The sequence below is a fragment of the Sciurus vulgaris genome, assembly GCF_902686455.1.
Source record: "Sciurus vulgaris genome assembly, chromosome: 1".
NCBI classification, from domain to species: Eukaryota; Metazoa; Chordata; class Mammalia; order Rodentia; family Sciuridae; genus Sciurus; species Sciurus vulgaris.
The window spans coordinates 18,055,774-18,337,928 of NC_136461.1; the positions used below are offsets into that span (position 1 = coordinate 18,055,774).

The window sequence follows — 282,155 nt, forward strand, 5'->3', positions numbered from 1 at the left end:
CCTGCCCTGTTCCTGCTCAGCTGCCCTGCTCCTGTTCTTTGTTCTTTGGACTTGGACTGAAGGATACCACCCGCTCTCCTGGGTCTCGAGCCTGCAGGTGGCAGATGGTGGGACTTCTCAGCCTCCGTCATTGCGTGGGCCGATTCTCAAACACATTTTCTCTTAAATACATCTCCTGTCCCCGCTGTGCACTGTCTCCCTTGAGAATGCTCATGAACGTACCCGTGGCTCTGGGAGAACCTCGCAGGGTCCTGTGTGCAGGAAGAGACGCCCCACAGGCTGCAGTCAGCCGCCCTGCAGACGGGCATGGCCAAGGCACGACTCTGTGAAGCAACCTGGGCAGGGGACTCACACCCACAGGAGCTTCCAGGCCCGTCTCTCAAGTCACATGCTTCCTGAGTGCAGGGACGGAACCTGTTGTGCTTCTGCATCCGCAATTGTGTGCTGCGGGCCAGCCACGGCATGGATCAGGAGACGCAGGTGAAGAGCAGTGAAGAAAACTGAAGCATTTTGCAGGGCAGGAGACGGGGGAATGCTTCTAGAAGTTACTCCTTAGGAAAGGCAAAGAGCCCACCAGAGTCTATTAATAGACCCAGTTAATAAACAGCAGCCAAGGTAAATGTTAGCAGGAAGAACCTCTGCAGATGCTGGCAGGCAGGCTGGGCTCGGCCGGCTGGCATGCAGGCGGGGCGTCCGCCCACCTTCCCAGCCTGGGGGCCCTCCCGAGCCCCGCAGCCTGCTGCCTGGGAGCCCCCCTTCTCCGGCACCCCCGCCCTGGGTGCTCCTCAAAGTTGCCAAGTTCACCTGCTCCTCAGGTCCTGTCCCTCCTCCCTCTCTGCCTACACAGTTCTGAACAAATGCCACTGCTCAGAGAGGGTACTCTGACCCGGGCCCACAACAGCAGCACTGCCCCTGTCACCGCCTCTTTTCTCTAAGACCCCAACCCCGTTATATATAACTGATTGAAATGGCTGATTGCCAGCTAAAATTGTATATGGACTATGTGTGCGGTTTTTTTTTTTTTTTTTTCTTTCACTTTATCCAGCTCCTTCTTCAGTCTAGAGGGGAAGTCAGACAAAATAAATATTATTTTTTGCGTTAAAATTTTTTAATAAGTGAATTAATAAACACAAAGTATTTACGGCTCTCTGTCCACACCCACGGCAGTGCCTGGCCCTTCAGGCAACTCAGGTGAGCAAGTGAGGGGCCAGTGGACCACCGAGTCCCCAGCTCAACAGCCTCTCCCAGGTCCACAGGCAGCGGCGGGGGCAGCGCCTCCACTGGGTCAAGTGACGGTGCTGACAGCCGCAGAGGGCTCTGGGAGCAAAGGCTTCGCACCGGCTGGCCTCCTGGTGAGGGAGGTGTCTCCACATCCCAGATCTGAGGACTCAGGAGAACTTCTCCAGCGTGCAGGTGGCGCACCCTGCAATCCCAGTGGCTCGGAAGGCTCAAGTTCGAAGCCACACACAGAGAAACTCACGGAAACCTTCTCAGTGTTGTGTGGGTCGTCCATTGCTGGGACCAAGCACCTCACAGGAGCAACCTGGAGGAGGAAAAGTTTGTTTTGACTCACGGTTGACCGACCGCCGCTCTGGGCAGGAGGAGAGGCGGAACATCAGGGAGAGGGTGTGTTGGAGGAAAGCTGCTCAGTCCATGGCCGCCAGGAAGCAGAGAGAGAGAGAAAGAGAGAGAGAGAGAGAGAGGGTGGTAAACCGGGAAATGTGAGCCCCAAAGCCGCCCCCCATCTACTTCCTCCAGCCACACCCACCTGCCTCAAGTGCCCACCCAGGTAGTGTATTTAAAAACCGCTGGTCCAGCAGGTGGCTTCATGCGCTGAGGAGGTCAGCGCGTTCCGATCCAACATTTACCCCAGGACATTCCCACCATCACCCAGGAGCTCCTGGGGAGCCGCCCCGCGTCCAAACTGTAACAGGCGGATTCGCAGGGCGGTGGGGTGCGACGGGAACTGGGTGGATGGCCAAGAAAACCAACCTGCCGATGCATCAGGCCCCGCGCCGCAAAGCCACCCGCCCCCGTGTCTCCCTGCCCGGCCACGTGCAGGCCTTGGCTTCTCGGCTGCTCATCCAAGTCCATTCACTGACCCACTGCTCCCCATCAGATGCTGGTCTGCCTAACGCGTGTACCCACTCCCCACCCTGCTCCCTCCTGAACGCCCCAGCCTTCCCCATCCCCCTACCTGGCCACCATCCACCTCTCCAGCCACAGGCCACCCGTGCTCCCATCCAGCTGTCCCAACCATTCATTCCACATATTAGAATTCCACACTTGGTATTTTGATGGTTGATTCTTCTCCCCCCCCCCCCCCCCAAAACAAAAACCATAGCAACGCCCTCTTTCATTGGTTTCTGACTGGGGGCTCATTACCTTTCATGAGATCCAGTCCCCTGAGTTTCCCCTTGGGTTGTCCCTAAACGGAACCTCTGAGAATCACCTTGCTGTCCCTAACCGCCCAAGTCACTCCCTACTGTGGGTCTTATTTTCCCATAATCTCATCAGGGCAGCGTTAGGGTAGCTGACGCAAATATTCACGGGAGACAGAGTCTGCCAGGCTGCCCCGCTGCAAGGCGCAGCAGCCTGCAGAAGCTTCTTACCTGTGTAGTCGTGTACAGTGGAGTAGTTAAAAAATAACCCGTCTGGCCCTGTGATTGTTTCTGGTTTTGGTAGTTAGGGACTCTTTGGGGGAGGGCCTAACGGTAAGGTCTTGCCTGGGTGGGCAGGTGCCGATTTTCCAAATGGAGTTACTTTACTTTGGCCTAAGGACCTAACTTCTTTCTTTCCTTCTTTCTTTCTCTCTCTCTCTCTCTTTCTTTCTTTTTCTTTCATTATTTCTCTCTCTCTCTCTCTCTCTCTCTCTCTCTCTCTCTCTCTCTTTTTCTTTCCCCAGGGATTGAACTCAGGGGCTCTTAATCACTGAGTCACATCACCAGCCCTTTTTTGTATTTTATTTAGAGACAGGGTCTCACTGAGTTGCTTAGGGCCTTGCTAAGTTGCTGAGGCTGACCTTGAACTCGTGGTCCTCCTGCCTCAGCCTCCTCAAAATCCTAGATTCTCAAAGCTGAAAGGGATGTCAGAGAACACCAAGACCAAAGCTTTCTGTTTCTAGATGGGAAAACCAAGGTCCAGAGCAGGCAAGGCACTCAGCCAAGGACACAGGCCAAGGGTGTGGGTGCAGCATCTGCAAACTTTTCTTTCCCAAGCTGAATCCTCCAGTTCCCTCAGGTACTCATGGATTTCTCAAATGGCAGGGCCTGAAGTATCCTTAGATGTCACCTGATTCAGCTGTGGTCCACTCAAGATGGGCCTGGCAGGGGTGGGATCGGTCATGCCTGCATCCCTGTCCAACCAGAGGACAGGACTATGTACGGTTCTTTTCAACAACGGGTCCTGTTGCAGAGAGAAAAATAAATAAATCGAAACCTTGTTCTCACACAACATTCTGGTTGTATGGACAACACAGCAGGTTCCAGGAGGAGAGTTTCCTGCCCAAGGTCACACAGCAAATAAGTGACAGGATGGGTCACTGGTCCAGGTCTCCTGGTCTCGTTGTTCTCTTTGCTGAGCATCTACTGGATTTCAAGGCACTTAAGTCTTGGTAGCCAGCTGGAGGGGACTGCTAATCCTCTGTCCTGGGAATTCCCAGACCTAGCTCAGAGAGGGCCAGGAGCCCACTTGCTCTTATGAACTGAGGCGATATCATGCTTTTTAATCACATTTTTAATTCTATGTGATCCTCTGGGTTCCTGAGCTCCCTTCCCTGGGCCTTGGCTGCAGGGGGCAGATTACACTGAGTCCCTGCCTTATGATGGCTGCCCGTCCTCAGCAGCTGTCTGTCTGTCCTACAAAAGTCTGCCTGCTTAAGTCACGAGAGCGGAGTGAGCTTCGTTTGCTGGCATGGCGGACTTGCTGCTGAGAGGAGTGATCCCACGTGGGAGACAGAGAGGCTTCCTCTCCGGGGCACTCTGCTCCTCGCTCCCCACTTCCTGCTGCAGAGCGCCCTTCCGGGGCCTCCAGGGACTCCTCTAGCTCAGCCATTGGAAACTCAGACCACAGAGGCTTTTCAGAGCCGTGGCCACGCTCCTGACCCAGCATCCACCTCACCCTGAGAATTTTCACAGGCACTTCCCATCATGCTGAGTTTGGGGGCCTTGCCAACTTTTTTTGATGTGTCATTTGTTTATTTTCAGGGCAGCTTTATGCCCTGCCCCTGGCCTCTCAACACAGGTGAACCTGCCTGAATAAAAGACCATGGCACGAGGAGCCAACTCTGGAGTCAGCTACAAGAATTCAAATCCCAACTGTACTGCTTACCGTGTGCTCTTAACCTCGCTGGCCCTCGGTTTCCTCATCTGTAGAATGGAGATGTAAAATAATATCAGGAGCCCAGGTGTGGTAGCATATGCTTGTAATCCCAGTAATTTGGGAGACTGAGGCAGGGGGATTGCCAAGTTTGAGGCCAGCCTGGGTAACTTGGTGGGACTCTTGTCTCAAAGTTTAAAAAAAATAAAAGGGACTGCGGATGTAGCCCAGTGGTAGAGTGCCCCTGGGTTCAATCCTCAAGAGCAAAAGGAAAAAAGAAAAAGGGAAAGGTTAGAAAAGATACTGTGCTGGGATCCGAAAGAAGAGGGGAACAGGGAGGAAAGAGAATTGTAGGAGGGGAACAGCATGTGCAAAGGCCTTGTAGCAGCAAGAGGAAGCAGAACAATGACTAGGGACTGAAAGAAGGCCAGGGACTATGGTGATACTGCTGTTGGACTTGCTCGGTGTCTTTCATAAGTGCCTTCCTGACAACAAATACCCAGATGTGACTTAGGTCTTGGATTTTTTGTGTGTGTGTGTGTGTGCTGGAGATTGAACCCAGGGCCTTATGCTTGCAAGGCAAGCACTCTACCAACTGAGCTATATTCCCAGCCCTAGTTTGGGCATTGAGTGTCCCCCAGTGGTCTGTGTTAAAGACGTGACCTCCAGATGGTGCTGTAGGGAAGTGGAGTCTTTAGGAGGCAGGGCCTGGTGGGAGGGCTTTAGGTCACGAGGGCTTGTGGGACCCAGTCTCTTCCTCTTCCACTTTCTTGCTTCCTGGCCACAAGATGAGTGGTGGCTTTGCTTGGCCATGGGCTCCCACCACAATACACTGTCTCCCTGCAGGTGAAATGCTGGAAGCTTCTACTTTATACCTACTAGATGCTCACTCTCCAAACATTCTCTCTCAGAATGCAGTTGCCACGAGAGAACACGGCACGTGGAGAAGCCACCTGTGGGTGCTGCAGCAGGCACCCGTTGGACTCCCAGGCAATGGCCAGCCTCAGCCACGGGGGCCAGGAGAGGGCGCCCCATAGGAAGGTGCCACCCAGCGCAGACGCCTGCAGCCCCAGAAGACCCACACAGCTGAGCCCAGCCATCCTGGGAGTCAACCACCAGAGGGAGTAAAACAGCTGTTCCCAGGCATGATTCTTTATGCAGAAGAGATCACCAAAAGCACGGCTGATACGGGAGAGCAAAGGGGAAGTGAGGTCAGCAGGGGTGGATGGGCGGAGGGCCGTGTTAGGAGTCCGGTTATCCTCAGGGCACTAAGCCCAGAGGTGACAGTTCACCTGGGTCATTCTGTCTGCTGAGCAGGTCACGGACTGTGGAGGAGCCCGAGAGGTGGACCAGGTGGACCAGGTGGACCAGGGGGAGGTCACTGCTCACAATAATCTGAGGAGTCTGGGGAGGGGGGACCTAGCGGTCAGAGATATCAGGAGAGGAGACGCCCGCAAGGGTGACGGCTGGGCTGCAGGCTTTCTGTGTGAGCTCCATCTGGCTGTTCCTCCTGCTCTCTGTGCCTGGCACCTCCACAGAGTCACACGGCAGCGTAAGAGCAAGGGCGCAGGAGCTGGACGTGTGGAGCGTTCACTGCAGATGCACCATCCCCGCTGAGTCACCTTGGCAGTTCACCTAACTTCCCTGGGTCTCCATTGTTCTCTTCCATTCAATAAGGGCAGTAAGAAGAATGAGAGCGATCACCTCCTGGGCTCACTGAGCGTGCCGGCGCATAGTAGGCATGCAGTAACGACTTGTTGAATGAATGAAGCGAACAGGCTGAAGTGGAAGGGAAACACCCCGTCTTCTTCCCCAGCCTGCAGACTGGCTCCACAGAGGGGTGGGTTTCCCTGCTTGGATGCCAGTGCATAGATTCAGGCAGGTCTGAACTTCTGTTCTCCCTTGGTTGAAGAAAGCAGTCTCATTTTGGTAATTAAAACTCCCCTGCAGTATCTAGAAAGTTCACTCTGGCCTAGTGAGACAGAGCATTTTGATTTCACACCCAGCTCAAAACTGAGACAAATCCCTCTTTCAGTCAGTACTTAAAACAGGCCAGAACCCGTGTGGTACAGCTGTCAATATAAGGAACCCTGTTCAATTTGAATTTCAGGTAAGTAATGAGAAACCTGTGAGTATATGTAGGTCTCCAAATATTGCATGGAGCTTACTTTAGAGCAAAAATTATTCGATGCTTATCTGAAATTCAAATTTAACTTGTCCAGTATTTTAATTTGTTAAATCTGGCCACCCTTGGGGCAGATGACATGACCTTGAAATAACATGGCCCTTCTCCTGTGGGGACACTTGCCTCTGCTGAAGGCATCTGACTCCAGGGGCCAACAGTGCAGGGACACCCTCTTCCTGTTCCTCCCTTTGGTCAGTGGACATCACCCATAGGGGGAGCTGGCCACCTGCAGGTGAGACGCCAGGTCCAGTGGCCTAGGCTTCCAGCCCTTTAACCCTTGGAAGCTTGTTTCTTCTCAGACGGTTGGGAGGTTGGGAGGTTGGGAGGTTGGGAGGTTGGGAAAAGCTGCTTGCCTCTGGGAGGGTGGAGGCCACAGCCCTTGACGTGACAGCAGCGGGGGGTGGGGGGCAGGGGTTCCTGAGGGCAGATGCACTGGCACATTGGAAGGGCCTGTGCTCCCAGAGACAGCCAGGCAGGGATCCTGGCTGACCAGGACTCTGCACTTCCCTGAGACGGCGAGGGTGAAGAGGACACAGCCTGGAGCAGCAGCGCCCACCTGGGGGCGGGGGGAAGGGGAGGCCCAAGGGAGCCAGGCTGGGGAGCTGGCAGGGCGGCTGGAGTGAGGCTGTGGGGAAGGCCTCTGTCAGCTCAGAGTCGCCGTCGTAATGTGGGGGTCCAAGCTTGTGTTCTGGAGCAGCCTCCAGACCCCCACCCAGTGCCTGGTGCATGTCTCAACTCACCACGCCAGGCCACGTCCTGGGACAGACCTGCTTCAGCTGTCCCCCCTCACCCCCCACACCTGGGGCCAATCCAAGTGCCAGGCACAGAGCAGGCCATGCAGGCCCACAGGAAGGACAGTGCTCTCACACCTGTCCCCAGACCCTGACCTGCATCTTCCACCTGGAAGCAGTAAGGGGACACAGAGCCAGGAAGGGGAGGGAAGTGAGTTTCTGCTTTTAGCTTCTCCTCACCTTGGTCTCTTTCCCTCTCTCCTTTTCCAGAACTGGGGACTGAGTTCAGGGACACTCTACCACTAAGCTACATCCCCAGCCCTTTTTATTATGTATTTTCAGACTGGGTCTTGCTAAGTGGCCCAGGCTGGCCTCGAACTTGCGAATCCCCCTGCCTCAGCCTCCCTGGTCACTTATAGATGTGCACCACCACATCCTCACCTTGGTCTCTGAAGATAATCACTGAGCCTTTTGGGGGTCCACAACAGACATCAGGTTACTTCCAGCTTTCTTCATTGGTATTTTAGGGGCCCAGGATTCTTAGTTCCACTAAGTTACAGCCCATCGGTCTGCTTTTCTGTCTTCCAAATTTATGTTATCTCTTCTTCTGTGCTAATTAGTCTTGTGGTTTTATGCATTCAGAAAGAATTCCTTTTGCCTTCGTGTTAATGGAGCATCAGGAGGGAGCGGGGCTGTATGTGTTCAGTCTGTCTTATTTAACCAGAATTCATAGTCTGATTTAATCTCCACAGCAATGTCAAGAGGCTAAGAACATGATAAACGGTGTTGGATACCTACCTGCAAAAGAATGAAATTGGACTCTTATCTCACACCAAAATCAATAGAAAACGACCTGAAACTACAAAACTACTAGAAGAAAACATAGAGGGAAAGCTCCGTGACATTGGTATGAGCAATAATAATTTTTTGGCTATGCCCTCTATGTGGCTATGCTATGTCTGAAAAGACACATGAAAGAAACAAATAAGTGGAATTGCATTAAGTTAAAAAGCTCTGCATAGCATAGAAAATGATCAACAGAGGGAAGAGACAACCAGTGAATGAGAGAAAACATTGGCAAACCAACGTTGACATCTGATAAGTGGTTAATATCCAAACTTTATAAGGAACTTGACTTCATAGCAAGAAAACAAACAACGCAATTAAAAACAGGCAAAAGACCCGAATAAGCTTTTCTCATGAGAAGACATATAAACAGACAAATATAAAAAGATGCTCAGCATCACTGGTCGTCAGAGGTACACATGAAAACCTCCACGAGATGCCCCCTCGTGTGCTTGGAAAGACTGTCATTCAACAGATGCAGACAGTAGGGGTCAGTGAGGATGGGGAGAAGGGACTCGACTATGCTGTTGGTGGCCGTCTAAATCAGCGCCACGGCCATTATATAAAACAGCAGGGAGCTTCGCCCCAAGATGAGAAATCGAAGCACCCTATGATCAGCAGTCTCGCTCCTGGTACAAACCCGAAGGAAACAAAACCAAGTGGAAGAGATCTCTGCCCCCGAGTCCCTCGCAAAACTGTGCACATGGCCAAGCTGTGGAACCAGTGCAGCGACCATCAGCAGATGGAAGAGGACGCCACGGTGAGAGAAGTAAGCCAGGCTCGGAGAGTCAGTCCGCTTTGTCACCGCTATGACTGAAGGACCCCCTCAGCACAGCTGTAGAGGAGGAAGAGTTTATTGAGGTCTCAGTCCACAGAAGGCCGTCTCCACTCCGCGGGGCTCAAGGTGAGGCAGAACATCGTGGCCGAGTGTGTGGCAGAGGGAAGCAGCTGGCGTGAGATCAGGAAGCAGAGACTCCACTCGCCAGATACAAGTACATACCCAAAGCCGCCCCAGTTGCCGCCTCCTCCAGCCACACCCCGCCACTTCAGTTACCCTCAGCTAATCCCAGCAGGGGGTTCATTCTTCATGGAGTTAAGACTCTCACAACCCAGATGTTTCTCCTCTGAACCTTCTTGCACCGTCTGACATGTGAGCTTCTGGGGACACCTCACATCCAAACCACAAAACCCAGAAACACAATGCTGGAGGACCGCACTCATAAATAAACCTAAAAGTTGAGCTCACAGAAGCAGAGAGGAGAGGGCGGCCACCTGGGGCGGAGGGGAGCGGATGAGGAGATGTGGTCAAAGGATATGAAACTTCAATTAGAAGGAAGTTCAAGAGCTCTGTTGTACAGCGTGGAGACTCTCGTTAGCAAGTGTATTGTGTACTTTTGAAAACTAGGACAGAGCGCGCAGTAACACATATGAATTAACCTGATTAACCATGCCATATCATATGCATATACCAAAACGTTGTAGGTCGTGTGTGTGTGTGTGTGTGTGTGTGTGTGTGTGTGTGCGTGCATGCATGCACATATGCATGCACGCGTGCGCGCTTCTGGTCAAATCTAAAACATAAAAAATATCAAGGGGCCAAAATTCTCATTTCCCAAAAAGGAAACTGAGGCTCAGAAAGGGTTCTGGGAGCTACCAGATGCCAGGACCTGGAGCCACCCAGCCCTCCCTCTCCAGCACAGTTGTACCCAGCTCTCCTGGTAGTGCCCAGGGACGGCTCTGCTCTGCTCACCTCTCTGAGGACGGCGTCTGTGTGGACGTGCCCTGGATGTCACACCTCCCCCATCGGACCATGTCCCCTGCTCTCTGTCGGAGTGGAGGCATTCCGAGAGGGCTGAACTGTTTGTCCAACGTAATTAACAGTTAGCAAGTACGGCCACGTCCAACGGAGGTGGGTTGGGTAAACAAATTACTGGCTATCCATTATAAAAATACTACTTGGCGGCTCAGAGTGATGAGGTAGAAGAATATTTAATTTCATGGAAAAATGCTCCTGACATATTGGAAAATCAAAGAAGCCCCTTTCCTAAGCAGGGAGTGCGGTATAATCCCATTCGAACAACACTAACACACACACGTGATGCCAAATTGATTAAAAAGGAATCAATGTTTGTGTGCTGCTATGGTTTTGAGCATCTGTCACCCAAACTCTCATTGAAATTTAATCTCCATTGCAAAGCATTAAGATGGTGGAAACTCAGTCCTACTATGATGTTTGGAGGTGGGACTTTTGGGAGGTAATGAGGTTAAATGAGGCCATGGAGTGTTGCTCTACTCCAGTGGGACTGGCTTTATAAGAAAAGGAGGAGAGACCTAATCTAGGATGTTCTGCCTCACATGTGATGCCCTCCTGCACCACCTTGGGACTCTACTGAGTTCCCATCAGAGATAAAACCTTTATTATATGTAACCCTTTTTTCTCCCAGCTTCTACAACCATGTGTTAGAAAAACCTTTATTCTTTATAAATAGTACCCAGTCTATGGTATTCAGTTACAGCAACAGAAAGCAGACTAATACATATTTCCATGTTCATAGCAGCATTATTCACAATCGTTAAAGTGTGGAAGCAGCCCAAGTGCCCATGGATGGGTAAATGGACAAACAAAATGCATATGCAGTACACCCTTGGTATCCTCAGGGGATTGGTTCCAGGACCTTCCTCAGAGACCAAAATCTGTGAATGCTCAAGTCCTTATGTATAGTATTTGCACATAATATGCACACACCCTCCTGTATAATTTAAATCATTTCTAGATTTCTTATAATACCCAATACAATGTAAATACTATGTAAATACCTGCTATGCATATTTGTTTAGGGAATAATGACAGGAGAAAATTCTGTCTGTGTTCAGCACAGATGCATTTTTTTCCCCCAAATGTTTTCAGTCTTTGATTGGTTAGATCTGCAGATACAGAACCCACCAGTAAGGAGGGCCAAGGGGCACATAGTGGAATGTTACCAGCTTTTAAAAGGAAAAAAATTCCATCACCCACTACAACACGGATGAACACTGAGGACATGAAGCTGGGTGAAATAAACCACTCATGAAAAGACAAATACTGTATGATTCCATGTTCGTGAGGTACTTAAAGTCCAACTTAAAGTACAATAATAATTCCTAGGCACTGGGGGAGAGGGAAGGAGTTGGAGTCGCTGGGCGTGGTGGTTTATGCCTGCAATTCCAGCTGCTGGTGAGGCTGAGACAGGAGGATTGTGAGTTCAAGGCCAGCCTCAGCAACTTAGCAATGCCCTAGGAAATATAGCAAGACCCAGTCTCAAAATAAAAAAGGGCTGGGGATGTGGCTCAGTGGTAAAGTGCCCCTGGGTTCAATCCACAGTACAAAAAAAAAAAAAAAGTTATGGAGATGAAGGGTTTTGCAACATTATTCATGTATCTAGTAACACTGAACCATATGCTTAAAGAAGGAAAAATGGTCAAGATGATACATTTTATGTTATGTATATCTTACCACAATTCATTTGAAAAGTGAAAAAGCAAAAAGCACACTCAACAAATGACAAAAGAAAATCGATAAAAGAAACGAAAAAAAGTAACATTACCTGCAACCCTTGATCCTCGACACAAGAGGCCCAAACCAACTCCCACAGTCAAAATGCATTCTCTCTGCCCTCGGTGGCGGATGCTTCCTGTAGCGCCCTGCCCTCGCCGCGCCTCCCTCTGATCCCAGAGGCCACACGCACACCTGTGGGGAAGAAAGCCCTGGGCCCTCCGCCTCCCCGGGTCAGAGCGCCTCCACCCCTGGAACGTGCCTACGACCGCAGCATTTTAAACACTGTAGCCTCGGTTTTCTCTTTACTTTCAACTCGGGCCTCTTAACAGGCCTACTTTATTCTTTTTCTCTTTGGTCTTTAGGGAGAGTCAAGGGCGGATTAGCCAAAGGGCGGGAAATGGCAGCTGGATGTACCACAGGAAGGAGAAAATCCCATTGCAGACTAAGTGGGGGGAGAGGGAGCTGAAATCTTGGCACAGCCGGTCTGGGGGACACTGGATTTCCTTTTTGGATTATGAAAGTATCTAGTGATCCATATGCTTAAAAATGGGAAAGATGATTAATGCTATGTCGTATGTATTTTACCACAATTTCTATTAAAACTAACCAAGAGCACACTCAGGAAAGGACAAAAGAGAAAACGGATCATGAAGAGGAATCTGTCTGGGATGCCTCAGAACAGGTTTCAGACCAGGGTCATCAGCCATCACGGTCCGCCCGGCAGTCACCAGCCACAGGGGAATGTGGAGCCCTTGGAAAAGGTCGTTCCAATCGAGGTGAGCTGTAAGTGTGAAATGCACACGAGACTGTGAAGACTCAGTGTGTAAAACAAGAACGTTACCTATCTCCCTTATGCTTTTTAAAACAATGACTGAAATAACGTTTTGGATATATTGAGTTAAGTAAGATATTATTGAAATTAATTTTACCTTTTGAAAAACATCTTAAGAGTTAAAAACTCAGGGGCTGGGGTTAGCCCAGTGGGAGAGCCCTTGCATAACGTGCTGGCGATCCTGGGTTGGGTCCTCAGCCCTGCAACAAAAGAGAAAGAACAATAGAAAAAGTAGAAAGGAGTAAAATAGGAATTATGGTGTGTTTTAAATTGTTTGACTTAAAAATTTAAGTGTTAGGATGCATTTAAAATTTTTAAAAATTATGTCTGAGGCACAAAAAATATTCATGGAATGTTGAAAATGCAAAGAACGTCTTTCTTTTTTAGGGGGGCAGGTACCAGGGTTTGAACTCGCCCGAACACTGAGCCGCATCCCCTGGGTCTCACTGAATTGCCTAGTGCCTCACCTTCGCTGAGGCTGCCTTTGAACTCTGGATCCTCCTGCCTCAGCCTCCTGAGCCACAGGCGTGCACCACTGCTCCTGGCTGAAAACGCTTTCTGAAAACCTCTGCTTCCCGTTATCATCAACAAAGTGCCTGCCCATTGGTTATCTATCTCATTTAGGGTATGGAGGGTTGACGGGCAGCTAACCAAGTGGCAGAGCTAGTTGGAAGCCAGTGAGATAGTGATGGAACTCCTTTCAAACCCCAGTATTTCTTCTCTTTTATTTAGCATCGCATATCCTAAACTTGCTTTCTGTATTTCTTTGCCTAATACTAATATTTATCTCGCTTTACTACCATTAGCACCGGAATTTCACGGAGGACCAAACAAAGTGACTGGCTCGGTCTACACAGCCACTAGGGGCAGGCCCTGGATTTGACTGCAGGTCTATGAGAAGCAAGGGTCGCTGCCTATTCCTCTGCCCCTCGGGCTCATTCTTCAGTTCTACAAAAACCCTCGAATGGCACAGGGGTAGGTCTGGGAGAAACTTCCCACGATCTTTTGGTCCAGGTGGTCTTCCCCTAGTGGTGCCTGCCCGAAGCCCCCGGTCCTTCCTACCCTGCTGACCCAGAAGAGGTGGACACTTTGAGACCCCCCATTCATGGTCTCCTTGACCTTATCAAGGGGAACCAGGTGACCAAGTTATTTCAGGGCTGCCTTTTAAAGGTACTATTTTATTCCTAGCTTTATAGGGTTTGATGTAAGCTTTTGGAATGTATTTTTATGAGATTCAGAGATATTTATTTTACATGCCCTTTAAAAGTGCCAGTCCTATGAATAATAATAGCTAACATGTAGTTCCTGCTGTATGTCAGGCACACCTCGGAGACATTAGGGTGGATTATTTCACTTCATTCTCACAATGACAGCGGCTAAACATAACCCAGGATCGTGGGAATGATAAGAAACTGGGTGCCATCGACCTGTGTAGAAGTGGCCTCAGCTGGGATCCCCCGGTACTGAAAGCCAGCTGTGTCTCGCTGCCAGTGACCTACACAGTCTCTGTTCCTTAGTGCATGTCTGAGACGTCCCACCTTTGGGATGGATTATCCTGAAACTCCAGAAGAGGAGGGGCTTCCCCGTGCAGTGCTTAGCACAACAGGCCTTTCTAGAAGCAGCACTATTACTTTTGTCTTGTGTGACATTGGTTCCCATTTATTGAGTGCTCACTAGGTGCCGGACCCTGTGCTAAAACATTTATTATTATTATTTAAAAATTAACTCCTTTGGTCCTCTTCATCATTCCCTTGCAGAGGGCACCATAATCGTCCCATTGCACAGGTGAGGAAACTGAGGCTCGGGGAAGTGTCCCAAGGCATCATTGCTGGTGGTGACTGGGTGGGTCTCAAAACCATGACTTCAAAGCGTGGCCTGAGGTTCTTCACCCTTTGCACCGTTGAGGTTTGAGGCTGGATCACTGGTGGTTGTGGAGAACTGTGCTGGGCGTGTTAGGAGGTTTAACAGGACCCTGACCTCAACTCTGAAATGCCACAGCCTCTTTCCTCAGTTCTGATACCCAGAATCATCTCTGGGCATTGCACGTGTTCCCTGGGGCTGGCACTGGGGCTCAGTGGTACAGCATTTGCCTGGCGTGTGGGAGTCCCTGGGTTCCATCACTGGCACTGAAGCCCCCCACCAACAGTTTCCTTAGAATTGCACCCACTGAGAAGTCCTGTTCCAACCACTAGGCTTCCCGGGCCAGGACCCAGGGCAAAGTCCCAGCTGACCAGGTCACTTCTGCTGCAGGGTTGGGGACACAGGCAAGAAGAGTTTCAAGGCAACTTCCACAGTCTTCTTTCAAGAGTCTGGGGGTTGGTGTTCTGAGCTCTGTGGCCCTGAGATTAGCCGCCCCGAACAGTGAGGCGTTGTCTGGTGTCTGCAGCCTGCTGGAATGAGCGGGAGGCTGCAGGGCCTCTTATCTGAGGTCCTTACCCCGCCACGTCCCCTGTCACCAGTGTCCCCCCTGCGGGGGCTGAAGCTGCCTGGTGGCCATTAAGGAAGCTGCCTGATGATTATCTCTTGGACAGAGCTTGGCTTTATCTCTCATCTTCTCTTCTAAGTGGGACTAATGACTATTTGGGGTTCTGGGCTCTGCACAGCTTCCTAGTGCCTCCTCGGTGCGGGAGAGCCCGTAGTCTCTTAGAGCCCGGCTCACAGCGTCCAGGTCACCTGCTTCCCCAGACAAGTTAGGGACACGAGAGCCCTTGCAGGTGCCGTCTCTCCACTCCTGCCTTTCATTACGTTTCAAGTTTCCCCCACTGTGGCTGGAGTAGCCTTTAAAATATGCTCATCTGAACACCCCCCAGCACTCCACCCCCAGACCAAGCAATGCTTGTCTTTCCCCTTCAGTCCCACTCCCCACTCCAGACACCCTGGCCCCGTCCCCTTCCCCTGCCTTCCCCTCCCCCTCTGCAGATGGGATCCCACAGCACTCTACCCTTAAGCTGCATTCCTAGCTCTTTTTATTTTTTATTTTGAGACAGGGTCTTGCTAAATTGCTGAGGCTGGCCCGGACTGTGACCCTCCTGCCTCAGCCTCTTGAGTTGCTGGGATCACACGCACTCCCAGACGGCTTCTTAAAAGCGTCTTGTTCACCGGCTCCCGGACCTTTGAATATGCTGTCCCCCCACAACCTGGACTTCCCAGAATACCTCCCACCCGACCTGAGCCTGGGTCAATTCCTTGTTACATGTTCTTTATAGCAGTATTTCTCTCTCCTTCCTCTCTCTTATCTTACATAAAATACTTATCTGGGGGTGGTTAAAATTCATTTTCACGATGAGACGCAAGTTCACGACTGGGGTGACGTGTCCTTTTTGCTCATCACCATATCCCTCAAGTCTAGCATACTGCCTGAAACACAGCAGTGCTGTTAACATGCATGCTGGTGACTAAACGGGCTGGTGGAATCCTCCCAACTAGCCTGTGAGGATCTCCCCGGAGAGTAGTGCTCTTTTCCAGCATCGCCTCTCACCACTTCCTAAGATGCAGAACAGTCGACGCTGAGAGACACCAAGGGCTCTGGACCCTGAATGTCTGCCACTTCCCAGCTGTGTGACACTGGGCAAGTTCATTAACATCTCTGTGCTTTTATTTCCTCTTCTGGAAAATGTCAGAAATTCTAATACATCTCATGGGGTGGTTTTAAGGATTAGATAAATTAGTTTCTACAACACGATTTAAAAAAAGAGCCTGCCACAGAGCAAGTGCCCCATTACTCTTAGTCATGATTAAGATTATTAATAGAAAAAGGATAGATTCTAGGATCAGGTGGGCCTAGGGTTTTTTGTTTTGTTTTTTGTTCTTCTCCTATTTGCAAGTTATTTTCCCTGAGTGACTTTGGGCAAATTGTGTCACACCCGAGAGCCTCAGGTTAAATTGCATCTGTTAAATTGAAATCTGAAGGCCAACCTCAAAGAGGGCAGTTGAGAGGGTGGGACAGGATTCAAGTGCAGTACCTTGTGGTCCCCCTTCTGGTGGCCTGAATTGGTCTCATGAAGGTAGGCTTCATGCGTGTCGTATTCCAGACCCTATTTCTAGCCCTTCTGGACCTGCCACATGGGTGGGTGTTCCATTAATAGCTCTTTACCAGACGAAGGAGCCAATAAACAGGACCACGCTGGGCTCATCTTTGTGTTCAACTCAAAACTGGTGCAATGTCTACCATCTAATTTGAATAAATGTTTGTAGACAGACTAGATTTTTAGAAATGGCTGTTCATTTTGTTTCCAGTCCCACTTGGATTTCTGAATTAAACTGAGAAAGATACTGTGATGGTTAATTTTATGTGTCAGCTTGACTAGGCTAAGGATGCTCAGAGAGCTGGTAACACATCCTTTTCGGGAGTGTCTGGGAATGTTCCAGAAGAGATTAGTGTTGAATTGGTAGACCGAGTAAAGATCTGCCTTCACCAGCATAGGTGGGCATCATCGATCCAATGATGGCCTGAATAGAACCTCTGGTTCTTTGCAGATCAAGGACAGATGTGCGCCTCGTGCCTGAGCTGGGGTATCCTCCGCCTCGTGGTTCTCTGGTCTTAAACCCAGACCAGTGCCCATGCCATTGGCCCACCTGGTTCTCGGGCCTCTGGCTTGCACTAGAACTCTACCACTAGCATTCTTGGGTCTCCAGCTGGCAGATGGTGGGACTCTAGGCCTCATAATCACATGAGTCAGCCCCTCCTGAGACATCTCCCTTTCCATAGCCTAATGGTTCTGTTTTCTGTAGAATCTTGACTAATACTGAGGCTTATTAACCAATCCCAAATCTCAAGTCTTAAGTATTCTTATTGTAAAATGGAGCTATTAATAACCTCTACCACATAAGATTATCCTGAAAAGTAGGGGAAGCAGCATGTACTGAGCACGGAGAGGATGTTCACCAAGGTTCCCTTCCCCGAGCCTCGGTCCCCACATCTGCAGATGGGCATCCACTCATTTGCCCAACACAGTGCCCACGTGCAGGGCATTGTGGTTAAGACTCGGGGCAGTTACAGAGCTGAGCAAGCCCCTGTTCCTGCTGCGAGGGTCTCAGTGTCTGCTGTGAGATGACAGGTCATTAGAAAAAACCCAGTGGGAGAAGAGCCATGATACGTCCATGGGGCATGTCTATGGGGTGCGTCTAGAGGTGTGGGGTCAGGGCTTCAGGGAGCTTGCTAGAGAGGTTGTGAAGGTCATGGAATCACAGATTGGTGTCATCACCAACATTCCATCGGTCTGAAATGGAGTGCTGGTTTTTGTAACCCACGTCTGAAAGGCACATCAGTCCTGCTGTGGCCCTTCTTTCTACCCTGGCTCATAGAGCATGCCAGAGACTGTCAGGCCGTCATTACCACAGTGAGCACCCAGGTCAGACACTTCCTTCTGAGACAGCCCTGCCTTTCACCTCTTCCTCTGGGTCCTAGCTTCACAGGGACTGAGCCGATTCCCTTGTGCTTCACGTGGAACAATGCAGAGGATGCCTTCAGTGAATGCTTGGATCCCTACCTGTTTCCCCAAAGACAAGCCTGTCATTTCCTGGGGTGGGACCCAACAAGGAGAAGGGTGGGCTTTGGAGATGTGGAAGAGACCAGGTTAGGTCCCTGGGTTCCTGTATTGAAGTGTGTCACAAGCTTATCAATGATGTTCACAGCTGGTTCCGGGAACAGACTCCTTACCAGCCAAACTCGCAAGACACTGAAACATTTGAATACAAATTTTATACTTAAACTGGGTGTATTTGTGTGGTTGGGAGTGATAACTCATCTCCAGTGTCCAAAATATTTGCACCTGTTACTCACAGCAGTCTTTTATTTTTAGTTGAAAGAATTTACATGCCAGGAGTATTTAAACATCGGGAGCAGACCTGCTGTCAGTGACCTGGCCAGAGGGAGAAGGATGTCTGAGTTCCAGTGGCCCATCCGCAGTAGGCCTCAGGGAAGAAGCAAGATTTATGAGGTGAGAGCCTGCCTGGGCCACTTTTTCTGTCGGCAAAGGCCTCTCTGCAGTATTTTCTGTCTCATCAACACTGCATTTCATTTTAAATTGCATCTGAAAGCAGATATTTTCCCTGTTGCCTATTACACCTCTTAATTTGTCTTTCCCTCTGCTGTTATTTGTCTCTATAAAGTGTTTTGCATGAAAGACCCACATAGCACAATGTTCCTTAACCCTGCGTTAGGTTTAACAGGAAGAGAAGACACAGGTTAAGTCCAAAGAGGAATGTGAGGGCCTCTGGGTGGAGATACATGAGTCTGAAAATACATGCCTGACGGTGTGCACATGTGCGTGTTTTTGGAGGCATGTTACCTGAGTGTCTGTGGGGATGTGTGCACATGTCCGCATGTGTACTACTGTGTATTTATGTCTATGCATACTTTGGCCTAATCACTCAGGTGTCTAAATTGTGCGCTCACATGCCAGTCTCTCTGTGCATGTTTTTATGCACAGAAGCACACGTGTGCACATAAACACACGTAGACATCTAGGTACATGTATGTCGCATGTGAAGCGTGGTCATCGGTGCACATTCCCCGGGCTCTCTCTTTCCTTGTTTCCCAAAGCTGCGGTTAGCATCGTCCCCTGCCCCACCCAAAGGCCCTGGCCCCAGGCTGTGGGAAAAGGCAGGCAGGGTAGTGGTCTTCGAGGGCCAGGGGAAACTCTGCCTCAGGGGGAATCCACTGCGGCCACAGCCCTCTGCTTGGCTCCAGCCACCCTCCGCGGCCCAGCCTGCCACACCAGCACCTCCGCAGCTCGGCGGAAGCTCTGAGAACCTCTGGCCAGTGCCTAGGGTGCGGGCTAGCTCCCTGACAATTCCGGACTGACGCCGAGGGGGTGAGAGAGGTCACCTAGCGACGGGCATAGCCCTCCAGACTAGCCTTGTCTCCTGCCCCTTCCGGTGGACCACACAACCCAGAGCAGCGCGGGCGCGGCGGGGGAGGGGGTGTCTCGGTCGCTCCCAGTCCAGCAAACGCAGGGCAGTATCCAATGGGCGACTGTGGCCCAACAGGGATCCTCCGAGGCAGCCAATGACCTCGCTGCGCTCTCCGCCCCCGCCCTCTCCAACCCCGCGCAGCTGGACCATTGGTGCTGATGGGCTGGGGGGAGTGTGCGCGGCGCTGGCCCTTTGAGGGAGGGGGCGTGGCTTGGAGTCGGGTCTCCTCTCCCCACGCTCGCGCAGCCCCTGCACGCCCTACCCCGAGAAGCGAGGCCATTGGCCTGGCTGCGGTGCCGCGGGCGGTGGTGCTGGTGGTGGTGATGGAGGAGGGGGCTGGACAGCGGGACGCGCGCGGGAAGGCGTGGCCTGAGGGCGTGGCCCGGCGGGAGGCGGGGCCGCGGGCGCTGTCGCAGTGAAAGCCCGAGCGAGCCGCGGCGGCGGCGGCGGAGGCGTCCGGGCGGGTGTGCGCGCGTGTGGGGCGCAGGCTCGGCAGCGGCAGCGGCGGCGATTCAGCCTGCGGCGGCGGCGGCGGCGGCGGCCCGTCTGGAGCGGCCGCTGCGAGGACGCCAGCTGCAGCGGGGGAGGCACAGCCGGGGCTGCGCGCTTCGCGAAGCCGGCCGGGGCCGGGAACAGGTGATCCCAGCGGGAACCCCGAGCCCTACCGAGTTGGCGGGGCGAGTGCCCGCGCTCCTGGGCGCAGCTGCAGCCGCCTAGCCTCGGCTTTTCGCGGACGGCGCTCGGCGCTGGACCGGACTCGGGCATCTCTCTGCTCCCGGGGGCTTGCGAAGCCTCCTGCCGCCTCAGGCTCCGAAGTGCCCGCTCCCACTCCTCTGCCTCTGCCCGCACCCCGGCGCCCTCCTCGCGGCGGAGCAAAGTTGTGGACGTGTCCCGGTAGCCGAGCCAGGGTGCTGTCGCGATCCAGCCGGGTGTGCGCGCGCTCGGAAAGGCGCTCTCACGCCAGCCCGGCCACCGCCTCGCCTCCCGAGCCGGCCCCCTCTGGAAACTGCTTCTGAGGCTGAAACTTTGGGCGCAGGCGAGCGCGGGAGGGAGGCCGAGGGACTGAGGGCGGCTTGGCGCGGGCCACTGGGACGCCGCCCAGCCCGGCCTGCGGTCGCCCCTCCGCACCAACAACCTGGGCGCCGCGGACGGCATGTGACGTCCCGGCGGCCGCCGCAGCGCGGGAAGACACGGCTCCGAAGACCCGGCCGCTGCGGGGAGGGGCGCGCGGCCACCAGAGGAAAGTCTGCGGCGCGCCGCCGGCCGCTGCGGGCCCGGGCCCCGAGCCGTGCCGCCCCGCTCGCCCGGGCCCCGCCGAGGCCGCGGCATCCCCGCCCCGGAGCGGGAGGACTGGTTCCAAACTCCCTGAACTTCGGGGACAGTCCGGTAGCGGCGAAACTCAGGGTTGGCATCCCTGCCCCGGAGCCCTCACCCCGGGCGCTTCCCCCGCAAGCCTCCCGGCCCCGAACCCCTTCCCAACACGTGCCTGCCCTCTGAGGGCCTCGGGGGCCCCAGGCGGAGCTGACGGTCCCAGACCCGTGCCGGGTCACGATGCTCATGAGAAAAGTGCCGGGCTTCGTCCCGGCCTCCCCATGGGGGCTGCGGCTACCGCAGAAATTCCTCTTCCTCCTCTTCCTCTCTGGCCTGGTCACCCTGTGCTTCGGGGCCCTCTTCTTGCTGCCCCACTCCTCTCGCCTCAAGCGCCTCTTTCTGGCCCCCAGGGCCCAGAAACCCGGCTTGGAGTTGGTGGCTGAAGTAGCCGGACACCCTCCGCCGGGTAAACAGGAGCCGCCTCGTAACCCGGCCCTGGGCGCCCGCAGCAGCCGGCTCAATCCCCGCCGCAAAAAGGAGCGGTTGCGGCGCCCTGGCCCCACTGAGCCGGAGACGGTCTCGGACTCTTTGCCCCGATTTGACTTCGAAGCGTTCCAGAGCCGCCTCCGCCACCCGGTCCTTGGGACGAGGACTGAGAGTACAGAGCCCCAGAGCCCAGTGCGAGCCCAGCGGGAGAAAATCAAGGAGGTAAGCACCTTGCCCCCGACCTGTTCCCCAAGGAAAAGACCTGGTGCTCCCGAGAATTTCCCCCGACCCCAGTCCCTCCTGGCCCCTGGACCACCCTAAGTCCTTCAGATACCTTGGGCGCCCGTCTCTTCTTCCCAAACTTCCCACCTTGTCCCCTCCCTGCACACTTTCTTATCAGGGATTCAGTTACTGCTCTCTGCCCCTGAAGGAAAGCAGCTGAACCCCTGGAGCACCCGCTCCCAACCCCCAGACTGGTGCTTCCTCTTTAGTCCCCAGCTCGGGCGGGCTCCGCTCCTCTTCCTGGAGTTGCTGATGAGAGTGGAGCTCAGGTTCCTTCTCTGCATTTCTAGACGTGAAAGCCACATTGTTTCTCATTGTCTTAAAAAGTCTTGACTCACTAAACTCCTGTAGGACCTGCTACCTGGAAACGCAGGATTTGAGGGACATTTGGTGTTCTGTTAATATTTTGTAATCTAGTCAGCACCTTACAAACCAGAGGTGTTCTGCATTCCTGCTATTTCTGTCGAGCTTTGGAACAATCATGCATAATTGCATGTGACAAGAGAAGGAATGGTCAGTAAGGCAGTGGTAATGTTACAAAAGCTCCGAGGTTATTGGCTTAATGAAGCAGGTCTTGGACTGATTCCTTGAAGGGATTGTACCAGGGAGGGATTTAGAAGGATCACTTTGAGTCTGAGTCTTAGTTTAAGAAATCAAAAACAAACACAGCCTTGAAGGTGGTTGCTAAGTTGCCCCTGGTGCCTAAATATTCAATTCCGCCGCTGTTAGAGGCATGTGCCCAGCAATGCAAAGGGGGCTGCAGTGACACCGTGGGACCACGAGGGGGCTGTGGGCAAGCAGTGGGCCAGGGTCTCCTTCCTAGAAATGAGAGGATGCTCTCTCTCATGGACCCAGAAGGAAAGAGCTGCTTCAGCCTGGACTTCTTGGTTTGCTGCAGGAGAGTCAGCATTTCTGCCCTGATTTCGAGGGAGAGCAGGCAGCAAGGGTCAGGCCCTGCCCTGCCAAGACCTACTCAGAGCTGGCAGAGCGCTTGCCTGTCCCTCCCCCTTATCAGGTCTGTCCTCCCTCCCAGTGCCCACCTCTCCCCATTTACCTCTGCTCTTGATCTGCAGTGCTGTGTTGAACCCAGTTTGAGACTGTCTTAACTAGCAATCACAGGACATTCTGTGAAGTCGAAATAGGAAGCCACAACACATTGAGCCATTGGGGTGTGTGTGTGTGTGCATGTGCACGGCTCCTGGTTTCCAAATTCTTGCCAAAACCTCAAAGGTTAATGGCAGGCTGGAACTTGCAGTAACACTGTTAACTGTTAAGGAGCAGTGCTGTTCACAGTTCACCAGGACCCACAGCTCCCTGACTCAAATCTGCGTCTAAGCATAAGCTCTGTCCTCCCGGTTCTCCTCGGAGGGCAGTGACCGCCAGTGAAATTACATATCAATTGCTCGTGTGCAGTTTCTCATGGAATGTCCAGGGCTGCTATCCACTTTCAAAAGGATCCCCCATGGGATCAAGCATTAAGTACTATCCTGGTCGAAAGAGATGCATGTGACCCATTTCTGAAAGCCTGGGTGGGAGCCGTGGTAGGAGGTGCAGGTGGGCTAGTGGGGAACTTGTTTCTGTCCCTCCTTATAAAGGCAGCCTCCCTTGCCAGCTGAGGCTGGGGCTGATGACCGGGGACAGTGACTGGGAGAGGCAGGAGGTGTGAGGATTCTGTTTTGCAGGTGGGTGTAAAATAGTATGATGGGAGGTAGTCTGTGTTGGTTGCCAGTTTTCTGTGGCCTCTCCTTGCACCCCTGGAAGTTGCTGGCAGAATGTTTGCATTTACCTGCAGCAGGTGATCAACAATGCTCTCTTACTATCTCGAAGACCGGGAGCTTCCTCAGGGTGGAAGAGGCTGGCATAAATACCTATTATGTTTGAGAGCCTGATGTCTCTTCAGGCTTCTTGAGTTTAACACCCGCCTAACCTGAAAAATTGGGGGCAGCATGTTTTGGCTTAGAGGTTAACCCCGAGTTTCCACCCTGCTGTCCCACCCAGTGAGCAATGCAGAGGACTGCTGCTATCTTTATCTCCCTCTCGTTTAAATTTCTCTCTGTGTCATGCCTAGGGGTAGATCATTTCAGAACAGTGCCTGTTTTCACAAAAGGGATGGTGGCATTTGTCTTCGGTTTGTTTATTTCCAGACGTGGATGGATTAGACCCATGGAGCGGAGGGGGTGCGAGCATCAGATAAAAAGGGCCTGTTCTTAGAAGATGAGGTTTTTAAAGTGAAAGTAAATGTCAAGACAGATTCAGAGAGGGTGATAAATGAGAGTAATGGAAACCGGACACCCCGGCTCTAGATCAACAAAGTATATTCATGAACATTCTCGTTTGAGAGATGGACGTGGGGACAAGGTCTGGTGCTGATAAGGTGGGCTGAGCTGCAGGTTCTGGGTGTACATGCATCAGGAAACACTTTGTTACTGGAATCAACTTTTTTCTCACCTCCCCCACCCCCAGTTTTTTTTTTTTTTTTCCCCAGTCCTTGGAGAAAACAAAGTGGTAGAGAAGGGAGACCCAGAGAACATGGGCTGTTGTCTCAGCTGAACTGTCAACTGTCTGACTTGGGCAAGCCGTCTCTTTTCCTTCCTGGACCTTCCTGTAAAAGCAGATAGGTTGGTCATGGACACTGGCTTCCAGCTTGACCCCTAGGTAAACTGCCAGTCTGGTCAGGCTCTCCTTAGCCATTGAACCCTGTCTGGTCTCAACTTATCTTAGTTCCGTGAAGCCGAGGACAGCAAGATGCTGGTGTGTTGGTGGCAGTGATGTTCACTGCTGTGTCCCAGCACCTACCCAGATTCTCAAGTGGGTATTAAGTTAATAACTCCTAGCACCCAAGTTGAGCTTTGGAAATGGGATTGAAAGGAATCTCAGTTTGGGATCGGGAAGAGTAAAGGTGCTCGCTAGCATGTAAAAGGCTGGAATGCTTCTTAACCACCTTCCCTTTCAGATCCGAGGATCATTCAGGGAATGGGGTCTTCATTCACAGGTGGATTGCTTATGAATTCAAGTTCAGGCTTTTCTCACACATGACCAGAGCTGGGAATGCAGTTTGTTTGGGTTACATCCAGTGAAAGAATTCACGGTGTCTTGGGTCCAACCGGTGGTGGTTGGTTCCTGATCAGGGAAACCTCAGCTGTCTCTTCCAGTGAAGGGGGCTTTCTGTTAAAGGGCCTGGGTGGTCTCTGCCGTAAGCACAGGGAACTGGAGTTGGGTTTACCTCTACCCTCTATGGTGCTTTTCTTCCTCTCGTTAGTTGCAGCCTCACTCTGAAGTGCTGGGCTGGGCCAGAAGAATGTGGGTTAAATTTGATCACTTCCCTGTTCACTTGAGTGACCCCAGATGCACTACTGTGTACCGGGGTCCTGCTAAGAGTCCAACCAGAGTTCAAGTCTCTCAACTCTGACCTTGAGGAGAGGGATTCCCATTTGTCGCTGTGTCTCTGTCTTCAAGGTAAAACCAGGGTCCCATGTGGAGGACTCTCCTAACTTCCGCAGTCCTACCTGGTCACTGTTTTGTTTATGGTTCTGCCCTGGCACCCAGAGTGAAATTGGACTTTCAGTTGGAGCCCAAACTCTTGCATGAATGGCTAAAGATCTATAAACCCACAGATAAGGCTGCTGATGTGGAGGCTGGGTCTTGTCCCGGAGGGTACCTGGAATGCAAGGAGGCTCAGAGTAGGAGGAGCAGCAGCTTGGGGACTGAGCAGCTCAGTGCCCCAAGAGGTCCTTTAGAAGTTGCTGTAGTTTGTAGAATGCAAGGCCAAGCTGACGGGAGCCAGGAGGTGGTACCATGAGCAGAGTCCTCCCTGCCTGGATAGCAGGCATCTATCTGGAGGATGCCTGGAGTTGCCCCAGACACCTGTGTCTTGGCAGGGAGTGCCCCAGCCCTTGCCTGCTGCCCTGAGTCTCCAGGCTCTTGCTGGTTCTGATGTGTGATGGTGTCAGAGTAAGTCATCTTGGCAAATGATCTTTGCTCCCATCAGTGGGCTGGTTCGTTAGTCATGAGTGGTTTCTCTGAATATCTGATTTATCGTCACTGGTGCCAGGGACAGGTAGGGAAATTAAAAGGTGTTGTGTTCTTTGTAGCATGTGAATCTGAGCCTGTGAGATGTTCGGGGTAATTAATATTAGGAACAGCTCAGATTTAAAGAGCTTCCCCTCCAAGAGCGCTGGGATGCAGATCCACTGGAGATCCATTTCCCTCCCCATCCTTCAAGTTCCCTCCTGTTCTGTGATACCTTGACTATAGTTGGAGACTGGCTCTAATGGCTGGATAGGCCCCTGGGGACCCCTCCTCAGCCCAGCCACACCCCACCTTCTTCTTCCTGGAGTACTGCAGCAGAGGAGAGCTCAGGACACGTCCCTGCCAGCTGTATAACCTAACACTGGCAGGCTGGTTGGCTCTCTGCTTTCATTTTCTAATTCCATCCTCATTTGGGGGAATTGGGCATTCCAGGGGCAATTGCCTCTCAGGCCTCATCTCCTCAACTCTGTCTTCAGTGTTAGGGCAGGGAACGAATGCAGTGATGACTTTTAAAAGTCAGCTGCTTATTTCACAGTGCAGTTAGCAGGGGGCTAAGAACTCTGTGGTTTTCAGATTGATTGATTTACATCTGAATTCAAGAAATTCCTTTTTTCTAGCTTTCCCGGAAGACTGATTCATTATTCCACCCCAAAATAAATATTGTGATATATATTAGGCATACTTGGCTCCAAGGGACTTAACATCTTTTCTCTTATTGAAAAAAATAAATCAGGCTTGCAGATTGTGAAGACAGGTACACAGAAGCTGTTTGGTAACCTGGTTGGGCAGCCAGCCTGTGGGCATTGGCTCTGGCTTGGGGAGACAGAGTTGAGTGTGTGGGGGCTGCAGGAGACTCTCCCTGCCTTGCTCCCACTGGCCAGATTGGCAAAGCCTGGAGAGGAAGCGATGGACACAGAATCCAGGAGAGCAGTTTTGCTGGGAGAGAATTCACGGCATTTATTGCATTCCTTGAAAATAAGGGCCACACATGGAGAGGGGCTGGGCGTCATGCACTGAGGATTATTACTGTTCCAGTTCTGTGTACCTGCAGTCCAGGAAACCAGGCTTTGAAGCAACCAGCCGTATCTCCTGATTCTCACTACCCTTGGGCCAAGGCCTTCATGCACAAGTGTCTGCATCATTTGGAGGAAAGAAATGATACCTTTTCTGATCCCTGTATTTCCACAGCAGATGATGGTAAGGAACCAAACTGGAGACTCCTCAGAGAATCCTGAGGACTCAAGGACCTTAACCCACCTCCCGCTTCCTCCACTCCCCCTCACTCTGGGGCTGGTCAGAATCCAGACAGCAGAACTTCAGTTCTCTTAAATTCAGGGTTGATGCTGCCGAGATGGTGGTAAGTCAGACCTGCTTTGGTGTCTCCACCAGCCAAGAGAACAAAAGCCACCGGGCCACAGCCATGGGCCTCCGTAGGGGGGCAGTTGCAGGCATTTTCTCCCCCAAAGGGCTGTTTCCTAAGGTTTGGGTTGAGAGCCCCCAGACTTGGTGGGCGGCGGTCAGGACAGCTCTCACTCCCACGGAGGTATGAGCAGGCTCTTCCTTAATTAAGGGCCAAGGCATTGCTGTTGCGGGTCTGCTGCGGTTCAGTACTGCTCCTGGTAACTTTTACAGAAGCAGCTTTGGCATTTTGACGAGTGCCCTGTTGACAGATGAACAACAATTGTGCTTTTATGTGGCCTCTTCTGAGAGGCAGCTGCTCTCCCGGTGAACCTTCTAGAGTTTTCAGTAAGTAGCGACCATTTTCAGTGGCCACCTCTGTCCTCTTCTAAGCATCGAGCTGCACACCAGCTCTGCACTCGCCGCCCGCTCCGCGGTGCCATCCGGTCCTGTCCTGCAGGGCCCGAGGAAGCGGGTCACAGCCGTGCACCTGCCAATGCCTGTCCTTTTTGTGTCTTCGTGTCCTCAGCCTCGGAACACCGGTACTGTCTGGTGGTAGAGGGAAGTGCACAGGTCTTAGAGGTACAGTTTGCTGAATTTCAACAAATGCGGAAGGCCACGTCACCACCACGTTGCCATCAAGCTCTGGCACTCCGCCCCCCCTCGAGGTTCCTGTGGTCCTTTCCCCGCCCCACCCCCATACTTGATCTCTCTCCGAAGGGATTAGTCTGGCCTGTGGTCGAATTTCACGCCCCAGCATCTGCCCTGTGGCTCAAGGCTTCCTTCACCGAGGATGCTGTCTTAAAATTCCCTGTGCGGTGGGGGCTAGCGCCTCATTCCTGCAGCTATTGAGAGGTGACCCTGGTAGATCCTCCTGCAGTTTGTCTGCTCACCTGTGGTTGGATTTGGGGGCTGTTTCTAATATTTGGCTGTTATCAGTAAAGCTGCTCTGAACATTTTATGCACAAATGCTTGTGTGGGCGCATGGTAACTGTCTGGGCGTAGAGCTGCGGGTTGGTAAATTAGATACATGCTTCGCTTCAAGGAAACTAAACACTCTGCACTCCTAGCTAGATTCTTTTATTCCCCCACCAGCCGTGCAGTGAGTTCTGCATTTGTCAACACTTCCTCTTATCAACATTTTTAGGCTTAGCCATGCTACATAGTATGTAGTAACATTTGATTCTAGTTTTGTTTCTCTGTTAAATATTGATATTTAATGTCTTTTCATGTGTTTGCTGCTTCCATTTCTGTTCAAACTTTTTGCCTCCTTTTTTACTAAAAAATTATACTGTTTATCATCCTATTATAGGAGTTTATGTTGGATGTAAATCCTTGGTCAGCTATATATTATATACTCACTCCCAGATTATGGTTTGTTTTACATTTTCTTAAGGGTGTCATTCAGAAAACCAGAAGTTTTAAATTTTTAAGAAATCCAATGTATTATTCAAAGAAAAGGAAAAAAACCCCAGCCAGGCATGGTAGTGGCACATGCCTGTAATCCCATGACTTGGGAGGCTAAGACAGGAGGATGACAAGTTCGAGGCCAACTTCAGCAACTTGGTGAGAACTTGTCTCAAAATAAAAAATAAAAAAGACTGGAAATATATCTCAGTGGTAAAGCACCTCTAGGTTCAATCCACAGCGCGCGAGTGCGCGTGTGTGTGTATATACACATAAAACCCAAAGAAATCCAATGTATCAATGTTTCAGTGTTTTCTTTTATGGCTAGTACTTTTTTTTTACATACTAAAAACAAAACAAAACAAAACAAAAAAAAACTATGTCTACTCCAAGATAAAGATGATCTTTATTTATTTTTAAATTATTACTATTGTTTTATTTTTATTTTTTGTGGTACTTGGGATTGAACCCAGGGGTGCTTTACCACTGCTACATCCGGTCCTTTTAAAAACATCTTTAATTTGGATACAAGTTGTTTGGGAGCTTGCTAAGTTGCTGGGCCTTGCTTTGAACTTGCAATCCTACTGCCTCAGCCTCCCAAGTCGCTGGGATGAGCCACCACTCTGGCAATAATCTCCTTTTAATTCCAGAAGCTCAGTCATTTTAGTTTTTACATTAAGTTCTCTCATCCACTTCAAATTAACTTTTGTATGGTGTGAGGTAAGGGTTGGGGTTGACGGTTTTCCATTTAGAAGTTGTTTAGCAGATTTGTTGGTTAAACTTTCTGTTCTCCATTGAATTGCTTTGATCCCTTTGTTGCAATAATTGATCATTCACACATGTCTCTGTTCCTGGACTCTTCCAGCTTTTTTTTGTTTGTTTTTTGTTCTAACTAGTTGTACATGACAGTAGAATGCATTTATACATTTTGATAGATAATACATAAATGGAGTGTAATCTCTAATTTTTCTGATTAGGATCACATCGTTCATGCAATCATACATGTACATGAGGTCATAATGTCTATTTCACTCTACTGTCATTCCTTCCCCCACACCCCTGCCCCTCCCTTCATTCCCCTCTACCTAATATAAAGTAACGCTATTCTTCCAGCCTTTTGATTCATCTTTATGCCATTACATCCTACCTTGGTGTTGTAACTTTACAGTAAGCCATGAACTCAGTGTGATTTCACCATCTTTGAACTTCTTTTTCAAAGTTGCTTTGGCTATTGCAGGTTCTTTGCATTTCTATATGCATTTGAGAACAAGTTTGTCAGGTTCTATGGAAAATCCTGCTGGCATTTTGATTGGATCAAACAGGAGATCAAATGGGAGAGAACTGTTGCCTTACCAATATGGGGGCTGAGGGTGTGCTCCATAGTAGAGCACCTTCCTTGCACACGCCAGGCCTAGGTTCATCCCCTGCACCACCGAAACAATAAGAAAACAGTGTTGGGTCTTTCAGATCCTGAGTGTGGGCTCTCTATTTGTTTAGATTTTCTTTATTTTCTCTCAACAGTGTTTTCAATATAGAGGACTTGAACATTTTTCATTACCTAAATCTGTTTTGCATGTTTTATGCTGTTATAAATGGTAGTTTTTAAATCTTAATTTTCTAATTGTTGATAGTTCATTGAAATATAATAGAAAAAAAATTTTTAAAAATATATATATATTTTGGGTTCTGGGGCTTGAACTCAGGGGCACTTAACCACTGAGCCACATCCCCAGCCCTATTTTGTATTTTATTTAGAGACAAGGTCTCACTGAGTTACTTAGCACCTCACTGTGGCTGAGGCTGACTTTGAACTTGTGATCCTCCTGCCTCAGCCTCTCAAGCTGCTGGGATTACAGGTGTGTGCCATGGCACGCAGCTAAATCATATATTGACTTTGTATCATGTGACCTTGTTGAATTCATTTGATTTTTTTTGTTGGATTTTTCAGGATATGTTACATATATAGTTGTGTTGTTTATCCGTCAAATGGTTTTCCTTCTTCCATTCCAGTTTATAGGTCTTTTTTTTTCTTTTTTTGTGGTACTGGGGATTGAACTGGGGGCCTTGTGCTTGCAAGGCAAGCACTCTACCAACTGAGCCATATCCCCAGCACAGGCCTTTTATTTCTTGTTCCTGCTTCATCACACTGGGTCGGACTTCCAGTTCAATGTTGCTGAGAACTGGCATCGTTGCCTTATTCTTGCTCTCAAAGGAAAAGCCTTTTTTTTTTTTTTTTTTTTTTTGGTGCTGGGTATTAAACTCTGAATCATTTTGCCACTGAGCCACATTCCAAGTCCTTTTAATTTTTTAAAATTCTGGGACAAGGTCTCACTAAGTTACTGAGGCTGGCCTCAAATTTGTGATCCTCCTGCGTCAGCCGCCCAAGTTGCTAGGATTACAGGCATGCGCCACCATGCCCAGTTAGCATTTAATCTTTCATCACTTGCTATGATGTCAGATGTACGTTTTTTTGGTAAATGCCTTTTATCTGGTTGAATAAATTCCCTTCTATTCCTAGTTTGCTGAGAGTTTTTAATGGAAATGGGATAGAATGTTATCAAATGAATTTTCTGACAGATGAAGAAGATACTTGCTTTTCTCTTTAATTTTGTTAATAAGGTGAATCAAAAAGGGGAACATGAGCTGAAATGGTTTTTCATGCGCATATGAGTTTGTTGGTATGAACCCAATGACTGCGTATAATCATGAAGCTCTAATTAAAAAAAAAGATCGTAAAAAAAAATGGTGAATCACACTGACTTAAAAAGGATGCTAAAAGCAAACTTGCATTTGATTTTCTAATATTTTAAGGTTTCACAGATCTGTGTTTGTGAGGGATATCAGTCTCCAGTTTTCTGGTTGAAGGCTTTGTGTGGTTTTTGATGTCAGTGTTTTGTTGACCTCACAGAATAAGCTGAAAAAGTGTTCTCTGTTTTCTCAAAAAGTGTGTGGGACACTAATATTATATCTTTCTTAAATGTTCCACAGCTCCACCAGTGAGACCTGATAAGGCCTAGAGTGGGGGAGGTGAATTATTAATCGAATCACACAACAGTTATGGGGCTATTCAGAATTTTTTTTCTTGTCAGTTTTGTCAGTTTGTCTTTCAAGGCACTTGTTTGTTTCATCCATGTGGTAGAGTTTATTGGAATAAAATTGTTTCTGAGAGTCCCATTTTCCTTCAGAGTTTTCATGGGGCCTGATAGTGGTGTTCCTTCCTTCATTCCTGATATTGGTGTTTGCTTTTTCTATGTCCTTCTTAAAAACCAGTTTAGTTACTAGTTAATTAATTTTATTTATCTTTCCTAAGAATCAACTTTTAGCATTTTAAAAATACCCATTTTAAATTTTTCTTTCTTATTTGTAACCGGAGTTCTAAATGAAACTAAAGGAAAAGACATATGTCTTTGTTTCATGTATTTTATGTTTCATTTATTTGATATATACACATTGTCTTGTTTCTTCTTAGTGAATCAATTCTTTTAACATTATAGGTGTATTTCTTCATTTCTGATAATATTCTTTGAAGTGTATTTTCCTGTTAATATAGCCTCTTTAGCTTTCATATGATTAGTGCTTGTATGGAATAAAATTTTCTATTCTTTTGTCTTTTTAATTCATCTGTTTCTTTATATTTACCATGTATCTCTTATAAAGAGTATGTAATTAGGCATTGCATTTTAAATCCAGTCTGACAATCTCTGCCTTTTTTTTTTTTTTTTAAGAATTTAACCTGTATTTTTTTATTTATTTGTTTTCTATGTGATGCTGAGGATGAATCCCAGTCCCTCTCCTGTGCTAGGCAAGTGCTGTGTCACTGAGCTACAACCCCTCCCCAGCTCCAATCTCTGCCTTTTAATTAGTTTTTATTCCCTTTATGTTTAATGTGATATGTCTAGCATGTGATTCAAATCTACCACATGGAAGGTTTTTTGTAATTAGCCCCTATATTCTTTGTTCCTTCCCTTTTGAGCTTTCTTTTGGATTAATCAAGTATTTTAAACTCTATTATTTTATCTATAAACATATATACACATGTATTTTAAGTGATCACTTTATTTGAATTGTGTCTGTATCACAGTCTACTTGAAGTTATGTATCATTTTGTGTATAATGCAAAGCTGTTACAATATACTTTAATTTACCTGATCTTCTTTCTGTTATTGTCATATATTTAGTTTCTACATATATCCTAATCCTCATAATACATTAGTATTATTTTTTAATTATTAGTTTCTACATATATCATGATCCTCATTATATATTAGTATTATTTTTTAATTATTTTAAACCATCAGTTTGGAAAAAGTTTGGCCCAGATTTCTTCAAACTTTTTTTTCCATTCAATTTATCTCCTTTTCATTTAGAACTCTAGTTACATGTAAGTTAGAATGTTTGATCTTGTCCTAGTGGTCACTGACTCACTGATCTTTTCTTTTTTTTTTTTTTTTTTTTTTAATTAAGCCTTTTTCTCTGTGCTTCACTGTGGGTCATTTACATAAACTTATCTTCCAGCTCACTGAACTTTTCTTCTGTAGTGTAAAATCTGTTGTTGAGCCCACCCAGTGAATTTTTTGTTTTGGGTAACTTTTACTTCTAGAATTTCCCTTTTGACCTTTTTAAAGGTCTTTGTTTCTCTTGAGATGAACCGTGTGTTCATTCATTTTTTTTCTATGTTTTTCTTGGAATCCTATGACATATTTATAATTGCTTTTTAAGAAGTTATTTCCAGGGCTGGGGCTGGGGCTCAGTGGTAGAACAATTGCCTAGCATGTGTGAGGCACTGGGTTCGATTCTCTGCACCACATATAAATAAATAAAATAAAGGTCCATCAACATCTAAAAAAATAAATATTTTAAGAAAAAGTTATTTCCAACATCTTTGTCGCCCCTTGGTCTGTTTCTGTTGCCTGATTGGCCTCCTGGTCGGATCACATGGCTCTGCATCTTAATGTGTCCAGCCATTTTCTCATTCTCTTTCAAATATCGTGGATGCTCCTCTTGAGATTTTTGATTCATCTGCTTTGAAAGAACTTTTTTTCCTTTTTCATGGTAAGCTGTCAGCTGTCCTGTCCTGTGGCTGTCAGGTTGTCTGCCTCTGCCTGCTTTATTTCCCACTCTTCCTATTTTGTTTCTTTCTAACCTGCAGTTGGCCGGGAGGCCATTGACTCCAGCTTGTTACCATTTATGGAAAGTGCAAGTAAGCAACGCGGGTCGGCTCTCTAAAGACTCCTGAATCAAGCGCGTCACGTTCAGATCCGAGCGCAGCATAGATATTTAAAGACTCTTCCTCTTTTGTAATTGGCATTGGATGAGTGAAATATAATTTTGTGTCAACACTATGACCTGAATAGAGACAGGGCTCCTCATTTCTGGTTGGTCACCTCAAATTGTTTGCCCATATTTTTCTCGTCTGCTTTTAGATGTGAGAGAAAAATGGTAGGATCCCCTGATGTCCTTGTCCTTTGCCCCATTGTGCCTTTCCTCTCAGGATTTTATAAACTGTCCAGAATTTCTCTGGGCTCTTTAACTTCAGTCTAATGACTACCTTTTAAATCTTGGCTTATAAATCCCTACATTTAAAAAAAAAATAAGACAGAATTGGTCACCTAAGCCAAATTGCTGAATTACATATATCAGAGGGCGACAAAGTACGTAGGGCTGCGGGAATTTCCAAGTTGCTCTGCAAGATCTGACCCCATCCCCACTCATGGGATGCTCTCCACAGGAAGTGACCGTTGCATCTCACTGCAGAAGTTCCCATTTGTCCCACTTGGGGTGGGTGCGGGCACTGAGTGAACGTTATAAGTCTCTTATTTAGGACCCCTTCTTCACCCCTGTTCCTGAATCCAGCTTCCCCAAGGTCTAACCTAAACTTTGCCAAGTGAATGCTCCTTTCTGGGAAGATATTTCCGCACCTGTTTGTCGTTCCGCCCTTGTGGTCTTGACCTAAGTCAGCAACTCTTCCTCCCTTCCCACCCCCGAAGCCATTCCCCTACCGTCCAGAGCTCTGCAGCTGTCTAGGTTCTTAATTATAAGAATCAATGGAGGAAAGAAGGCTTACACGTCTTCCTTTCAGAACTAGATCTTTCAGAGAACAGCCTGTAAAGTAGAGTCAATTTTGCTACCTCATAATAGAAGGAAAACCTTCACAGAGAAAGGGTCACATTTTGGTTGAAAAATAGCAATTCAGTCCAGAGACTCCTAGCAGTTTCAGACCTGGGCTTTCTAGGGGGTGTGCTTAGGAGAAGGGACCCATCTCACAGGGATGTGCTCTCAGAGGTGGGTGGCATCGGGCGGCAGCCTCCTATAATCCCACCAGGAGGTCTGTGTCTGATTGTTGATCCCTGGCTAGGCGTCAGTCCAGCCGGAGAAGAGGGAGGCAGACATCAGACATTTCCCGTGATTAAGTCCCGGGTCGGATTACAGCATAACACGACTCCCTGTGCTCTAGGTGAAGGGCTCTTGGCCTTGGCCCCATGGGAGCAGATTCCAGTTTATCAGCCCTGGAATTTGAAGTCCACTTGTATGTTAATGGGGGTGTTGACTGAACCCCCCCTCCTCCCCCCGCCCCCAGTGCTGTGTTTTGCATGGAAGAATTCCCAGGGAGTCTGCTTTGAAGGAAAGTGAGGCCAGGCTGGGCGGAGGCCCACTCTGTCCAGGACTGATCAGGTGGAAAATTCTGTGTGTGTGATACTCATCAGAGCCCTAGCATCCCATTAGGAGTCCAACTGCTCTGCCCAGCAGCCCTGTGGCATATAGGTCATGGACCATAATCCCCGTTTTAGCTGACAGTGGTGACCTGGAGGGGGCGTGGCCCGCTGCAGGCCTGAGGAGTTCCTGTGGAGCAGGGATGTGAACCTCGCTCCTGCTGTGACGTTGGCGCTCTGCCTGTGACATCATCCAGAGGCCGATGGGTGATCATTTCCAGGAGGAATTTTCACTTTTAAGTGGAGTAACAAATAGTCATAGTCTTGGTCAGTATTCAATGAACTGGTCTCGTGAATCTTGAGAACAGGAATTCTAACCTTTCTTGCAGTCTGGAATCACCCGGAGGACTTTACTAAGTACTGATGTCCAAGTTCCTCCTATTAAATCAGACACGGAGTTAATTGTTCTGGGGTGCAGCCTGAGCAATAGGATTTTACAAGCTTCCACACAGTTCTTAAAGTGCAGGGAGACGTGGCTCGACCTGAGGTTGCTTTGCCTTGGCCTAGGCTGTCCCTCCTTTCTGGCTATCATTCCCTTTTACCCACTTGTGGGAGGGGTTGGAAATTTTCTACAGTTAAGATGTGCACCAGGGTCAGGTCAGAGGTCAGCTGGGGAGAGACTGGGTTAAAAATGAGTTTTTCAGAGTTAAGAGCATATACTTACTGTTCCTGTAATCAAGAGGAGCTGTGGATTTATTGACACTTTAAGAAAAATATTGAGAACATCAACTTTCTATGGAGTCTCAGGTATACAGTGAGCTAAAGGAAAGACAGAAGAAACTCTGGCTTGAAGGCAGTTTATAGAGAAACACTGTCATGTGCCTGGATCACTTCCTACCGCACACAGATGCCTGGAGGCAGGGAAACATTGCTTAGCTGTATAAATATTTGCCTGTCCCACCTAAATCTTTTTTGGGGGAAGCAGGCAGGACATAAACAGCTAAAATGGAAATATTTGCTTGTCCAGAAGTATATTTCCCAACAGGCCTTGGCCTTGCCTCCTCTGGCGGCCTCTGCTGCTTTCCAGTTAACAGAGCAGCCGTTGCCCATTGCTCTCTGGGCTTACAGAGACCCTGAGGGCAGCAGGGCAGGCTTTTATCTATAAAATCGAATAGCTGATGGATGCTCAGGAGAAAGGGGATATAGAAGAAGGAAAAGAGCAGAACCTGCTCCCGGGTTTTGTGATGTTTTATATAATTTCCGCCAATCCAGGTGCTGACAACCAGAGAATAGCTGACCTAGGTTGTTCAGATCAAATTCATCCAGACCACCTCTGGCGGAAGCTGCAGGAAATAAGAATGTGCTATAGATTCATGGGACTGTCTTTCCCAAGGCTTCAGGATGGTTCCCTACCGAGCTCGGTGCCTATGCAAGAAACCTGTGAATTCTCAGCCTTAGCCAGCTTGCAGTCTTTCTTCAGTCTGTCCCAACTATTTATTTCCAGCAAATTTTTTGGCTGATGCAGCATATGAAACATGTCCTAATTGTCCCACATTGATTGCATTCCAAGCTTCAAGGGGTGGACCTTCAACCTTGGAGCATTAACGCAGAGTTTGACTTCCGAGATTTCCCTCTGCTGTTAAATCTCACATTGAACGTGCTTACTCAGGCTGCTGGCTGCAGAAAGCAGTGACGAACATGGAGCTTGGCAGATGGCTGTAGCTGTGGTTTCCTGGAGGCCTGTGTGGGAGACAATTGTTTGTATATTGGTTTTCATTTATGTGTTGGTCTTATTTTCATCTTCCTGAGGTACCCAGATGCTGTAGTGATAGATTGATTGGAAGCGACTCATTTGTCAGGGTTCCGTGGGGGCTGTAGGTTCCCTTCTCGTGTGCAGTGGAGTCTAAAATGTTTAATTAGATGCTGAGGCATTTCCGCGTGGGTCTGTCTCCTTCGGTTCTCCCAGGTGGATGCTGTTCCTTAAGTGAGAGAGGGACAGGGGGCTTTCTGGGCTCACCCTCCTGTCCTACCACCCTCACTTTGTCTCCGTGTAGTCCTCAGCTGCACCTCCTTCTAGCTGCCGTTGGTGTGTCTGGCCATACCCCCCCCACCCCCAAAAAAACCCACCTTCCTGTAGCTGCTGGAATTTGCAGAGCTGATTTGTGTCGGAAACCAGTTGCCAAACAGGTCCGAAGCAGACCTGATGGAGTAATGCGGTGGAACCCATGTGCTCTGGGAGGGCCCTCACCGTCCTGCTGCGTCTGTTTTGTTCTGGTTCGACTTTTCCAGGGAACTGACTTTGTTCTTACTGTGTGCCAGGCAGTGCCCCAGACAGGAGGACGTGAAGGGGAGGTTTCTGCCCTCCAGGGGTCCAACATCTCCCTAGGGTGCCAACGTCGACTTCAGGGAGGTGCCAGGTAAAGTGTGAAGGAGGACTGGGTGAGCCAGGGGTTTGGGGACGGAGGCATATTTCAGGCAAAAGTGTCCACGAGGAGTAGTGAAATTCCTTCCCCCAGCCGAGTGTGTAGGTGCGGGAGGCGACATGGAACCACCCTCGCTCTACCTGGGGCAGGTGGTGACACCAAAAGTGGGGGCGGGGAGGAGTCCTGGGGGGGAGACGAGTCTAATTCTAAACTTAATTAAATGAGATACTTATGAAATCCAAGGGGATACATCTGGGGTGGTGGGCTCATGGTGCAGGACTTGTGTTGAGGAGCCATTGGTGGCATGTCGGGGGCAGTGTGGATCCCCCGAAGGAGCACCTGGACCGGAGGCAGAGGGCCAGAGCCCTTGGGAGGAACACCGGAGTTTGGAGAGGGGCCAGAGGCTGGGGAGCAGGTGCGTGGGCCCCGCTCTCCTCTGACGGCCTCTGCTGCCTGCCACGCCCTCCAGCACCTTTTGGCTTCCCGAGGGTCCTCACCCCTTTCCCAGCTGACAGAGGACCATCTTCACTGGCCACAGACTCCTGAGCTTTCCTTCCTGGCTGCCACGAACGAGTAGAAAGTCACTTGCTGATGATGTATCAGGAGTCACATTGGACTCACCTAAGAAAAGCCAAGTGCTCTGAGCCCTTGGCCCTCTGACTTCTGACCCTGAAACCGCCACGTGACTCTCCTGCTGGCCGGTTACCTGGCTTCCTCCATCCCAGCTGAGTGTGCAGAGCTGATTTGTATCAGAAACAGGGGCAGCTGCCTCCCCAACTGTGGGGAAGGCAGTTCCAGCTCCGTTGCTGTTGAGGAAAGGGAGGCGGCAGAGTTGGAGATGAGTTCTGTCTTTTCCTAGCGACCACAAGCAGACAGCAGCCAAATGGACACCAGCACGGTCTCATCTTGTGGCCGGGCCCTCCGCTTGAATGGTGATCCTCTGGAAACCAAGCCCCTCGCTGTTGAAAGAGTCATCCGGCAAAGTCCCTGCCGAAGCTGCCCTCTGGGGACGTGGCAGTGGTACTCCCTCCCTGGCCACCTGTCCAGAGTTTCTGGCCCTCAGCTGGGCAGGTGTCTGAGGAAACCTAAGAACGCTGTCCCAGAGAAGCCTGCCCTGCAGCACCGGGTAGCCTTGACTTCTCCCATGTTGCCCGAATCATTCCGACTTTGTCTTTAGTGACGTGGACGTCCTGAAGTCCAGGTGTTAAGGTCTGCTGGTCCCCCGCAGTACCAGGCAAGGCGAGGGTGGTGCTGGGCAGTTCCAGTTTATCTCTGCAGAACAGAAAAGCGAGTCTGTGGACACCATGTTCTGCAGCTGCTGCTGGGTTGCTCAGCCTCCTCCTTGCTCTGCGCCTGTCCCTACAGGGTCTGTGCTGGACGAGGACCCGGTAGCACCTCGTCTGACTTGCTGACTCCCTAAGTACTGGGCCTGGCCCTGGCTGCTCAGAGCCAGCACCCTCTCCACAGACCTGGGTTTTGCAGCCTCCAGTGAGGCTTTGGCGGCAGCTGCACCAGAGGCTGGGGTGGCATCAAGGAACTGCAGAGAGGTGCCCTGACTGTCCTTTCAAATACACATGAAATTCATCATTTTGATGCGTCCGACCCAGTGACACTAAGTATGTCCACAGTGTCATGTGACTGTCAGTATCGTCTAGTCCCAGAACTTTCTCATCGCCCCAAGTGGAAAAAACCTGTACCACTAGCGGTCCCTCCCTACCCCCCACCACAGCCCTGTCCACTCACCTGCTTTCTGTCTGTATGGATTTTTCTCTTCTGGTTGTTACATAATAAATGGGGCCATGTTATATGTGGCCTCATGCCATGTTCGGGGTTCATCCGTGTTGTAGCATGTCGGGGGCTCATTCTGTCGTGTCTGAATAGCATTCCGCTGTGTGCGTGAGCCGTGTGTTGAGCCCCCCTGAACACGTGGGCTCTTTTCACCTGAGGGCTGTGGGTGGCTGAGGGTGTCAGGGTGCACATGTGTTCTTTGGGGTACATGCAGTCTCAGTGCTGTTCAGCCTCTGGAGGAACTGCCAGCTGCTCTTCACGGAGGCCACACCGTGTACATCCTCGTCGCGGCCTGCAAGGGGAGGTGGTGGCGTTTACAGCTGTGCACCCCCCCTCGGGCCAGCACTGAAACAGTTACCTGGTGTGGGCCTCCGTGCGGGGCGGCCAGGACCTGTGGCATGGGGAGTCTGCAGGGAGGACTCGGCTGCAGTTCCCAGGGTTGCTGAGCAGTCCAGGGCCCAGTCCCGCTCCCGTCTGGCGGGAGTGTGATGGGCAGGCAGGTGACCTGCGTGGGGGAAGGCTGCGTGGTGGGCTTGGACGGCTGGTCCAGGTGGCACCGTGGGTGTGAGGTGTTTGATCCTGAGTCCGAGTGGTAGCAGAGTGTCCTCCCCAGGGATGACAGGTCACAAGCCAGGCGGAGGAGGACAGCCACAGCCAGCCAACAGCTCAGGCCGACGTGGGGAAAGGAAGGGAACGCTCTGGGGGTGAGGGAGGTTCAGACTGTGCCTTAACCCCAAGCAAGGCCCTGCCCCGAGGCTGAGGTAACTCACTGTCCCCACCTGGGGCTCCTGAGGCAACTCACTGTTCCCACCTGGGGCTCTGTTCTGAATCAAGCATGTGAGACGTCCAAACTACACTTGAAACTCTCACTTGGAAGTGCAAGAGCCTAGATTTAGCTTCTTCTCTTTGCTTTTTAATGGAGACTTTCTTTTCTTTGGGACATAGAAGCCAAGGTCTAGTTTGAGTGGAAAGGAGCAATAGAGATAAGGGATTTGGCGTGGGGGCTGGCAGGCACACGTGTGAGCCGAATCTGTGTGCGCTGTGACTCCCGTGCCCTGGCTGGAGACTCTTGGTTTAGGACTAGGATTGGTGTGTTGGGGAGGGCCTGACAGGCTGACACCAGAGCCTCTGGGTCTGAGGCAGGGGCGCAGGGCTGTCCTCTTACGTATTGCTCTACGAGCTCCTGGGGAGGCCTGGAGCCAGGCCACCATGAAGCCACAGCAGCCTCAGCTCTGCACAGCAGCATCGGGGTGGGCATCTGTCACTACACAAGCTCCGGGAGCCCAGCCTGCACCTGGGAAAGGCCTCCTTGGAGGCACATGACCAAGTCACTGCCACCCTATAAACGGCATTAGAGTTCAGCAACGATACAGTTTAATGCTGATGCTTCTATATTCATTGCCTCCTTGGAGCATCTGGTAATCAGGAAGCATATTCCCAGTTCACAGATTGAGGCTTAGAAAAAGAGTGGCTTTCAAAGTTCCCTGATGAGGCAGAGACAGATCTAGGACACACATCTGGGACTTCTGGCTCCAGATTCCACATTCTTTCTGTTGTGCTCCACTTGAGGAAGCTCTCTGAGGTTGCTGCTAATCTTCTCCCGCACTCTGTTAGCGCAGGGCTCTCGAGGTGCTGGGAGCCCGGACAGACCCGGTCACATCTGATGCGCATGCAGCTGGCTTTCTCTCTTGCCAGACTCTGGTCGGTCCTGAGATGGATCTGTTTTCCTCAGTCTGCTGAGGCCATCTCGACCCCTGGCTGTGCCCCCATCTGCCCATGCCCCTTTCTGGATAGCAGCCTCCCAAAGAGACGGGCCGTCATCTGAAGTCTGCTTGGACCTTCGAGTCCAGCCTGGATTCTGATGAGGCACAGTTAGCTGCCCGGCTGCAACCCCAGCTCAGCAAATGGTAAACGCTACTTGAGGGCAACATTCAATTATGAAAATCTATTTCTCTTGCCACATTCAAAAAGTCTCCTAATGTGCCTTTGTGCACACACAAATTTAGTGACACATCACTAAATGTGTATGTGGTTGCCATGGAAATGTCTCTCTTCTAACGTGGCATTTCTGAGAGCAAAGAGAAGGGAAGTTGTCTTTGTAAAGAGAAGCAGAGCAGAACTTGGCTAATTGTCATCACACTGATCCCCAAACTGTCATTCTTTCCTGACTACCTGTCTCCTACTTCCCGTCAGAGACTGAACGGTAGAATCCGAATCAGCATGCAGGTCTGGGGTGCCCGCGTTTCCTTGGCGATTTCACAAGCATCGTTCTTAACCCTTATGCCAGGCACGTAGCAGGAAGGAGCCCAGGCCATCTTGATGTGAGTGTTTCCTCTGGAAGCTGAGAAAGTGTGCACCGTCTGGCACTTGCCACTCACGAGCACTCAAGTCTCAGAAGAACTCTTGGCACTATTTCTTTGCGGAGAGTGCAGGCTGAATGGGTCTCCTGAAGGTGCTTTGTGATTTCCACCGGAGACTGTGAGCTTCATGGTTTGTAATTGTGACAAGTTCACAATGTGACAGTGTGCAGAACGGGCCCATTCTAAGGCACTTTTTGAATTTCAGAAGTGCCAAATATTTTCCTAGCAGTGGTAGAGAGAATGGAGAAGGACCCCAGAGACCCGAGTCGGGCTGGATGCCTCTGGTCTTCCTGGCTTGCCACGGTGGGACTCCACGCTCATGTGTATTCACTGCATCTCTTGACCTTCTTGACCGACGAGGAAATCCTTGTTGTTCTGGACTTGACCAGCAGCTTCTGAGGGGAAGCCATGGTTTACACCAGTGCTTGGGCGGTACTGGCCTCCCCCGGGTTTAGGTCTGGGTGGATGGTTCTGAAGTTCAAGTTGTGAGTTTCCAACCAGATTCTCAGTCAGCATGTGGAGGCCAGTTCACTCATGGGAATGTTTTCTGTTCCTGGCGTCCAACACATGTGGCCTCTGGGCTGGAGGGTCCCTGAAGGCTGGGCTCCGTGCCTCTGGAGGGTGCCTCTTGTTCCCTGGTGTCCTGAAAGCCTGCTTGCTGCCCTCCCGCAGCTGCCCTGCGTCTGGCGGAAGTATCTTGTTACCTGATATCGGTGAACTACAGAGCCTTGTTGCTTTTCCTATTGAGGATTCTAGGATGTTCTGTCTTGTCCGTGGCTATTGTGTCTCCCAAGAAGACCGTGAGCCACCAGCCTGGCTGAGTTGCCAAAGCAGGGCAGTGGGATCAGAACCAGCTTCTGACCCTCAAAGCTGGGGCTGAAGATGCTGAACACCCCTTAGCGCTGCATCCTGATGGGGCCTCCACCTAGCAGGGGCGTGAGGCGGATCTTGTCTGCCACAAGGAGTGACCCTCTTGCTTGGACCAGTCAGGTCCTCAACGTTATTTCTTACCCAACACTTTTTCTCCTGCTCTCAGGGGATTGATGCAGCCTCTGGCTCAGTATGGCCTGGGAACTTGTAAGACTTTACAAGAACCCATGAGATCTCACCAACTCTGTCCAATCAGTGCTCCATGTTCCCCATGCTGAGGCCTCCGGGACGCACCAGCTCTGAAGGCCGCTGCTGCTCCTGACCACTGCTAAGGGATTGTTTCCTCCAAGGTTGTTCTGAGCTTATTTTAGGGTCTACGCTGGGAACTCATGACCTCTCCCCAGAGAGACCAGGTCAGACATTGCCTGCTTAACTCTGAGGTCTCTCCAGGCCTAACTGAGTCTCCATTCTTGCAAGAGACAGGATTCCTAATTCTACCTGGGACAATATAGAATTTATCTCCAATATATCATGCTCTGAATTCTCTCTTCCTGCTGCTTTAGGCTCTGACAAATCTACCGAACGTGGGTATATAAATGGCTGATAGAGAGTTAGATACCCCTTTTTGCTCTTGGCTTATGCAAGTAAATATCAATTTAGTCCTTATAGAAGGAAAATAAGGGAGACTTGGTTGTCTCCTTAATCCACAAACCCTATAATTCTCACCTGGAAAATCTGGCTCTCCTATTTCAAATCAGTTTTAATGGCAAAGGCTGAAGAAAGGCTTTATTGCTCTTATCTGAACTTATTTTTAAACTCTTCTTTTTACTTGTTCATTCAATAAATAAGATCCCCTTCAAGAAGAACCAGAGGGGGTCGGCTTTGGAGAAAGGTGTTAGACAATGGACGGGAAGCTTGGAGCCGGAGAGATTCCCACCCGGCAGAGACCCAGAGTGGGTCTGGGGTGGCCACTGCTGAACTCTAAGAGTTTCCGCCTGTCCTTCCTTTGTCTCAGAGGGGAAGCGGATGGACTGGCCCTTGCTAGAGACTTGACAGGGAGCAGCCCCTATGCCCCACAAGTAGTAGGAGCTGGGCAGGGTCCTGTCCACTCCATCCTCCTGATTTGTGAGCAGCTCTCCCAGCAAGCAGGAAAGGGTAGCCCTTCACCCTGGACCAGCTTCCCTCAAAGAGGTAACTGGCCCTTCCTGCATCCCGGTGCTGTGCCCCCAGGTGACACCCTCTTCTTAAAGGGAGATGCTCCCCACAGCAGAGGCTCATGGTGCCCTGACCAGGCAGGTGCTCTGGGTCAGCTGCTCATTCTTTAGCCACAGATGGACCTTTTGGCTTTTAGAGGGTGTTGTAATCACCACGCTGGCAGTGACCAGAGGTCACGTGTCAAAAAGAAATTATGATAATCCTCTCATGGGAAACAGATCTGGTTTTCCTCAGACAGATGGGCCGTGGGGTTCAGAAGAGTCCTGCTCCATGAGGCATGTTAGCAACAGGGTCCCCCGCTGGCGTGACAGTTGCCCACCAACGGGGAAGGGAGACTCTGCTGCCTGCCCGGGCCGAGGCCCTCCTGAGCAGGGTCTAGTGAGGTGTCTGGGACCTGGCAGGCCTCTCTTGCTGCCCCGCTGTGCCCACTCGACACCAAATGTGTTTGCTTTGTGACTGGCCTGTTGCGGTCCCTCCTAAAGGTCTGACTGGCTGACCTGGACCCCCAGGCACTGCCCAAGGGCGCTCCTGGACAGTCTTCTCCCAGGGCCTAAGCGGAGCCGCCTCGGCCCTGTGTGGCCCCAGCAGAAGCCTCCCTGACTGGAGGTCCAAGCAGCACCAGGGCCCCTGCTCGGGACAGCTGCCACCTTCCTGGTTGCTGTTGGGAAACAAATGGCTCCTCTAAGTGACTCTGGGACTCCTGCAAGTGCTGCTCGCTGCTAAAGGCGTCTGCTCTCTGCCGAGGAGTCGCTCCCTCCTGGGAAGTGAGACTCTGCTAATGTGTTCTCAAGTTCTGTTCCAGCTGGCGCTGGCCGTTCCCACCCCCAGGCTGGACGGCCCCCAGCACCCTCTCGGGCACGGGGCTGAGTTGCTGGCAGCTCGTGGCCCACGGCTGCTCTGCCAAGACAGAGCCGCTGCCTGCCTCGAGCTGTGCCGTCCTTCCCCTGCCCTGGTGGACATTGTCATGAGGCTGCTTCCTCCGAACCCAGAGCCCCGGGGCTGCCCCCTGACCTGCAGGAGGAACCCTGGGCCTCCAGCAGAAGTCACTTAGCCACAACCTCAGTCTGTCCCCTGCACAGTGGTGATAACAGTACTATCCTTGGGGTTGGCGTTTACCTAAAGTGCTCAGAAGAGTGCAGAGCACATCATGGGTGTTGAGTAAAGTTCCGTTTCTGTTGTCCCTCTGCGTTGGACTCCTGATGGTGTCGGGTGCTGCTGGTCTTAACCCAGATCTCCAAGGGGCCCTGGCAGGAAAACACCATTTTGCACTGTGATGTGACTACTTGCGGACCCTAACAAATTCCTCCTAAGTGGCTGCCCTGTCGCCCCACCCTGGATGGGAGCTCCATGTACTCCTGATTTTTCTGAACCCTCTTGGACACTGCAGCGTGAGGGTCCTGGGCAAAGGGCCACGTTGCGTGGGGGGGTTTGATCTTAATATCTCCTTTTCCAAGAATTAGGCTGTTTTGGCTCAGCTGCAGCTTCTCCCATGTCTGGCCCCTGTAGGAAAGTTGCCGAGCGGTCCAGATCTCTCCCAGGGGCAATAGGTCAGGCACATTTGGGACAGGATAGGGAGCAGCATTCTCTGAATCTTGTCCTTCAGCTAGTGCTTTGCCTCTCCAGGGGGCATTTATCCATGTTGGGAGACAGTTTGAGTTGTCACAGTAGGGATGCCATTGGCATCTAGTGGGTGGGGCTGGGGATGCTGCTGAACATCAGACTGTGCACAGCCCAGAGTGTCTGCACTGCCGCAGCTGAGAGCCCCCAGCCCATTCCTGGCTGGGCGGTGGGAGGAGTCTGGACTCCCAGGGTTATAGGAGCAGCATCACCTAGACAGGTAACCCTTTGTATCCTCCAGCCCAAGAACCCAGAGTCCTTGTCTCCATGAACCCTGGGCCTTAGTTTCCAGTCCCTGTACACAGCAACACTGGGGTCCACCTTTACAAACGAGGACCTTGCAAAGGTTTGATGTCTCGTGTAAAGACTGCTGTCTTGGGGAACCCCAGGCACCTGGCTCCTTGCATAGGTAAGCCTGTGAACCTCAGGCACCTGGCTCCTTGCAGAGGGTAAGCCTGTGAACCCCAGGCACCTGGCTCCTTGCAGAGGGTAAGCCTGTGAACCCCAGGCACCTGGCTCCTTGCATAGGTAAGCCTGTGAAACCCAGGCACCTGGCTCCTTGCATAGGTAAGCCTGTGAACCCCAGGCACCTGGCTCCTTGCAGAGGGTAAGCCTGTGAAACCCAGGCACCTGGCTCCTTGCATAGGTAAGGCTGTGAACCCCAGGCACCTGGCTCCTTGCAGAGGGTAAGCCTGTGAAACCCAGGCACCTGGCTCCTTGCATAGGTAAGCCTGTGAACCCCAGGCACCTAGCTCCTTGCAGAGGGTAAGCCTGTGTAAAGGAAAGCAGTTCTGACTTGATTTGGGGGCAAGTATGGAGCCGCTGTCTGGACCCAGACTCGGAGTTGGGGAAACTCTGTCCCACAGTGTATACCCACTCTTTGTCCTCTCATTATGCCTAGTGAGCTTTTACTCGAATCTGTTTGTGCCTGCTCTGGGGTGGCTGCCTTTATGTCAGATGCTGTGGAAGGTAATCCGCTCACGTTGAGGCTGTAAATTTTCCGTGGTTCCAAAGCGCTGTGGCGTTCACTGGAACACATGCTGTCCTCTGATAATTGAAGTGGCTTGAAACAAAGCAGGGCCTTATTGGGCTGAAACAAGCCGTCTTGTGTGCTGGGCTATTTTAAAGCTGATACAAAACTTAGAACGCAGCTCTATTGAGCACTGCAGCCTGCTTGTCCCCAGAGGTTCTGGATTAAGGAATTAATTTCCTGTGTGTCTCGGGCACGTCCTCTTCACTTCCCCGGGTCTAGGTCCCTTGCTGCGACGCTTCGGCAGTCCCCTTCTGGGTCCCTCCATCTTTGGAAGGAGGCTGCCATCGAAGAGGCTGCTCTTCCAGGGTTAAAATCAGCCTTTCCAGAAGTTGTGGGCGAGCTGAAGAAGTGACCCTCTCTCCTCGCCTCTGCAATTATGAATCTCGGATGTTCTTGAAATGCCAAATGACTAGTTTAGTTACCGGGAACCGGCCGACACTTGCAGTTTAAATCTCTTTTCTTGGCTCCAAGGGAGTGAGCTGAGTTTGACAAATACAAATGGAAAACTGTTCTCTGGATCTTTCCTCCGGCCCTTGGGGACGGCAGATGATCGATGTGTGGGGCAGAGAGGGCTGGTTAGAGGAGCCTTTTCTGCCTGCATCCGGCTCCGGCTCCCGGTTTCTCTCCTGTGTCTCCTCAGCTTCTGATCAGGGGACTGACATCCAGGTCTATTGGACGAACTCCCTTCCTGTTCAAAACCCTCTAGAAAATGCCAATTTCTTCCCCTCGGGGACTTGTTCCCAGGTCAACAGGAGGGCATAAAGAAAGGAACTTTGGGCCCCAGACCTCAATTTCTCTGGTCATAGTTTGATTTGAAGAGGACAGTCTTATCCTTGGGCCAGATGGCGTGGAATAGTTCCCGGGATGCGCAGGTGGGAGGGCAGCTGGGACCTGGGTCTGGGTCCTCAGGAGTCGCTTCCTCTTTTCGGTGGGGGTTGTTTCCCAGTGGACCAGGCAAGCCAAAGCTGATAGGGGTCTTGGGTTGAGATTATCACATCTTTTTTGTTTTACTTTAAAAAACATTTTTATTGATATCATTTGTACATATGTTGGGGGTACAGTACAATAATTTGATATAACATATAATGACCAAATCATGTCTTTTAAAAGACTTAATGCCATCATATGGTGACAGGTTCATTTGACATCTTCCCGGGTCTACTGATTTGTCAGAAGTGGCTTCACCAAAGTGTTAGCTGAAATTCTTAGTTTTATAGGTTCAGCCTATAAAACAGTTGGGGTAAATAAGCCTGGGCGGGGAATCCCTCCTGGGGTCCACTTCTGCAGCTCTGTGTCTCCTGTACACCGGGCTGCGCTGACGCCTGCCTGATTGTAGCAGGTCACTTGAGAGTGCCGGAAGAAGTAGGACCTTAAAGAGGACGCCTGTGTGGTCATGCCCACGCCGGCAACTTGGCATGGGTTCAAGTTGGCAGGTCAGGGAGGAGCTGAGGAGGTGAAATGGACCATCCTGGGCCTTTGCCAGGCAGAGGGGAGGTCTCAGGCCTGTGGTCCACCTGGAAAGCAGATCAGGGGCCCTCAAGCTTCTGCGCCCGAGCCTGTCTCAGTCCCACCTACTGTCACCGGGCTGCCAGGGTCGTGTCCTGAGAGCCCTTTGTGAGGACTAAGAGAACTTCCAGACGCAACATGTGCCTTTCCGGGTGCCTCGGGCCAGAGGCTGGGGAGAAGTGGGGCAAGGCCAGCCTGGAGGGGCGTGAGTGCTTAGGCGGGAATGGGGCCCCCGGGCTGGAAGTGGTGGCACCTTCCTTTGCCAGTCTGAGGTGCTTGCTCTGGTGACTCATGGAACACACAGGCGATTTATGCTCTTATTCCTCTTCAGCAAGAAATAATTTCTTGCTCGTCTGCCCCTTTAAGACCAAGGGCCTGACACTCGCTGTGCTGAGAATATAGTAACTTGTTGTGCTTCAGTTCTATTTATGTCCCATTTGGGGGCTTGGGGGCTGCCCTTTGACAGACACACAAAAAAGAGATTGATACAGACAGAGCGTAGGAAAAGCAGCAGGAAGGCAGGACGCGCTGCTCAGGAGCCGCGTGCCAGGCCCCGCTCCCCCCAGGCTTTGTACAGAGCACCTAGGTAAGTTGTCACGGGCTGCTGCACCTTTTATCTGTCACCCGTGCTGGAATGAAAGCACCCACGTAACCCGTGTGGTTAGTCCCTGCCCTGGCCCAGGGAAATAAGCGCTGGCTGCCACCAGCCGCGGGGCGAAAAGTGGTTGAAGGAATACAGCCTGCCCGCCACAGCACGCCTGGGGCCACCAGCCCACGCGAGGGCATTTACGGCCCACCCCTGCTGGTCTCCTGACTTCGGCAGGACCGTCTGAAGATGAGACCGTGTCCCCTGCACCCAGGAGCACCTGGTCCCGCTCTGGGTGGCCTCGCAGATGTTAGTAATCCAAAGCCAACATGCAGGGATGGGGTGGCCTTTCCATCTGCCGCTCCTCTCCTCAGGGGAGACAGGTGGTCGTCCTGGTCATACAGTTGAGACCAAGGCTCAGGGACATTACTCAACAGTAGAAGGTGGACCTAGAGAGGGACGCTGGGTTGGCCCTGTCTGCCCTGGACTAAAGATGGCTGGCATGGGTGAGGAGGCTTGGGGCTTCCTGGAGGGAAGGAAGTGGCCCAGAGCTGAGTGAGCCTGGTGAGGGAGGGGCTGCTCCTTCAACCCACCGCCTCAAATTCTGTGCCTTCCCTGAGGCTCCTCCCCAGGGCCTCACCCATCACCTCTCAGGGAGCCTTTTCCCTTTCTCTCCTTGGATCTTTAAAACAGGAAGTTGACTTCTTTCCAGATGAGGAAACTGAGGCTCAGGGGCAGTGCCTTGTCCAAGAATGTATGGCAGACAGCGAAGTTGCTCCCCGTCCTGAGTCTTGCTGTTTTCTGAATGGCCTCCACCCCATCCCCCAAGCTGCTGATCTCTTCATCCCCTGAATCCCAGGCTTCTGTTGAATGGGATGGGCCCTGGGCTGTGGCCTGGAGCAGCCAAGTCTCCTTCCTCCTTCCTCATTCCCTGCTTCACACAGGCCCTCTGGCCCTGCCACACCCCTCATTTCCCCAGGCACCTCCATTCTCTGCACTTTCCATCATCAAGCTTTGAATCTACAGAGGGCTTGTCCTTGTCCTACTCGCTTGTGTTATCTGCAGTCTGCATCTTTCAGCCATGGCCAGCAGTGTAAACAAGGGTTGGCTCTGCCAGGCTTCTCCCGGGCAGGCCCCTTTTTGTGCCTGAGCCTACTGCCCAGGGCAAAAACCTTAGGAGCACAGGAGGCCACTGCGGGCAGCGGGCTGAGGCCGCTCACTCCAGCACCTGGTGGAGGGGCTGGTGAGGTCACCCACTTACCTGGACTCCTCCCCATTTAACCACAAGTGCACGCAGCCAGCCGGGACTTGGGTAAGAGGAGGAGGGGATTGGTTCATCTTGTCGCTGAGCCAGAGCCAAGGGCTGTCTGCTAAGTCAGGGCTGGGGTGTTCCAGAAGGCTTGCCTCCGGGGCTCCTCCCTCGCCCCTGGAGTCAGCATGGCTTTTGGTTCTACTGCTGCAGCCCCTGGCTCTGACCCCACCCTCACCTCAGACCTTGAACTGTGTGTGTCTCCCTGCTGGCCTGCTGGGAGCTTCTGGTGTGAGCCCTGGTCTGCAGTAAGTTTCACTCCATTGAAAGCACGGAGCTGGATGGTCTCCCGCAGGCCTCCAGAGGCAGAGAATCCCTGGCACACCCTTCCCGCCAGGAACCAAGGGGGCCTGGGGTGCATCTGCAGCGTGACTCTTAGAGGTCCTAAATCTGAGGAAGAATGTAAAGACCAAAATATAATTCAGAAGAAATCTTTACATTTTAAATGACAAAAGTCACGTGCTGTACAACATCGATAAGGCTTCCTTCTAACTTCTGATTTCACAGTTCTGGGTGAGTCCACGTGACGCTGTATCTCTTGGGATCCTGCTTACTGGTCTGCCTTTTGGATACATTCAGTGATATGCTAGAGCTGACTCAGGAGAACCAGAAATTTTGTGGGCTGATGTTAAAAACAATCGTTATTTAAAAACCAATTACATCAATTTACCATTAGATAAATTATATTAGAAACAAGGGTAGTCAATACTCAAAACTCACCCCTTCCTAATTGTTTTGCTACATTTTAGAATTTATCCGTACACATAGATTGCATGTGTATACACTATGGTGCGCCACTGCATACATTGGCTGTGTTCAGTGACATCGCGTGAAATGGGCTGTGCTGGGAATATTTACACCACAGAAGTTGGCAAAAACAGCACATCCAGACTTGATGTTTGGTTTTGATAATGGTCCAGACTTAAAAAGCAATGGATAAAATGATAAAATTGTATCACTGTACATGGCACAAAAAGTTGTAAGAAGATTCTTCTGGTTTAAGAAGTCGCTTCCATCATTGTCGAGCATGTGAAGTTCTGGTGTGGTTTTTTATTTCATTTGTCTTTCTCAAAGTGAGTGAAAGTATCGACCAGTGTTCATGTGGGGGCTATACGTGGAGAGTTGGTCCTGAATCAGCTCTGCTGCATGTCCCCTGTATTCCGTCACGTCTGCCTTAGCTTCTGGCTGTTACCTTAGACCGTCATGCCCCAGTCCCCTTACATTCACTGACACTTATAACTATCCAGTGTGTGCTGTGTGCCAGGCTCCGGGGACAGAGCAGCCAGCAAAGCAGATACAAATGCAAGTCCTGTTCTCGTGGAGAGAGTGGGACAAAAAAACACAGTAAATCTGTGACCCCTTGTACATATTTGCAACCTCTTGCCTCTCTTCTTGGAAAAGAAGATACAGATGACTCCTCTGTGTCCTGATCCTCCTGTCTCCACCGCGGTCTCATCCTTTGCACTGATCGGGAGTCTCAGCTTGAGGGCAGGGTCTGAGAAGAGTCTGTGAATGGCCAGGAACTGGAAATGAAGTTGGGGTGAATATCCAAGGAGCTCTGGGGGAGCATGCCAGACAGGGAGGCAGAACCGCAGTTCCCCTGTGTCTGGGAAATGGGGTGCCCTCTGCCCACGGAAGGCTACCTTGGGGGTTCTCCATCTGCATGTGGGTTGGAGGTCTGAGAGGAGCCCTCTGCTCCTGAAAGGAATTTAAAAAGCCTAATATAAGAAATTCCTCAGGCCGGCTCCCTGCCGAGCGCGTGAGGGTCTGCTGGCTCACTCAGCCATTTGTTCGAAGTCGGAGGGGCTGCCCGCCCAGGCCAGGGGCTGTAGGCTCTGGCAGCTGTGAAGCCGAATGACCTGCCACCTCTCCCCTTGAGGAATTTTCACGCTGGTGGGGTGGTTTGTGATCCCGGTTGCTGGCCAGGGAGCACAGGTTTGAATGTTCCGGAAGCTCTCCTGTCTCTCTGGAATCTTCAGCGCCCCCCCACCCCCCCACTCCCCAGGCAGCTCCTCTCCCCTTTCTCTCTCCTCCTGTTTTGCAATTTCTAATCACTCATCTCTGTGTGTTTGACTGATGTCTGTCTCTCACAAGAATGTCAGCCCAGGAGGGCGGGGACCCCCATCTGTCTCATGCTCAGGGCCTGGCACGAGGAGGTGTCCAGGAACCACTTGTGGAGTAAGTGGACTGGAGGAGGGAGGTGGGGGACGGCAGGTCAGGGCATCCTGGAGGAAGAGGCCATGGATGGAAAGATGAAGCCTTCTTCCCTGGCTTCCGGCAGGTGCAGCCAGACCCCTTTGCAGGGGTCCAGGCCCAGCCCAAGCATGGCCACCACCTCTGCGGAGAGGCCACAGTGACAGCGCACAGCATTCACACGAGGCTCAGCATTTTCTTGGGTCACAGACTCCTGCACCAATCTGATGGAAACCGCAAGCCCTCTCCCCAGACCAACGCTCAGCACACACGCACTCACACGTGCACACAAGTGAACACACACCCTATTTAGGTTTCAAGCCGTTTATGGCTCCCTGAAGCCCACCTGTAAACACCAGGTGGAGAACCCTGCTTTAAAAAAAACGACCCCACCGCAGGTAGGCATCTGTTCCTCTGTAGCCCCAGGATTAGGCCCCGTTCTTGATTTGTCGCAGCACTTCTGTGAGGTGTGGGGGGACGGATAGGCGGGCAACTGGGGAGGTAGGGCTGGCGTAGCTCAGTGGTAGGGAGCTTGCCTAGCATGGTGAGGCTCTGGGTTTGACCCCCGGCACTGAAAAAAACAACAAAAAAAAAAGAATGGGTAAATGGGCGGATAACGAAGTGCCCCAATTTGCCATGACCTATATAGAGCTGAGCTACTAATTCCATCGAAATTGTGGGGGGAGAGGGTCAGCCGAAGCAGAGACGAGGAGCACCTTTTGCACCAGTCTGTCCTGGCCGCAGGAGTGTGGTTCTCCCCACACCCGGAAAGCCCACCAAGTCTGCAAGATCATTCCCTAGTAAACACTTAGAACATGATGTCTGACACACTGTTGATCAGCAGACTATTTTAAATTGAATCTGTCCTTAGAACATCGGAGATTGTGATTTTAAAGGAACTGGCTGATTGGGTTAGTTCTTGGAACTTCTTCAAACCCCCAGAAATGGGTGACTGGATCCTCTACTCCCCAAAGAGACTAGGTTATGCCTCCAGTTCTGGAGTGTGCAAGGGGCCCAGCATGACAGCCCATTGCCCTCCGCCATCTCCACGGTCAGCCAGGAGCACCTCTTGACGGGGCCCGTCTTTTGCTCAAACTGCCCACTCCTCCGTCCTCTCTAAAGGTGGCAGATCCCTAGCTTTTAAAGTTCCCAACTCTGAAAGCTCGGTTTTCTTTTTTGTGTCTATTTTAATCCCTGTTTTTCATGTGAGGGCATTTAACAATGTTGATTTTTTGATGCCAGGATTGTTCAAAACCGTGGGGGGAATCAACCTACAGTACTGGAGTTTGCTTGGAAAACAGTTGTCAAGGAAATAGGTTTTGCAAAACATTTCCTCCCGGGAGAGCTCTCTTTTTCCACATATCCCCGCATCGAACATTGTTCCCCTGTGCAGTAATGGCAGGCAGAGGTACCATTGGCAGGTAATCTGTCTAGCCAACATCTAATTATGAATTAAGGCCCTTGCTGGCATTTTTACAGCTTGGCAGCCAATGGTGGTCCAAGTTCAAGTTCAGTGCATGGGACCTCTGAACTGTTCCTGGGCACATAGGGATGACAGAAGATTTCTTGGCCATGGCTATAGACAAGGGAATAGGATTCTGGAAACTCAGTGAGCCTGGAAGTGCCCAATACATGGAGCCGAAATCACAAAAACATTTTTAAGTCCAAAGAAAAGGTGAAGATTCACGGGCAGGGGCAGCGTGACTCAAGGCCCTCCTGTGAGGAGACACTGGTCTCCTTGTGATAAGACCAGTTGGTCACCCAGACTCTGGCGGCCAGTGTCGCTCAGAGAAGCTGTGTTAGACACGCCATTGAATGGACTGCTCAGTCGTGAGAGGCCCTCACAAGCAAGGCCGGTGGCTTTAAGTATCACCTGTGAGAACTTAGTCAAGAAAGTGCTGGCCCTGTTAGAGTTTTGGCCATCGACCCTGGAAGGTAATTACCAACCTCTTGACTCCCATGAAGGTTCATGGCCCCACGCGTGGACAGTAGGAGAGTGGCGGATGAAGGCAGAGCGATGGCCCTGTCCCCCTTTGTGTTGGCATCTATTGTGTTTGCAGTCATCCTTAATTATAAAAGCTATTACTATGGAATGGATTATCAATGGGATTCATTAATGTTGCCTAGTAACATCCTTTTATGTCCAAGACACACGTGTTTCTGTAGCACAGGCTGGAGAAGCAAAGGCTCCCTCTCTCCTGGCCACGTTGCTGGGGCAGGGCTGGGGTGGCGGCTCTGTGTTGGAGCACTTGCCCAGCACGTAGGAGGCACTGGGTTCGATTCTCAGCACTGCGTATAAACCAATCAATAAAATAAAGCTCCATCAACAACTAAAGAATTTAAAACAATAACAAACAAATAAAAAAAACTATTGCAAAAATCAGGAAAGCCCAATGGGGGTGGGGAGGTGGTGCAGAATGGGCCCAGTTGATAATAGCCTAAGTCTTCAAAAAGACTTTGTCTTAACCAACATACTTCTTCACTCGGCACCAAACCCCAGTAGCAATGCAGAAAAACCCTGGTAAATGGTTAACTGCACTCTGCTCTCCCTTGGGATAACGTTCTGTGCCATTACAGACCAATCTCCACCTCGGGGCCCATTCTGCACACCCCTGTAGCCTGCGGGAAAGTGAGAGATTGTGAATCTGTAGGTTTTTTGACAATTTCCAACCCAAGAAATGATCGCTGATGGAGAAAATAGGACATTAGTTAGATATTGCAGGTACAGTCTGTCTGTACCTCTTTGAAGTCAGGTTATCTCCTTCATCCTGCTGATCTTGAAAATACCCCATTAATGGAAGAAATGGCAGCAGAGTTATCACCAGAAGTACTCGAAATCATTCTCTTTAAAGGTCACACTGGTGGAATTTTCAGATAATACTTGGCATTGCTGTTTTAGTTTTTTTTTTTTTTTTAAAGTGGGAAAACAGCTTCTCCAACCACAGGGAGAGGTCATCTGCTGGGCTTCAGATCTCCAGGTTGGCTGTGACCCCACAAAAGTGGTTATCACTTAAAGATAATTACATTCCGCATTGTTCCCACTAAACTCTTGAGATGGACTGATTGGCATATTTAAATCTCATCTCCCAGGCATTTGCTAATTATCATAGCCTACTTGGGGGAAAAAAAAAAAAACACCCTAATCAAATCGCTGTTTAGAGATGCTTCGAATTTTAAATTTTTGCTGGGTTCATGGGAAGAGAGGAAATGGGCCTCTGATTTTCCTCTGGTTCGTTCCCTGACCTCAAGAGGGTTGAGACTTTTAATGTCTTAAATAGCCATAGCTAATCTCTCAGGAAACATTTTCCCATCTAAATTCTTCATGGTCTTGCATCGTCTCTGTCCTGACCCCCTTTCTCACCGAGTGGCTGCCCATGCAGCAGGGAAGCTGCTGAATTCCAGCTAATGAGGCTCATCTTTTTTTTATTCATTTTAAGTGGGCCCAGGCAGGCCCCGAGTCAAATCTGAGCACCAGCAGCAAGCGACTCATGTCCTCCTCGGGTTCATAAGTGGAACACCAAGTCCATGTGCCAGCGAGAGGCATCGCTTCCTCCCGCCCAGAAAAGGACACACGGAGCGGCCTCCCAGGTCTGCAGTGGAGCAGCGGCCACCCTCGGGAAGGGCACCGCAGGGGGGCAGCCCGCTCACCACTCCCACCACCAGCCAGACTCCCACCAGCCAGCCCAGCCCAGCCCGACTGCCGGTTTTATGCAACAGTGCTTTTCAGTCACTGCGACCAGAACGGAAGGCACATGATGTTTTCCTCCTTTATACAGAATATACAGCTGTCAGTGAGAGAAATCTCACCGAGGCCTTTCTTTTATAGGAAGTGTCGGGAAGAGCCCGACTCTGGGATTTATGGAAGAGCCCAGGGAGCCACGGTCGCCAGAGCAAGTGCAGGCATGAGAAATTTTGGGGCGGTTTTGTGGAATCACCTGTGGCAGGCAGTCCGTCCGTCCATCCGCCTCCCTTCTGTGGAAGGGTCTGCTTTGCCGACGCGGCAGGAGCTGCCATTTCCTGCAGCAGGTTTACAGGCCCCAGCAGGAAGCCCCAGACCTGGAGGCAGCTTAGGAAAGAGCAGCTGTCTGCAGTTCCTGGGGTGTGTGAATTCGAGGAGGGGAGGCCAAACATCCAGCCGGCAAGGCCTGCCTGAGCTGACTCTGATCGTTGCAGCCGATTCAAAACAGTCCTGAAACCCGAGGGTCCGAGTTCCCGCGTGCTTTCCAGCCTGTCCTGATGGGAGCTTTTGGTTTTCATTGTTAATGGCTCTTTGGTCTTCTGTTTCAAGGTTTCAAGATCACATTGCTTGATGTTGTGCTGTCTCCCGCATGGCTGGGGGATCTTTTATGATACGGCCGCAGTCAGCCTTCAAAAACAGCCTCTGCGCTCAGCCCCTCAAAGAAAGCATCCTGAGCGTCCCAGGAAATTCAGTCTTGCAGGAGCCAGGAGACACCAGCCCTTATTAGGAGTCCCAGACGTGCTACTGCACGTCACCCCTCACAGCAGACGGAGAAAAATGGGAAGAAAACCTACGTCGAGCTGTCCGATTAATGCAAACTCAAGGCGTCTGAGGGGGTGGCAGCACCTTGGCTCCACAGGATAAATAACTCCAGAGGCCTGAGTTGTTTTGTATGGCATTTGTAAGGACCGCTTTGGAATTCTTTGGAATTCTCTCTCCTAGTGTGAACCGATAACCTTCTCCGTGGGTTCTGTAAGTCTTTCTAGCCAAAAAAAAAGGAAAGAAAGAAAATATGTACTTTGGGATCTGCCAGTGGGACTTCAGAGGAACAAGAAGAGTCAAATGCATTTCTTAGTCCATAAATGGAAAGCGGGAGATGTTTTTTCAGATATTAATAATTAAGGTGTTGACTCAGCTATCTTCTTGGAGCCCTCCTCGGCCACCCCTCAACTCCATCCCTCTCCCCTTTACCTTGTCTTTGTTTCATATTGCTGACCCCCTTTTAGAGTCCTGCTCCTTACTATCCGCCTGCCCACCCTGGGGCGTAGAAGCCATCACGGCAGGGACGTGGCTGAGCCGTCTCCTGCATACAGCAGGCACAGGGAACATAGCAGGTGCTCCTGAGTGGATGCAGGTGTCGGGAAGTTGGGAGAGGGACAGGAAGAGGCAGAAGTTGCCATCAGACCCACCTGGGTTTGTGCAAACCCTCCTCTTCCTGGCTGTGCGCCTTGAGTTGCTGAACCTCTCTGAGCCTCAGTCTCGTCTATAAAATGGGCTTAAAACTTGCTTCAACGTAGCCGCAAAGGCTTAAACGTGATAACGTCTGTGATTACAGTTGGTATGGGGACTGACTTATTTGGGGATTGGCTTATTCTCGATCTTTGGTTGAAATAATTTTATTGAACAAAACAGAGCCCTTCACTTGCTCTGGATGCCAGGGGTTCTCAGGCCTCTTCCTTGAGTCCAGGAATGGTGGACAGTTCCAGGTGCTTCTGCCAGGTTCCTCTGTCCCCCAGGCTGACTTCTCAACAGGTGGCTGCACTGGCAACCAGCAGGCAGGGTCCTGCCCTCCTGGACCTCCTTTCCCATCCTCAGCCCAGGCCTCCCGCCAAACTCCAGAGGCCCTGAAATGGGTCACCTGTGCCCCTGGCTGCCACAGCTGCCACCAAGCTGTCAGGCTGACCCCAGGTGTGGGATTCCTACTCTCCATGTTCCAGTCCGGATCGCGCCACCGTTTGTTTTGGTATTTTCCTTGTTTTCACTTAAACTTTCTCTTTTTTGGAAAAAATCTTATATTTGGGCAAAAGCTGGGTTCTGCCTCTTTCATGTTTCCGGCAGCCTCGGGCTCGCCGGGGCTGCTCTCGGGCAGCGTGTCCCTTCCCGCCAGCCCTGCAGCCCCCGGGGAGCCGGACAGCGGCTGTTTCTTGCTTTCAAAGACGAACAGCGCCAGGACTGGCCGCTTGGCACCAGGCGGCAGCCAGTCCTCGTCCTGCTTCTCCATGTGCCCACGCTGCCTCGAGGTGCCTGGTCCATGTTTTGACAGGGAAGCAGCCTCTCGAATCAGCTGGACACCAGCCTCACCCAGCCCGGCCCGCTGCCAGCCTCCGAGGAGGAGGAGGCGCTGGTCTGTTCTCTGAGGGGTCCTCTCGCACCACCGCCCGCTCTGCACCCTCTGGTTCTGCGTCCTTGGGCGAGTTATCAACCCTCTGGGACTCAACGTGCGCCTGCGGGGGGCACAGGGTCGTGTGCCTATGGAGGGCCTATGCTGTCAGTGCCCAGGGAACATCCCTGGTGGGTGACAGAGGCAGTGCATTCACTACTGTGAGGACAGTGCCTTCCTTTTGGCCAGGCGATGCTGTGCTAGGGGCCAGCAATGCAGAGGTCAGTAGGTCACCGCATTCAAGGCCAGGGAGACAGACGTGAAAGAAACGGTTCTCCATTAGAGGTGTTGAGTATGGTCACCGATGGCTGGCGGGGCTGTGGCCATGCTCCAGAATACCAGATTCTCTCGGCAGAACACAGCATGGGAAGGGCAGTGGAGATTGGTGGGTTGGTTTGTCCACTTACTGTTATTCAGTGGCAGATGCAAAGGTCCTGGGGTGAGGTATTAGCTTCCTGTTGCTGCAGTAACAAATCACACCAACCCAGTGACTTCAAACACGAATTTGTTTTCTAATTCTGGAGCTGAGAAGCCTGAACTATGTGTCAGTGGGCTTGAAATCAAGGTGTTGGCCAGGCTGCCTCCTTTCAGGGTGGTCTAGGGCAGTGTGATAGGGTCCTCCAGAGAATAGAACCAGTAGGAAAAGACAGATCCGTGAGCTGCAGCCAGGAGGCTGAGCAGGAGGCTCATTGAGCCCAGGAGTTCAAGGCCAGCCTGGGCAATGCAGGGAGACTCCATCTCAGAACAGTGAATCAACGGGTGGCTGGATGGGTGAGCAGGATTGGCCAGGGGATGGGATCCCACAGTCGGAGGCCTCAGGCAAGCTGGAGACCCGGGCAGCTGGCAGTGTGGCTCAGCTCAAGGTCAAAGCCTCGGAAGCCACGTGACCCCCGGTTTACAAGGCTTGGCAGCCTGGGGCCAGTGGTGCGGGTGCCAAAGCCCAAGGCCAGAGGACCTGGCGTTCCGCTTGGAGGGCAGGAGAAGGGCGTCCAGGCTGCAGAAGAAAGAGCGGAACCACCTCCTCTGCCCTGTGTTCTCAGGCCTGGGCACTCGGAGGTCCCTGCCCACGTTGGCCAAGGTCTTGCCTCTCTGTCCACTGAGTCAGACGCCAGTCACAACCAGAAACGCCCTCGCAGAAGTGACGCTTGGCCCACCGTCCGAGCTGCCCTTGGCCCATCAAGCCGGCCGCACAGAGAGGACCCTTCTAGAAGCTCTGCGCTCCTTGGCTCACGGCCCCTCTTCTGTGGCCAGGCCAGCGATGGCCAGGGAGTCCTCCTCACATCGGGGCACTGACTCCCTGCCCTGGCTCCCCTGCCAGGACCCTTCTGGTTACCCTAGTCCTTCCTGGATAATCGGGCTGACCTCTCACGCTCCGGGTCAGCTGCTTAGCAACCACGACCCCATCCGAAGCCACGATTCCATTTTACCGACAACCTAGAACTGCCGGTTCTGAGGGTCGGGATGTAGGCACCTTCAGGGGCCATTGCCGCCCCGCCACAGGGGGGAGGGGCCCTTGCTGTCTGAGGTCAGCGCAGGGGGGGGGAGGGGGACAGTGGGAGGGATGGGCCACGCGGAGAGGCCACGGGAGGCGGGTGTGCGGGTCACCTGAGTGCGCCAGTGGATGTGGACGGCGTCAGAGGCGGCATCCACAGGCCTGCTGGCAAGTGGGTGTGGGGTGTGCCCAACTCCGTTCTGAGAGAGGCAGCGGAGCCTCCTGGCCACCGACGCTTGCTGTGACACTTGGACAGGGGCCTCGGTTTCCTCATTTAGAGTGAGAGTAATGACTCTGATTTTATAAGATGAACGTCAAGGTTAAATGAGATGACGGATGAAACCTCCGGCCCTGTGTGATATTACAGCATCATTCTTTTGAAACAGATGAGAAGATGGAGGCACAGAGAGGTTAGGTATCTTATCCAAGGACACACAGCAGAGTAGAACTGGGGTCTAAAGCTGGGCTCGCCACGGCTGTGCCCGACCTCCTCGCAGACAGCGCCTCCCAGAGGTGTGGCGAGAACTGTGCATGCCCGTACACACGGGTGCGCCGTGGGCGTTTGGCCCTCCGTGAATGTCCGCCTGCAAAAGCGCAGTCTCTTCTGTAAGATGGGGTGGTGTCCCCAGCCTGGCTAACACCCAGGTGACCGGAGGGCTCAGGTGAGGAAGGCAGAGCACGGCGGGAACGGTCCTTCCTCCTGCACGTGCGGCCCCCAGGCCTGTTGGAGCCTCCGGCCCCTCTGCCCCTCCTGGGCTCCCTGCCCCGCTGACGCCCAGCCCTCCTGGCCGGTGGCCTCTCCTGTCTGCCACCAGCGGGCCGCGGCACATTCCTGCCGAGTGAATCAAGGCTGCGGCCCGGCCCGTGACACGAGCAGCCGGGGCCCCTGTGCTGTCACCCACCTGCGACATTTAATCCGTGTGTATTTATGGAGGCCTCCCCGAGCCGGGGACAGTGGTCAGCCGCCCCAGCTGGAGCCGTTCTGGTGGGGAAATGGAAGCTGATTAAGGAGTCGCGCAGTTCCCGTGAGCGCTCAGCTCGATCAGTCTCCGTGATGGGGGGTCCGACCTGAGCCCGCAGGCGGGGAAGCCCTCTGCAGAAGCGAGAGGCCCCTGAAGCGGGCCAAAGGTGAGAGGGACTCCCCAGGCAGAGGGGCGTGGGCACAGCGCGGGGCTGGTCTGGCTGGGACTCATTCAGGAGCTGGATTTGTACCTGGTGGGAGAGTCTGTGGGTCAGGTGATGTGGAGATAGGAATATGTTTGCATATCAAATTATCACACCTGGCTACGGCGTGGAGACTCCCGCAGGAGGCCAGAGAGAAGATCTGGCCTCCACTCAGGAGGCTGCTGCAGGAGTGCCTGGAGAGATGTGTTTAGGATTGGGGTGCCAAACCCCAAAGTTGGGGTTGCAAAGAGAAGTGGATAGGGAGGTGCTCAGTGGGTAAATTAACAGAACGGCAGTCATCTTACACTGCTTTTTATTGAACACATATCAGGTATCAGCCACTGTGCTCAACATTTTTCATATTTTATCTTAAAGTTATTAAAAGGATTAAGTATTCCTTTTCTTTTTCAAATAGGGAAACTCAGACTCAGAGAGGTTAAGTCACCCACCCAAGGCCACACAGCCAGTAGTGGCAGACTCTGAGAGCAGGCTCTAGAACTAGAGTGTGCATTTGGATCACTTGGAGCTCTTGTTTACTGACTCCGGAGCGGGGCCTGGGCTGCTGCATTTCTAAAGCCCTCCCTGGGTGTGCCCACTTGGAGCCCGTCACCATCTCTCCGCCGCTAGGCCATGCTCTCAGCCGCGGTGCCTTTGCACAGTGACAGATGGTGTGGATTTCTGAGTGTGGCAATCCGAGTCCCCAGGGTGGGGTGTGGGAGAGCCGTCTGGACCTCGGATAGGTCTGGAGGCCTGTTCCAGGAGCTCAGGCAAGCCTGAGGGCCAGACGGGAGGCTGCGGGTCTCCTTCTAGCTCCCCCCCGCCCCCCCCCCGCCCCCCCCCCCCCCGCTGTCCCCCAGGGCAGCCAGACTCCGCCTGTCCGGCTGCGATGGTAGACCCGGGGCCGTGCTGGCCAGGCCTCCTCTGCGCCCCAGTCAGAGCCCTTGGGTCGCACTGGGCAGGGCTGGTCTTCGGCCTCCCCGTGGCCGAGGGCAGGAGGGCCCTGTCTGATCTCTCTGGCCGCGTGGTCCTTAGATCCCAGACCCTGAGAGGCAAGGCTCCCGCCTGGCCCCTGCAGATAGGGCCGCCGCTGGAGATGCCAGTAAGACCGCGCTCCACGGCGCCCGGCCCTGATGACGGGAAGGTCCATTTCCTTCTCGGCAGCTTGGAGACGGAGCTGGTGGTTCTGGGTGGCCGCCAGGCCCGGCCCTGCGCGTGCGTTTTCACGAAGGGGAGATGTCCCAGCGCTTCGGCGCTGACCACCTTCCGCCCGGCTGCCCCGCTTCCTCCCTCCCCTAAGGCGTCTTCCTTTCTTGGTTCCGTGGTTCTGGGGTCCTCTCCTGGGAGGCCACCTGGGCCTGGTGACAGCGGATTCTAGGTGCTTTTCTGTAGCAGAGTCCTTGAGCCCTGAGGCAGGTGGAAGGAGGAAATGGCCATGGCTGCCCTGCCCGGGCCACGTCCTCATTCTGAGGTCTCATGTCACCGTGCTGCGTTCAGGTGGGCAAGCACGTCTTCTGTTTGAGAGAGAACTGCAGACGCATCTGAGGAAGCGGCTCCGAGTGTGCTGCCCGTGTCTTCTCTGTCCCCAGAGCTGCCTTGGCTCAGGGCGGGTGGCAGGAAGGCCTGGTGGTCTCTTTCCGTCGTCTTTGCATCTGTAAATCACAGGCTGCTGGAAGGGAGGGCCTTCCAGAGACACTCCAGAGCTGCCTTCTGCCTCCAGCACGGGCACACACAGTTGCCTGTTGTGTCTTTCTAGAACCCACCGTGTGCAGATGTCCAGATTCTCCTGGCATTTCGGTCTCGTGGCTGATGATTCTCATGGTCACCTTCTCAAGCCTGACCTGAACCTCTTGCTGCAGCTCAGGCTGCCACTGCCCCATCAGATGCACCATCCTCCCCCAGCTCTCGAAGACAGATTGTCCCAGACCCCTGCGTCTTGGCTGTGGCAAGTCGCTTTCCCTCTCCTGTTCTCACATAGCTTATCAAGTGTGGTTTGGGGAATCACTTGTGTCCTGGGCCCTCAAGTTGTTTCTCTGGAATTGTGGGCCTGAGCTGCTCTGCATGCTGTTGCTCTGCGGGGTGACCTTCTCCCATGGAAACCCAGCTCGTCACCCTAGTACTTCCTTTTCCCTGAGGGCAGCACTATACCATTTCCCCTCTTTAGTTTTCATTTTAAAACCTTTATTTATTTATTTTTTTATATCTCAAACATTTCTGAATGTTTATTGTAGAAAATAAGAAAATTCAGAAAATGTAAGTCAACCGGAAGGGAAAAATTAAAATCCCTGAACTTCTCCCGTCAGACGTATCCACTGTCAGCGTCTCAGTGTTTCCTTCCCATTTTTTCTTTTTAGACACTTCTACGTAGGCCAGTGAATTTCCTACCGTGTAATTTTAGCATCCTACTTTTCCACTTAATATTACATAATGAGCATTTTTGCTTATCACTGAACATTTGAAAACACAGTTCTTAATATCTGTTTACTATTTTATATCTCATATACATTTTTTAGACCTTGCATAATTATCTCTAAATGGAAAAATACCTATCCTGTCAAGCCCGCAGAACCACCCGACTTGAGTGAGCTCAACCAGGCAAAGGGCTGCGTGAATGTGCGCAGCCACTATCCATGATGTGAGTTTTATCTCCCGAGTGGACTGCTTTTCGGTATTGTCACAAAATCGTTGTGCACTTTTCCCATTTGCCAAGTTTTGCACAGTGGCAGGCAAAATAAGCTGTCTGGCTGTAATCTTCAAGAACCCCTGTATGTATTCATAAATTCTAACTTCTTCCCTAGTGATTTTGTAGAGGCTGTAGCCTAAGGAAATGACTGGAAATATTTTGTGCACAAAGATATTCACTATGGCATTATTTTGCAGTAGCCCCAAACTAGGAGTCACCAAAATGTCTGGTTGTATAGGAGGAAGATAAAGTCCACAATGACGCATCTCCCTGCCCGCTGTTGAAAATGATGTTCACAAAGCCTTTGTGATAAAATTGAATTCTTGCATCCTAATCACAGGAAGAAACAAAGATTTGTGGGAGAAAAAGGGTGGAAACACCCAAAATGGAAATGATGGTTAGGGCCGAAGGATGGGGGATATTTTCTTGCCTTCCTTCTGCTTTCCTGTGATGAACCTGTGAAAGTTGGATCCATTAAAATACAAGTAGACAGATAGTCAGGTATCAGTTTTATTTTTAAAATCATCTGCAAGGATGTCTTAGTCTATTTGGTGTTGCTATAACAAAATACCTTGAGTGAATACTTTATAAAGAAAAGATTTATTTATTTGGCTCACAGTTCTAGAGGTTCAGGAGCACAGTGCTGGCGTCAGATTCTGGCCAGGGCCTGTGGTGGGAGACGTGCTGGTCTCTCTGGTGGAGAGACAGAAAGAGGAAGTGCGTGTGTGCAGGAGTGAGCGGTCGCCCGGAGAGCAGAAGCAAGAGAGCCAGCCAGCGAGAAAACTGGACTTGCTTTATAACAGCCCTCTCTCAGCCACCAGGCCGGTGGGGGAGCAAACTCACCCCAAGACGGGCCCTGGTCCTTCCATCACCTCCCACCACCTCCCACCACCTCCCACCACCTCCCGCCAGACCCTCCTCGTAAGCTCCACCCACTCTCGACGCCTTTGCCCGGGGACCAGGCCTCCAGCACATGAACCTTTGGGGACAAACTGTGTCCAAACCACAGCAAAGAATATACACAGAAGAGAGAAGCTGGGGCTGCAGAGCTGAGCTCAGAGGCCCAACCTGGAAGTGGAAGGAGAGGCCGGGGTTGCCAAAGCCGCTCAGGAACCCCCCAGTGGCCGTCGGGGTGTGTGTGTGGTTTATTTGTCTGTTTAGCAGGAGGAATAGAGGAAGGATGGGCCCTCGTTTGAACGGGACAATGTGATTATAAAACGAGGAACCGAGTTCAGTTGCTGAGTTGTTGCTGGGCTCCAGCTTCTCGGCACGGGCGGAGCGAAGCCGCAGGTGGAGCCCGCCAGGCTTTGCGGACCCGGGGTGAGAGGAACCAGGGAGGCCGGCAGTGGGCACTCTCCGTCACAGTTGTTTTCAAAAATGGGAAAATAGAATTCTGCAATAGTGAATCTGAGTGAAAACGTTGCTGACCGCCAGCAGAATTCCCTGATGGGTTTTTTTTTTTTTAGTTCAGACTCTTGAAAAGTTTCAGAACTCTACCAAGGGTCTCCCGTCGACCGCCCCCCGCGTTCTGCAACGGGAACACCTCACCCTCTCTCACTCAGCGCCTGCAGAGACACATGCGCACCCTGCACACACGCCACCATGATTTTCTGAACCATTTGAGGGTGTGGTGCAGACATAATGCTCCCTAACCCTAAAAACTTCATTGTGTGCTTCCAAGAAGGTGGGGGCACTTCTACTGAACCCTAGTAAAACCACCACAACCGGAAAATTAACATCGATGCAGTGTCACTGTTAGGTACCTGTCCCCCATTCAGATGTTGACAATTTCTCAGTAATACATCACCAACACCATCACCGTCATCACCACCACCACCAACACCATCACCACCACCACCATCACCACCAACACCGTCACCACCAACAGCATCACCACCAACAGCATCACCACCAACACCATCACCATCATCACCACCACCACCAACACCACCACCATCACCACCAACACCACCAACACTGTCACCACCAACAGCATCACCACCAACACCATCACCATCACCACCAACACCATCACCATCATCACCACCACCTACACCATCACCACCAACACCGACACCATCACCACCACCAACACCACCAACACCATCACCACCAACAACACCATCACCATCATCACCACCACCAACACCATCACTATCACCATCACCACCGCTACCGACACCAACACCACCACCATCACCACCAACACCATCACAATCACCAACAGCAACACCATCACCACCAACACCATCACCACCAACAACACCATCACTGCCATCACCACCAACACCATCACTACCACCAACACCATCACCACCACCAACACCAACACCATCACCACCAACACCATCACTACCAACACCAACACCATCACCACCATCACCACCACCACCACCACCACCACCACCACCACCACCATCACCACCATCAATGTTATTTCTGCCCCAGGAGCCAGTTCAATATCCTGTATTGCATTTAGTTCGTGTCTCTTCCATCTCCTTCCGTCTGGGACTTCTTAGTCTTTCTATCATGACTTTTTTACTGACTTTCTTGCAGTGCTGGGGATGGAACCCCGGCTCTGGTGCATGCCAGGCACGCACTCTACCACTGAGCCACACCCCAGCCCTTTGTGAGACAGGGTCTCACTAAGTTGCCAAGGCTGGGCTTGAACTTGGGATCCTCCTGCCTCGGCCTCTCAGGTAGCTTGGATTGCAGGCCTGCGTCACTACACCCAGCTATTCTTGTGGTGTTTGAAGACCTGGTATTTACGGCCCTTGCCATTGCTCAGTGAGGGTTTGTCTGATGTTTCCTCGTGGTGATTTCACATTAGGCACCTTTGGCAGAAACACCCTGAGGTAGTGTGTCCTCGTATGTGTCGGGTCAGATGGCGTACCATGCTTGCTCCCACTAATGTGTTTAACAGCTTCACTGAGGTGGAATTCACATACCCTTAAACTCCACCTTGGAAAGTTCAGTGTTTTTTTTGTATATTAAGTTGTACAGTCATCACCACAATCAAGGCCAGAACGTTTCATCACCCAGAAGACCTCAGACCCCTTAGCAGGCGCTCTCCATTTCCCTGTCCCCCCCTTCCTGGCCACCACCACTCCTCTTCCTGTCAGTGTATGTTTGCTTATTCTGGACATTTCAATAAATGAAATCATACACTTGGTAGCATTTTTGTGTCTGGCTTCCTCGCTTTGCGTAGTATTTCAGGTTTCACCCTTGTTGTGGCATGTGTCATGACGTATGTTCCTTTTTATGGCTGAATAATATTTCATTGTATGGATATACCACATTTTGTTGATCCATTCATCAGTTGATGGACATTGGGGTTATTTCCCCTTTTCGGCTATTATAAATGATACTGCTATGAACATTTATTTTTGTGCAGACATATGTTTTTATTTTGTCAGGGATCCCCAAGGTCACTCCTAGGTTCAGTAATTCACTAAGAGGAATTGCAGGACTCAGCAGAGTCCCACTCAACAGCTGGGATTTGTTACACTGAAAGAACAAACAGCAAAATGAGCCTGAGAAAATGTGCATGAGCAGATGTCTAGAAGAAACCAGGTGCAGGTTTCAACAGTCCCTTCTAGTGACAGCCCACAGGGTGGACTTAATCCCCGTGGCATGAAATCGTGCCGACGTGTACAGTGTTGCATACCAGGCGAGCTCTTTAGAGGCTCTTTGCCCAAGGTCTTGACTAGGGGCTGGTCACGTGGGCATCCTCTGCCTAACGTGTACCAAAATCCTAGGCTCGCAGAAGGAAAGCGGATGTTCAGCACTGGCCACGTGGACTGCACAGCCTGGGTACCACACGTCACCCTTAGCAATCAGACCCTGGTGGGGACACTCAGGAAGCCCACTTCCCCAGACACCCCAGGCCCAGCCTCGCGAGCAGGCCTCTCTGAGCTGCGCTCAGACTCGCCGTGTTGACCCTCTTCTGTGCAGGCTGTGCCTAGGGCTGCAATTGCAGGTCCTGTGGTAACTTCACGTTTAACATTTTTTTTTTACAAATGTTTTCCAAAGTGGCTGCAGTGCGTCCATCCTCACTGGCTGTGTGAAGGTTCCCATTGGTCCACCTCCTGGCCAGCACGTTAATTGTCCATTTTTCTGAGTGTAACCGTTCTAGCAGGACTAATAGGTTTTTAAGTTAGCGATTTGTAAGTGTTTAGAACAAAAAATGATTCATAGAAGCCAAAATGATTTCTCTAAGAACAATCACGCTCGTCTAACCCCTTATTTTCTTTTTTTTTTTAAAGGCAATTTGTTTTTTCTGTACTAGCTGTACTAGGGCAGAGTGTTTTTCTCTTCCAGCCTTGTCTTTCACAATATCTTCATGTACAGAAATGGAGAGACGGGGGTTGTTGCGCTGATCACTTGGCGGATTCCTCATCTGCAGATGGATGACAGGCAGCAGGCGCTACTAGACCCAGGAGAAAGCCTTTCTGCGGCTTCCCAGCTCCGCCCTCAGCCAGCTACCGATGCCTCTGTCCAAGACCTGGGGGAGGCACACATGGCAGCGTCAGAGTTGCCAGTTACTCAAAGTAGGAAGACGCACATGTGTTGAGCCATAAGATCTGGTTCCAGAAAGATCCTGGCAGCCTGGGTCGATAGGCAGAATCCAACCAGATGGATGTACTAGGGACAAACAGCCAGTCCACACCTGCAGGATCTGATCCAGCTGTGACCAGAGGAAGCTCGTGCTTGGATTTCTGACCCTTACCAAAAGAGTAGGTCCAAGGAACGGTGACGAAGTCTTGGGGCTCCCTGGAAGAGCATTTCGTGTGGGTCTGCAGTTTCAGAGGGCACTGTGGAGAAGCGCGGAGATACAGAGCTTCACCCGGAGGGAAGCTGTTGAGGAGCAGGGCTGTTCGCTGGCCAGCAGGCGTCGTCCTGCGCAGACTTGCGAATGGACACCCCGTGGCTGCGGGTCTGAAGCTCTGAGGTTGCTTGGGCTGCCTGCTAAGGTGGTGAGCATCCCATCACTGGGGGTGTTCAAGGAGAAGTGATGGACTTCTCTAATATGAAACTCCACAGGGCAAGAGGTACCTGGGAGACCTCTGAGGTCTGAGAACTTCCTGGACACGAAGTCAGGAGCTGTCCATCGTTCCGTCACCAGTTCCCCAGCAGCAAGGTTAGCCTTCCTGTGGGTCGTCATCTTCTTGTGCCCCTCGCAATCCCACCTGTCCATCAGGTGCTGGGCACCTGTGAGGGGTCCCTGAGACCTACACCTGCCCCCTGCCAGCGCCTCGGTGGCTGGCCAGCCTCTGCTCTCTGACTTCTCACCTGGGGTCTCTTACCCATGTTGTTCCTGGTCTGCACTGAGTTTCCTGGCCTCTTGGAGTGAAGCTCCAGAGCCGGCTGTCCCTTTCCTTCTTACATTCGTTGGTGGATATTTTAATGAGCACCTTCTGTGGGCAGGTGAGCCCGAGGTGTGAGCAGCGAATACTGACCAGCCATAAGGGACTGCGTCAGGAATGTGGGCGGGAGTCTGACTTGGGTGTGTCTGGAAAAGCGGCCCCCCTGCCAACGTGCCCTGCAGTGGGACCTGGAGGAGGAGGAGCAGCTGGCAGGGAGGAAGAGAGCGGAGGCGGGGAGCGACGCCCCTCGGCTTCAGCCCTGAGCCCGGCAAACCCCTGGCAGTTCTCGCTTCAGTTGTGTTTGGAGGAGAGAGGAAGCGGCCAGGCTGGAGGGGAAGGAGCTTTCTGTCCCCTGCTCATCCAGCACCTGGGTGGAGCCACCTGTGGCCCAGCTGGGGAGACGCTGTGTCTGAGGGCCTGTGTGTGGAGGCAGCGCCTTCTGAATTCGCCCCAGAGGCTGCTGGGATCGGCCTGCCTTCCCTCCGCGGAGGTGGGCGACGGGGAGAATGGGACGCTTTCCAAACACCTCCACGCTCCCTGCGGCGGCAGTGCCTTTGCCAGCGTAGACATCTATGGTCCCAAAATTGCTCCTGAACATCCCCCTCCCTCTGGGTGGGGGTTCTGGGTTAGGGTGCGGGAACCGTCCCGGCCTCTGTGGCTGCTCCTCTGCTGTCGTTTCTGTTTGAAGAGCTGCCGCTGCCCCCCCCACAGCCACTTGCCCTCCCCCCACACTGACTTCCCAGGGGGACCCCAGATAAGAGAGGCTGAGGGAGGAGGCCAGCCCCCCTCAAGCGCACACACCCGGCAATTATCTCCCACTATTGCCAATTCGAGATAAGTAGAAAATGACAGAGGAGCAGAACCAGGGCTCAGGGCAGCGCCCGGCGCCTGGCACGCGCTACCACGGCATCTGCATGTGTGTCACACGGAAGCCTCGCGCCAGCCGAGCGTGCGCTGGGACCTGCTGCCCAGGGAGAGGAAGGAGCTGGATTCCAGCCACTGGCTGTGCTGTCCCCACCGCATCCCATCCCGGAGCCTCAGTTTCATCAGCTATGAAGTAGGAGGTGGGCAAGAGGATTCTGCCGTCTCCGGGAAGTCCAGGTCGCCTTCCTGCGGGTCTGCCCTCCTGCCTGGTCAGCTGTGGCCGTGTCCACATGTGCCTGGAAGAGGAGCTGCCCCTCTTGGAGGACGCAGATGACATAGCAGAAAGAGGGTCGCTGGGGCGACCACACAGGCCAGGAGACAGGAGGAAAAGACAGGACGGTGCCTAGAGGGGGTCCTGGCACAAATACAGGCTGAGCATCCCTGACCAGAAACCCGAGGTGCTCCAAAATCAAACTCTGGGCAAGAGTCGATGCCACCACCCCGGCCTCCGTGACGGTCACAGTGAAGACGCAGGGTTACTAACATACTGTGGAAAGTGACTTCAGGCCGTGTGTAAGCAGTACAGAAGAGTCCGGTTTAGACTTGAGTCCCTCCCCGGTCACCTCATGCTGCATATGCAAACATTCTAAAATGCAAGCAAGTCTGAAGTCTAAACTCCTCTGGCTCCACACATTCGGGGTAAGGCACACTCACCGTGTATAATGCATCAGGGGTTCTCAGATGTGACCGGCGGACCAGCAGCATCCAGAGGGGACCTGTTAGAAAGGCACACTCCTGGCTCTTCCTCAGACCCCCCGAGTCAGGAGCTCCGGGCGGGGCTGCCAGTCTGTGTTCCTGCCCGCAGCGACTGATGCAGCCAGTGTGTGTGCCTAGAAGTGACGGAAGGTGGGGGTTGAGGCTCAGAGACCCAGATGGGCACTTCGAAGCCAAGGTGGGAAGAGACCGAGTCTCTGTCGGCCCTGCTGCTGGCAGTGCGCGTTTCCGCCTGTTCTGTGGTGGAGACCTAGCAGGAGTGTGGCAAGGCAGACCTCGCGCCTCGTCCGTGCAGACCTCAGAGGAGGCTGCCGGGACTCGGAGGCATTCAGTCTCATGCCAAAGTCACAGGGAGGGTGGCAGAGGCAGGATTAGAAACCAGGCCTCTCTGATCTCGAAGCCCGAGTTCTTTCGCCGCACCGGCTGCTTCTCTAGCCAGCGGCCCTCGGCTGCGCCTTCCTGCACAGCCCTGCCTGCCTCCTCTGCCCTGCTGCCTCCAGAGCTCTGCGGTGCCTCCTGCAGCCTGTGTGAAAGGCAGAAGGGGACACGGGGCACGGGCAGCTCGTCACCATGCATGTCCCTCAGCCTCCAGGACCCAGTGCACCTGGAGAGCCAGGAGCTGGTGAGGAGGAGCTCACCTGTGTGCCGGGCGGTTCAGTTCTCAGCTCCCACTTGCTGCCTGTGCGCCAAACCCTGTGCTGGGTGCAGGGAGCTGAGGAAGGCCAGCACCATTCCCGGCCCCGTGGAGCTTGGTCCGGAGCCAGGGAAACAGCAAACCATGAGATGTGGCTTAGAGCCCTGCTGCGGAGGGTGGGGCGGGCTGACCATGCCACTGGCTTCGCCTCACCGCCGTGCCCTGTCCTCTGCTCTCTCCGGCAGATGATGCGGTTTGCCTGGGACAACTACCGGCGCTACGCCATGGGGAAGAACGAGCTCCGACCCATCACCAAGGACGGCTACCAGGGCAACATATTTGGTGAGTCGCTTTGGGCACGTGCACCTGGGGAGGCCCGCCGCCCCTTGGTGGGCGAGTGGAATTTCACTTGGGGCTTTGTTTCCACCCGCTGAGTCGAGTCCCTCTTTCTCCAGACCCCAGGCCTCCAAGTCCCGTTCCCCCAGAGCCGCCCCTGCGCCTGGGCTTGGGGAGCCCCTGTGCCCCTCCCCAGCCTTATAGATGCTTGGTGAGTGGTGATGACTTACGTTTTAGAGCACAGAAACTTGGAAACGTGATCAGGGATGGCGAGGGATGGAGATCTGGTTCCCTGGAGTAGGCTCAGCCACCCAAAGGCCACTGAGACCTGAGCGACTGCCTCCCCAGAAGGTGCATGTGACATGATGCGGGTACCTTCCCAGCCGAACACTCTCCGATGGGGTTGGGGACCAGGCTGCCTTGAGGGTCCAGGCGCGTGTGTGTCTCTGGGACACCGGAGCTGAGGCGGCTTGCGTTTCCCCCATAGTGTCACCATCTGCTGACTTTGCCCCGCCAGCCGCAGAGCCCCGTAGTCCCTCTCTGATCCCACAGAGGCCTATCCTGTGTCTAGCCTCACATTTCGACCGTGGCACCGTCCACGGTGCCAGCCCCCACCACGGCCATTCCTGTGGAGCGATGCTGCAGACCGCCTGGGACCCTGGGACATGGGCGCTGGGGGCCCTGGAGAGAGGAAATTCACTCTCCGTATTCCTCACTCTAAAAGATACAGGTTCCTGGAGTCTGGAACCAAACAACCCAGACCAAGATGGAAATTCCCAGGAAAACCTTAAGGGCAAATTTACAAGGGACAGCGCCACATATGACCCCGTCACAGGTGTTAGTGCCATGGGAAAGGAGACAGGGGCCCGCCTTCTCGTTCAGACCAGTCAGCCTCTCCACCTCGCCGGCTGTCCTGACGGGTTTCTCCTTTGCCTGCCTGTGGGGCGTGGGCTTGAGCAGCAGTGTGTTTATTTTTCTGATTATCCTAGGAATATGGGGGAGGAATACGGTTCCTCCGTGTAGACGCAGCTCTTGGCATCTTGGCTCGTGTCCTCCCGTCTTTCCTTCTGTGTGCTCTCCCCTCCCCCCATACAATTTCATGACCTTTTTTTTTTTTTTTTGGCTTAATGTTATATCGTGAGTATTTCCCTAGGTCACGTAACTTTTTTCCTAAAGAACCTTTTTAATGGCATCAAATGATTGTGTGGGCGATCATTCATTTAACTGTGCTCCTGATGTTGTACGAAAGTTGGTTCAATTTTTTGTTATTAAAAATAAGGCAGGCAGTAACATTTTGTGCATAAGATTTTGTCTAAGGAAGAGATTCCCAGAGAAGAATTTCCAGGTCAGATGGAGGAAGACAGATGCTCCTTTAGCCTAAGCTGGTAGAAGGTGTGCGGATCCCAGCTAGGGGCCGTCTGTCCCATCAGCCAGGAGCATCCCACATCAGTCCTGGGGAAGGCTGACTGGTGTGGATCTCATCGAAGTCGTTGGAGATTTTGCTACTGGTATAAATAGAAATGTGATGGAGAAAGAATCCCCTCTCCTCTCTAAACAGTTTGCAGACATTCAGGCGAGGTGTGGTCAATGGGGGCGGGGGAGACTGCAGAATTCTGAAATAACTTAGTTTGGCAACAGCATTCTCTCAGACCATCATGGGAAACACTTCTGGGAGGGATTGGGTTAAACCCAGTCCCACTGTGTAATGTTTCTCAAGGCCTGGGATTTAAATCTCAACCCTCCAGACCCTTGCCAATCACCAAACGTGGTAGAGCTGCCTATGATGGTGGAAAGAACCCAGATTGTTTACAAATCCTTACTCTGTCCTGGACTTTGTGACCAAGTCCAAGTCACCTAACCTCTCTGGGCCCTGGTGGTTCATCCTTCATACTGGGCTGTTCTGAAGATGTTAATGAGAGCACACCTGAACGTTATGATTTCTATCATAACAAACGAGGCTCAGTGACCCATTGTGGGTTCTGAGGTCCCTGGGGTGGCCTCCCAGGAGTGACTTTGGCAAGGCCATCATCCAGTGAGCAGGGGGTCTTCACTCTGTAGCCAACAACCGAGCCACTGTGGATGGTTGGCCCCTGGGAAAGGAGGATGCACAGGGACGCAGGCGCAGGCAGGGAGAGCTGGTCTGGCTGTCCTTACTCTCTCACTCACCAAAGGCTCTTTGGGTGCCATGCCCACTGCTGACTCCTGGGGACACAGCAAGATCTCCATCAACTCTGCCAAGACACACGGGCACTACTTTTCCTTCTAAGCATCTCAGAGGGACAGGGAACCTGGGTTCAAATTCAGACTTTCCTGCTTCTGGTTGTATGGCCTTGGGCAAGTTGTTTCTCTCTGAGACTTCCTTTTGTTGTAAAGGGAAGGAGCTCATGGTAAAATCAGCCTCCACCCAGCTCAGGGCCTGCCTGACAAGAAGACCCTCTTAACTGGTAGTAGCTATGACTGTCACCTTGAATAGGTCCTAGGTACAGAGGCCTGTGAGCACACACCAAAGGTTGAAGGCTTGAATCCAGGAGCCTGGGAGAGGTTCTAGCTGGGTGGATCCATGAGGGGCTTTGAAGCTCGGGAGGCTGAGGTAGGACAGCAGCTTGGGAGGCTGAGGCAGGAGGATAGTGAGTTCAAAACCAACCTCAGCCACTTAGCAAGCCCCTAAGCAACTTAGCAAGACCCTGTCTCTAAATCTAAAAAAGGGGTGGGGATGTGGCTCAGTGGTTAACTGCCCCTGGGCTCAATCCTTGGCACCTCAAAAGAAGAAAAAGGACTTAGCTGTGTGTCATGGCCTCTTCCTTTCTGGACTCCGGGGGGCTGCCAGGTTGCATCATCCCTGGACTCTGGCCTCACTGGAGACTGAGCCCTGCAGACACAGGATGCCTGGAGTGGTCAGATGGCAGGCAGTGCCCATCCTGTCCTGCCAGCCAAGACCCTGAGCAAAGTCCGTGCTGGTGCTCAGTTTGAACACGGGCAGCTGCAGCTTCGCCCTGGGAACCTGGCGGGAGGGGAAACCTGCTGGGGGCTAGGTGTTGGGTTCTCGCTGGTACCTTGAGATCTCCAGGCTGCAGTGGGTAGGAGCCTCATCTCCCTGTGGGGCCTTTCACCAAATCAAAACCCCTCCCGCTGCCTCCTGCCCTTCCTCAAATCTGTTCTTGGAGAACAAGCTCTTGGTGAGGCACCTCCTGAGCTCTGGAGCCAGTTTTCGGGCTGTCAGTATGTCAGTGACTGAGTGGCTTCCTTTTTACCCACATCCAGCTCAGCAGGCCTTGTCCGAAAACGCCCCTGAGGCCCCAGTGGCCCCCAACAAAGAAGACGCAGCCTGCTCTTTGCCCGGTGGCTCCGACCAGGGTGGAAAGCTGCTCTTTCCCCACTCTGAGAGTGAGCCGGGTGACTCAGTTGGTGTCCAGCTGGGAAACAAAGAGCATGGACTTCAGGTCCAGCTGAGTGGCCCCAGAGTGTGGAGTGAGCCTCTTGGGAAAGGAGAGTGCAAAGGGCCAGGGGCCAGGCCTAGAGCAGACTTTCAGCGGGGGTGGGAGTGGGCGCCTTTGTCACAAAGGTGCAGGGGAACCAGCCATAAAGTGGCAACTACACGCAGCGCTGTAGAGAGAGTGGCCCAGCCTCCCCACCTGAGGAACAGGCAGGTGGGCGGTCCTGCTGCTGGGGCTGGAGAATACAGGTAACCTAGCCGGCGGAGCTGGGGCAAGCTTCTCAACCTCTCTGGGCCGTTTCCCCAACTAAAGCGGAATGACCGTCATCCCGCCACAGGATGGAGAGTGAAGCGGTCCGCTCACCTATCTCATCTTCGTGCCTGGCGCACCGAGTCATGCCACAGGCTTCAGCTGCCTGGGAGGACGGAAGGCCCGTTGACGGGCCCTGCTCCCCTCCGACGGGGGCGGGCCCAGGCTCCCCGAACCCAGGAGCCCCCTCGAGGGCTGCTCCCTCCAGCCCTGTTCCCACAGCTCTCAAATGCGCAGGCGGGCAACCCGCGGGCAGGTGGTTTGAATCCCACCTCGGCCACGTGCCTGGCATGTGACTTGGGCCTGCAGCTCGGTGCCTCCACCCGTGCAGTGGGAGTGACCCGCTTCGCCCCAGTGCTGCGGGGATCAGACACGGTTGATGTGTGTTGAGGCTTCGCGCACTTCCTGCCCCTGCACAGTCGTTACTCACAAGCCGCTGCCATTATTCTGTGAAGAGGACTGATGAGCAGTAATAGCCAAGGGAAGGACCGGCGCCGGCCGGCGCAGCCCAGTAAGTCCTGCGGGTGGATGAATCGCCTGCCGCAGCCTCCACCTGCCCCGTGTCCCTGCGCCCTTCCTCCAGCCTGGCTCCTGCTGCACGTGCTCTGTCCCTCTCATCCCCTTCCGTAGCCTTGACCTCCTGCCACAGAGTGCACTTGGAGTCAGCAAACCAACCCGGGGGCCTCCCATCCTGCTTGGTCAGCAGATCTGACTCCCAGCCTCTTCTCTGCGGAGGATGCTTGCATGGCCAAAAACAAGGTCCCCCGCTCCGAGCCCGCCCCAGGATGTCAGCGAGAGCCCCAAATTGGATTCCGCCTCTGCTCGTGGATCCACTGATAGAACTGCCAAGCAAATCCCCGTTCTGAGGGATGATTTATGGCCCGGGGCAAGTTAAGAGGCAAAATGAACACAGCATGATTTCCAGATCACGGGCTGGAATGTTCGGCCTTGGCAGCGAGAAAAATCATCTTTGCCTTGGGAACAGAACAAGCGTGATGTGAAGAGGGAATAAATCTGGGCCCCAGGAGCATTTCCACAATGGCTTTTGGATGTGTGACTCGGTAGTGTCTTCTGCGGAGTGTCCACGCTCTCCTGCACACTCAGGCACGCACCCGCTTCCCCGGGGCTTCTCGAGGGGGTGAGTCACTCCACGGTGTGGCCCCCTTGGGAGCGCAGACTTTGCCAACAAGATTTGTGAAAACCACCCTTTTCGCCAGCTTCCCTTGAATCTGCACGAAGCCTACTCTGAGTTTGTTCCTGGGAAGTAGACGTTTTGACTTTAGAGATTTTGTCTGGGCTCAGATCTCACCCCTAGCATTTGCCAGCTGAGTGAGCAAGTCACAGACTTCTCTGAACCTCAGTTTCCTCCTCTTTATACTGGGAAGTGTTGGCCCACAATGAGTCCTCACCAAATGTTAGAGGCTTCCCTTTGCTGCTCGGATAGATGCCCTTCCCAGTGCCTTCCTCCTCCTTGGTTGGGGACTGGAGCATTCTTACTTATCTGGAGAAAATTCTGTATCTACCTTCATGAGCTTGTTTGTTTGTTGGTTTTTCTTCTGGTGAGAAGCTCCTTGTTCCTGGAACTTCGCTCCGGCCATGTTGCTCGCTGATGCTGGCAGGCCGTGCGCACACTGCTGACCCAGGCCGTGGAAGTGGCGACGCGGCAGCTCCTTGGAAGGAATAGGTCAGGCTTCGGGGCAGCCAGCAAACTTCCTGGTAGTCACATGTTCGGGGACCCCTGAATGCTCCTTCCGGAAGCCAGGGGCAGTAGAGACGCAGAGGAAACGGGTCAGAAGCACGGTCACTGGCCTTTGGCACAGCACGTAACTGGATGGAAGTAGTCGCCCTGCACACACACCTCTGAAGGTCAGACGAGGCAGAGACTGAGGCCCCCTGCGGTCTCCTGGGCCCCTGAGTGACACGGCCCCAAGTCCTCAGCCACCTTCTAATGACCCGATCACTAATGACCAGAAGGCCCCTCAGGTCACTCTGGGTGGTCATCAAAGCAAAGCAGGCCTCTCAGAGGTGGCGACTGGGTTTTCCACTCCCAGCCACTGACCAGCTGGCGGCTCAGCGCCCTGGACCCTCCTCCTTATGCCTGGGATCTCTTTCCAAGCAGTTCTAACTAAGATCCATCTTGGCCATTTCTTTTTCTTTAAAAGGCTTCCCACCAGCACAGAGCCAGAGCAGAATTTATTTCTCTAGAAAATATAGTAGCAGGTTGTTGTTAAAAGAAAACTCAGGCCAGGAGCCTTGGGTTCCTGTCCCAGGGCTGGCAACAGCAGCCCCGGGAACCACCACCCTCTGGGCACATCAGCACAGAGGGACCCACGCTCAGGGCCTCTGCCCTCTCTCTGCCCTGGGCTGGTGACTCGCAGGGTGTCTTGCCTTCTCTCTCTCTCTCTCTTCTCCATTTCTGAGAGGGTATTTTGGCTTTTGCTGGTTCTCTTGGAATCTGAAATTTTAGCAACAAGTCTCATTCCTGTCGGGAGCCGAGTGAGTCAGGGTATCTATTCCCAGAGTCAGTGGCTGGTGATGTATAAGATGATTCACGTTGAAATCGACATTCCCTCCCGGTGGCAGCGTGTTCCGCCCACTTTCCAAAGACCTTTCTTTCCTTGGAAACAAAGCTGAGCCGACAGCAACCAGCCCCCATCTCTTCTCACCGCACTGACGGCAAGCACTTGCCAAATCTCCCAGCACACCCTCTGACTAATAGGTCTGTGGATTCGCAGAATCTCAGATAGGCATTGCCAGCTGGATTCTTTGCAGCCATCTGGTTCGGTGCCTGAGGATGGGGAAACAGGTGCCAGAGGAAACTCACCAAAGGTCTGGCAGCCCGGATTTGAACCCTGGTCCTCAAGCTCGAACTTCTACATTGTTTTCTTTCTTAATGACTTTTTTTTGTTATCGTTGTTACCAGGGATTGGACTCAGGGGCGTTTAGCCACTGAGCCACATCCCCAACTCTTTTTTGTATTTTATTTAGAGACAGGGTCTCGCTAAGTTGCTTAGAGCCTTGCTAAGTTACTGAGGCTGGCTTTGAACGTGAGATCCTCCTGCCTCAGCCTCCCTAGTTGCTGGTACTATAGGCGTGTGCCATTGTGCCTGGTTCTTAATTTTTTTTTAAATTGAGGTGTAACTTACAACACACACACAGTAAAATGCACAAATATTAAGTCCACAGGCCAGTGAACTTTACATATGGATAAACCTTGTGGACCCTCCGGGCAGGTCAAGACAGAGAGCATTTCTGTTTCCCTCAAAGGAATTGGGAGGGAAGTAGGCCCCCAGGGGCTGCCACTATTCAGACTCCTACCACCACAGACTGCGTCTGTTTTAATTTTTCAGGCCGTGCTTTTCTGACTTGCTTTCTGCATTCATGGCTATACCGTGAACAGTAATTGGTTCTTTTCCACGTTTATCTATCTCCTCGACTGTTGCTAAACACTTTTGTTTCCAGTATTTGGTAATTATGAAATAAAGCTGCTATACACGTTTTGTTTGTTTATAATTTAGTGATTGGGGGGTGTCTTCACAGAGGCTTGTGACCATCGCCAAAATCAACCCCCGATTCTCCCCTCTTCTCCCCCACTCCTGGGCTTCCCTAACCTCGTTCTGTCTCTGGGTAGATCTGCTCATTCTGAACGCTTTATGTAAGTGACAGCGTCCACTACCAGATCTTTTGAGGCTGGCTCCTCTTGCTGGCTGCGGCGTTCCTGGTGTACCCACGCTGCTGCGCTGTAGGACGTCCTGGCTCCTCACTGTCAGACGACGTCCCTGTATGGACATACCACATCTTGTCAGCCTATCCAGCCTTCGACAGACGTTCAGGTTGTTTCCGTTTTTGTGTGACAGTGAACAGTGCTGCTATGGAATCCGTGCTGTGTCTTTGTGAGGACCTAGGCTTCTGTCCCCTCGCTGTGTGCCCGCGAATGGGGCGGCTGGCTGCGTGGTGGCCACACCTCAACTTTGGGGAGCTGCTGACGGTTTCCCTGGGGCCGCACCAGCCTGTGTTCCCACCAGGAGGGTCTGAGGGTGATGAACGCTTCTGTACACGTTTTTGGGTGGAAATAGCAGACCTCTATGCGGCGACTCACCCCAGACTTGAGTTGCAGGCTCGTCCCGGTAAGTCGTACCTGGAGGCTGCCAGTCTTCCAGAGCGGTTGAAGCAGCGGGCAGCCCCTCGCTGCCGGGAGCTGCGGTTTCTCCGTTACCCCCGCCCACACTCGCCACTGCTGCTGTGCTTAACCTCAGCCTGGCGCTCCACCGCCCCCTCGGTTTCTGCTTCACCCCATAGACTAGTGTGGCACAAAGCAGAACTTTCTCTGGTTTGGGGACGGTGCTAGGAAAGGGGGGTTAATGGGAAAAGTGTTGACTTGGGAGACGGGAGACAAATCCTGGCTTCACCATGGACTCACTGAGCAAGAATCACATTTTTTGTTTTTTGTTTTTTTTCCTGTAGAATGGGGATGGTGGTGATAGCCTGTTAGTCAGCAACTCATCGCTGTGACAAAATACCTGTGAAAATCAACTTAGAAGAGAAAAAATTTACTTTGGCTCATGGTTTCAGAGTTTGAGTTCATGGTCACTTGACCCTATTGTTTCGGGCCTTTGGTGAGGCAGAACATCGTGATGGGAGTGTTGGGGGGCAGAAGTACCTGCATCATGGCAACTGAAAAGCGTGCCTAGTACTGCGACTAGGCCCCATCCCCCAGCCCTCGGTCGCCACTTCCCAATAGTGCATTCAGTTGTGAACCCATCCGCGGATTAGCCCACGATGAGATTGGAGCCTGATGATCCAGCCACTGCCCAAAATCTCCGCCTCTGAACGTCGCTGACCTGGGACCAAGCCTTCAACACGCGCCTGCGGGCGACATTCTAGACCCAAACCGTAATACACCTTCCCCCAGGCTGTGCTGGAACCACCGCTCTTTCATCTGGCCACAGCTGTTCCAGGCCTGCTGTGTGCCGGACACTGTTCTGGACACAAGATAGCCCCCCTGGACCTCCCAGCTGGGGAGGGGGTAGATACCGAACCTGTGGTGCTGATTAAGGCAGTGTGAGTGTTTGACCTGGAAGGTCCCTGACTTGCTCTGTGTGTGTGGTGCTGGGGATTGAACCCAGGGCCTTGCCCATGGTGGGCGAGCGCTCTCCACTGAGCTGCATCCTCAGCCTTTTTTATTTCTTATTTTGAGGCACAGTCTCACTAAATTGCTGAGGCTGGCCTCAAACTTAGGATCCTCCTGCCTCAGCCTCCCAAGTATCTGGGATTACAGGTCTGTGTAGCCTGTCTGAAAGCACGAATGAAGAAGCAGAAGAATCGTGGTACAGAAAGACGTGTGCAAAGACCCAGAGGGGAGACTGAGCAGGACACCGAGGCCCCTTTGGATCTAAAAAAGTGTGCAGTATGGCTGGAGTGGGTGCAGCCGTGGGAAGAGACCATCTGTGAGCATATAAATGGGGTCCTACAGATGCAGCTTTCGGTATTTCCTCCCACCCGGGCCCCCCAGAGCCAGAGATCTGACTTCTAATTGCTTTGCAGCCAATGATCTGCTCTGCAACCCAGACGAGCTGCCCTCTGTGTGGTCTGCCTTCCCCACCGTGCCCAAGGGCGTCTGGCACGCGCTCTCTTTGGTTACCTCTAGGTCCTAAGACAGACCAGTGTCCCTGAGTGTCTAGTAGGGTCGGCAACGGAGATAGGGTCTGCACGGGTCACGATGGCCCCACAGAGCTGTGACCACGCTGGACGCGGGGGGCCCGGGCTTCTCTCCCCTCTTTGGCTCGGTTTCCACACAGCCTGCTCGCCCGAGCATCGCCGTCCGCGTGAGAGCCAAGCCGGGATCAATAGGAATGGTTGGAAATTTCTGAAAAAAGAGCCCCGAGGAGGACAAAGAGACCCGGAAGTGTGTTGTCAGTGAATATCGGTGCTAATACTCAAGTTTGTTTTCCTTTTCATCAAGTCTGAAAGGCAGTTTGAAATCCTCTGCCCTCGCCGTTTCGTGTTTTTTGGTCTTAATGACTGGATAACGCACAATTGCATTTTCTCCCCCAATAACTTTGAATTCTGGGAAGAGACCACGTGGGGATAATTGCTCTCGTCTCATCCTCCCCGATGGCCACCAGGACGATTAGCCCAGAGGAAGGGAGCCGCGTGATGCAGGCCTGTGCCTGGCTCCCACGGAGTGGCTCCGGAAACAGCAGTTGCCCAGGGACGCGTCTGGGCACCGTGTCACGATGGTGACCCACGGAGCCGGGAGGGGAGAGCGTGGGCTAGTTCTGAAGTTTTCATGTGGTTCAGCAGCTTTGTACCCAGCCCCTACTGTGTGCTGGGCTGGAGGTGGGTGTGGAGGGGGTCAGGGGGTAGGAACAGGAGCAGGGCGCGGTGGGCTCACGGAGAAGGGACGTCCACCTGTGTCCCCAGACAGACGTGTGTCTGGGCACCACAACTAAGAGAGAGATTGCATCTAAAGAGGGGTTTGCATCGAGCTCCCGAGACTGTTTTAATGCTTCCATGAAGCCCCCCACTCTTCACAGTGGGAGCCACCACGATGGCAGCACTGGCATGGAGTCCTGTAGGAACAGATGCAGGCTTGGAAGCCAGAGTCGCTCCGGTGGTGGATTTGGACAGACAACAGGTAGGGGGCTAACACATGCCGAGCTTAGGAGGCTGTGCCAGGTCAGGTTGGTGCCGCAGATGGGGCTGGGGTGCAGGTTTGGCGGGAAGAAGCCTTTGGACACCATGCATCTGCCACGCTCTGTGCCCCACGGCCCTGCACAGGGCTGGCTTCTCCATTAGGCACAGTGCCGAGGACCTGCAAGAATGTTTCAATTTTAATTCATTTTAAAATCAGAAGAAAAAAGCAATATAATAACGCATTCAGCCAGGGGTAGATCCACCTTTATACTAACACAATTGTGAAAGGTCATTTTGAGATGTTTTATGGAGGAAGGAGCCCAGGGGCGTGATAACACAGCCCTGCTCCTGGCCCTTGTCCTCCTCCTTTCCAGGGGCAGGGCTGCACCAACTCAGACTCAGTGGGAAGGACCCTGTCCTTCTCCTTGTTGCCTGAGACCTGGCAAATAAACCCACGGCAACCGGGCTCCTTGTCTCCACTGCGTTGGGCGGGAAGGTGTAGCCACAGGTGGGCGCCTGTCAGGGGCACCCCCTCTTTGATGCCATTTATTCCTGACAGTTATGCTTTGAGGTCGTGTCACTGTGTTGAAGCAAGTGAGACTCAGAGCAGAAGTGACCTGCCCACACTGTGTACCTGGAGAGACGCTGAGGCTGGTCACATCCTACTCATGGCCTCCAAAGCCAGACTCCCCTTTCCTCTGCCTCAGGCACTGGGACCTGCGAGAGCCAGGGCCTCCCATCTCCTCTGGCCTGTGCAGCTCCCTGTGCTTCAGGTCCTAAGGGTGGGGGTTTTGGTTTTGGAGGAGGTAATGGCTGGATCGGGTCTTTTGGTGTACTGTTGATTCAAAGGCCTGAATTAGGCTTTAAAAGTAAAGCCAGGATAGTTATCTCCCCAAACCAGGGATGGTGAGACCCCACACAGCCCAGACAGGTCCCCAGCAGGCTAAGAGAATGTCACTGCCGGGCTGCTTGAAGAAGGGCTTAGCAGAGAAATGGACTAGGAGAAACGGACTCTCCCTTCCCAAAGCAGACGTCCAAGGCCCTAGAGAGTGGATTGGAGCTGGCCCAGGGATCTGGCTCACCCCCGGTAGGGTGGCTTCATTTGAAGGGCCTTGAGTTCCCAGAACATGAAACTCCCCAAATCCAAGTGTAAGAATGAAAGTAAGTCCTGCCGTCAGAGGGGGGTGTTTTCTCTGGGCTCCCCAGGCTGTGGGGGCCAAGCACAGACCTCTCCTCCTCCAGAAAGCCAAGCTGGGCAGCTCCTCAGGGACCATCCCCGCAAAACACCGGGAGACTACAGCTCAATCCACCGACTGTGGAGCGAGCGGAGCCCTGGGAGGAGGGATCCAGCTGGCTGGGAGCCCAGGCTTTGCTACCAAGGTGTCTGGGCCTCCATTTCCTGGCTGGCTGTGAATCAACCTTTCTGTGCCTGTTTTCTTTCCTGGATGAGTGGGAAACGGTGCCTCAGTCTGAGAAGGGTCAGGTTGTGGAACAGTTACCGCAGGGCGTCGGGGAGCCACAGTGAGCACTACCTCCACACCACCGCGTCGTGACCGTCGGCGTTTTCCATGCATATCCCTTTTTATATCACGAATACCCTTAAAGCTGACCAAGGAGCGGGCGACGTGGGTCCCTCCCTGCTGTTACTACCTGTGTGGCGGCTCGCGTTCCCCACCCCTCCCCAGGACGCGGTCTCACCTACGAATGAGCAGTTCGGATGCACTCAGGTCTCAGAAGCAGGAACATCAGAGTTTCCTGCAGGCCTTCCCAGATGTGGACGTCCAGGTCTCGTCCCCAGTAATCCTGGGGAGTGGGTCTGGAGCCGGCCCAGGGACCTGCGTTAAAAGCAGAGTCTCCATTGATGGTACTGGTGCACCAGCTGGTGAGGGACCACAGTTCCCAGAAGCAGGTTAGGATCCCCAAGTGCTCAGCCCCTCCCACACCTCGCGAGCCCAGGTGGTGTTTAATGAGGTCCTGGCCCTCTGAGGTGCCCCGTGGGTGGGGACCTGCCCCACTGGGGCTTGGGGTTGGCAGGCCGCAGTTCAGCAGGAAGGCAGCGGCGGCCTGGAGAACAGCCACATGGGGTGAGGCTCAGGCGCTCCCAGGGCTTTCGCTCAGCAGATGTTTGGGGAGCAGCTATGAGGAGGTCCTCCACCACCAGCACTCGGCTGGTCTCACCTCTGTGGAGCAGGAGGCTCTCTGTAGTGCGCACTGCTTCTGAAGTGGGATGGAGAAGGGGCTGGAGAGCTGTGTGTGTCTCAGGCCTTCACCTTCCCGCAGAGCTGCTCCCGGGCTCTGTTCCGGAGCGGTGGCTCACACCCGCAGCCCCGGCTGCTCTGGAGGCTGAGGTAGGAGGATTGCGTGAGCCAGGAGTTCAGGGCCCGCCTGGGCAACATGGAGAGTTAGCAAGACCCCTTATTAATTAACTAATGCATGCCTCAAAGAAGCTCTGTGTCCACATCACACTGGGCAGAGGTAGGGCCCTGCTTGTCACCCAGACCGTGATGCCGCGGGCCACACTGGCATGGCTCCTCCCCTTTCATCCTGTCTGCTCCTCTCCCTTGAAGGATGGCCAGGGAAGCAGGTCCTCAGCCTTGGTGCCCAGGTGTGGCACTTTATCTTGTCCCAGGCTGAGCAGCAGAACAGCTCCCTCTGCATCGTCTGGAATCTTCCTTCCACTTCTTCCTGGCTCCAGCCTGCCGCCTCTCTGAAGAACAGCTCTGCAGCAGAAATGGCATCCTGAAGGCAGCTGGACCTCCCACCGGCCCCTGTGCCCAGGACCCCCTGCCTGCCGTGCCATGCCTGTCATGCGCAGCCGAATGAGCAAGCCGCCTCCACCTGAGACCTGATTCCAAGGCCGCCGGGCTGCGTGGCCCCTGGAGCAGGGAGAAAAGGGAGGCAGGGGCGACACCCGCAGGCAATGTGTGGCCCGCCCGCCGGGCGCGCCTGCGTCAGAACCCCGCATGGTTCTTAGGCTGACGCATCCAACCACGTCCACTCGGCACGCGAGGAGGTGCTGGGTCAGCGTCTGGTCGACCTCAGCACGGCTGGCAGTCGTGACACAGCGTGCAGCCTTCCTCCCGCTGATCCTGCCAAAACGTCTCTCCTCCCCAGGATGGTGTGAGCCCCGGGGTTCTGGTCTCGGGGGGAAGGGCCTCTGCCAGGTAAGACACCCCACGTCGATTCCGTGGGGTCTGGAGCCGGGCGCCTCTTCCTGGCATGCGGCGGGCGCAGCCTCTCCTGGTGCAGGGCCTGAACCCCCAACCGCAGCCCGGACTTTCCCTCCTCCCGCGAGCGGCGGGTCTCCAGCATCTTCTCAGCTGGGTGAGGAAAGTCTGAACAAACCCCTTTATCCCTCTCGAGATTACCTGAGTGAGAAGATCCTTTCTACCCTTACGATTACTCCACCCGTTTTCTTTTTAAAAGAACGATAAGCAGAATACCTGACCAGGGTTGAGAGATTGGAAATTACAAACCAGAAAGAAAAGCTCCTGAAATCCCACCACCGTGTCTCTCCCCAGATATGTCCCCACGCAAAGGAAGAGATGTAAATGCGCATTTTTACATAAACAGGATTATAGGATAAAGACTCTCTCTGTGACCTGTGGGCGGTTTCAGGGTTTGATCATTTTGTCAAGCCCAGCTAAACACCTGCATTGTTTCTTGGCTGCATTTTCTATAGCAGACTGTTGGTATATAGTGAATCATATTGTATTTACTGGACAGCTAGGCTATTTCTGATTTTTTTTTTTTTTTTTTTTTTTTGCCATGCTAAGCAACGGTGAGATGAATTTTCTAATTCAATTCATTAAAATTTATACATTTGTCTTTTTGGTACAGGGGATTGAACCCAGGGGTTTAACTACTGAGCCACATCCCAGGCCCTTATTATTTATTTACTTATTTTATTTATTTATTTTTTTATATTTGTTTTGGTTGTAGGTGGACACAATACCTTTTATTTTTTATGTGGTGCTAAGAATCAAACCCAGGGCCTCACACATGCTAGGTTGAGCACTCTACCACTGAGCCACAACCCCAGCTCTATTTTTTATTTTGAGATAGGGTCTCACTAAGTTGCTGAGGGTCTTGCTAAGGTGCCAAGGCTGGCCTCAAACTTGCGATCCTCCTGCCTCAGCCTCCTGAGTCATTGGGATTACAGGTGTGCACCGTGTGCTTGGTGCACACACTTACCTGTGTGTTGTCTATAAGTCTGTATACACTTGTCTTTAATGTTTTCTTGGATAAGTTTTTAGAATAGGATTGTCATTTTCAAGCATTTACCAAATACACTCTGCTAAGTGCTTTAAATATATTATCTAGTGATTCCTGCAATAGAGTCTGTACAGAAGCAGATGAGGAAACTGAGACACAGAAAGGTTAGGTGCCTTGGCCAAGGACTCAGCTGGCAGGTTGCACAGCCGTGATTGTAACACAGGCTCTTTGACCCTCGAAGCTTCTAATGCAAAAAGCTAGGTCAGGTTAGCCTCCTGTGAAGGCATGTTATACGGGTACCTGTCCCTCACGAATTCTCCTCTAGCTCTTGATCTGTGACTGACTCACCTGAGGCCTGGTCTCCGCACACCCACATCAAATGAAAGGACGAGAAGGAAACAAGCAGCCTGCCGAGCCGCGGATGCCAGAGCACTTTCCCACGTGACCCAGCTTCTCGGTGGCTGGGATCCGTTTGTCTCTCCTAGAGAGCTGTCTGGGGCTGGGACTGTGCGGCCACTGCAGCCTCCCCTCAGGGGAGCTGTGGGCCTGTCTGCCCGGGTTGCGGCCAGGGTGAGGGAGCCCTGGGGCGGGAACAGGCTGTACTCTTCCTACGCCGGGTTCCTTGCAGAGGCTGGGTTCCGGCTAGGGAGGATCCTTGCAGGCTGCTCTGGGGAGGGTTGGGCTCGGCAGGCCTGGGGGCCCTTGCAAGGGTGTGTGCTGGGAGGAGAAGATGCTGAGCCCGGCAGATTTCCAACAGGAGCCGTGGGCCATTTGCTCCGCCAGCATGCCACTAGACCAGGCAAATCCAAGCAGCCCCGAGGCAGGGGCTCACCAGTGGGCCCTAAGACAGGCCAAGAGGTGGGACTTGAGCCCTCTTCATGACTCTCTCTGGGTCTGGCTCTTTGTCAGTGGCTCTGCCCTTTGGGGGTAACCTGAAGGTCAGCCGCCTAAGCCATGGAGTTGGGGGACAGGGTAGGGACTGGTCCTGGTACAGAGGCAGGATAAGGCAAAGCCTTTAGCATCAGAGGCCCCCGGTTCCAACCTTGGCCCCCTTGCAGGTGGGGTGTCTTGGCCCGGAAGAGGTGGAGTAGGGGGGTTTGCCCTCCCCTCGGCCCACTTATCTCTTCCCAATCTACCCGTGGATGGAGCTTGATGATCCAGACTCATATTCATTCACCTCATCACACGGGCACTTTCTGCAATTTAGGTCTTCGAATAAGTGCACTTGGCTGCTGAATATGTGATCAGCCACAGATTTCTCATTCTTTAAAACCCAGGGAGCGGAAATGCCAGCATAAAGCCATCAGCACCAGGCAGAGATTTCCAAAGCACTAAAATCAGGCCACTCAGAGTGCGGCCCCTGGACCTCCTGCAGGCTGCCTCTCGGCCCATCAGCGCCCCCGGGGGCCCAGGTGAGGGCTGCTCTGTGAAACCCAGGAGGATGGCAATCAATAGATCATCTGCTCACATTCTTTTTTACTTAACCAGGGAATTGGTTTTCCTCAGAAGTAGCTGGATCTGGAGAGAAAACTCATTTGAGGGCTTCGCAAGGGTGTCCACCAGCTGCTGCTGCTGCGAGCCTTGAGCCGCAGGGTCAGTCCCGTCCCTGCTGCCCCAGACTTGGCCGTGACCTTGAACGCCTGCCACCCCCCTTCCTCCTGTTCATTGTCAGCCTGGACATCACCGCCAGCCGGGTCTCTGGACAGGACTTATTCATTCAAGGAGCAGGTGAACTCCCACAGAGTCACTGGGCAGGCACTGGAGGCTGCAGAGGCGAACCAGCCCAGAGCCCTGTCCTCACCCAGCTTGAAATCTCACCAGGAACACGGTTAAAATGCAGGTGTGGAAAACAAGTACAGAGTTGGCAGGCGGAGGCCTCGCCCAGGTCAGACACCATGTGGGGAAGACCCGGCAGGGTGCCTGCCTTCTGCTTCCTTTCTGGGCGACTGGGACAGACCCCGTTAGGAGTCTTGAAGTGGCAATGAGGAGCTGCTGTTCATTCCTCTGTGAAGCACTCAGATGTGGGAAGTCGGCGGCCTGAGTGTGGCTGGCAGGAGAGGGTCCTGGTGGTACCTACACTGCATAGGCAGTCGGTAGTGCCAACTCACAGACCTAAACTTTGAGGAGGTGAGGGTGAAGACCTCCGGTAAAAGAAGTATTTTTGGACAGGATCCAGTGGTATGGCTGAGAGAATAAAATGAACTGGATCCACGGTTCAGGGAGAGTCTTTCATCCTTCCTGACTGGTAGTCTCATTCTATTCAACCTCAAAATTTATGTTTGTAAAAATATTAAACCTATTGGAATCATAAATGACTCATATTTCTTTCAAGGTGGCCCTCACTGTGAGGGTAGCTCACATCCCCAGGCACTGCCAGTCTTAAAATAGTCCCAGCCTCCCAAGAGCTGCTTTCAGGAGCTCTTACCTTAACCAGCATCATTTCCTCCTGCTCATTTACTGTTGTCTTAGTCCATTATGTGTTTCTATAACAAAATACCTGAGACTTGGTAAGTTATAAAGAGAAAAGGTTTAGCTCACAGTGTTGGAGACTGAAAGTCTAAGATCAGGCTGGAGTAGTTTGACACTTGAGAGCTTGCTTAACATGTACCAGATCCTGGGTGCCATCCCCAGCACTAAAAAATAAATAAGTAAAATAGCAAACAGTACCTAACAATGCACAGAGCACTGTAGAACTAATCCCTGTTTCTCTGCTCCCCATTCCTATCTCCTTTATGAGAAGACAAGGGATGTAATAGAAATAGCACTGGACTGAGAGTCTGGCAGGAGGCCCATGTGATCCCAGGCAAGGACTTGACCTCATCTGCAAGCTGGGGAGGCAAGATCCTGGCTCAGGCCAGCCCAGGGGTTGGAGCTAGAAAGACCAAACGAGAAGATTCGTGTGGAAGTGTAGAACGCAGGACAACTACACACGATATAGTACCTGGCAGCTGGGAACTCATCCCAAGTCAGGGCTGCTGTCTTGGAAAGAATCTGAGAAGCTCCCTGGTAAGCTCGTCTGCATCCAGTTGCAGCTGGGGACTTGGCATGTGCACTCCTGAACCAGCCCCAGTGGACACCCACCACTGTGCAGGAGACCGAGCCCTCCTGGACTGACCCCCAGGGCACCGGCAAGGGAGGCCTGGAGGGGCTGAGACTCCAGGAAGCCTTTGGCTTCTCCTTCCCAGGAGGGAATATGTGTCCTCCTTGGGAAATGAAAGGCTGGTGGCAGTGCTTGCCACCATGGTTGCAGGTGACATTTCCTGCTCAAGGGGGAGGCCCACTTGGAGCTTGGGCACCTATGGAGGAGGTGACAGGAGACCAAGCACTTGGTGGCCATCAATAGCAGCAGCTCTGGGCCCTCAGTGCTGGCATACAGTAAGCACTCAATAGAAACACGTGCAGAAACAATGACTGAGCCCCATGGAGAGTCACAGTGCTGGATCCAGTCAGGGTCCCAGAGGTGGCCCCTCCACATTTCCCTGCACCCTTCTGTCGCGTTCATCAGACAAGCTAGGTGGCCTCCCACCCTCGTGGTAGAAGTTTCTCAGGACAGGGCCTGGGGTAGGCGTGGGGTGAGGGAGGGGGCAGACAAGAGTTCCAGTTGCTCCACCTCTTCCTCAGCACTTGATGCTGTCGCTTTTGAAAACGTCGCCCTTTCCAGTAGAACATTGGACTCTTAGTCAAACACCTCGAGTGTGTGAAGTTACTCATCCTGAACTTCAGTCCAGTCCCTCTCTCCATAAGCAGAGAGAGAATAGCTCCAAATAATCATGAGCTGTTCCCCACGGCCCTGGGTCAGACTGTCCGGCTGGGAAGCCTGCTCAGAGGCCTCCCTGCTTTTCTAACTGTGGACAAATCAATCTCACTGAGCTTGTTTCCTCATCTATAAGGAGGGGTTGGCACCTCACAGAGGCGCTGCAGAGATTAGCTGCAGGGAGCATGTGCGGGGCCCGGGGTCCGCTCTGGCCAGGTGTATGCACTCCCTGTTGCCTGCTGGCTGAGAGACAGTAGCAGGCAGCAGAGGTTTAGGAAACACTTGTGAGAGGACTTCATAGTCCAGACTTATTGAACATTTACTAGGTGCCAAATGCTGATCTAAGTGCCCTTCGTAGATTACTGTTAGTACTAAAAGTCCTACTGATGTCCATTATTTTTCACGAACTGGGAAGAGGCCACTCTGGTCTGACTTCCAGGTCAGAACAGACTCACAAGGGCGAGAACCTGATGGCTTTCTAGCAGCCCTGACCCAGAGTCTCAGAGGTGGCCAGTGGGGAAATCATGACTGATGTCCAGGGACTGCCACGTACCTGTGCTGCCCTTTGCTTCGAAGCCAGGGTCTGATGTTGACCTCCCGAAGGGGAGAAAAGTGGATTCCTAAACAGAGATTGATGTTGGCGTCATTGGAAGGGGCCGGGGGAGCAGCCTTGGATGCTTGCCTGGCAGGGGTGGTTGTGGGGTAGGCCTTGCCCCTGTGGGGCGTCCCTGGTCCCCGCTTTTTTGGAACCCTGAGCTTGGTGCTCTCGGTTAGCTGCCGTTGTGTAAACAAACCACCCTGAACTTAGCGGCTTAAAACAGCATTTGTTATTTCTCCTAGGTCCGTGGGTCTTGGCTAGGCGCAGGTCACCAGGGGCTGGTTGGTTGGTTGGTTGGTTGGTTGACTCGGCTCCGTTCCATGTGGGCTCCGCCGTGGCACTTCTCCCAGCAGAGGGAGGCTCCAGAAGAACAGGGAGCGGAACACTAGCCTGCAAGCTTTGGGCTCAGGACGGGCACACCATCACCTCTCTGCATTCTGTTGGTGGCAGGATGAGGTGATGGCTGCTAAGTCATGGTCGCGGGGTGGGAGCTGGGAAGTCAGCCATGTTTCTGCAATCCGCATCCTCAGATGCTCCTGCCCTAACACCTCCGCCATCAGCTAGTTCACGACCGTGGGAGAGAGGTCGAGTTCCCACGGCCTGGATTTGGGATGCACTGACCGGTGCGCAGTCACCGTTCATACTGAGCTCAGCTCCGTTTGATCAGCTGAACAGAGCAGAAGGACAGACTTCTACTTAATCGTTCTGCATTTATGGAGCACCACTGTGTACCGGGTCCTGAGCTGAGCCAGATACAGAAATGTACTGCGGCAGACAGGGAAGGTCATGGGGTCCAGAGAAGGCGATCCGGGGGCTCGCTGGGACACACCCCCAGAGGCCCCTCCAGCGTGGACAGCAGAGGCAGATCCGCGGGCCTCTTTCCAGAAGGCAGTGGGGAGAAGCTGGAGAGCCTGCCCGCGCCATTTAAACTCCGGGCCACGGACCCGCCAAACCCCTCAGCGCTGGGCTGGGAGCAGCGTGTGCGCACGGCCTGTCTCTGCACCTCCGCCACCGGGCCTCGGCTTCTGGTTCCGCGCAGGCTTGCGAGCGACTGGCTTCAGGCAGGGGCGTTCAAGCAGCCTTCGTGCTTCCTGGGGCCCCTCCTCCAACAGACGCCCAGCTGGCATTTTTCCTTAAATACCACTCATTTTTAAAAGGGAGAAAATTGAAATAGATCACAGTTTAAAATGCAGAGTAGTAGAGTCAGTTCACATTATTCCCCTAATAGAGTTCTTCAGAGGGAGGGAGTGGCGAGAGACATAATCACCGCTTTTGTCATTTGGGCAAAAATCTAAGGACAACCACGTATCTGCTGCAAATGTGTCTCTCCGGTCCAGACGGCAGCAGCCGAGCTGTTCCCAGGGTAAGTGGCCTTTAATTAAAGTCAGCTGTCTTAGTGTTGAGGGGAGTTAAGGGTTCAGAGCCCAGATTAACATAAAATTTTCCCTTTAAAAATGAAAAAGAGTGTATTTTTAAAATTACATTTCCTCCTTGATTCGATAATTAGGGAAAAGCTTTGCTTCTAAGTAAAATTATTTTGGCTCTTATTCATGAATAAGGCCTCGGAGGAGCCGGCGAAGGATTCCTGGGCAGTTCTGGGGAGAGCGTGGCCACAGCATTGATTTTTGTAGCTGAAGTGCATTATGTGTTTTGCATGAGCTTTTGAAAGCTTAGATAAATGAGGTGGCTCGGAAAGCAGATGAAAAAAATGGGAGGAAATTATACCGATCCAAAAGAAGATAAATGTCCACTAATTCTCAGATTAACATTTTAGGCTCCTGTGTTTTGATAGAGGAATTTCGCAATGCTGATAATGTGAGATTGGTTCACAGCGTCACGTGCCAGGTAGAATCAACGAAGCCCCGTGTGAGTTCCCAGAGTCAGCCACACAGAGAGAAAGCAGGGTCAATGCCAGGACCCGCTGGTGCCCCAGCCCCCGCTGGTAGCGGGAGCACCACGCAGAGGATAATGTCGGATCAAATCGACCCTCGAGGTCTCCTGTTAGCTGGCACCCTGGGGTGTGAGAGATTGAAGATCCGAGCCCTTTTGACTTAAGCCCAAAAGGGATTTACGAGATTACTTGATTGGAAGTCACTAGGAGTAGCTTCAGGCATGGTTGGATCCAGAACTGCAGTGAAGACAGGGGCTTTCCTGTGCCTGCTGTCTGCTTCCTTGGGTGGTCGCCATTCTCCATCGCCCTTCTTCCCGTTAGCAGGTTGGTACAGCAGCCTGTGCCTCCCTCTGCCCAGTCTTTGTGGGGGGTGGCGGGGCCAGTGCTGTTCTTGAGTGTTCCAGTGTGAGCGCCCTCTCAGCTCTGATCCAGGTTCTCCCTGTCTCTAACCAGTCCTCGTGTCCGGAGGAATGGCGCATGCAGACTGGCCAAGGCCTCACCTGCACTGCTGGGGTGTGGACGTCCTGCCCCAAGCAGAACGTGGAGGGAGGCTGGGAGGAGGGGAAGGCGTCCTAGAAAGCAGCGTAAGGACCAGTCTGCACTCACCCTGAGAAGGATGGGCAGGTGCTGGGGTGTGAATCCGCAGCCTTTCACCCTTCTGCAGCACGCGGCTGAGCAGGCACGAGCAGCCTTCTGGATCTAGGCGCAGGGCTGCTGGGTGGACAGCAGCGAGTGTCTCCTGTGCCAAGCCAGAAAGCATCCCGTGGACTTGCAGCCAATTGGATGTTTTTACTGAGCACCTGCTGTAGGCCAAGTCCTGGGAACAGACAGATGGGGACAACTAGAGCGTTGCCTTTGAGTAGTATTTAGTCGAATAATGACAGTGGCGTCCAGGAGAGCCTGAGCCACTATTGTACTAGAATTGTGTTTTTCTGGAACTAACAGAAAACCCCAAACGGCAATGACTTAAACAAAACAGAAATTTATTTCTCTCTTACAAGGCAAGGTAGTTAGTCTAGGACTACGGTGGTGACCCCTCCACCACCACTGGGGACTCAGGTGCCATCATTCATCCTGAGTGGTGACTTCTACCTGGTGGTTCAGAGTGGCTGCTGTGGCTCCAGTCCTACTGCATTCCAGACAGTAGGAACAGAAAAAGAAAAGAGAACATTCCTTCCCTTTAAGTGTATTTTCCAGTAGTCACTTACACTACTTCAGCTGATATCCCATTATCCAGAAATCGGTCACATGCCTACACCTAGCTGCAAGGGAAGCTGGGAGATGTATTCTCATGGCCATGTGCTCAGCTGAAATTGTAGCTTCTGTTTCTATAGAAATCAAGGGAGGACAGACATCAGGGGATAACTATCAGATTTGGCCACACTCATGATATTGGCTCTCTCTGACCAGGTCCCAGCCCTTTATCATGCCTGCCACTCAGATTCATTTTTAAAGACCAAGCTTCCACTCTGCTCCTCTGTGAAGGTCTCTTGGTTTTAATCATCAGCTCTATTCCTTAACTTTCACATCAACTATATGGAGGTATAATTTTTACTTTTGAAAGTCCCCTTTGTCCCTTTATGATCACCCTAGGCGACCTGGATCTGCTTTCTGTCCCTCAATTAGTTGGCCGCCCGGCTTGGGAGGCACACAGGGCCTGCTCCTGGGCCGCTGCTCCTTTCCTGTGGCGCAGGCTTCCTGGGGTGCGTCCTCGCGTGCGCATCCGCAATTGCCTCTGTTCCTTGCCCAGCTGGTTCCATCCATCCTAGGCTTCTCACCCGTTGATGGGTTTGAGGTCTGCTTCCCATTTGGGGCTTTTAGAGATAATGCTGCTTCGGACGTCCTCTTGGAGTCTGGGCCTGGGTGTGTGTTCTCCTTCCCACGTGGGAGAGTCGGGCCGGTTAAGTGCGCGCTCAGCTTGGTAAGAAGCAGCCGCTCTGCGTTTCTATGGAGGCGGGGCCGTTCCCAGCCCCGCCTGCCGTGCTGGGGCATCTGCTCCCTCCGCGTCCGTCTGTTGCTTGCTGTACCCAGTCTCTGGATTTTTAAGCTGATGGCTTTTTACACTGATGTCTCCCTGCGGCTTTATTTATACGCCGCGTGCACGAGCACCGGCTTCCCACCGCCTGCGGAGATGGAGGCTCAGGGCGACGGCGTCTTGATGGCCATGTGCCCACTCCCGAGGGTCCCTCGGCCTCCCCGTCTGCAGGGTGGCTGCAGTTAGGATGTCAGATCTGCTGAGCGGGTCCTCTCGGGTCTTACCACGTCTTCTCCCGAGTCTGCCTCGACTTTCGGTTCTCTTCCAGGAAAGTCCTCAAGCTCGTCTGCACTGAGTTACCCTTTCTGCTGGGACCCGGTGTGAAGAGCTCTGTTCTGCTTTCTGACGATTCTTCTCTGGACATCCAGGTCTAATCTCGCAGATGCACCACCTTCTTTGGTCTCTGATCATTTTTAAATTTTGTCTGTTAGTGTCCTTCTTCCTACCAAGTCTTAACTGTCCTCCAGGTGACGGTCCCCCGCTAGCTTTGTGCAGGTTTGTCTGTCTCTCACCTTGGTTTCTCCTCGAATGTCTGTGGGTCCTGGCTGTGTCTTCATATCAAACAGGGGCACAGAAGGAGCTGGTGGGGGCTCTGGCATGGGCGTGGGCTCTGTGGACAGCAGGGTGGTCCAACAGCTCTCCAGATCTGCTCTGATTTTGCAAAAGTAAGCTCCCACCTCCTCCTGGAGTGACTTCTGCATGCAGCTGAGAGCCAGGTGGGCAAGAACCTCAGGGACACAGTGGGGCCATGAGACCTCTGCTCTCGGGATGGCACCCTCCACTTTGCGGGCAGCCCACCGTCCGAGGTGCTCTGTCTTACTCCCTCTCAAGTCTACCCCACTCTTTCTGCAGAAGTGAGAGGGGTCATCTTGGAAGAGGCAGGAGAGGATCAAGGGGTGTTAGTGCCTTGTAAGCTAATTTTCAACAAATCCTCTTATCCCTTCTCCGGAGATACCTGGTGTTGCCCGGAGCCTTTGGGGTTTTCTGTGCAAACCCGAGTGCTGGATGCATCTGTCGCCTCCTGGGGCTTAGGATTCTGCTTGCGTGGCTTTGCCAAGTCAGCACTCAGTGCCGCTCACCTTTCCAGCTGCCAAAACTTGGTTACTCGTTTCTTCTTCCCTGGTTTCTTCACCCTGTGGATTGGTGCATTTAAAAAAAAGAAAAAGAAAAAGAAAGCGCCTCACACTGTCGTTTTTGTGGAGTTTGGGTGGAAGGGAGATGGTGGCGAGTGTGCCCACCCACAGCGTCTTCAGCCACACTCTCTGGTCTTCTAATTTATGGGTTCCCTGAACTTCAGCATCGCCATTTGTAGAATGAGACCAGCCCACCCTGACTTCTGCCCCGGAGCCTTTGTGAGGACCAGATGGGTGTGTTGTGGAGACCGGCTGCTCAGATGCCGGGGTGCACACCTGTTCCATGTGAGGCTGGGCTGAGAGCTGGGGTGTCTTCTAGAGACTGGGGCTGGAGGAAAGCCCGCCCAGGTGGAGAGATCCTGCCCCAGTCATCCATCGCCATGACAGTGCTGCGTGACAGGTGACCCCAAACCTTGCTGGCATGCAGCAACACGTGGTCAGGGAGCTTGGGAGCCTTCAGGGTTACTTGGTCCAGGCCAGGTCCGCTAGGTGGCCACAAGATCTTGACTGGACTCACCCTTCATTCTGGCCACAGCTGACCATCAGCTGTCCTAGGAGGGCCGTGGCTGGGACGGTGGGGTCAACTCCCTGTGCTCCCTGTGGAGATGACAGAGGGGTAGAAAGCAGGTGGGAACACAGGGCGGTTTGTGAAGCCTCTGCTTTCGGCACATTCACTGTCACAGGCTACGGTTAGACATGTGTCTGAGTCCAGAGCAAGAGGATGGGAGGGACACTCCTCGGTGGCACAGGGCACCCTGCAGGGTGGGGTAAGGGATTGGGACCATTGGTGTCCAGGCCTGGTTCTGGAACAGAGTCCCTGTCCTGCACCCTTGACTTTCTCCTGGTAAACCCAGAATATTTTGGCTAGACAAGGAGCCTGGGCCCTGCCTGCCTGGTTCACGTTCAGTTGAAGTAGTTCCTCCTGTACTCACAACTGGGAAGAGCAGCCGCCCATCTCCGCAGCCATCAAAACCATCTCCCCGATAGAGCAGTACGTCCCCAGGCCCTGGCTGGGGCTGTTGATCACAGGCACCCGATTTAATCTGCTTAATTATTTGATTCAATCAGAAGTTGGCTTAATTATTTTCTTGCTTCTCACCTCTTCTGAATCCATTCTGGAAACTGATTATGTCTTTAACGCCAGCACAGAGATAAGCGTTTCAATTGGGAAATGTAATTAGCCAGGCAAAATGAATGGGGAGGCGCCTTTTGTGAGAGCACCATCAAAACCCAGCTCTGGTCAATGCCAAGGTGGGGGGAAGACAGAGGGCTCCGTTTCTTCCTCTGCCGACCAGAGAGGAAGGGCCCGGGAGGAGGTGGGGAAATAGGCACCTGGGGATCCAGCCAAAGAGCGCCTTCCTTCAGGAGGCTAGAGGTGTAAGGTGCATGGCCTTGGCCTTCCCCAGAGAGTCCTCCTGGAGGGAAGAGTCCACAGGCAGCTGTGAGGTCTAAGTGCGGTGGGAATACGCAGGCAGGCGCCGCGGACACCACCCCTGGGAGCGGGGCCCTAGGAATGGGCAGCCCCGAGTAGGGGAGGGGAGGGCGCAGCTCAGCGGGGCGGAGTGAGGGCGCGCAGGGCGGGCTGCTTCCGGTCCCCTCTCCCCGTCCTGACCCTCCCTCTCCCTGCGCCTTTGCTGTCTGGATGAGGTTATTAAGGATGTTCCCAACGTGTTTGCTTTAATGGAGGCTTAAGGAGTATGACTCTGGGGGAGACTGAGCCACCTGAAGGCTGGGGGTGGGCCCAGGCGGTCAGTGACAACAGATGTGCTGGCAGAGCTGAAGGGTAGGAGGAGGACGGGCCGGAGACGTTCTGGGCGGAAGGCGCCCAGGCCAAGGCGTGGCCTGAAGTGAAAGGTGGGAAGTGAGCCGCCTGGCGGGGCAGGGCTGGCTCACAGGCCCTTCAGAGGGCAGTTGCTGACCAGCCTCTAGACCTTGGCCTCAGGACGGGGTCTGCAGCCTCGGCCCTCTTGGTGCTGCTGAGGCAACCCAACCCTCAGGCCTCTGCTGCCTCAGAAACTCAGCAGGATCTGGGTCTGAGAGAAGCCTCCAGAATGTGGTGGAGCCCAGGGCGCCAGGCCAGGTGGCTCCTGCGCCTGGGGCAGGGAGGGAGGCAGGGAGGACCCCTGCCTCCAGGCCACAGGAAGGTTGGGCCTCTGCACCTGTGCACACCTGGGTCCTGTTCACCTTAGGCCATCCTTACAAGGCAAATTCAGCCACCGGCCACCGGAGCTACCGAAGATGCCAGAGCCCACCTCAGCGGAGCTCCGCCCACCTCAGCCGAGACCCGCCCACACCTGCCAGGTTCCGCCCACCACCTGCCAGGTTCCGCCCATCCTCTCTACGTTTGTTTTTCACGGAGTCGGGAGTGGTGATCCACTCGTATCCTCCTTCTTCCCTTGGTAGAATCTTGACGCCTCTTCCTGTCCCTTTCCCAAATGGATCCCTTCTCCCTCGGCAGGCAACAGATACCAGGAGAAAGTACGAACACCATAGGCGTTCAAGCCATGGTTCCTGTTTAATTACGTTGCAGCCTTGATCAAGTTGCTTAGCCTCTCTGGGTCTGATTCTATCATCTGGAAATGAAGATAATACAACACGCTGCAGAGTTGTTAGAAAATTAAGAATAAAATTCCCAGTTGGAGAGGGAGCCTGCAGAATGGGAGAAAATCTTTACCACATGCCCCTCAGGTAAAGCATGAATCTCTAAGATATATGAAGAACTCAAAAAACTTCACACCAAAAAGACAAATAACCCAGCCAATCAATGGGCTAAGGAACTGAGCAGACACTTCACAGAAGAAATACAATCCATCAGCAAATATATGAAAAAATGTTCATCATCTCTAGCAATTAGAGAAATGCAAATCAAAGCCAGTCTAAGATTTTATCTCACTCTAGACAGAATGGCAATTAGAAAGAATTGTGGCTCAGTGGTAGAGCCACACGTGTGAGGCACTGGGTTTGGGTCTCAGCACCACATATAAATAAATGAATGAAATAAAGGTCCATCAACGTCTAAAAAATATTTTAAAAATAAGAATACAAGCAACAATAAATTTTGGTGTGGATGTGAGGAAAAGGCACACTCATACATTGTTGTTGGGACTGCAAATTGGTCCAACCACTATGGAAAGCTTTATGGAGATTCCTCAGAAAACTTGGAATGGAACCACCATTTGACCCAGCTATCCCACTCCTCAGTTTATACCCAAAGGACTTAAAATCAGCATGCTACAGTGATGCAGCCGCATCAATGTTCATAGCTGCTCAGTCCACAATTGCTAGATTGCGGAACCAACCTAGATGCCCTTCAATTAATGAATGGATAAAGAAACTGTGGTATATATACACAATGGAATATCATGCAGTCATAAAGAAGAATGAAATTATGGCATTTGTGGGTAAACAGATGGAGTTGGAGAACATCATGCTAAATGAAATAAGCCAATTGAAAAGAACCAAAGAGCTAATGCTTTCTCTGATACGTGGCTGCTAATTCACAATAAGGGGCAGGGTCACTAGGGAAGAATAGAGTTACTTTAGATTACGTAGAGGGGAGCAAAGGGAGGGGGTATGGGATAGGAAGGAGAGTAGAATGAAACAGACATTATTACCTTATATGACTGTATGACCAGTGTGATTCTACTTGTACAATCAAAAGTGAAAAGTTATACCCCATTCAGGTATGATGTATCAAAGTGCATAAGTGCATTCTACTGGCATGTGCAACTAATTAGAACAAATTTTAAAAATTAAAAAAATAATTCCCAGTTGGGTACGTTAAACAAATGACAGTGATCCTGTGGGAGCTGCTGGGCCCTGCTCAGATGACCTCCTGGTGGACTAGCACCGGTCACGACTCTCCGTGGGCCTCAGTTTCCTCCTCTGTAGAACAGGGATGACGGCACCCTGAGGCGGCTGTGAGGACCAGTTTTGTTCTTGTGCGGGAGACTTGAAGTGGGTGCTGTGCAGGGCGCTGCTGGCTTTCCCTGGGCAGGGGACTGGGAACTCCTCTCCTGCCACCTGCTAGAGCTGGTGAGTGGGTCAGTGGGAAGGGACAAGAGAGGTAGAGGTTGGTGTCTCTATCCCCTCTGCTGAAGAATGGGACCACCAGCCATAGGCACAGGACAAAGTGGCCTTGCCCCTGAGCCCATGGTCCACCCCTGAGCCAGCTGTGGCAGTGAAAGGACAGGGAATGGCCAGCGTCTGTAGAAGACGGTCACAGCCAGAGGCAGCCACCGCCTGTCACCCTGGCTGTCCCCCGCCCCTCTCCAGGGTCTCCGCACCACAGCCCGCTGGGAGTGGGACCAGGCTGAGCCTGGACCTCCCCACCCCCACCTGCCCACCTGCGCCCTCCCAGGCAGGCTCCCATCCTGAGCCCGCTGCCAGGCAGACGGGTAGCAGCACAGCAGAACACCCCGTCACTGGAGGCTCTTGAACTCCAAAGGCAGCCTTGCTCTGGACACAGCCCAGGAGAGGACACTGGAGCAGGAGGACTAGGGCCGTGCAGACGTGACAGGGCTCCGACCACAGTCTACCTGAGGTGTCTGGAAAAGCAGGCGAGCATCCTCCTGGCGGGAGTTCCCTGTTAACGAGCTGAGAGGTTGGAGCTGAGAGGTTGGAACGTGTAACCAGAGGGAGGCTGGGCCCCCTGCCTCCCAGGGGCGGCGCCTGTGGGTGGAAGCCCTCCCAGCCTCCGCCCCTGGTCCGGCTCTCTGGGGAGACTCTGGGCAGAACTGAATACTGGAGTGAGTCTCCATCTGGGTCAGGACCTGCTGGCGCACCTGGACACCTGGCCTGGCGCTCCCCTGCCCTGCCCCGCAGGGAGCATGCGAGGGCCCCTCCCCTTCAGCATCCTTCCGCTCAGCCCAGAGCCCGAAACCCCAGTGGTGGATGGCTCCCTGCTTGCGAAGCCTTCTTACCTCCAGCGTCTGGAAACGGGTGCAGCCAGGCGTCCGCCCGGGTCATTCTGTTCAGTGGGTGTGTGTTTGAGGTAACACTAGCTGCTGTGACAGATAAACCCAGGGATAGTAGCTTCAGGTGAGCGGTTCTTATTTTTTGCTCCTGTAAATTCAAATTGATGGTGGTGGGGAGCTCTGCTGCCCGTGGTTCCTCAGGGACCCAGGTGATAGAGGTAACATCATCTTCAAATTTTGGCTCCCAGGTCACCTCAGCTTTGGGGGACCCTAAGGGTATTTTTAATGGGCTAGGCCTCAGTGGCACATATAACTTATGCCCATATTCCATTGGCCATGGCTTGTCACAGTCCCTCTAAGATGTAGAGGGGCTGGGACGTGTAGCTCCTGCCTGGCAGCAGGCTCCCCACCTCAGCCTCGCCCCGGGAAGGGCAGCATGATCCTCCCTGGGCATGGGAGAGGGCTTTTCCCTCCAACCGTCTGAGACCCTGGGTGAACTTTATTTTTCTTTTGTACCAGAGATTGAACCCAGGGGTGCTTAACCACTGAACCACATTCTCAGCCCTTTTTAAAATTTTGAGGTCTCAGTAAGTTGTTTAGGGCATCGCTAAATTGCTGAGGCTGGCTTTGAACTTGCGATCCTCCTGCCTTAGCTCCTGAGTTGCTGGGTTACAGGCGTGCACCACCACGCCCTGCTGGGCGAGCGTTCTTGGTCTCAGGGAGTGCCAGGGTGGTCTCAGACCTGGCAGAAGACACACATTGCTGTATGGACCCCTAGGGAGCCTCCTGGGTCCCACGCTGTCACTGCAGCTTCTCCGCAGCCTCCTCCCTGGCCCTCAGGCTGTACCTGGTCCATAGGGTAGCTCACAGCCCGTCCTGCTGACATACCTCCATGCCCCCTCATCCCCACCACAGGGTCCAAGCCTGCTCTGGTGACCTTCCCAGGAGCCCAGCTCAGCTGGGGGTGGTGCCTCCCCCGCACCCCGTGCCCTTCCCTGACCAGCTCGTCACCTCCAGCTGGCCTGCAGAAAGGTCATCTTCCAGGGCTGCTCCTGCGGGGAGAGCCGCTCAGCAGCATTTGCAGCTCTGGAAAGGCTCCGTGGGAATCGGCCCAGACGCCTCCCAGCCCAGTTTGTAGAGGACACAGGAGCCCGAGTGGAGTCCACGCCCAACCCCGGCCACCGTGGAAACTCCACCTGCTCCCAGCACCTCCCAGGCCCAGCCCGTCCACTTTCCTGACCGTTGACTGGGACAGCAGCGGCGCACAGAGCTTGGCCTGAGCCGCCCGGGGGTCTCCCTCGCCACTGCCCCAGCGCCACCACGGCCGCAGTCTGGGTGGTGATTTCTTTTCCTCATATAACCCTCACCCTCCAGCAACGGACCAGCAATTCCTGATCATCGTCTGGCATAATCCCCTGCCTGCCTGCCTGCCTGCCTGCCAGTTTTTGAAAGTTACCCTGAAACCGTTTGGAAATGATCTGGGAGGCAGAGGCCGGCCTTCTCCGTGCGATTAAGTTCAATGGCTTTTTAATGACCGGAGCTGGGCCTCCCGAGCGCGGGCAGAAATGGATTACCTCGTATTTCTAAAAATGGTGCCGCCCAGATCGGGTCCCAGCTTCCTCTGTGGTCCTGGCACACCTTCCCTGAGAACGACAAATCCCCCCGCTTTCCTGCCGGGCCACACGGGGTGGTGCCGCGAGTTGGAGAACTGGCCCCGCCAGAAAGGCCTGGAAGCTCTGCAGGCTCCGTCGCCGGGAAATTGAGCAGTGTGACTCTCTGAAGCAGAGCGCGCTGCCTTCTGGGCCGCAGCATGGTTGCCGTGTGTGTGTGTGTGCGCGTGTGCGTGTGTGTGCGCACGTGCGTGTGCGCGCGCGCGTGTGTGTGCGTGCATGTGTGTGTGCGCGCAGGCGTGTGTGCGCGCAGGCGTGTGTGCGTGTGTGCATGCTTGCGTGTGTGCACATGCGCGCGTGCGTGTGCGTGCGTGTGCGTGCGTATCGCTGTGAGCCCAGATCTCACGCTGGGCCTTCCGTGCTCAGGAAGGCTACTCAGGCCCCGCCAGGGGTCAAGACTTGGCTTGCTGTGAGTGGGCCGTGGGCCGGCTGGGCCAGTGAGGAGGGTCTCATCCTGCCGGGTCCTTCCCCCTCCTGCTCCCTTTTCTGCCAGACTCTGTGCAGGAAGTCCTGCACCTTTCACCTCCAAGGCCGGTATTATTGGTTCTGTTTGACAGATGCAGACTCCCTACTGGCCCAGAGAGGTTGAGTCTGTCTGTGGTGGCCACCCAGCTAGGAAACCCTGCAGCCAAGGTTCAATACTGTTTGACGAGTAGCCTGGGTTTTTCTTAATAATCACAGCTGCCTCTAAAAAAAATCAAAAGTGACTCACAGGCGCCCCGTCTAACCCACGTACGTTTAAAGAAAAGAGCAGAATCGCCTTCCCATGAGTCTAGCTACCTCAGTAATGGGTATCATCCCCATTTCACAGAGGAGGATGGCGAGGCCACAGGGTGAATAGCTGATGAGACACAGCTGCTATTAGGCCAAGGGAGACCCGGCTGTAGCTCCCCACCCCAGACGCCAGCGTAACTACCTCATCCTCTCCTTTGTAGGGAATCCTCTATGCCAGGCCGCACCCGCCCCTTGAAATTAGGTGCAGGTAAGCCAGGTGTGGACGCCTGTGTGTGTGCAAGGATCTTTCCAGCTGAGGGAAGTAGAGGAGCTTCTGTTAGATTCTGGAAGGGGACTCTGGAGCCAGGAAAGAGAACGCCCAGGTCTGTATGGAGGCTGGACCCCCGGCCTCCTCTTCCTGATGCTGGGAGAGATTCAGGTGGGGCGGCCACGGGCCGATGGAGAGGCACCTGGTCCACTTGGCCCTGCTTCTGGCTGTGCTTGCTCCGTGCGCCTTCTCTTCTCTCTCCAGGTTGATTCTGTACACATGACTCCCATCCTCCCGGGCACCCAGCATCCTCCTAAGTCCTGTGATGGTTCCACAGTGACCAGGGCTAGATCTCTGCCTCCCCAGGCCCTGCCTGCCAGACAAAAAGGCCCCGCTGCCTGTCAGCCCGTGTAGGGCCTGGGCCGAGGGACTGAGAAGGATTCAGGCAGGATGCGTCCCCCGGGGCGGCGGGGGGCAGCAGTGGGGGGTCCGTGCAGGCCACGTGCGGGAAGCGGTGCTGCAAGTCCGGGTGTCACATGAGGGTCCTGCAGAGGGTCCCCAGGCCCTGAGGGGACGCACACCAGCTCCTTGCACACAGGCAGTGCCTGCCATAGAGGGGGTGTGGCAACCCCAGGTAGGAGGTACGGCCAGCCCCAGTGGGGGCTCTGGGTCCCCAGAGGCAGTGCAGAAGCAGGATGGCAGAGCAGCGACAGGAAGATGCTCCGAGGCAGCGGCCCGAGTCAAGCCCTGGCTGCCCAGCATCACCCTGGAAATGTCCCCGGTTCTCTAAGCCACGCTTTCCTCCGCTATGACAGGGGATGGGAATCATTCCCCCCTCACTGGGCTGTCCTGAGGCTTAAAAGAGGTGCCCCTGCCGGGTGCTCTGTGCTGAGCTGTCTGTTCCACACCGGCTCCCTGGCTGCTGGCTCCTGCTGCCATCAGGCCCAGGCCGGCATTTCATGGGCTCTCTGGCCTCAGGCAGTTTGCAAGGTGGAGATGTCATTGTCCCCATTATGTGGATGGGGAAGCAGAGGCAGCCAGCAAGGGGCGTTTCCGGACCTGGGCCTTTTTGTCCCCAGGTTCAGAGACTAGAAGGACCCTCTCCAGGGACTCAGCCCCGTGCCAGGCTCCCCCAGTACTGGCCTGTGGTCCTGTGTCCTGGGGTGAGCGGGGCCTCTGGGACTGCCTCTCCTGGCTGGCACAGTCATGCTGCGTCTGTGCCCCTGGCTCTGGCTCCTCGGCCGCGTTTGCACGGTCAGCGTGTAGCTCTGTGTAGCCATGCCTAGACCCCAGAGGGCACTGAACTCTGTGCCCTGGGCCTGGCCAGAGGCAGCTGGAGCCCCCCCGACCCCATGGGGCTGAGGCGCTGGACTCCCTGGATCCCTGCTCCGATGGTTGGGGCCTCCCAGCTGCATGACCTCCGCTGCCCTGGGGGGTAGGCTTGGGTCCTCTCTGCATCCCCCCATCCGTAAGGTTTAGTTTACAAACTAAGACGCACAGCTTTGCACGGGGTCCCTCCTGGCCACTCTGCCCACAGTAGGCCCTCAGATCCAGTTCCCGAGGGGCAGTCTGGGCTCCCCCCCCCACCTGCTGCTTTGCTCTCTCCTCGTGGCCCGAGCTCCCTTCTGCTCAGGAGCAGTCGAGCTTCCCCACCTGTCACCTGCCTGCCATGCCCCACCCGCTTCCTCTGTGCATCCATCCGCCAGGCCTCTGAATGCAGCCCCTCTCCCCATGACCAGCTCCCCATGGACACCAGCCCCTATCTCAGCCGCTCCCTCTCTGTAGCCCTCGTGCACGCTTGGCAAGGAGACCTCGCCTGCGCTGGCGTCCTGTGGTGTTTCTCCCCAGCCATCCACCTGGCAAGGGGGACCTACCCCCCTCTTCACGGCTGAGCCGCAGGACCAGGCGCAAACCCGTGCCCGAAGAGCACACCTGGGGCGAATGAATGAGCTGAGAGGCGACTTCATTCCACTCAGCCTCACCTTCATCTGCCAGAGAAGAACAGTGACAGAGCTGGCCCGAGGGTTAGAGGGACAAGTGAGGCGGCAGGATTCTGGCCTGAAACCAGAGCTCAGTCAGTACCCACCACAGTTGCGGGCGGGTTGGTAGTTGAGCTTGGGGAGAATTCCCCGTGCAAGCCTCTCCCGGGGCGTCTGCCCAGGGCCAGGGTCTCGGAGCACCGGGGAGCTGGCCTCCAGCTCCCAGAACCTCACACCAGTCAGGAAGACCGAGGGCCCCATCTTCATTCCAGAGACCCGGCAGCAGCTGTACTCGGCAGGTTCACCAGTTCTGAAGACACTCCCTGCTGGGAGAGCTTGAGAAATGGCCACAGATGACCCTACGGATCACTGTGGTCACCAGGTTCTCAGGAGGAAAGCCGCAGGTCGAGGGGGCAAGGGGAGCTGTCATGGTGAAGTGGCATTTCACCTGGACCAGAGTGATGCTGGGTTGGGTCACGTGTGGGACGTTTTGCTTAGAGGAGGTCATGCCAAGCAGGGGGGACAGCTTGAGTTAAAGGCTGGAGGCTGGAGAGAGTGGACCACATGGACTCAGTGGTCCAGAGAGGGTGAGGACACACGAGGACTTACTAAGACATGGGGCTGTGGAGTTGTCAGTCAGCCGTTTCCATAACAACGCTGCATGACAGAGGATCCCCAGGAGTGGCAGAGGATAGCCGGGTCCAGGTCTGCCCCACACATGCCTGCTGACCGGGGGCTGCATGAGGCTTCTTCTCAAGGCGATGGATGATGGACAGGACAGGGCCAGCCTGGCTGGGCCGCGTGTTGCACCCCTCTGCCCGAGGCCTGTCCACCAAGCCTGAGAGTGAGTCTCATGGCCAAGCAGAAGGCCCTGTAGAGCTTGGCCACCCCTACCATGCAGCCAAAGCAAGTCCCAGAGAAAAGCCCAAGGGTGACAGGCAGGGTTATCTGCCCCTCCCGAAGAGATGGGAGGAGGGAAGCGTCACCTGACTGTCACCAGATTTACCCAGACAGGTGGAGAGGCCAGAGCAGGCAGGGACTCTGGGTCTCTCCTCAGGAGCTTCCCAGAGCCGTGGCGGGGCCTGACATCTGTTGGGACCAGCAGCCAAGAGCCCAATGCCTGCTTTCCCCCAGAGGTGGGCAGGGACCTGTAGCCACACTGGGTCCTTAAACCCTGCGGTTGCTGCCCCTCCATCCCGCTGCCTCAGGGCCTGCACTTCCTGTTGCCCAGTGTGAAGGGTACGGCCTGCGCTGCTGGGCCGGCGTCTGCAGTGCTTCTAGCTCGACCAAGGCCAGGGGTTTTCCCCTTGAAACAGCCTTAAGATAGCAGCCAGGTAGCGTGCGTCCTCTGTGCTGGCGCCGAGGGCCTGCTGAGTGCTGGGAAGCACAGGAGGGGTTCTTGGTGTGCATTTGTCTCATCACCAGGCCATTCAAAGAGGGAGTCTTGATTGTCCCATTTTACTGAGGCCCAGAGAGGTCAAGTCAGTTGCCCAAAATCACACAGCCAGGAAGGGACAGGGTGGGGTTGGAATCAGGGTCTGTTTGGCTCCAGAATCCATGTCCTTTCCCCTACCCAGGATGACTCACAGGAAGCCTGCGAGATCACAGGTCTGGAGGCTGGTTTCAGGTCACAGCTGTGTGCTGCTCCGCTGTGTGACTTTGGAGGTGTCACTGCAGCAGGCAGGCTCCACGGAGTTGTTTGTGGATGAAGGCAGTTCAGGGCCGTTTCCCAGCACGGTCAGGCCTTCTTTAATGCAGGTTTGCAGGTCAGACAACACCCTCGGCTCTTGATTAAAAATCAACAAACACCAGCGTCTATAAACGCACCGTTCTCCAATGAGAAGCTCGTCCGCAGACGGCTCTGTGCACTGTGCCCACCCTCGCCCAGCAATCAGCCGCCGCAGACGGCCTTTTTTGCAAAGGGTGGGGAAGCCATTAGTTCCCCCAGGGCCCTGAGGTCCGAGGCTGCCCATTCCGTCCCTCTGACGGAGGTTCCCTAGAGAGCCGTCCTCTGCCTGTGGGTGTGTCTTCTCCACACTTGGCCTTGTCTGGTGTTTGCAGACTCAGGAAAGCGCCCCCGGCAACATCTCTGGAGAATGCTCAAGCGCATGCGGAGGCCAGGAAGATGCGTCTCCGTGTGTCCCGCCGTAACAGACGGCCAAGACGGTGGTTGATAATGAAGAGGGATCGATGTGGCTCCCGGTTCTGGAGGCCTGGACGACTGAGGGGTGGCCTTCCGGCTGTGTCCTCCCATGGCAGAACGGAGAGAGAAGAAAGAGAGGAGAGAGCACAGAGAGATGGGGAAGGAGCCCCGAGTCACCCTCCTCTCGCGACCCACCAGCCCACCCCCTCGTAACAGCGTCGATCTACCAGGAGCCCAGCGCCCCCAGGACCCAGCAGCCTCCCGCGCAGGTCCCTCCTCTCAGCACTGCCCTTTCGGGGTCGAGTTTCCAGCGAAGAAGCTTGGAGGACACATTCAGACCGCAGCAGAAGGCGCCCGAGGCACAGGACCCGTGTCAGCAGACGCTCCGGGAACCTGGGGAGCGCCAGGTGGCTTGCTGGGGACAGAGCATCGGTGGCAAAGAGCACAGCGGGGAGATGTAGCTGGAGGGTCTGCAAGGCCTGGACCACCGTCCTGCAAGCTGCAGCCAGAAGTTTAACCTGGAGAATGTGGGAAGCCAGGGCTTCTAAACAGGACGTGATGTGGTGGTAGCTCCTAAAAATGTCTTTCAGGCCTCAAAAAAAAAAAAAAAAAAAATTTACGTAGAAACACTCAGGCTCTGCGTGCGACTTCATATACCCCAGAAATAGCCCTCACGGGGAAATTCCAGGAAAACGTCCTACTGAGGGAGAAAACGGAAACAAAACCTAGACCAGACAGAAGAGGAAAGGGCCTGTTCCTGAAATGGTTTTCCACAGCCGGAGACCGCATCATACAAGATGATGCCGTTTAAACAGTACGCTTTCGGGCAGCAGGGATGTCACTTTAATTAATCTTCCTCAAAGCCCGTGTGCCGAACAGTCCAGCTGCTGTTGCTGCATAACAAAAATTACTCCAAAACTTAAAACAGTTTGTTTGGTTATGTTCAGAGATTCAGTGGGTCAAGAATTCAGAAAGGGCACCCCAATGGCAGCTGGCCTCTATGCCATGCTACGGGCTCAGCTGGTCAGGCTCGGAGGCTGAGGCTGACTCCAGAACTAGGAATCATCCAGAAGCCTTCTCCTCCACATGTCTGGAATTGATGCTGGCTATTAGCCAGACCTCAGATGGGACCAGCAGGCAAGACATCCACGCATGGCATCCCCGCATCTTCTTCCGGTGGGCTGTCCTGGGCTCCTTCATAGTATGGTGCCCAGTCCCAAGGGCCAGCATTCCCAGAGGCAGGAAGGGAAGCTGCTCTGTTCGAAGGTCTGGGGGCGGAAACCAGCACATCTTTTCTCTGCCTTGTTTAGAGTAGTCACAGTGGTCTGCTCAGGTGCAAGGGGAGAAGGGTCTCAGAGCCTCCTCCTGAGGTGGGGGATGCCATGACCGCCATCTTTGAAAATACGATCTGCCACATGGCCACACTGGTCTCTTTGGAAACTGAGAAAAACGTGTGTGTTGTTTCTTTACAGATTAAGAAAAGCCTCCGTGGATCATATCATTAAATTAAATGCAGCCATTAATGGGTAGCTCTGGGGATACTGTGGTAATAGGCTGTGCCTTGGGTAATTTTTTTCCCTTCTAAATGTTCTTCCAAGAGCTGGAGTGGCCCAGCCTGACCTGTTTCACTTTGCTGATAGAACGTGACCTAAAAACTTCCTTAAGTAACAGAGTCAGTAGGGTGGATAGTCCAGGAGGCAATTGGTTCCTGGCGAGGCCGGCATGGGGAAGGAGGTTTCTGGAGCGGGGTTTCTGCCTTCTAGAGACTGACATACTCTTGATGGGAAGCTTCGTGCAAGGCGATGGTTTGGGCACACTTGGTGCCCCTGGCCAGGCTGGCCACAGATGGGGAGAAGTCGGTGCTAGCCCCTGGAGTAGGGGGTAACTCTGCCCTGGACGTGGTCATCACTGATGCCCACAAGCTGGGCTTAGTTTGTTCAGCGTGACAGATCTCCCCGTGGTACCCCAGAGCCTGAGACTGTAGCCAGGCCCTGGGAAATGTGAATGAGCCCTCCCCACCCTGGCCAGGGGCCCCTTTATGCCCCAGTACTTATGAACCAGGCCATGGAGGACATGAAGACAGACAGCAAACAAGGAGCAGGCTACCAGGAAGCTGAGGAGTACAGGATAGCGGCTGGAGTGTCGCTTCCCAAGACCACACGCAGGTGTGGGCACGAGGAGGGAGCTGGCCTGCAGGCCTGCAGGAGCACAGTGCTCCAGGAGTGGAGGAGAGGGGCAGCACAGGGGCAGAGGAAGCGGGGCCAAGAGGGGCCCTGGCAGTGGCGGGAAGGACTCCTGGTCAGCTGGGAGTCACCGGAGGTTTGAGCAGAGGAGTGGCTGATGTGACCTGTTTTTCCAGATTCCCTCCGGCTGCTGTGCAGGGGACAGATGAAGGTGGGGAGGGAAGGGCAAGGGGGGAAACCCAGAGGTCAATTAGGAGGTTCTGGGAATAATTCTAAGAGAGAGAAGTGGTGGGCCTAAGTGGCGATCAGGGGGCGTGAAGGGTGGATCTGCAGGCTGCTGAGGCAGAGGCAGCTGGGACCTCGGCTCTTGCACCCAGCAGGGTGGGGAGACCGAGGTAACAGGCTTGCAGAGAGGACTCGGATCTGGCTGCAGACCAGATGCGCTTAAGAGGCCTGTGCACCTCCAGGCAGACATGTGAGTGGGGAGGCCGGTGTGACGGCACCAGGCACAGGGCACTGCTGGGAGTTGTCATCGGCATGGGGGGACCACTCACGGAACAGGGGAGGCAGAGCAGAGGCCAGAAACAGAGCCTGGGGCAGCCCAGAGCTCCAGGGCTGGCAGAACTGAGGAACCAGAAGAAGCAATCGCAGAGCTGGGCGGTGGAGCGGCGAGGAGGAGCCGAGGCCAGGTCCAAGGCACAGGTCCAAGGCACAGCCCAGCCACCTGGCTGCCTGCCCTCTGCCCTTCCCCGCAGGCTCCTGGGCAGGCGTGACTGATGCCGCCTGAGGCCTCCTAGTGAGGTGGCAGCAGGGGCTCTTGGGTTGAGGGTGGGGGTGCACAGGGGGCAGGGCAGCTCCCGGGAGGAGCCGCTGGAGGCAGAGAAGCTGAGATTCCAGCACCAGGGGGCTCTGGGAAGGGCCCCCTGAGGTGGGCTCTGGATCTCCACAGAAGGTGGAAGGAAGAGGCGGTTCCTACCAGAGTGGGTACAAGAGGCTGCAGGGGGTGGCCTGTGGCCTGCTTGGGTTGGGGACTCTGGCCTTCGGAGGAAGACCTTTTAAAGAGGCTGGTGCACACCAGCTCAGGGGTAGTGGTGCCTCGGCAGCAGGCACAGTGGGGCCCCTGAGGACTGTGGCGGGGCTGCCTGGACAAGGAGCCACGCTTCCGTCCTGTCCGTCATACATTCACATATTCCCAGCAGTGCACCAAATCCCTTCCATCCACTGCCCTGTGACCCTCCCAGCAGCCTTGAGAAGTAGGTCCTGCTGTCACCCCACCTTGCAGATGAGGGAAACCAGGCTCAGAGAGAGAAAGTGTCTTGAGCCAGTCGGCAGGTGACAGCCAGCCTTTGAGTTCACGTCCCCCTGACTCTGAAGCCAGCCTCTTCCCCGCGGTGTGAGGCAGCCTGGAGAAGCCTGCGGTCAGCCCAGAGGTTGGGCGGGAGCACCCTTTTTCCTTGGGCCAGGAGGGCCTCCCACACGTCCTCCCCTCCCCACTCCCTGGCCAGGCTGTGGTTTCCAGGTGAGCCAAGGGACCCCAGAAATAAGAACAGCGAACAGATTTATCAAGCGCTTAGTCTGTGCGGAACGGGTACCAAGGTGTCTATCTGCTGTGTATTTGGCAGGTGCGTGTGTGACGTGTGCATGTCCTGGTCCATGGACCTCCCCGGTGCCCTAGCCCAGTGGTCCTAACCTCGTTTTACAGGTGGGCATTTCCGGGCTTAAAGCAGACGTGCTGCTGGGCTGCTGGGCTTGGAACCCAGCGCTGTTTGAGTCTTGGGCCTGCGTTCTTCCTAATACACATCACTGCCTCCTGCTCTGGCAGGAAGAAAGCAGAGTTGTCCTTTGTGACCAGTGAGGTTCCAGACTGGAATTGGGAGAGTGGGCCCCTCCAGCCCCAGGGAAGGCTCCAGGCTGCTTTTTGAGCCTTACTGGTGCTTTGCTTGTAGACCAGGGGCTCGCTGACCAAAGAGCCTGTGTCTTTCCCCCGGGAGCTGCCCCAGGCTGCAGGTAGGGTTGAATCCAGGACAGGGCCTTCTCTCCTGCCTTGCCTGGCCGCTGGGCAGCCTCTGGCCTGAAATGAAAGGCTCTCCAATAAGTGGCTTTCTGGGCTGCCGCCCAGCTATGTGCCAGAGGAGGTGGGTGGGAGGCCAACCAAGAGAAAGATCCAGGAACCCAGATCAGGGGCAGGACCTTGCCAAACCTGAGCATGCTGCTTCTCAGCCAACCACACCAAGTGTCCCCAGAGATGTCGTGGGGCAGAGCTGGTCACGAGGAGCCCCGGCTGCCCTTCAGGCTTGGCCCAGGGAACAGAAGGCCCATGGAATAAAAATACAGTCAGCCAGGGCAGGATTCAGAAATCAGATCCTTGGGCCGTCCCTCCCAGGCTTAGGAACGCACAGCTGAGACGTCTGGCCAGACTGTAACTGATTGGCCTGGGTGGGTGAGCAATCAGATCCGAAATTGTTTGTGCAGAGATTCAAGAGGCCACGTGTGCCGCGGGGAGCACGTGGAGCTGGCTGGGACCGGGCCAGGCCTCCCTCAGCCTAATTTTGGATGCATCCGCTCCCCTCCCTGGGGGCCTCATCTGTAAGATGAAGGGGTGACGCAGCAGGAGCTCAGAGTCCCTCTAGCCCTTAAAACCTCAGGTCTGCAGCCCTGCAGCATAATAGGTGGGACCCTTGCCGCAGAGCCGGGCTGTGGCTCCAGGCTGGGGCCAGGGGCTGGCCTCAGCCTTGCTTTGTCCCTCAGGTTCCCTGTCCTGAGCACCACCAGAGGGTAGTCCTTCCCGGGAACTTATCCATCCCTGACATTGACAGAGAGGCAGCTGGGACAAACCAGTAAAGGAGCCCCTGCCTGGCTTTGGGTCGGTTTCCTGCCAATCCTTAGGTGGGGCGGCTGATGATCTGGCAGTTCACGTCCACCTAATACCTAGGCCAGCCAAGAGGAGACCCATGACTGCTCCCCCGTCACCCTCCCTCCGTGTCCCCTCCCGCCAGGGCCAGCCCCGCTTCGGGTGGCACATTCTCTAACTTTGACCTCCTCTTCCTCCCAGCCTCCTCTCTCGGGGCATCTTCCAGGCAGTGCCCTTGGTCAGACCTGGGCTGGCCATGGTGGGGTTTCAGGGTTCCCTGTCCACACAGGTGAGCAGTTAGGGCTGCGCCAGCCAGGTGACCGGGACGCTAGCTGTGGGCCAGGAGAGGCCCAAGCCTGTGCCTGACTCCAGTGCAGCTCAGCACCGTCCGCTCGGGGGTTTTCTTTCAGGAGGGCAGAGCCTGTGACTCAACGCTTGCAGCCTCTGCAAGGAGGTCACTGTGGGGACAGTTAGTCCTCTTAGGGTACAGGGGGGTTCCTGCACCCTGTGTCAGTGGATTCAACCCACTGCAGATGGAAAATATTTGAAAAACAAACTCTGTATCTGTCCTTCAGGTGTACTGACTTTTCTCTCCTAAATAATATAACTAATATTTACATGATACCTGGAGACGATTTAAAGTGTGCAGGAAGGTGCACATGGGTCACATGCAAATACTACACTATTTTATATATTATGGCATTTTATAGAAGAGACCTGAGCATTTGCAGATTTCAATATCCAAGGGGCATTCTGGAACTAGTCACCCCAAGAAAACCAAGGGACAACCGTACTCTGGTCCCCAAAGGAAATTTCCGTTGCCTGTAATGACTCTGGTTGTCAGGGGTGAATGCAAGGCAGCCACCTCTGCCAGGAGGCCCTCCAGGTGGCACCGGACTGTCTCCCTCCCTCCTCTCCTCCCCTCCTGCACTCCGGGCCTCTGGTTGTGGCAGGTCAGGTGCTCCTCCTTTCTCTCCTGCTTCATTCACAGTATGGAAAACTATCCATTTGCACAATTATCACCACCTTTACTGCCAGGACCAGGGTCTCACCCAGTGGCAAGGACAGCTGCATAGCCTCCTTGTATAGTCACTGTCCTACAATGACAGTGGCCGTGAAATTTTTGCTTTATGCCTTTGTTTGAATTCTTTTCCCACACTCTCTTTTTTAAAAAATGGAAATGAGTTGATACCTTTAAAAATAACCCACAAGGCTGGGTGATGTGGCACATGCCTGTAATCCCGGAGGCTGGGGAGGCTGAAGCAGGAGGATCACAGGTTTGAAGCCAGCCTCAGCAATTTAGCAAGACTGTAAGTAACCTAGTGAGACTCTGTCTCAAAATTTAAAAAGTTAAAAAGGGCAGGGGATGTAGCTCAGTGGTTGAGCACCCTTGGGTCCAATCCCTGGTTACCAAAAACAGTACTAATCATGGATCAATAAGCCACGAACTAAAGAAATAAACACCTGCCAGCCCAGCACTCCGATATTCTCTGGACCACCTTCCTGGCTTAGTACCACACATATTCACACTTTGACACTTTGGTTTACAACAAGAAATCATCCTTTGCCCCTCCCTCCCTCCCTCCCTCCCCTCCCTCCCTCTCCTTCCTCCCTCCCTCCCTTCCTTCCTCCCTCCTCCCTTCCTTCCTGCCCTCCTTCCTCCCTTCCTCCCCTCCCTTCCTTCCTCCCTTCTCCCTCCCTCCCCCCCCTCCCTTCTTCCCTCCCCCCCTCCCTTTCCTCCCTCCCTCCCTTCCTCCCCCCCTCCCTTCCTTCCCTCCCTCCCTCCCTTTCCTTCCTCCCTCCCTCCCCTCCCTCCCCTCCCTCCCTCTCCTTCCTCCCTCCCTCCCTTCCTTCCTCCCTCCTCCCTTCCTTCCTGCCCTCCTTCCTCCCTTCCTCCCCTCCCTTCCTTCCTCCCTCCCTCCCTCCCTTTCCTTCCTCCCTCCCTTTCTTCCTCCCTCCCTTCCTTCCTTCCTCCTCCCTCCCTCCCTCCCTTCCTCCCCTCCCTTCCTTCCTCCCTTCTCCCTCCCTCCCCTCCCTCCCTTCTTCCCTCCCTCCCTCCCTTTCCTTCCTCCCTCCCTCCCCTCCCTCCCCTCCCTCCCTCCCTCCCTTCCTTCCTCCCTCCTCCCTTCCTTCCTGCCCTCCTTCCTCCCTTCCTCCCCTTCCTTCCTCCCTCCCTCCTCCCTCCCTCCCTCCCCTCCCTTCCTTCCTCCCTCCTCCCTCCCTCCCTCCCTCCCCTCCCTCCCTCCCTCCCTCCCTCCCTCCCCTCCCTTCCTTCCTTCCCAGGGCTATCTCTCCAAGTAAATACAGTCTACTTCACCTGAGCGGATGGCTTCATGGTGTCCTGTTGTAGGTTCAAGTTCCCATTCACATAACTCCTCCTCTGTTGTAGGGTTTGGGGTCTTCCCGTCCCCCCCCCCGTTACCCACAGCCTTGCCACACTCACCTCCCTGGATGGATGTCTACAGACATCTTTCCTTATTCCCTCAGGATTAAGCAGGGAATGGAATGAGGGGTCGCAGGGCAGGCACTCTTGCTAAGATCTGTGTGCGCCACACAGAGGAGAGCAGTGCTGTGCCCAGCTGGCACTGGGGTGACTTGCTGACCCCAGAGGAGTGGACCGAGGTCTGGGAAGAGGCTGGGCCTGGCACCTGGTCTCCCATCCCCGGAGCCCACAGGGAGGACCCTGGGTCCCAGCCTCGCCTTTGCCGGGGACACTGGAGATACCCCTCATCGTACCTTGGAGACTGGCCAGGCATCAAGGGGCCCTGGCGACCCGTGGCCTGTCCAGTCAGGGCTGGAAGGAGAGACGAGCCCGCTCACACCTTCGATTCTGCCTGCAGGTGGACTCAGCGGAGCGACGGTCATCGATTCCCTCGACACCCTCTACCTCATGGGGTTGAAGGAGGAGTTCCAGGAGGCCACAGCCTGGGTGGAGAACGACTTTCACCTGAACGTGGTGAGCACGGACTCACTGCACCAGTGACAAACTAGACGCAGACCGCGCCTCCCGGGGCCGGCGCGGGGGAGGGGACTGTGGGCACCATGACGGGGCCGTGCCCCACTCTGGGCAGCACCTTGCCTGCAGCACCCGTGTCTTCTGGCCACCCTCTGTGGATGGAGAGACTCGGGCAGGACACGGTGACATCACTTGCCCCCAGTCCTGCGGCCATGTCAAGTGTCCCTGTGGGATTTTAGCCCAGCTCTGGTCCTTGGCGTGGCACCTGGGCACCCCTGATTTGCAGTCCCAACTCAAAACAGCCATGACGGAGGTGGGCGTGGGTGTGTCCCGTGCTCCCGGGAGCAGAGGTGTGAGAGGGTGCAGGCTGTGCCTCTGCCGGGCACTCCCACCGGGCCCTGGCCCTGGCCCTGGCCCTGCCCTGACCACCTGTCACCCGTGGAAGACCCTCCCCCTTCTGCTACCCTAGGGTCGGCCTCGGGAGAAGGAAGGAGAGGCCCCACCAGAGGAGGACTGCCTCCCTTAGGCTGCACTCCCTCACTCCCAGCCGGCTCCTCGGCTCCTTGGAGCGCAGCCAAGCCTAACTGTGCTCTGGTGGCCTCCGGCAAGGGCTGGGGACACAGGCCAAACCCAGTGTTTGTTTGGAAGGCTGTGGATGCTAGCAAACCCAGGCAGGTGCCGAAGGCTGCTTGCTGTGAAAGTGACGTGGCCTGCCCTCCGGGTGCCCCAGGTGGTGGCAGGGGTGTCAGGAGGCCTCTGGGATCCCTGCTCAGAGTCCTGCTTTGTCCTCAGACCGGGGAAGCGTCCTTGTTCGAGGTGAACATCCGCTACGTCGGAGGACTCCTCTCAGCCTTCTACCTGACAGGGCAAGAGGTGAGTGGACTCCGAGCCCCCCGACAGTCCCGGCTGGACAGGGCTGCGGAAGACACCTGCCCTAGCCCTTCCTTTCCCGGCGCCAGGGACCTGCCAGGGGCCGCCCAGAGCCTGCGAGCTCCTGGATTCTGGCTTCTTCCCTCCTCCTCCCTCCTCAGGAGCTCCTCTGCAGCCCTGGGATCAGGCGGTGGGGCGGGCAGAGACCCAAGCTCAGGTCACCAGCCAGTCTGTCCCCTGGGGCCCGGAGGGCTGCCCTGCCCAGCACATGGCTCTGGGGGCTGGATGCCCAGCTCTCCCCTCCTGCCCCTGCCCCTGTGCCAGGAGCCCTGGAGGTGAGCCGGGCAGCCGCAGCAGGATCCCACCACCCGCCACGCGGCTGTCTGGAGCCGCGTCCGCCTCCCCTCGACTGTTGGGGAGGCCGGGCTGCAGCGAGGGTTTCGAGGCAACAGGCAGAGCGTTATCTCCCCGGCGCGTCAGGCCTCTGCAGGGAGCGTAATCCCCTCAGCAGAGATTACTGCTTGTCCCGATTTGTCAAAAAAAAAAAATCATAGCTGGAGCCTCGGCTTCGAGCCACCCGAAGACTGGTTTCATTCGAAAACCTCAGGACGGGAAAATGACAGAAGGAGCAGGAAAGAGGCGCTTGGCGGGTCTCGGGGCCTCCCTGGCTGGCTGTGGTGGGTAGGGGTGCAGGGGAGGGTGGAAAGGCAGCTGCTTGGGGGTCAGTGGGTCAGGAAGGGGCTGGTGGCCCGTGGCACAGGTGGCCGACAAGGGTTAGTGACGACTTGCTGGCGGAGAAACTGAGACTCACATCCCTGAGCCCTGACGGGTGTGGCGTGTGCTGAGCCTGACTCCTGACCCGTGGTCCTCCTGTCACTGCTTGTCACTGGGGCTCCACCACACCTGACCAGGCCGCCCCACCTCCCGCCTCTGCCCGCACGTGGTAGACGCCTGTCGAGGGGTCTCTCCAGTCTTTAAATTTCCCACGAGGACTTATGGAATCAGTGGAAGGAGACCCCACGCCTCCTCCCAGGCCGGCCTTCTGTGCTTGGGAGGAAGCCCGGGAGAACCCCCTGCTGCGCTGGCCCGCCCTGCTGAGACCCGGGGCGCTCACCCCAGCCAGCCAGCCTCGGCTGATCAGAAAGCAGCCAGGACCCACGCCTCGGCTGTGGGGGTGGACGGGGAAACCGAGGCGCAGAGACAGGACAGGGCCACACAGCTGCCGAGCGGGGCCACCTGCACTGGGCCCTCACAGCTCCCCCACCCGGCGCCCTTCCCGCTCTACGGGAGGTCACTCAAGCTGGCTTCTCCCGCCCTGTTCTGGAACCACAGCAGCTGGGACTGAACCCCGCGTCAGGGCGTCCGCTTCCTGTCCGGGAAAGAGCCGCCTGGCTCTGCACCTTGGGCAAGTCGGTTCTGAGACTCGGCAGTCTCATCCTCAAAGTGGGCAGCGCCTTCCCCAGCCACCTGAGGACTCCACCTGCCGTCACACCGCTCCCTTCCAAGATGGCGGTGGGGACCGCCTCTGTTCCCGGGCTCCACTCCTGTCCACCTCACGCAGCCCCGCCCTGCCAGCTGCAGCCTTCTGGGGCATTTCAGAGGAGGGGACAGAGAGGACTGTTGCAGAAGAGCGAGCTCGGCGTCCTGGGGACCGAGATGCCCGCAGCTGCCTGTGCCTCACACCTTGATGCTCTGGGGGCCCCTTTGCTCGCTGCCGCGACCCCAGGGTCAAACCAAGGGAGGAGGAGCCTCCCGGAGACCGCGGCCTTTGGGGCATTCACTGTGGCTTTCCCCTGGCCGAGCCCCCGAGGCCCCTAGGCAGGCCTGTCTGTGGAGCCATGAGCCTCTGCACTTTGGTGTGGCTGGCCCAGGGCCCACCTGTGGGGCCCAACGCCCAGTGCTGGACCGTATCCTCTTCTCTGGCCCGTGGCTGCCAGCCCCACCCTCAGACAGCTCAGGCCCGTACCCCAGAGTGTTAGCAAGTCCCTCCCCACTGCCAGGGCACCCAGAGGTGCTCAACCACTGAGCCACACCCCCAGCCCTTTTTATTTTTTAAGACAGGGTCTCACTAAGGGCTGAGGGCCTCTCTAGATTGCAGAGGTTTGGCCTTGAACTTGCAATCCGAGCTCAGCCTCCTGAGCCACTGGGATTGCAGGCGTGTGCCACCGCACCCCGTGAGGTTTTGGTCACAGGACTTGACAAGGGTTTGTTTTGCAGCTGCAGGAGGTCAGCACACGGGGTCACCCCAGCTCCAGAGGTGAGAAGACACCAGAAGCTGTTGCTTAGGGTCTCTAGTCTCATCTCTTCAAGATAAATGACAGTAAAAACTGTCTTCCTCAGTGTCCGAGGGCAACCCCTGCAGGTGCCTAATGCCACAGACACTCAAGCCCTGGCAGAAAATGGCATGGTGTGTGAATTAACCCACCACCACCCTCCCAGGCACCTTGAATCGTCCCTCATGATACTTAACACAGCGTGGGTGCTGTGTCTGCTGCAGGATCCAGGGAATAATGACAAGAAGAAAAAAGTCTCACATGTTCAGTACAAAGGCATATACGTTTTCAATATTTTCGATCTGCAGTTTGTTGATTCCATGAACACACAACTGCAGATACGGAGGACTGACTATAGAGGTGTTTTGTTTGTTTTGTTTTGTTTTTAATAAAAATTGCACAGGCCAGGCATAGTGGTGCACACCTGTAGTCCCAGTTGCTCAGGAGGCTGAGGCAGGAGGATAGCTTGAGCCCATAAGTTAGAGGCCAGTCCAGGTAACAGTGAGACTCCCGTCTCAAAGAAAAGTAATTTTTTTAATAGTACAGAAAATAGACAAACCAAAAAAAGAAACCAACCTTTGTCCGTGAGCTTGCCCCTCTGAGAAGAATGCTATTTATACTTTCCTCCTTTTTTCATACATCCACATATAAATATTTTTTTACAGTTGAAATACACTGTTTTTCTCTAACCCTTTCCTTGCTGGAGGGTGTTCTTCCAGAGCCCGTCTTCGTGGCTGCGTGGTACTCCGCAACACGAAAGCCATAAAGCAGCCGTCTGCCCAGACCTTGAAATTTTCATCCCCGTGCCCCTCTGAATAGTGCCAGAGTCAATAGTCATAAAGTTAAATCTTTACAACGACCTTGATTGTTTATTTCTTTAGAATAAATTGCTGGGGGGGAAACTGCTGAGGCAGAAGATCCCGGTCCTTTTGAATCATCTGGCTTTTCAGAGGATGGTTTGAGGGGTTTGGAGTCTTCAGCAGGGCCGAGGCCTGGGACCCTTGCTGACGCGTGGGTGGTAGGGACAGTGTGTCCCATGGGGACAGTGGGCAGCACCAGATCCCCGCTGCAGTGCTCAGCCTGGGACGTCAGATCCGCAGTGAGCAGCACTGACCGCTGGTGACCGCCCCATCTGCCAGGTCTTCATCTGGACCTGGAGGGGACCCCAGAGCAGCCGAGTGCTTTCCTTCCATTTCCCAATTGTCACTTAATTGGAAGGACAGTCCCTCGTCACAGCCCTGACCCTGTGGCGAATGCTGTGCGACGATTAATTTTCCTCACTCCCAACACCCCTCTGTGGGGCCAGGCATTTGGGGGTCCAGGCTGCCCCCCAGGCACCTTCCCCTCTGGGCCCGCAGCCTGGGCAGGTTCACCCTGCAGCCATGGCTTCCTGGAGTGGCCCCACCACACCTGACTCAGTGCCGGGCGCTCCTTTGACACAGGTGTTCCGAGTCAAGGCCATCAAGCTTGGAGAGAAGCTCCTGCCAGCCTTCAACACCCCCACGGGAATCCCCAAGAGTGTCGTGAACTTCAAAAGGTAGGACGCGCTGTCCTTGCCCTGCTGGGTGCAGGGCCCCCATCTGAGTCTCGTCTGGATGGCAGCCTGGTGAGGAGGCCTAGGGGCAGCTGACAGACAGACAGACAGACAGAGGGGGCCCTGGCCGTCCTGTTCAGACCTGTTCTTTACAGATGTGGGCACCGAGGCCCAGGGAGAGGGCAGTTCCAGTCTTGGAAGTCGAAGCCAGTCAGTGGCGTGGTGACATCTCGCCTTAGGCAAGGACTTTTCCGGGCTGTTTTGGTGTTGGTCACCAAACCTGGTTCCCGGGTTTAGGCCCCCCAGTGCCAACCTCCCGCAGACTGTCCTGACCCAGCGCGTTTCCAGGTCGGCCCAGACGTCCTGGATGCACATCCTCCCTCTGGCCAAGCCGGTGCCCGAAGCTGCCACCTGGTCTCAGGACCCAGGCTCTCCCCAGGCCAGGACCCTGCTCTCAGGGCCCCAGGCCCTGTCCCTTGCTCTGAGGACCCGTCCTGGAGGCCTGAGCCGGAGGAAGGCTGTGCTCTCCGGCACTCAGGCCCCACTCCTTCTCCCGAGCTGGCTCTGGTCTCGGGGTGCTCGCCCCGCAGGAGCTCACTGCAGCCCACGGCTCCCTCTCCATCCTGCAGCCTTAATGGCTGCCCCATCCCTTCTCCAGTCACGCCCAGAGGAGAGGACTTGGCGTTCTCCATGTCCTCATCAGCTGTCCTCTGGTGAGGAAGCACCCCTGGGGGTAATCTCGCTGAGGTCATGCAGGCCAGAGAGGACGGTCAGCCCCCTGGATCCTCTCCACGCCAGGACCGGCTCCCCAGAGCTGGATGCTGGACCTCAGCTCCGCTTCCTCATCCACAAACACTGCTCCTGGAGGGGCAGGGCCACTGTCCTCCCGGCCCCCTCTGCCTGGGTCTGGACTGGACCTGTCCTCTGCCAAGGGCCCGCCCTGACCTTCACTCTGACCCCAGTCCCTCAGCACGGCCTGGTCCACACAGACCTGGGTTTCTGGTTCAGAAGGCGCTGGTGTTTCCTGCCGCTGCTGGGCATGGGGTGCAGGTGTTGCCAGTGCAGAGTTCTTTCCTGGCACGCTCCCTCTCTGGGTAAGAGTCTGCCACTAAAGGCCGGAGAGTGACAGGGACGCACTTGGCCACGTGCAAGGAGTGTGCTCCTTGGAGAGGGCCTGCTGGTGGGGGCCAGACCCCCTGCTGCCCCTGCTCCTGCCGTGGGCCTGCTCGAGGGAGGGCCTTGTCCCAGCCCTCCAAGCAGAGAGACAGAGGCCATCGCCGGGCAGGCCTGGGAGGCAGGGCCAGGGCCAGCCGTGACCAGTGACCCGCACGGACCACTGGACTCTCTGGGACAGTGACAGTGGCCAGTCCAAGACCTCTGCAGCTGGATCCATCTCACTCTCTCACGCAGAACTCACGCATGAGCTCCCCTGCCCCCTCCCCCTGCAAATCATAAAGGCTCAGAATCACAAGCAGGCAGCAGCACCCACGTCCGCATGTGGGCACACCCACTCTCACACAAGTGCGAATACGTGGGTCTGCTCCTGCCACACCCGCATACACACCTCTTCATCACTGCAGCCAGCTCCGAGCCTTCGCTGTGTCAGGCTGATGTGAGCACCAGGTGGATTCTTTCCTTTTAATCTCACAGCAACCACGTGGGTCCCATTTTCCCAGTAAAGAAACTGAGGCTCAGAGGAGGATGACAATTTACCTGAGGTCACATAGCAGTCAGATGAAATTAGTATTAGAGTCCAGTTCTGTCTGGCTCCAGAGTTAAGGATTACACTGCAAAGGCAGGAAGTTTAGCCAGGGTAGGGAGGGGCATTGTGGAGTCGCCCCTCCTGCCAGGGGAAGGGACACAGTACCTGAACTTACAAGGCTGAGAGAGGACAGCAGAGCTTCCCACTGGGCACATGGCTCGCAGGGCGGCTCGAGGACTCCCTGATCTCAGGATGCTGCCCAGAGCACCTTCATTTGGGACCCAAAGCACTTAGATTTGGATTTGGATTCAGCTCTACCAGCTCTGCTACTTGCTGTGTGACCTTAGAAAAGTATCTCCCCCTCTCTGAGCCTAAGGGTCCACTCCTGTCAAATAAAGATCACAGTATCTATTTCTGAAGTTGGATGTGAAGATAGAATAAGATGATCACAGCCACCTGGCCTGTATTAGGGATTTATTAACAATGCATGTGTGTGATTATACAGTGATAAAATAGCAGTAAAAATATGCATGATTCATACGTCACAATAACTCTGGGGCCTGGTTACCATCACTTGAGGGATGAGGAAACTGAGGTCCAGGCAAGTGAACCCACCTGCTCGAGGGCACCTACCTGGGACCTGAGGGAACCGGTGCTTGAAGCCAGGCAGGAGAGAGGAAAGTCACCCAGCCACCTACCCACCCCCATCCAGGCCTGGCTCTACCCGCATGCCAGGGAGCCCCCACCCCAGGAACGATGTGGCCCTGTAAGCGTGTTGGGGGCAGGAGGGAGAGGCCCAGGCAGATCCTGGGAGCACCAGTCACTCAGGAAACCCTCCACCGAACTCCAGGCCGTAGAGAAGTGCAGCCTGGCCTGGGGGCAGGAGGAACAGAGGGCAGGAGACAGGGCAGCTTCCTCTTTCCCTCTAGGGCACCTGGAATTCATCTCAGGGTGCGTGACCCCTTAGGGGATTGTGAGGCCCAGAGGACCACAGCCTGAACCCCACCTCCGCCTCCTCCGGCTCTGAGCCGGAGCCCCCTCCCACTGGACTGCTTCCTTCTGCGCACACGGGGTTAATGATGCTCTGCCCGTGGGCTTGGAAGGGTCATGAGGCAGCTCAGGGCAGCGCCCAGCACCTGCAGGGGCGCAGTAAACCGCAGCCGCTTGGTTCATTATTACCCAGGAGCAAAGCGTCCCCTCTGCTCTGTCCTCCCTCCCCCACCAACCCGGCCCCATCAGGGAAATGCCCTGGGAAGCAGAGCCAGAACTGAGGGGGTAGTTGCCTCTACCTTTGTTGAGGCTCCCTGACCCCAGAGATCAAAACCCAAGCCTTCCCTCTGCTCTCAGGAGCTGGGAGGTGGGTGAGCTTCCTTCCCCGCCATCCCCAAAACCAGCGAGGCCCAGGTCAGGGTTTAGAGGGAGAAGGACAGCCTTGGGGGAGCCCCAGCCCCACCCAAGTTGGCAGACAGTGACCTGCCCACCCCTAGCCCTGCCTTCCCAAGTCCTGTCCCTGAAAAAAGAGACAGGAGCCAATTCCTGGCCCCCATCCTCCACCGGCTCCCTGCGGAGTCCCTGCCTCCTGTTATCCTAAACGTGCCACGGGAAGATAACCCTGTGCACAGGGGAGCTGAGGCACTGGACGGGAGCAGCTTGCCGGGTGCTATGGTCCCGTGTGTGGGGCAAGGCAAGAGGGCGCAGTGTGAGACGACGGGCCCTGAGAGCCTCCCCCTGATCTGTGCGCAGATCCGGGTGGATGGATCTGCAGGGTGGCATCTGTAGGCAGGTAGGCGTGGCTGGAGGAGGCAGGTAGGCGTGGCTGGAGGAGGCAGGTGGGCGTGGCTGGAGGAGGCAGGTGGGCGTGGCTGGAGGAGGCAGGTCACTGGGTGTGCCTTTGTATGTATTTTGTCCCTGGTGAGTGGAGCTCTCTCTGCCTCCTGACGCCCTGTCCTGAGATGTTTTCCTCTGCCACACCCTTCTGCCATGATGTTTTGCCTCATCTTGGGACCAGAGAAAGGAAGCCAGCCATCTCTGGACTGAAACCTCTGAAACCGTGAGCCCCAAATCGACTTTTACCTCTAGGTTGCTCTTGTCAGATCTTTGGGGCCCAGCAGCGAAAAAGCTAAGACTCCAGGCCACCCCATTCTGCAGCCTCCTCCTCTCCTAGTCCCCACAGGGACTCAGGCCCAGGGACCGAGCAGGAGGCATCCTCCTACCCTGGTGAGGAGTGTGGGGACCGAGGGGCACCAGGCTGAGGTGGTTTGCCCAAGGACCCAGCCAGCCGACACCAGGACCGGCACCTCTGGCCCCAGTCCCGGGGAGACGGTTCATGGTCAGCACGAGCTCTGTCTCGGGCTGGTCTCAGGCTGCTGTGGGTCCCAGCTGCCACACTAGCTGTGTGAGCTCAGGCAGGCGGCGTCACTGCCCTGTCTCTGGTTTCCTCAGCCATGGGAGCAGCTGTGAGGTCTAACCGAGCGCTTCCTCCTCGACGGCCTGGGAACCTGCTGTGGGTGGGCGCCTGTTGGCCAGCTGCAGGGCCCGGCTGGAGGAACACAGCACGGCCCCCCGACGGCATCCACAGAGAAACTCGCGGTCATGGCAGAGGAAACTCCAGGCCACCTCTTTCACTCCCACCCCAGGCTTCCCGCAGGCCCACAGCTCCAGGGTCGTGGTCATACGCAGGCTGCCCCGCACATGCAGGTCCAGGACATTCTACCGCAGGGCCAGTGCGAGTCCTGGAGCAGCACCCAGGGCGGGGAGCGAGGAGGGACCCAGGTGGGGTCCCCGCTTTGCATCTGCCCACTCCAGACCCAAGCCCAGCACCACACACTCCCCCCAGAGGCTGGCGGAGTGTTCCGTGGGATCTCAGAGGGTCCTGATAGCTTTATCAATGTCATCTGCAAAGTTACCATCAATGTGTGCCAGGTCTTGAGTCCCCAGCTCTTACAGAGGCTGCCTGATGATAGAATCAAACATTTTGAGTCAGACAGGCCTGGGTTCAAGTGACCTTCAGCAAGTCGCCTCTCCTTACCAACCCCAGTGTCCTCGTCCACAAAATGGGGCCAGAGAGGATTTACTGAGACCATGCAGTGAAAACTTCTAGCACAGGGCCTGCCACGCTATAGGTGACCCCACCCCAGGGTGCCAGCTGGCCAGCAGGGGTAACCTTGGCCGCTTGTGTTTCCAGGGAGAAGTGGGGCTGGGCTACCGCGGGCGGCAGCAGCGTCCTGGCAGAGTTTGGGTCCTTGCACCTGGAGTTCCTGCACCTCACCGAGCTCTCTGGCAACCAGGTCTTCGCAGAAAAGGCAAGTCCCTTGGAGGCAGCGCCCGCCCTTCGACCCACAGAGAGCAGAGGGGAGCGCCGGGGCGGAATTGTGCCCTGGCCCATGCCGGCTTGGTGACAAATCTGACCCGTGAGATCTGGAGAAGTACAGCTGAAACCCAGGCACCGCCTAACGTCGGCAGGCAGCACCTGGCCATCACCTGGCCATGGGCGTGCACCCCCTTCTGGGGACGTTTAGCTTTTCCATGTGAGATCTGCCTGCTTTTCCTCCCAGATGCCCGACTGGCTCACGCTGACAGCAGGCTGGCAAGAGCCCTCCCCACAGCAGATGCCCACGACTATTCCTTCCCACACCTCTCAACGGTCCAAGGCCACACGGGTGTTGAGAGGTGGCCTCTGGGCCAGCATCCGGTCCTGACCGTGACCCGCACCTGGCCCATCTGGAGAGCCCCCAGGAGGGGTCCTTCCTCAGTGCTGCGGCCCTGAGCAGTCCCTACTGGAAGTGCCTCTGTAGGTCTGACCCGAAACCCAAAGAAGGAAAGTGGGCACACACACACTCAGGGGCACTCAGACTGTGACAGCCGTGATCCCTCCTGAGTCCCTCAGGGAGATGGGAGCCCGGCCTGCCAGAGTCCTCCAAAGCCCTCCAAGGATGACTTTTTGGGGTCCCCCATTCCCAAAGCTTCTTCCCTCTGGAATGCCAGCCTCCTAGACTGGTGAAGGGACTGGGAGGTGACAGAGTCGCACTTCTCCCTTGTGGCTTCCAGGATGGAGTCCCCAGCTCCTGGCGCAGGAGTCTGCATTGTAACCCACACCCACGTGGTCCTTGATGCCAGGCTTGGGACCACTGCTTACTCAGTGTGTCCTGGAGAAGCTCAAGGAGAGATTCTCAGCCTCTTGATTGCTGCCTGTGACGGGGCGCTCAGCCCCGCCCTTAAATCTTCCCCACTGCGGACAGCCCTTCTGTCAGAGAGATTTTTCTCTGCATGACTGCCCCTGAGAGCTCATGGGTGAGTTAATCCCGTTCCCGATGCTCTTATCTTCTGGTCCTTTCCCACCTCCAAGGCCCTTGCGCCACTCTCCCTGAGCCAGACTCCTCCAGGAAGCTCTGACAGCTCAGAGGAGCAGGGACAAGGATCGTCTGGGATAAGAGCTGCCACCGCCTGAGGACCTGCCGTGCGAAGGGCAGTTATGACTCCCGCCAGGAGCCCTGGAAGGTAGATCTTTCCACTCTCCCCATTTTACAGAGGAGGAAACTGAGACTCAGAGAGGCTGAGCATTGCACCCAGGGCCCCCCAGCTGGTCAGCAGTACAGCTGAGATACCAGCCGGGACTTTGCATCTCCCTCTGCACCCGATGAGTACAGCGGGCTGCAGGCTGTTCCTCTGGAGTCCATCTGTCTGTCTGCGCTCTGCATTTGCATACTCAGCTATTTTCATCCCCAGCCATACCCTCCCACAGAGGCAGTTATTTGGCAGTCAACAAATTGGCCCAAATTCTAGAAGTGCCCAAACCTTCCAGGGGAGCTAATTTAGTTGCTTCCCTGCCCATCCCCGGGACAGGCGAGAATAACCCAGGCGCAGCACTTTCCTGGCCCCCATTATGGACCCTATTAACATAAATAGACATGAAATCTGATGCGGCAAAGCCACGTGCTGTCCCCTGGGAAGAACGGTCTGCAGCTCCAAGGCTGCTCCCCTGGCTGCACACTGTGAGGATTTATCTACTAGCAGGCCACAGGGTGGTCCCTGAGGGTCTTCCTCTCCCAGAGGGTCCTTTGCAGGTAGGACTTCACGCCCTGCCAGAGAGCAGCCACCTAGGATTCAAAGTCCTGAATTCTGCCTCCGGTCCTTGCCCTGTGCAGCCCCGAAGGCTGCAGACCCAGCCTCCACCTGTTCCAGCTGCTCTGTCTTGGACTCAGCTGCTGTTCCATGCAGCACATGGAATAGTCCAGTCAGCGGGGCCAGACAAACCAACTACATCCTGGCTCAGCAACCTGAGAACCAGCTGGCCTTTGGCAATTCACCGAACCTCTGAGACAGGTTTCTTGTCATTACGCTGAGATAATGATATCTTGTGGGGAGCTCTGAGGGCTGGAGATAATGTCCGTGGTGGGTCTGTCTTAAAGGAGTGGAAAAGCAGATGCTGGTATTATTTGTGACGTTGTTAAAACCCTGAACTGCCAGTTAGGGAGTAGGGGTATTTAGGAGTCCAGGCCTTTCCCCTGAAATGAGCCCTAAGATATTAGATATACTAACATGTTAGTTAAGCCCTTTTTTTTTTCCTTTTGCAATACTGGTTATGAAACCCAGGGATTCTCAACCATTAAGCCACATCCCCAGTCCTTTTTAGTTTTTGTTTTGAGTCAGGGTCTCTCAAAGTTTCCCAGGCTAGCCTCAAACTCGATCCTCCTGCCTCAGCCTCCTGTGATGTAACGAGGCATTACAGGTGTGTGCCCCTGGGCCCAGCCGTGACCCTTTTAGTATGTGTGTGTGGTGCTGGGGATTTAACCCAGGCTCAATCCCTGAGCTGCTTCCCCAGTCCTTTTTAATTGTTTTAATTTTGAGACAGGGTCTTGCCATGGTGCCAAGGCTGGCTTCAAACTTGGAATCCTCCTGCCTCAGCCTCCCAAATTACTAGGATTATAGGTGTGTACCACCACACCTGGCCCTTAACACTTAAAATTTACTCTATTAGCAATTTACACAGAAATGATACCTTGTTACTAGAGTCCCCATGTTGGACAATAGGTCACTTGAACTCCTATAAAATTTGTGTCCTCTGACCAGCATCTCCATGCCCCACCCCCCTCCCCAGCAGTCCCGCTAACTACTGTTCTAACTCTACTTCCACAGGGTCAGTTTTACTAGGTAAGATTGGGGGCTCTTCAACCCACGATCCCATTTCCTGTGCACATATGCCCAGGAGTGGGGTTGCTAGATGGCACTGCTGACGGCGTGTAGAAAAGGCGCTTTTACATGCTGCTTATAAATGAGCTCTTGTCATTTATCTGAACCCCCCAAAAATTACCTCACCCCAAAGCAGCGTGCAGTGTGGGGAGGGCAGGCGGTGGGCCTGAGCAGTCAGGGGAGGGGTGGCGGTTCAGGCCGCCGTGGCCGCGTCCTACCATGGTCTGCCTGTGGGCACAGGTCAAGGCCATGGCCACCTTGGGGCCACTCTCCTCCCCGCCTCTCTGGAGTGGTCTTCCCTGTGTCTGAAGCTGCTTCTCCTCCGTGCTGGGCTGGGGCTCCGGTGGCTTCTTCGGGAGAGTGAAGCGGAGTAGTGTCCATCTCTTGGCAGGTCAGGAAGATCCGCAGGGTCCTCAGGCAGATAAAGAAGCCCTTCGGCCTCTACCCCAACTTCCTCAGCCCAGTGACTGGGAACTGGGAGCAACGTGAGTACAGAGATGCCGGCGCCCCTCGTCCTCCTGATTCCGCCTCAGGCTTCCGGGTGGACCCGGCCCGTGGCCTCGTGCCGGGCGGGCGTTGGCTCAGGGCTACGCACTGACCCTGGGGGCTGGGGAGGCTGCTGGGGCCTGGGCGTGGGGGCCAGCCCCTGGGTCTGTGAGAAGCCTGGCTCTGGAGGAGCAGCCCTCCTGACCGAGGCCCTGTCACATGGTCACCACCTGCAGGAATGGGTGGTGGCAGGTTCTGTGGCCACTGTCTCTGGGGCCTTCCCTACCTTCAGTGTCTCTGCCCAAAAGAGACCCCCTCCCTGTCCCCTGCCTCCAACCCACTTCAAGTGGCAAGGGCTCAGGGCCACGTAGACATGAGCCTAACTGCTGCGTGGCTGGGGACAACTCGCCCATCTCCTGGGCTCCATCCCGAGACATGGAGGAGAGCATGTGAGGCTGCCCGAGGCAGTTTAGTTCAGTCCTGCAGAGGTGATGCAGGTCGTCCCAAAGCCAGAGGCAGGACGGGCCTGGAGGGGCGGGGTGGGGACTCCGTGGAGAAAACACAGAGGCCCTTCCTTCCCACTGAGCCTCTACCAGCTGCAGGTCCAGGAGGCCCAGGAAATTCAACCCAAGAATTTCCCCCAGCGATGACTTTCCCCCAAGTGGACTCCCACAAAAAATGCAGAAATGCAAAGTATTCTCACCCAAAATGCTCTGCCAAATCCAAAAGCTTGAGGAGGAAAAAGAAGGCTTGAATTACAGACGGTGGGAGGAGCTGCCCACCTCGCCGGGCCTGGCGAGGCTGAGGCAGGAGGATCGCCAAGTGTGAGGCCAGCCTGAGCATTGCAGCCAGATCCCATCCCAAAAGACAAAAAGGGCTGGGGACGCAGCTCAGTGGGAGAGTGCTTGTCCACCCTGCGTGAGGCTCTGCTGAGTTCAGTCCCCGGTGCCCCAGAAGAGAAATCAAGAAAAACTGTGAACCTCTTTCCGTTGGAAGGGTGGAGCCCAGCTGCCCGGGAGCAGTTTAGCAAAACCCACGGAGAGAGGCGCAGGGCGAGGCTTCCCAGCTCACCGCATTACCTCCACAAGTTACAGGGGACCCCACGCACCCCAGAAAGGCATGATTTTCTTTTCTGGCTGTGCCAGGAGCCACAGGTCTGCGCAAAGCCGCTCACATATGGGAAATTGTTTCATTAATAAACTACGAGCCCGCGGCCTGCAGAGGAGCAGAGGTCAGAAGCCTGCGCCCTGGGCGTCCGTCCCCTCCTCCCCCCGCTTTGGCGCCTGGGAGCATCTCCGGGCTTTGGGGGGTTTGCTGGATTCTTCTGGGGCGTGGTGCGTTCCCAGCCAGATCGCAGCCCCAGCTGGCGTGAGCCGAGTGCCGGTGCTCTCTTTTCTCCCCTGGAAGCCTCAGGACTGGGCTGCGCAGCAAGAGCTGTGTCTCCATCTGCAACCCCAGAAATCACAGCTGGAGGCAGGGCGGGAGGCAGGGCTGCCGCCAGCCGGATCCCAGCCCGGTCCCCAGGCTGCTCACTGTCCCCACGCTGGGCTTCTGTGTCACAGGAGGGGCCCAAGAGCCTCCTGCTAAGACTGGATCCACTGGATCCCAGCAGCCCCGAACACAAAGGCAGCCAGGACCACGTGGAGACCCCTCAGAGCCAAGAGAACTGTAGGGAGAGGCCCCCAGCCCCTCAGCTCGGCCCCAGGCCGCCCTCTTGGCTTCTTCAGGGAGGGCAGCGGCAAGCCTGGGTCTCCCAGCAGGCCTGGCAGCGAGAACTGCCCGTCCGCTCCAGCCTGGCCGCTTCCCAGCTTCATGCCGCGGAGTCCTGGGCCTGTGGCTCTGCCTCCTTCACCCCCGCCCCGTGTGATGGAGTGTTGACAGGGTCAGGAACCAGTGATGGACCTCCCGATGAGAGCTGTCCACCTGGGCCACGTCCACCTGCAAGGTGTCCCTCATACTCCCAGAAAGAGTCCTGCTCCGACAGCCAGAGATCCCAATGACTGGGCTCCCCCTCTTGCATACCCCCAATGGGAACCTGGACCTAGTGACACCCCAACTGCACCGAGCAGGTAGGCAGGTCAGCCAGGCACAGTGGAGGAGGACACTGGGGCCCAGGGGGAACACAAGCCAAGGCCCAGAGGTGGGAAGTCACACAGCGGAGGCTGTGAGGCAGAGGAGGGTGCGCCGAGGTGGGAGGCCTACCTGGTGTGACGTGCAGCCTTCCCCATGTCCCCCCTGCACAGACCTGCCCCCACCCCCGGGCACCCTCCATGGGGGTCTGTCTTCCCGCCTCCCTGTAGCGAAGTCCCGCACAGCGACCTCCTCACACTTTCCCGGAGCTTGTGATTTGCCTTGACCCAGTTCTTGCCAGGGCTGCTTCTGACCCAGGCCTCCTGCGGGGCCAGGATTTACTTACGGATGGGGACTGGCGTAAGGGGTTGCTTCCTGTGTGGCAAGCCTGCCCTCAGCCCCCTTTCTGGGGCCCAGCTGTCTGAACTCTCTGCCTCTGGGTCCCTCTCCATGTCTGTCTCATCTTCATGCATCTTTGTCTCGGCCCTCTGGCCGCTGTACGGCACAGGAAGTGAGGTCTGGTGGGTGCGGTGGCCTTGGACATGCTCACAGGCTCAGTGCAGTGTCCCACAGTGTCCCACAGTGCTGGGGCTCAGGGCTTCGGGAGGGTCAAGCCATCAACAGCGCAGTGGAGCCAGAGCGGACCTGGCGGTGGTAGCCAGGGACACAAGGTGCCCGCCCCCTCTCTCCTCACCCTCCTCCAGAGGCGTTGAGGACATGCGCCTGTCCCCACCCGCTGAGACCACGGCACGTCCTGTCCCCTTGCTAAGTTAGAGTGTGCTGTCTGCGGAGTCCATTCGGGGCCTTTCTGTCTCCGCTGTTAGGCTGCGGAGCACAGGGACGAAGCCCCCTCTTGCTCCTGTGGGCAGGGGTTCTCAGCGGCTCGTTTCCTCCTGGGTGGACAGATCCTGTTCAGCCGGGAGGCCCTGCTCTAGCGTCCCCCAGGCACAGCCCTCGGGACAGGAGAGGGTCTTCGAACCCGATTCTGCCCACCCCCCAGCTCAGAGCTCTGTTCACCTCCATCCACTAAATTCCAGCCCCTTCGGTCCAGGGTGGCTCGGTGCCGGAGGGGCTGAGGAGCACGTTAAGGGTCTGAGGCTCCGTTCCAGGCCTCCGATGAACCTGCCCAGCGTGAATACCATGTCTGTCACTGGGCAGTAAAAACCTGCCGCCGGGTTGTCTGTTAAAGAAATGCAGCTCATTGACCGTTAATAGCCAGGGACTTGCCGTCCTCAGCCGGCTCAGGCGAGGGACGTGGGACCCTGGGCGAGGCAGCGCCCTCTGCCCAGGGCTTCTCTGGAGACCCCTGCCTGCCTCCACATCACAGGCTGGGGGTCGCTGGCAGCTGGGTGCATGTCAGCTCCCACCTGCACACAGTCCCCACCTCCCAGGCCACCTGAGAGCTGTGCCCGCTCCTTCGCACCGCCCCCGTGGCCAGTGGCAGAGGGAGATGACATTCTTGTCCTCTTTCCCCCTCACAGACCACGTCTCCATTGGAGGACTCGGGGACAGTTTTTATGAATATTTGATCAAATCCTGGCTGATGTCTGCCAAGACAGATATGGAGGCTAAAGACATGTACTACAAAGCCTTGGAGGTAAGGCAGGTGCTTACTCTTTACGGGTGGTTGGTCATTAGCCGCTGGCCGACGCACAGGCCCCGGGTGCTTGGGCAGCAGGGGGCTGGCTTACAGAGGCTGGCTCAGCCCTCCCAGGGGCTGGGAGAGGAAGGACAAGCAGTGCCCCCAGGGCGCTGGAAAGTCTCCTGTCTCCTCCCAAATGCCCTGAAACAGGCTGCACTAGTGTCCCCCGGAAACCCAAGCTCAGGAGGTTAAGTCTTTGTCCAAGGTCTCATAGAAAGTGATGGTCAGTCTGATTCAGAAACCACGGTTCAAACCCTGTCCCCGATGATGTCAGAGAACGTGCCAATGCCCAGGGGCAGACAGACTGTGGGCTGGGAGCCCCCATGGAGGCTTCCAAAACGAGACCCTCAACCATCCTCCCACAAAATCAGAGCTGACAGAGTTAGCGTGTCCAAGCCAGGAGCAGCCCATTGGATGTGCGGTGACTTCGGTTCTGTGGCTGTTTATGTAGATGGAAACCAGGGCCCAGAGAGGGAAAGGCACTTGCTCAAGGCCACACAGTGCAGGGCAGGCAGAGCTGGCACCACTGCTGGTCTGTCCATGGGGTGGTAGGCTGAGATGAGTCCCTCCAAAGACAGGCAGATTTCAGGACAGAGAGGGCGTCTGTAGGCCCAAGCTGTTGAGAAAAGGGCAAGGGCATCCTGACCCATCAATAGATACCTTTGAGCCCAGTTAATGAAAAGACCCTGAACGGGCTCTGGCCTCGCTCTCCACCAAGTTAGTCAAGCACTTTGGATCTGGTCTGCCCTCACCTTGGTCTCAACCACCACCTCCATCCCTCCACACGGGCTCCTTCGTCCCTGCATCCTGCTGCGTCTTCCCTGGCACAGCCGTGGAAGAGCTGGAGATGCAGGGTGCAGTCCTCACTGCTTCCCTTCGCCCCCGGGACCCGCCTGATCAGGCCCTGCTGTCACCGTGACGTCACCTCTCTCCCCTGGACTTGCCCCAGACCTACTCCTGCGGGCATAGCCGTGCTGTCTCCTCGCCCTGGAACGGCATTCAGCAGAGGGTCCCGCGGGACCCCCGACACTGCTGCTGAAACGGCCCTCCCAGCCTTGTGCCGTGAGCCAGGCTCGCTCCCCTTGCCCCGGCGAGGACCATCAAGGGCACGAGTTCCTTCACTTGGTCCGTGTCTGTCTCCACGTTACCTGGGACCCAGGTCTTGGCTCCTTGTTTACCTTGCCTCGCTCCTGAAGCAGGGCCTGGGGCACAGTGGGCACATGAGAAACAGGGAGGATGGAAGGATGGGCAGATGAGTGGTCAGATGGATGGCCAGTGGGGATGAGTGAATGGATGTGTGTATGAGATGGACAAATGGGTGGGGAATGGATATGAACAACTGGATGGACAGACGGAGGGATGGATGGACGGACGGACGGACAGACGGATGGATGGATGGATGGATGGATGGATGGATGGATAGACAGACAGATGGATGGATGGATGGAGAGATGGATGGGTGGATGGATGGACGGATGGATGGATGGATGGATAGATGGACAGATGGATGGGCAGATGGACAGACGGATGGATGGATGGTTGAATGAGTAGGTGAATGGATGAACAGATGGATGGATGGACAGATGGATGGATGGTGGATGGACAGATGGATGGATGGGTGGATAGACGGATGGATGGATAGACAGATGAATGAATGAATAGATGGACAGAGGAATGGATGGATTAGATGGGTAGGTAGATGGATGGACGGATGGATGGATGGATGGATGGATGGATGGATGGATGGATGGATGGATGGATGGATGGATGGACAAGTATATGAGTCGGTTGATTTGTGGGTGGGTTGATGTGAGCAGTTCAGGAGACTGGGATGGGTGGTCTCTGGATTCCCTTTACTTGCATGAGTCTGACCAGGAACAGCAGAGCTTGAACGGCCTTCCAGAGCTGTGGGTCTTTGAACCTGTGAGCACAGTATGGTTTTCCCACCCAACTCCCCTGCACCAAGACCTGGGTCAGTCTTGAGCCAGAGCAGTGACTGGGACCCAGTCCCACCTTAGTGTGAAGTTCAGCCCTCTTCGCCCTGGGCCTCAGTCCAGCTCAGAGCCAGGCAGGCCAGTGGCTCCTGGGAGGATTGACCTCAGCTCTTCCTTGCAGAGTAAACTGCGAAGTTGAGGAGCAGCTGATTCCCTGCCCTCCGGCACACTGTAGTTGAGGCTTCAAGGGAGAAGTGGCCATGAATTATTTAAGCAGACTGGGAGCTTCACGGAGAGTGCCTGATGGAACAGGAGAGATCTGCTGGGCTCCCGCGTCCCCTCTAGAGCCGCTCCGGCAGGGCCTGGGCCTCTGGCAAGAAATTTGGGCCTTTGAAGAAATTTTCAGCCTTGCTGGCATATTAACTCACCTGGGGACCTGTTGGATCCCTTGTCAGGCTGAACCCCTGAGCAGTGGTATCAGAACTTCTAGGGAGCAGGGCCCAGTGACTGCACTGTAAAGCTCCCAGGAGCCTTACAGAGTGCAGCCAGAGTGAACGCCAGCAGGTGAGACCAGTGTCCAGCTGTGCTGGGCCTGGGAGGTGCAGACAGGTCGCTGGGCCCACCCTGCGGTTCTGCAGGGGGTTCCTCAGGGGCTGGGAGGGCTTCTCCACCATCTCCCGCGGACACGCGCTGTGTCCTGTGTCTCACCCAGCCCCGCCTTGCAGCTAAGGAACTGAGGCTGGGAAAGGCCTAGGGTCACACAGCAGCCAGAGCCAGTGCACAAACACAGGTCTGAGGACTCCACATCCAGTGCTCCTGCCCGCATGCGCCAAAATGGAGAGGAGCTGGGCCAGGCAGGGCCTCCTGGAGAGGGAGCACAGCAAGAGCGTGGAAACCAGCACCACGCTGAGCCTCTGGGCACCCTCTCCTTTGGTCCTTGTGACCGTCCCAGGGACTGGTGTTCCCATTTTACAGATGAGCACAGTGAGTCTTCAGAAAAGTGAAATAATTCATCCAAAGTGACCCTGTTCTTTTTTCCTTTTTTTTTGTACCAGGGCTTGAACCCAGGGTGCTTAACCCCTGAGCCACATCCCCAGCCTGTTTTATTTGTTTGTTTGTTTCAATTTTTCATTTTGAAACAGGGTCTAAGTTGCTTAAGGCTTCTCTAAATTGCTGAGACTGGCTTCAAACTTGTAGTCCTCCTGCCTCAGCCTCCCATGCTGCTGGGATTACAGCACCCCTCTGTCCACCCAGCTCTTAAATTGCAGGGCAGAGGATCAAGCCCGGCCTGATGCCCCACTCGGCCCTGCTGCTCCGGCTCTGATCAAAACTTTTACCCATTGTTCAGCAGCCTGTGCCAGAAGGTATTTTCCCAGGGCTTTAGAAAGCCTTGTCTTTTTTGTCTTCACATCTACTGTCTCAACTGTATCTTCAAAGAGACGCTGATCCCTCATTTCCTCTTTACTACAATTGCTTAGCTTGGGGCCAACCCCAAATGGAAACGACCTCTGGGAGCCGGTTCTGAAGGTTCAGATTTTCTTCCTGGCCTCTCCCCCAGATGTTTGTGTTCCTACATCCACAATGTTGACAGCTGGTAACTCTGAGCCAGGTTTGGGGGCCCTGGACCAGCCCTCATGCCCTTTCCCTGCACAAGACTTAGCCTGGCAGAGGAGCCCGGGGACCCGCTCAGCCCAGGGGCTAGGCCCAGCCCAGAGCAGGCCGACTGGCAGCCATGTGGTCTCCTTGGCCACCCCCAGGAAGAGCAGGTGCCCGGCAGGTCACATCACCAGCCCCGCCCCATCCGCCACTCAGCCGCAGGCCCTGGCAGCAGAGGGGAAGCAGATCCCATCGAGGAGCAAATGCTGCTTGAGACCCGAGTCTGCCAGGCCCTGGCAGACTCCCCTGGACCCTCATTCCAAAGGTTGATGTAACTCCAGCTCCGAAGGCCAGTGTAACTGCACATTTGGCTTCCCTGGGAGGCCTCTGCCCGGAGCGCGAGTCCCGGCCAGGGGCCCAGCCCAGCGCCAGCCCCAGGAGTACGCGGAGGCACACCAGATATTCGAAAGGGGAAGGGACATAAAAGGAAGAGGCCCGCGTGGCCAGGGTGGGCTGCGGGCAGGAGGGCAAGAAGCAGCGTGCAGAGACACACGGTGGCCTGCGTGTGTCCGGCTCTGACAGCCACCCTGCTCTGCGGACTCATTCAGTCCTCACAACTCTGCCAGGCTACCCCCCCCCCATTTCACACGTGAGGAAACTGAGGCACAGAGAGAACATGCCACCTGCCCGGTGCCACACAGCTTGGAATTGCTGGAGGAGAAATTTGAACCCACAGAGTCCACATCCTGGCACGGTGCCCACAGCAGGTTGAACCTGAGTCCCAATCACGGAGACGCTGCTGGGTCCTCACCCGAGGGCCCTGGGAGCCTCTGAAGGTTCTGAGCTGGCCAGTGACACAGGGTGACACAGCTCATTAGTGACAGAGTGCAGACCCTGCCCAGAGTAGATTGCAGGGCAAGAGTGGAGGCAGAGGCGAGGGCCCCAGGGCCCGGTGGTGACCAGGACCCGCTGGCCCATCAGGGCTGGCCGGGAGGCTGTGAGAGCCGCCGCCTGCACCACCTGGGTCCTGGGCTCCTGGGACGGCCTGCAGCCTGCGCCCCAGCCCCAAGCCCCTGCCGACAGCACCCTCCCACCAAAGGCACGGAGCCCTGGGGTCCCGGTCCTGGCTGGGTGACCTGGGACCAACCACAACGCCCCTTGGCAGCGGGCGCCCCGGCCTCGCGCCTGGCAGGGAAGCAGGAGGGGCCCTGGAGAGAGCAGCCCTCGGTCCCTTTGGGTCCTTCCCGGAGAACTGCTAAAGCGCAGGGAGCCCCTTCCTGGAAAAGGGAGGTGGCGGAAGTGCTGAGCTGCCAGAAGCCCAGCCGCAGCCGCAGGGCGGGGCCAAGACCTGCCCCAGAGGAACGGAGGGCACGGGCATCTTCAAGAGTGGCCAGGTCTTTGTAAATGTGGACGATGTGCAGGCCGCACGAGAGACTCCCCTGGGCGAGCGAGGCCTGCCTCCTGCAGGCCCGGGCCCTGCCGGGGACCATAGCCAGCCCGGCCAAGGGCCCTCTGCTGGGGTGCGGAGGCTGCAGGGCTGCCGGCTGCTGCCTCCTGAGTGCTCACCGCGTCCTCTCCCCTCTCTGTGCCCACGCCCCTCTCCGCCCAACCTCCCTTGCTCCCAGGCCATAGAGACCTACTTGCTGAATGTCTCTCCCGGGGGGCTGACCTACATTGCCGAGTGGCGAGGGGGGATTCTGGACCACAAGATGGGGCACCTGGCCTGTTTCTCGGGGGGCATGATCGCCCTCGGCGCTGAGGATGCCAAGGAAGAAAAGAGGGCCCACTACCGAGAGCTCGCAGCCCAGATCACCAGGACGTGCCACGAGTCATACGCACGCTCAGGTAACCCTGCAAGGGGAAGGGGCAGCAGCAGAGACTGAGGCTAGACACCAGGAAGAACTGGCGAGAGCAGCAGCGAGTGGCAGGGAGCACACGGTCTTACCCCAGCCTCCCCTTGGAAGTGACGTGGCATTTGAGTGAGGGCTGAGCTGTCCGGACACTGAAGGTGGACCTAGATTGAAAGGGAGTGGAGGCGAGGGACACAGCACTTTGTGTGCGTCAGGTGCCATTTGGCACTTGACTCACATGTTCGCTGAACCTCACAAGGTGGGGAGGCCGGGGCTGAGCTGACTTGGCCGACGTCCCGTGAGGCAGAGAGCAGAGTCCTCCAGCCCCGAGACAGAAACACTGGTGTCCCTAGCCCAGGGATTTCCCACCCTGAGTCCCCTCCTGTGAGCACGTCCCCACCTCCCCAGCACCTTCCCACAGGGTCTCACCCCGGCACCTTCGCCACCTCCCCGAGGGCTCCCGGTCACCCCCACCTGGAACTCAGCACAGAATTGTCAGACACAGGGTCAGAGGTCACTTAGAAAGCAGGAGCCCAACCCCTGGCTTTATACACGGAGAAACTGAGGCAGCACAGAGAGGGGAAGTGACTTAGCCAAAGTCGCACTGCACACGCGTCGCTGAGCCGGGTGAGGCCCAGGTCTTCTGAGGTCAGCCTGCCTCCCACGCTGCCTCTCTGCACGCCCCCACCGCGGCCCCAGGAGACGCCAGCTGCTCTCCTGATGGAGCCGAGGACCCCAGGTCTGCAGTACAACCCCCTGGCTCGGGGGCTGCTCTCCACCTCCAGCCGGTGGCCCCCACGGCAGGCGGCCCGCCGTGCGCAGCATCTGAGTGGGTGGCAGAGACTGGCTTTCGGAGCCGTGCCCAGAAAGTCGGAGGCTGGCAATGAGTCCCTCGAACCGTCTCCATTCTCTTCCGAGAGCTCGCTCTGCCCGGCCACCAACAAACAGGGCGTCTCGGGAATAATAAAGAGCTCCCGCTTTGTCCGGACCATCAGCCCCATCATAAAAGACGGCCGCTGGGCAGAGCCCATACTCCAGCCGCCTGGCTGCCTGCTGCCTGCTGCCGGCTTGCTCTGCCCTCACCCTATTAGCAACTTGGCACAACGGCCCTGGTGTCCTGGCGGCTCCGGCCACTTCTCCATTTGACAGGATGGGAGGGGCCAGGGTGTAGTCACCTGCTCTTCCAGGAAGCCCTCCGGGGAAGGACTGTCACACCAGAACCCCAGCCTAGCCCTTGAGAAAGAGCGACCCATGTGGGTTCCAAACCCAATGGAAGCGGGGAGCCTGGCAGACCTGGACAGGATGTGCGGGCAGCAGGGGGAGGAAGACCTGACCCACGTGCCCTAAATTTTGGACCTAGAGAGTTAGATCTAGGAGGGAGAGAGAGAGAGCACAGCCTGGGGGGAACAGGGCATCAGACAGATCCAGGGTCACATCCCAGCTCAGCCACAACTTGCTGTGTTGCCTTGGACAAATTACTTAGCCTCTCTGATCCTCAGTTTTCACATGCATGAGGGGAATATTATAGCATCTATCTTAGCGAAAAATAGCTTTCTACTGATTGAAGTAATGTTCGTAAAGCACCCAGCACTGCCCTTGAAATCAGAAATGGCAGCGGTGCTGGCCATTATAATCATGGTGATGCAGAAAACGAACATGGTGATGAACTGTCCAAAAACAAACAAGCGAAACAAGGACAATGAAACCCAGACCTCAGCAGGCCTGCCTCCGTCGTCGGCCCCCGGCTGACGCGGGGCTCTCCGGGGGTCTTCCTGTGTCCCCACCAGACTGCTTTGGAAGGCTGGGTCCGGGAGGTGCTAAGAGCAGTTTCCTAAGAAAGGGGGTCCGACGTTGGCGCGGGCAGGACCTGGGACGTCGGGCCAGAGCCCCGTCCCCGTCCCCGTGGCTTGACCGTCTTCCGCGAACGCGCTCCAGCTGAAGCCCCTTCCTGCCTGAGTTCCGATGTGTCGGCTCCGCCCTGGGGACACTGCCCGCCTCTCATTCCCGGAGGAGCCTGGAGGGTCTGGCCCGGCCCTCCCGGCGCGGCCTGAGCGGCTCCTCTGCTGGCCGCCCGCAGACACCAAGCTGGGCCCCGAGGCCTTCTGGTTCACCTCGGACAGAGAGGCCGTGGCCAGCCAGCCGAGCGAGAGCTACTACATCCTGCGGCCCGAGGTGGTGGAGAGCTACATGTACCTGTGGCGCCAGACGCACGACCCGGTCTACAGGGAGTGGGGCTGGGAGGTGGTGACGGTGAGCGACGGCGGGCCCGGTGCGGTGGGGCCGGGCGGCGGGAGGGAGGCCGGGCGGGCGCTGGCCAGCTCGGGGCGAGGCCGTGGGCCTGGGCCCCGCTCTCAGGAGACCCGAGGCCAGGACTGCGGAGCCCAGGCCGCGGGGGCGCCTTCCCTGAACAGGGCCGGCGGCAGCCAGCCGCTCGCCCCCTTGCCACGGCCTGCCCGGCCGGGCGGCCCCACCCTGCCACAGCCCATCTTGGTCCCCCCTCAGCCCGAGCGCCCAGCATGAAATCTCGGGCCCTCCCCGAGGTCGGTGTCCGAGGCCGGTTGGGCCTCCAGGAGGCTGAGACTCGCTGTCGTCCCGACCCGGCCGATGCGCCTGCAGAGGTCCTGGGAGGTGCCCCCTGAGGAGCGGGCGCTGCTCAGATCAAGAGCAAGGCTCCTGCCCAGTGCCCACCTGCCCCCTGGGGCCTGGTCCTTGACTTCAAAGGCCAAGTATTCTGCGCCTGTGCCCAGCCCACAGCCCCTCCGTGGGTGAGGCTGTTTCCATGCTGACGCTGACAGGCAGTGGCCCTCCTACCTCCGGCCCAGGGACTGTGACTCCAGAGTCCATTCCCCAGACCCCGCCCCTGCTGGTCACTGTCTGCGGCTCCCACGGAGGCCCCGTCCTGCGCAGGTCCACGCCCCAGAGGACCCTCCTCCCCGCTAAGGCCGCCTGCCTCCCCCGCAGGCCCTGGAGAAGTACTGCCGGACGTCGGCCGGCTTCTCCGGGATCCACAACGTCTACAGCAAGGTCCCGAGTCACGACAACAGGCAGCAGAGCTTCTTCCTGGCGGAGACGCTGAAGTGAGTCGGGTGGCCTCACCAGAGGGCCGTGCTGGCCGCGCTGGGGAGGGGGCGGGCCAGCAACCCGGCCAGCGGCCAAGCTCTGTGGTCACCGAGGAGTCCACGGGGCGGCAGGATGGGCTCCCGAGGGCCATGCCCGAGGGCACCTAGGCCAGGCTGTCCCACCCTCAGGGTGAGATTGGGCGCAAGTCCAGCCCAGCATCCGCCCAGCGACCCTGGAGGCTACTTCCTTCTTCCACCTGCTCCCGAGGGTCCCGAGTTCTCTGAACCCTGTCCCCTTGCCACACAGGACCAGGCTGGCGGGCTCCATGTCACCAGATGGGACGGTGCTCACGCAGCCTTGCTGCCAGAGCTTCCTCCCCTCCTGGCCTCCCCGGCTGGGGGCTGGCCACCTATCTCCTTGCCATTCCCACAGCGGGACCCTGCGCCTTAGCCCTGGCCTGGCCAGTTCCTGCCGGCCACACCCCTAACCCTGGGAGCTCCCTGATGCCCTGGTGTGCTGAGTGTGCAGGGGTCCAGGCAAGAGTTTGGACAGGTGCAGGCGGTCCAAGCGGCACTGTCTGTCATCCCAGTAGCTCAGGAGGCTGCGGCAGGAGGATCACAAATTTGAGGCCAGCCTCAGCAACTTGGCAAGACCCTAAGTTAAATAAAAAGGGCTGGGGATGTGGCTCAGTGGTCAAGCACCCCTGGGTTAATCCCCAGTACCAAAATAAAGGGGGGCTAGGCAGCAACAGCCCCCACCCCGTCAAGAAGGAGCACGCAGGCCACAAGGCTCCCAGCAGGCTGGCACACAGGGCCAGGAGGGCAAAGCTAACCGGGGGCCAAGCCAGGGCGAAACCAGGTCCCCCGGACCCCAAACTCAGGGCATCCCAGGGTCCTCAACCTTCCCGCCTTGCCCAGGCCCAGCAGCCCCAGGCTGGTCTCGCGGCCTACCTTCCCCAGAGGCTGACCGGCTGTCTCCCTCCCTACCCCGCTGGGCGCAGATACCTCTACCTTCTGTTCTCTGAAGACGACACGCTCTCCCTGGAAGACTGGGTGTTCAACACCGAGGCCCACCCGCTGCCCGTGAAGCACCTGGACGGCTCCGGGGCCGGGCGCCCACACTGACCGTCCCCCACCCCTCTGGGGCGCTCAGGGATGCCTTGCCGTCCGGGGACCCGGGACTGCTCCTGAAGGGCTTGGTTGGGAGCGCAGGTCCAGCCCCGGCAGACCCTGGACAGATGTGTCGGACCAGCAGCTTCTCCTCCGTGAGGAGACAGGACCTGGAGCCCAGCGATGTCACGAGGGCCACGGTCACACCAAGGCCTGACATCCCTTTCTACAAAGAATTTCTATGGAACCCGTCACCCGCCATCCCGGGCCGGTCGGGAGGTCGCCCAGTGACCCCGCGTGTGTCTGTCCCTTCCTTTTGGCTTTGGGGTTTTTTCGTTGCTGTTTTTACTTAATTTGATTTTTCTTTACACTTGAGTATATTGCAAATGAAGAGAGTTTTAAAAAATCATGTGCTTGCTGAGCCAGAGCCACCGCGCCAGGACGTGGGGACGCGTGTTCTTCCACACTTCTGCCCTGCGCGTCTCTGTTCAGCCACGAGTGATTGACCCTATGATTTGAGGAGGGGCTCCCTTTGATCTGGGCCTAAGTGTTACAAATCACTAGTGCTATTTTCATTATTGTAATGGAGAAATATGTGAACTAGAATAAAGGAGTTTATTGAAGAAGAAATAAGACTGGGCTCATTGCACACCAGTAACTCCTGGGGAAACTACCACCATGTTATCATCAGAAAGAAAAACCAACCAGCGATTGATTTCAGGTGTAATTTAGTGAACAATTTCAACTCGTATTACTCTCCCTTAAATCGCTCTTAATGCATTCAGGAAGTGCGAGGCCAATCCTTTAGATAAAGTTGGGGATTTATACTCAGGTTGAGGCTTGGAGGAAGCCCAGAGAGGAGCAGCAACTTGCCTGAGGTCACACAGCCAGTGGAAGGCAGAGGCGGTTTCCTGGCCACCCTGGGCCTCTGGTCATCGACTGTCATTCGGCAGATGCCTGCAGTACTGGGCTAGAGGACGGGGACACAGTCAAGAGCAGGACAGTTGTAAGCCTGCAGTCAAGGAGCCAGATCATAAAAGCAGCCTTCAGCGAGGTGAGGTGGCTGCAGGTGCTGGCCGAGCCAGCAGTGGCCAGGACCACCCTAGGGGTCCCCTGATGGCAGCTGACCTTCAAACCAAGACCTCAAGACAAGTAGGAGCAGCCAGAAGAGTGTCCAGCAGAGGGACAAGCACCCGCCAAGCCAGGACCCCTTTCCCGCCCTCCCAGTGCCCGCTCTGTCCCCCAGGAGGGGCCAGAGACCATCTGCAGAACCAGGAGCTCGGTCCCCACGCTGAGGTCAGACCCGCCGGGGCCTTGTCCCACCGCTGGAGCCGCAGGATGATGCTGAGCCCGTCCCTGTGGCTCTGCTCCTAAACCCAGAGGCGTCCGGGTGCGGGAACCTGGCTCTGTCAGGGGCTGTGTGAGGCCAGGCTGGTCCCCTCCCCCGCTTTGCGCTCTTCTTCTCCATGGAGGAGAGAGAATGTTCACTTTCCAAGGATGTGAGAGCAAACAGGCCACTCCTCATACCCTGGGGTGCCAGAAATGCTCTTCCTTTGTTCTGGAGACTCAGACCCCCCAGGGTCCTCTTGAGCCCAGCTGTGGGTGCACAGCCCCCTGCCCCCCACAGGAACCCCCATAGGAACAAGTGGCTGCAACCTTCCTAGGCCTCGTAGAAAGGGGGCTCCTGCAAAGCAAAACAAGAAAACTCACTGCACAACACTGTAGAGAAGTTAGGAAATGAAGATAAGCAGGAAGGAAAAATCATTTGCCATCCTATGAATACTATTATATTTTCCTCTGGACCTTTTTCTATGAATATATAGAATATATATTTTGCAAACATGGTGTCATCCTATGCATACTGTTTTCTTATAATCTGCTTTTGCACTTAACTAAATAATGTGTACCTCTTTCCTTGTCAACAAATATACATTTATGTCATCACTGTGCCTGGTTGCGTAGTATTCCATTGTGTGCTGTATCATGCTTTGTTGATCTAAGCCCTGTTGCTGAGCTTTTGGGTTTGTGTTAGTGTGGGGCCTTCGTGACAAATAATAAAAACCATTTCTAACTTAAGCAAAAGCAAAAAAAAAGGAACATATTGAAATGCCATGAGGTGACTCTTGGAATCTCAGGAAAGAGAACAGTCAGACCTCGAGAAACACCAGAAAGATTCTAGTTGCCAGGGATCCTGCAAGAATGAGGGAGCAGCCTCCTCAGACCCCATCAGGACAGATGAATCCAAAGTTTGCAGGTCCTCCTGTGTCTCCTGTCCACATGGCCCTGCCTGGGTCATGAGCCTGCCCCTAGCCAAGGGCAGGGCCCACATTCTGACTGACAGATCCACCAAGACCCCGTGCAGTGGGGAACGGACAGTTCCCTGGAGGGAAATCAGATTTGTTACCAAAGTAAGAGCCCTGCACGCCCGAGAGGCAGGCACCGCGGGCTGTTGCAGTCTGCCTGGATTTTTCCAGGGCAGAGGGGGCTCTTGTCACCCTGTGCGAATGTTCCCACATCCTCCATGCCTGCAACGTCTCTCCTCTCAAAGCCGCTTTGCAGTCCCCCAGCCCCAGGCTTCTGTGCTGGGAGCAGCTTGTAAGAATGAATATTTTAAAATCCGTCTGCCAGGGGGGCCCTCGCAGGTGGAAAAATATCCTTTTGGCAACTTGGACCATTCTGGAAAATAAGCCAGGCCCAGGGCGGGCGGGGAGGGGCGTGGGGGGCGAGCCAGCCTCCCCTTCGCCCTTGCTGGGGAGGGAACTTCCTTCAGCACCTGTTTTCTCCATCGATGGCCTTGAGGCTGGTTCCGCCCTAGAAAGCTTCTTTACCTCCTGGCTCCGGGCCCTGAGCCTTCTGATGGTCACACCTTGGGGCAGAGCGAGGGCTGGGGATGGGCTCAGCACCCCTGGTTCAAGCCCCCAAATGAGGAAACAGAGGCGTGGTTCTCAGCTCTGGCCTCTGCTCGGGAGAGGTGACCCCTCTGACTTGAGAGGGGCGGGAGGTGGAGAGGGGCGGCCCCAGCTTCCGCGCCTGTTGGTTGCTGGGAGGCAGAGCTGTCCCCAGAGCAGCGTGACTGATGCAGCCTCACCTGCTGCTGGGTCGGCAGGGGTGAAGGCTCCTCCCGGCTTCAGAAAGTCTCTGTATGCTTTCCTACATTTGGAGCAGAATTCTGATCCCGCTCAGCCTGTCTCTTAAGCCGGAGCTTCTCAAACTTGAACATGCGCGTGAGTCACCTGGGACCTTGTTAAAATGCAGCTGCGCCTTTGGCGGGCCTGGCCTGGGGCCCGGGATCTGCTTTTCTAACGAGCTCCCGGGAGATGCCCCAGGGAGCGGCGAGGCCTCTGTTAGTGGCCGCTCATTTGCTTCCTGCCTTTTATTTGTGACCCACAGGTACCTTGGCTGCAGAGGCTCTGACCTCAAAACAGCTGTGCCTGCACCTGTGTCCACGGCCCCCCTCCTCCAGGACAGTCAGGACGAGTCAGCAGCAGGCAGGTGTCCGGTGGAGCTTGCTGCACACCCTGCTACCTGCGTGCGTGTGTACAGAGCACTTCCAATGTGGCAAGTGCAACTAAGGAACTAAATTTTTAACTTTTACTTCATTTTAATTAAATTTAACTATCCATATTTGGTGCTGGCTTGGAATTGGAATTTAGGAAGGTAGTTCCCTGCTCCCCCAGACCCTCTGCAACCTGCATTGGTACAAAATAATCTTATCATAAAACATTGTTCGGAGACTGGAGGATTCCCTGAAACGTACCTGGTTGTTTTTATACTCGTTCCAAGTCTCTGTTTCCTGCACAAGCCCTGGTTGTTGTTTTGTCTGGGCTCTCTCGCCGGTGGTTTATCTTCAGATGGCGAGAGTCAGGTCAGGTGGATGATGGAGAAGAGAGAGTCAGTCCCCACTGGCTGGAACCAGGTGGAGCTGCATTCGACCCCGCCCTGACTTTTCCCTGGGCTGTGTGGCCTTGGGCAAGGCCCTTAATCTCTCTGAGCTCTGCCTCTGATCTACAGAAATGGAGAGCAGTTCCCAAAGTTAATCGAGCCCTCGCCCTCAATACAGGGAAGCCATTACTATGTGAACTTCTTTGTAAACTCTAAAACCTTTCCTAAACATGAGGCCACACACTGATGTCTGAAAATCTTTTTCAACAAAACGCTCGGAAACTCGGAGAAAACTACATCAAGTGGGCCCAGGAGAGGACCCGGCTCTCAGAGCAATAAATCTGAGCATGCTCTGTGTCTCTCACTGAGCAGGCCTGTTGCCGTGAGCCCTGAATTTCCAGAAACTGGGAAATGGGGATGAAGACTTGCTGGCTTGGGTGGGGGGCCGGGGGGAAGGCACAGCAGGGCCAGGGCGGAGGAAGGTGCTGGGGCCTGGCCAGGAAGGGTTTGTGGGTGACGTCCCAACCCAGTTCGTTTTCCTCTTCCCTGGCAAACCCCCCCTACGGCTCTGGGAGGGAGGTGACACAGGAAAAGGGGGCACCCTCACTTACAGAGGACGGTCCCCAGAGGCTTGCTCAGGTCGACAGCCGTTGGGCCTCTGGTGACCTCCAGGGAGGTCCCTGCCTCCTCCTGCCCTGGCCACAACCCTTGTCTCCCCACCCTGGCATAAACGAGCCTGAGTCCAGGGCAGCCCTCACCTCACTCGACATCGGCTCGTGACAGTTGGTTTTAAACTGTTGTCCCAACATAAGAATTAATAGTATCCTGTTTGCTTTCAAAAGTGCTCCACGCCTATAACCCCAGCAGCTCGGGAGGCTGAGGCAGGAGGATCATGAGTTCAAAGCCAGCCTCAGCAAAGTCAAGGTGCTAAACAGCTCAGTGAGACCCTGTCTCTAAATAAAATACAAAATAGGGCTAGGAGTGTGGCTCAGTGGTCAAGTGCCCTGAGTTGAATCCCCAGTACCCGCCCCCCAAAAAAAGTGCCCAGTTTCGACAATATATTATTTAGTCTCCTGGTCTAAGTGGAAACAGTGTAGCTGGTGTTCCTTGCAGAAGCCTTGGGCGCCCTGGCAAGGGGAAACCAGCCTGGAAAAGCAGGACAGGCCAGAGCCTTTCCTTTAGATGCCCAGCTGGGGAGTCCACTCGGTGCCCTACCCTCCTGCCTGGACTCCGCCCTCGATGTCACCGCCTCCAGGAGCTTCCGGCGACGCCCCCACCCCACCCTTGGCTTTAACACATCCCTTTGCCTGGGCTCCAGTCATACATGGGCTTCACCTGAGCAGAGGCTCACGCGAGTGGCCCTCCGGAGCCTGGGAGCTCCTAGGTGGCAGGAGCCTCCTCCTTGGCGCCCCCACGTGCTGGGGACTCGAGGATTCATCCTCCACCTGGCCGCCTTCCAAGCTGAACCGGTTGAGAATGGACACAAGGACATGGGCAGAGAAGATGATGACCCTTTTTCTTGCAGGGTCTCTGCAGGCGGTCCGGCCACCGACCAAGGCTAGATTCCAGACAGCGCAGGTGTGGGGAGTGGTCTCAGGAACGACAGGAAGGTCCTGGCAAGATTGCTGGTCACGGGCCCTCTTGCTAAGGCAGTGGGAATGTCGGGGCTCACACCTTCACCGGTCACCTGAGTGCCCACCTCGTCCTGTGGAGAGAGACAGCCATGCGGGGCTGCGGCCGTGGGCACACGCAGACCATCCAGCCCTGACAGCGGCCCTGGCCGGCCAGCAGCCACTCCCTGGGGAGTTTCCCTGGCCCGGGGTGGGGAGGCGGCTTTGGTCCACAGAATGGAGTGCTCATTCGATGGGTGGCTCTCAGGGTGCAGCCCGCAGGCCCGGCAGCACCTGGGAGCTCGCAGAAATGCAATTTCCAGGGTCCCGCGTGAGCCCTGCAGCGTGGGCGATGGGGGCGGTGGGGGAGGAGCCAGCGCTTGCGGACCACCAGCCACGCCCCCCGCGCCGCTCAAGTGTGAGAACCCTCCGACCACCCCTCAGACCCAGGCTTGTCCCCTGCCCATCGAACCCCAGGGAGCGCCTCAGACAGCCTGCGATGAACCAGATGAGAAGAAACTGCACCCTGGGGCGGGGAGCGCCCTCCAGTCACACCATCTTCCACCCAAAAACCATTTTTTAAAAAATTCACAATGAAACCTTCACTATAAAAATTGAAGTCCAAAAAACTAACACCCAACTCTTCCTTCACCCCTTTCCACTCATTCTTGGCCAGGGGATCGCTTGGGTGTCAGGCCCCTCGACTGTCGGGGCTCCTGCAGCCCTAGCTGCCTCCTGGGCCATCTGCTCCCTCGCGAGTGTGTCCTTGTCACCTGCGATGTGGAGTTAGCCCGGCCCCAGACTTCCCGAGCAGCTTCCATGTGTGTTAAAGAACCCAGAGCCAGAGCTGGGGTTAGAAAACACGAGCAAATCCCCTCCCTCTGGGGCCCGTCCCAGCAAAAGGACGCTCCAGAGCCCCTAAGCCAGACCCACCATGCCCTCAGCATCCGGGGCCAGAGCTCGGTGAAGAGGGTGGATGAAGGAGAAGAGGTGAACATCAGCCCGCAGGCCCTGCCTCTTCCCAAGGAGGGAGGTCGAGGGACACTTCCATCTTCTCGCACAGTTTTGAAGATCTCCTCCGTGCCTGCCCCAGGTCTTCAAGGCACAGACCTCCTTCTCCTCCAGGCACCACGTCCACACGTTGGTAATGTCTGGGTCCCCTCGGCACCGGGTTCTGGCCACCCACGCTGATGGGCACCCCTGCTGATGGGCTGTCTCGGCCACAGCCCCGCGCCCTCTGTGGCAGGGCTCCACCTTTCTGTCAGTCTGCCCCTCACCACGCCCTCCTGACTCTTGAGGTCGGGTTATAGGCTCATTGCTAACTCCCAGTAACTGTTCTGGAATCCTCCAGCTATTTGGCTATGGACAAAGAGCCATCAAGGATTTTCCCTGTAATCCCAGTGACTCAGGAGGCTAAGGCAGGAGAATTGTAAGGCCAGTCTCAGCCATTGAGCAAGACCCTCAGCAACTTAGTGAGACCCTGTCTCAAAATAAAAAAATGAAACGGACTAGGGATGTGGCTCAGTGGTAGAGCAGCCCTGGATTCAATCCCCAGTACAAAAAAAGGAAAAAAATTATTTCTTCTCACCCAGGCAATGGGCCACGGCTGACCCTGCAGCTGTGAAGGGGACACAGGTCAACACATCTGGGAGTGCGGAAGTAAGGGGAGCCACCGACGGGTGGCACTGGGGTGCCTGAGGAAGGACACTGGAAATGGGGTAGTCGGGGGTGGCCTCTGGGTAGCTGACAGGCATCCCAGTTTGTGGGGAGAGCACTCCAGGCAGAGGGAAGAGCAGAGGCAAGTCAGAAGTTGGAAGGTTGGCTCAGTCTGGGGGACAGGAAGGCGCGGGAGGGCTGCCCTGTGGGCTGGCGGAGGTCAGCAGCAGGAGCTCCCTCAGCAGGGCCTGGTGGGCTGGGCTGCGTCTAATTTTAATCCAAAAGCAGCACGAAGGCAGGAAGGGTTTGAAGCAGGGGTTTCCGCTGGCTGAGTAAGAGGCCTGGGAATTCTCGCTGCCAAAGTGTGTCTCCGGGGGGTCCCCAGCTGCAGCTGGGAGACTTCGAGGGTCTCCAAACCATCTCTCTGACCCCAACTCTCTGTCCCCACTCCTTTCAAGCTGGCCCCACTACACATTCTTAAAAATCCAAGCTGCTTCCTATGATGGCCCCGTAATCCCAGCAACTCAGGAGGCTGAGGCAGGAGGATGGCAAGTTCAAGGCCAGCCTGAACAACTTAATGAGACTCTGTCTCAAAATTTAAAGAATGGGGGTGCTGGGGGCATAGTGCAGTGGTAGAGCACCCGGGTTCAATCTCCAGCACAGTATCTGCATAACGCTCAGATAATACTGTCTCCCTCCACCCCCATGATCACCCCAACCAGGCCTTCCCTGCTGCAGCCCTTGAAGGCCTGGACGCTGCATGTCCCCTGGCTGTGCCCATCTTGCCAGGTCGCTCTCCGCATACCTCCCCTAGGGTCCCGACCCACAGTTTCCAGGGCCTTCCCCTCTGTCACATGGTTCCCCACCTGTGATCACCATGTGGCCTTGACACTGTCCCTGTCCAGATTTCACCTGATCCCCAAGAGGCTGGGTAGCCCCACTGTCGCCACCCACCATGGCTCTTGGTGTCACCGACCCGGCTGCTGCAGGAAGCCACCCCACCTGCTCTCTGCAACCTTGTCCTCCTGGTTAGGATCCCTCCCTGAGGGCCACCTGAGCATCTGCCAGCCTCTGGCGCCCCTACACACAGTGGCACCTCTTCCCTGCGGTTGCTCAGCGCTCCCCCTCCAGTGCCCTCAGCCTCCACCGCCGTTTCGCTCCTGTTTCTCCACATTTCCAGGATCCAAGCCAGTCCTGCTTCTCCTGGAGCGTTTTGCAGTACTGTGGGTGGAAACAGGCCCTGGGGGACGCCAGGCAAGCCTCTACCCCGAGCCACACGCCCTCTGCTGAGCTTTTAAGTAAACTTTAATATATATATGTATGTATGTATTTATTTATTGAGATAAACAGACACAGTAAGGTAGGACATAGACCCTCCTCAAATGTCCAGCCCAAGGATGCTGACGGGTGTACAAGCCCATAGACCCACCTCCCTGATCAAAATCTAGAATGTTCCCAACACTCAAAAAGCTCCCTGCCAAGACCTGCCACCCCAGAACAAGCCCCAGGGGACTTCTTTACCACTGATTCATTTCAGGCGCAAAATTTCAAAATTCCCTTCTTGGTCTTTGAATCATCAAATTCCACCGCAGTGTGTAAGTGTGTGTGTGTGTGTGTGTGTGTGTGTGTGTGTGTGTATGTAATATCATTCAGCCATTAAAAAAAAGGAACTTCTGTCATTTACAGAAACAGAGATGGAACAGGAGGACGGTATGTTCAATGAAACAAGCCAGCACGAAAAGACAAATGCCACACGTTCTCCTCTGTGCAAGCCTTCAGAAAATTAGAAGCGGCTTTTGCTCAAACCAGGGGCTCTTGGCCCGCAGCTGCCCCCTGGGGACAGAAAGCAGGATGAAGCCTGGCACCTCTGCCTGCGTTTTGCATCTGTCTCCTTTGTTACCTTCAAGTTGGGTCAGGGGCCTCTCACACTGCGCCCAGGCAGGTTAGTGACTTACAGAGCGGAATACAAGGTTTCTCCGTCCCACTTCAAGGCAGAGCACGCTGAGGTAACAGTAGGATATTTTCAAGATTTGCAGGGACAGTCCACTGCCAGACCCTCGGGGTAACAGGTTGAAGGCCCCAGTTCTTCCCTAACCCTGCAGTCGCCTTAAATTCCAGGCACGGCAGAGCCTCACAGACAGATAGCCCTGTGATGAGATCACCCCTCCATGGGAGCAGTTACCCCACGACAGGAACAGAGGCTGCCCCCACTAAGCAGGAGCGATCATCTCACAGGGACCAGAGGACACCTCCGGAGTCAGCTTGCAGGGCCAGTCCTGAGAGGACAATTGAGCAGATCGTGGCCTGACCGGGATGACTCACCTTAGAGGCCCACAGCGTGTTTGTCAACTTCATCCCTGCGACCAAAATACCTGACAAGAACAACTTAGGGAAGAGAAGCTTGATTTGGTCTCATGGTTGGAGTCCGTGGCCAGCGACTCCATTGTTCTGGGCCCGAGGTGAGACAGAACGTCAGGGCGGAAGAGTACGGCAGAGGAGGCTGCTCCCCGGAGACAGCCAGAGAGTTGAGAGAAAGGGCAGGGCAGGGGCCAGGCCATGTCCCCATCACCTGTTCTTCCAGTGGGGTCCCACCACCTCCAAAGAGGCCATTCAGATCATTAGTCCATCAAATGGATTAATCCACTGTCGAGCTCAGAGTCCTCGTGATCCATCACTTCCCAAAGGCCGGCCTCTGACCACTGCTGTGCTGGGGACCCAGCCTTCCACACTTGAGCTTCCGGGGGACATTCCAGATCCAAAATATAACACTGCCTTTGTTCCCCTTTTATACAAAACCTCAACGTTAAGCCGGGTGTGGTGGCACAGGCCTGTAATCCCAGCAGCTTGGAGGCTGAGGCAGGAGGATCGCAAGTTCAAAACCAGCCTCAGCCACTTAGTGAGGCCCTAAGTAACTCAGCCAGACCCTGTCTCAAAATAAAACATAAAAAGGGCTGGGGATGTGGCTGAGGAGTTAAGCATCCCTGGGTTCAATCCCTGTACCAAAAAGAGAAAAGAAAACAACAAGAAAAACCTCAACGTTTCTATCAGTCCCTCGAGCATAGAACTTTGGTTACTGCTCCCCTATATCTGTTCTTCCCAGTGAGTGCACTGATTTAAGCTCCTCCCACCCTTCAACGCTGCCTGTCTCTTTGATTGGCATGTTGGGATGGGTGGCTGAACCTGGTCTGTTGGGACCACCCAGCCTGTGGCCTTCAGCCAAGGACTCCAGTAATAGAAGCTAAAAAGTGGACCTCGTAGGACAGGACAGTGGTCGCAGGGCCTGGGAGTGTGGGACGGGGAAGGATGGCTGCTGAGATGGGGGCAGTGGATGTGAGGAATGAATCCCAACGCTTTGCAGCACAGTAGGAGAACGACGTCTGACAGCAACGAATCGGACATTTCAAAATAACCGATGCAGAGGATTCTGAATGTTCCCGGCACAAAGAAAAGATCAGCGTTTTGTCGAGAGATGACCCTGAGCGGCTGGGGCAGCTCCTTCACGGGAGCCTGGGAGCAGGAGATTCGGGGTGGACGCTCTCCTCCATCCCTCCTCCTGCGAGATACTTTTTTTGATCTTCAGCTTCATCTTTTTCGGTGTTGTGAGGAGCCTGGTCAGCAAACGCATTGGCAGCAATGCCCCCAGCAAGAGGAGCCCGCTCCGTGAGCCCCGGGTATCCACGGGGCATCCGACACCCTGCAGGGCATTCATCCCCTGCAGGACTGCAGGTCGCGCTGCTTCTGGGGGCTTTGCCTTCCTCCAGCCTGTGAGCGAGGCACGCGGCCGGCGCTGAGGATGGCGGAATGACTGCCGGCGGGTCGCAGCTTTAATCTGGCTGCAGAGAACAAAAGCAGGTGCCAGATGACCCGCAGCAGGGACACGCAGTCAGCACAGGGCGCCTCTCCGTCCCCTCCTCTCCTCTTTTGGCCTGGACTGCGACTTCCAGTGGGACCGCGGGGACAGGATTCAGTGACCACGCACCCCTCCTCCTCTTGCCCGGAAGGCAGTGCCCTCTCAATGCCCCCGTGTATCAGAAACACCTCCCGGAGGGGCAAAAGTGGCCTCGGTTCTAAGAGTGGACAGCAGGGATCCGCTTCCAACTCTGGAAAGTCGTGAGGAGATGACCGTCAGGCCACTAAGGAGGGGCTGACCCGGATGAAACGCAAAGTGGATTCTCTAATGGAGAGCCCAGAAAAATTCTGAAAAGGAACAGAGGAAGTAAGCGGTGGCGACAAAGAGCCCCTGAACAGAGACCAGCAGCGGGAAGAGGAGCCCCAGGGCACAGATGGCTCTGCCCAGGAGGGACCAGCGATGGGGAGGACAGGGAGATGGGGCACGACCAGCCGGAGCTGATGGAGGACCATGAAACACAGAGGGTGACAGAGACCGTGCGATGGCGAGGACCACCGTTAGGCGCATAGCGGGGTTTAGAATCTTGTCCCTTGTTTCTTTGTACCGAGGATTGAACCCAGGGGCACCTAACCACTGAGCCACATCTCCAGCCCTTTGTATTTTTTATTTAGAGACAATCTTGCTAAGTTGCGGAGGCTGGTTTTGAACTCGTGATCCTCCTGCCTCAACCTCCCCAGCCACTAGGATTACAGGCGTGGCCACCGTGCCCGACTGGTCCTATTGTTTCTTGACCTCGGTGCTGGTCTAAGATCACAGGTCCACCAGATGCTCTCCCCTGCTCCGCAGCACGGGCTCACTGGGCTCCTCTCCTGCCCTTCCGTGTTCATCAATTCACGTCCGTTCTCACTTCCTTTGACGCTCCTACTAGTCTTGAGTCTTACCCTGTAATTTTTGCTTTTAATTTTGATAGCTCTTTATGACTTCACAATAAAAAGGATGCATGGTGAAAAAACCAAACAACCACCACAAGTAAGGATCAATGTCTGAAATGTTCGAGGTGACCCATATGCCAGTCACCTGTGCAACTGATACAATGTGATCGGCACCCGTGATCGGTACACGTTGTATGGGTGCGTTAAAATGCCACATTGTGCTCCCATAAATATATACAATTACTAGAGACTGGTTAAAATTTTTTTTAAATGTTTTTAAAAAATTCCACTGAACTTCCTGTCCCCAGGTGTAAGAGATTGTTTATAACAATGTGTCTCCTGTGGAATAAGGGGCCTCGAGCTTTCTCTCCCAGTTTGTGGCTAAAACTCCAAAGCACACAGCTAAGGTTAGAATTCATGAAATAAGCATTTCAGGTGCAGCCAGAGGTGCAGCCCTGCCTCATCAGGGTGACCAGCTCAGCCCAATTTGGACCTCCCTGCTTTTAGGACCGAGTGTCCTGTATCCCAGGCCCCGACCCCTGTCAGTCCAGAGCAAAGCAGGACGGCCCCTCACCCCATCCCCGTTCTTGCCTTGGCCCTGGACACAGCTCAAAACAGAGAGGTCACGAGGAGCAGAATCTGGGACAGAGAACCCAGCACCATCTGCTAGGCCCGACCTTGACCATGAGAAGGTTCTCAAATGTCAAACTCATTTTCGGTAGCTTGTGGGGAGCTCTGCCGGGTCTACACTGAGACGTCTCCCTGTTCCCACTCCAGTCCTGGGTGAGCGACAGGACGGAGAAGAGGGAAACTACAAAAACTACAGAAAGGGAAGCTCCTTTTGGATTTCGACATTTGATGCCCAGGACTCCAAATATCTCACGCAGGAACAGCGGGTTCTCACTCTGGAGCCTGTGGAAATGTCCGTCATGTCCCCAACTGACTGGGGATGTGGCCAAAGCATTATTCTCATTCAAAGCCCTCAGGCAGCCAGTGGGCAACGGGCAGGATCAGCCAGGGTCTCCAGTCCCACGATGCTGAGATCCAAGTGTGGATCCCTCCCACGGAGGAATTCAACGACCCTGGGAGCCACGGAGGGCTCCCCACAGTCTTCCCCACCCCAGGAAACAGACCTCTTTCCTTGCTTGGACGGTACAGAGCCAGGCCTGTCTGGACTCCTAAAATGCACCTGCCCTCCGGCTAATCAGAGCCTCGCTCTGCGCCGGTGAAGTCGGGCACGGCCGTTCAACTCGCCAAGCACACGGTCCACAGGCTACTCCTCTTCCCCTCCTTGGACCATCTGGTGGCTCCCTGTGGCTATATGTGTCATATGACCTGTCAACTCCCAAATTCAGAACCCATGCCCCAGCTTCCCCACAGTTTATAGCTCAAGACAGACACACAGGGCCTCCGACCCCCCAGGTGTGGCCGATGCTGGCCAAGGGCCCCTCCAGGCTTCCTGCCCTCAGGGTGGCACCTCCAGCCACCTGAGTTCACAGCCAACGCGGGCGCTGGCTGTCCCCTCCCCGTCCACCTCTAACCCATCTCTAGTCACTGCCTACCCCTTCCAAAGGCCTGCCGGGTGAGCCCAGGTCCTCTCCTACCTGGGGACCGCACAAGCTTCCCGGCTCCCGCTCTCCTCTCCTGCTCACCTACACCAGACACCAGAAAGGTCCTTCGAAAAGCTTTATCAGGATCTCATTTAGATGCTGACAAAAAAAAAAAAATCCACCCATTGGTGGCATTGGACTGATGTGGCTTTTTAAATACACTCATACACTAGGGGTTGTATAGCCATGGCCAGAAGGGAATTTCAGACTTTACCACCCCAGAAAGAAACACATCGGCAGTCGCTCCTCCGCCTCCCTCTACCCCACCCCACATCCGCTTTCTGCCTGGACAGACGGGCCTGCACCAGTCATCTCACAATGCAGAGTATTATGGTCTGTGGTCTCCGTGTCTGGCTTCTTTCACTCAGCGTAACACTTTTGAGGTTTAACTGGGCCAACCACAGTTATGCATCCTTCCTCTTAAACGCCAAATAATATCCATTGTAGAGGGAGATATACCACATTTTGTTCACTTAGCAATGGAAATTTGGGGGGTTAAGCTTTTGGGTTATTAGAAAGTTCTTTTTAAAAAATGTGATACATTTAAAAAATGTGATACACCTGCTGCTTAAAACCCTACAATGGTCTAGCATCATATGTAAAATGAAATCTGTCATTGTGCTTGCAAGAGTCCTGATGCCCCAGCCTCTGTCTCCAAATGTTCCCACTATTATTCTCCCATAGCTCATGCTGCCTTCTTTCAGTTTCTTGAATGCCTGTGTCTGCCTCAGGGCCTTTGCACTTGCTGTCCCCTCTTCTTTCCACCTAGAATGCGCCTTCCTCCATTCTTCACATAGCTGGCTGATCCTTTGCATTCAGTTTGCAATGTAAATGTCATCTTCTAGCCAAAGTGGTCCACCCGCTGCCTGTGTCACTCTGAACCGCAGCGCCCTTACCCCTTCACACTAACCAATAACTGAGGTTATCTTGTTGGTATGTTTGTCACCTCCCTCCCTCTGGTAGAATATTCAGCTCCTTGTCCATTTGTCTTCCTTACTTCATCCCTACTGCGTTCCTGGGGCCTAGGAGAGTTCCCAGCACATAGTAGGTTCTCAGCTTATTGTGAGGCTCACCTGGTCCAGGCATGCTTACGCTATTTCTGCCATGTCATTGGCAGCCTCACTTTCCCAGAGTGACACTTCACTCCCAAACACTGGTCTCTTCCGAGGGGGAAGGCAGGGCATTAGGGATGGAACCCAGGGGCACTTTACCACTGAGCCACATCCTCAGTCATTTTTCTTTTTTATTTTGAGACAGGGTCTCATTAAGTTGTTTAGGGCCTGGCTAGGTTGCTGAGTCTGGCCTTGAACTTGGATCCAGCCTCCTGAGCTGCTGCTTATAGACATGCACCACCACACCTGGCTTCACATTCACGTGCTGGTCTAGTCACTGGCCGCCAAGATGTTAGGGGTTGGGTTAGGAGAAACTGCCTATCTCTCCAGGGTCCCAAACAATAGAAGAGAAACAAAAAAAGAAAGCCAAGTGGCCCTCTGCTTGGTTCACTGACCCTGGGGGGATGGAGTGGAAAACTGGAGAGCAGCAGCGCCCCCTGCAGGAGAAACGCTTGTTCCTGTCTAATGAGTCCACCACCGCAGACAACCAGGAAGTAGAAAAACGGTAGGCAGGGTGTGTGTGTGTGTGTGTGTGTGTGTGTGTGTGTGTGTGTGTGTGAGAGAGAGAGAGAGAGAGAGAGAGAGATCAGGTCCTGGAGAGACAAAGCCCCTTGCCTCCTTACTATGGGTGCTATGAGGTCAGGGCCTCCCTCTTCCTGGGTGGGTGGAGTGGCCTGGAGCGTTTGCTGACTCTGCACAAGGACTGTGGGGATCAAAACTTCCCTACCTCCAGGCAGAAGCAGGACAGTGGGAGGAGAGGCCCACACCCAGAAGTCTGCAGCCATGTCTGCATGTCCCTCTCTTCTGGGGACTCCACATTGTCTCAAGGAGAAGGTCCAGACTTTTTTTCAAGCTGGCCAGAGCCCCAGCCTGTCTCTCCTCTCCTCTCCCTTCACACTGCCCCGGGTCCCTCTGCTTGAATCCATGGCCTGTCCTTGCAGTGCCATGGACGCTCCATACCTGTGGACCTCTGCCTCTGCTCTTCCCACCTCCAGAAACGTTCTTCCCCACGGGCTGTGACTGGCCACCTCTGGACCTCCAGTCCGCTGGACCTCTGCTCTGTACAGCCTCTTCTGAGCCCTGCTGACAGTCAAGAGGCCCTGCCTCTGCATGCCTCCCTCTCAGGGCACACAATGGGACAGGGGTCACAGGGCCCACTGACTTGTCTGTAAGAGCAGAGGCCATTTTGTTCTCTGATGGATCCCTGATCTCCAGAAGAGACCGGAGTAGACCTTCAATAAATTTGTTGTTGATGGAAAAATGAATGAGTTCCAAGGAAGCTACTCTACAGGTCCAATCAGAGCCTGGAATCGGAGGCAAGCTCTGCTTGGAAGGGTATGTACCAGGGGGAGACAGGCCTTGCTCCGCGGTCAGTGCCCAGAGCGGCTGTCTCCCAGATCCACTGTCTCCCAGATCCACCCTCTCCTCAAAGGCTCGCTGATCTGAGCCAAGTCTTGTAAACCCGTCCTGCTCTGTGCCCCCTGAACTTTGAGATGTCCTTTCCACACCCCTGCAAGTCCCAGGACATCCCTTTAGCACTGGACAGCAGAGATCAATAGGGTGTTTGCGTCTTTAACAAAAGGCAAATATAAAAGAAAATGTCCCTGGTTTATTTTCCAGGGGCCTTGACTCATGCATCTTCCCCCCTGACCGGTTTTGTGCTGTTAGTTTTCCTTCCTGGTGAAATGGAATAGCATCTGTGGTACTCAGGGTGTCCCCAGACATTAGAATCCTTGGAATCCTTGGGAAGCCAACACCAGATGCCAAGCCCTCAGTGGCCCCTGGGAGGACATGGGGCCAGGACACAGGGCAGGGTCAGTGTGGAGCACCTGCCATGGGCCACGCCCTGCATAGGTGCTGAGAAGGCCGGGCCCTGCCTGCATGGCAGTCGAGGCCCGTTGCCAAGGACAGAAGCAGCAGTAGAGGCTTGCCCACCGCTCCCAGCTCAGTCAGGAGGGCCATTCCCTGTGATGCCTGAGAGCCGGATGGCAACAGATTTGGACTCAGAGAGACCCAGAGGCCAGCGCTCAGCCTCCTTCATTTAAAAAGGAAATAAGTAATCCTTACCCCATCAGGTGGCCCGACCAAAATGAGATAATGCCATAAATCACCCAATTTGTCTGACACATAGAAGCGACTTGTAGACCTGACAGGTGGAAATTTTCACCTGGAAATTGGCAGTGATCTCCAAGGAGTGCTGTTTCCGCCCCTGGGTCAAGTGACAGAGTCACCCACGGCCTCCAGGGACCTGAATATAATGGAACGGAGCCTGGCAGGAACCGGGACTTTCTGGGCATTGACAGCCAGGGAAATATTTTTTCAAACTCCACTGGCCTCCATTCCCAAGAACCTCCTGCAAGCATGCCAAGCATTCTCCAGATAAACCAGTCCTGTGCCATGCCCGGTCCCAGAGGCGAGGGTGCCTAGTAACTCACAGAGTCCTACCACCGCCCGGGTCTGCAGTCTGCACATCCCACCAGCTGCTAGACCACAGACCTGTCCTCCGATGGCCTCCCTCCTCCCTGTCAACGGAGGCGGACCCGAGGCCCTGGTGGCCCAAAGGTGCTGCGGGACACCTGGGGTTCTCCCACAGGCGGCCCCAGCCCCTTCTCTGTCCCTGCCCCAGCCTCTGGGCTGCGCAGGCAAAATGGACCCCAAGGCCTGGTCTGGGTTCGGGTAGGGACATCCAGGAAGGAGGCGGGACGCAGGTAGGGGCCTGGGGAACAGGGTGGTCCCTTCGCCCGCCCCGCCCCCCGCGCCACGACCACGCCCTCCGGCCCCGCCCCGGCCCCGCCCCGGCCTCCGTGCCCCGCCCCTGCCTGCTCGCCCCGGCCCGGCCCCGCCCAGCGCGGCCCGTTATCAGGCGCCCGGGTCGCCGCCATCCGCAGCCATGGGCCGGGCCCGGCCAGGGGAACGCGGGGCCGCCGGAGCATCCCCGGCCCTGTCCGTTCCGCCCTAGCATTCCGGTGCGGTCCGCCGCGCCCGGCGCCCGGGCGCTTCCTCGGAGCCCTGTCTGGCCTCCGTCCGCCGCCGCCGCCGCTGCCGGGCCCTGCCTGCTCCTCCTCGCCGAGGCCCAGGCGGCCGCGCGCCAGGTCGGCCGGGAACGCGGGGCGCTGCGCCGGGCGGGAGGGAGGGGACCCGGCGCGGGGATGGAGGCAGGAGCGGAGGGAGGACGCGGGCAGGACGGCGGGGCGGGCGGGAGGGAGGACGGGGCTCCGGGCTCAGCAGACTTGGAAGGGCTGTGGGGCGGAGGTGGAAGACTGGCCGGGGAGAGCCAGGGGCTGGGGCTGGAGCGGGCAGTGGAGAGGGGCGCCCTGGACAGTGACAGCAGACAAAGGCAGAGTGGAGCTGGGACGGAAGGAATCTGGAAGGGGGCCGGGGGAGCAGAGATGTGGGAAGGGAAGCAGGAGAGGACAGTGGCAAGAAGTGGGTGAAGCAGGACAGGGCCAGATGGAGGGGGTCAGGAAGGTGGGGATAGAGGCAGATGGAGAGGGACTCAGTGGACAGCAGATGAAGGCAGAGTGAAGCAGGGACAGGGCAACTGGAAAGGGGACAGGGGACTCAGGGCAGTTCAGGGATGACATTTGGACAAATGGACTGGGAAGTATGGAGAGACCCCTGGAAGAGGTGGCCGGAGCTGCTGCATCAGCAAGCAGTTCCTGTTTGGGAATAGGGAGATTGGGGCATCTAACCGGGGCTCAGCCCAGCGCCTTCCTCCCCAGCAGGAGTCAGCACGCAAGGCCCTGGGGACAGAAGGCCTCTTTCTCTTTTCCTCGCTGGACACTGACGGAGACATGTACATCAGCCCTGAGGAGTTCAAACCCATTGCTGAAAAACTGACAGGTACCAGAGAGGCTGGGGGCTGGGAGGCGGGCCACTCATTGGAGCAGCACCTCTAGTGGAAGAACACAGTGGTCTCTGGGGCCATGGGCCTCTGGCTCTGGCTCTGGCACTGTTGTCTGTCCCCACATTTGTTAATAATAGTACTAGTTAGCATTCCTTGACTACCTCCTGGTGCCACTGGTCCCTTTAGCACTTCCCCTGGTTTTTTCTTTAAACCTCACAGTAGCCGGGAGAGATGGACACTCAGGATCCTGATGTCTGTAATTTGGGAGACCACTGGTGGGTTTACCTACTTGCCCAAGCTAGAAGAGTGGAGAGCTGGATTAGAACCTGGCCGTCTGGCTCCAGGGTCCTGCACGAGCTCGTAGGTTTGATGGTCCCAGATGTATGCAAAGTGACCTATATTTAGCAGTCCATAGACAGGAGCTGTGACTGTCACTGACCTGAATCTCAGCCTTGGTGCTTTTAGAGCACCTTGCTGTCCATCTTTGTCTAGCTACAACTAGTGGTTAGATGAGGAGCTGAAACTCTTCTTTTCCCCCACTGGTGCTGGAGATGTGGAGCCCGGGCCTCACACACACACTCGGCAAGCACTTCACTGCTGAGCTACACTCCACGCCAGAGGGGCTAACACATTCCTGTTTGTCGCACAGCTCCACCACTGTCCCAACTCTACGTCCATTTCCCTCCAACCTCTTATGACATTTCTCCAACTTATGGTCTTGGGCACCCAGTTGTTACCCACTTGTTCTCACCCATTGAGAGCCAGGAGACAGATGCCAGCTGCCTCGCGGGTAGAAGTACCAGAGCACTATCATGGCTTCTGGGTTTCAGGGATGAGTGGTGAGTGACCTGTGGTCACTGGTAGAGGAGGAAGGTCAGGTGAAAATGCAAATCTGCTGCAATGGCCTTGTATCCATGTCCCTCAGGGGCAGGCAGTTCTGCTATGAACGCGGGTGAGCAGGTCAAAGGCCATCCGTTCTGACTTGGCCTTGACCTCTTACTCTGCATGTGCTCCCTGAGCCTCTGCACAGCCACCTCCTTGTCCTTTTTTATGGCCAGAGAGCCACAGTTCCCTCATAATGACATGTTAGCAAAGCTTGCTGGGCTCAGGAGCACTTTATATTTATTTTTTCCACATAAATTTCCATCAATGGAAAAGCATACCTTCATTGCCTCTAGACTGTGAGTGCAAAAACGGATGATGTTTTGTGAAATCAAAGAGTAAATGTGCAATAGACAAATGAACTCTAAGCAAGAAATAGAGGCAAACAGTTCTCTGTAGTTGGTAGAGTTAAAAGTGTATGTAATTTTCTGCTTTATGCCTTACAGTTCTTATAAATTGCCCATAATGAACAAGTGTTACAATTCAGGAATTAACCTTTTATTAAAAAATAAATAAAGGGCTATAAAATGCTGAGGGTGTGGTGTTTTGTTGCGGTGCTGGGATTGAACCCAGAACCTTGTGCAAGATAGGCATGCACTGCGCCACTAAGCTACACCCAGACCATTTAGTTTTAAGAAATGGGATCTCACTGTGTTGCCTAGGCTGGCCTCAAATCCTGGCCTCAAATGATCCCCCTGCCTCAGCTTCCTGGATACCTGGGACTGCACCAGCAAGCCCTGCTAACTTGAGTATTATTCTTAACCATTTTCTGTGGTACCACTACAATGATTGAGTAAGGAAGGCGGACTAGTAACCCTGCATTTTCTTACCGCTCTCTTCCTCTCAAGTTTCCAGACTGCTATTTAGAAAGTTTTACCACGTTGACTTACAAATAGAGAAATAATCAGTGATCCTCCCCTAACCCTCTGCCTCCAAGTGCTGTAGCACGGAACTACATCCACAGCCCAATAATGGTGATTTTCTAGAACACAGATTCACATCTGGAGCAGCTGGGAGTGCTAATTAAAAGGGCAGTTTCCTGCTTCTATCCCTGTAAGGTTCTGACTCAGTGGGTTCCAGGTGAGTTCCAGGCACCTGCTCTGAAGAGGCTTCTGGGTGATTCTGAGCGCCTCTGGTTGAGAGCTGCTTGTGATGCACCCATTCAGCCTGCCAGCAGGTCACGAAGTCACCAGATGCCAGGCTTCTTCTGTGCCTGGAACCTGCCCTGGAGAGCAGACAGGACAGCTCCGCCTATTCCCGGCTGCAGGGCCTAGTGTCCATTCCTCCCGAAACCGGCTTCCTTTCTCCTAAGCCCTGGTCATCACCCCCTCTGCGCCGAAGGATGACAGACTTGGCAAGTGTCTAAGCAGAAGACCCGAGAATCGAGTTCAGCCGCTGCCAGACCAGCCCTCCTTGTATAGAGGGCAACCAGGTCACCCAGACAGCAGGGTGAGAGGGTCTCCTTCCTCCATCCATTGCTCTTGCCATGACACCAACCATAGCCGGATTCGATTTCTTGCCTTTGTACTTTACTCTGATTTCCTTGACTGAGCCCCTTGCAGTCCCCCAAGATGCAGAAGAGGGTCATGAGCAATCATGATTGAGGGTAAAACAGGCCTGGGTTTGAATCCTGACTCCCTGACTACCTGGCTTTGTGATCCTGGGGAAGTGACTTCACCTCCCTGATCCTCCACTTTCTCCTTTGTAAAATGGAGCTGGTGATAATGTGGTTCTCTGCCTCTGGCGGTTGTTAAGTACTATCCCTGCTCCGAACCTTGCTCTCCTTGTCATCTGCTGGGGTGTCCTGAGAGAAGTGAGGCCCTGTAGCCTAAGGGCAGGACCTCTGCAGCCATCTGTGTCTCACAGGGTCAACACCTGCCACCAGCTACGAGGAGGAGGAGCTGACCCCTGACCCCACCGAGGAGACGCTCACCATAGAAGCCCGATTCCAACCTCTGCTCCCAGAGACTATGACCAAGAGCAAAGATGGGTTCCTGGGGGTGAGTCGGGGCAGGGGCGGCCCCACGCACAGGACCACAGAGAGCAGGACCACCTGTAAGGGCTCCCTGCTGAGGACCACTCTGTCCTTCCCTCCTTCCTTCCTGTCAGCTCCCACTGCGCCAAGCCCCCTGCCGGGCCCCAGGGTCCCAAACCTTGATGCTGTTTCTGCTGTCCACGTTCGCAGTCTGGTGGGGAGCAGGACGGAAGCATGAGCCCTCACCCCAGGTGGGGGAGTCTGGGGCGGCTCATTGGAGGGAGTGACACCGGGCAGAGGCCCGCCATTTGGGCAGAGGGTTCAGCCTTACGGTCAGCCGGTGCAGCTGAGCCCGGGATGCAGCTGCCCCACTGTCCCTGGTGACCTGCTCAGCGGCTTTCCCCCAGGCCTCTCAATGGGTGCCGGGAATCCGACTGGTGCTCTGCTGAAGGCCAGTGAACTAGACCTGGGTTCAGACCCTAGCAGGGGCTGTGGGGAGGGTGGGGAGGAGGAGAAGGTAGGAGGAGGAGATGCTGGCCAGCCCCCCGCCTGACTGTGTGAGCCCATCATGTGGGCCAAAGCCACTGCCACCCTGCCCGCCCTCCACCCCCTCCTGCCAGCTCCTCTCACTGTCCTTCCTTCCTTCCTTCCTTCCTTCCTTCCTTCCTTCCTGCCTTCCCTCCTGCCTTCCTTCCTGCCTGCCTGCCTTCCTGCCTTCCTTCCTTCCTCCCTTCTTACCTGCCTTCCTGCTTGCCTTCCTGCCTTCCTGCCTGCCTGTCTTCCAAATCACTGGCCTACCTTTCAGCAGTGAGCCTTCTCCTGTGCTGTTCCCTGTGCCACGAACAACCTTTTCTTTGCCCAGGTTATGCCTGCTTAGCTGAAATGTCATCATAGCATGAACCAGAGCTGAAGGCAGAAAGTACCAGGCCAGTCGGCTGAGGCCGAGGGATGGAGTGGCTGGATCTGGGGCACATGCAAGGGCATCCTAGTCGGTGGGCTGGGAGAGAAGCTGCAGACGGCGAAGGGTCTTGCTGCCTGGCTTTGGCCTTTGTTCTGCAGGAGCAAAATACCACTGCCGATTTTGGAATGAGAGAGTCCCCTCAGCAGCTGCCTGCTCTCCCAGCCGGGCATGTGGCTAGCACAGGCAGGGGTGGGGACAAGCGGACCCATTCCTGGAGTGGGAGGAGGTGGAGTGGGTGAGCAAGGGCAGCCCGGAGGATGCTGGGAAATGCAGGAAGGGCAGGTGTGGCTGCTGATGGAGCAGGAGGGGGAGGACTCACTGCTGGCTGGTGACCAGCGTGTGGTGGGCCACCTGCCCAAGCAGGAACTATAGGAGTGGAGAAAAATGACACCAGTTTGGAAAAGTCGAAGTTGAGGTGCCCAGGGGATGTCCTGAAAGTCCAGTGAGTGGCTGGAAGCTCAGGTCTGACGTCACAGGAAGTCCTGGGGTGGAGGGAGGGCTGACAGCGATGGCAGCCCTGCAGGCAGGTCCCCCAGAGTGGAGAGGATGGGGGGGCAGGCACCTGGAGCACACCTGCTCTCACAGGGAAAACAGCAGAGGTGGCACTTCTTCCTAGCAGAGTTCACAGACCCAGGGCCCCTCTCTGGCTTCCGCCTGCAGGACTGGCAGGTGGGCAGGCCACTGGCCTCACACAGCCGGCCCTGCTTTGGGAACGTGCTTGTTCAGTCCAGCCCCAGGAGCACACACGGCCGCTGCCCTCCCATGGAGCCTGGCTTCTGGAGGCGGGGAGGAGAGGAGATGGGCAGCTCCCTGGTGGCTGAGCTCCCCCGGGGGTGCCAGGCACTCACTGTCCTGGTGGCTGAAGCCTCAAGGGGACATGATTCCTGCCTGCACCCCATAAACACAAGAGGAGCAAAGGCTGATGGCATCCCTGCTGCCCCAGGGTCCTGCCTCTGAGCTGCAGGTGATAAGCAGACAGCCCTGTGGTTTCTGACCCAGCCTCCCTCCTGCCACCAGCTCATCAGATGGTGGGGCTGGGCTTAGGGAAGGCCTTTCCCCAGGTCCCCAGCCAGGGTGGAGCAGACCACCCTTGAGGCAGGGCCCTCTCTAGAGATGGCCTTCCTTCCTCTTCCCTGTGGCCTCACCCTGCTCTTGATTAGAGAGTTTATCCAAAAGATGGTTACCAGCCTCCCTCATCAGACTCCAAAATCGAACTCTGATCTCAGTAGTGGGACATCAGCCCCAGGGTGGAGGCGAGGCTCACGGGATCAGATAGTAGAAAGGAAGGTTGGGGAGAGTAGGCAGCCTGGAGTTCGTCTGCTGGCCCATGAGGCCCATGAGGCCCAGCTCCACCACGGGTTCCAGTCCTGGGCAGTCCCCCAGCTGCTCTGGCCTGGGCTGTTCCCCGGGTGGCTGGTGGGCACTGCTCTAGCTGGGGACCTGTCAGGGGTTAGCCTCTCTCTGGCAGAACAGGGCCAAGCTTATGGCCTGTCCCCTTGGCCTGTGGTCCGGCTCAGGGGTCCAGGGAACCCCAGAGCTGTGGTTTTCGGCACCCAGAACTTTGGCCTCACCCACCCCAGGTCTCCCGCCTCGCCCTGTCCGGCCTCCGCAGCTGGACGGCGGCCGCATCGCCCAGTGCAGTGTTTGCAGCCCGCCACTTCCAGCCCTTCCTTCCCCCTCGCGGTCAGGAGCTGGGCGAGCCCTGGTGGATCGTCCCCAGCGAGCTGAGCGTCTTCACCGGCTATCTGTCCAACAACCGCTTTTACCCACCGCCGCCCAAGGGCAAGGAGGTGAGGGCAGCCGTGGTGAGACGGGGCCCTGCCCATCTGCACTCGACCCCCTCACCCCAGGGCCCCGGGCCTTCAGATCCGGGGCGGACCTTACCCAGCCTTTCCGGGCCAGCAGGGCTAGGCAGTCAGCCTGGGGTCTCCACTGCTATCCCCCAGGTCATCATCCACCGGCTCCTGAGCATGTTCCACCCTCGGCCCTTCGTGAAGACCCGCTTTGCCCCTCAGGGGGCTGTGGCCTGCCTGACCGCCATCAGTGATTCCTACTACACCGTGATGTTCCGGTGAGCACCCCTGCGGTGGCGAGCAACTTCAGGGCATTGCAGAAGGTATAGTGCTGGCCAGGGAGGGCCTGGCCTGAGGGCCGCAGCTCCACCGCTTCCTGCCTGTGGCCTCGGGCTCTCTGGATCAGCACAGCAGTGTCCACAGGGCCGTGTCCTCCTCCGCCCACCACCGTCCAGCCTTCTCCCACAAGACTCCCAGGACTGGGGGAAGCTAGGGGAGCTCTGGCTTAGCAGACTCTGTTCCCCCAGGATCCACGCCGAGTTCCAGCTCAGTGAGCCTCCGGACTTCCCCTTCTGGTTCTCCCCGGGCCAGTTCACGGGCCACATCATCCTCTCCAAAGATGCCGCCCATGTCCGTGACTTCCGGCTCTTCGTGCCCAATCACAGGTGGGAGCGGGGTCTGGCCCAGCCTCGGCACCCAGCTGCGGTCCATCCCTTCCCAACTCTGGCACTCAAAGCAGAGCTGTCCAGAGGCACCCTGCACTCTGCCCCTTCCCTTGCGCCTCAGGGCCACCTCTTGCGAGGGGCCTGGAGCTGTTGTGGAAGGAGGCTGTGGGCAGCAGCTGACAGGGCACTCACTGGGCCTGGCCTCCACCCACTGCGGCAGCTGCAGCCTCTCCCTAAAGCTGCTGCCTCCCCGCCTGTCCTCCGAGGCTGACAGACCCGTAACCACTGCCTGCTCACGCCACCCAGGGGAAGGCCAGCAGCTGGCAGGACCCCTGCTGGGGAGTCCAGGAAGGCTTCCCAGAGGAAGCGACATCTAAGTAGAGACCTGGGGCAGAAGAGAGTTCCAGACAGAGGAAGAGCACATGTGAAGGTCCGCACACCGGCCCTCCATTGGCACAGGGCCTTCCGGGACAACGCTGTGCTACCAGCTGCCTGTCCACCTCATCTGCTCAGGGTCAGCCACCCATCAGCAGCACAGGGGACCTGGGAAGGCCTGACTTCAAGAAATTCCTCTGTGATAGCAAGTGGCCACTTAGTGGGCTTCTCTCCCTCTCCAGAGAGGTAGGGCAGGGACACCCAGGCCAGGGGGAGAGTGAGCAGGAAGCACAGCTGCCACCCGCCCCCAGCAAGGAGCGCCGGCCCTTCCGGTTGAGCCCAGGCTGGGGAGGCCGCCAGGCAGTCGGGGCGAGAGTCCTGGACTGGAGGAAAGGACAGACATCCAGCACCCAGCTCACCTGCGCCTGCTCACCTGCGCCTCCTCACCTGCAGCAGAGGTGCTCGGTCATCAGCCCTGGGGCGCCCCCAGGCGGCAGATCTGCAGATTGCACTTATCAGGCTGCCTGCCGCCCACTGGAGCTGGCAAACCGCCCAGTGCCTGTTTTTCGCTCCTGCCCTGCTCTGTCCTGCAGCAGGCATTGGCCATCCCTCTGCCCTGAAGGTCATGGGCAGCACATGAGGTGTGCTGTGGAAGCCCCTCGTGAGCTGTCCAGGGCGGTGCCCGTGGCTGTGGTTGCAGTGACTCAGGAGGGGCAGCCTGGGGAAAGGAGAGGTCCCAGGCTCTGGGCTCAGAATCCCAGTGGCTCCGAGGCCACAGATTCACCGTGCAAAGCCTCAGTGTCCTCATCTGTAAAATGGGCAGCTCGTGCTAAGCAGGGTGTATAGGTGATGGGCTTGGATGATAGTGCTCTGCCCTGGCCATCCCAGGTCTTTGAACGTGGACATGGAGTGGCTGTACGGGGCCAGTGAGAGCAGCAGCATGGAGGTGGACATCGGCTACATACCCCAGGTGAGCACACAGGTGATCCCCACCAGGTAGCTGCACTGCGGGCCCTGCCCTCCCCAGGGCCTCAGCTCCCACCTCTGTGCTGAGTGCGGTGTCCCTGAAGGTCTGAGGGCCCAGGTCTGGGCATCCCTCATGGCTGACCTCTGGTCCAGATGGAGCTTGAAGCCATGGGCCCCTCGGTGCCCTCAGTGATCCTGGACGAGGATGGCAACGTGATCGACAGCCGCCAGCCCTCGGGGGAGCCCCTCCAGTTTGTGTTTGAGGAGATCAGGTGGCAGCAGGAACTGAGCTGGGAGGAGGCCGCCCGGCGTCTGGAGGTGGCCATGTACCCCTTCAAGAAGGTGAGGCTGGGCAGGCGGAGGCCAAGCCAGACTGCGTGGCTGAGGTGGAGCTGTGGAGGAGGAATGTGGGCAGGCAGGTTGCTGGGGCTGCAGCCAGGGCAGGTGGCCTCCCTGGCCAGGAGCAGTGTCCCCAGCCCAGCAGCACCCTCCACACCCCTGCAGACATGGGCCTAAACATGTGCATGCACGCAAACACACTCACGCCATGCACATCCACGCAACCAACACGCTGTGCTCACAGCCCGGAACGGCTCTGTTGCGGTTTGACCCTAGGTCACCTACCTGCCATTCACGGAGGCCTTTGACCGAGCCAAGGCCGAGAACAAGCTGGTGCACTCGATCCTCCTGTGGGGGGCCCTGGACGACCAGTCCTGCTGAGGTGAGGAGGCTGGGCAGCTCTAAGGGAAGCAGCGGGGGCCTCACTTAGAGTGGGGGGCGGGAAGCCGGGGCACAGGCTGCCCTGCTGGAGCCAGTGGGACTCCACCTGGGGCAGAGGGAGGGCCCTGCACACTGGGCTCAAACTCAGCCATTTTCGGTGTCGTGACCTTGGCGGAGTAAAGACCTGAGCCTCGGTTTTCTCCTCAGTGCAGGTGGGATAACACGCTCACCTCCCAGAGCTGTAAGACCATGTGGACGCGCCATGCTGTAAAGTGATGTCCGCACTGAGGGAGGTGGTGCCGAGGCTGGGCTGGGCTTCTTATTCAGGAAGTCCACCTGAGACCTGCAGGAGCCCAGCAGTGGGTTCGGACAGGAGTAAACATGCCCTGCCTCCATCTGCTCCCTCAGCAAACATTCTGGGCACCTGGTGTGCCAAGGGGTAGGCCAGGCACTGGCAGCCCACAGTGTAGTGCAAAGGCAGATGTGGAACAAGTAAGCACAAGTATGGTGAGTGTTGTGCCAGGCAAGGGCCAGACTGGTACAAGAGCATGGCAGGGGGTCAAAGAAGGTGGAGAAAGTGACATTTAAGCTGAAACATTGAAGGATGATTAGGAGTTTTGTCAGGTTGCAGGAGAAAGAGGGTTCTGTGTAGAACAGCTTGTACAAAGGCCCTGGGGCACACAGAGTTCAGTGAATCTATGAAGGTGTTACTGTCTTCAATCCCTGGGCCGGGTAGAACCCACCCCAAATCTGAACCCAGATGTCAGTGTGTGGTTGATGTTAATCCCAACTACCATTTATTCAGCACTTACCCATTGAATCTGTAACTTCACCTGGATGCAGAGACCATTCTTCAGTCTATGAGGCTTACTCAAAGCAAGATCGTTGCTGATAGAAAACCCCAGTAAGACATGGTCTACCTGCACAGGTTCAGGGCGGACTCTCCGGGAGACTGTCCTGGAAAGTTCGCCCATCCTTGCCCTCCTCAACGAGAGCTTCATCAGCACCTGGTCCCTGGTGAAGGAGCTCGAGGACCTGCAGGTGAGTGGAGGAAGCGGCCTGTGGGAGCCCCCGGGACAGTGCTGCGGGCCCAGATATCAGGAGCGTGCACTGTCCCCACAGAGCAACCAGGAGAACCCGTCCCACAGGCAGCTGGCTGGCCTGCACCTGGAGAAGTACAGCTTCCCGGTGGAGATGATGATCTGCCTGCCCAACGGCACTGTGGTAGGCCCGGGGCCCGGGGCAGTGGGCAGGGGCACAGCTGTGCAGGCTCCTCGGGCACCACCTCGGGCCGTGAAGCCTTGAGCTGGTCTCTTAGCCAGTCTGAACCTCGCCATTCACAGCTCGGAGCTGCCATGCGGGCTAGGACACTCTGGCGAGAGTGGGCCCTCGACAGCCTTTGGGGCTGCAGGGCAGTGAGCAGCCCAGTAGTGCGTCAGCACATCCCCGATGAAGGAGACCGGTTGAGTGGACAGAAGCCCAGCCTGGAGGGAAGCTCCTCCAACCATTACCGCTGGCCCTGGCCCTGGGGGTGGGGCAGCAGGAGCAGGGCCCTGTGGCCAAGAGGACCAGGGGAGGGCCTGGCCTGAGCCAAGCGTCCAGACCCTACTTCTGAGGGCCCTCCCGTGGCCTCGTCCACGTCCTCACCACAGCTCTGGAGGTGGATGATCGTCAGCATCCTGGCTGTGTGTCTTCCGTGCTGGGGATTAAAACGGGGTGTCGTACGTGCCAGGCAAATGCCCTTCCGCTAAGCTACATCCCCAGCTCTTGTTTACAATTTAATTTGAGACAAGGTCTCACTAGGTTTTCCAGGCTGCTCTCAGACTTGTGATCCTCCCGCTCCAGCCTCCTGAGTCCCTGGGATCCCAGGCGTGCACCGTGGAATGCCCACTTCAGTGCCCATTTTACAAACCAAGAGAGCGGGGCACAGACATTTCAGAGGCTCAAAACTTTCTGAAAGCTGCAGACAAATAGGAAGAGCAGGTGTTTTGGAAGTAGGTTTACCTGCGAGCCTCAGAAGCTCCAGCTCCCCTGCTGGAAGCCACCCTCGTCCTCGGGTCCCACGGCTAGCTGGTGCCACTCTGCTTATTGTAGGAGGGTGGTCCGCTGCCTCCAGTTCCCAGGCTGGGGGTGGTCCGAGGGCAGGAACTGGGGCTGGTGTGGAGGAGGTGTCCATGAGAGGCTGGTGAGGACAGGGCAGCGGGCAGGAGGCTGAAACTGTCAGGGACCAGGGAGGAAAGGCCTGGGGGTCAGCCAGGCAGCCCACACCATCACTGGCTCCCACCACGTGAAGCCTACTGCAGGCCAGCGTCCTGGGGTCACCAAGATGAGCAGACAGGGCTCTGTCCGGCGGGCACTGTCTCACTGGTCAGTGGGTTGGGCAGGTGGTCAGTCTGTCAGTTGTTCCGTTTGTTCGTTCACTTACCAGGCACCCACTTGTGCCAGGCTCTTTGCAGAAAGGTCAAGAAACTGCCCTGCCGCATGGTGCTCACTGGGTAGAGCAAGAGGCAGATGGGAAGCAGGCCATGGGGTGCTGGGCATTTTGATGGAAGTGACCGTGGGGTCCTGGGGTCCCAGGAGCAGGGAGAGCCCATGGCGGAGGCTTGCGAGTGGCTGCTTCTCCTGAGCCAGCACGGGCAGCAGAGCCCAGGGCCTCCCAGCTCTCCTCACACAGCCTTCTCCCAGGTCCACCACATCAATGCCAACTACTTCCTGGACATCACCTCCATGAAACCTGAGGATGTCGAGAACAACGTCTTCAGCTTCTCTTCCACCTTTGAAGACCCGTCCACAGCCACCTACATGCAGTTCTTGAAGGAGGGACTCAGGCGCGGCCTGCCCCACCTCCATCCCTAGTGTCTGCTAGGCTGGTGGGAAGCCAGGCTGGGTGGGACCTGGTGGACAGGCCCCACGTGCCTCAGAGCCAGAGTGGACCTTGGCCCGTTTCAGACTTGAGACCCTCCTCATGCCCACTCCACTCCTCGGCTGCTTTGTGGGCTTGAAGTCAGCTGAGGGCAGCCACCCTATCTTTGCCTCAATGACATGGGTAGATAAGAGGCGGTCTGAGCTGATGGGGCCAATGAACTGTGATCTCTGGTGCCACCATCCGCCCTTCCCTACCCATTCTCCAGGTGCCGCTTGGGCTCTCCCAACGAGGGCCCCTGACCTCCCTGGACCTCCCCGACCCTGGCCCCGTGGGGAGGAGTGGCTGAGGAAGACGGGGGCCCTCCTCTCCTGAAGGAAGCACCAAGGACCTGGCCAGGGACCAGGCTGTCTGCAGAGCTTCCTTCCTGCCATACCCTGGGCTGCTCTCCTGTGCTTGATGTCCCCAGCTGGGGTCAGGCTCAGCTGGAGACAGCCTTCTGGAGCCTGCGTGCAGGGCCCTCCTGCAGGTGGAAACCCCCTGTGGCTCTGCCGCTCTCCAGACGGCGGGACAGACCTGACAGCAGGGCTCCCGAACCTAATTAGGGGCCAGGGAGTTTATGGTGAAGCAGGATCCTGCCTGAGGCCCAGGGCTAGGGCTCTCCCACCACCTGCCCAGCACAGGGTCACAGCAGGACTGCTAGAGCCAGTGTCCCCATCACATCTCTTACCCCACAGACCCTGACTCCATAGAAATGTAGCCCAGCCAAAGAACGGCCTCCCCCAGAGCCAGCGCTGTCCCGGCCACCAGGGGTTCCTCAGACCAGCTCGTCTATCCCTGGGTGGCCACTGACTCTCCTTGGCCACTCTCGAGGCCTTGGTCCACTTCCTGAGCCACTGACCACAGCCAGTCTTTTTTTATACATGGGACAAAAGTGTTTTTATATGAACTTTCTCACATTTTATAGGTATTTTTTATAACCCCAGTGCTGAGGAGAAAGGGGCACGGGCTTCCCCAGCAGCCGCCCATGACGGCTGGATCCGAAATCCTGGATGGGTCCAGCTTGATGTCCCTGCAGTTGCGCGTGTGGGAAGAACGTCCCTCCCTTTGTCCTCCAGCTGTTGAAAACATCCTCAGAGGATCAGAATACCCCAGCTCTCTCCCGCCCGCCCTCCACCAGGCCCGGGAGCACCTGGGACTTACTTCCATTAAAGCCTTGAAGTCAGCCATCCCCTGTGCCCTCCAGTTCTCTCCCTTCAGGGGCTCAACCTCAGACCTGGCAGAGGAAGCAGGAGGGCCATTCCTGGGACACTCCCGGCCTCCAGCTGAGGCGCCCTGTCTGCCCAGGGAGCACTCCCATGAGGCTCCTTTTTGTACCAGGTATAACAATAGCAGCCAGTTATCTAGACCCTTCTCTTTCTCAGGCAGTATTTCCCATTTAATCCTCACAACAAAACTGTGAGGTGGATAACAGATGAAGAAGCTTGAGTCTCAGGGAAGTGGAGTGACTTGCTCATGGTCACTCAGTATGGAACTGAGACACAAACCCACATGACTCCAAAGCCTGTGTCTCGATTTGGGGGTGCCTTGACATTGTACCCCACTTCTCTCCCTGCCTGTGTTCCCTGAGGTGGAAAAGAACGCCTTTCAAATTATCATGACTCATTCCCTCTGATCTTTAGACCAAACTTGGAACAAAGCGGCGTGAGCCACTGAGTGCAGCCAGGTTCTCTGTCCTATGCCCCTCACAGCGGGAGGGGGTGCCAGTACCTCCACCATCTTGCCAGGCACATCCCCAAACCTCCTGGCCTCAGCAGAGGCCTGGCCTCCCTGCCCAGCAAGCTCGTCTCTTCCTGCTGCTCCCAGGGGGCCTGCTCCACATCACAATCCTGGTCCCATCTAAGGGCTAATTGCTTGGGTTTCCTGAATCTTTATCAGCTGCCTCTGCCTGTCCCCAGCTGGGGAGGGCCTCCCGCCACCCTCCTGTTACCCCTTTGCCTCTTCCCTCCCCAACATGTCCTATAATAAAATAGGAGAGACTAGGATGGCTCCCAGCGCTTTTCCTTTGGGCAGGATGTTCAGTTCTGTCCTCGCTTGGTCTGACTGCTTCCCCTGCTGGGATTGGCTTGGCAGATGGGCAAGGGAGTGAGGCAGGAATGCCTTTGGGGACTATCTTGTCCGTCACCAGAGGGCTTGAGTGACTTGCCTAAAATAAGTTTGTGATAGACCACTGGTAAAACTTACTATTTTGAGAATCTGGTGCTCTGTGTTGAGAAAGATCCTGACACTAAATCCACTGTCTTAGAAGCAGAGCCTGAGACAAGAATTGGGTGATTTGGGGGGATGTGCACTTTAGGAATGACCTGTAAAAGAAGGATTGAAGCCACACAGGGAAAGGACAGATTCTGAGCAGGGATCTGCTCAGATCAGCCTTCATCTGACCCACAGGGAAGGACTCCAGGACACAAACCACACTGCAGAGTCACACCAGCCTTTTGCACCTTGTGTCCATCAGTCGTTGATTTGGGGAGGTGGATAAGGAGGCTCCATTCTCCTTGCCACTAGGGAAGCATCTATACCCAGGACTGAGAGAGTGGTTTACATGATGTGTGATTGCCTGCTGGGGGAAGTCATGATCAAAGCACAACTTGCCATCCTTGAAAGAGGACTGGGCCTGGAAATCCACCTTCATCATTTGAATATGGTGGGGATTAGGATAGGTGACCTAATCTTTAGGTCTCTGACCAAGATCATTTGAATAGCTTGTGAAGACCCAGAGCAAAATGAAAGTGCAAAGACATGCCCCAAGTTTAGAAAGCTGGAGTCATGTGGTGCATCATCATGTTTTGATTGGTGATGGGCCACGTATATGATGGTAGTTCCCTAAGATTATAATAGAGCTAAAAAATTCCTATCCTCTGGTATTCTTATATACCTTTTCTATGTTTAGATATTTAGATGCATCAATTCTTACATTGTGTTACAGTTGCCTACAGAATTCAGTACAGTAACATGCCGTACAAGTTTGTAACCTGAAGCAATATGTTATGCCGTATTGCCTAGGTGTGTAGTAGGTTACACTAACTAGGTTTGTGTGAGCATACTCTATGATAGTCACACAATGACAATGGCACCCAATGATGTGTTTCTCAGAATGTATCTCTGTTACTAAGTGATGCTTGACTACTTTCAAGAGGGCAACAGCAGAATAGTAACCCAAGTATGGCGTTCTTCTGGACGTGGGCCCGTTGTGACTATGCAGGCTGTTTGCCCAGGGAGTCACCCCATCCCTGGCAGATTGAGGTTGCAGGCTTTAGTACCAAGGAACTGCAGACTGGGAACCAGGCAAAGTCATGTGCTGATGGCTGATGAAAAAATGTGTCCTAGGAACTGGGTGCCTTGGAGACCAGAACACTGAGGGTTTGTGTATAAGGAGGGAGTGGGCTTGTGAGCTTGAAAAGACTGTGAGTCTCTTCCAGTGCCTTCAATCTACCCATTTAATCAAACTGAATATAGTGTGTGTGCGGTGGGGTGGGGAGGGATAAAACAGGAGCACTACAGAGCCCTGGAGGGCAGGAGTCAAAGGCGGAAAAACCGTTCTGCGCATTCTTGCTGGAGAAAGACTAGAGGGCCTTGCCTGGGACGCACGTAAAGTGAACAGGGTGAAAGGGCCGAGGTAAGCACGTGATCCTGAGGCTGGAGTCCCAGGCTTGCGATTGTGAAATTTGCAGTAGGGATCGGGGCAGCAGACCTGGCATATTTTAGGGACTAGACCTCAGCTTCCCGAAGTCGGATGGAACTAAACCTGGAGAGCGACAAGGAAAAGGACACCAGCGGCGGGACGTGACGAATCAAGCCTCAGGGGTCTCCAAGCGCAGACAGCCCGCTTCTCCCAGGGGCCGCGACCAAGGCCGAGCCGGTTCTCGAGAGGGCGTGTCTTCGCCTGCCGCCCCGCCCCGAGGCTTGCTCGCCCCGCCCCCGAGCCGGACCCGCCTCCCGAGGGCGCGCGGGGGCGCGCATCGGTGCGCAGCTGCAAAGGACGGCTTCCGGGGGGCGGGCCGGCGGAAGTGAGGGCGGTCGAGGCTGGGCCGCCGGCTGTGGTAGGAGGGGCCGTGAGGTGAGAGTCCGAGAGCCGGAGTCTGAGGTGAGAAATACCCCAGGGCCGCCCGGGAGGCGGGGGCGCAGTCCTTCCGCCCTGTCAGGCAGGGCCCGGGCGCCGGGCGCTGTGCGGAGCCCGCGGCTGCTGTTCCCGCGCGAGTTCTCGCGGGAGCCGCTGTTGTCCGCCTCCTTTGGCGGGGGGAAACTGATCCCCAGGGGGTAGTTGCTTTACGAGTCACCCCGGACGGGACCGAGCCAGAGCAGAGGCTTCTCGTGCGGCCGGGCTGCCCTGCCGCCACCTGGCTCCTCCCGGCGAGGAGCTCCCGCGCACTCCGGCCCCGGGCCTGCGGGTCCAACGGCCGCCGGGCGGGCGGCGAGGACTTGGCCGACCTTGGCCCGGGTCGGGGGACGCGTCCTGGCGCGGTCCTGCGCGGCCGTCCCCCGCGCGGCTGCACCGCCCTCGCGGGGGTCGTAGGGGCCGTCCGCGCAGGTCTCCGCCCGGGGGTGCGCCGGCAAAGTTTGCTGAGCGCCCGGAGCTGCCGAGGCCAGGCCCCGCTCGGAGCAGCTCCCAGCTCCAGCTCCCGAGGGAGGCCGCGCAGCGCGTCAGTCTGGACGACCGCCGCGGAAGGGGCCGTGGCCGCGCCGAGCGCTCGGACCCAACCGCCGCCGGCGCACGGGGCGAGAGCCTTCTCCAAGTGACACGTGGGCGGGGCTTCGCTCCCGGGATTCCTGGAATGTTTGAGCGCTGGCCGGCGCTGCTGCGAGCGAGCAGGTCCCCGCCTCCCTGCCAAGCGGAGGTTACACGGGTTCTGTGTTGAGCGGCCGCCGAAGGAGGCTGGGTGCTGGGGGTGAACGGGAAAGGACCGACCCCGTCTGGTGGGGTGATGCTTGAGCAGAGCTCCCAGGAGCGACTAAGAATGAGCTTGGCCAAAGTGTTTCCAGCAGAGGCAGTAGTATGACCAGGGGCTCAGAGTGGCTGCTGGGGGCTGGCAGCAGTACAGCGTGACCAGAGGACAGAGGCAAGGGAGAAACCGGAGGTGTTAATGCCCAGCCAAACGGTGCAGGCTCGTCGCCGGCGGGGAACTCGGTCTAGAGAGGGAGGGGGAAGATGGGGTTGGCGCTTATGGAGGACCCTGCAGGCGGTGCAGAGGGTCTAGCCCCTGGGCTCCGGGGGCCGGTTTTAAACACTGATTTGGAAAGATCCCTCTGGCTGGCAATGAGGGTTAGGCCCAGCTGAGTCTTGGAGGTGAGGGGAGAGGGAGTGTCTGTAAGGGGAAAACTAGAGGCACTGAACTTGGGGCTTGCACTGACATTGAGTACAGCGCCTGGCACAGAGGCAGCACAACTTGGGAAGACTTTGGGCGTTTTCTACTTCATGCCCTCTGAGTGACCCTAGACAAGTCCCTTCCTCTCTCCAGCTTCCTTTCCCCATGTGTATCAGAAAGCAACACTCTTCCAAGATATGAGAGAAACCCTCTCATATCTCTGGAGAGGAGCTGCTCTTACTCCATTCTGTCCCATTCAGAATTGGCCTAGGGCTCCCAAGTGACTTCTCACCCAGGCATGCTTAGCCCTCATAATTGGCCCCCAGACTGCCTTTGCAGCCTTATGATACTCTGCCCCTCTGTACATAGCCCTCCCCTTCCTGGGCTGGACTTGTTCACTGTGCTGTTTTCTTCCTACCCTCTCTGAATTCACCATGGGGTCTGGGGGCCAGGGCACAGAAATTGCCAGGCCACCTGCCTAGGGTGCCTCCCAAGTAATGATCCTCAGGCTTCTTTAGGGTACTGTGTTCAGGTCCTGTCTCTGCTGGACTGTGAGTGCCTATAATGCCAGCTGAGGGCCTGGCACTAATGGGCATTAATGCATGAGCTCACTGACTTCATCTGCTCACCATGCAAAGGTAGCTGTGGAGTGTGTAATCAGGAGTGACCCCACCTGTTTTATTTTAAAGTTCATTAAGCACCTTAAAAATCCTTGCCACCCCCTTACAGTAGCCTGGAGTGACAGCTTTTCCTATTCCCTTTTTACAGATGGAGAAGCCAACATTCTGAAAGGTTAAATAACTTGCCTATAAGCTGCAAAGCTTGGTAGGGAAATTTTGGGTCTTTGGACTAGGGGTACAGCTCAGTGGTACACTAGTATTGTGCACATGACGCTGGGTTTGATTCCCCCAGCAACACCCCTCACCCCATAAAAGTCTCTTCCCTGTTGCTCAGTAGACTGAAGACTGCCCTGAGCTGGCGTTGAACCTCCTTTCTTGCCCCCTTGTGGGGGCCTAGCAGTGGCAAACTGGGGGGCACATGCTATACTTTTACATCTCATCTTCAAGAATCAGTGCTGAGCTTGGGTAGTATTTTCAGTTTGGCTCTTCCATGAGCTTCATAGCTACCAAAGAATTCAGCTACCATCTTTAGAAGTTTTGCCTCAGTACACGTTAGAGCCCAGGAAGACTCCAAGTTAGCCAAGTTCACCCAGCAAATCTGAAAAAATCATTATGAGCCTCGTTTTGAAGAAGTCAGTTTTAGCCGAGGGCAGCCTCTTGGGCTGGTTTTCTCCCCGTGAAGCGTCAGAGGTCTTGGTTTAGTCATGGTTCCACAGGGCCCGGTTTTGTCGGGCTTTTGTGGTAGCCATCGAGTCCCTTCTGTGGGGGTTGTTTCACAGGAAGGGAAATCGGTGGTTCCTTGAGATGGCCTGATATGAAGGAGCCACACATCCTGCCTCCTCAAGCTGCCCTGTGGCTACCTTGTCCTTCAAGTGCAGTAGCTGGTTGAGATGTCAGGAATGGAAGCCAATGTGGTAAGCAGTATTTCTTGAGCACGGGTGAGGTGCGAAAGGTTGAGCCCTGGGCCTGCTGACGTGCTGAGGCCCTGAGGCTGATTCATTCCTTTCCCCTGGATGCTTGGAATCAGAGCAAGACTGCCCTCTTACCTCCTCCCCAAGGAAAGAACCTAGTAATCTTGAGGACACTTAGGGAGTCAATGTGTTTCTGCCTTTCTGTGCAGAGGGAAGGGAGGGAAACCTGGATGGTCCCTATTCCTAGCCCCTCCACTGGGCCCTCCCAACATCGTCTTTCTTAGCAGGTGTCCCCTTGAGTGCTCCTTGAAGTGAAGGCTGGCAATTGGAGAACCTATACTCACTCATAATTGAAGCTTGACTTTCTGCCAGAGTGCCCTGTCCCTTAGAGTTAGGAATTCAGTCTCCCTGCTAGAGAGGAGAGGGCAGGGACAATAGGTGGATTCATTGTTTCTGAGGTCATAGCTGCTTGTCTCTCTGCTCTAGACTATTCCAATCTGGCAAAACAAGCCACATGGGGCTGCTCGAAGTGTAGTGAGAAGAATTGGGACCAACCTACCCCTGAAACCATGTCCCCGGGCATCCTTTGAGGTGAGTATGCTAGCAGGGCGAAAAAAGTAGAGGCTCAGAGACTGGGAGGTTGGTGCGACCTGCTTTCCTGGTAACTTTTTTAGCTAGTCAGGAAATATTTACTAAGTTTTATAGTATTGGTCACTATGCCTTCCTGATTGTACACAAATCTGTTACAATAATCAAGACTTCCAGTTTGCTCATAAATTAATAATCTTTGGTTGCATCTTTGTTGTCTCTGCTGACTCAGATTTCATCAGGCTCCAACAGTTCAGTTTTATCAGAGCAGGCCAAAGGCATTTGCTGAACCAAATCTCCAGACAGATGATGTCTGTGCTCTGAGGTGTTCGCCAGCAACCTGGCAAGTCCCCACATGGGACACAGTGCTGGAACTCTGCTTTCCTCACCAACCCCAACTTGGCCACTTAGGCACTATTTTTATTAGTTCTCTGAGGCTATGGTCCCTATCCTCTTTCTGGCCAAATGTGGCCACTGTTTTACTGGGATACTTCAGTCTCACCTGTGTCTAGGGAGCGGTTAACACTCACTCTGTAGCAGGGATACCTGCCTGGCCTAGGTCTGAGACCCCCTTCTGCAGTAGAAAGCTAAGCAGCATCGGCTTGAGCAGCCCTTCTCCAGGAACCCATGATTAGGGACTAGCTCAGGGCTAGATGGTTAAGGTGTGAGAATTTGGAAAGCTCGGACATAAAAGAAGTACTGCTTTCTGCCCACACAGAAGAGACAGAAATATATACATGAAAGAATGTGGGGCCAGGTAGAACAAAAATTATATGCTAACTGTGAAGTCTGTAGGAACTAGTTCTAGTGTTAGAAGTGATGTCTGTTAGATTCAGGAATGGGGTTGGAAATAGGTGTGGGTGAGGGGCTGTCCCATGACCCATATTGCCAACTACTCAGAATTACCTAAAGGGCATGGGCAGGATGTAGTCCTGGCTATCTCAGAAGCATCAGAAACAGGGAATACAACAAGGGAGTGTAACTAACTCCGTGATTTTCCCCCACACTTGACTATACATTCCAGTCTACTGGCCAAATGCTACTGAGCAGAGACAATTAAGGACATAGGGTTTCTCAGTGCAGGAGTCTATGTGAACAGTAATAGTAATACTAGCTGACATTTACTGAGCACATCTGTGTGTCAGGCACCATGCGAAGTACTTAACTTTATTATTTGTCAAGAACAATGGAACATTCAGTGCTCATCCAGGACAGCAAATGGGCCTCCTGCAATGGCCCATCTTAGCAGAAGCTCCTGGGTCCTTGCGAGTCCTGCTTTGACCCTGTAGTGTTATCTAACTCCTGTGAGTGCTGGCTTCTTTAAATAAAAGCAGAAACTATCAGCCCCTGATCCACTTACCAAACACTTTATAGCAGAAATATTTGTACTCAGTTCACATATAGGTATGTACTATTATTTTATTATCCTAGATTTTGTTACAAATTAAATTCTCTTAAATATTTAAGATCATTATTGATTGCCTTTTAAGTTTAACCATGCGAAAGTAATAAATCAGAGTGAAAAAGGAATGACCTATAATCAATCATGACACTATTGATGTGTTACTGTATTTCCTGTTTTTCTAGATATATGCTTTTTACTTTGTTTTATCTTAGTTGTAGTTTAGGGGTTCTGAGAAGAGATTGACCCTAGAGGCTCTCTACCACTGAGTCATTCCCCTACTCCTTTTTTTTAAAAGGCAGTTAAGTTACTGAGGCTAGCTTAAAATTTGTGCTCCTCCTACCTTCAGTGTCCCAAATTGCTAGGATTATAGGTATGTACCACCACACCCAGCTTTTGTTTTAATCATAGTGAGCATGAGATTGAATCCTCCTATTTTTTCATTTAATATGGTATCATTTACTCAGCCTCTCTGTTCCTCGGTAATTGTTCATTTGGGTTGAGAGGTTAAGAAATCCCCTTATGGGGGCTGGGGTTGCAGCTCAGTGGTGGAGCGCTTGCCTAGCATGTGTGAGGCACTGGGTTCAATCCTCAGCACTACATAAAAATAGTAAATAAAATATACTATGTCCATCTGCAACTAAATAAAGATATTGTGTCCATCTACAATATTTTTAAAAAGATTTAAAAAATACCCTTGTGATTGCTTTTGTACAGTTATTTATTTTTTTATTTAAATCTAAATATTCAGGTTATTAGGTTTGCTTGACAACAATGGTAGGGCTAGGGATGTGGCTCAGTGGTAGAGCACTTGCCTAGCATACATGAGGCCCCAGGTTACATCCCCAGCACCACAAAAAAACTGAAAACAAACCAGTGCCATAACAGTGTAGATCCCAACTGCCTATATGACTCAATCCCTAGCACCAAAAAAATCACCACACCAACCACACATTAAAAAAAAAGGAACCATGGGCTGGGGTTGTAGCTCAGTGGTAGAGTGCTTGCCTGGCATGTGTGAGGCACTGGGCTCGATCCTCAGCACCACATAAAAATAAATAAATAAGTAAAGATAATGTGTCCATCTACAGCTACAAAACATTTAAATAAATAAATAAATAAACCCAATTAGCTACAAAGGTGTACAGAGCTAACCAGGGGAAATCTACCATCAGTATAACAAGTTGTTGATGAACTTACATCAGTATTCTTAAAACTAGAAGGCAAGATAATTTTAGACAGTAGCTACCTCTACTAGAAGCTAACTCAGACCTAATCCTGGTAGCTCAGGAGACTGAGGCAGAAGGATCACAGGTTCCAGGGCAGCCTGGGTAACTTGCAAGACCCTATCTTAAAATTGAAAAATAAAAGTATAAAAGAACTGGGGATGTGGCATAGTGATAAAGTACCCCAGGTTTCAATTCCAGTACCCAAAACAGAAAAAGTAACCAAGACTAATCCCAATGACCCTGAAGAAACTTGCTTCTGAACTCTATTCCAGCTGTTTCCAACTAGGAACCTCTTTCTACCACTGTAGGAAGCCTGGATTAGACGCCTCCCATCCCACCCTGTGTATTTTGTCATCTCGCATTGGTTTATCACGGTTCAGTAAATGTTGGTGAATTTTGCTTCCCCACAGACCCTGCCCAACATCTCTGACCTGTGTATGAGAGATGTGCCCCCAGTCCCTACTCTGGCTGACATTGCCTGGATTGCTGCAGATGAAGAGGAGACATATGCCCGGGTCAGGTAGCTGAGGCAGTAGTCAGTCTGCTAGGGAATGGGGAGCTTCTTCCCCAAAAGTGGCAAAAAAGCAAGGAGGGGCTTGTGAGAGGCTGGGGGGTAGGGGGCAATAGGAATGAGAGCTGCAGGCTCAGAGGGGAGCAGAATCTAAGGGATGAAGGAATTTTAGAAGGGATGCAGGGGCCATCTGTCTGTGATAGACATATTTTTTTTCTCTGATCCAGGAGTGATACACGGCCCTTGAGGCATACCTGGAAGCCCAGTCCTCTGATTGTCATGCAGCGCAATGCCTCTGTGCCCAACCTGCGTGGGTCTGAGGAGAGGCTCCTGGCCCTGAAGAAGCCAGCCCTGCCAGCCCTAAGCCGCACCACTGAGCTGCAGGATGAGCTGAGCCACCTACGCAGCCAGATTGCCAAGATAGTAGCAGCTGATGCAGGTAGGAGCCCCTGATCCAGAGCTATATAATACAGCAGGCTGTCCTTTTCCCCCTGGCTTTTGGGCAGGAAAATGGTGGTCCAATTCAGGAGGGCTTAAGCCAAAGGCCCTGTGATTGTCCTGAGGCGCAGCTAGCCTGTTGACCCTTGGTTAATTTCTACCAGTCACTTTGGGATAAATGGTTTGATTAGGACCAAAACTTTTGTTCATTCTGTGATCCCAGGCAGATTTCCTCCCTTAGGGGCAAAAATCAATGCCCTCTTCCAGGTGTCCTTAAGATCACATCTTCATTGTGATCTTTCCTTTTCAATATAAGCATTCACCAACACAAGACATAGCCCCTTTAAGCACCTATCTTCCCTTCCCTTGTCCTTTCTATCAGAGATCATCACCTCTCTATCCTTCCAGCTTTTATTTGTAGTTAAGGCAGAACCAATGGAAATGGGTGGGAACCAGCCTTGACCAGAGGCATGGACAAGCAACAGGTGGAGCTCTCCCAAGATGCTTAGTGGCTCAAAGTCGTAGGTGCTAATAAATCTTATCAGTTAGTAGAGTACATAAAGATCAGTGTTCTCTGGAAATCTTCATGTATTTAATTCTCCCACATGGAAGTTTTATGGAGGGATTGCACTTAAATTTCCCATTTCTATTTCATGGCTCTTTTTTTTTGGTCATCCAAGATAAGCAGAACTAGCTTATGAAAAAGATCAGAGAATATTTCTTAGAAACTCAGAAACTCTATTAAGAGTTGGAAAACTAGAAGGCCCACCACTGTTACAGTTTTTTCCCCAGAATAGTTTTAGTTCACAGATAACAAGATTCAAAGGAGCAGAATCAAAAGCAGTGTCCCAGTTAGAGAAATAACACATATGGGCCTTGCCTCTGTCAGTGTTGCATAAATTTAAGACAGGGCTGTCATTCTACAGCCCACTGTGGAATGGGAACTTTGAGGCTTTTAAGGGATGGATTTTTCTGCCCTTCTGGAACACTGAAGAGCCCTGTGCTTTCCCATTTTTCTGAGTCCCTGAGTAGGAAGGATATTGGAGGGAGCCATCACTAGCTACAGATACCATCCTGCACTCTCCCAAAACGCCATGGTGTCAGCCCAAGAAATAAGTAGGTTCTGTAGGCAGTGCTTGTGGGGAGAAGATATCGCTGCTGTATTGTAGCCCAATGTCCATCCATGCCTATTGTTTTCTCTTTCAGCTTCGGCTTCATTAACGCCAGATTTCTTATCTCCAGGAAGTTCAAATGTCTCTTCTCCCTTACCTTGTTTTGGATCCTCATTCCACTCTACAACTTCCTTTGTCATTAGTGACATCACCGAGGAGACTGAGGTAGAGGTCCCTGAGCTTCCATCAGTCCCCCTGCTTTGTTCTGCCAGCCCTGAATGTTGTAAACCAGAACACAAAACTACCTGCAGCTCTTCTGAAGAGGATGACTGCATCTCTCTGTCCAAGGCCAGCAGTTTTGCAGACATGATGGGTATCCTAAAGGACTTTCACCGGATAAAACAGAGCCAAGATCTGTAAGTGCTTGACAGGGAGATCTAGTGGCCTATTTAAGTTGCCCATGAATGCAGCGTACTTACATAAGTCCTCAGTGGTAGCCATATGTCAAGTTCATAAAGCTGCTAACTCTATTGTTGCTAGTACTGGGACTCTAGTTTGAGGAAAGAGCAGCCCTACGCATTTTTGGGTTAAGTCACCCCCAACAAATTTAAACTAGTGAGAATTTTACAGAGAGGCTCATCTAATCTGACTTCTGTCTCTAGGTGGCCTCGTCATTTAGTTTTCATACTGCTAAGTGACAGTGTTCCCACGTCCCACCAAAGTTGTGGGTTGTATGACAGTAAAACTATACTTACTGATGAAAGGAGAATTTCATAAAATCGAGGATTTCTGCTTTCAAACAGTGGTCCATAATGCAAAAGCCCTTGCAAATTCAAGGATTTGAGAGCAAGGCTTTTGAGATTCACAGGTAGTTTCTAAACCTGGCTGCCCATAATTGCTCAGATTTATTAAAAATACACCGTTTAAGTTTACCAAAGCACAATCTCCAAGGAGTGGAGCTCTGTTTCTCTTGGAGTGTGCTGGAGTTTAGGGAGGCTGCGTCCAGCCCCCTGGAGAAAAAGCCCTTTCCATGTTTGTCCAAGTGTGTCTGAGCTGCTTGGAGCTCACCAGATCCTTATTGCCCTCCTCCCCCCTTGTGTCCTGGGATCTTTTCTCCTTGTAATAGAAGGAGCTGGGTTGATGACTAAGATTGAGAAAGTAGCCCTGTCCACAAAGGTTCAGAAATATGATAAACCACAGATAATTCATTAACTTTTAAGGTTTAATAATCAAGTTTTCCCCTTATATATTGCCAAAAGACCAGTAAAGCACCTTCATGAAGGGGTATGTGTTTAAGCTCACTACATGGTATATCAGGTGATTTGAGTCTATCCTAGTCTGTTCCCAAGAGTTCCTTATGAAATGTGAATGTTTTTGCTATGATTCTAGATCTCATAAAATTTTTTCTCCGCTCCATTGGGGGGAAGACAAGGTAGTAGGCAATCTTCAACACAACTTTTCCTCGGCATTAATGAGTCAGGATGGCCAAGAATCATCAATCAGTTCCTTCCCCTGTAGACTTGGGAAGTGCTACTAAGGAAGGATGGTCAGAAAGTGGGAGCAGAAGTGTAGCTGCCAGAGGCCAACTCCAGTAAATTGATAGTCCTTTATTTTGCCCAGACTTTATATCCCTTTCCAGAAGGAGTACAGTGAGATGGAGAATTAGCTAGGTTGGTTTTTAAAATCTGGATTCATCACTTGTTAAATGACTAGTAATGACGGTAGACAAATAGCATGCCCTTCTGTGCTTCATCTTCCTGTCAGTAAGAGGGCCTTATAATAGCAACTGCCTGGCTATTGAGGATTCAGTGAGATATCGTGTGCATAGACACAGAGCACTGCTGGGACAGAACAAGTACTCCCTCAATACACGCTACTGTTGTCTCTCCAGGACCCGGAGTTTAATGAAGGAGGAAGACCCTGCTGTGCTTATCTCTGAGGTCCTAAGGAGGAAGTTTGCTTTGAAGGAAGAAGATATCAGTAGAAAAGGAAACTGACGGCACTCTACTCTGCAAACTCAGTCTCATGCTCCTGGAATTCCTTCAATAGCTGCCTTCCTCACCGCAGATGTTTCTGCCTCTCAATTAGAGAACAGTCTTGCTGACAAGCTAGAGCTTGGACTGAAAGAAAAGAGCTGGAATACATGTTTCCCATTTGAGCTGAGACATTTGTTACAGGTAGCTGTATATGGTGGAGTCTCAGCTTAAGGGGAAAGATAGAAGTTTCTTGTTTCTCCTTACCCCGTGTGAAAATAGGTCCTAAATGAATGACTGACTTCACTGCATTAGACCCAATAACTGGTCTCACCAGACACTCTGTGCCAGCTGTCACTCACTCTCAGCAGCTTTTTTGCAGTAGAGCAGGGCTGAGGGAAGGAGCTGTGTTTATGTACATGTTCACAGGGCAGGGAATATCTTATGCTGCTCCATCATAAACCTGCGCCAGTGCCCAGCAATCACCCCTTCCCTGTCTAGATGTAGAGCTAAGGCCACTGGACCAGCCAGTACTCGGGCTGCTATTGGGAGGCCTAGGCTGTCTTTTCTTAAACATGTTTTATAATATTGTACAACCAAATCTACCCTCCAAGGCCCTGAGGCCTCATCACTTCCACCGACTGAAAACTTTTTCTTCCACGGACTCTAGTAAGTCCAGTAGGAAAGAGAAATGGGGAGGGGAAAGAGCATACCATCCTTCTTCCAGGCCCTTGACTGACTGTTCCATTGAACTGGGCCACGGTATGTACTTACTGCATCATGCATGCATGACTCAGACGCCCTCAGGGCCCTTTCTCTAGGTATGTATACTGTGTGTGTTTGGGTTGAAACACTAGCTGATATTAAATGAAGGATTTGGAGAAATAGTACATTTTCTTTGTCCATCTCTGAGTTGTGATTATCCAGCATCCTTTAAGAGTACAGAATTTCTATTAATTTTAAGGTACATGAGTTTTCTTAAACAGGCTTCCTCCTGACTCTGCCTTTTTTCTTATATAAGGTCCTGCACTTTAGTAAAAGAAAACTTCCTAGGAAGTTTCTTTCCCCTTTCTGGAGAGATTTTTTGCCCTAAACTCCTAAAAGCAGTTCCATCTTATACTTAAAAGTTTGCCCCCTAGAGGTTGTTTAATCCTCAGGTACTCTACCTGCAACATGAGAAACTGCCACCTTTTGGACTATGCTTTGGGTAAGAAAGGGCCAAATAAGACCTGTGTTCAGGGCAATGACAGAATACATTAAAAAGTTGCTTTTTCAAAAGTAAAATGGGTAATGTTTTAATTACCACTTGTTTTACACCTTGTGAAAGAAAAGTAACAGCTACATCTAGAAGGTTATATACATCACTTTTTATAGTGGGACTATTTAAACAAGGTACATAACTTGAAAATGCTGTATAACTACCACAAAAATAAATAACAACAACAAAGACTACCCCGACCCTTCTCTCTCAAAATAGTATTAGGAATGTAGCTCAGTGGCAGAGCACTTGCTTAATGTGTGAAGCCCTGGGCTTGATCCCAGCACACAACACACGCACAAAGTAAATAATAAAAAGGCATCAGGAATAATGGTCCCAAGCCTAGGGAGAAATGGGTAAGATTATAGCCAGAAATGAAAAGAACATCCTTAAGAAGCAAGGACCCAGTCTCTACTGAACAACAGGCTCTTAGTGGAGGGGTAAGTTCTGCCTCCTCAGTGCTCATCACACTTAGGGAGTCCTCTAGTCACCTTCCTGAGGGAAGGGAAAAAGGCCAGCCACACTGTCTCAACCAGTAGTACTACCTGCTTTATTTACAAAGAAAGGATTCAATAATAACAGTTTAATCCCATGCACTTTCTCACCTAAACCCACACTCCCCTCACTTCCCCCTTCAAGATATTTTCCTACAACACCATCGCTTCAAGGTACTTTTAGAATCAAACCCTCATAAACATTTAGGATTGGTGCCTGATAACTTGGTTACCTTCAGAATCCTGGGTAAAGAGCAAGTCAGACTCCAGGCTTAACTGAGTGGTCCCATCCTGGCACTGAGCCTGAGAGCTCCTAGGAAACTGTCCTCGGCCCCGATTCCAGACTTTGGTTACATCTTGGAAAGGCGCTCTGCTGTTATGGGCAATGACTCGCTGGCCCTGAGAATCTTCAGTGAAAAGCTGACTCAAGGAGTCCTTATCATTCTTTTCATTCTCCCAGGAAAACACAGAAACGGGACAAGGGCTTCGCTTCCCTGATTCTGTGTTTTCCCCCCTCCAGGACTCCCCAGAAGTTTGAAGGCACACCGAGGCCTGCCTGTTTTCTTTGGCAGACATCTTCCTTTCCAATTTAGCTTTATCCAAGGACTGATGGCATTTGTCCCCAGGTACTTTGATGTGTCTCTCCATGTTCTGATAGTTCTTAGATCCATGAAGCCACTTCCTTTTCCTGGAAGAATCCCTCTTTCCCTCCTTTGGGTCCAGCAAAAAAGAACTTTCCAAGTCCTGGGTGAAGGAAAAAGCCAGTGAAGCATCATTCTCACCAGCAGAGATGAGGGTGTCAGGTTGGGACAAAGGCAGCAGAGTTAAGAATGGGGTTCCCAAACTGTGGCGGCCAGAAGTCTGCAAGGACAAAGGAGAAAGTGCAGTTTCCTGGATGTCTGCAGGGGTTGAGGTGGCCAAAGGAGGTGTAGTACAATCATCTCCCAAGCCCTGGATCAAATGGTCTGGCTGGGCTGTATCTGTCTTGGACTCTATGTTGATCAGACTTTGTATATGAGAAGAAGCACTTCTCTGGTTACCACCATCTGTCATTCCTAGTAAAACAGGAGTGGACAGATGTTATAATGCAGGAAAACTGCTCTGAGCAGGATTTAATTGGCTCTTCTGCAGTCAATACCAGCTACTATTACCTAGTGCAGGGGTCTTACTTAGATTCTTCAGGTAACTTTGTGGCTGCTTTTAATCTCACTGTTCTTTCATGAACAATCTAAAACACAATTTTATATTCCCCTGCTCAAATATATGGATGTTGCCCATGACCTATACGTGCATATGCATATAGTCAGACCACAGCCTACTTTTCCAGCTCAGTTTTTGTTCATATGGTGTGCTTATTATAGGGCATATCAGAATCCCAGCAGTTCAGGAGGCTGAGGCAGGAGGATCACAAGCTCAAAGCCAGCAGAGTTAGTGAGGCCATAAGCAACTTAGTGAGATCCTGTCTCAAAAAATATAAAGGGCTAGAGATGTGGCTTGGAGCATAAGCACTTCTGGGTTCAATCCCTGGTACCAAGAATAAAAAAAGGCACATCAGTTTTGCTTTTGTTTTTTATTTACTATGGTTTCTACTAGTGATCCTGGTCAAATAACACACATTTATATTTCTGAATATTATCCTTAAATATTTCATGGGAAAAGATGACATAATATGATGCTAAGTCAACCAGGAGGAAGAATAATAATAAATAAAACTACTAATGTCCAGCTTTTCCATTTTTATCAGGCATGGAATGGATTCTGTTCTGCCTTAAGGATGAGTGACATGGGATTCATGTTCCACTCAAATTCTATCAAAAACGCAGAATGACGTACCAGGAGCAATGGTACTTGCCTATAATCTCAGTGACTCGAAGACTGAGGCAGATGATCACAAGTTTGAGCCCATGTTCAGCAACCTGGCAAGACCCTGTCTCTGAATAAAATATAAAAAATAGGCTGGGAATGAAGATAGTGGTAAGGTATCCCTGATCCAATCCCTAGCACCGGGGGCAAAAAAAGATAGAAGGACCGATGTCCTCTTTCCTTCTCCAATAAGAATTTATACTGCAGAAACTACATTTTGTAAGAATTCCTATACTACAAAATAGACGAGAAAAAGTGTTTTTGAAAATAATCTTCCCATTATGTAAAGCAAGAGTGTTTAAATTTTGTTTGAAGGAGGGAGCACATGCCCTATGACCTACGTTTATACAAAGCAATCCTGAATCAGTGAGAACATTCTTACCAGCACCCTCCAGCTGGCAGGATCGCTGCTCTCTAAGCTCCAGCCTGTGCCAAGATGGCTCTCAAATGTATCTTTCCCACTGTTGTGTCAGTGAATACAAATATTTGTATTAAACTGAACAAAACAGAACCAGAAAAATATATTTGTAAAAGCACATATATACTGCTTTTCAAAAGGCAATTGTTTATTGTGTTTTACAACACAATTAAGTCAACTAAATTTAACCTAATACTTTGGTTTCATCACATCCCATAAATGCTCCAACTTGGAGCAACTTACTCCTTTTTGCTCCCTGGATAATGAAGTATTCCCCAGATGGGTCACCATACCTGGCTGCAAGGTGAAGAAGGAAGCAATGCTGGTTTGCCGAACACCTACAGGTGGATTTCTTCTTTGAGTAAAGGAAATGCTAGGCTTTCTCTCTCCAGGAAACAGTGTTAGCATCTTGGTGCCTGTTTTGATTAAATGTGTCTGAGAAGAGAAATAAAAAAACCACAACCTATTAATATTAAGAAATCTGTCAGACAGGAGAGAACCAAGAAACACCAGTGACAATACTGGACATTTCCAAATTTGATGAAAACTATAAACAACTGTAACAGATTATCTTCTTCAAAGATGGCCTATACAAGATCTCCCGTTTCTCATCAAGGTCTTTAGTCCAGATTCCCTCACCTTGAACTTGGGAAGAACTTTGTGTCTACCTTAACCAATAAATAAAGAAGTAACACTATATGATTTTCATAACGGTCTTAAAAATGCCATGCACTTCTCCCTTGCTCTCTTGAAAAGCTCACACTTGGAACCAACCAACATGTTGGGAAGACCAAGCTGGTGCGTTTTATGACAATTTTATGGGAATTACACTCTAGATATGTAAAATAATGTGAAAAATATGCAAGCACTTACATGCTCAACATTGGGAAGATAGTAAGCAAAACAGATTGTTTCTTCCCTGGTAAAGTTTACAGCTTGAGAGAGAGAATAGACTTAACAAATATTTAAATTACTATACATATGCTAAGTCTTATTAGGAAACTTCAGAAAACTACAGGTAATCAGAAAACAGTAAGACCTCAATTACCAAAACATCTAAGAATAACACTTTTTAACCAAGTTGACATACTTAGCAGGAGCTAAGGCAAGTTCCTGCCTTTGGTCTGAGTAATATCAGAAGTGATATTGTTCTAATTATAGCTCCCAGAATACCCACGGCTTCGGGGATCCACATTTATTTCAGGGGATGTTAAGACTGAGTAGAACAGGCCTTGTGGAACTGACAGGAACACAGGTACAAAGTGCTGCAGCGATTATCCCTATTTCAAAATAAAAGTAACCTCTACAGGTAACTCTACAGTATAAGAAAGCCTGCATAATAGGCATAGTATTCTTATAAGACCAAGCCCCTCGGTAAGCACTAACCTAGGCAATAACAATTCCTAATCCCATAAGTACGCCTCAAGAGAACCTAAACTTTAAGAAACACATTCCTTCTAAAACAAAAGACTCTAGTTTTTTGGTATGCCACACCCTATCAAGTTTTCTTCCTTCAGAAAAGTGGAAGAACTGAGTTATTCTTATCACAAGCACATTACATTATCATTACCTGTAATGTGCTCTTTATTTTTCTAAAATATTTTTAGCTGTAGGTGGACACAATACCTTTATATGTTTTTATGTGGTGCTGAGGATTGAATCCAGTGCCTCATCCGTGCGAGGCAAGCACCCCACCACTGAGCTATGGCCCCAGCCACTGTGATGTGCTCTTATGTTTTGTTTTCTGTCTGCAACTCATCCCCAAAGTGTGACTTTTTCTTATGCTTCACAATTCTTACTATCAAGATATCTGGAATCATGTAAGTAACCCCCTCACTACTAGAAGATATTCTCATACTTCTTCAGCACCTAGATTCAATTTTGTTCTCATTTCATCTTTATCTCTTCTGATAATTATCTGTAAGATTTTGTTAAAGTTTTGCTTCAAACCAATTTATGAGTCATTATAGCCTTCAAGATCATACATAATTTGCCCTTATTCTTAATCAAAAAAGTCAAGTAATGAGACTTGTACATAATTTGATCCAATTCCTTTTTTGATCATAAAGGTCACTTTGGTCTTGAATTTGTATACGAAATTTCATTTTTCACACACAATACTATGCTTGAAAACATGAGGGATGGGGTATAGCTCAGTGGTAGTGCTTGTCTAGAATGTATGAGGCCCTGGATTTAATTCCCAGCACCACAAAAAAGAAAAAACACAAAAGTGCTGCTTAATTGTTTTTGCCATGCCACCTCTTCCTGCTTCCCAGGGCTCATACTCAATCTCTTCCCCCTACTAGAATCACTGATAGTAATATCACCAAGTCACCTTTTCCTTTTTAGTTTCACAGAATTAATCTGATGTTATTTAGAATGAAAACCATCTTTTTTTTTTTTTTTTTTGGTACCAGGGATTGAACCCAGGGGCAGTGAACCACTGAGTCACATCCCCAGCCCTTTTTCATTTGAGACAGGCTATCACTAAGTTGTTTAGGGTCTCCCTAAATTACTGAGACTGGCCTCAAACTTGCAATCCTCCTGCCTCAGCCTCCAGAGTCATAGGGATTACAAGCATGTACCACCTGAGCCAGTAGGATGAAAAACCTTTCTAATCATCACTATCATGCCTCAAACAAGTTAGACTCAAATTATGATGCTTCAGAAGCATGCCCAAAGAGGACTGCTGAAGGAGTCTGAGAAAAGCTGTCAGGAAGTCATCAATGAGTAGCTCCAAAAGCACCTTTGCTGAATTAGTAACAAAGAACAGACAGGACCCTCAAAAGAACATTGTAGCCATCATAAGGACACAGGACATTGCAGTCTGTGGTGATGCAGTGTAAACAAACAAGTACTATAAAAGTATAGCACATGCAATTATGTATAGTACCTAACACTAGATAATAAATGACTGTTACTGGTTTATGGATTCACTATGTTCACTGTAAAACAGGAGCTGGTTATACCAGGGAAGTTCCATACATCTTGTGTTTGCCTCATCACATGACTGCATCAAGAGGATCCTCAGAATGATCTACCTGGACCATCCAGGCTTGTGTGCGCACACTCGGTGACATTCACATGGTAACCAGATCACCTCACCGGAGACCCTCGCAATGCGATCCCTGGAACACGTCCCGTCGTTAAAAACATACGGCGGGATCAATGCAGAGCTTGCTTCACAGCCCTCCACCCTGCAGCACTGACCATGGGCCACCTCAACTCAAGGCCTCATGGAGTCCTGCCTACCTCCAGACTATGACAATGGTCTCTTACTGATCTGCTCCCATTCACTGCCTATTTCAATCCATCCCTCACCAACCTCTAGATTAACCTTAAAATACACATGTGGTAATATCTTCTCACTCAAAAACCATCAAAATATTGTTTCTCTAAGACATAACGAAGTGTGAATTCCAGCTGCACATGTAGACAATCCTAATTTACCTTTTTTTTCATCACCAAAAACCCTTCATGCATCCTGAAAGAGCTACATGCCAGTCCCACCTTCCTTGTTTGTGCCTCGCAGAGAAGGGCCTGCTTCACACCCAACCCTGAAATACTTCAGCTAACACCCAAGTACTCCTGATTCCCACAGGCATATGCAATCTCTTCCTCTTCAGAACACGGCATTTATCACCTTAACAAAATCTCAGAACCAACATTTGATTCACACACTTTTTTATCCTCTTCTCCACATGACTTAATATTGCTTAATATACATAATGAGATTCAGTAGATGTTTTAGGAAGAAGGTAGATATACAAGAAAGATAGATTCCAGTTTCCATTTAATATACACCTATTCACTACACTTTTCAATGCATCAACAAAGCTGTCAGAAAACACCAAGGCTTTTCTCATACTGTGACAAAGTTAAGATGAGCTCCTGTCACTATAATTGATATAACACATAAGGTCCAGAGCATAGATGGGATGGAAGGTACACGCACTGAAAATTGTGAATGTTTTCATTACAAGTAATCTAACAATGGGAAATTATTACAAGACTCTTCTCTAGAACCACCTGGCACTTTTTTTTTTTTTTTTTTTTTTTTTTTTTCATCTAAACCTAATGAAAATTCAAAAGGAAAAAAAGCAAATTTCTTCTGTCACAACTCCTAAATTGGAGCCATGACAGGTCTATGCCCACTCGCATTACTTTAAGTCTCATAAAAGGGCGCTCCCTGCTAATGAGATTTTTCTCACTTAAAGGATGTCATGGGTCACTCTAGTACTATGGTTGTACAACTGAGCACAAGCGAGTACAAAGATGTCAGAGGTCACTGCTGTAGATATTTTACTATAGTCACCATCAGTGTGGCCCTAATAAGCACTACTTATTGAAGATCTGTTCAAACATCCTCTTATTGTAACTACTTCCAATACAGCAATGGCCAAACGTGGTCTTCTCAGTAACAAAGACAGTCTTATAAAAGAAAAATTAATAAGCAAACAGATAAATAAATAAGAACTATGGTCATTTAGAAGGGAAAGAAGATACCTCAACTGAAATGTACAGGAGGGATCCCCACTCTGGAAGAATTTCCTGAATCCTCCCTGGAAGGTATCACGTGAGGATGCCTCGTTGTTACCAGAAGGGCTACCATGACTGTATCTACATACAGTCAGTCACATGATACAGATCCTCCCAGTCCCCAAGTATCATTTCAACTCACTTTTGTTCTTGGTTTGTTTAGTTTTTGGTTCTGGGGATTAAACCAGAGGTGCTCTACCACTAAGCTACATTCCCACTTTTTCATTTTTCTTTTCTTTTCTTTTTTTTTTTTCTTTTTGGAGGCAGGATCTCACTAATTTGCCCGGGCTGGCGCTGACCTTGTGATTTGCCTGCTTCAGTCTCCCAAATCACTGAGATTACAGGTGTATGGCACTGTGCCCACCTTGTCACATTTATAACTTATTTTTCTTTGTGACCAATCTACTTAAGCACCAATTTCTGGCTCAAAATGAAATCAGATCTTTAAAAGGGTGCTATGGCGCATACCCGTAATTCCAGCAACTCAGGAGGCTGAGGCAGGATGATTCCAAGTTCAAGGCCAGCCCTTGAAATAAGCAAAAAACAAACAAATAAATAAAGGGCTGAAGATGTAGCTCAGTGGTAAAGTGTCCCTGGGTCCAACCCCCAGTATTTAAAAAAAAAAAGGGGAGGGGTGTCAAGTGGGGAGAGACAGAGATAACACTTAAAATACTTAAAAGTTGGGTGCAATGGCACACACCTGTAATCCCAGCTGCTTGGGAGGCTGAGGCAGGAGGATAGTGAGTTCAAATCGGCCTCAGCAACTTAGTGAGGCCCTAAGCAACTTAGTGAGACCCTATCTCAAAATAAAATATAAACCCATTTGGGTTCTTCTTGAGGCTACATACATTTTTAGATTTATAATTATACAGACTGATAATCCACTAAAGATTAGTAATTTTTAAATTTTACTAGTCTGAATTAAGCCCTTGTTACTTCTTGCCTCAACTTCAGCAACACCCCCCAAATTCTTCTAACCAACATTTCAGGGTACCACATAGCTTATATAACTACCATTGGATTAATTTCCTTAGAAATGGTTCTCATGTCAAATGGCTTCCATGAATTCCCAACAATATGGCACAATTTTAGCCTCCTGATCTAACCTTCAACTCCCCTACAAATAAATATCCCAACTTTAGACAAACTGAATCATACCTAGAGAGAGATCTGGCTCCTGAGAGGTAACCTCCAAATCCTTGGAATGTATGAAATATTGAGTGTATGTTTTGTTTTTTTTTTGTTTGTTTGTTTTTTTTTAATCCTGGGAAACAGACCTGCAGAATCATTTTTTTCTCCACAGGGGCTATAAACTAAGGTCAGCCATGCAAGTAGGTCAACCACACTTATATGACCAAGCCACAGTAAAGACCTGGGACACTAAGGTTCCGATGAGCTTCCAGGAACAGCAGCACTCTGTGGACTGTCACAAATCATCGCTGAGCAGTTTCAGTTGAGGAGAACACTGGAAGCTTCAGGCTTGGAATTCTCCTGGACTCTGTCCTATGTGCCCCTGACATTCATTGGCTGATTTTCATCTGTATCACTTTAATGATAAACTATAACCATAAACATAATAGCTTTGGGGGTATTCCGGGAGTCTTTCTAGGAAATCATTAAACCTGAGAGTGGTTTGAGGATCGCAAACCTTTTTGGTGTCAGAAATGAGGGTGATCATTGGGATTCTCTTTGATTTCCTCTTTCACACACATCCCTTATATCTCCTGCCTCTCTGGCATAATTCATACTGTCCCAGGAATGTCTACCCAACCCCACTGTTTTCCAACAAAATCTGAATCTTGCTTTAAGGTTTCTTTTAACTTAAATAGCTTTATTGAGATAGAGTTAACATGCCATAAAATTCACTCATTTAAATATCTAGTTAAATAAGCCAGGTACAGTGGCACACACCTATAATCCCAGCAACTTAGGGGACTGAGGCAGGAGAATCACAAGTTAGAGGCCAGCCTCTGCAACTTAGCAAAGATCTATGTAACTTGGCAATACACTGTCTCAAAACAAAATAAAAAGGGCTAGGGAGGGGCTGGGATTTTGGCTTAGTGGTAGCGTGCTCACCTAGCAGTGCGAGGCCCTGGGTTCGATCCTCAGCACCACATAAAAAGTAAAATAAAGTTACTGTGTCCACCTACAACTTGTAAAAAAAATGTTTTTAAAAAGATTTTAAAAAGTGGGGGAGGTGGCTAGGGATGTAGCTCAGTGGTAATGCACCCCTGGGATCAATCCCCAGGACCAAATAAATACATATGTGTGTGTGTGTAATTTATATATAGTTATATATTAAGTTTTTTAGTATATTCACCAAGTTCTATAAACATCACCTAATTTAATTTTAGGACATTTTTCATTACTCCATAAAGAAATCCCATAGCCTTTAGCAGTTATTCCTCATTCACATCCTGCCCCAAGCCCAGGAAACCACTGACTTACATTTTTGTTTCTACAAATTTGTCTCTGTGGACCTTTACTTTATCCTACAATATCTGGTCTTTTGTAACTGTCTCTGTCACTGAACCTAATAGAGGTCCATCCATGCTGTAGTATGTATCAATAATCCTTTTTTTTTTTTTTTTTTTTTTTTTGGTGGTGTCAGGGATTTGAACCCAGGGCCTTGTGCTTACAAGACAAGCACTCTACCAACTGAGCTATATCCCCAGCCCTCAATAATCCTTTTTTATTGCCAAATAAAAGAGCTTAAAAAACATGATGGACATGTTTCAGCTGATGGACATTGGGATCATTTCCACTTTGGAGCTATTATGAGACATGCTGCTAAGAACATTCATGTACAAGTTTTTGTGCAAACATGTTTTCCTATCTCTAGGACATAAAGCTAAGAGAACTGTTGGGTCATATGGCTAAGAATGTGAACTTTTTCACATTTGTGGGTGGGTACTGAGTATTAAACCCAATGGCATTTTACCATTGAGCTGTGTCCCGAGTCCCTTTTACTTTCTATTTTGAGTCAGGGTCTGGCTAAAGTGCAGAGGCTGGCCTAGAACATGCAATCCTTCTGCCTCAGTCTCCTGAATCACTGGGATCACAGACAATGCCATCATGCATCAGCAACAATACTTAACATTTGAATCCCAGCCAGCTTGAAGAACAGGAAAGAGCCCAGTATGACTAGAACAGAGTAAAGCAGAGATAAGTGAACTGGATGGGTCTAAGAGTACATGCATGGCCAGATGGTGCTCGTGGGCCTGGTTTTCAATGGGATGATGGAATTAAATTTAACAAAACAATTTAGCAAACGGTCATTCTAGCTCAGGTAGTAGTGATGGAAGTGGCAAGAAATGATAATATTCTAAACACATTTGAAGGCAGGGGCCAAAGAATCTTTGATGGATTGAATGTTAGTAATATCAGAGGGGCATTCAATATTCCACCAAAGCTGCCCCAGGTACCACTGAAGACTCAGCCAAGATTTCAAGTCTCTTCCCATTTCCATTTTTCTTTTCATTTCTTTTTCTTTTATTTTTTCTTTTTTTTGTTTGGTCCTGGAGATTTAACCCAGGGGGATTTTGCCACTGAGTTCCAGCCCCAGCCCTTTTTGGCTTTTACTTTTAAGACAGGGTCTCAGTAAGTTGCTCAGGGCCTTGAATTTGAAATCTTCCTGTCTCAACCTCCAAAGCCACTGGGATTACAGGTTGCACCACTGTGCCTAGTTCTTTTTCTTAGTTATGTCCATGTTTCCTTCTCTGCTACTTAAAGAATAAGAAACTAAACTGTATTATTAAATTATTATCAATTTATTATTAAATTATTATTAAATTATGACATTGAAACATACTAAACAGCAAATCCACAAATGATATTCTAAATCATTTTATCTTTACCATGTAGAAAAATCTGTTAGAACTATTTTGAAAATACAGAAAGCATAGTTAAAATACAAAATATTTAAGTTGTGTAAATTGAAATAGCCTTTAAAAATCTCATATTATAACCTGTTGTTCTTAGAGTGGCTGAGGATACAGCCCAGTGGAAGATTCTTGCCTAGCATGTGAAAGGCCCTGGGTTCAATCCCCAGTACCACATAAATAAATAAACAAATAAATAAATAAATTGTATTTCTCATTGGTAAGTTTTCCACCATATATTTAGTAAAAGAGTAGCAGCAAAACAAAATGTTTGACATAATGTGTAAGGGAAACATATGTATATATAGTAGTCCTCTTTTATCAAGTTTTTGTTTTCTGCTGTTTGTTACCCATAGTCAACCAAGGTCCAAAAATATTAATGAAAATTCCAAAAATAAATAATTATTAAGTTTTAAATTGTCATTCTGAGTAGGATGATAAAATTCTACACCATCCAGCTCTAGCAGAATGTGAGTCTGCTAGACTCTTTGTCTAGCACATTCATGCTGCATGTACGGTGGCAACTGAAAAACAGAGACCCCATCACATACTTCGTTACAACTATGTTTTTAATGTGTTCTATTTTATTATTAATTATTGTTGTTAACCTTTTACTGTGCTTAATTTATAAATTAAAACTTTATTTTATATATATACATATAAAATATGAAAAAAACAAAGCACATATAATATTCAATACTGAGGTTTCAGGCATCCACTGGGGTCTTGGAATGTATTCACCAGTTAAGGGGGAACTATTGTACTTATATGCACATATAAAAGGCCTTAAAGAATACCGAATTGTAAACATTAGTAACCACCAGTGAGACCTTTATTTCTTATTTAACACAATTCTACACTATTTGATTTTTTCTTTTTTTTAACAAACTTGTATTACTTTCTTAATTTAAAAAAAAGAAAGGAAAAGGGCTGGGGTTGTGACTCAGTGGTAGAGTGCTTGCCTAGCATGGATGAGGCACTGGATTTGATCCTCAGCACCACATAAAAATAAATAAATAAAACAAAGATGTTGTGTCCATCGAAAACAAAAAAAAAAAGAAAGAAAGAAGAAAAAAAAAAAAAAGAAAACAGAAGAAGAAGAAAGGAAAAAGTCCAGTATCCTCCATACCAAGGCCTACGTGATGACATGAAGGCTGTCATGAGAGCAGTAAGACCAGAGGAGAGGCAAACTCACTCCAAATGTAGGCCTCTACAGTCTTCTGATCAAACTACGAACACCCCTATTTTCCACAAAATAGTAAAGTTCTGTTCAGGGACCAAGTGGGAAGAGGCAGGTTTTCCAAAACACTGTCCACTAGCTACTGCCCTTCAAGCCTTAGCCACTCTAAGAAGAGGTTTCTACATCCTGTGAAAGGGAAATTTTAGTGCTCTTCTCCGTGTCTGACATCCGTTGTAAGAGTACAGAGCGGAAGAATCCCACACCTGACACAGGTGCTTGGTTTTTTCTTGGTTACCCACCTAGCAAGCAATGCTGCTGCAGCAGGCACCCGCTGGGTACCTTCTGATTCAATTCGGTTTGTCTTTATAATGACTAAAGACATCTCGCTTAGGTGACAGACCCGGGTGCTTCCTAGCCCCTCCGGTCTCATTCCCGGTAAGAGTAATGATACGTACAAGCACATCAGCACCGAACGCAGTACCTGGCACACGGCGGACCAGGTCCCCGCCCCCGAGCTACTGGTTCTGGGCAGGTGGCTGCCCTGCAACCTGGCAAGCTGGGCAGAAACAGACCCTCCGGCCGAAATCTTCCAAATCTGCTCAGGCACCTATCGCTCGGCACTTCAGCCTCCACTGAGCGCCATCCCGCAGGAGAACCGCCTTTGCGGGGTCTGCTCCACTCATCGCCTGACTGCACGCTTCGCCAGGCCCCTCCCCACACCTCCAAATTTCGCTGCCCCAGTCCCTTCAAATCCCTCCACGGCCAGCTCCTTCCTTCCGCCCGCTTCTCTCCTCCCTCTCTAAACCCATGTTCAGCCTTCTTCGAACTCCAATCCCCCTGGCCTGGGAATCCCCGAGACTGCTCCTTCCTGAGCCTCGGACTTGACCTCCAGCGCTTCCAGGCCCTGCCCGCTCCCCCACGCCCTCTCGCCGCCGCCGTCGTCCACCTGCACTTTTTGCCTCTTCAGCGCCGCCGCGTCCAGCCACACGCCGCACGCCTCCTCCTCCTCCGGGCCTTTCCGCTTCATGACAGCTGAGGAGAGGAAGCCAGCAGGACTCGGAAAGCCGGCTCCCGCTGCCTCGGGAGACCGCCAGAACGCCTCAGCCAACGTTCGAAACTCGCGCCAACGCGGGGGGCGGAGCCACGCCGCGGCCGTCAGGACGCAGGCCCCGCCCCGGAAGAGCCCTCCGCCGTGAGGCCCCGCCCCCGCGAAGCCTCGCCCCCTCGAGGCTCCGCCCACTGAGCCAGCGGCGACAGCTGCCCATCCTTGGGCGGCTCCCGGGCCTCTCTGTTCGCCCAGGGCTGTATGTTCTCTCTGGTCCTCTTCTCAGAAGTATTCCAGAAGCCCTGCCTGGTTGATAGGTTCTCGGCCGTGCCACGAGTGCGCATTTGGGTATTACCGACATGTGCGTTTTACTGTAAATGTGAAACCCCGGGTCGGGGCTCTCCCGGGTCCGCCTTGCATCCGCGCGGTCATCCCAGAGGAAGCGGCCGAGCCCAGGGCCTGACCCGACTCCAAACCTGGTGTCAAAGCGCCACCCTAAACACAGACTTTCGCAATGAAAACAGAAATCTAAGCATCGCTAGGAAGCCACAGGGAAGAGAATTTTGAAAACGTAAAGTAAAAAATTTGGAGTCATGACGTAGTTTTGCGGGGCTGGAGATGTATGTGGCTCAACGGTAAGGCGCTTGCCTAGCCTGCAGGAAGCCCTGGGTTCAATCACGCAAAGAAGAAAGGAGGAGGGAGGGGAGGGGAGGGGAGGGGAGGGGAGGGGCGAGGGGAGTAGGGGGAAAAAACTAGCTTTTCCGCTGGGCACACCTATAATTCCATCTACTCAGGAGGCTGAGAATCCTCGCAAGTTGGAGGCCGTCCTGGGCAATTTATTGATACCTTTCTCTTAAAGGGAAAAAAAAATAAAAGCTTTCAGCGTGTAGTGTGTGACCTTAGATCTTTAAAGAGGATCAAGGGAAGTTAACATTTGTGAAAGTACTATTTAATTCTGAAAGCCTTTCACAAAGGCAAAAATGCTTCCATGCCTGACCAAAATCTTCAGGGGTGTGTGTGTGTGTATAATCCATGTTTTATACATTCTATATTTTAATATATCAAAATATTAATATATTACATTATATGTATATAGTCCCCCAGAATATTATAGCAGTGGTATATTTCTTATTCATTTGGGGTTTTTCTTCTAATTTTTCTTGATCATACACATATGGCTTGTGTACTATGGGAAAAGCAGTATTACAGAAGTTAACATAAAATCCTTGGTTGAAAGAAAAACCAAAAAATAATAAATCCTGGTCATATTATAAGTGGGACTCTCTATATTTTAGACACATTCTTTTAAGTACTTCTGAAGCTTAATAATAAAACTCCCCCCACACTCCCTTGCCAAATTAAATCATGTATATGTGTGTATATCTATTTACATATAGCTCTCTACATAAAATAAGGCCCCAACCTACCTGGGCAAAGATAAAACAGGAGTTCCTCCCCTCCACCCCCAGGGGCTCCAGCTTTATTAGGAAAACTTCCCCCAATATCATGAGCAGGGCTCCTTCCCTAGAACAGGAGACAAAAAGCCAAGCAGCAGCTGTTATCAGTCACTTTATTATATCCAGGACATACCAGAGTCCAAAGCAGCCCTCGCTTCAGCCCCACTGAGCTCCTCCTGTACCTCTGGGCCTTTGCTCCCTTATGCCTCAAATGCCCTATTCTGTCTGCAAACTCCTGTTCACTCTTCCCAGCCAAGACTCTGGGTGCCCTGGGGAGCACTGATTCCCTTCTCCCTTCTTCCTTGACAGTTCAATCTGGCATTAAAGCCTCTGTAATCCTGCACTGACCACAGGGCCTGGTGGCCTGCCTCTGAGTGGAGGCCAAGGAAACACTGGATGGATTACTGAGATCTGGGAAAGACTCTGGGAACTGCTGTGTGGGACACAGGCCAGAGCTAGGAGACTTGGGGCTCACTGTCTGGGACAGTTACTTGGATATATGGCACTGATTGGAATCCCGTTGAGTCTGGCACAGTCTTCTACCTTTGGGGCTCACTGGAGCTCTGATCCAGGCTGGAGCTCAAGGGGCAGTAAGGTCCTACACTTATTTGGGCCTGTCCCTTTCCCCTCCACTGGTAAAACGTGGGTAGAGGTGGGTCACTGAGGCCTCCCCTGCCTCTCAAATGTAACTCTGGCCTAAGTGTCACCACACACCCAGACAAATCTGGAAGCCCCAAACCAGGCTCTTGACCCCAGCAGAGCCTCACCTTTACCCCTAGTGGGAGGCAGTGGAGGGGAAGCCGGGGTGGCCCACACCTTCATCCTTTAACCTCTCCCAGGCAGGGAGCTGGGCAGATCCAGAGTTGACCAGCAACAACTGGCCAATCCCCAAGTCTAAAGGTCGGCCAACGCCATGCCATCCTTGGCAGTTGAGGTGCTTGCAGGGAGTCACCGCGGGCCAGACACAAACAACTTTACCAGGCCTTGTTCCTACCAGGGCCAAGCCCGAACCCCTGTCCCCCACCATACCCCTCCCTACTGGCTCCCCTCCCTTCACTTGGTCTTCTCACTGAGTTTGCGCCGCACCAGCTGGCTGAGAAGGAACGCAGTGAGGACACTGCTGCCCACAGTGAGCAAGAAGAGGGCAGAGAAGTTGTGGGGACAGCGGGTGTGCAGAGGCTCATAGACGGGCCGTCGTGCCTCGTAGTCCAGCGTCACAGCCTCCAGCTGAGCCAGTGTGCACAGCACCAAGAAGACGTGGAAAACCTGGTGGCCCTGCCCAAAGACATGGCAGCTGCCTGGGAACCAGCGCTCGGGCACGAAGGTAGAAAAGAAAGCAGCAGCCAGCAGAAAAAATACCACCTGGCACTTGTGATAGAGAAGAGCTGGGTCCTCTGTGTCAGAGTGAGGGGACACCAAGATACGGTGCACCACCGGGCTGATGTCCAGCGCGTAGGCCAGTGCAGAGGGCACCTCCTGGCAAGTGCGGCCCAGCAGGCCTGGCTTCTGGATGTACTTGTTATAGCAAGAGCCAGTGCAGGAGAGCCAGGCCAGAAAGGCAGCCATGGGCAGGAAAATGGCCTGCACCCGGGCATGCCAGGCAGGCTCAATGGCATAGTAGAAGTGCGCCAGGGCACTGCCATACTGGTACACAGCCACACCCACGTAGTCCAAGAAGAAGAAGCTATAATGCCAGAACTCAGACTTGGCCTGCAGCAGGTGAGCCAGGGCACTGAAGGAGAGGTAGGTGAAGGAGGCGAAGACGATGATGAAGAGGGGCAGGGCGTGAGGGTCTCCCAGCAAGTCCACGGTCCCCACGAAGATGGCCAGCCGCAGAAGCAGCGCCAGGGCCGCCAGCAGGTGAGTCCACACGTTCACCGCTTCGTTGTGCTGCTGGAACAGCGTGCGGAAGTAAAAGCGCCAGGTCCGATGCAGCGGCCGGTACCCGGCGTAGATGTACGGCTTCCAGAAGAGGGGCGGCACCTCCGCCCGGTCCACCGTGAAGACGGGCTCTGGCCGCACAGACTCCTGGCCCACGTGCCACAGGCTGGACAGCAGGTGGCTGAACTTCTGGGCTACCGCCATGGCCATGGCTGGGGCCTGGACGGGGAGCTGGGAGAGAGGCCAGAGCAGAGTCAAGGGCCTGGTGTCCTGCTTGCCCCCGGCCAGCAGCAGCCGGGCTCTGACGCCCAGGTTTTCCTCCCTCCGCCCACAAGCCCGTCCTTGGCTGGGTTGGAGGAGGGACTCATCTTAAGGAAAGTTAGAGCACCCATTTGGTTCCCTGATGCTCCCTGGGGGCCTAGAGCAGGGTCTGGCACGCAGCGGGCTCAGTCCGTGTCAGGACGGCATGCCTTCAGTAGCTCCCTGGTGCCTCTCGGCGGCCCAGCTGTTTTCTCTCCTGGAGCACAGACCCATCATGTCCAGCACATGCAAAGCGACTCAGCCCACTTGTGCCACCAACACTGTTTGCCTGGTGGAACAATGACTCTATTAACAGACCCGCTGTCTCTGCAGCCTCTCCAGAGTTGCCTGAGGCTCTACCAACTCTCCATTTCCCTACGTGACCAGCGCCGCCTTCTTCGTTCTCAGCCTGGCTGCTCAGCCACATGCACTCAATCCCAGCCTCCCCAAGTTCCTAGAGCTGCTGTTTCGCGTGTCTATAGCTTTGCACAAGCTGTTCCTTCTGCCTGCAACATTTCCCCCATCTTGCCTACTTGGCAAACTCCTATTCATCCCTCAAAATCCATTTCGTCTGTCCTTCAGACCATCCTTTGGCTGTTAACAACGCTTGTCCTGGGCATTAAAATTGTTAATGTGAGCTCAATGAGGGTAGACAGTTTGTCTCATTATTTTGTGTAGCCCTAGTATTTAGCAAGAGCCTGATACTCAGTATTTGCTGAATAAAAGGACAACATAGTAGCATTCTGATAACACTCCATACCCTTCAAGGCCCAACGCAAAAGCTACTTTTTTCCTGAAAGTCCCCAGCTAACAACCATGCTGTAGAAACAGCCCTTCCCTCAGCCCCACCTCTATTCCTCAGCCAGTTTTTCCATTATGCACGTTTCTGGTTCCAAATAAATCAAACCTAACCCTTCATCCTGGCACTCCAGGCCCTAAGATTGCTCACCCCTCATCTCCTGCCTCACCCCAGTGTCACCCCCTGTGCCCTCGTCCTTTCTCTAAAAAGCTGAAATCCTCTGAGGCCAGCACAAGTTGCCTCCCCCACGGGCCTCCTTACTGCCCCCCACCTTTCCTTCTGACCTACAATAGGTGACAGAATCGATTCATTCATTCACATATCAGATCCTGAGCCTGCTGTGCCTCAGACGGGCGCTGGATCCAGGAGAGGGGACAGTGGAAAAGGATCTGACCCCTGCCCTTGGGAACTCCAGGACCCGGGAGCGTTTACACAGCACCAGCCACGTGCCAGGCAGCGTTCAGCTCTCCACGTGTAATGATCAACCCAGTGAGGTAGACACTGTCACTAGCATTATGTTCCAGAAAAGGAAACCAAGGTACAGATATGAAGTACCTTGGCCACCCAGCCAACCAGGGAGTGGCAGAGGCACATCCGAAGTCAGTCCGGACTCAACCACCATGCTAACATGGCCTTGGCAAGATGAAGTGGCAAATGCCATTAGTCACCTCATGACTGCAGGCTGTGCTGCCTGGTATCCCTTGCTTAATTCAGGTTTGTCATCATGCATTGACTGTGTATTGAAAAACCTGCCAGATTTTTCCTCCCCCCGCCCTGCCACCAAATTAATCCCCTCCAACAAGCTTGTTGGGTTTCTACCCCTTGTTCATCAGGTGTCAACTGCAACTGCCTTTACGCCAGCCGCTGTCGGGGCAGGCGGACGCGTTCCTGTTCCCTGCCCTGGCCGCGCCGGAATTCATGACGTCCAAGTAAACACGGCGCCCGCTGCGCAGAGGCCGCGCAAGGCCAGCCCCGCCCTCATCCCCACCCCAGCCTGACCCGCCTCCCTGAGCTCTTCCCGCACTGGATTCTGGAGTTGGCGCTAGCATCCCTCCTTTCCTAGCCCAGCAGGAGGCAGGAGTTAAGGCACAAAAGCAGCTACTTATCCAGGTGCCTCTCTTTCTGCTCTACCCCAGAGAGCCTGGCCCGGGGCAGGTTGGGGAAGCGGACCCTGCTGCAGGGGTGATTCTGGGGCCACTTCCACCCAGAGCATGAGAAACGTCCCTGTGAGGCCGGCACTGGACCTTTTCCTCCTCCGAGAGGCTGGACTTCAGCTACAACCATCCGGCCTCCACCTTCCACCCTTGTCCACAATTTTGTCTTCCCAACTCAGAAGCTCAGAAAAGGCCTCTAAAGGTATCTCCTGCCGCTTCCTTGCTTCACACCAGGAAACCAGAGCCTGGAGACAGGAGGGCCTTCCGCAGTTGTCCAGCCAGCAAGGTTTCCACCCTGCCACGATGCTCTGTGGACTCCTAGTTACTGGGTCCCTATAATCTGCTCAGTCCAGTCCTACATTCCGTATCCCATTCTTGAAACTTCCCCAGGCATAACAGCACATGAAAGGCAGCAACGTGTTGTTGAACCTACATGTTCTAAGCTTACATAACCAAGGATTCCTTTCCCAGTAATTGCATATAAATCAGCCAAAATGTCATGTGTTGACTACCTGCTCACTATTTATAGGCTCGCTGTAGTTAGTTCTCATTTCCCTGGGAGGTAGGGATTAATATGCCCATTTTGTTGCCGCACATAAAGAGCTCCTTATTCAAGGTCAGAAAGAGTGCGTGTGGCAGAGCCAAGATTTGGAACCAGCTCCAGATCTTGCCCTGCCTCCCGTCCTACCTATGTGCATTCCACAGAGTGATTTTGGACAATGCTGCTCTAAAGCAAGCAACCAGGTCCTTTCCTGTACACTATCTCCTTAGGCTTCTGGCCACAGCCTTCCTCAGCAGCCAGTCACCCACTCGCTCTGCACAGGGAAGCCCTGGCTCACAGCAACCGCCTCAGGAGGGGGGCAATGCTCGCTCACAAGCCCCATGCCCCCAGACAGTATGGCCTAAAGACAGAACCCAGAGGCACCATGTTAGGGTGACAGGACCCACTGCCCTATTTCCTCCTCAGCCAGAAGCCCTGTTCTATCTAAACAGCTCTGTTTTCAAAATGAATTCCCATTCCCCTGTATCCAAGGACAGAGAGACTGATTCGAGGGGAAAAGAGGGAGCAGAGGAAGAAGCCAAGCCTGAGCCGGAGAAGGGAGTAGGTATCCAGAGGGGCCTGCAGAGCATCCTCCGCGCAGCTGGCCCTGCCTGGAACTGCCCGCCTGCCAGCCCAGCACACGCCACACGCGCTGCCAGGCCTTGCCAACAGCGCTGGGTACCTGGGGTGCTTCTCTCAAGCCTGGCAGCTGATGACGTCTGCTGTGGGACTGGGAAAAGCAGCCAGATGCCAAGCACTGGGTGGCACTGCCACAGGTGAGGGGCACTGGGGTGGGGCTTCCAGGGACTGCAGGTGTCTTGTGTGATGTCACCAGAGGGTGGGGCTAAGGACAACTTCCCACACTTCTGTCCTCCCTTCACAGCTCCCACCCTGGAGAAATCCAGGCTGTGCTGCGTGACCACGGAGCCTGGCCTCAGCTGCAGAAAGCAGCTCACCATTAACCTGTGTGAGCCACAGAAAAGCAGAGGCTGGCTGGCTGAAAAGTAGTGACTCACCCAGGATCACAAGCAAGGGAAGGCAAACCTGGGCTGGAACCAGGTGTCCAGGGCCTGGTTCATGGATACCAGGCAAATGTGGCTGGTTCCTGCCCTCTGCTCAGTGGGAATCAAAATGAAGGACACCAGAAATAAAGGTGAAAGCAAACACTGTAAAGGCTTGGAAAGGAGATCGACTTCTGATTCAGACAACCAGATTTGACACCTGATTCTATAGCATACTAGCTGTGTGACCTCAAATGAATGACTCACCTTCTCTGATCCTTAACTCCCTCATAGGAATGACAATATTTTCTACCTCACAGATTGCTACAAAGATTAAATTGACTAGAACTAAGTATTAGCACAATTTAAGGACTCAATACATGATTGCTATATTATTAATATGAATAAGAATAATAGAACTGGGAAGATAGTTCAGTTGGTAGAGTGCTTGCCTTGCAAGCAGAAAGCCCTGGGTTCGATCCCCAGCACCACAAAAAAAAAAAAAACAAAAACAAGAATAATAGTATTTGAAATACTCTCCACTTACAAAATGTGCTCTGGGTTCTCAAAAAAAGAAAAATCGGTCCTCTTTAAGCCCTCAATAGCTAGTGCCACTGATCTGGGGGTTCAGAGAGTTAACTGTGTCTCCTTAAGCATTTACCTTATCCCTGAAGGACTATTTAGGGACCTGGAAAATTTGGTTGAAGACTAGAATTCTGGGAATACTGAACTTCTTTCATCATTAAATTTATGTCAGCAAAGACCATTCAGAGTAACCCACTGGATTCACAGAGCCCTAAAAACTGGCATTTACCCACAGGGCCACTCCAGGTGGCTGGGAAGTCACACTGCAGGTAAAGGGCCTCAACTTCAGTAGCCCCAGCAGTCCCTGCCCAGAGCAGGAGGACACACAAGGTTAACCTTGTGAGCAGACAGTTCTAGAGGCATGTGCCCTGGCCTGGCCAGGTCTTACAGAAGATCTGGAAGGCTCCCAGACTGGCTAGACCTCAGGCCCATCCCCAGAGCTCCAGTGGGAATTCCTCTGTCAGCCAGAGAGGCGAACCACACTGCCCTTTCCTAAACTCAAGGTTATCTGCCTCACCTCCCTCCTGAGCCAAGACTTGCCATGGATAATTCCTCCTGGACTCCATCCGATTCCCAAGGTCAAAGGTTCCCAAATAGCCCTGGAGCAAAACGGAAGGCCGGCTGTGGGGCTGCAATAGAAAACCAGCTTTAAGGCCAGGTGCCACACCTCTGTAATCCCAGGACTGGGGAGGCTGAGGCAGGAGGACCACAAGTTCAAAGTCAGCATCAGCAACTTAAACCCGGTCTCAGGAAAAAAAATTGTGGGGCTGGGGATGTGGGAATGTATAAATAAATGAGTAAATAAATAAATGAATCCCCTGTACAAAAAAGGAGACAAGCTTTGGAGAAAGAGAGCCCAGAGTTACTCCCATCCCCAGATTTCACTCAGTGCTCCCTGCACGCCAGCCTCAGCACTCCTGATACCAGAACGCTGCTCCAGCCGGCAAGCTGGAGCAGGCCACTGCCCCAAGGGTAGGCATCCGCCACTCACCTCTGACAGACAGTTTCAAGAGAAGCCAGAATCTTCAGCTTTACGTGCAGATGGGATTTCAGGTCTGGAATTTACTGGGTAACTTTCCAAAAGTTCCTTAACCTCTCTGAGCTTATTTCCTTGGTTATAATCAGAATTATAACCTTTGGGTTCTTGTAAAAGCCGAACTTTTAAACACCTATTATCAGCATTATTTGGTTATAATTCTACTTCTTTGCCTCCTTCCTGGCATGCAAAATATTCATTGTAGCTTTTGAGCTCTGATTGTTCAGCATTTTTTTTTTTAATTAAAGACAACTTTATCTTTCCATGGAAGGCAAAGTCTAACCTTGTTAGATAAAAATAATAAGGCCATGAGGGTTTTTTCCATGTTGAACTTTTAAAAAAATTTTTTATTTGTTCTTTTTAGTTATACATGACAGCAGAATCTATTCTGACATATCATACATACGTGGAGTATAACTTCCCATTCTTGTGGTTGTACATGATGTGGAGTTACTGGTCGTGAATTCATGTGTGAACATAGGAAAGTCATGTCCAAATCATTCTACTGTCTTTCCTATTCCCTATTCTCCCCCCTCCCATTGTGTGTCAGTATCTGCCTATCAGAGAGAACATTCAGCTTTTAGTTTTGGAAGATTAAGGCCATGGTTTTTACACTTCACACAATGTATACATGTGTATACACATTACATAGCACCCCATTAATATGTACAATTTTTGTTTTTATGCACCAGCTAAAGAGTAAATTTTCAAATAATAATAATAAGGCTAGGTACTGTGTGATTTTTGGAAGGCTGAGAAGGGAGGATTGCTTGAGTCTAGGAGTTTGAGACCAGCCTGGGCAACACAGCAAAATCCCATCTCAAAACTGATAGATAGCTGGGCACAATGGCACACATCTGTAATCCCAGCAGCTCGGGAGGATGAGACAGGAGGATTGTAAGTTCAAAGCCAGCCTCAGCAACTTAGCAAGGCTCTAAGCAATTTAATGAGACCCTATCCTAAAATAAAAAATAAAAAGGGCTGGAGATGTGACTCAGTGGTTAAGCACCCTGGATTCAATTCGCCAGTACAAATAAAATAAAATAAAATAAAACAGTAACAAGCCCAGGCCATGTTGATACTGGGACTGTCAGAGGCAAACCCTCTGCAGGGGTACTAGGAGGAGGACACACAATGGCAGAGTCTGAATTATTATTACTAAAAGGCACTAACATTAATCAGGTTATTAGTGGCTTGCTGTTTAGCGCCCACACACATCTCCTGTCCCTCACAACTCTGAGCCTGAGGCTCATCTGTCATCCCAGGCACAGAGGCAGAATGGCAGAGCACCTATATCTGACTCCAAAACCAGTGTTCTTGCCCTGCCTGCACCATAGTCAACTATGGGGCACCTGCTGGGGGGGATCCAGATTGGACAAGCAAAGTTCCCTTCTCTCAGTGGCTTCCAGATCTCTCTGTAACTGGGTCACCTCCCTCATTGCAAACTAGTTCCCCAACTCAGTCCAATATGCTTAAAGAAAAAGTCCCGCCAAGACTTCCAGGACTGCACAAAAACTGCTTTTGTTTGTAGCCGAACTTTTGAGCCTCCGTTTATACTCAGAAATGTGATCAGAATGAAATAAGCAAATTGCAGGAGTGGTGGGGGTGGTACTGGGGATTGGGCCCAAGGGCACTCTACCACTGAGCTACATCCCCAAGCCCCTTTTAAATTTTATTTTGAGGCAGGGTCTCATTAAGTTGCTCAGGCTGGCTTCGAACTTGCAATCTTCCTGCCTCAGTCTCCCAAACTGCTGTGATTACATGCATGTGCCACTTCATCCTGCTTGAAATAAGTAATTCTTAAAGAAATTCTTTCGTGGAGTTCAGATTCACCACTGTTCTCAGGAGGGGACCCTGAGGGTGGGGGGGATTGGAGCAGCCCATAGAGGCTGGGCAAGCTGGCCAGTCAGCCAGCACAGGGCGTAGGAAAGGCCCCTGAGTTGTACTGCTGACCAGCAAAGGCCCTCTGGGAGCAGAAGTGGGACCAGAGAAGAGCATCCTCTCACCAAAGGGACCCAGGCCAATGGGAGACTGGGGCCCTACCCAGACCTAGGAGCTCCAAACTTGAGGTCCTACCCTTCCAGCAAGTGCAGCCAGCTTAGAGAATCCATGGAACTCCCAGGCCTCGGCCTGAAATAGCCCCACAGGCCTCGAGAGCTGCCCCAGGGCAATCTCTGGGGTCCTCAGGCCTGCAGGTGAGAGGCTGTGAGGGGCGTGGAGCCTGCTCCCTTTCCTTCGCCTTGGGGAAATCGTGACCTCCTGACCCCAGGGAGGGCTTGGGCCTGGGGAGCAAGAGCATCTCGGGGCCCCAGCAGAGCTGCTCCCCAGTTCTGGTTCCCCAGCAGCACACCCACACACCTTTCTGCCCCATTATCACGTACTTCCTTGGTAAGGGGGCGGCGGGAGGCCTAGCTGGGTGGGGCCCTGTTCCGGGCCGCGCCGCTCCGGGATCCTCAGCCCCAGCGGCCCCGCCCACTCCCCAGCCGGCTGCGGCGCCACGGTCCCACCGCCCGCGGTCCCGCGCTCTCCTCCGCGGCTCCCAGCGCTCCCGACTCCTGATGCCTGCTGGGCCCTGCGTTCGCGTCCTCGCTCCCTGCCAGGGGTCCTCTCTGCCAGGGGTCCCCATGTCCCCTGCCACTCTTCCGCAGATGCGCCCCAAACTCCTCTCCTCCTTCCCGCCCCTCCCTCCAGCTGGCTCCTTTGCCGAGCGCCCCCACCCGCACCCCTGGCCCCACTGCGCCGAGCCCGGCGCACCTCCGCGGCGCCCGCGGGCCCCCTCACCTGTGGCGGGGCAGAGCTGAGAGCCGGCGCCGCGGCCGCACGGCCCGACCCGCAGATAAAGGGGCAGCGGGAGGCGGCCCCGCCCCGGGGAGGCCCGGGGAGCCGGGAGGGCGGCGCTGAGGGCACCGGGCCGGGCCGCCCCCCGCGCGCCCGCCCGCCGGCCTGGGCCTGGCGCAAGCTCCTGTCGCCCCCGGCGGGAAGCGTGGCTGCAGCCCATCACGGCGAGCCCGGGGACTTCTCGCGCGGAGGGTAGAAGTGGGAAAGCGAGATCCAGGGAGCCGAAGCCCTTGTCCAGCTTCCTGGGCCCGGTGCGGCCGCAGAGGCTCCATTTTCTGGGCCTGGCCAACGCGGCGAGGGTGAGGGAAGGTTGTAGCAGAAAGTGTTCGAACGTCCCCGCTGGAGCCCCGGGCCCGGCACACACCCTGCCCCTCACGAGGGTGCTGGGGTCCAGAGGTGACCTTCCCCGCCTTCATTTCTCTGCTTGGGGCGCTGTACCCCCACCTCGGGCGCCCCTGGCTGATTCCACTTCTCTCCCAAAGCCCTCTCCTCGGGCAGCCTCCCGGATCTGCCCAGGCAGTGCTCTGTCTGGACCTGTATTAAAACGTCCACCGGGAGGGCAACGCTAGGGTGCAACTCCCAGCACCCAAAAAAAAAAAAAAAAAAACAAATGAAACAGATGCCCACCCCATGTCACATCTCCCCCCGGGGGTGGGGGCACCTGGAGGGGAAGAACCCCTGTACCCAGCAGACTTTCCGTTAATACTGGATCACAGGGCCACTGATTGCCTGTTTCTCTCGTGGGCAAAGACCTGGGCCAGGCAGAACAGGGAGACACCCTTGCCCTGTCTGGAGGACAGGGCCTGGTAGACAGAGGCCTTCCAGAGACTCGGCCCTGCCCTTGAGGGGCTTTGAGTCCACTGGGGGTGGATGCTGTGGCCGTGAGGGCACATGGCAGCCCAAGGCCTGGCACCACCCCAGCTCTCCCTGGGCCTTAGACAAGTCTTGCTCTCTCTGGGTCTGTTTTATAATTTGTACAATGAAGCTGAAAACACCAACCTGAGGCATATGAAGATTAAATAATGGACATGAATGTTCTTTGCCCACTGCAAAATACTAAGGGAATGTAAATTTCACTCTCTATTACAATGAAACATACAAATAATGCAATAGCATGAAACCCATCTCTCCTTCAACAAGTTCAGACAAAGCAAAAGGAAATACCTAAATCTGCCAGGGATAATGTGCACACCTGCAACCCCAGATATTTGGGAGGCTGAGGTAGGTGGACCGCTTGCTCTCAGGAGTTACAGCAAAATAGCAAGACCTGTTTCGAAAAGAAAGTAGTGAGAGATGAGAAACGAATAATTACTTAAATCTTTCTTCATTTTCCATATGGATAGAAAAAGTAGCATCGAACCAGGCCTGTGGAATATGCCTATAATCTCAGTGACTCGGGAGGCTGAGGCAGGAGTATGGCGAGTTCAAGACCAGCCTGTCTCAAAATAAAAAAGGAATGGGGATGTGGTAAAAAAAAAAAAAAAAAAAAAAAAAACCCTGGGTTCAATCCCCAGTACCAAAAAAAAGAAAAAAAGAAATTATCGTAGAAAATCCTCAAAATCCTCATCTATACCAGATATGGTTCAAGAGATGAAAACAAAGACATTGTAAAAAAAAAAAATTCTATATAATGGAATATAGTATTTCATAGTAAAAACTAAAGTGTCAGAAGATGCCTTGGACTTAGCTTCCGTTTTTGGAACATCTGCTTTGTGCTGGGCTCATTTTTAAAGCAACCGTTTATTAAGCTCTTACCATGTGACAAGTGGTGTGCCTCTTTTGATCCAGATGACCCTGTAAAGCAAGCACTGTAATTAACCTATTTTGCAATTAGGAAACTGATGCTCAGAAGGGTGACAAGGGACTTCTATATTATTTAACCTAAGCCTCATGCATCCCTTTGAGACAAGAGCGATGACTCCCAATTTATGGACAGAAAAACGGAGGCCCAGAGAAGAGAAATAACATACCCCAGGTCACACAGCCCCGCTGTATCAGAGCCCTGGGAAGCGGACTGGAGGTGCACTGGCATGAGGGAGGTCATTAACCATGAAACGTGGTCATGGGTATTTGAGAGTCCAGTAATTAGTAAAAGTGAGGACATGGTGGTGTGTGGCTGTAAGTCCCAGCCCCAAGGGAGGATCCCTTGAGTCCAGGAGTCCAGACCAGCCTGGGCAACTTAGCAAGCCCTCATCTCAAAAAAAAAAAAAAAAAAAAAGTTTAAAAAGAAAACACTAAGGACAGGAACGAGTTCTGGAGTATTTGCTCCCTGCCAGGCCCAAGGCAAAGCCCCCCACACGTGCTGCAGGCCCCTGAGGATGTGCTGCGGGCTATGGGTGAGGAAACGTCTCTGGGGTGCTACCTGCACGAGGTCGCTCACTTGGCTAGCGGGGGCCTGGACCCAAGCCCACTCTTCTCTGCCGCACGGGACTGGAATCAAGGAGTGACCTGTGAAGCAGGAGCACTTCCTCCTTTGCCCTCCTCTACTCCAGCTCCTTTTCCCAGCCCAGGGTGAGAACAGTCCCTGGCAGCCGAGGGCCCCTCCCTTCGTTTCCCTGCCACACCTATGACTGAAAACCCAGATGCCCAGACCCGTGACATCCTTTGAGCTCGGGACCCAGGGAGGAGAACCTGGTCCCAGGCTCAGCCTTCAGAGGAGCCAGGTCTCCAACCAGGCTGGATTCCCGGGCAGACCAAAGTCAGGTATCTGATAAAGTCAACAGAGCTCAAAAGCCAGGTCCGAGCTGGGGACATCAGGAGGGACCTCAGTAGACTCAGGGAAGGAGAAGCAATGCCTGTGTGGTAGCTGAGCTGTCCCCACACCGTCTTGTCTCTCCCCCAACAAGGGCTCACCCACTCATTATGGGAAGCAAAGCAGCGAGGCCCAAGAGTGTGTCGTGCCTGGGTTCACTGTCAGCTCTGCCGCTCACTGGCTGTGTTCCCTTGGGCAAATCACGAAACCTCTCTGGACGTCACGCTCCTCAATTCAAAAATAGGATCACAATAGCCCACTACTCAGGGTTAGCAGGAGGAACAAAGGAAGTGGTACATGAGAAGCGCCCACAGCGCCTGGCATTCAGTAACCGCTTAATAAATGCTGAGAATTATTTCAGTCTCCACTCCCCTGGAGCCAAAAAAGAAAGAAAGGGACGAAGGAAGAAGGTTGGTTGGTGGTATCCCAGAACCTCAGGTAGTTGTTACTCAGCGTTATTCTTGCCTCGTGCACACCACGAAGCCAGGGTTCAAACCCAGGGCACCTGGCTCAGGACCTCACTCAGCGCCTGCCTGGAGGGACAGGGGCACAGGCACAGTGCAGCAGGGTGGGTTTCCCACTGAGATTCATGGCCTTACAGATCCGATAGAGGAGTCTCCTGGGATGAGTTCACCCAGCCAACAGGAGGGGACACACAGCACGTCCGGGCACAGAGGTGTGAGGCGGGTAAGTCTAGGGAGTGAGCATCGTGTTGTGGGGCTGGGACATGGGGATGGATGGTGGCAGAGGATATTAAAGGTAGGGTTAGGACTTTGTCCTGAGGGCAATGTGGGGACAGGAGCCAGGGGTCAGACAGAGGGTTCTCTTTGGTGAGGGGTTGGGGGTTCAAGGAGACTGTGTCCCCTGGAACTTCCCAGCTTGTGTCCGAGGCTTGCCTGAGAATCCCAAAGAGGAAGGACAGTCTGTAGCCCCTGAGGACACAGCGTGGAGGGCTGTGGTGGGAGGGGCTGCAGGAGCATGGAGGCGCCATGGGCGAATGCCTCCCCCAGCCCAGGACTAGGCCAACCTGGGGCGGCCTTAGATGTAGCCCAGGAAGGTCTCCTCAGGGGCCAGGGGGCCTCAGCCTGGAGGGATCCTGGATGTCCTGGGATCAGGCGTCATCATAAACAAACGGCTAGTGGAAACACAGCCAGGTGGAGATCCCGCGGTGACTGCCGAGGCAGACACGAGTGCCCAGTCACACCTTCTGAACCTACCCCAGATTTTAGCCTCAGCAGTGGTGGACTCCAGCCTCCCCCAGGTGCCCTGCCTCTGGGCTCTCTCCCAGGGGATGGGAGCAGCTAGCCCTGCTGGCTTAGGTACAGACTGGAAGTGCAGGCAGCACTGGGAACAGTGCTGCCTGAGCACTCCTGGCTGTTGGCAAAGCCCCAGGCTCCTGTCTAAAAGATAATTCATGGGGCTGGGGGTTGTAGCTCCGTGGTAGAGAACCTGCTAGCATGCCTGAGGCTGTGGATTCACTCCCAGCACCAAAACAGAAAAAAAAAAAAAGAAAAGAAAGAAAGAAAGAAAAAGAAAGAGGAAGACGCATATGGGGTTTCCTGGTATCCAGGCTCTGTTACCTAAAGCAGCACCCTAGAGAACACATCCAGACCGTTCCTTACTCTAGAACCTCACCCCTTCCTTCCTGTGTCAGCCCCGGAGGAGCCAGAGCCACAGTGGGCCGTAGGAAGAGGAGGGGTGAGCATAAAGGGCAAAACCAGAAGCCAGCCATGGCCTGCTGCAGGCTCAGAGAGGCCAACACCTGCCCTCCGGCCACAGGACCTTTGTACTGCAACATCCTTCTGCCTAGAACTCATGCCCCAGATAGTACTGACTACCTCATTGTGGGGCCTCATACTAAATAAAAATGCAGGCCCTAGTTCAAAAATTAAGAATTTCAAGATCGTGATAGCGGAACTTGACAAGCCTGGGACCCTTCTAAGCACAGGGCTGTGTGCAACCAGCCATGAAGCTAGTCGTCCTGGCTCCAAACAGCTCAATGCCTGACCTCCTCCTTCCCTCAGATCTCTCTTTAAATGTCACTTCATCAGAGGGCCTTTCCCTTGACACCATCTAAACTAGCATTGTTCGCCTCCCCTACTCTACCAGCCACCCTCTAACGACCTTTCCCAGTCTCATCTTCCCCCAGGACAGACGGATTTTGCTGACAGATTGTTAGCCCCAGAGGTCATTGTCACAGCCAGGTTACTGCTGTGTCTCAGGACCCTAATATTCCTGACACCCAGTATCTGCTCAGTAGAGACTGATGGAAGGAAAGAAGGAGGGGAGGGAGGAAGCTGTCTTCCAGCCTGGAGGGGGCCTCCTCGGCTGGAGGGGATTTTATGTGTGATGCTGCGGATGGAACTCAGGGCCTCATCCCCAGTCCAAGCCACATCCCCAGTCCAAGAGGAGATCTTTGACTAGTCCACAGTGGTGGTGACAGTTCTCTTAAACTACTGAAATAAAAATATTTTGTAACTTAAAGTGATTGGAATGGTTTTTTCTAATCTGACAGTATCACATGGAACTGCTCATGGTTGTGGCCGAAGGCCCAGAAGAACCACCCCACAGACAGTGTCTCAACAGGAGGGTGCAGAGGCACATGCCTGTATCTCAGCTACCTGGGAGGCTGAGGCAGGAGGATCATGAGTTCATAATCCCTGGTACCAAAAAAAAAAAAAAAAAAAAAAGACAGTGTCTCAACAGGCCCTTGGCCACAGGAAGGCAGTTTCCTTTGGTACCTGGAGTCTCACTGTGTCAGAGGTACGGCTGCTGCTACAGATGTACGCGCCCTCCCTTTATTTGACGTAAATGGTAGCACGCCACTTCTTTTTTCCCCTAACACTCTTGGAGGCCCCCCCTTGTATGTATACAAATGTTCCCTAGCTCCTGTTTATGGCTGAATACTTTCCACTGTATCATGGATCACAATTTACTCACCTAACCTCCTATGTATGGATAGTTATCTTGTTTCCAGTCTTGGGCTTATAAACAATACTACAGAGAGCAACCTTCCATCTATATCATCTTGCTTGTGAACAAGAATATTTGTAAGATAAAAAGTCCTATAAGCAGGTTTATTGAGTCAAAGGGGATTTAAAAGATGCAACATTAGAAAAAAGTACCTGTTTCCCTTGTCAGGGGAGCATGGTCTCAAACCTTTCAGTTGTTCTTTGTTTTGTTTTGTTCCCAGTACAGGGGATTGAACCCAGGGGGTGTGTTACCATGAGCTGCGTCCCCAGCCCTTTTTATTATTTGAGACAGGGTCTAGCTAGGTTCCCCAGACTGGCTTTGAACTTGCCATCCTCCTGCCTCAGCCTCCTGAGTTGCTGGGATTCCAGGTGTGCACCACCGTGCCCAGCAAACCTTTTAGTCTTTGTCAATCTGCTTGCAAATGTGGAATCTGTTTCTTTCTCGTTCACATTTCTTTTTTTAGGAGTGAGGCTGAATATCCATTGAAATACATTTAACAGATAAGCAATTTGCTCACCATCCCTTCCTCTAAAACTTTAGCTGGTTTTAATTTCTTCATTCCCTTAGGTTTACTGACCATATTCAAATATTTTTAGTTTTAATCAGGAAGACAAAAAAAAAAAAAGTAATGTTCTGCTCTTTCTTTTCTTTCATGTTTTCAACAAGCTTGTACCCCAGTACCAGTAAGGATGAGCTATGTTATAAAGCAGTAACGAGCAACTCCAGCAGCTCCGGGGCCCTGGCTGATGGAACAGGCTAGGGTGCAGCCAGCCACCTCTGCAGAGGTGAAAACTGCATAGTGTGGTCAAGGGGAAATTCTCCCTTCAGCCTCTGAAGGTTAACTGAGATAAATTGGCAAAAATTAAATAGAAGGAAAGACAAATTGATTCGCTGCAAAAGGGGAATAATCATAAGAATGTGATTCCCCACTAGCTCAAGATGGTTCAGAAATGTGTGTGCCCCTTTATCTCAGGGGAGGGGGAGGATAAGGGATATAGGGAATTTTTAGGAGAAAAGTAAATGATTATTAGGAGAACGAATGGTCCAGGAGACAGAAGAGACAGAAATCAGCTTGCAAAGTAATTTTCCTCAGAATTTGAATGATCCCATTACCTTGCAATGGAAGTCTGTCCATCCGAATGTGATTATAGCCTCAGTCTTCTTTCCCAAGCAGATGACAGGATTTCAGGGTGCAGATGAAAGGCTGCCCCTGTGTCCCCTTTTGTATTCTGATCTTGTGCCATGTGATGGTTTGGAACACCCCCAAAGGCTCATGTGTGAAGGCCTGGTCCCCAGTGCAGCACAGAGGTGGGACTGTTAGGAAATCAGCTCACCTGGGCCCCGACCTCACCAGTGGATTGACGCCCTGGTAGACTCACAGCCCGATAACTGTTGGGAGGTGGCAGAAACTTAGAGGAGAGACCTAGTTGAAGGGAGCTGTCCTGGGAGGCGTGTCCTTGGGAACTATATCTTGTCCCCCGCCTTTCCCCCTCACTCCCTCCTTCCTTCCTGGCTGCCATGAGCTACGACCTTCCTCCACCACACCCTTCTGCCATGATGTTCTGCCTCCCTTCAGGCCCAAAGCCATGGAGCTAGTCAGCCCTGGACTGAAACCTCCAAAGCCATGAGCCAAGATAAATCTTCCCTCTTGTTTCATTCAGGAATGTTTTCACAGCGACAGAAAGCTGACTAACGTGTGCAGTTGAAGGAAGACCTCTCCCTGCACTTGAGGAAGAGGAAGAAGAAAAGTTTGAGGGACCTGGATTCTGAGCCTGCTTTTAAAGTTTTTAATTTCCTTTAGATCAACTTGCTCAGTGTGCCCCACCCCCCAAAAAAAGCCATGTTTGTGGGTATCATTCTTCAAACTCCAAGAATGTAAGTTTCCTGCTGGCTCTTCAAACTTTCGCTCAGAAGCAACAGACACCACTTCCATTCACAGGCCTTTGGTTAATGTCAGTCACGTGGCCACATTGACTGAAGGAAGTGCAGAGAGGAGAAACAAATACAGGCAGCTAGGCCAGGGGCTGCCACACAGGCCTCCTTGTCTTGCTAGGCTCCCTCTCCATACTGGAAAGAGGCCACTGAGCTACAACCCCAGCCCCTAAATAAATCATAGTAACTCTAATTTCAATATTGAGTGTGATTGCCAGGTGTGGTGGTGCACGCCTGTAATCCCAGCTGCTTGGGAGGCTGAGGCAGGAGAATTGAAAGTTTAACCAGCCCGGGCAACTTAGTGAAACTCTGTCTCAAAACAGAACAAAAGGACTGGGGAGGCGGCTCAGTGATAGAGCACCCCTGGGTTCAATCCCCAGTAGTGAAAAAAGAAGTAAGTACTAGGGAATACATTTAACGAAAGTAGTACAAAATTTACATAACGAAATCTACAAGATGTATCTATAGATCTGTATGTTCAACTCAAACCCTATCCAACTCCTAGCAGACTTACTTATTGCAGTAATTGACAAGCTGACTCTACAATTTATATCAAAATGCAAAGGATCCAAACAGCTAAAATAATTCTGCCCCTCAAAAAGTTAAACAGAGGGGCTGCGGTTGTGGCTCAGTGACAGCCCTTGCCTAGCATGTGTTCAATCCCTGGTTCAATCCTGAGCACCACATAAAAATAAGTAAATAAAATAAAGATATTGTGTCCATCTACAACTAAAATAATAATAATAATAATACAAGAGTGGAGGATGTGGCTCAGTAGTGGGTTCAATCCCCAGGACCCCCACCCCAAGAAAGAGAGTTAAACAGAATTGTCATACAACTCTGCAATTCCACTTCCAGGAAGCTACTGGACAGAACTGAAAACAAATATCCTTGCAAAGACTTGTTCACAAGTGTGCATAACAGCATTAATCCAAATAGCCCCAAAGTGGACACAACCCAAGTGTCCAACAACCAATAAATGGATAAGCAAACTGCAGTATGTACAGACAATAGAAAGGTGTTTGGTCCTAAAAAGCAATGAAGAACTGATACATGCTACAACGTGAATGAACCTCAGAAATAGGCTCAGCGAAAATAATCCAAGTGCAAAAAGAGCACACATTGTATGCTTTTGTTATATGAAATATTCAGAAAAGGCAGGTCTAGAAGACAGAAAGTAAGTTAGTGGTTGCCTGGTGCTTGGGGTGGGAACAATTTGAGGGATTTTTTTTTTTTCCCAGTACGGGGTGGAGCCCAGGGGCACTCTACCCCTGAGCTACATCCCCAGCCCCTGATCCCCCTTTTTATTTGACAGGGCCTTGCTAAACTGCTGAATCTGGCCTTGAACTTGAGAGTCCTCCTGCTTCAGCCTCACAAGTTGCTGGGATGACAGGTGTGCGCCACCATGCCCTGCTAAAATTAAGACCTTTAAACAACAATGTGTGTGTGCACATGTTGCTGGGGATTGAACTCAGGGCGTTGTGCGTGCTAGGCAAGCATTCTACCACTGATCTATAGCCCAACCCCTGAACCACAAATTTTAGTATTTTTATATGCCTATTATTGAAGGAGATGGGAGAAGATCATTTTTCAGTCTTGCTGCTTGACTTCCTGAGGTCTCCCAGAGTTTGTTTCAGACACTGGACTACTGTTTGATTGCCTAACTTAAAACTGGCGTCCCTTGATCTCTCTGCAGGATGGCAAGGTCTGGTAGGGCCCTTTGCACAGAGGCATTTCTTTCTTTCTTTCTTTTCCTTTTTTTTTTTTTTTTTTTTTTAATTCCCTAGATTGAACCCAGGGGCACTTAACCACTGAGCCACATCCCCAGCCCTATTTTATATTTTATTTAGAGACAGGGTCTTGATGAGTTGCTTAGGGCCTCACTCAGTTGCTGAGGCTGGTTTTGAACTTGTGATCCTCCTGCCTCGGCCTCCCAAGTCACTTAATTACAGGTGTGTGTGTGTGTCACTGCTCCTGGTGCACAGAGGCATTTCACAGCTAGAGAAGCCAGGCCTGGGACATGAGGGACCTTGCCAGGCCGCACAGGCATTTGGTAGCAACTCCATCGATGCCCGGCTTGGACTGGCTTCCCAGTGCAACTGCCAGAGAGGCAGCTGTTGAACAATGGCACTGGGCGTGGCTCAGACAGCACATGCATCTTTCTGCCAGAGTCCTGCAGCTCCTCGGGAGGCCCAACCGGAGATGCTCCTGCACCTTTTGCATCTCTGGTGCACAGGCACAGACCCACCTTCTAGGTACTAAGACATCTTTGCTATCAAAGATTTCCTCTCCCTTACAGTCTACAGCTTCACCTGTTTTGCTCTGGGGTTACTGGTGGAAGAGGGGACGGGCTGTCACTTTCCTCATTATCTCCCCACCTTCCTCTCCCAGGAAGAGGTAAGCAGTGGGAAAGTCTGACAGGGTTGGAATCAGGCTTTGCTGCTTCTGCATGTGGCAGTTCTCCAAGGGCTGATGTCCCCTGGGGCACTTCTCTGGATTTCCAGGAAACTTTCCCAACAGGGACCTCACTGTGCATTCCCAGACAGGAAGTGGCTTCTCTGATTGATCCCTTATGACTCTGTGCCTCAGCTTCTGCCCCCCATTCACCCCTTCAGGAAGCATCCTTTTCAGAAGGTTCATGGCCATCTTCCTTCTGAAGGTTCTGCTGCCAGCACCACAGAGCTGGAGACAGAGATGGTGGTCATGGGAGAGGATGGTGACAACCTGAGGTCACAGGACACAGGTGGGAGTCGGGTCCAGCACCTTCCTTCTACAGTATTTACTGAGCACCTCTCCTGCCCTGTGTGAGGCCCTATCTGGGTGTCTGGGACACTGTTGGCAGAGACACAGACACTGTTCTCCTGAAGCACGACATCTAAGCAGGAAAAGAACCTCCATAAATACTGGGAGCAAAAAGGAGGCACTGAGCCGGGGCAAAGGTGCACGCCTGTGACCCCAGCGACTCGGTGGGCTGAGGCAGAAGGATGGCAAGTTCCAGGCCAGCCTCGGCAATTTAGTAAGACCCTGTTACAAAATGACAAACAAATAGGGCTGGGGATGTAACTCAGTGGTTGAGTGCCCCTGGGCCCAACAGGAGGTGGCAGGGCAAGAGCAGCCTGCTCCAGAGCGACGGGCTGTGGGCGCTGGGCCTTTCACATGTGCCGGGCAGTATCTCTGATCCTTACAATCAATTAAAAAGTAGGCATTTTAATTTCCTGTTCCCCTTCACAGATAAGTAAACTGAGGCCCAGACACAGCGAGTAGAACTGGCTGGAATTAGTATCCAAATCTTCCTGACCTCAAAACCCTTTCCTTATTCCACACCAAGGATGCCCTTGACCACAGTGTCCATTCGTCTCAAGGTCACTGCCATCGTCAACAGTAAATATTTGTTAAGGCTGAGGCAACTTAGAGAGACCCTATCACAAAACAAAATAATAAAAAGGACTGGGGATGTAGCTCATTGGCAAAGTGTCCCTGGGTTCAATCCCAGTACCTCAAAAAAGGAAAAAAAAAAAAAGGTAAATATTTGTTAAATACCTGGCAATGGTGATACAGGTCAGAGCAGGCGAGCCAGGCAGATAGTGAGGCCCCAGACTGGGCAAAGGGCAGGAGCAGAAAGGAGATTGGTAGCTGAGTCAGGGTCTGTCCTGGGGCCTAGGTCCAGGAGTCCAGAAAGTAAATCTAGGGGGCAAAAATCCCCACCAGGTCATCTGCAGCCCTGGGACCTAGGTAGCATTCATCAAGACTAAAACTGTCATCTGCTTGGGAAAGAAGACCGAAGCTATAATCACACTCGGCTGGAGTGCCGGATCTGCAGATCTGTGACAATGCTGCACTCTAAGTGTGGCAGAGGGGCAGGCACAGATGTCCATGAGCCACCCTGACCCCTCCCTGGACTCCCCAGCCACTCCATTTAGCCACCAGAGACAGTCTGTGGCTGTGGAAATTTCCTCTCAGCCCCTCTAGCCCAGCCCAGGGAATGTGGTTGTCCTTCCTGCTTCCAAGTGGAATTTTCCACTCTGTCCCTGAGAGCTGATGGGAGACACAGTACCAAGGAGCTGATACTGTGGCCTGGCCACAGGAGAGGATGGGGGACAACTGTGTTTACAGCTGACAGCTCCCCTCATGTGCCTGGGGCCCTATTCAAGTGCCAGGGATGCAGCTGCTAATGGGGTAAACGCTGTCTCCACTCTCCTGGAGGCATATCATCTGACAAGGGGGAAAGAACCCCCATAAATACTGTGAGTCAAAATCAAGCAGGGTAAGAAATAGAGAATGACGCTGGGGCAGGAGGCGGCAGAGAGGGCACTGCTGCCAAGGCAGCATTTATGTGATTATCAGGGGGAAAGCAGGGACAAAGGCCTTGAGGTGGGGCCTTGGCCTTCAGCTGAGTCAAGAGTGGCAGGGGAAGAGTAGAAGGTGATGAGATCACAGAGGCCAGCGGCCCGGGGCCCGCCCGCATAACAAGACTGATTTCTTTTGGTGCTATGGGGAGCCTACAGGAGGGTTTTTAGTGGAAGGGGGACATGATTTGGTTTCTGTTTTACTTATTTACTTGTTTTACAATCCAATGAGAATAATCTTATCTTTATATCAAGTTTCTCAAAGGCTTACTCCCATTTCATGAGGCCACCATGATTTATTATTTCGTCAGGGAAAACTGATGCTTCAGAATAAACTCATTTCACAGATGCCATGAGCCACATCACTTAGGGGCATTTGTGGGGGTCAATAATAGGCTGCCGATCCTCTTCCTCCCCTACTGCCGATCCACATCTGCTGGAAGGGAAGAGAGCAGCGGCATGGACCGCCAACCCAGAGTTCTTGGTGCGGGAGACCAACCTTGGTTTCCTCTGCACAGGGTCCTGGGCTCTGATTGCTCCTTCCATTCTGTCACCAACTCCAGGGCACAGGGTGGGACCCTGGCAGCCTTTCAGATGGCAGCATCCCACCTCAGGACCACGTTGGGCATGGTTTCAAGCCGTGCCCCAGGTTCCAGCCCAGGGAGGTGTCCTAAGCAGTGTCTGGAGGCCTGGCTGCTCCCTGCCGAGGGCCCCTTTCAGACCATTTCCTCCTGCAAGTCTGTCAGGGTCATGAGGTCGTCTCTCAAGTCTCAGTCAGCCAAGCCCCGAGGATGGTGCAGGGCAGGGCGTGACCCACAAGTGGCGCGGGGTGGGTGGCACCACCCAGGAGCATGCCACCATGCAGGCCTGGGGGAGGATGTCACCTTAGCTCAGCACAAGCAGGGGCTCTCGAAGGCCAGGTGACGGAGGAACTGGCTGTCGAGGTCCCTCTGGCTGCTGTGGGGTATGGGCAAGGGCAGAAGCCCTCCGGCGAGGGTGGAAGCTGCTGGAGAGACCCTGGCCAGGACAGTAATGGCCAGGCTGGGGATTCATGGAGGCAGTGTTGAGGGGGAGCTGGCCGCTGTCCAAGCATTTGCCTGGCTTTTATGGAGTGTCCAGACAAATCCAACTAGGTGCTACCCTGCTCCCATCCACTGGTGGCTCCCCAGTGCCTACCCTACCCATCCCGTGACCTCCCAGTCTCATGTCTCCCTGCCCAGCCTTGTCCGCAGCCCAGCTGCCCCACCACAGGCATGTGACCTCTCAGTCCTCCACCTCTCAGCCCTCCACCTCTTGCTCCCCATTCCAAAAACACCCACTGCTGTCCTTTTAATCTACTCAACTCCTGCTCCTCCACTGGGGCTCAGATCAGGTGTCAACTCCTCCTGACTGGCCTCATTTCTCAGGCAGTCTAACTTGGTTACCTTTTTCTGTACATGTATTGACCCTTCTGATGACCCCATCCATAGCATTGTGACCCTGCTAATTGCCTGAACCCTTCCTGGGCTGTGTGTCTGGATCTGTGACTTGGCCTACATTTCTACCACTCAGCACTGACAGAGCATCTTAAAAAGCTGGATGAACGAATGAATGAAGGGAGCTGAACCTTATTAGGTGCCTGACTATGGAGATGAACAAGGGAGACCCTGTGCAAAGCAAGGGGACAGGGAAATCAGGAAGTGGTTTGTCAAATAAGAATAGACGTTCAGGAAAGAAGGCTAAGAAGTAGCCAGGAAGTAGGGGCGTCAGTGTTGCCAGTAGTTTGTGGGGTCAGAAAGCCCTGGGTTCAAATCCAGCACAGCCACTCATTAGCCCTGTGACTGCGGCCTCAACTTCTTAGGAAATGAGAGCAACACCTCCCGCTGAGAGAATGCAGCCAGTGTTTGGCTCACAGAAAACACTGGAGAAATATGCTGACCATTTTGATTTGCTAACACAAGGGTGGGTCAGAAGGTCTATGAGGACATGCCACACCCCACCCACTCCCTCTGTTCATACTTCGAACCCCGCCACCTTTGAAACCAAAAGAATGCAAAAGCCCAGGCAAGCCTGGCACCTGCATTACCCAGAGGACAGACTCCTCAGGGCTAAATCTTCGGCCTCTAGGACAGTGTCTGGCACATAGTAGGTCCTCTATAATTATTTGCTTTTCCTCTTGTTGCTGGCCTGACCCATACTAGGCACATGCTCCACCACTGAACTACAGCCCCAGCAAATATTCCGAGAATGAACGAACACATGACTGGGTTCTGGTTTGGCTAACGCGGTGTGTGCAGGCAACCCCTGCCCTTTCCTTAGGCCCAGTCGGTCCCCCCAAATCTCAAACTCAGCAGATCCATTAGCTGCGACTTCATTCAGCAGCAAGCTGTGCAAAGCCACAAACAAGAAAGGGTGAATCTGCCTCCTGCAGCAGAAGCTGGGGTGGGCCACCCAGGCTGTGTGTCAGCTCAGGGATGGCATCAAGGACCCAGGCTCCATCTGTCCTTGCTCCAGCCATCTTATCATGTGACTTTTACTCTCATGGTCCCAAGGTAGCCGCTGTACTCCTAGGTATCATCTCTCCGTTCCAGGCAGGGAAGTGACGGGGAAGGGAAAAAGGTGGACGAAAGGGCCAGACGGCTCCGGACTTAAGAACGTTGAGGCTTTTTGTTATAAGAAAGCAGGAGAGACTGGATGGGGAGGGCAGGCAGCAGGTCTGCAGTGGCGGCCAGATGGGACCACGTGGGACCACCGCTTCGCCCCGCCTCCGCCCACGCTAGTTCCTCCACACGCTCTTCACTTAATAGACTGCACTGCCGCTGGCTTGGCTGCCTGGAAAAGGCCCAGCAGTCGTCCCCCACCCAGGCCCCCTTCCAGCACAGTGCTCTGGGCCACTCCACTCGCGTCCAGGTCGCCAGCGTCCCTCTCTCCTCGGCACTGCAGTCCCCTTACTCCCCTTGCTCCTTCCAATGGCGGAAGAATCCTTCACACATATAGTGTAATCACATCCATCGGCCTGTTGATACCGCTCTTCACAGGTGAGGGTCCTGCTTCCTCAGGTGTTGGAGTATAACGCCGGAGAAGCACCGAGCAAATGTAGAGTGGAAATGCAGCTTTATTAAAGAAAAGTAAAAGCAGACTTCTCCCGGGTGGAAGAAGGGGACCCAAAGGCCGAATCCATGGGATGAGCAAATCCTGTCCTTTTTATGGGTTTTATTCTCCCATTCTCTCCCCTTATCTCTTTCCTTCCTGCCTACGGGATTAGGCCTGGTTTTGCAGGTGAGATGTAAAAAGTGAGAAGCGGATGGGGCAGGGGGAGGGCCACAGTGATTCAGGCAGGTAAGGGCCCAGGGAGCATTAATCAGCATCTTCCTGCCTGTAGTCTCTGACAAGGGCAGGTGAATTTGGTTATCAATGGGTTCTGCAGGTCCTTGACATTCCATTGTCTCACGGCAGTCTCCAACTTCCAGAGGCAGGTGGCTTTTATGGCCTCCATTTCCTCGATCTGACCCGATCCCCTATTTCTACACTAACTGCCTGTCCCCAATTCTGGCTTCACTGTGACTGGCCCCAAATCTCCACCTCCCGCGTAGACTCTAAGACAAACCCCCGTTCTGGCCCACAGGTTGCGTGGCTGGAGGTCCCTTTGTGGGATCTTGCTGGCTCACCTATCCAGCCACGTGTGAGTGTGGTACTGGGAATCTAACCCCGGGCACTCTATCCCTGAGCTGCATCCCCAGCCCTATTTACTTACTTACTTATTTAATTTTGAGACGGAGTCTCACTAAGTTGCCCAGCTGGCCTTGAACTTGTGATCCTCCAATCTCGGCCTCCTGAGTAACTGGCATTACAGGTGTACACCCCACACAGTTCAGATGGGTTGTGTGTATGCTCCTTCCTCACACCTGCCAGCTCCTGCCTTTGGGCCTTTGCTATTACCTCGGCCAGAAACACATCGGCCCCGCCCACTCATCTGCATAGGCCCCACCCCTGCCACAGTCACCTCTTTTCTTCCCCATAGCAGTCACCATCGTTATTTTTTCTTTTTCTATTTTTTTTTTTTTTTTTTTTTTTTGTATTACTGAAGATCGAACCCAGGGCCCCAGACCATTTCATTTTTTCTTTTAAGACAGGGTCTCACTAAATTACTGAAGGTCTTGCTAAGTGGCTGAGACTGGCCTCAAACTTGACAGTCCTGCTGGGCGCAGTAGCGCCTGCTTGTAATCCCAGCTGCTTGGGAGGCCGAGGCAGAAGGATCTTGAGTTCAAAACCAGCCTCAGCAACTTAGCAAGGCACTTAACTCAATGCATTTAACTCAGTGAGACCCTGTCTCTAAATAAAATACAAAAAATGGCTGGGGATGTGGCTCAGTGGTTAAGCACCCTGGGTTCAATCCTCAGTTCAAAAGAAAAAGAACCAAATTTGACAGTCCTTCTACCTCAGCCTCTGGAGTTGCTGGGGTGACAGGTGTGTACCACTGTGCCTGGTCACCACAATCTTTTGTATCATCTCTCTCCTCAATGTAAACTCACAAAGGAGGGCAGGGGTCTTGTCCACAGCTGCCTCACCAGGGCCTAATACTGTGCCTGGAATGTAAGAGGGCTCCTGTTTTTGTTCAATGAATGGTCGTATGGAGGGGCCTGTTCTGGGTAGTCTCTTAAGATACCTTTCAGCTTATTTAAAGAGAAAGGCGACTGGGGGCAAGACGTGTTAGAAACCAGACCAGTAGGGAACTGGTCCTCTCCTAGGCATCATCCAAACCCTGACTGCGCAGGCCGTCCTGCCAGTGGGAGCATCTCTGAAGGCCGAGTCATAAATCATTTAGAAAATCAGGAAGGCGGAGGTGAACACAGGCACCTGCCATGTTTGGCCCACTGAATTTGGGCCAGAAAGGGATCTCACCCTCTGGGAAATGGCATGGAGAGGGCAGCCCACCAGCTCTGACACAAACTCGCTGAGTATGTGACCTCTCAGAGCCTGATTCCTCATCTATAAAACCCATTTTATAAGAATAGGATTCATTTAAGGACTCTACACAATCCAATATCTAAAATGTGTATACGATGTGTGGCAAATGGCAGAACTCGGGGCTGGGGTTGTGGCTCAGTGGCGGAGCGCTTGCCTGGCATATGTGAGGCACTGGGTTCAATCCTCAGCACCACATAAAATGAATAAAACAAAAGTATCGTGTCCACCTACAACTGAAAAAAAAAAAATTAAAATGGTAGAACTTGAAAGCCCTTAGCTATAAAAGAGAAAGAAAAAGAGAAACAGGTGTGAGCAAAGACAGAGAGGTGACACCACAGCTGGCGGCCTCGTCATCCAGGGGCAGCCAGGTCAGGTGTGCTAGGAGTTTGGCCTCTCAGCAAAGATAGAATTTGAGAGCACCCAAACTTTAGCACTTCCTCCCCTGCTCCCCTCAGTCTGCTTTGGTCCCCTCACCCACAGGGAGGGGAAATGGCAGGCTGAGACCACCTCTGGGACCCATAGGAGGATCACTGGGCAGGAGGGTCTGGGCCCTGGGTGGCGCCAGGCTGTCTCACCCAGCCTGTAGGGATGATCCCCAGGTTGCAGGTGCGGGTGTGGATGCCCTCGGCCCGCAGAGCTACTAGAGCCAGAACTGAATCCCATTCTGTGTGATTCCAAGAACTGCTGCCCTGCTTCTGCCTGGGAATTGAGACCGTCCATTAACTGACCCTGACCTTGGCCAAATCTTTTCTCTGGCCTCAGGATCCTCCGCTAAATAGAAGGGTAGGATCTACCAAGCCCTACGGGCTGGTACAGACATTCTTGGGATTTAAAACAAACAGGTCGCCTCCCAGCTGAGTCAGAAGGAAAGCCTGCCCCTTCTTGACACCCCCCACCCAGCATCTCATCAAACCTTTGGGCCCAGGCTGGGGTCGTGGCTCAGGGGTAGAGCACTTGCCTAGCACGCGTGAGGTACAGGGTTTGATTTTCAGCACCACAGAAAAAAAATAAAGATACCATGTCCATCGACAACTAAAAAAAAAAAAAAAAAAATCAAAAAACAAAAAACCTCTGGGCCCAGGTACTCAGGGCGGCCCTCACAATGTGGCCCCTAAGTCTTGCCCCAGCCCCACACTGAGCAGTGCCTCACCGGTCTCCTTCAAGGGTGGTGCACGCCTGTACACTCCTCTGGCCCTCAGCCCACTCCTTTCTCTGGGGACAACCTGCACTCAGCAGTGGCGCAATCCTCCACTCAGAGGAAATGAAGTCAAGCAATGCAATCACGTCCTTCAATTAGGGCTGTTTCCCCTGAATCTGAAGTTTTTGGGAAATCCCAGGTCAACCTTTAGGCAAGTGCTTTTCAAACTAAATTAAAACAATGTTTTTTTAAACTTGAAGATAACATTTTTATAAAACTTTTTTTTTCTTTTTACAGACTGCATTTTGATTCATTGTGGGGTACGACTTTTCATTTCTATGCTTGTATACAATTATAGACTCACACCATTTGTGAAATCACACAGGTACATAGGGTAATGTCTGCCTGTCCACTATCTTTCCTTCCTCACCCCCTTCCCATTTCCCTCTACATAATCCAAAGTTCCTCCATTCTTCTCTTTCCTCGGGCTACCTCCCCAAAACTTTTAAAAATACTAAATAGTGATTATATTGTAAATGTAGCTAATGCCACTGAATTGTACACTTAAAATGGTTTAAAATTTGTTACATTTGTTATGTAGACTTTACCATAATTTAAAAAATATATAAAATTTTAAAAAAGGGATGTCAAATACCAGCCTCCACTTCAGTAGTATTCAACAGAACTTGTGAAATTACTATAGAAGTTTAAATGCTCATTTTCAGTGTCTCATTGTGGACCCATAACAGATTATGACTGGCAGCGACCCTGGACTACACTTGGACAGCCCTGACTCGGGCAGGGAGAGGAGGGCTCCAGGCCTGCAGGGCCTCTCAGGAGACTTTCCAGCCCATTTCCCACCATGGGTACTTCCGGATACCTTGTCAGCCAGCTCCAAAAGCCCAGGCTAGACACACTGGTCTAACTTGTAGCTGACTCTTCCTCCCACCTTAGTCCCCAGGCCCTTCTTGATTTTTTTTTTTTTTTTGATTGGTGTGATGTCTCCTTGTATTTAATTTTCTCCATATTTTATTGGTACATTATTGTTGTACATAATGGTGGGATTCACTGTTATATATTCATTTATGCACTGATGTACATTGTTTTTAGTGTCCCGGGGGCCAGGTGTGGTGGTGCATGCCTATAATTCCAGCTACTGGGAAGGCTAAGAGAGGACTGCAAGTTTCAGGCCAGCCTGGGCAAGTTAGGGTAGAAATATGTCTCAAAATAAAATGTCAAGAACTGGGGATGCAGCTCAGTGGTAAAGCACCCCTGGGTTTCATTCCCAGTACCAAAACATTTAAACATTCTTAAAAAGTCCCTGGTGTGTCCAGAAGGGTTGTACCTAATAACCACAGGGCACCCTGAGACAGGGAATCGGGTAAGTTGAACTGAGAGGGGGAAGTATGGAGTAGGGATGTACTTTCTTTTGTTTCTAATTCCACACAAACTTGGCCAAACATCACTTCCTACTGGAAGTCATCTTGGGTCAGCGCTTGCCAAGAAGTCCTTGTCTGCACCCCATCATGGCATAGACCTCCCTATGTTTGTTTGGATGGTTGACCTAAATTAGAAAGTGGTGCCTGTTCCTGGGGCATGGGAGGTAGGTGTGAGGACGTGGCACGTGCCTTTGCTCTCAGGCATGGCTGAATTTCAGGCCCTGAATTCCCTGGCTGGGTGTTTCTGTTCAGGGTAACGTCTGCACACCAGGAGTCCTTAATCCTTGGGCTCCAGATTCACTCGGCCAGACTACGGGGCGCTGTAGAATGGCACCTGAATTTAGGACATCACATCTTGAGTAGAGGTGCCTCCAGCTAACTGAATAAGAGAAAATACTGTGAGCCTTTAAAATCTAGACACCTGGGCTCCAGTTTTAGCACTTCTGCCTCCAAGGACCTGATGAGCGTCCTGAGTCTCTCCGTATTTGAAAATGTACCATGTTACTCTGATGCCCAGCTGGGGTCTGATCAATAAGTGCCAATCAGTGGTGGCTACACTTGTAGAGTGACAATGTGTCTGTGGAAGGAGATACAGGGAGGGCAACTGGGGAACCTCAGAGGGAAGAGTCACTTTTTCTTGTACATCCTTTTGTACCAATTGGATCCCTCCCCTGCCCCCAGAGTGGGGATTGAGCCCTGGGGCGCTCCACTACTCAGTTACACCCCCTTCCCTTTTTACTTTTTGATACAGGATCTTGCTAAATTGCCCAGGCTGGCCTCAGATTTCTGATCCTCCTGCCTCAACTGCTGGTATTACAGGCTCCTGCCACCATGTGGGTTTTGGTTGGAATTTTACTTAAAAAAAAAAAGAAGCTGAAGAAATAGCTCCTTTTGGAGAGCGTTCGCCTAGCATGCACAAGGACCGCAGTTCAAATCCCCGGCCGCTCAAATGAGAAGAAAAAAACAAAAAACAAAAAACAAAATAAAACAAAAATCTGGTGGACTGATGAACTGCAAACCCTAGGCCTCCCTCTAGGCCCGTGAAAAGGCAGGTGAAGAATGGGTGTCACAGAATGAAAGAATTGCAGAGCATAAATCCTGCCTCCAGGGGGCAGCAGCCTCCCAGATCCTGCTGATTGCACCTGGGTTGCCAGATGTAATGGTTTTTCAAGAGAAGCCTAAAATTATATTTTCACGTGAAATTGTCAACTGATTCAACAAATGAAAAAAGCATAGGTGAAATACAACATGCCTTTGGACCAAAATTGGCTGCAGGCCACCAGCTTGTGCCTTTGGAACTAGGGTTCCATTAAGGATTGGGCATCTCCTAGGCCAGCCTCCAAAGCAAGGCACAGACATCCTTTGTTTCTGTTGACTCCCATGAGGTCCACACAAGACAAGGACAAAACAGGTGGCCTGAGGTGAACCAAGGAGTCACCACCCAATTATTTAATTGAAAACATATTTAATAACTTTCAACCATAGGTCAGGTTCAGAGCTGGACGTTTAATGGTGAATGTGTCAGGCAGTCCCTGCTTTTGAGGACCCTGCTTCTAGCACACACACCTGAAACTGTTAATTGTGTAATAATTAGTGAACAACTTGTGATACATGAGCAGCTGCAGTATAGCATGGAGGTTAAATATCTGTGTCTGATTTGACCTTACCACTTGCTAGTTATGTCACTTTGGGCAAACACCTAATCTGTCCGATACCTCTTCTCATCTGTGAAATGGGTATGATAATCTCTGAGGGTTGTTTACAGCTTCTGCCGTTAAGCTGTACAGCAGGAAGGAGAAGCTAGGCTTAGCATGGAGAGTACTCACCAACACCCCTATCCTAGTGAATACTGGGCCTTTTTGCCAGTAAGGGAACACAGGGACCATAGGGATTGGAAGCCCAGGTCCAGAAGTCCCTACACATACAGAGGATCAGTCCTCTCATTTGTCATCTGCTGAGGTGGCAGTCATAGGACAGTTGGCTTACTCCTGCCCGTTTCTTCTCTTAGATCCAACTTCAGCAGCTCACTTGTTTCAGTGGGATTTGGTGCCTAACATCAGTGAAGGTACCTTAACTCTCATCCATGCTGGAAGGCAGCTAGGCCTTCTCAGTTATGGGCCAGAGCCCCTCCTCTCAGGTTGCTGCATTTTGGAGCCCATCAAAAACCATCCTTAACCTGTTTACTTCGCTGTACAGCAAAGGCCATCTATGTAACACCTGCTCAATAAGCAGTAGCTCTGATGCTGGCACCACATTTTCCCTGTCAGCTGTGGTGTGGTTTGTTTCTCCTCCTCTGGTTTCCCATGTTCAGTGGCCCATGTCCCAACTCCTCAATACGCTGCCGTCACATCTGTCCCTCCAGAGGACTGGGGATGTAGCTCAGTGGCAGAGTGCTTGCCTAGCATAAGCCAAGCCCTGGGTTCAATCTCCGACACTGCAAAAACATCTCTCCGCAGAACCCAAGGTGCCCTCCAGCCCAGACCCTCCTGGCCTCACCAGCGCTGCTCCATCAGCTTCCCACTGTGGAGGAGCATCTGCTCTCCTATCCATTCATCTGCCTCCCTTTAAGTGTTCTCTTCCTTAAAATGTTCACTGACCTACTGTCCCTGTGTTCTAGTCTTCAAAGGGCTTCCATGGCTTAGGACAAAGGCATGAAGAGCCTGCTGGGAGCCATCGCCTACGCTGGTTCTCTAGGCATGCTGCATTGGTGTGCTTACGAAGACTTAAGTGCTTTCTTGGGGTCTGAATTTTCAAGGGTCGAGCTCAAACCTTTCTTCTGAGCTTCCCAGACTGCTTTACTGAGCACTAGAGCACACATGGTTAAGCCCTAAATATGGTCCACATCATCACTCTCAGGTGTTTTACAACTTTCCTCCCCTTCACCTATAAGCACAGGTGTGCTAACCCACCTCATCTTTCCAAACCTAGCATATGGCCCCAGGTGGAGCATTCTGGATTCTTGTCGAGTGCTGATTTCAAGGATCTTTTTCATATCCCTCAAACCTCTCTTCCTTGAAGCCCATGCAATCACAAAGTCCATGTATTCCAAATTCCTTTGGGACCTCTTTATTCTATATTCCCATCTGCTCAGAACTGCCTTATTACAGGCATGTACCTGCAATCTCAGCAACTCAGGAGGCTAAGGCAGGAGGCTCGCCAAGTTCAAGGCCAGTCTCAGCAATCTGAGACCCTGTCTCAAAAAATAAAAGGGCCAGGGACAGAGCTCAGTAGAGCACTTCCGGGTTCAATTCCCAGATTGAGGAAAATAAAATAGTCCTAGTACAAAAATATCAGGAAGGGGCAAGCATCATTTTCCATTCAAGATGAAAGGAATGGAGTCTGCTCCACGGTGACAGGCTCCAGGTTACGATCAATACTGGCCTTATGAGGCCAATCTATGAGAGAAGTGCTGCCAAAGTCTGGCCTGCTCAAGTAGAGGCAGACTCCTGAGGATGGGAGCAAGAGCACCCAGGCCTGGGAGAGGACACCGACGTTCCCCAAGGAGCTGGGAGTCTATGTGCCTCAGAGAGAGAGCAGAGCACTCACACAGCATGTGCAAGGCTCCAGGTAGAGCCCCAGTACCTAAACAAGCACAAACAACGGACTCCAGAAGTTCGTGGGTAGCCAACTCAAAAGCAAAGAATCTCCCAGTAGTACATGAGGAAAATAACCCAACTTGTGTATGTGATTCACAAGGAAACCAGGAAACCATTCTCAAGACTAAGTAGTTCAGTGAGGGGTGAAATAAAAAGGCCAGGGCTTTTCATTGCATAGGTAGGTTGCATCCCCTTCTGTTCCCTGTGACATCACTGTCATGAGACTGAGGCTTAGAGCTGCCTTCTGATAGTATGCCAGGGCACCATGGGCTTGGCTACAACTAGCTGAAGGACCTTCCTTCAGGCCCATTTTGACCCCTTCTTGCTTTCTCCTGTCTGTTTTCTTTCCTGTGCATCTGACTCCATCTGAACGACACCTGGTATCATTACTTCAAATTCCTACCTTCAGGCTGTCTTTCAACTCTATTCCCATCTGTTCAGAACTAGTGCCTTCTGCAGACCCTGTACGCACCATCCACCTGTGTGTGCCAAGCTGGGTGTGGTGGAGCACGTCTGTAAACCCAGGTTCGGGAGGATTGTGAGTTCAAAGTCAGCCTCAGCAATAGTGAGGTGCTAACTCAGTGAGACCGTCTCTAAATAAAACAGGGTTGGGATGTGGCTCAGTGGTTGAGTGTCCACCCGAGTTCAATTCCTGGTACCCCCACCCAAAAGAATCCTATGTGCCAGAGACAGGATCCAAAGATGAACATACCAAGGCGCTGCAAACAAGCCTCACCTTCACCTTCTTTTATACACTGCTCAAAACCTATTGTTACGTATGAAAAATACACTTGATCTTGTTTGTTTGCTTTAGATGGCCAAACTCTTTATATTAAGCTTTCTTTCAAACTCCTACAATCACTTTAGTCTAAGCCAAGGCACACAAAAACTACATAATCATTTCCAACTCGACTATAAACTGAGATCATTTATTAGCCTCTAGATGAAAATAATTGCTATTTATATAATGCTAAATATATACTCAACACAAAGGGTGCTCTTTCTGTATACACATACCACATTCATTCAAATCTAACACATGAGGTAGGGCATTACTATTCTCACAAATTGGTTTGGTGGTGAAACCCAAATCCAGATCAAGCCAGAGCTATAGGAGCACACAGGTTAGTACATCTCAGTAGTCCTCCTGGAAACATTCTTTCACTGTGGGGATGTGGCTTACAAGAACTTTCATACAGATGTCTAAGAAGCAAATACTCATTCGCAATTAAGGCTATTTCCCAAACAGCCTAGGACAGCGGCCAGAGGCTTTCCCTGAATTCAGAGGCAGTATGCTGACAATGGTATTATGGCCTCTGGATAGAAGATGAATTATCTGCCAACCTCAACCACGTGTCAAATACTACTCCAGAATACAATTAAAGTTCCCTTAATCATTTCACAAGAGTTGCTCCAGCAGCACAGAAAGTGTTATTAGTATCCTGACTGCTGAGTCATCATTCTATGGAATGACAGTATTAGGTTGCACCCGTAACTAATACTGAACAAGCCAACCATCAAATATCCTAAGATTTTAGGATTCCCTCCAAACTATTCTCTAGAAACACCACTTGTGCCTTATAATTTGACTTTTTAACAGGGTCAGAGAAACAAAAATCTGTTTGTTTGCAAATAAACATCTGAAAGAATATAGTAACAGCTGATCTGGGCTGAGGCAGCAAGACAAAGTGATGATTGTGGAAGAAGACAATGCAAACTGCCTCTGAAGCAAGAAACCCAGGGCAGAGAGCTTGCAGTGATGTGAATGCTGGGTGCTTCCACCAGCCCAAAGCCCCACCTGGAACAAATATAAACTAGGAGGGTCCTTTCTAATGCGTGATAATTAATTACCTGAACAGAAAGAAGCCACCACCACCAACAGCACTGTGCAGTTTTATTAACCATTCAAGTACAGTAGCATCTGGTAAGATTGGGACAGAATTGGGATTGAAAAGTGAACAGATATTCAGCATCTAACAATTTGAAAGAAGCCACTACATACTCTTCACAAACATGTTTTCACAGAGCCAATACAGTACTAGCCATTAACCCAGTACACCAAGTGCACTGAAGTAGAAAAGATGCAACAATAAAAATAGCTACATTAAAAAGACCAACACTTTAGAAAAAGATTAAAACACTTTCAGTTTCTCCCCTTTATCCCCTAAAACAACATCTTACAGTCTGGATCTACCTATACAGTCCTACATCAGCTTCTAGAATATTTGTCAGGAGGGAAAAAATAAAATGACACTGGCCAGTACAGTCTTTGGATATTTAGGAAGGGGAAGGGGAGAAAGTCAGTTCTCAGAACAAATTAGTCAGCTTCAGTCTCATCAGCAGGGTCTTTGGATTCTTTGTTCTTCCGCACTTCTTCAATGTGCTTATCCTGTGAAGAAATTGTATATAACCATCATCAGTGGAATAAAAAGTCCAGTTAAACTATACCCCATCCCTCAGGCTCAGTACACACATTACAGCCGGTGCGACTCACAAAATATGAGTTCGAGGACATCTTAAACCTCCTGGGTCACTGTGAAGCTTAACAGCGAAGCCTCCTACTGCTCTTCCAAGGAATGTCCAATTATGCTGAAAATTCACCCAATCCCACCTCTTTCTTCTTTTCTTTATATTGCTGGGGACAGAACCTAGAGCCTCACAAACCACTATCACCAAGCTACAACCCGGCCCTCAATATCCCACCTGAATATAAGATCTCTCTCATTTAATGTCACACTCATGACACAATAGACTCCTAACATTTTTTAGTCAAGGTAATTAATTCATGCTAATTCTTTGGTGCTTCAAACTGCAAGCTCTTAACCCCTCAACAAAGAAACCAACCTTCTCTCGCAAACGCTCCAGTTTGGCAGCCATTTGTGCCTCTCGGTTCTCTTTGTTAGCTTCCATTTTGTGGGTCAGTTTCTCTTCCGCCATTTTACTGAAGTTGTTGTTTTCTTCTATTGCTTTCTGAAGCACCTCTTTCTCATGCTCTCGTTTCTCAGCAAGCTGCTTCAAGACCTCAGCTTCATGGGACTGGAAAAAAGTTTAACAGGCTAGAGACTCTGACATGTCTTAGACATTAGTTAAAATTACAAAACTCTTATCAGAGGGGATTGAAGAAGCAGAAAATAGGGTTCCTTAAAATAATATTGAAGTTAGGACTTGATTATCCTTATCATAAAAATACTTTGAAAATTTTTCAAATTTTTCAATTGGTGCATTTTAGTTGTACATTCATCTTCTTTTTCCAGTATTTGTATTTACTTTGGAAAACTGCCTGTACTTGTTTAAGGACTTCTTGCCCAATTATTTTATTTTTTTTTCTTTTCTGGTACTGGAGACCGAACTCGGTGTTTTACCACTGAGTTACATCCCCAGCATCCCCCGACCTTTTTGAGACGGGGTCTTGCTAAGTTGCGGAGGCTGGTTTTGAACTAGCTATCCTCCTGCCTCAGGCTGCTGAGTTGCCGGGATTACAGGCATGTATAACCACGCCCTGTTGCCATTATAAGAAAATCCTGATAAGATTTACTGCTTAATGTTATCCAAATGACTTGACTAATATACAATTAGGAATGGTACTTTAAAGAATTTTGGTTAAACTTCAAAGGCTATCCAAAGAAAACTAGCTCATTTAAACATTTTAGCCATGCTGATTCAGATAGGTTTGGAAACACTGACTTACAGGGCATTGCTTCAGAGATCTGTCACTGATTTTGTCAATCACTTCTGCAATACCCTAGTCATGATGATAGGAGTTTCATTACATTTTGGTGGTTATCGTATAAAGCACAAGCTGATGACCACAGGGTCAGTGGTGATTCTTAAAGATCTTGCCCTTGTCCCAACCTTCAGTCATACTGCTTCCTCTATTCCATGGACTTCAACTACATAGAAGGCAGAAGATGACGCACCAACAAACACTGTCACTCTTCCAGGGGAAATGAGTCCCAGCACTAACAGTGGGTCAGTACAGAATGCTCCACCTATTTAAAAAGGGTCCTATGTATGTGCATATGCATGTTTGATTCAAATCACACTATCTGTGCTAGTCTAGGGTGAATTACTGCTTCACCTTTTTTCCTTTGCAGTGCCAGGGATTGAAGGTCTTGAGCATGCTAGGCAAATACTATACCACATTCCCAGTCATGCTTCACCTTTTTGTACCTTAGATTCCCCCAATTTAAAAGTAAAACCACTTACCCCAATCAGTTATTGGGAAAGGAGAGATTAAATGTGACTAAATTAGTAGAATAATGCCAATGGAAGGGAATACACCAAAATATTAACAGAGGTTATTTCTGGGAAGTAGGATAATGAATACTTTTAATTTCCAATTATAAAACTGTTTCCCAATTTTTCTATGGTTATGTTAGTATTTGATTTTTCTGATTAGCTTCTTTATAAAGATGGCTACTTTATATTCTTACATAAGAGAAAGGCTTACCACAATACCAGTTGAGCAACATCTACATCATTAACAATTTTAAATGTTTTTTATTGTACAGCTATCAAAAAATAAAACTAGAGACAAAGAATTACCTGCCAACAAATATTCTATGTTTTAAAGAGGAAGCACAAGTAGTATAAGCTTTGGTTTAAGACAGAGCTGGGCTAGAATTCTGGCCCCAACACTTATTAGGTGTAGGACTTCAGGAAAAAGACTTAACGTTCCTGAAGCCATTTTCTAATCTCCATTATCTGAGACAATACCTACCCTGTATCATTATGTTGAAGGATAAAAACAGGGGCTGGGGTTGTAGCTCAGTGGCAGAGTGCTTGCCTAGCACTTGTGAGGCACTGGGTTCAATCTTTAGCACCACATAAAAATAAGTAAATAGAATAAAGGCATGCTGTCCATCTACGACTACAAAAAATTTAAAAGAAAAAAAAAAAAAAAAAAAAGGATAAAAACATAAGTAAAGGAGCTGACATACAATAAGAGTTCAATAAATGATGGCTGATGTTTTCCTCCACTATTGGCATATATAGTTTTCACAGTTAAAATCAGTGTAGCTATGATTATTTTCTTCGTGTTGTGGAAACAAAACTGATTTGCCCCTTCACGTTAATAAATATCCTGTTTTCTGTGAGCTGTGATGTTTACCTTGCGTCTTTCTTCTGCAGCTTCTAATTTCTTCTGAATTTCCTCCAGGGAAAGATCCTTCTTCTTTGGAGGGGAAAGGGGGAAATCTGGGACGGATTCTTTTGACCGAGGGCTGAGAATCAGCTCAAAAGCCTGGCCTGAGGCTCGCTTCTCCAGTTCTTTCACCTGAATATCTGGAGTTGATCATATTTATGATAATTCAGAAAAATGGGATTCTCCTATTCTAATATAAGGTTCCATAATTTCTAAAAACCAAGCCAATTTAATGAATAGAATTAGGGCTGGCGAAGATGTGTTTGTAGGCAAGTAATTATTTAAATACTATATCCCATAAAAACAAAGCTAAACATCTTTGGATTAATAAACACCATTTTGAGGAATTAGTATTTGACAATCATTTTAATGAACAAAAGAAGACTTGTGCAAACTCCACAATTTTGCTTTGGACCAAGCCAAATCCTCTAATTATGAAACAATTATGAGCTCTCAGTACATTCAAGTGATAATCACTTTTTCTTTTTAATTATTCTCCTATTCATAAAATGGGTCTTTGATAAAACCAAAACACAAGTGCCAGATTAAAATCTTAAGACCTAAGCTACCTCCTATTCTACAATCATAAGCCCATCATGATTCCAGCTTTTCTGAATAGATTACCTACCAGAAGAAGCCATGGTGAATAGAAGACAAGAGACTGGCAGTGTATTCTACACAATCCACTGGTAAGGAAAGCCCTGAAAATGATTTTCAAAAGTATGCAATCAATTTCTTTGCATTTCTGTATGTCATCAATACAAAGGGACCTCAATTCACATCCACATAAATCAATGTCAGAAAAATCACTGTGGCATTATGTATATCATTAACTAAGAAAGAAAATTATCAATGTTTCCGAAAACTACTGAAACACTGAGAAATCTGAGCTAAATAACACTAACTGGAAAAGATTGCTAACTGACCTTGCTTATTCAAAAAAATCTTAGCTTTTAAAAAAAATAAGACGTTAAGTCACAAGGTCGAAGGATTTTTTTTCTCTCCCAAAACTAAATTTTTTCGACCAAACCATGAAAAGATATTCCAGATGCAAATCAACAGTGAGATCGGAGCCATCTTAATACTGCCTACAACTCATTGTGCAAATGAAATACCCACCCCTGCTTTGTCTGGTCTGCCATGGTGGATAACAAGACGGCCAAGCTAATGTCAACCAATAATGTTCAATTCCTATTGTTCTAGAGGTTTAAGCTCCTTGCCCAACAGTGAGCAAAATTAAATTTTATGAACCTTTAAGCGTTAATATTTCTTGCCTTATGTAAAAAAAAAATTCCTATATGCATTTGACGATTTTTTTTTTTTTTTAAAGCTCACGATTCTTGTAATCCCGGGCTAGGGTTACAGGTTCCCAACACAAATTTAAATCTGCGACAGCGAAAACGTCTAGCTTCTCCAGGGCATTAGACAGCACGGGATCTGGGATGGGCGTGGCCCTGACCAGGGCCAGCAGAGAGGGCAGGCTGCCCCCAGCCAATCAGAGCACGCCCTGAGCTCCGGCCCCTGGCCCCGCCTCCTTCCTCCCCGCGCCTTTTCGAATCTCCGCGAACACTCTACACTGCGGAGCCCGCGCGCGTGGGAAGGGGAGGGAGAGGCGGGGCCAACGGTCCTATCCGGGTAACTCCGCCCCTCCCGAATTCGCCCCGCGCGGACGCCCCCCCCTCAACTCCCGCCAAAAACACCGCCAAGACGCCGCTGCAGCTCGGCGGGTGGGGCGGGCCCAGGGAACTGGTCGCCGGATAGCCCCGCCGTCCGCTGCCTATGGCTTCCCGTCACCTCGAAACCCAACCTGCCCTATTCCCGAACCGTCCGCGCCCCCCTTCCGCGGGGATCGGCGAGCCACCGTAGGCGCGTCTCCCAATCTTGGGGGAGGGCGACCGCGGGGAGGGGGCACGGCCCCGGCCGCCCGCAGCCTGGTTGTAGGGCTGCTGCTCCCTGGGGGCGCGCCCTGCCCCTTCAGACAATAGGGACCCCAGAAAAGACGCGTACAGAAGGCGAGGGAAAGTGGCAGGCGGACGAAGACCCACGCCCCCTATTGTCTCCTCGACGGCACCCCGCGACTGTCGATCCGAGTTCTCCCAGCTGGCCCCTCCCCAGGACAGCCGCGCCCCCAGAGACTGGGGACAAAGCCGGGGCTCCGCCCGAGCCACACACAAAGCGGTGCGACCCCCGCCCACCAGCCCCTCGGGGGCCCGCGGCTCCGCCCGCCGCCCTCCACAGGGGGTTGCTGCCACAGCTCGGCCCCTCCCGCCAGCCACGTTTCTCGAAACTGTCCCCAAGCGCCACCACTGCCCCTACTGAGAACCCCACACCCACCTGCTCGGTCCGAGCCGCCTGGCCACACTGAGCACCAACAGACCTGGGCGCGCACAAAAGCGCCAAACAGCGGCACGTGACCTCCCCGCGGGGCTCCGCATTGGCTGAGCCCAGCGGCACGTGCCGGCCCCTCCCCACTACCCAAGTGGGTTCCGCCCACCCTGGACCCGGAGCACCTCGGGAAGTGTAGTCCAAGCCAGCGGGGCCCGAGGACAATGCGGAGGTGGGGGTGCTTGAGGGTCTCCCCAGGTGGGAGCCAGCGGCTAGGGCGGCAGGCTCACCGCGGAAGAGGGCGTCGCCGGTCAGAACCGACTTTCCATCTCTGGGAAAAGGGCGGGGCGGGGCGGGGCGGAGGTAAGGGGGTCCCGCCCTACCTCTTAGACCTTGGCTGCCTGGACTCTTGCTCTGTGGAGCCAGTTATCCCGCTTCGCCCCAAGGCCAGCACCCGAGCTGAGCAGTTCCCCTTCTGGTGCCCCACCCCGCACCGTCGCCTAAGATGCCTGAGTCCTTGTGATAGGACAATGTCACTCCACTTCCCTGCATAGCCCCCTGCCCTTTAGCGTCCTACTTCTGGACGCCCGCGTGCCACCTGTATTATGACATCATTATAGTCTCTAACCCACTCAGTACTGACGGGTCACGGGCGGGCGTGGTCCTTCCCTCACTGTGTGCGTCCTCACTACTGTCCTCAGCTGTTGACCAGGGACCCCGTGCAGAAAAGCGTGAGGCTCTGGAATTTGATCTCCGGTCTAACAAAGCCACCGGGCTCAAATGCAGACTCCACCTGCTCTGCCAACCCCTCACTATGATAGGGAAGGAAGAGCAGCAGCAGTTTTAGATACACAGACTGCAGCAAAGTGTTGCTTTTGTTCTTGGAGCACGTGCTCCCCCTGAGCGGTGCTGGGCTCTTTTTAAAGAATGAAAACAAAAGGAGCCACAAGGTCACTGTTTCTCTGGCCTGGATAGAACCACAGCGGAGGCACAGAGGACATTGGTTTGACCCTATCTTAGAATGACTGACCTTCCCTTCCCCACAAAATGAGAAAAAAATAAATAAAATGCCCATGGCTCCTGACCCCGCCCCTGTACTCCCCTGACCAAGTCTCTGGTGACTGTCATTACATCAAGGTATCTGTTTTGAGAATCTGACTAAATAGAAAGGACACCTTCATTTTATTAATGGGCTTAATGTTCCCAAACCAAGACACACATTTGACCAACTCTCTGGAAATAACAATCCTAATTTTAAAAGGCTCCCATGTCTATTTAGTCACTAGGGACGTGCCAGCGATAAAACACAATTAATAGGTGTTCGGGACAATGAAAACTGAATCATACAGGCAGCAAATATCAAACAAAGAAAACAATTAGCAATTCGCTGTTGCCTGGAATATGCTGGTTGCAGCATTTTCTCCAACAATCGCCCTTGTGTGGGGTCGGCCTCCCCCCTAGCAATCTAATGCCCAGCATGCTAGCAGAACCAGGAATGATTCAGATTCTGATCCCTGAAAGGCTTCTCTCAGAAACTTAGCCGTAGAACAGCCAGGTGCTTCCATCTGTCTCTGTTCTGAGCAGAATCTCAGAAATCATTAAAAAAAAAAAATGGAGTAGGATAATACCTTGCTGAGAAGTGACAATCAGGCATCACAAATGAGCAATAATTCCAAGGCCAAGAGTTATGTTACCCCCTGAACTAGCCTTTTCTCTTGAAGTCTTTGTATTTGATCTGGAGGTTTGCATAGGAAGGTCCCGCCCATTTGATGCAATTTTTAAAATATAAGAAATTACCACACAAAAATCTCACTTTTCTGACTATTAATGTTATGACAGGGAAAAAATTAATCTTTCAAAACACTGATTATTTTAAAGCACTTACACCACTTCACCCCACCTTTTCTTTCTCCCTGGAGCAGATGTCTATTTCCATGGAAACCACAGCTAGGATTATAGATGTTAGAACTCATGTAGATTTTTAATTTTTTGTTTGTTGTTTTTGTTAATAATGCCACTTGTTGTTAGATACCTTGTCCTTCTAGGCTCCCTGATGAGGATTTCCTGAGATCCTCACTGCTGCTTGGGATCAGAGGGGGATGGGTCAAGAATTCCCCTAGAATGATCCGGTGAATAGAAAAGTCTTTGTGAGCAGGGCGTGGTGGTACACGCCTGTAATCTCATCTACTCTAAAGGCTGAGGCAGGAGGATTGCAAATTCATGGCCAAACTGGGCAATTTAGAGGTATTCTCTCTCAAAATAAAAAGGCCTAGGGATGTCACTCAGTAGTTGAGTGCCAGGGGGTTCAATCCCAGTACCACAGTGTGTGTGTGGGGGGGGGGGGTGCCTGTGAGTTGGGATGCTGCTGTTGTTTAGCCTGGGGTTGCTTTTCTGAGAGCCAGACCACCTCTATCTATTGTCAGCTTTTGTAGCTTTTCATTTGCGAGCCACTGAATAGGAAGGGCTTCAACTCTTAGGTGAGAACAAATAGCGCTGAGCCTTCACTTTGGAGGGGGCAGAATCTCCCTTCTCGAAGGCTTCCTAAAACTAACTTCAAGATCCACTCCCTCATGCAGAGGCAGCAAAGAGTTAACATTCCCGTCCTGGAACTGTCTGTCTTTGCCCATGAGAACTATTTTTGCTTCTGCTCAGATGGTTTGGTCGGATTGTTAGGAAGCTGGCTGTGACTATGGATTAGCACAAAGTGAAGTCGAGATATGGCAGCCATCCAGATTATTTGATCTGTGTAGACAACTAAAGGAGGGCACTTCAGGCTTCAAAGTCCAGAAGGGATGTCTACACCGATGAAACCGGCAGGGCTGTTGTCAGATCTTCTCTGTTCCCAGGGAGATGTCAGCCTTTGTTCTTTGTTGGTTCTGAGACTGCAGGGGTTGTCTCCCACATAGGGCTGAGTTCCACTGCTGCTCACGGGGCTAGTCCTTGGCCAAGGGTGTCGTGGGAGAGGTTTTCTCATTGTCTCAGCCTCTCTCTGCCTTTGTCCTAGTCCTCAGGCTCTGCGCTCTACTGCTCACTTCCTGGCTTCCCTTTCCTAACCCCCACCCCTCACTAGACCATTGGATCCTAGGGTGCAGAGGCCCTGCCTTTGCCTTGGTGTCCTGAGTGCCCAGTACTGGGCCTGACCCAGGATAGGAGCTTGGACTTTTGCAGCCCTCTTGTCTCCTGTCACAGTAGATCCCTCCAATATGGGGGTGTGGAGGTGGATAGTGGGGGTTAGAGATAAGGTACCTGAAAGTAAGACAGAAATGCAAAACAAGCCCCTTGGGCAACCCAGCCCACGACCTTAGTTGGAAGCCCCCTTGGCCTGTGCTCTTGACCCACGCCCTATAAAAACATGAAGGCAATGTGCCAGCCTTAGGAAAACTGGTGTGAACGTGTGTAATTCCACCTGACACCTCCTCTAGCACAGCCCCTAGCCATTGTCCCTCTATAAATATTAACACCTCAGACCAACAGGCTGCTGTCTCTTCCTCTGGAGATGACCCACCCGCCCTCTCCCTTGAAGGTGTGTCTGCTTTCCGTTTCTGAGTCTCTGACTGCTGTCTGCTGAAATTCTCTTCTTGGCGCTTTGTCCTGAGTTGAGTTCCCACTCTCTGGGAACTCCTCTGATCACAAAAGCACTGAGCACGACACCTGGCATGTTGCACATGCTGCACCCTTAATTATCGTTGTTAGAGGTTGATAGATAATTTTCTCAACTGCCATAGATTATTGAATGAATGAATGAATGACTTCCTGCCTTTGGTGGGAGTGGTAGTTGCTAGGTAACTCTTCTGGTGAGGTATTTTATTTTTAAAAATATTTTTTATGGCCAGGCACAGTGGCGTATGCCTGTAATCCCAGCAGCTCAGGAGGCTGAGACAGAAGGATCACCAGTTCAAAGTCAGCCTCAGCAAAAGCAAGACACTAAATCAACTCAGTGAGACATTGTCTCCAAATAATATATAAAACAGGGCTGGGGATGTGACTCAGTGGTCAAGTACCCTTGAATTCAATCTCTGGTACCCCACCCCCAAAAAAGACCCTTTTTTTTTTTTTTTTTTTTTCAGTAGTGCTGAGGATTGGACCCAGGGTCTCATGCATGGTAAGCAAGCACTCTACCTCTGAGCTAGATTCCCAACCCTATTTTATATTTTGATGCTGGGGATTGAACCTAGGGCCAGAAGCATGCTAAGAACATGTTCTACCACTGAGCTACACCCCCAGCCTCCTTATGGGGTATTTGATTTAATCAATCAATGAATTAATTAATTCTTTGCAGGGCTGAGGATCAAACCCATGCATGCCAAACAATCACTCTACCATTAAGCTACATCCCCAGCACCCCATGGGGTATTTTTAAAAATTCCATTAATTCAACATTTTTAATAGATAACACATTTATATGGTTTAAAAGTAAAGTATAAAAATTCTCCTCCCTTCTCTGTCCCTATCTGCTAAGTTCTTTACCTATCTCTCCCTCACCAAAATGATTGTTACCAGTTTCTGGTGTACCCCCATGTTTCTTAACGTGTAGATATGTATTCTTGTCCTGGACCCCTTTCATAAATAATTAATGGCACCTTCTATAACTCTTCCATGTTGAGCAGTTTTCACTTAACAGTACACGTCAGGGGTCGTTTCCCTGTTCCTACATCAAGCATGTCCTTGATCTGCTGTCTACAATATGAACATTCCATGATCGTGTTCGTCAGAGTTCTGTCCATCGTTCTTAGCTTATTCCCAGCTGCTTACTGTTTCAAACAATGCTATAACGAATGGCCTTATACACACGGCATTTCCCACGTGGGTGAGTGTATCTGCAAGATATATTCCTAGTATGGTATTTCAGGGTCAAAGGGCAGATGCATTTGTAATTTGGATCGTGCCAAATTGCCTTCCACAGCAGTGGTACCAATTGAACACTCAGCATGTGGCGTTTCAATTCATTATCTCAATTCATTCAAAAATGGTTTGAAAGGCTTTGTCTCCAGAAATTTCAGGCATTAGGGAAAAGCAGGGGGAGGACCGGAAATCCCAGGAAAGACGTGGCTGTCAATTCTGTGTGTATTAATAACTCCTATAAATACTTCACTAGCAGCAGCTGATTTCAGAACAGCTCTGGCTCCTGTACTGTGGAACTTGCTTCAGTCAGTCTTGCTGTGGAAGGATCTGCAGGTGTCACCAGGAGGCAAGAAGCTTTTTGAAGGCAGGGTCTTTTCCCTCTCTGTATCTCATTCCTGTCTCCCTGATGCCTGACACAATGCCTGGCATAATTGTTTTGGTACCGGGGATTGAACCCAGGGTTACTTAACCACTTAGCCACATCCCGGGCCTTTTTATTCTTTATTTAGAGACGGGGTCTTGCTAAACTGCTTAGGGCCTCACTAAGTTGCTGAGGCTGGCTTTGAACTTGGGATCCTCGAGCCTCAGCCTCCGGAGCCACTGGGATGACAGGCACGAACCACTGCACTCAGCTGGCATAAATCTTAATTAAGTCTAAGATTTATTTCTTTCCACATTTTTCTATTTTTGAAATCAGTTTGGCCTCATAATTGGGAAATAGCATATCTTGAGTATTGACAGCACATTTCTTAGTGGGACATAAAATAATGGTATGACTTAAAATCAATGGCATTTTCAAGTCAAATGAACTGTGGGCAAGTGCACACTTTATAAATGTGTGAGTGGAGTGGGGCCAACACTCCGTGTTCTAACCCGTACTCTTCCTTCTAATGGAAGGCTGCACCTTCTAATGGTTCCCTTTATGGGATGATTCTCCATTTTCCTCTTGGATTCCCTCTCTCTGCTGAATGCTAAAGCCACATTTCCAACTGCCTAAGGAATTTCTCCTCATGGGTGCCCTGCAAGGCCCTCAAACCCTTATGATACACGTAAACTAACATCTTCCCAACAACCCACATCAGGGTGTCCCCATCCAGTTAGTGGCTCTGCTAGACTGTCACCCTCCAGGCTTGAACTTCCATTCAGACTCAAGTCTCCACTCTGTCTCACCTGAAGCTTCTGATGGTAGAATTCTCTAACAGAATGGAACCTTTTAAATAATAATAGCTAACATTCTTCTGGAATGTTTACCACACAGCTAAATATTCTATGCACAGGAATTTGCTTGAGCCTCATGACAATCTTAGGAGATTGTAAAGATAAGGAAGCAAAGGTGACCAATTTGCCCAAGGCTGAAGGGTTTTCCCAGGATGAAGGACTTTCAGTGCTAAAACAGGGAAAGTCTCAAGAAACTGATGCATAGAGACAGTACCTTCCTGAGACATTTCAAATGAACTCCTTGCCTGAGGCTCTGTACTAACTCTGTACTAATAGAGGGCTGTACCCTGACCTCTTCCAGTAGTGCCCCCCACAAAGGCATGGACCTCCCTACTGGAACTGGGGCACGCCTTTCTAAATCACCTTCTGGGTACCCAAGGCTGCATAATTCCCTACATCCTTCCAAGGGTAAACTTGCTGTGCCCAGAGCTGGTCATTCACATGGAACTCAAGGAGTCCAACTCAAGGAGTCCCAAGAATTCTCAACTCAAAACCTGACTTTCTAGGTCATTGTGGAGGTAGGAGACTAGAACATGCAGTTTTTTTGTGGTGCTGGGGATCGAACCCAGGGCCTTGCGCTTACGAGGCGAGCACTCTACCAACTGAGATATCTCCCCAGCCCTACAACATGCAGTTTCTTAGCTAACAGTTTCTTAAGCTAACAGTGTTAGCTTAATCTGTGACTCTCAGACACTTAGCAAGATGGTATAGGGCTTCCCTTGAACACTCCTGCCCAGGTTTGCAGACATTAGCAGTGGCCGGCCTGCAGAGATGAGATCACTGGTCCAATGAGGGGAAGGGGCACAGCTTTTGCAGCCTGGCTCCAACTCTGTGCTGAGTATCACTCTGAACTGTATTATTAGACTAGCCCTATTACTTCAGAGATGCAGGAGCAATAGGGAGCACTTCAGACATTTGCCCAAGGTCCAGAGGCTTACTGGCTACTACATGTCAGATCCTCCTGCCTCACCCTTCCAAGTCACTTGCTGGGATTATGGCATGCACCACCCACACTTGGCAACTCTTTGACTCCTTTTTTATCCTAGAGGAATTAGGGATCAAACCCAGGGCCCAGTGCATGCTAAGCAAATGCTGTACCACTGAGCTATCTCCATCCTCAGCCCCAACTCTTTGATTCTTGATACATCTGAAGATTTGCCTTCTCAAAGACGATGGTGATAGGGAAGGACTATCAAAAGAACAGAAGAGTCAGGCATAATGGCGCATGCCTGTATTCCCAGCTACTGAAGGAGGCTGAGGCAGGAGAATCACAAATTCAAGGATGTCAGACAAATTTAACCAGACCCTGTCTCCCTGTCTTGAAAAAAAAATTAAAAATGGGCTTGGGCTGTAGCTCAGTGATGAAGCATTGGTATTCAATTTCTGAGTTCAATTCCTATTATTAACAAAAAAAAAAAAAAAAAAAAAAAAAAAAAGAAAGAAAAAAAAAACAAAAGAGAGAGAGACAGGAACAGAATAAAAAACTCTGTCATTATTGAACTTAGCAACAGAATGGACCTCTTTTGGTTTCTTATTTTTTATTAGGGCATTATAGTTATATATAATATTGGGGCACAGTTTTATATAATCATACATGCATGGAATATAATTTGCTCCATTTCAGTTTCTGGACTTTCTTCTTTCCTCCCCCTGTTCTATTGATCTTCCTTTTATTTGGTTTATTGTTTCCTTCATTTCAAGAATTTCTTTTTTTTTTTTTATAATCTCTATCTCTTAGTTGAAATGATCTTTTGCTTCCCGAAGTTGCTCTTTCAACTGCTTGTTGGAGTGATCATTCATTGCCTGCATTTGCTCTCTTATCTCATCCTTTGCTTCATAAATCATTTTAATTATGTATATTCTGAACTCCTTTTCTGACATTTCTTCTACCATGCTGTCACTGGATTCTATTAATATAGAAGCTAGGTTTGTTTGGATCCTTTTCTTCCCTTGTTTTTTTCATGTTGTTCACATACCTTCTCCTCTAGCAGTACAGATTTGGGGTATTGCAGTTTCCCCCCCATAGGCTTATAATGACCCTATAGGTTTCCAAAACTTCTTCTTTAAGGAGGAGATCAATATTAGCAGCACCCAGTACAGACAATATGCAACCCTAAACCAAATAGCCCCTATGAAGATATTAACAATATTGTCATAATAAACAGAGAGAATGAGTTCAATTATTTTCTACAGTATAACAGATAGATTTGCAATAAGGTCTGCAGTTTCTAATGGAGGACAAAGAGGATGGGGAGGGGTGTAGGATATACCTGTTAATGGGATAAGAAAAGAGTATATAGAAATTCTAGATTGTAGAAAGAGTGAAAGTATAATCAAAAGAAGTTGGTTGTTAGCATGAGAAAAGGGAAAAAGAGATTCTGAGGAAATAGGTAAACAAAAGGAAAAAAGAGCAAGAAAAGTAAAGAAATAAAAACTTAAAATTTTTCAAAAAATAAAAAAAATTACACTATAACAGTTATATAGTATTCAAACCTCCCAGTCTTCAGTAGCCTGATGCATGAGAGGTAGCTGACAATGAGTTTCCAGTCTCTAGCAGGTGTCTCAGGGTGGGATTTGCCCCACCTAAAGATGGCAGCTTCCACTTCCAGGATAGTCCAAGATGGCTGCTCTGGCTTCCAAATGTGTTGGAAAATGGGGAGCTGCATCTAGGGATGTGGGCGTGGATGGCCAGGGGTCCTGGAGGCAGGATGTGGTTGGTGGGACTGAGGGGTCCTGGAGATGGGGCTCAGTTAGTCTGGCCAGGGGTCCTACAGGTCCTGGCTGTTGTCTCAAAATGGCAGCAGCCACGTGTAATCAAACCTGCAGGTACTGTGACAGTGGACTTCCAGGCAACAGCTGGCCATCCACTGGCCATCTGCAGTTGGTCTGCTGGCTACCAGTGGAGGATTGGCAGGTGAACCTCCGGTGGTGGGGATGGGTAGGTAAAAGGCCAGAGGTTAGTCTTGACAGCTTAGCAAGACCCTCAAAAGGGCAACGTGGGCAAGTTGGGGAGTGTCTAGGAGATGGGTCTCCCAGACAAGTCTGTGAAGCTAGTCTTCCTTTTATTTATTTATTTATAGTTTTTTCATCAGTGCTTTATAGATATACATAAAGGTGAAATCCACTGTGGTATATTCATTTATGTATGTAGCATGATTTGATCAATTTCATTCTGTAGTTCCTCCTTTTTCCTGTCCCTCTTCCCTCTCCCTCTCCCTCTTATCTCTTTCCTCTGCTCCACTGATCTCCCTTCTATATTCATGGGATACCCTTTTTCCCCCCACTTATTTTGCTCTAACTTCTGCTTATAAGGGAAAATATTTGACCCTGGACTTTCTAAGTCTGGCTTATGCCACTTAGCATGATGTCTTCCATTTCCATCCATTTATCAACAAATGCCATAATTTAGTTCTTCTTTATGACTGAGTAAAACTCCATTGTGTATATATACCATGTTTTCTTTATCCAGTCATCTAGTGATGGGTACCTGAACTGGACCTATAACTTGGCTATTGTGAATTACACTACTATAAACATTGACGTGCCTGTATCTATGTAGTATGCTGATTTTAGTTCTTTTGGATAAATACCAAGGAATGGGATAACTGGGTCATATGGTGGTTCCATTTCTAGTCTTTTGAGGAATCTCAGAATGGATCTCATAATGTATGAGATTCTTGCTAGAAAAGGTGTTCAAAGATTTGCCAGTCAGCCATCAGGAACATTGACCTAGATTCTTGCATTAGGAGGGAGATGGATGAATTGACTTCTTTTCCTGCTTTAAGATTCTTTTTCTTTTTGCAGGGTATAGAGAGGGTGAGAAGGGGTGTTGGTCCTGGGGATTGAACCCAGGAGTGCTTTACCACTCAGTTGCCCCTTTTATTTTTTATTTTATTCTGAGATGTTGTCTTGCCAAATGCTGAGACTGGCCTCAAACCTGGGATCCTCCTGCTTCAGCCTCCAGAGTCTCTAGGCCTACAGGTGTGTGCCACCACACCTGGCCTTTTTCATTCATTACTATTTCACAGTGGTGGTATTGGAAGCCAGGGTTGGGGCCTCGCACATGCTAGGCCAGCACTGAGCTGTATCACCAGTCCCAAGATTCCCTTTTCTAGTAATATGGGGAAAGGTTTGTGATGTACTAAAAGAAACAAAGAAAGGACACCCAACTGTGTGTCCACTTATGAGTTCAACAAGGAACAAAATATAGTGAAGAAAATGCACCAAAATATTAGTTCTGGAGAGTAAAGGACAATTGAGTTTGATATTCTCCTTTGTACTCATCTGGGTTTTCTAAATTCCTTAAAATGAGTATTATTATTTTTTTTAATGTATTACTTTTATTAATGACAAAAAACTACAGCTAAGCTGGGGATGTAGCTCAGTGACAGATCACTTGCCTAGTGTGCCTGAGGCCCTTGGGGAGGATTATATTTTAAAAATAAAAAGAGAATTTTGTAACTTTCCCAGATCTTATGTCCTCCTGTCTTAAGGACCCCTGCCCTCATTCTCACTACCCCCAAACTTCTTGCCTGCTGGGTTTTGGCTCCCTCAAAAGCCACATACCTGTGTGTCCCAGTGTTTTGCTGACACCAGCTGTCTTAGTTCAGGCTTCTGTAATAGAATACCACAGGCATGGGGTGGCTTAAACAATAGACATTTATTTCTCACAGTCTTGGAGGCTGGGAAGTCCAAAAAGAAGGTAGGAGCAGACTTGGTGTCTGGTGAGGGCCCGCTTCCTGGTTTGTAGAGAGCCATCTTTTCCTATCCTCTCATGACTGAAAGCAGAGAGAGACATCTCCTTCTCTTTATATCAGGGCACTAACTCCATTCATGAGGGCTCCACTCCAGGACCTCATCACGTTCCAAAGGCCCCACCTCCATATACCACATACGGCAAGATGAGTAAGCTTCAGTATATGAATTTAGAAGGGACAGTCCATCGGAAAGAACTTCAGCCTTGGGTCCCTGGGTTTCCATCTATATTGAAATTCTTTCCTTGCCGGACGTGGTGGTGTATACCAGTAATCCCAGCGACTCCGGAAGCTGAGGCAGAAGGATCACAAATTTCAAGGCCAGCCTAGGCAACTTAGTGAGACCCTCTTTCCAAAAAAAAAAAAAAAAAAAAAAAAAGGATGGGGATCGGGTAGCTCTCTGGCAGAGTTCCCTGGGTTATTTCTCAGTACCACACACACACACATACACACACAAATAAATTCTCCCCAATTCAAGATCTTGGTTAATCTCTCTGACCCCCACAACTATGTGGTAGTGGTATTGTAGTTATCCTTATAGGTGTCTGTCCCCCTCACTGGAGACTAAGCCCCTTGAGGGTAGGATTCTGTATGACAAGGGCTTGGTATCTCTACCATGCCATGAATAGACACTCAGCAAGTGTTGAATTTTTTCACTTTGGGCCACAAAATGACACTTAGGGCTTAGGTCAGATAGCACATTTGTGTGTTCTAGAGTGCAGTCTCTTGCAAATTCAAAAAGTACTACTCCAGTGCTGTTTCTTTCTTCTTCTTTTTTTTAATGTATTTTATTTGTTCTAGACTTTAATTTTCAATCTCATTTCCAGAAGTTGCCAAGACAGTTCACAGAGTCCCCACACACCCTTTAGCCAGCTTCCTCTCATATTAACACCTTACATAATCATGGTACATTTATCCAGACTACAACATTAACATCGGCACCATACTATTAACTAAATAGCTGACTTTAATAGGAACCCCCATTTTCCCACTGGGGTCCTTTTGTGTCCTAGGATCTAACCCAGGATACCAACTTGCGTGTAGCATCTTGTCTCCTTAGCTGGTAACATTTCTTTTAATGAGATGGCTGGGGTGATTGCTGTCTATTGTCTTCTCCAACCAGCCTTTTCCAAATAATCAAAATGCAAGCAGTAGTGGGGTGCAGATCTTGTCCTCTGCTGGACTTCTGGGACTTCAAATGGATCATTTGTTCCTCCTACGTGGAGCTAAGAGGAGGTTTTCATTTTAGACTAGTCTATTTATGGAATGGGCTCTTTTAAAAATATTTTTAGATGTCAATAGACCTTTATTTTACTCATTTATTTATATGCAGTGCTGAGAATCAAATCCAATGCCTCACACATGCTAGGCAAGCGCTCTACCACTGAGCCGCAACCCCATCCCCTATTGCATGGGCTCCTGTGGGCCTAAAAATGGAGGAATTACTAGTTTCTTTCGATTCGTTAAACTCCTGGGCCATTCCAAGGCGCTCTTTTCCATGGCCTGGCAGGAAAGTGTGTTCCCAGTCCCTTGCAAGGAAGGCTTCCAAGTGACTGGCATTATCAGCAATCTTAGCAAGTCAGTGAGAAGTGAGGTTACGGCTGTCACAGAAAGTTGAAAGGAGGGCTGCTGAAATCGCACCCCTTCCAGGCAGGGGGAAAGGCTACACCAAATGGAATTCCAGCCAGGAACGTGGGGGTGGCTGGGGTGTCAGGTGGAGGAGAATGGATGCCTTGCGAGAGAAAAGAGGGGAGAGGAAGCAAACATGTGTCACTGGAACTCGGGGTTGATTTGGGGACTTTTTACGTCATCTCCTGACTTTTAAATAAATATACAGAAAATCTGTTTAAGATCCTGAGCCGAAGGCAAGTCAGACTTGGCTCCACTATAACATCACCGGGTCCTCCCTACGTTCTGACCTTGTCCTTCCACTTCACCCAGCACCTGTCGGGTAAAAGGGCAGCTTCTTGGCATGGCACACCAGGCCCTCCACAGCCCAGCTCTTGCCCACGTCTCTCCCGGTCCTTTCCCACTACCCCTGCTGTGTCCCCACCATGTACAACCCTATGAAAAACCTTGTCGTCCCCCAGTGCCAAGTGGCACCTCCGGGCCTTTGTGCTCTCCTCCACCTGCCTCTCCCATCTTTTGCCCTCCAGCCTTTAGAACTCCTGGCCACCTCCCAAGTGCCCTCTGATTGCCACCCCTCAATGAAGCCTTCTCTGGCCACGCCCCATGAGTTAACCTCTTCCTTCCTTAGGCCTCCACCACACCCTCGTTTCTCTAGCATGGCATTGAATCTATTTGCTATTCTTTAGTTACTTCCTTTTTGGACCATGAGCTCCCTGAGGGCAGATACTGTCAATCTGGAACACTCCAGCACTCAATGCCTGTTGACTGAATGAAAACTCTGCATGACACCCAATCAGGTACCATGGGGGGCCCAGAGAAGCATCATGTGGAGTCCCTGTCCTTACAATCCAGCTGGTTCTCAGGTACACAGCAAAGAAAAGGTAAAGGATATGCGGGAGGTGACAACAGGCCCCTGGGGACTACGCGCTCAATGCATCCTCATTTGGGACAGAAAAAATCCTGTTTGGTGGCCTGAGAGAGCACTGTTTTTGTGCAAAGAAAGATCAAGGTAACCTGGTAAGTCCTCCCAGGAACAGGGAGTCGGTGTACTGTCTGCTCAGAGCGAGGTCCACGGAGGTGCTCACGGCAAGATGGGAAAGCCGGCCCAGGAGAAGAGAGCAGGGGGAGAAGGCGGAGAAAGAGGGGCGGAAGCGCGCACACCTGTGGCACCTCCCGCTCCTGCGCCAGCTTCCCACTCTACCTGGCCAGCGTGCGCATGCGCTGCAACTCGCTCTGCCTGGCGACCCTTTCCCTTCAGAGCCCCCATTTCTTCGCCGTCCATTGTAACAGTGCTCTCTCCGAAAGGGCTGTTTTGTTGCTGTCTCTAGATCCTCTCCGCCCTTTCTCTTTAACCCTCTTCGTAGACTTGGGCTTGACGGTTCTGTAGACATAGCTCACGTCAAGATCACCCATGAGATCTGTCTTATTGACTCCAATGGCAATTTCAAGTTCTCATCGTCTTTGCGCCAGCTGACCTTGAGCCACTATACTCACCTGGCCGCCAGGATGCTACACTCGTTCCAGGTTCCTCCTACTTCAGTGGCTATTCCTTATTAGTCCCCTTGTCTCCTTCGCCTCTAAGCCCCACAGAACTCAACCTGGACGCATTCTCTAGATCCCGTCACTCTCCTGGGGACCTCAGCCAGTTCTGTGGTTTTGACTATCGTCTGTGCTACTGACTTCCTTTTTCCTTTCCTTTTCTTTCTTTCTTTTGTGCATATGTGCGGTGTTGGGCTGGAACTCAGAGCCTCACAGATGCTCAGCAAGTGCTCTACCACTGAGCCACATTCCCAGTCCTTTTTAAAACTTCTATTTTGAGATAGGGTTTTGCTAAGTTGCCTACGCTGGCCTTGAGCTTGCAAACCTTGTACCTCAGCCTCCCAAGTCGCTGGAATTACAGATGTATGCCACCACACCCTTCTGACTTCCAAATTTACATGTCCTCCTAGGTTTATATCCTGAACTGCAGACTTACCAACTCCTATTCTGCATCTTCACTTGGTTGTCTTCAAACTAAGTGTGTCCAAAGCTGACCTGATCTTCCTCTACCTTCCATCCTGTTCCCTCATTGCCCTGTATACTTCATCTTTCTTATAACAGGAATTAACTTATTTATTTTCTGTGTCTCCTCCACCTTTAGCCCCTGCATTGAATGTAAGATCCATGAGAATAGGGCTGTGTCCATTTTCTTCATTACTAAAGAACAGTACCTGACACATAGAAGGCTTTCGGTACATATTTGGTGCATGAGTAAACTGAGTGCATTAGGGGTTCAGAGCGTAAGGGTTAAGCGTGTGGGCTCTGGAGCCAAAGTCTTTTGAGTTCATATCCTGTTCTGTCTCTTACCTTGAGCAAGTGGAACTTCAGAGTTTCTAGAAGGAGCACCAGAGAATTCAATCCAGAGAATTTGTCACTTTGATCCTGACTGGCCATTTATTCAACTATGAGTTGTCAGGCCCAGAAGGCAAGTCCCTGGCCTATGTGTGCACAGTAAATAAATCATCTGCTCTGAGTGCTGAGGGACGTGCATGGAGGAGCAGCCCCAACCCAGGCAGGGGAGGCCTCTTGAGAGGAAGGGACAGCTGATATGAGAACTGAAGGAAGTTTGCAGGCAGAGAGAAAGTAGAAGAGGGTACTAGCGAGAGGATATGATATAGTGCAGTTAAATACCCAGGGGGAAAGAGAGAGAGAGAGAGAAAGAGAAAGAGAGAGAGAGAGAGAGAGACTGACTAGAGACTAACTCAGTGAAACTGTGGGGATTTGCGCGGCACCAGCCATAGGTTTCAAGTGGAAGGGGCATTAACTTGAGACTGAGGACAGGGCGGAGTGCCACTACTCCTGTAAGCCTTTTGGGGTGGGGTGGGGTTGCTAGGACTTTAAGGATGACTGTCTAGAATCACAAGATCACAGACTCTGAGCTGAGGGAAGTTTCCTGATGGGTCACTCTTGACTTCTGTGTGTTGAAAACTAAAACAAGGGCTGGGGGTGTAGCTCACTGATTGAGCAGTGCTTCACATGCACAAGGCCCTAGGTTTGATCCCAACCCGTGCACGCACACGCACACACACACACACTCACACACACACACACACACACACACACACTCACACTCACACCCCAAATACTAAAACAAAACCAAAAAAGTACAAAGGAGAAAAAAGAAATTACTACCACTAGTTGGAATTAACCATTGTTGACATTTGAACATATTTGTCTTCAGTGTTTTCCTTATGAATATACAATTTGCAATTCCTTATATGTGAATGAACTGCCTTTTGGAGGGGTGGGTACTGGGAATTGAATCCAGGCAAGCACTCTGCCACTGACCTACACCCCCAGTCCCAGGGTACCGGGGACTGAACTCAGGGGCACTTGACCACTGACCCCAGTAAAATACTACTTAGTATTTTATTTAGAGAGGTCTCACTGAGTTGCTTAGCTCCTTGCTGTTGCTAAGGCTGGCTTTGAATTAATGATTCTCCGGAGTCTCAACCTCCTGAGCCACTGGGATTACAGGTGTGCACCACTGCACAGGCCTGAATGGCCATTTTTAAGAGAAAAAATTAGAATATTAGAGAAGAGACTGAAGTTCCCTCTTACCTCTACTTGCTTTTCCAGCTCCCTGCCCCTCTCCCAGTGACAGCCACTCTCATGAGTTAGGAGTGTATCTTTTCTGTCCTTCCCCCCCCATAACCATAGAAAATCAACAATTCTCTTTGATGTGTTGCAAAACTTGTATTATAAATTATTTTTGCAACTTTTTGCTTTTACTTATATTTTGAGCCTTATTCATCCATGTTCCAATGAGTAGAGGTGTTTATTCCTTCTCACTGTGATATAAGGACTCGTTTTTTAGGCGCCCTATTTTATTTACACATTCCCAGTTGTGGGCCCTTGAGCCCTTTGGGTGATCTGTTATTAGATGAGGTGGGAGCCACCAACCTCCCTGAATACAGTAGGTGGTGTTGCAAGCGTTTTCCTGACAAAGAATTGTCAGACACGTTGTGAATATTTCCAGTTTTACTGGGTAAGGACAGATTGAGATAACCCGTTTTCCCAGAACCCCGCCCATGCTTCTTTATAGTCGAATTTTAACCCTTCGCTCCATTTTTGTAGATGAAAAGATTGAGGCCTGGGGCTGAGTTATGGATTATGATAGGGATCAGGGCCAGACTGGACCCGGGTCAATTGTTCCCTGTGGCACCACCCTGCCCCCATCAGACTGTCCGTGTCAGTTCCCCTGGAAGATCAAGTTAAGACCATGGAGAAGAAAGGAAGGGGTGGGTGGGAAAAGAATGGCTAAAACTCTCCAACACGGCGATTAGACCACGAGAGGAGATGACTGCAATTCCGCCCAGAAAATGGCTTCGCCACGCCGGGCAGATCTGCTGTCACCCCACCTGCAGCGCGCACAGCTGCACACACGCTTCGTGATTGGCTCGGCCTGGGCCAAGGCAAGGGTGGGGACCGAAATGGCGCCTCGAGCAGCTGACTTTTCAGAGCAGCTGCTCTGTGCTAGAGGGGGAGGCCAAGGCTCGCTGGACTGTCCGGAGGCGCGGAGCCCGCAAAGGCCCACCCGAATCCGGGCAGAGGTGACAGCCCGATTGCAGCACTCAGCGCCCAGCACGAGGCGCCGCGACACACCCCTGTTCCTCGTGGAGCCCACGTAGCGGGCGGGGGTCCCTGGGCGGAAGGGAGCGCCAGCGGCAGAGGCCCTCACTCGTTGCTCTTCGCCGGTGGCCGAGGAGCCTGCGCACCTGACCGCGCCCACCTGCTCTGCCGAGAGGCGTGCGGCTCGGGGAACGCCGGCTGCGGGTCAGCTGCGAGGAAGAACTGCACTGAGTAAGAACAAGCAAGCACGGGGCCCTTGGCACTGTCCGACCCGGATCGACCGCGGCAGGGCTCTGACCCTCGGCGCTGGGTGAAGACCAAACTCCGCGGGGACCCTGCGAGGGCCTCGCCCTCGAAGCACTAAGGGCCAGTCCTGGGCTCTGGTATTTTTCCTTAGGAGCTGGTGGCCAGCTTTCCATTTCCTCTTTAGGGCAGGAAAGACCAGTGCGAGAGTTTGAGGGAAAGAACAAAGCCACTGGCAACGCCCAAGCCTCCCTTGGAGCCTGAAAGCCTGCCTCCCTGGGGACCCGGGGTGACTTCCAGGGCTGGCTACCACCTCTTGAGCCCTTGCCGGGTGCCAAGCACTTTACCAAGTGTCTTATCTGATTCCCTTCTCAGGACAGTTCTGAGACATGTCAGAGGATGTCACGTGTCAAGATCATAACATTTAGTTTACAGTGGCAAAATTGGGATTAGGAAATTCTCCCAGATTCTGGGTTTCAATTAAAAAAAAAAAAAAAAAAAAAAGACTGGGGCTGGGATTGTAGCTCAGTGGTCGAGCCCTTGCCTAGGTTTCATCCTCAGCACTGCATAAAAATAAATAAATCAAATAAAGGTATTGTGTCCATCTACAACTAAAAATTTTTTTAAAAGATTTAAAAAATTAACCACTTGCTAATCCTAAACAGATCCTTTAAAAAAAAAAATGACTATTGAGAACAAACACTGCAAACAAGATCTTACTGTCTTTTGTCATTTGACAAATCAGTGGCAGGAGGGAACATGCTGGTGAGAGTGTAAACAGGTGACACTTTTCTGGAAAGCACTCTGACCATTTGTGTCAAGAACTTTAAACATTATCCCCTTATCTGGAGAGAGCCAGAGCTATTAAGGGGTAAGATAGCCATTCCCTGGGACCCACCAATTCCACTTACAAGAATCTATTGTACAGATGAGAGTACTACCACATATATGCACAAAATGGTGTATACGTAAGGGCATTCACCACCACACTGTTGCAAAGAGAAAGATGGAAGACAACCTGCAAATGTATCAATAGAATTGACTGATTTAATTATGCCACATTCATCTAAAAGAATTATTTGCAATATTTTTAGAAAATGGTGCCATTCCGCTGGGTGAAGCAGCACACATCTGTAATCCCAGTGACTAGGGAGGCTGAGGCAGGAGGATCACAAGTTCAAAGCCAGCCTCAGCCAAAGCGAGGTGCTAAGCAACTCAGTGAGACCCTGTCTCTAAATAAAATATAAAAAGGGCTGGGGATGTGGCTCAGTGGTTGAGTGCCCCTGGATTCAATCCCCAATACCAAACGAACAAACAAACAAAGAAGAAGAAAATAGTGCAGTTCTCTCTCTCTTTTTTTTTTTGCCATACTGGGGTTTGAACCCCAGGGAGCTTTACCACTGAGTGATAGCCCCAGCCTCCTTGTTCTTTTTTTTTTTTTTTTTTTTTCTTGGTACTGGGGTTGAACCCAAGGGTGCTTAACCACTGAACCACATCCCCAGCCCTTTTAATTTTTATTTAGAGACAGAGTCTCACTAGGTTGCTTACAGCCTTGCTAAGTTGCTGAGGCTCCTGCCTTAGCCTCCAAAACTGCTGGGATTACAGGCATATGACACTGCGATTGGCTTATCTTCTCTGTTTTGAGACAGGGTCCCTCTAAGTTGCCCAGGCCGGCCTTGGACTTCCTGAATCAGACTCCCCAGTTATTGGGATTACAGATGTGCACCACCACACCTGGCCAGTTCTCTCTTTCATATATAGAGTAATCATCAAGAAATATTAAGTGAAAAAAGACAAGTGCAAAAACATCTATCTGATGTATTACTATTTCTACAGGACAAAAGGAACACACATTTTTGGTTTTTCCCCATAAGAAACATAAAAGAAGAAAACAGTTAATTGTGTTGCCTTTAGGGAGCAACGAGGTAGAGGAAGACCTTTACATTCTATACCTGTGGAATTTTGTGCATGTGTACATATTAGCAATTCAGACTTGAAAAAATAGATTCACTGAAATCCCTATCTCTAGATCCAATACTTCTTTTGGAAATTATTGGCTTTTTTGTTTTGTTTTGTTTTGATTTTTTCGGTGCTAGGGAATGAATTTAGGACCCCATGCATGGTAGTTAAGTGCTCATAATCCCCAGCTCTCCAGTACTGGAGTTTGAACAAGGACATATACACAAAACAAAAACAAAAAACCAAACCAAACAAAACAAACAAAAAAACCACCAAGGTGCCAGTGAAAAAAAATGTAGTCAACTTAAAAGCCAAACAATAGAAGAATGGGCTAAGAATAGGTATGTGCATATAATGCCTATTACGAAATCATGAAGGATGTTTACAAAAATATTATAGAGGCATTGGAAATGCTTATAATGTTAAGAAGAGTGGGCCAGGAAATTATCTATGCAGTATGATCTGATCACTGTAACAATTGCAGACATAAAAGGGGCTGGGGTTATAGCTCAGTTGGTAGAGTGCTTGCCTTGCAAGCACAAGGCCCTGGGTTCAATCCCCAGCACTACAAAAAAAAAAAGAACAAAAAATTGGAAGAAAATATGCCTTAAATTATGCAAACAGTTGTGCTTTCTGGGGGGAAAGACTGAGTAATTTTTCCCTTTCAAAGCTTTGAATATTATTCAGTTTCTTTGCAATAGGCATCTCCCTCTGCATAATTAAAAAACAGAAACAAAAAAACTTAAAAATAAATCCCTGTGGTAATTAGGAAAATTAAAGATACACAGACATGTTAACCCGGCAATTCTACTTCTAGAAACAAACCCTGTATAAGTAGCCATACAAGAGATGAGAGCATTATTATTAATAATAAAAGACTGCTGGGAGTGGTGGTACATGCCTATCATCCCAGAGGCTTGGAGGCCGAGGCAGGAGGATCTGGAGTTCAAAGCCAGCCTCAGCAACTTAGTGAGACCCTAAGCAACTCAGTGAGACCCTGTCTCAAAATAATGAATAAATAAATAAATAAATAAATAGGGCTGGGGATGTGGCTCAGTGATTGAGTACCCCTGGGTTCAATCCCTGATACCAAAAAAAAAAAAAAAAAAAGGCGGGGGGAGTACTGGAAACAGCTTGTCTATTGGAGGAGATCAGGTAAACAAGGACATCTGAAATGTAGGCTATGAAGTAGCAGCTGTGCAGCACAGGGTGGGTTTACTCACTTGAAAAAGGCTAGGAATGGCTATTATGGTGGGAAAAGCAACTTGCAAAGCAAAACCAGTGTTACAATTGCATTTATGCTGAAGAAAGAAAATCTAAAACTCTACCCATGTGTACGAAGGCATTCAATTCTTAACAGTAGCTGTTTGGTGAAGGGAATAGACAACAAAGAAGGTTGCTTTTGACTCTGTTTATCGGTGGTGTTTGCATCCTTTATAAAAATGAGCTCTCATATTGTTTGTGGAATTTAAATATAGCAATAATCCGGCAGTGGGTGGGGATGAAAGCCAACGGAAAGATCTGAAAGGATGCACTAGAAAACTGTTAGCAGTTCCCGCTAGGGAAGAGAGATGCAGTTTGAAGTGATGGGTTATTTTCTCAATTTCCTTTCTAATCCTTGGCATTGGCTGTTTTCTTTGATCACGCCCACACATGCACTACCTCTGTAATTAAAACAGCAACATCAAAAGTCCAGGCTGGCCAGCAGCAGCCTCTGCTTTCCTCCTTCCTCTCCTTCCTTTCACATGGAGTCTCTGTTCCATTATGTAAGGACCCTGCTCACGTGCACAGCGCAAGAGCTCAAAGCCCCATATACCAGCCTCGGGTCTCCTTTTACCGAACCGGGTGAAACTGAGAGGCTGAGACACCACCTCCTGGCAGCTCTGGCAGCTCTGCTGGGAAAGTGGACTCAGGTGACCTGGATCCCAGGCCCCCTCCTCTCCCACCTTCAATTTCCAGAGATAATGGATAAGGGAGGAAGAGTGCCAAGGACTATCTCCACCAGGCCAGGGAGGTCAGGGTTTGACAGAGTGGCCAGCTGGGCAATGTGGCCAATGAAGCCACAAATTAATGATACCAATGTAGCATCAAATGAGGGAAAAATAAGCCCATCACTTGCTGAGTTCCCTCTGGGCTCAGAATCAAGCTCCCTTCTTAGACAATGGCTGGTCACAGACCCGCACAGCCTCTGCCAGGTCTTCCAGAGTGACAGCGACAGAGCAATGGGCCAAATTGGCCTCCAGTGGCCAACATGCTGGGATTCATCTCTAATGACTTGCCCCCTCCAAAGAGGCAGCCCAGAAACCCTCCCCGGCCCAGGGCTCAGCCTGGAAGATCTGTTTGCTCCAAAAGCTGAGCAGGAGACAACCATAGTATAGTGGGGAGGGCACTGGCCTAGAAGCAGGAAACCACTCCCTCTCAGTTTTTTGTGACCTTGGCAACTCCTGAGATCCTGTGAGCCTGGGAGTTGGGGGACAGCAGGGGCCTGTGCATCTGGGGAAGAAAGGGCGGTGTCCAGCCCCCTCCCCCACCACGGTTGCCTCAGAATTCTAGATGTCGGGGGAAGCTGCAGTTTCTTCTTCCTGAGCAGCTGCTGCCTGTCTGTCTCCATGGTAACCAGGCCAAAAGACTAATTTGCTAGGGTCTGGGCTCTGGAGCTTACCTTGGAGCTGGGTTTTCAACTTGCCTTTCTGGAAGTTAGGCCTCTGCCACTCCCTGAGGCCTCTGACTGCACACCCCGGCCCCATACACACAGCGAAGTGACATAGGGTGGGAGCAGCAGGCCCTGGGGCAGCCAAAACCCCCGCTCCACATCTCCCCTTCTCCCCCAACTCCTGATGCTGGGGATTGAGCCCAAGGCGCTCAACCGAGCTACACACCTAGCCCTGTGTGGGTACCAGGGATGGAACCCAGGGGCACTTTAACCACTGAACCACATCCACAGCCCTTTTTATTTTTTATTTTGAGACAGGATCTCTAAGTTGCTTAGGGCCTCACTGAATTACTGAGACTGAATTTGAACTCGCAATCCTCTTGCCTCAGCCTCCCCAGCTGCTAGAATTACAGGTGTGCACCACTGTGCCCAAACTTTTGATTTTTGCAACTGGTTCTCACTAAGTTACTCAGACTGGCCTTGAACTTGTGATGCCCCTGCCTCAGCACCCTGAGTAACTTGGATTACAGGTGCGCACCACTGTGCCAGGCTCCATGAATCATTTAAAAGACTTGGGTTTCAAAGACTCCTGTGCCTCTCTTTAGCCACTCTGGGCTGTGGCTTGGGGATTTGCAAGAGCAGATGGCTTAGGGAACTGGTCGCATGCAAGGAGGTCCTCTCAAAACCCTTTCTATTTCCTCAGGCTGCTCCCTGCTCTCTGCCGGCCAATGACTGGGCCGAGAAGTTGTCTGTTTTGTTTTGTTTTGGTGCTGGGTGGAACGGAGGGTGCTAAACCACTGAGCCCCAGCCCTTTTTAAATATCTTATTAGAGACAGGGTCTCGATGAGTTGCTTAGGGTCTCACTAAGTTGCTGAGGCTGGCTTCGAATTTCAGATCCTCCTGCCTCAGCCTCCCGAGCCTCTGGGAGTACAGGTGTGCGCCACTGCACCTGGCTGCTTGTCTGGTTTTAACAAGACTGGAACATAAAGTATGTTGACCATCACCTTTCTAAGAAGGGCACCGGCCCTACAGATTTCTCCCTTGGATACAGTCAACATACCTGACTATTGTTTTCTTTTCCTGGGGCCATTTATACTCAGACCACTATCTTTTCCTCTTTGTGCTCTGATCCCTTGGTTGTAACCTTCTTAGAAGATTATATGGCCTGTCCATTCCCAGGATGTGGCCCAATGTCTTGTACATAGTAGTTGGGTCCATGCACACCTCAAGAACATAGAATACCTTCACATTCTGACCTATAAACCAGACTGTAGTCAGGAAACCTGGTTCCAGGCCTAGACCTGCAGCTACTTTGCTGTACAATTTTTTTTTTTTTTTTTTGTGCTAGGGATTGAACCCAGGGCTTTGTGCATGTGAGGCAAGCACTCTACCAACTGAGCTATATCCCCAGCCCTAATTTTTTAAAATTATAACACTTTTAAAAACTTTTATTTTATTTACTTATTTTTATGTGGAGCTGAGGATGGAACCCAGTGCCTCACATGTGCTGGGCGAGTGCTCTGCCACTGAGCCACAACCCCAGCCCCTGCTGTACAATTTTGAACAAGTCTATTGCTCTTTTGGGGTCTCACTCACTCTCCCCATCTATAAGTTGGACAGTGAGCTCTCTGCTTCAACAAATTTCTTTTTTCTTGGCACTGGGGTTTGAACCCCAGGCACTTTACCACTGAGCTACATCCCCAGCTTTTTTTATTTTTAATTTTGAGACAGGGTCTCACTAGTTACAGAGGATCTTGCTAAATTGCTGAGGCTGGCCTCAAACTTGCAATCCTCCTGCCTCAGCCTCCCCAGTTGCTAGGATTACAGGAATGTGCTACTACGCCCAGCTTTCATCTCCAACTATCTGTGGATTTCCCAAAGGAGAAGGCCACAAAGCTCTCCACAGGGGAAACCAGGTCAAGACCAGACATTTTCTCTGCATAAGGTTGTAGTGAGTTATGATTAAAACCAATACTTGGATGTGGGAAAGAATAGCCTGCTATATTCTGGGACCAATGGAAACCAGTTCCTGTCACCGTGACTTGGCTGAAAGCCTGCCAGACTGATCCATGGCAAAGCAATGCAACTGAACCCTTCTGCTCTCAGGAACCAGCACCAGCCAGCACGAGGTGCTCCCTGAGGAGGTGGGGCTTGGAGTTCAGTGTAACCTGAACAGCATCACACTGACTTGGAAACTGAGGGTCTAGCTGGGAATTTCCTTAAAAAAGTCCCTCTTCCTCTGGCGCCTCACGACAAAGCTCCATTACAGAATCTCATTTACGTGGCTACTTTCTTTCAGCCCAGCAAGGCATACCAAGATATACAGAATACATACCTTGACATGTGCCAAAACAATGCCACTTGGCTCCGCCCTGACAAGAAGCAACTTCCCTCAGGCAGCCAGGCCGCAGCTAGACCAACCCATCCAACCCTCCCCCACTCTCCTGTTTCCCCTACCCTTGGCCTCTGTGCCACCTCATCTCCCACCTACCCTTCCTCCTCCTCTGGCTTCAGTTGCTGCTCGCTGCTCCCTGTCTTCACTCCACCAGGCCTCTGGCCACCTCGATGAAGGTCTTCCTGCTGTGGATCTCTCTGTAAAAGGCCTCCCAGGTGCCTGCTTAGATCCGCCTCTCAGGGGCAGAGCCCCTGCCTAGGATGAGTGAGGCCATGGGGTTCAATTGCCAGTACCACCCTCCAAAATTATATGGCGCAGGGGAAGTATTCAATCAGTGTTTTCCTGTGTTACAGGAATGAGTGAAAGAAACGAGAGACGGGAAGAGGCTGAGGTCACCAGCGGTCTTCTTTGTAAGAATCACGCCTTGCGTTGGGGTCGCATTCTCAACGTGCACTAAGCGTTTCTGACGTCCCTTGCCTCACCTGCTTCTCACCACACCCAAGAGGTAGACAGGGACAGGGATGCGATGCCCTGCGGTAGGCAAGGGCCCGATGCACCGACAGGTACAGAGAGCTTCTCCGGGTCGCAGGAGAGATGGCGGCAGAGTTGGCGAGGGCTCCCACCTCCCAGTCTGAGGCTGGGGCTCACTCCACCTCTCCTCCGGCTTCTGGGTGGCCCCGTAAACCTCCCCTAGGAAAGTCAGGAAAGGAAACGGGGCTTTGTCACCAAGGATCCTTTGCTCTTTGGGGGAATCGCTCTTTCTTCCCAAAAGCCCAGGCCCCAGGTCCCTGGCCCCAGGAAAGGAAGCATCTGGAACCATGGACACATGGACTCAGAGCCAGCAGAGCTGGGCTGCAGACATCCCGAGTTTCACTTTTAGCTACTTGATTGTGGCTATGTTGTCCACTTTCTGGTTTCAGTTTCCCGAGAAGGGACGGGTACCTGCTTTACAGGGCTGTTACAGACTCTCTGGGGACCCAGGGATGAAAACTTTCTGCCTGTGAAGCATCCCTAGCATGTCAGGGGAAAGGCCAAAACGACGGGCACACGCTGCAGCGTGGGCAAGGACTTGGGCCCAGCCTGGGCCAGGACGTGCCCTAGATGGAGCTCTAAGGCCCAGCTCCCTGGCACAGGGATGGGCAGATGGCCCTCTGTCACACCCTCCGGCCACTGCTGCCACTCCCTGGCTTCCAGCTGAGGGAGGGAGGGGCAAAGGCTTTGCTCCCACCTAAACCTGCAAGAAGGCCTTTTCCTAAATTCCTTGACCTCATAAAGCAGATGTGCCTTCTGGTGGCGTGTAGATCCACAGGCTCTGCCTAGCACCCCCTTCCAAATGCCCTTTTGCTCTTTATTTCCCTCCATGAGGTGGGTATGATGGGGGACTCAAGGCACCAACCCTGCTGGCCTTGACTCGGGCAGGGAGCAGAGGAAGCGGTCGGGCCGTGCAGGACCTCGGGGACAATGACTTCCATCCAGGTCCCAGAGAAGCTGCACTCACCTCTTCAGTTACTCAACAGCCAATCTTACAAAGCCACGTGGAGGACAGATTGAAATCTTTGGCTGCCAAGATACTTATGCCTTCTCCCCGGATATGGCTGTTTGTTCTTCTTATGTTCTGTGATCTGAGGTCTTGGGTTCAGTCTCTGTTCTCACACGGTTGGCTTTGCCTGAAGGCAGGAAGAGGGCTTCTAACGCTGTGGGCCACACCCTTCCTCCAGCCAGTACCACAGTGGATGGGCGGCATGGGAGGCGCATAAGTGCCTGTCACAGGCGAGCCAATAAACTCCAGGGTGAGGAGCCTGCCCTATCCAAACAAACATCTTCACTGACTTGGCATACTGTAGGCATTTAATAATTACACTACTGTTTATTGCATTCTATGCTAGGCACTTTTTATGTATCATCTCATTTACTCCTTAGAACAACCCTGCGAAGTAGGTGTGTGTGTGTGTGTGGTGACTGGGATTGAGCCCAGGTGGCTCACATGCTAGGCCAGTGCTCGATCACCAAGCTGCACCCCCAGTCCAACGACATCATTCTTATTCTCCTGTTTTACAGATGATAAAACTGGTTCAGAGAGGGAAATTAACATGCCCACCGTAACAAGGCCACTCAGTAGCAGCCTGGGCATGGGACGAAGGCTGAGTAGCTTCAGAGCTGGTTTTTTGCTGTCTCCCATAGCTGGCTCACTGCCATCCACCTCCGCTCCTGGAAACCCAAACCCTCTGCTTCCCGGGGCCATTTCTGAACGGCTGTGACCGAGAGGAAGAGGACAGGCCCCATTCTCTCTCCTGTGTTCCTCACTCTCTGGGGCTCTTACCCTTTGTTTTCCCAGTTACCTTAGTGTTCCCAGCCCTAGAATCAGGCAGACTTTTGTTCTCTTTCCCTAATGGCTTTCCTTATTCCTGATGTCTGCAAGGTGGTGTGGCAAGGATTTCTTATCACAAGGACACTGCAGCTAACTGAAAAGGAAAACCTTGTAATCCTTAAAATAATGAGGCAGCCGAGGGACACCTCGGACCGGCTGTCCTCCGGGGAGACTCGCAGTCTAATCTGGACCATGCCAACCAGACCTCCTCGGTGGGGCTCCTTTGACTGTCTGTGAAATGATGTCGATATTGCTGGCCCTTCTCAGGGAAAGGAGAAGGAGAGGAGATGTGTGGGAGGAGATAGGCTCAGACAGGAGAAGATCAGAGATGAAAGCAGGAGTTTCAGGCTAGCTTTAGAGCATTACCATGTTCCTTTTAGGAGTAGAAAGTCTCTCTTTTTTTTTCTGGGGAATTTTTCTTAGCTTTCTCCTGGGGATCAAGCTTTGAGCATGCTAAGTACACACTCTACCACTCAGCGACATCCCCCACCCTTTTTGCCCTTTTTATTTTATTTTATTTTTTATTTTGAGACATGGTCTTGCTAAGTTGCAGAGTTGCTGACCTTGAACTTGTGGTCCTCCTGCTTCAGTCTCCCAGGTTTCTGGGATGACAGGCATGTGCCACCAGACCTGGCTCCAAGAGTCTCTTTTAATGCATGTTCATGAAACTGTCTCTGGAGATCCTTGATGTCCCTATTTTGCTGTTTATCTCTTTCCTAAAACAGGAATCAAAGAAGGGGAGGCTGAAGGCCAGAGAATGCTCAGGTTCAAGCCTTTGCCAGCAGATGCTACAGACTAAAGGCCCACAAGCCTCCCAGTCCTTGCCAGGAATTAAGGACAGTGAGAAGGAAGGAGAGATCCTGACTGGCTGTGTGCACGGGAGACACGCTGGTCGTGGGAGGAGGCCTGCTCTGAGCTGGGGCGGGGTCCTTTGCCGCAGGTCTCTTCCTTCAGGTCTCCGCACCGACTGTCGAAGCAACACTGCCATCAAGGACTTGGAGGCTCAGCCAAGATAGAAACGGTATTTAGCACAGGAGAGAAAAACGAATTCAACTCCCAGTTCAGTTATGATTTAGACGCAACCGTGGGCAGAATAGCAATGAGCTCTTTATTTTAAGCAAGTGGTAGAGAGATGAAAATAGATCAAGCGTGTTGAAGCAGCCCAGGTTTCTGCAATCAGTAAACCAGATTTAAGACCACACCTTTATCAGGTAGGGAGAAGAGACACACATAGGGAGTTTTTGTTAAAAACGAAACCCCTCTTCTTCAAAGAAGAGCTCTCCTTATTGCTGCAGTGTGGATTTCACCTAAGTCATCACTAGAGAAGGTTTAGATTTCGTCTTGGGGTTGGATCCTGGACAGAAAGAGGGCTCCCACCCTTCCCTTTAAACTTCTAGCTCCAAGTTAGACCCTCCCCAAACAAGGACGCCCTGGACTGGATGGACCTCAACAGCATCTACAGACTACGACCGTGGTTCCCATCTATGTTTTCGGTGCCAGACACTTTATAGCTGTTATTTGACCCTGACCTCACAACACCTTCTATCTACATCTGTGAATGAGGAAATTAAAGCTCAGGGTCAGGGTCTAGCTCAAGGTCACACACTTAGAAGCACAGAACCAGGATTCGGACTCAGGCTTGCCCAACTCCATATGCACATTTTCTCTATGTCACAGAAGTTTTTGTTCAATTGAGCTGCTTAGGGCCTCACTGCTGAGGCTGGCTTTCCACTCACAATCCTCCTGCTTCAGCCTCCCAAGCCGCTGGGATTTCAAGCATGGGCCACCTCAATTGTCACTTCTTGGCGAGGCCTCCCCTGATGATGGATTTAACCACTCAGTGCCCCATCCCTGGCCCTCTGTACGCCCCGCCCCTGTTCACCTATGTCTATCTTCCTTGCTCATTTGTTCACTGTCTGCTTTCTTTTCCTAGGGACCAAGCCCTGCCCCATGAGGGCAAATGTTTTCACTGGTATCCTTAGTACCTGGTAGTGTCTGGAAAATTAATGAATATGCAGTGAAGAAGTGACCGTTAATAACCTTTTGCCTAATTTTTATCAAACGTGGCATGCAACAGAAAATCAGTGATTCCTCAGGAAACCTGCAGGTTTTAAGCCTCTGCTAGAAGAAAAGCAGGGAGCAGACAGATAGTGGGGTGCTTTTGGTAAGAAAGGGCATGTATAGGCGCAACCGGGCATCCAGGCTGCCAGAGTGAGCAAGACACAAACATGAGATGTCAGTTCACAGGGTAATTTGAGTGCACAGGGAGCTCTGTAAAGGAGAAAGGAGAACGGGTAACTCAATTCCATGACAGACAGCAGAGCTCAGCCGCCGGGAAGAACCAACAGAACCATTCCACAGTGCCTTGCGGTGTGGGTCACACACTCCTTGCCAATCATTCTTCATCCAGGAAGATAAAATGGAAACAAGACTTCCCACCAGCACAAACATTGACAAGACCAGAGAAGAGGTTTACAAAGTCACTTTAAAGCAGCAGTTCTTTAGCTTGCCCAAGCTGATCACTTGGGGCAAAATTCCTGGCCTCAGTGAGGATTACATGGGATCATGAGTGTAAATCCTCCTTCCTGCAGAAAAGCCTGGAACACAGGGGCCTCACAATGTTCACTGTGAAATTGAAATCCCTTTCTGAAGATCTGGTGAACACTACAAATTCTGTCTCCAAGAAAAATACTCATTTGACCAGACACTCAAAGATGTGCATACAGTTTCAGGGGAATAAGCGCCTCCAGGGATCCACAGAACCAGGAAGTAGGAGCAAGGACTGGGACAGAGACTGACACCCAGGCCAACAGGATTTATCTATTTATCTAGATACATTCACACACCTGAAGGAACAAGGCTTAGTGAAGGAACAGGGCTTAGTGAACCTTAGAAGGCCAGAAAGAGCTACAGAGGCAAATAGAAGCTGACCCCATTCAAACCCTGCAAAGGAGCGGGACCGTGGCCCAAGAAGCCATGTGTTTGTTCCTGGAGGCAATGGCTTAGGTCTGCTGTGGAGACCCTGTACAGCAGGATTTGGCTTCGTATCTTTTTTTATTTTCTTTATTTTCCTTTTTTTGTTTTTTGTTTTTGCTTTTTTATTTTCTGGGCTGGGGAGTCAACCCAGGACCTGGTTTATCCTAGGAAAAATGTGCTATCACCGAGCTCCCAGCTCCTTTGGCCTGGGATCTTTATTTGGATTTTGCCACTTAATTCTCCTTGTTCCATATCACCAATCAGTTTTCCCATTCCAACATGCTCCACCCTCAGAGGGCCTACAGGAAGAGGAAGCTGTGGCTTAATGCAAGGGGTCCTGTCCCTTCCGCTTACATTTCTCAGCGCAGATAGGTAAAGTAACATTCCTGGCTTGTTAGAACAGTCTGTTAGTATGGTGAAACCATCTTCCTCTGCAAGCCCACGGGTAAGTTTTCTATGCCTGCAAGGTTTCTTAGATGATAGGCAGTAAATTCCCATGTGCTGAGATTGAAAGTTATTTCTTATTAAAAAATTTTTTTGGTACTGGGGATTGAACCCAGTGCTTTATCACTGAACTACATACTACATCCCCATCCCCTTTTTCATTTGGTGACAGGGGCTTGCTAAGTTGCCCAGGCTGGACTTGAACTTCCTGAGGCTGCTCAGCCTCCCAAATTGCTGGAATTACAGATGTGCACCACTGTGCCTAGCTTCTTAGTGAATTTTCTTTCTTTCTTTCTTTCTTTCTTTCTTTCTTTCTTTCTTTCTTTCTTTCTTTCTCTCTCTCTCTCTCTCTCTCTCTCTCTCTCTCTCTCTCTCTCTTTCTTTCATTTTTCGTGGGGGCAGTACAGAGGATTGAATGCAGGGGCACTTGACCACTGAGTCACATCCCAGCCCTCTTTTGTATTTTATTTAGAGACAGGGTCTCACTGAATTGCTTAGCACCTCGCTTTTGCTGAGGCTGGCTTTGAACTCGAGATCCTCCTGCCTCAGCTTCCCCAGCTGCTGGGATTATAGGTGGGCAGCACCACACCCAGCATGATTTTTCTTATATGAGTAATTTCTCTCCTAGGAATCCACTCAAAGGAAAAAATTAGAAATTGAGAGGCATCTATGTACATAGAACAGGATAGTGTTTTTAAAACTTTTCATTTTTCAGTTAATTTGTAGATTAACATGCAGTTGTAAGAAACAGTAGTGAGAGATTCCCATATACCCTTTACTCAATTTTCGCAAAGACAATATATATATATATATATATATATATATATATTTTTTTTTTTTTTTTTAAGTCAGGTGCAATGGTACACACTTGTAATCCCAGTGACTTGGGAGGTTGGAAGGATCACAAGTTTGAGGCCAGCCTCAGCAATTCAGCGAAGCCCTAAGCAACTTAGTGAGATCCTGTGTCAAAATAAACTAAACAAACAAAAAAACCAGGTCTGGGGATGTATCCCAGTTGTAAAGCACCCCTGGATTCAATCCCCAGTGTGTGTGTATACATATCACATATATATATGTATAAGAGAAAGTGATGAAAAGCATTTGAAAAATATAAGCTAGAAGTTTCCAGTCCTATTTACCTTTAGATGGTAGGATACTTTGTGCTTTCCTTCAATTTTGTTTTTGAATTTTTCAAAAATGTCTATGACAAGCATCTGTCATGACTGAGAATTTGTGTTCCCCCACGGTTCATATGTTGAAGCTCTAACCTCTGATGTGATAGTATTCAGAGTCACGCAGTGGGGTCCCCGTGATGGTGTGAAGAGAGAGGGGCGGGGGTGTAGCTCGTGGTAGAGTGCTTGAAGAAGAGGAGGAAAGACCAGATGTCCTTCCACCGTGTGAGGAGATAGTAAAAAGGTGGACATCTGCAAGTCAGGAAGAGGGCAGCCCACCAGCAACTGACCGGCCAGCCCACTGACCTTGGACTTCCAGGCCTCCAGAACCATGAGAAACGTCTGTTGTTTCAGCCCCCCAGGCTGCGGCGTTGAGGGATAGTAGGGTAAATTGATTAAGACAGCATCTGTTCCTCCAAGAATGAGGGGGTGGGGTGTAAAACACAAGGGGGAAATAAAACCAAATAAATTAAAACAAAAAACAAGTAAAAATAGTGACTCAAGCTGAGATCCTAAAGCGAGAATGTACAGCTCCCTGGGGAGGCAGTTGCCCTGTTTATAGCAGGCATCCTATCCAGGTGATGTAGCTTAGAGGAGGCTCAGAGTGCAAATGAAGATGTCTAATTTGGACACACCATTCAACACTAAAAACAAAACTTACAGATTTGCTGGGCGTGGTGCTGCACACCTGTCATCCCAGTTACTAGAGAGGTGAAGGCAGAAGGATCACTGTCTCAAAATTAAAAAGGGCTGGGGATGCAGCTCAGTGGTAAAGTGCCCTAGTATCAAATAAATAAATAAGTAAATAAAGATATTAGAAGTGTTTTCAATACAAATTGAAAGATCTCGGGATGCTCCCAAATGAACAAAACCAGAGATCCCAGAGGGGAAAGTAAAAGGCGGCCCCTCCTGGAATGAGGCCCCGAGAGTCCTTACGAGGGTGTGGCTGGTCTGTGTGCCTGTCCTTCTGCTATCCCATGTGGTCTGGTGAGCAGTCACGGCCCTGTGCCTGTGTAACAGTCGGGCGTGGCACGAGCCCAGCCACTCGGTACCTATCTCCTGTCCGTGGTGCTTGGTCCTAGAGGTGTGTACATGCACTAAGCCACTCAGGCTTCCTCCCACAGGGTCCAATAACCTGGTCCCTGGAGGGACTACTGCTAGGGTCCTCCTGTGGGATCCTGGACTGCTGGGAGTCTGGGGCTGCTGGCCACCACCAGGCCACCATATGGGCACTCAGCAACCCCACTTCCAACTTCCTACACTGATAAATTCTCTTTTTGCTTAAATGGAATCAAGTCTGTTTTCTGTCTGTTGCCTCAACCAGGCCCTTAACCCATTAATTGTTCTATTTCTTATTTTTGCACATATGGGGATCCCAAGATGCTTCAAGAGGAGGCTGTTTGTTTTTTTCTTTCTGTTTCTTTCTTTCTGGTACTGGAGATTACAGGGGATTGAACGCAGAGGTATTTTACCACACAGTTACAACCAGACTTTTTTATTTTTAGTTTTGAGACAAGGTCTCACTAAATTGCTGAGTCTGGCCTTGAACTTGCGATCCTTCTGCCTCAGCCTCCTGATTTGCTGGAATTACAGCACAGCACTGTCACACCTGGCCAAGGAGCCTGCTTATTGACAGGCGCTGCTCCCCTACCCAACGCCCAGTCAGCCCTTCCTCTCAGGAAAGAGATCCTTTGTGTCGAGAAAAACTCACACGCTCTGAGGAAATCTGCACCAGCTGTCTTTCCATATTAACCAACCAAATCTTTTATTCATCAAAGTCTTCGCATCAAAAAGAGCCGCCTATCTTAGGCACACAGATTTAGTGAAAAAGTCTGACCTTCAAGGATAAAGATCAGTCTTCGAAGTTTCTAGAAATAAAGCACCAGGACTCAGACTGGCATCAGATCCCTTACCCACAGAACTGCATGCTGGAAAACAAAGAAGGGATGTTTTCCCGAACATACTGAGGGTAAAAATGATTTTACACCTAGAATTCTCTACCAATGCAGTCAAGCCATGTTGGTTGCATCCAGTGAGCCAGGGAGATATATGTTTAAGAAATCCTTTGTGTTAGGGGGAAGCAGGGTGCATAACAAGGACCCAGATAGGAGACACACACAAAGGAAGCTCACAGGCAGGAGGGAGAAGATGCACAGGCTGGCAGAGCGGGAGGAGTCTGCAAGGCTGGAACAGAAGGAAGAAGGAACCTGGTGAAGAGGAGAGATGAGCCGGCCTGCCAGAGTCTGTGGCCTATCCCAAAGCTTAAAAGCAAGAGAGGATTCTTAAGCATTGGAGGGAGAGAAGATGGGTGTGTTTGCAAGCTGGAGAATAATCAGGAAAAAAGAAATGGGATGACTACGTAAAAATTACTAAATCCATGTCTGTATCTTCATTCATGAAATCAGTACCTCGAAATTGTTAAGAAATTTACATGAAATAATCTCTAAGATCCTTCGCTTAATGCCTGAAACAAGTCAATTCATTAAGTAACTTAAGTTGTCTGAGATCACACAGCGAGTAAGTGGGTGTTTAGGATGTGACAAATTCTCTGGATCCCAAAGTCCGGGCTCTTAACTGCTTCTGCTCTAGGGAACAATAGCCACCACTTATTGAGCCCAGTGCATCCAGACTCCACAGTATGTCATTTACCCACTAAAATCCCTGAGCTGGGTACCGTCCTTTTCCACAAGAGGAAACTGAGCATCGCTCAGCTCCTTTGCCTAGATTCACCTCCCGGCTCCGGGGCTCTCTTCCCAGCATCACCTGGGAGTCAGGCAGCTTGGGGCCCACGTCTGCCGCTGATGAACCTGCACCACTGGAGCCTGGGACTTCTCCTGTTTTCAAGAACAGGATCAGGGTCAGAAAATGATCTCTCTGGTTCGTCTAAGTTCCATTGTTCCAGGAGGGTAGATTCTGGGGTAGGAGAAAGGGCTATCTCTGAGTCAGTCAGGATTCCTGTCCCCATCTGACTGCGTGACACCAACCCATGGAGATCCAGAGGCGCCGAGAGATGAGTCCAGGTCCCCAACGCATTAGTCATCGTCTGCTTCCACTTCCCCAGGGGACCTGTGGGGATGCTGCTCCAATTATACTGGATTGATGAGGGACCTGTAGGATGATGAAAGGGTGGGAGGGGAGATGTCAGAGGACACCATGGGAGATCAGAACCACTTGGCCTGAGGAAGAGAAGGCTCGGAGGGCCCATCTTCAGATCTCCAGGGAGAATGGATGAGAACAAGAGGGCCAGGCTCAGAGTGTCTGGGACCTGGCCCTAGAGGCCTGGTCGTCACTGAAAGCAGTATGATCTTTGTTTGCCAGGTTACTTCACTCCCCAATCTTCAGTTTCCACATCTAAAAGATCAGGAGGAAAAGAGAAACCTACCAATCTATACAAAGAAATGTATGTTGTAGCTAAAAACTAGAAATGGTTCAAGTCACCTGGTAATGGGGAAAATGAAGCGGACCGGGTAAGCTGACGCAAGAGAAGCTCGCAAGGCCTGTCTGGATTTGTCGTGCTGGATCATTGCACTGTCTTAGTTTGCAATGCTGTGGGGGTCTGTCACTTGTTGCACTCTCTTAATCTGCAATATTGAAGGGTCACAATGAAAAAAGGAACTCAGTCTCTGTGCAAAGATCTGAGAAGAGCTTTATTTGGGGGAGATGGAGCACTTGTCACGTAGAAAGCTGCTTCTGCCTTTACTGCGTATAACACTGTCTTTTATGCTTGCACTTAAGCAAGCCATACACCTTAAAGGTCAAGCAGTAACTAGCCTATTTTGCAGATTATTGGTGGGTAAAAGAAAGTAACAAGCAATTCTGCGAACCCAGGAGGCAACAGGCTCACAGACCACAAGAGAACTGTCTTATGGACCACAGGAGAACATATTGTTCACAGAATACAGGACAGGAGCATGGGGCCCTAGTCCCCGAGGATTCTGGCTGGTGCCTCCGTCTTGTGACAGAACACCATGTAGGCCTCTTTCCATGGGACAGGGCCCACACTGGACAACAGATAACATGTACGGAGCACTAACTGCATGTCAAGGGTTAGGGAGGGGGAGGCCCTTACATGCGGTATTCCACTCAAAAACCTTGAGAATCCTCTGAAGTAGGTGTTACCACCTTAAAAAAAATTTTTTTTAGTTGTCGATGGGCCTTTATTTTATTTATTTTTATGCAGTGCTGAGGCCAGTGCCTCACATGTGTGAGGCAAGTGCTCTTCCACTGAGCCACAACCCCAGTCCCATTTTGTTTTTCTTTTTAGATAAGTTAACTGTTAACTAAGGCCGTGAGAAGTCAAGTCACCAGACTAGTAAGCAATGGTATCAGGACTCAAATCCAGAGGTGGCCCTGACTCAGAAGCCTACGCCCCTAACTTTATACTCTGCTGTCTCAAACTGGGGGATGAGAAGAGTATGAGCAAGAGAGGAGCACCTGGGGACCCCAGTGTTCAGTGAGAGAAGACCCAAGACTGACTAGGACGGGGTAAGAATGGAGGCATCCAAGTTGGGTTTGTGAATAATAGGCAATTTAGGGTGTTGGGGACTTCCTTGGGGCTGCTACAAGTTCGTTATTTCTGCTTCATTGTTGGTAGCAGAGATGCTGAGACTTATAATGGCTGAGTGAGGGGGTGAGCACAGATGCTAGGGACTTCCCAGCTCTAATATGGCATTTTCTGGATGAGCAGAGAAAGAAGGTCCAGTCACACCTTTCCATCACTGAGAAGTCTAGAAATGGGATCACGGGAGTCTCCTGCTTCAAGGTTTTCAGCTGCCTCATGCTGCCTACAGCTCTGGTTGGCAACCTTGGCTGCATTTTGGAATCACCTGAGCAGTTCTTGAAAACTACCTGTGTGGGGGACCCACTTTCAGAGATTCTGACTTAATTGACATGGGGAACTTCGGCACTGGAAGGGAAAACTGCTGGCCTTCAGAATAAAGGCCTGACTCATGCACTTAGCACTGAAGGCCCTCTCTGACTCCAGTTATCGCTTATATCCTTTTCATTCATTTTCCCCACACCAGTTACAATGTCCTGAACGTGTTACACCTTGCTATTTACACTCCTGTGACTTTATGTGTTATTTCCTCTGCCTGCAATGCATTTCTTCTCTCTCATCCAGCTAGAACAGTCTACTCATCTTCAACACTGTGGGCGGCCAGCCTCCAAGGTGGCCCCAGTGATTCCTGCCTCCTATAGTCACATTCCTGTGGAGTCCCCTCCCACACAAGATAGGGCAGACCTGGGTCCACAGCAGTGGGGAAATGATGATGGAGAACTTCCAGACATGGGTCATAAAACAGGTTGTGGCTTCCATCTTACCCTCTCTTGGGCTGCTTGCTTTGGGAGAAGTTAATTGCCAAGTGTTGAGTAGCAGTCCTATGGAGGCTCCCTGTGGTGGGAACTGGGGCCTTTTGCCAATAACCACGAGCAAGCCATTTTGGAAGTGGGTCCTCCAGCCAATCAAGACTCCAAGAGTTCCAGCTGACATTTTTTTTTTTTTTTTTTTTTTTTTTTTTTTTTTTTTTTTTTTTGCAGTGCTGGGGATTGAACCCAGGGCCTTGTGCTTGCAAGGCAAGCACTCTACCAACTGAGCTATCTCCCCAGCCCAATTAAATAGGTGCTCAACTGACATTTTAACTGCAACCTCAGGGGAGACCTTCAACCAGAGACACCCAGCCATGCTGCTCCAGGATTCCTAAGCCATTGAGAGTGAGATGTTTGTTGTTCTAAGCTATTAAATGTGGGGATAAATTATTATGCAGCCATATATAATTACTAAAAGGATGAAACTCAAGAATATGGCACTTGGGGAAGCCCTCTTACTCCTTTCCCTTTGCTGACGTTGAATTGGTGCTCCTGTGCCATTTCTGAGCAATGCACGTCCCACACTCATCACATGGTGACTTGCCTCCATTGTCCTCTAGATTCGGTTCCATGTGGACAGGGCCATCCATGGTGCAGGCTAGCCTTACCCTCAGAACGAGGAAACACACCCGCCAACCATCTGAGTCAACTCTCATAGGCCTTCTAGGCCACACCTCCTCCTTTTACAAAAACTCCCAGGTCTGGTTACTGGAAATCATGGGTGTCATGGTGACTGGTGGGTCCATGGATTTAGAGCACTGGACTGTAGGTGGGTGCAGTGGCACACACCTGTAATCCCAGGTGACTCGGGAGGCTGAGGCAGGAATGCAAGTTTGAGGCCAGCTTTGGAAACAGTGAGACCCTGTCTCAAAATAAAAAATAAGAAGGTCTACAGATGTAGTTTAGTGGTAAAGTACCCTTGGGTTCAATCCTCAGTATGTTCCCAACCCCACAAAAATAAAAGCACTAGACTGCAAATTGGAAACTTTGGATTTTATTTTTTTTGCAGTGGTAGTGATGGATCCCAGGACCTTGCCCTGGCCAAGTAAGTGCACTACCACTGAGCTTCACCCCCAGCTCTGGATTTTAATTCAAGTCTGCTAACTGCCTGCTGAACTTCTGAGTTCTGATTTCCTCATGGACCAAATCGTTTAATTGCTCTTCCCACTCTACAATTTAATGATTCTTTATTTCCAGTTAGCACTGACTCTTGTTCCCTAAAAGAAGAGAAAATAGGCTAAAGGGCCTAAATCCTAGTGAAGGCTCTCAAGCGTGGCTGCAGATCAGGAAAACGCCAGCAGCTTGCCACACCTGCAACTGGGCCCCATGCTAACTAAGCCTTCTGGAACCAGCATCTCTAGATCTCTGAGACACGGCCAGGGCATCTGTATCTCTACATAGCTCCCAAATGATTCCCATGTGCATCTAGAGCATGCTAATTAGTGATGTGGGATCACCAATCTACCATGTGTGTTAGAGATTTTTAAAAATTTCTCTGCCAGCTGGTTGGCTCCATGGTTTATAAAGTACAGCAGCAATGTCCTGAATTGTTCACTTTACAGGATGTGCATGCACAGAGCCTGTCTTCAGTGTGAGAAATGCACTTCACCGTTGAGACTCAGTGGGGTCTTCAACAAAAGTAGCTCTTTGACTCAACTGGTTAGTGCATTTAGCCAGAGAAAAAGTGTGGATTATTTTAGCCTATGTAGGATCAAGGACCTCACGTGTGTGTGTGTGTGTGTGTGTGTGTGTGTGTGTACGAGAGAGAGAAAAAGAGTGTAATGTACAGGGGTTAAGAGTACTGGTCTTGGAGCTCCAAAATTTAGGCTCAAGTCCCGACTCCATCACCTCACGTGCTGCGTGATGTGGCTGGGCCAGCGAATCTTTCTGAACTTCACCTTCCTAATTTGCAGAATGGAGGTGAAGTTAGGATTAAATGAAACAATGCATGTAAAACACTTAGGACAGTATCTGGCTCAGAGTAAGTGCTCATTAAGTAGTAGCACATTATGACAAAAACAAAATATGGCACTTTTTCTTATTAACAGCAAAAGAGATTTGTCTAGTGCTTTGCAGATTACCAAGTGCTATTATATTTTACATTCGGTTCACCCAAACTCACCAAAAACAGCCTGAGGTGGACAAAGCAGACATTAGCAACTACATTTTAGAGAAGAAGAAACAAAAAGTTCAGAAGGGTTCACTGGCTGTAGATCAGATAGCAAAAGGGGAAAAAAAAAGTGTCAGTGTCTGAATTCAAACTTGGGTGTGATTCCACGAAGATGAATAATTATATATACACACTTGGCAGGCTGAGCATCTAGGGGCCATCTGGCTTAGCAGCCTGAGGGGGACTGTATTTCTAAGTAGCTTCTTTTTTTAGATGAAAGCAAGATGGGAAAAATAAGCCTGCAAACTGCTTCTCCTCATTTCCAACACGGGTGTGATCTGGGCTCAGCTCTGCCCTGTTTCTAATTCCCAAATGCTACTTGTCCATGTAGCTCTGAAGTTTGCTCCAGCCGCCCTTGGCTGAACTCTTGCTGGCTCTGTGTTGGCTCCACAGCTGGGATCTGGGAAAACCAAAAAGCAAGGAAGCAGGGGCAGCTGGAGACAGCAGAGGGCCAGGCCAACTCCAGCTGGCCCCAAGTCTGGCCAGGGAACAAGAAACTCATGGGTGCTGGGATCAAGGACCCCCACCCCCCATGTCAGCCAGCAGGAGGGTGCTCTTTCCCGACCACAGATGGGCCTACTCTGGAATAATGGAATCATGTGCAATGCTCAAGGTGGCACAGACTGGCTCTCCTGGGAAGCAGGGGGCCAGAGGTCAAATGCTGGCTGAATTTAATCAAGCCGCTTTCATAGAAGAGGTGAGCGAGAAATGGGCCTGAGTGTTAGCAGTACTAGGATATACAGAAAGGAGGTCGGGAGACCAGAAAGCAAGAACAAGGTGGCGAGAAAGGGGTAAATGTCTGCTGAGACAATGGGAGGGCACAGGAAGGGGACCGTGGAAAAGAGCACTCAGCAAGAATAGAGGGCAGGAGAGGAAGGACAAGCCCAGGGAGAGTGAGGAAACTGGGAGCAATTCCCCAGGAAAGAAGCATCCGTGCAGATCTTAACCACTGAGCCACATTTCCAGCCCTTTCTATTTTTTATTTAGAGACAGGATCTTGCTAAATTGCTGAGGCTGGTCTTGAACTTGCCATCCTCCTGCCTCAGCCTCTTGAGCTGCTGGGATTACAGGCGTGTGCCGCTGCGACTGGCTTCCTGCCAATCATAACAACCCAATGACAGAAACACACCAGAGCTGAAGGGGCTCACAGAGCAGCCAGTTCAACTGCCGCCTCACATCCCCATTTACAGACAGGGAAGCTGAAGTCAGGAGTCACACACACACAGAATCTCAGGGCAAGGGAAGGTGAGGTGACAAGGAATGAGAAAAGAGCCCAGGGCTCCAGGAAACTAGTGTGGTCCGTTTCCGTCAGCCCACTCTGCCAGGCTGGTACTCTACACAAGAGCCACGTCCAGGCAGACTTGGCAGCAGAGTGCGGGGTGCTAAGAGGCGAC

At 52.1% G+C, this 282,155-nt stretch overlaps 6 protein-coding genes across 10 annotated transcripts; 3 read left to right on the top strand and 3 right to left on the bottom strand.

Annotated features, from left to right (window-relative positions):
* Nucleotides 1-19,822: 19,822 nt before the first annotated feature.
* Nucleotides 19,823-141,702, top strand: MAN1C1 (mannosidase alpha class 1C member 1). 2 transcript variants are annotated; one of them, XM_079130594.1, is made up of 12 exons: nt 19,823-21,380; nt 71,163-71,259; nt 114,823-114,938; nt 115,731-115,811; nt 119,524-119,618; nt 124,502-124,619; nt 127,898-127,991; nt 131,544-131,659; nt 136,860-137,079; nt 139,162-139,334; nt 140,046-140,161; nt 141,145-141,702. In XM_079130594.1, exons 1-12 carry the CDS (start codon nt 20,913-20,915, stop codon nt 141,266-141,268), a joined length of 1,818 nt encoding a protein of 605 aa, XP_078986720.1. In that variant the 5' UTR covers nt 19,823-20,912; the 3' UTR covers nt 141,269-141,702. The 2 variants fall into 2 exon arrangements, with proteins under 2 accessions (XP_078986720.1, XP_078986721.1); XM_079130595.1 differs by lacking the exon at nt 71,163-71,259 and having other exon boundaries at nt 21,297-21,380.
* A 14,607-nt stretch (nt 141,703-156,309) lies between these two features.
* SELENON (selenoprotein N) lies at nt 156,310-172,060 on the top strand (the record flags this gene model as incomplete). The annotated part of the gene is made up of 13 exons (XM_079145516.1): nt 156,310-156,410; nt 158,865-158,997; nt 159,631-159,748; nt 162,501-162,634; nt 165,151-165,360; nt 165,517-165,641; nt 165,891-166,028; nt 167,292-167,373; nt 167,523-167,711; nt 167,985-168,090; nt 169,018-169,130; nt 169,212-169,313; nt 170,775-172,060. The coding sequence occupies 13 exons, from the start codon at nt 156,310-156,312 to the stop codon at nt 170,943-170,945; spliced, it is 1,722 nt and encodes a 573-aa protein (XP_079001642.1). The 3' UTR covers nt 170,946-172,060.
* Nucleotides 172,061-174,944: 2,884 nt separating this feature from the next.
* On the top strand, nt 174,945-185,989 carry MTFR1L (mitochondrial fission regulator 1 like). 2 transcript variants are annotated; one of them, XM_079150212.1, is made up of 7 exons: nt 174,945-175,096; nt 177,715-177,849; nt 178,333-178,437; nt 181,476-181,585; nt 181,804-182,015; nt 183,221-183,542; nt 185,018-185,989. In XM_079150212.1, the coding sequence occupies exons 2-7, from the start codon at nt 177,826-177,828 to the stop codon at nt 185,121-185,123; spliced, it is 879 nt and encodes a 292-aa protein (XP_079006338.1). In that variant the 5' UTR covers nt 174,945-175,096; nt 177,715-177,825; the 3' UTR covers nt 185,124-185,989. The 2 variants fall into 2 exon arrangements, with proteins under 2 accessions (XP_079006338.1, XP_079006339.1); XM_079150213.1 differs by having other exon boundaries at nt 183,257-183,542.
* Nucleotides 185,764-199,882, bottom strand: AUNIP (aurora kinase A and ninein interacting protein). The gene is made up of 4 exons (XM_079150169.1): nt 199,679-199,882; nt 189,426-189,567; nt 187,012-187,906; nt 185,764-186,973 (listed from the first exon to the last, which is right to left on the bottom strand). Exons 1-3 carry the CDS (start codon nt 199,757-199,759, stop codon nt 187,056-187,058), a joined length of 1,074 nt encoding a protein of 357 aa, XP_079006295.1. The 5' UTR covers nt 199,760-199,882; the 3' UTR covers nt 185,764-186,973; nt 187,012-187,055.
* A 1,448-nt stretch (nt 199,883-201,330) lies between these two features.
* On the bottom strand, nt 201,331-211,470 carry PAQR7 (progestin and adipoQ receptor family member 7). 3 transcript variants are annotated; one of them, XM_079134253.1, is made up of 2 exons: nt 211,313-211,470; nt 201,331-203,346 (listed from the first exon to the last, which is right to left on the bottom strand). In XM_079134253.1, exon 2 carries the CDS (start codon nt 203,323-203,325, stop codon nt 202,288-202,290), a length of 1,038 nt encoding a protein of 345 aa, XP_078990379.1. In that variant the 5' UTR covers nt 203,326-203,346; nt 211,313-211,470; the 3' UTR covers nt 201,331-202,287. The 3 variants fall into 3 exon arrangements, with proteins under 3 accessions (XP_078990379.1, XP_078990381.1, XP_078990380.1); XM_079134255.1 differs by lacking the exon at nt 211,313-211,470 and adding an exon at nt 210,913-211,114; XM_079134254.1 differs by lacking the exon at nt 211,313-211,470 and adding an exon at nt 206,592-208,232.
* Nucleotides 211,471-236,369: 24,899 nt separating this feature from the next.
* STMN1 (stathmin 1) lies at nt 236,370-242,027 on the bottom strand. Its single transcript, XM_079150231.1, has 5 exons — nt 241,970-242,027; nt 240,264-240,336; nt 239,603-239,775; nt 237,337-237,528; nt 236,370-236,881 (listed from the first exon to the last, which is right to left on the bottom strand). The coding sequence occupies exons 2-5, from the start codon at nt 240,274-240,276 to the stop codon at nt 236,810-236,812; spliced, it is 450 nt and encodes a 149-aa protein (XP_079006357.1). The 5' UTR covers nt 240,277-240,336; nt 241,970-242,027; the 3' UTR covers nt 236,370-236,809.
* Nucleotides 242,028-282,155: the final 40,128 nt, after the last annotated feature.

Coding starts and splice junctions, on each gene's coding strand:
- MAN1C1 (XM_079130594.1), top strand. CDS start 20,913: ATGCTCATGAGAAAAGTGCCGGGCTTCGTCCCGGCCTCCCCATGGGGG. Junction 124,620..127,897: donor ACCAGGTCTTCGCAGAAAAG/GCAAGTCCCTTG, acceptor ATCTCTTGGCAG/GTCAGGAAGATCCGCAGGGT. Junction 137,080..139,161: donor CGAGTCATACGCACGCTCAG/GTAACCCTGCAA, acceptor GGCCGCCCGCAG/ACACCAAGCTGGGCCCCGAG.
- MTFR1L (XM_079150212.1), top strand. CDS start 177,826: ATGTCAGGAATGGAAGCCAATGTG. Junction 178,438..181,475: donor GTCCCCGGGCATCCTTTGAG/GTGAGTATGCTA, acceptor GCTTCCCCACAG/ACCCTGCCCAACATCTCTGA. Junction 181,586..181,803: donor GAGACATATGCCCGGGTCAG/GTAGCTGAGGCA, acceptor TCTCTGATCCAG/GAGTGATACACGGCCCTTGA.
- AUNIP (XM_079150169.1), bottom strand. CDS start 199,759: ATGAAGCGGAAAGGCCCGGAGGAGGAGGAGGCGTGCGGCGTGTGGCTG. Junction 189,568..199,678: donor TGAAGAGGCAAAAAGTGCAG/GTGGACGACGGC, acceptor TTCTCTTCTCAG/ACACATTTAATCAAAACAGG. Junction 187,907..189,425: donor CTTCTTCACCTTGCAGCCAG/GTATGGTGACCC, acceptor CTGTTTTACTAG/GAATGACAGATGGTGGTAAC.
- PAQR7 (XM_079134253.1), bottom strand. CDS start 203,325: ATGGCCATGGCGGTAGCCCAGAAGTTCAGCCACCTGCTGTCCAGCCTG.
- STMN1 (XM_079150231.1), bottom strand. Junction 237,529..239,602: donor CTGCAGAAGAAAGACGCAAG/GTAAACATCACA, acceptor ACTTTTTTCCAG/TCCCATGAAGCTGAGGTCTT. Junction 236,882..237,336: donor TGGAGCGTTTGCGAGAGAAG/GTTGGTTTCTTT, acceptor ATTTCTTCACAG/GATAAGCACATTGAAGAAGT.